Source organism: Anopheles funestus, chromosome X, assembly GCF_943734845.2.
Source record: "Anopheles funestus chromosome X, idAnoFuneDA-416_04, whole genome shotgun sequence".
In the NCBI taxonomy this organism is placed as follows: domain Eukaryota; kingdom Metazoa; phylum Arthropoda; class Insecta; order Diptera; family Culicidae; genus Anopheles; species Anopheles funestus.
This window is the reverse complement of record NC_064597.1, coordinates 7,918,708-8,145,357: the sequence shown is the minus strand read 5'-3', so window position 1 is coordinate 8,145,357 and position 226,650 is coordinate 7,918,708. Positions and strand designations below refer to the sequence as shown.

The following is a 226,650-nucleotide window of genomic DNA, read 5'->3' as shown; positions in this document are numbered from 1 at the left end:
GACTGGAGCTGTTTGCATTATTTCTTTTCTTACTGTGTGATTTTTTTTTCTTTCTATTTTTTGGTTTACATTTTTGCTGTTTTGTTAGGCAGTTAGTAGAATGAGTTAAAGTGCAAACTAAAATAGAAAAAAAAAATACGAAAAAAAAACAGTGCCCAGAACACGGAGAATGAAATATCCGATTTTTCGGCACGAATAGATGGATCTTAGCGAAACAAACAAAACCAACAACAACAGCAACAAAAATTCCTCCCGGACCGGAAACAATGGCGAAACTAAAATGGTTTTGACGATTGCAACGTGTTCATGTCCCGTGGGGAGTATAGCACCGGGATGGTAACTGTCCTGGAGGGTCACGGACCCTGTACGGTAGTGTGGGTTTTGTCCATCCTTTGTAAAAGTTTGAGTCCTTTTGTTTTCGTAAAATAAAATAAAATAAAAAAAAAACTACGTACAAACGATCGTTTGCCTCTCGTCGTGAAGGAAGCAGCTGGGTGGAGGGATAGTGTTTTTTTGTTATAATCGGAGGGGTAGGTGGGGTTATGGCGTACTTTACCAGCAATTGCAAATCCCAGAAACCCCTTTTTTCTTGCTATGTGGACAAGAGGTATATGTACGTCAGGCACCGGTTCATTGGTGTGTCCGTATAGATATAGCTATGTGCTAGAGTCCTATTCCCGCTTCGTTCAACGTTTTTTCCGTTACAAACCCGTTGTAACTCGTTGTCTCTGGGAGGGGGGGAGGGGGGAGTTTAGTAAATCGCACCTGGGTGCAACAGAGAGAAAAAAAGTAGCAGAGAAGTGACATGTACAGAGCGTACCGATTGTACACTTAATCCTTCGTTTATATCATACACTGCAGGGATACAGTCGCATGGTACACGCCCTATCGTGTGCGCGCTCAATTTATTACACAATCTCGAGTTCTTGACTTTAACCACTTCAGCTCTTGGGAGATGGTAAGCTATAAGACATAAACCCCCCTACTTCTTCAAACAAAAAAAAGGAAGTCTTAATCTAGTCTTAATGAAGAATGACTTTGTTACGTCTTTGGCAACTGCACTGAAGCGTTATCTACTCAGAGTTGCTTTCTCCAAGAATTCTCAGCTTACAGGTAACGACACAATCTTTTTTCCACTTCTAACGTCCCACTACTCCCAGTCTTCTCCATTCGGGTAGGCTAGAAAAAAGTGAACAATTATTCTGTCGAGTGTCTTTGCACAACTACGGTAAAACCGTATCCGATGTCCAGCTGTGTGCCACACAATTCACCATGCTAATGGCGACTAATTAGGTGTCTAATTGTACAGTGGCACTAAAACGCCACGGCAGGAAACGCATTTCAGAACATTACCGACATTAATTTGTGGGGTAGTTTTACAACGAAAATGGAAATCATTGAAGACGTGCAAGCTGTGCTTGACCATCACGGACTGGTACAAAAAAGGAAAATAAATCTTCAAACCGTTAGACGTTTGGGAGGAAGCATTCCTTTTTTTCTATTGTAAGTTTAGTGCCATTCATTATAATTTGAAATTTCGCATAAAGATTTTACGCTACCATCTAAATGGACCATCATGGTTAACATTAGTAAAGCTGAATTTCTTTAGTATTCTCTCCTCAGAGGATTACAGAAATCGTAACGCAGTTAGTATATTCATTCGTCTTAATGATCCTTGTAAGATATAAATCGTTGCGTATTAAAATGCATTGTGCTACAATTGTATACCTTTCGGCAACAAACACTAGCTCGTACACAAATGCCGGATTCTGTACGATTACTGCGTGTAACTAAGCTGATTACAGTAGACTTTTCCATTGAATGGTTTACATCTATTTTGAGGAGAAAATAATATTTTGACGCTCTATATATAATACGCTAGACACATATTGCAATAAAAGCCTTTATTGAATTGTCGCACTTAAACACACTAAATATTAACACAATACTAACGCTGTCCACTGCCGTTTCAATATTCTGTTAACAGCGCGTGAGAGTGAGAGAGCGAGAGAGCGAATGTGTATCCAGCATCCCACACAGATGCGTACGTCAAGGGGTCGTAGGGGACCATCTATTGTGATTTGCGAGTGGCCTGTTAAACGTAGTGGACACAGGTGTTCATCAAATCAACACCCAGTGCAATGACATTCGTTAATTATAGAACCAGTAACTGCAATGATGTAAGATTTAAGGTGGGTAACAAGCTTTTAAAACACATTTTTTTGTTATATCTTACCTTACGATTAGTTTCCTCTTAAAACTGTCACCTTCTTTCTGAGAAGCAGACTACTATTCTATTGTTTCTTGTCATCTGACTCATGTGGATTGATTTGCCTAAGTATTCATTAAGCATATTGTTCAACACGGAGAAAATATTCATGTTTTTGGATTTTTTAAAATTGTTTTTATTATTTTTTATTCGTTTCTTATTTAAAGTATTATTTGAGTGAAAAGAAACTTATTTGAACCAATTGGCATTAAAATAAATCAATTTAATTTTTTTGCAAAATTTCCCAAAAAAATCGTAAGGGGTAAGCCTTATGAAATTTTCGAGTGAAAATTTTTTTTGAAATTTTTTTCTGATTTTTTATTCTTTTTTTAATTTAAAGCACTATTTAAGTGAAAAGAAACTTATTGCAACAAATTCCCATCAAAATATATCACATTTTAAATTTTTGCTACATTGCTCAAAAATGAGGAAAATTTGACATTTTCTCAAACAGGGTAAGGAACTTGGTTCCTCGAATAACTTCTGGCACAGACATCTGAGGGCATGGCCGTCCAAGAAGAAAATGTAGCCATTGGTGCCATCTATCGACCACAGGTTAAAGATTGGCGATTCGTTGGATACCGACCGAGTTATAGGAAAAATTTGGAGCAAAAATGAGGAAAATTTTACATTTTCTCAAACAGGGTGAGGAACTTGATTCCTTCAATAACTTCTGACACAGACATCTGAGGACATAGCCGTCCATGAAGAAAATGTAGCCATTAATGCCATCTATCGACCACAGGTTAAAGATTGGCGATCCGTTGGATACCGACCGAGTTATAGGCAAAACTTGGTGAAAAAATGAGCCTAATGAAATTTTCAAATTTTTCGATTTTGTTTAAATTTTGTTATTTTTTTATTTTTTTTATTTAAAGCATTGTTTTAGTGAAAAGAAACTTATTTGAACCAATTGGCATTAAAATTAAACAATTTAATTTTTTTTGCAAAATTTCCCAAAAAAATCGTAAGGGGTAAGCCTTATGAAATTTTCGAGTTGAAAAATTTTTTGAATTTTTTTCAGATTTTTTATTCTTTTTTTAATCTAAAGCATTTTTTGAGTGAAAAGAAACTTATTGCAACAAATTTGCATTAAAAAAAATCAATTTATAAAATTTTTCTAAATTTTTCAAAAATCTTTATGCTGCCCAACGATTTAGAATTCTTTATTTTAACTTAAGTTATAGTTAGTTACTTTTTTATTGGAAAATGGTTTTCTATTAAAATAAATAAATAGTAAAGGAAGTAGTTAATGCGAAACGAAGGTAAATCATAGAGCATAATGTGAATCGAAATACACATTATATTTTATCAGGAAATACTCCAAACTAAAGCAAACGTTTGTGTATATATGTACATGTTTTCCTTTTTATACTGCACCCGTGTGTATGGTCTACAAATCATCTTTACATCCGCGGAAAATGTCAACGGACAACAAAATGCTCGATCGATTCAAATTCAGCAGCAGTTTTTCTTTCCCCCCCCCCCCCCCCCCCCCATTCGATCCACCTTTTAGACCCGTCCTTTAGACACATAACGAAACAAAAGAAATGAAAACGTTGAAAGATAGCATTGATAGTCGTAGATTACTTTTCGCTTCGCCGGCAACGCTCGGCAGCCACCGTTAAATTGAAGGCAGAAACGATTTGTTTTTTTTTTCTCTCCTTTTTGCAGGATCGTTTCGCTGGTTTTGCACACGGTCACTGGTACGGCAGGCATTCAAATTTTGTCAAGCGGCGCAAAAAAAAAATCTGCCATCCCCAACCATCGTACCGATGGTAGGGAGGAGAACAACAGGGAAAAAAAGTCATTCCAAGCGTCACTTAAAACATTTCGATCGTTGACGTTACGGTCTATGTTTAAGGTTACATAGTGTAAAACGAAAAATGTATATTATTTCCATTTTTTCTTCTTCTTTTCGGTCTTTTTCTTTTTACATGTGACATTCCTCTTTAACTTTTTGCGATTTACATGTTTTTGTTAAACATTTTATTTCACCGAGAGCAACAAACCACCGCAACATTGTGTTTCAGAATCGATGTATGAATGTGTATGTGTATGTGTTAGGTTCAAGCTATCCTTACATAGCATCTGCAGCATATCTACCTTATGGGCAGCTGCCCATGCAGCAAGTCCTTTTTCTCGGGCTCGGTAACCAAAGGACACGCCTACGAATCCTGGGTGCGTCAGAAAATGGGTTTATGTTGTTAATTTTTAACTTTCTTGCCGTATCGAAAGTCGACAGTCGTTAATCGAGCTGCCACCGACCGTACATTACGACCATCCCTTTCCCCCTTCCCCTTCCCCCCCCTCCCCTCCCCTCGTTTCGCAAGCGCATTCCTGGTACAGAATTATCCAGTAAATCTACATATCTTCTCGATGTCGTCCGATGCAGATATCGGCACTGTCGTCAGCTTGATTTCACTCTATTTACAGCAGCACGTTACGCACGAGCGCAAGTTTGTGCCTTCACTTTACATCCATCCATCCAATCCATCCACACTGACCAACGGACCATCCAAAAGGGGAACGATAAATGCACCTTCGTATGCATTTCTGCTTTGTTTTATGAAATGATGATGTGAGGTGTGTAGGTAGCATGTTTTTTAAAAATTCATTTAAATGCTGACTTTAAATATAAAGTTCCTAATGGGATTTTGAATCTGTGCAGTTAAGTATAAGAAAATATGCTCCGTTCGATACATCACCAGCGATTTTGGGGACCAAAGTGGGTCTTAAAAATTTAATTAATTTCACTTTTATATTTTTATGTGAATTCTTACAATAGTTCAAATACTCATATTTTTATATAGATATTTAAGAATCCAATTTGACCTTGACCCACGTTATTGCTAATGTAAAACGTAAAATTAAACTTCCCTACAAAACTGGACTGCAAATGCACGAGAATGAGTGGAAAATGCTTTGTGTCTAACAAATTTGTTTTTAAAACGCTCTGCCATGTGTAGAAAAACATTTAAATTTGAAAGCTTCATCCATAAAAAGCACGTTCTCGAAGCTTTCGCCTTTTCTAACGAGCGAAATATTGCGGCGAAATCTTCCAGTTGTCCTTTACAAAGAAGCTCCGGTTTGTGTTCATTTTGGTGTTCATTTTCCTGCGCTATAAGTGTGCTATAAAGAATGGTATTTAAGAAAAAAAAGCATCAATGTTCTTTAACATCTTTATATAACACAAAATGGTATTAAAAATTAACTCATTGTACATAGAAATTACACAACTCAATTCGAGTGTCTTGAAGGTGGAATAAGATTTATGGAAGAATGAAATAACATAATATTATGGAATAAGTATTTTCCCAACAAAAAAAAAACTTTTTGTTCGATTGTGAAGCGTTCATTCTGAGTTACAAACGGAAAACTTTTCACCGGGAAAGACTCTAAACAAACGGGAAGCAAATTTGAATCTCGCACAAAAACCAAAAAAATCGAAATTGAAATATTTCAAAATTTTCTTCTTTTGCGTTTAACTTGAAATCTAGATAGACAAACACAATGTTTGCATGATTTGTGTAGAATTTAGAGCTGCGTTTTTGCCTATGTTTTGACGATATCCTTTTTCCATTGATACTTCACTGATCTTTAAGTGTTGAAAGCAAAAAAAAAAGAAAATTGTCCCGAGACAGACATTGCGGGGTAAATTAAGGAATTCCGTCACTCGGAGGACACACATTTCGAAGCATTGTGTTGCAGGTATGAAGGTTTGTTCCTCGATAATGCGAAGAGGTTATATGGTGGAATTAACTTACGTCTTCTTCTTCGGAAGATCTAAGAAGCGGAACACCTGGTCGTGTAAATAAAAAAGTAATAGAGCCCAACAAACCACTCAGCATTCGACGATTTACGACTTCATAACTCAAAACTTATTAAAAAATCATACAGTTGCTTCTCTCAACGAGCTGGTATTTTGAATTTTGTTTATGGTTTTCATTTTGACAGTTTGATTGATCGAAGAAAAAAAAAAATCGATGAAGCTTTCGTCGACTCTAATAAGTGTGCAGAATGCAAATTTGCTTTCCCGATGGAAAGTTTTCCGTTTGCTATTCAGAATGAGTGCTTAAATCTGCCTGTAGAAAGTAATCTCTTGCTTTACAATATATTGTTAATTTTGACCCACCGTTTTTTAAATGTTTGGACGATAAAATAACTGTGACTTGAAGTAGTATAAGTAGTTCTTTCATTCGGTTGATTTGAAATTCGAAAAAAAAGATAATTAAAAAAGCTTTAACACTATCATTTCAAATTTTAAATCTAGATAGCCTTTTTCAATCGCTTTGCTTTCACGATACCAAATAATTATTATTAGAGTTTAGAGGCTTATTCGATGTATAATTTGTGTGTGTGTGTGCGTGTAACAACCCTTTCATCAATTGCGCTTTACAGTTCACGCTTTGTGTAGATGAGCCTTTATGGGCCTTGAAGTTTCCGACCGAAACTGTCAAGCGATCAAATCGTATATGGCGTTTCAATGATATTACCTTCCCTACCTTGACCATATTGGACAGAATGACATACAAAGCGATCGTGGTACGAAAATAATACACAAAAGGTAAATAAAGTAAAACGACACTTTCAACTTCATACGATAGGCCTTATCGATTAAGTCTTGCCTAGGTCGGTGCGTTCCATGCAGAATTACTCACGGGTAAGCTTCAAATTATGTCACTAAAATCCCACGACTGTTCTTTCAACGGAATCGTATTACATTACAGTGCTTATAAGAACGTCCAGCAACGTCCAGACAACATGCCAATCAATACGCGGGAATTACTGGATGCTGTGGCCATTCTCACCGACAAACAGTCGATGCGTGTTACGCTTAAAAGTAGCGCAAAAGGTGCAACCGTTGCAGGATCGTCCACATTTGTCGGCGGTTTGCTGGCGGGTCCAGTCGGGTTGTTTGTCGGCGGTGCCGTTGGTGGCCTGATCGCTTACGTTATGACGAACAATCAGTTCAAACCGGTAAGCCACATCATTCGACACGATCTCACGGTGCAGGAGCAGGAGCAGCTAAAACAGCGGATAGTCGAAGCGTTATCAGAATTCCATCCGACGGATCTTATGGTTATTTTACCGTTGCTCACCGGCAACCTTTCCGCACAGCAAACGGTCGTTGCGACTGTAGTATCGTTTTTGACTAATGAAATGCGTATGCAAATCATTGACTGACGGTGTAAATTGCGGTAATCACAGGCTCTTAGTTTGGTGCGTATAATGTAAGATAAGTTTGCCACTAATTCACATAGTGCCTTTCGCGTTGTTTAGTCTTACAAGATTAAAGTTATAATATTGTGATGGGATGGTATAAAATACGTAAATAGAACAAAACGCAGTGGGTTTTACATTGAATAAAGGTTTGTTTTTTTTTGAGAATGTAATCGATGTATAATAAATTCACAACTAATTGAACGATAATCACATTGTAATCCTTAAGCTAAGCGCAATTAATATCTCAGAACACCGACAGAAAAGTTAAACTTTGGATAGATGTTTAATCTATTTGCGATAACAATAATGTGTCGCCGATAGCCAGAATCATGCTGCTCAAAGACTGTAACCGTCGCAAGGAGTAAAAGTGATACTCAAACCATTTTTTCTTTCAACGAAAAATTCACATTACTTTATATAATTTATACGGTTAAAGAATTTATGTGTTTTCCTTTTTATTCTTCAAACGCTACAGTGCTTTAGTTTGTTGTATATTTCCCCCGTTTGAAAGTATATATGTTTAAAACGCAAGGAAGGTTTTTTTTTAGTAAGATTATAATAAGTTGCTCGGAATTGTCTAGCTCATCTAGCCGATATGATGATGTTTTAGTATGGCCGAAACGTAACAAATGTATGTTTGGTTTCTAATCGGCATTCGAAAGACAAAACAAAAAAAGCACTCCAGATTTTAATTCAATCTGTACGATTTTATACCGTGCTATTGAAGTAAAGAGCCGAATGATTTCACTGTACATATTGGTTGGTTTCGTAGGAAGAAACGTTTACAGCAACAGAAAATGTTTATTAAAAATTCGTTACTTATTATCTGCCTTGCCTTTTTTGGTTTACTGGTTTGTTTTTGATTTTGTTTTTTGTTTTTTTTTTTACACTAACAATTGTTTAATTGAATTCTATTACATTTTAGCTCATCTAAAACAGATCACCAAGAACATTGTATCTTTTGTTTATTATTCATTTTGTTTTTCGTGTATGAAAAAACTGTATACATTACGGTGTTTTGCCTGCACAAGAGGTGTAACTGCAATTTTTTTGGAGTGCAGAATACGCAATTTGCACTGTTCACATGCCTACCCCGGGGGGACACACTTTTTAGATACGCACATAGCTACACAAATACATACACACAAAATCCCCACACAAAATGTACACAAATAATATCACATGAAAACGTTTTTTTCCCTCTCCGTGTGAGCACCTTGTACCGGTCGTGAAACGCTAAGCTGGTACCAGCCTTTTCCTTTTCCTTTTTTGTTTGTTTGCTTGCGGGGGATAATCGTCTTATCGCCAACCTACCCAACAGTCGGTTACACACGACAGCATAGGACTGTATCGATTTGTATACGAGACAGTTTCTGCCCTAACGTCGATAATGCACAAAACCGCATAAAAGGAGAAAATGTTCGTTTTACCATTTTAAAAAAAAAAAACATACAATTATGTAGCAGAATAAAATGTTTGTTCAAGACTATGCAGTGGTTATCCCTCTCCATCTAGGGAAATAAAAAAGCGTGATAGATAACAATAACAAAAGAAAAAACCTATCTGGAATACAATTTCGTTTGCCAGTGGAGAAATGGAGCCCTATTTGTTGCACGAAAAAATGTAAATCCAGTTTGTTGAAGAAACTTTACTTTACACTACGGCATGCATCAGTATTGTTTTCCCCAGCGTTACCAACCAAAAAAGATGAGGTCCTGCTTTTACTGGCATCACAGGACGAAAAAACGATCCCTCTATGTTTTATCGCTTCCCCGTACGCAGCACATCGCTTGCGTGTATGTATATGGATTGGAAACTTTACCATCGTACGTAAACAAAAAAAATCCTAACAGCAACTACTCCGTGCGGATTCGGCCACCACGAGATTAAAATCAAGATTGTTTGGCCGCATAAAACCCTTCTTAATGCCGTCCCATCCGTCCTCCACCTTATATTCACCGCTCTTAATCCTGTTGTACACTTCCTGCGTAACGAGCTTAAAAGCTTCCCGCACATTCACACCCGACCGGGCGGATGTTTCCACAAATATGAGACCGTGCTGTTCGGCAAAGGTGCGGGCCTCCTCGATGCTAACCTCGCGCTGCTGCGCACCGCTAGTGACCAGGTCCAGCTTGCAGCCGACCAGCGCAAATACGGGCCGGTGCGGTTCGATGTGCCGTTTCGCTTCCATCATCCAGAGCGGGATGTGTTCGAAGCTTGCATGGTTGGTAATGTCGTACACGAGCAGCACACCGACCGAATTTCGGTAGTAGGATTTGGTGATTGAGCGAAAACGTTCCTGCCCGGCCGTGTCCCACAGTTGCAGCTTGATTCGCGTTCCGTCCATTACCTCTATCAGATGGGCAAAGAAATCGACACCTACCGTTGGATCGGAGAGCTACAATGAGGAAATTTTGTTACAAACATTACTAACGAGCAGTTGTAGGCAAAAATTGTAACACATGCAGTAAACACAACAGCCAGTAAAGGTAAACAAAGAAACTGTTTTGAACCATCTGTGAGATAATGAAGCTTTTCTGCAGATAGTTCTGCATATCGATGCTTTTGTCTTGTGTGTGTGTTTTTGTTATGTTTATTTGGCTTTGTGCTGTAGATGAAATCGATTTATTCGATTCACAACCAAAACTACTGCGCAAAAACAAACCTAATTAATGTAAAGCACTGTGTACTTACTTCTGCAAATTTACCATCGGTAAAGTATTTCAACAGTGACGACTTCCCGACCGTGCTGTCTCCTATCAGAATGTGTCGGAATTGATAATCAAACATAGGTTCCACCATGGTGTGGTGTTGTTGTTCGGGCGCTGCAACAGTTGATGAGGGGATGTTTGCTAGATAGAGTACAGCCGAGTCCAGCTGGCCAGTTGATGTTGGTTTCTGGTACCCTCTGCTTGGTCCGGTTGTGGTTTGCTTGAAACGCCCGTGCGCGGTTGATTGTTGTTTGATGGTCACGACCTTAGCATGGGCTCATGTTGATTTCATTGATGTTGCGCGTGAAAGGGATTTTGCGTGAATCAGCTGTTCTGCCAATTGGTCGAGGTGGAGATATTGCTGCCTACCAGGAACGGTTTTACGCACGCAAACGACGCCGAGAGCGATCACAGAAAAAACGTGTTAAACGGGGGACCACTTTTAAGCAGTGGAACTTATATTTGGCTTATCAAATGCACTGTTTGCCCTTCGGCCAACGTTCGCTGGTACGTTTTCTTGTTGTCTATCTCTTGCCTGCGTTCATATTCGCTTCTTCCGTCTCTTTCGTGCCCGTTCTAGCTGCTTGTTGCGTTAAGCGCTAATAGATTCGTTCGCATCCCAACGTTTAGAGCTACCGCAACGTCGAAGGCAGCGGACAAAAGGCAGGGCGTAGAGAATATCTCTGGGTTGGCTTTATCTGAATCCACTGCGTTGTACGTACGGCTGACGGTGGTCAGTGATAGCAACATAAATTACATAAACATTATTATATGCTGTCGCTCCGGTCGCTCATTCCGGCACCGTGAGCTTACTTCATCTATTGCGTATCTTCTTGTACGAAAGAATCCAGACCGCTGGTCCGTTTGTATGCCTTTTTTCTAAAGCGTAAAGGAAATGATCGAAAGCAGATCATGAATAATGATATGTTACTAAACTGCTGCTGTTATGGCTTTTCGTTTTTGTCCACATATGCACTACAAATGTTTATATTGTTTTATGGAATAAAGACGACACACACACACACAACAAACACACCGGAGTGGACACCGTGCAGAGATTTTCTATTTCCCAGCTTAGCAAAGTTTTTCCACAAAAGTTTTCTACAAAGTTGTTTTGATCAGCATATTTTGACAAAAAGCACGATAAGCAGATGTACGCGTTTGACAGCTGCACAAATACAGATGACAATTGTTGACAACCCCCGATGCGAAAATGGATTGCCCTACACCCTGTAAAACCAGTTTTGCAACCCTTTTTGCGCAATTTCGCCCTTCTTTTCGCGACATTAATGCTCGCTTACACGAAGCGCAATTTTAATCCGCGCTCGGAATCGTTAAACCTTCTCTAACCATGTGTTCTCGGTTGAACTAAAATTGAGGCGTAAATAAAATGCTTTGAGCGATGTGGATATTTATGCAAAAGAAGTTATTTTGCAGTGAATTGGGGAAATAAAAATTGCAGCATACACTGTTCTTTGGGCAAGATTGCTCAGAGAGAGAGCAGTGAGATCTGGGAAATTTGAATTCTTATCACTTACACGTATTTTATGCCGTTATTAAACATGGCATTTTTGGCAAAGCGATTTTGTCGTCTATCCGTCAAAAAGAGCTATGGCAGTGCGTTTGGCAGATAGATGCCGTCCGCTCGTGTAATAACTCAAGATTCTGCAAAAATCTTTAAACGGTTTAAATTCACCGTTTCTCTTAAATGGAATCAAGTTAATCCGGCCGAAGAGCAAATAAAACTGCCACCGCCATCAAAACATCTTCTTCTATATCCTTTATGAACTTTTTTCACAAATTTAACAGAAGTTTAAAGCAAGTTCATATGAACGTGAACAACGCAAATAAAAACAAACCGATAGTTTGACAGATAGACGACGGTCCGAAGCAAATCGGAATCGAACATGCTCGATACCGATTTTGAGACCGGCATCTATCTGCCAAACGCGATTTGACAGATAGACGACAAAACCGCTTGGCCAAAAATGCCATGTTTAATAACGGCATTAGAAGCGAGACGCCTCCCTTTTAAAGTAGCATTACCAAGCACCAATCGATCATTTAATTCTGAAAAATGAATGCGAGGACTCGATGTGAGGACTAATATACCGAATATGAGCTGACTGGGCTCACATCACAATTATTGAATTGATAACGCAAAGATTATAATAAAATTTAATTATTCATGTGTTTATTTGCTTTAAGTTTTTGAAAGGATATTTTGATTTCTTCTGGGTGGCAGTATTGTGAGTCTGTTTCACTTTTCACCTATTGCTCTCGTGCGTTTTTTTCTCCCTCTCTCTCTCTCTCGTGTGGAATGATATCCTAAGAAATCTTAGATTATCCTCACCATTTGCCATGGTCAATTTGCTTTTGCTTGTTTTAGGACTCGTCTATGATGGTTTGCTAAACCTGTGTGCGCTTCAAAGGTTGGTTCTTTTCTTAAAGGGATAAGGTTTTTTTTCTTCAATCGCATCTAATAACCGAACTATGGTGAACATAAGCTTTACTTTGGGATGTATAAACCACTGGTAGGAAATAAAAATAATAAATGCATGTATCGCACGAACAATTCTGTGATTCCAATTTGCAAAGGTATGACAAAGAAAAGTGTGTAAGAAATATAATTTGTTCCGTTTTGCTCCGTTTAAGCTCGTGTAATGAAAAATGAAGTAGTGGAAAGTATTTAATATTGTTTGAAAACCGAACTAGTAGAGTGAAACTTTCAAAACATATCGAAGAAAGCGAAGAATTAGAGCGTGTGCCGTTTTTAAACGCCACGATTGCTAAGATCTTTCACCTTGTAAATTCGCACCAGCCAGTGTTCGGTCGTGTACGCCTCCTCAAGCACATCCAGCTCGAAGTCTTTGTTGCCAATCTCGGCACCCCGGACCCGATCGTACCCGGGCGCTTTGCCACCCTCCGTATATACCTGCCCGAAGCGATAGTAGCACATTTTGTACATCAAACAGTTCAGCAACACGGGCGAACCTTCTTTGTCGATTCTAAAGTCTCCGCTCGGGGCGTAATAGTCCATTTCCTTGATGTGGGCGCCACGATCCGTACTTCCACCGATACGAACCATCCAAAGGAATTTATTAATATCTGTAAACAATGGACATTCATTATTGATTAAAAAACTTCATAATTAATTCTTATTAATAATATAAAAATAAAAATATTACCATCAGACGAGTAACCAGTTAATCCACCGAAAATGACTAGAACGTAATCCACGTCCAGCTCTTTCATTATTTCGTATGCCTTTTCCTCGGTCGATGCCATTGCTTGACCGACGCGTGAAATGTGTGTATTGTTCCAGGTATTATTGTCCACCAGTATGGTACGGTTAGCCATTGCTGTTATTTGGTAACCGTAATCCCACCAAGACATAACGCGTGCATCCTACAAATTTGGAGCAAACGAAACGAAATAGCAAACGAATAAATATCATGCATACGGAGGGATGAAAACACTCGCCAGAATTCATTCAACATTCAGCGATCAAAGTGCCAATAATCATCGTTATGTCAATATACGCAAATACAGGAGTTTAGCTCAACTGTCTTCAACGTTACGACACAACTCAAGCTTAAACTGTTTTCATCATGACTTTAGAAGAAACAAAAATCTTCCACACAGTACACTTACCTCCGGTGTATTCATCTTCAGCCAATAGTACGCCTCACGAAAGTCGTCAAAAATGATCCGCCCACCGTCCTGCGAACGTGCACTCAGCACAATGCTGGGCGAGCTGTACGCTTCCGACGTAACCCAGGTGCAGTGGAACGTGTATGTGATGAGCAAAAACGTAACGAGCAGTACAAAGCCAATTGCGACCTCATTCTTCACCGACGATTGCTGCTCGTAACGTGCTTTCGTCTTGCGATTGCTGCTTTCTGCGACAGTAGCGGCACCCGTTCCACTCACGTCCATGTTCCGGATATATTTGGTCAGCAGATGCGAAATGGCAATACCGGACAGGATGCACATAACCGGCGCTAGAACCAGCATTAAACGTACCATAACACCAGCAAAATAGATACTGGTCACACCGTACAGGATGATGAAAATGTTTGCATCCGAGAGCTTGGAAAAGCAAAAGTACAGTCCAGCCGGAAACAGAAAGACCAGAATTTGCAGATCGAAGTAAAACGATGACCAGGACGTTGGCTGATGCTCCGACACGGATGCAATGATGGGGATGTGATTTTTCGCGTACGATGGATCGAGCAGTGAGTAGAATCGTCCGGTCCAGGGGGAAATTTTCCCAGTAACGGTGAGTGCCAACCCGATCAGGGCGGCAACCGATGCTATCGTCACAATCAGCGCTTGGAACAGCGTTTCAAAATGTTCCTTCGGCACGGCCGACCGTACGTAATCGACGAATGCGTGCAGCTGGCAGAGACCGAACACACCGAACGCAAGCATATGCTCCGAGCTTTGTACCGGCTGAAAACCAACGAACGAAATCTGCATCGAAAGTATGGTGCCGATCGTGTACAGCGTACTGTACGCGATGTAAACGCGATGCGTAAAACGACCCGTCGCCATCAGCGCCAGCACGTGCAGCGGGATCAGATTGATGAGAAACACGTAACCACCCCAGGACGATACCATGTAGAAGTAGGCCAACGCAGCGAACGTCGCCCACAGGATGGCACCCGTCTTGACCGCCTTGATCCAGGTGTAGTACGTGAGCAGCATGCAAAATATGGCGATCCCTTCGTTATCGTACGATCCGGCAACCGAGCGCGAAATGTATCCCGGCACAATCGATATCATTGCGCCCGCCACAAGTCCTGCACCGCTGCTGTGTATTTCCTTCGTCAGCAGATACGTCACGATGGTGGTAAGGGAGGAAAAGAATGGTGCGAGAAATACGCACACATTCCGTATATCGACCGTAATATTTACCAGCCACATCAAACGATACAGGACGGCGGATGTAACCATCAAACCGGGATAGATCGTACCACCAATAATACGGCCCAACGGGTACCACGCTCGATCATCGAACCAGTTGTGGAAGTTATAAAACCCTTGCTCTGCAAGATGCTTCGTGGTGCGGTAGTTAAAGTACGGATCGAACTCGTGAATGACACTCTCGAACCGGAGGACGGAGAAAAGACGCGTCGAGAAAGCTAAAGCAAAAGGAAAGCGATTGCAATGCAATTAATTGTGCATGAAGAAGAAAAAAAAAACAAACAACACTTACACAGAATAGCCGCCGTTGTCAGGATGCCCAGCTTTATGAGGCTTTCCTGTTTCTCCAGATTCAAGCGTAGCTTCGTTACTTGATCCATTTTATATTCCAGCAACTATTTATTCGTTTTTTTTTGGGGGACAAATCGTACTGCACACTGTACAGATCAATTAATTGTGATGTTTGGTTTATATTCACAGCGTTCTGTGACCGGTCGCTTTTGCTCGTTTCTTTTCGTCGCTATGATGACTAGAAGACGCACCGTTTTGATGGCGCCGGCTAAATGGAATCCGAATACCGTTTACGATTTGGTGACAGAAAGTTTTATTCATTTGCCCAACCACCAACGTAAAACGCTTCTACTTCTCTTTAATAGAATGCTGATCGTGTACTATCAAAACCCGTATTTTCCGATCTCCCGGTTTTCGTTGTTGTTATTACTGCTTCTCCCGAAATGCATTCTCTAGCGGCACACTAGAACAGCCCCCCCCGTTCAGTTCACCATTGTGGAGCGTGAAGGCACAATGTATACCGCCACAGCATACAGCAGTTACTGCACAAACAGGAACGACGAATGTCCCCACGAAAACGAAACCAGCCAGCAAGTCTAGAGTCGTCGAAAAGGATCCAGAAAGACCGGCGTTTGGGTCTACCACCAAGTCAAATACAATGTAACTTTCTGGCGTGGCACATCAGCGTTATCGGTGCTGTCAGGCAACTGTCATTATGATGCTGTGTATAATGCTGTCACTTTAGTGACAGTTTTGTTACACCGTGGTTACACCGCAGCATTGTTTACACGTATGTATAGGCAGCAGTGAACGAGCCGGAGTTAAATGCGCGTTTAAACGTGCGTTACTCTAGCGAAATGTTTGAAACGTATGTGCCATAACGCTCATTAAATGTATTCTAGGGACGTTTTGTTGCTGTAATTTAATTGTTGTTTTATTCAACAAAGGCACTGAGTACGAAGAAGATAAGAAAGGTTTTCTAATTGCGTTACTATTTGGACGAAAAATTGCTTCTACCGGACGGTTGTCCTTATGCTGTCAAAAAACAACCCATAGTTGGATCTTGCTATTGCGCTTTTTCACCTACACACTCAAACGCAAACTCACCTACACCAGTTAAACTATGAAATATCTGAACAAAAGCGACACAACATCCTGTCAAAACAAGCATCTATACGATTTCTAACAATACCGAGGTAATACGCTTTGTGAGCCCTGTTCCGTACGTGATTTTTAATGTTCCAATCGAATACCCATCGCAGCAATCATTGTTGTGCATGTATTCCGCTAGTGGAAGAAATAAACGGCCTCTAAAGTCGATCTTTGTCACGTATCAGTATAATATCAGCCCTGTTGACAATGCGAAAAATTGTGACGAATGTACGCATCTGAAATATTGTGGAAAGTTTGCCAAAAAGGTTTGTTAATCAACGTTAGATGATACCGACGCATTTAGATAGTAAGACAGTGTAATTGCTTTTGTTGGCAATGTTTACCACGTGTCGTGATAAGTGATTTTGCCTTTTTTGAGTGAAGTAATTTCTAGAAAACGCCGAATGAATAAGATCCTTACATTGTTGCAAACAGCTAACAAGAAAACAACAATATTTCTTACGTTTCAATTTCACATAAAAAGCTAAGGCAACAGCATCACTAGCTGCCGAGTTGTTATCTTTAATCGTCATTGCAATGCTATCACAATAATAGTCCCATATCGAAGGACATGTGCATTAATCTATAAAAGGGCGTAGAATGTAAATATTACTCGCTTCATAGTACTGCGGTTGAAAACATACCGCTTATCTGTACCGTCTGCTTGAATAATCGTTTCTGTTTTTTTGTTGTTTAAGGTGTCATCAATCAAGTATAGCAATTCGCAATACTTGCAACTAACAAGACAATTCCATTCATGGTACGAAATGCAGTTGTTGTCGACGGGTTACTTCTTTTGCTGTCCTCCGAGCTAAACAACAGCATCTTCCGCATCGAAGCGCATTGATTTATCCTCACGAGATCGCACACAGTGAGCAGAACGCAGTCGATACAAGAAGATCCATTTTCAAAACCCAACCTCCCGAACACCGACACATCACCAACGACGGAAAATGTCGAAACAGCAAGGCAAATACGAGTTACTAAAAGAAGATACGAAGCTAAGGTAATTGAATTGATTTGTGATAAAATACTGTTGTATAGAAAAAAACTGAATCAGATAGCGCCATATCAATTGAATTCTTGGATATTTCTCTTCTTAGGATATTTGTATACAAATACCATCTTATTCAACTTACCTAATGCGAATCATTTTAAAAGAAAATGTTTAGAAAATCGAAAAATAGGCTCTTGTCTGTCATTTGCCGCAGGAGCAGGTATTCATAATTTCTTTTCTGGCCGTGTGCCAATCACTCTAAGCGTAAGCTCAGGTTGGTGGTGTTTAAATTTTGGGATGCCTCCAACGGTGCATTACGGTAAATGATTTTGTGGTGAGTTGTTCAGTTGCGTAATTTATGATTAATGGGAAACTATCGATATAGCGTCAACCAAGCGTGCTACGAAACGGTAGTTTAGTTCTTCTCGTAAAACTATTTTTCAATTTGCTAGATACAACATTTTATATCGATTTCCCGTTGTTTTTTTTTTCTTCACAGGAGGCAACATACATATATTCAGAGCTGTTTGCTTATTGCTCTTTGTGGCATGTCTAGCCTTACGGTGTACGCAACATGGACTATGATATTTCGGCAGAATCTAATTATACCACCGGCACTTTTAGGTAATACTGAACAAACTATGTTTTTTTCCTTGATTTTTATTTTATTCGTTAATGTTCGAATTTAAATGTTTTTTTTCAGATGTAACACTTCACTGGCGGAATAGATTAGTGCTGTACGAGGAAGCATTACGCCAAACGCTTAAACAGCAGCAGCAAGACACGTTTTCAACCTATCCGGATAATCCCCCGGTGGAAAACGCTTATAAAGAAACAGTTGTAAAAAGTATTTACGCCAATAATGGATCAACTATTCTGGCGGGTAATGTATTTGGTTTGACGAATGACACACGCAACGTTGATAGAAGCGTGAGCAAATCCTCCGAACCGTTGCGTGTGAAAGAGTTGGATAATGAACGGATATTTCCGTCCCGCTTTGGAAACTACATATACTCGAAGGAAGCGATGAACGGTCAGCCACCGAGTCCGAAAATTGTTTGCTACTATACAACGCCGGCACTGCTCGCCGCACGCCACACGGGAGTGATCGGACGGAGTCCCAACCTTCGGCACATGCTGCTGCCAGAGCATATCGATCCCCACCTTTGCACGCATTTAAACATCGGCATAATCGATATCGTCAACAACACACTGTTCATTGATAACGACGTGCGGGAAGCGCTGGTGCGTACGAAGCAACTCCGGCGAGCTAATCCATCGTTGCGCATACTGCTGTGGATAGGCGGTGGTAGCGTCGGAGGTTTCGCCACCATGGTCGAAAACCATGCCAATCGCAAACAGTTCATACAGTCGATTAAGTCATCATTGGAACTGTACCATCTCGATGGGGTCGATCTCGATTGGGAGTTTCCCGATAATGGTGGCAAACGGCGTATGCATTTTTCCCAGCTGCTGCATGAAATACGGCGTGAGTATCAGCGGGAGCACCGGACGTACATACTGAGTGTGGCCGTTGCACCGCAGGAAACCATCGCCTACATGGCGTACGATGTGACGGAAATCAACAATTACGCCGACTATGTCAACCTGATGACATATGATTATCATTTTTACTCACCGGATTTACCACAAACAGGTAAGTGTTAATCAAAACATAGAATAGAAATACAGTAGAACGTCGATTATCCGGACTGATGCCGGTTAATCGATTTTCACGGATAATAGTCCCTTAAATATCAAGTGCATTTCTATATGTAGATAAAGCGTAAATAGTATCTCTCCTTTTGATGCTAAAATGATTCTGGATCGAGCAAATTATTATCAAATATCAATCAAAATTTAGAACGTAAAATAAAATCATAATAAAAATATATCGTTTGGTGACGATTTTAATAATTTTAACCAACCTGACATCAGAAGAAATGTTCACCACCGTTGAATAGCTGTCAAATTTCATCGCACGTTTAATCCGCCCCCGGATAATCGAGGTTCTACTGTACTACAATTTTTTTTGTTCTAATAAGTTTTGTTCTAAGTGTTTTAGAATATTCTTCTCCTCGTACATTTCTCTCATAACTTTGTGATTTTTCCGCTGTAGGTCTGAACGCACCGCTGTATCGAAGGCCAAATGAATTGGCCCTGCTGGGTACACTAAATATCAACGAATCCGTACACTACTGGCTGTCAGCTGGGTTGGAAAAGAGCAAATTAATACTGGGACTACCGACGTACGGTCATACATTCGCTCTAGTCAATCCATTCAACACGCGCATTGGTGCACCGGCGTCCAACTACGGTCGCGTCGGTTTGTTCGGTTTTGCGTCCTACTCCGAAATATGTTGGTTCCGTCGTTACAACATCTACGTCCATCAGGTATACGATGTGGAGAGCTGCTCGCCGTATATGTACTCCGGCAGTGAGTGGATCTCGTACGAAGACGAGCGTAGTCTTGAGTGTAAAGCCAAATTTATCAAGGATCATGAATTCGGTGGTGCGATGATCTTTTCGCTCAACACCGATGATTTTGGTTCGTATTGTGCGGATAACGCACTGTACGGTGATGGTACAGCCGGACAGCAAGCTACTTTCCCGTTGCTACGCAAGGTACGGTCGGTTTTGGTGGAAACTAATGCCAACAAAACTGTAACGCACCGTCAACCTACCATAGCAAAGCAAAACAAGCGCCTCGATAGAGGTTCTGTTGCGTCTGCTGTCACGGAGGAAAGAATAGAGGAAAACCGGTGAACCACCGTAACGAACTTACGTTCACTACCGAATGTTCAACGATAGACGCATGCTACTGCTAATGCGATAATGTAGAAAAGTGGTGTAAAAATGCAAAGATGGCTGATCGCCACTGGAAAGGAAACGAAAAACTGCAGCTAACGAAGCACCTGAAGTGCCGTCTAGAGTTATGGATACTTGTTGATACGCTATTTGTTTTTTTTACGTTTTTACCTTTCCCTGCAAATTTTGTTTCTTTCCTCCCCCGAACCTGCCACATGAACGTGATCAATTACCATTCGTGCTTCCTCCAGTTCTGCTGAAATTGTGCAACACACGCTTCACCGTAATGATTATAAGTAAATTTCTAGTCAAGATATTGCAAATCGATGGTGCATTTTTCGTTTTGTATTTGCTACACATTTTTATAATGAAAAAAGTGTTTTAATCGAAATCGTTGTTACAAAATCGGCTAGGAAACGTATATGGCGTTTTATTTCCGCAGAGCAATGTAATAGACATTCCTGCAGTAAATGTTATGAAGCTTATTTAATTTTTTTTAAGCCAGTAATGATAGAATCCCATTTGCTAATGTTTCACTTTTTTGCTGCGAATATCATTTCGTTTGTATTTCTCTGTTTTCTTTGCTCTTGTTTTACTTCCCTCTATTTCTCTATCTATCTAAAACAAAACATACCGTTTGTGAAGGTGTCTATACATATATCTTATTCCTATAATCATTCCGGTAAATGTTACGTGAAATATTCAAACTGTACATAGATTTTTTGTTTTTACAGCACAAATACAGCCGAACATGTGCTTATGTAATGAAATTTAAATTAGACAAAGCTAATCGTCTACAAATATGTTAAAAGAGAGAAGAAGAAAACTATTCCAAACTAGATAAAAGGACACCAGATAGATTATCAATGTACCAATTTATTGTCTTCCAGCAAAGTAAAAGAGGCCTGTAGTGTTCTTTGCGCTGTTTTGCAACCTGTTTGTCCAGCCCAGCACCCTTTGTTTTGTTTTTCACCTTTATCGAGGCTATACATTGATCTGATGGTGAAGGTATTACTACTTTTTGAACGCATCGAGAAAGGGTTTGTGCAATGCGCAAACAAAATTCAATGTTCCAGTATGTATAAAGAGACGATGGTCCCCCCCCGCCCACGGGAATGGTAAAAACAATGCAAGGACAGCAGATCGGTCTTCGTCGGATACGAAAACTTTACCTAAAACATGTGCCTCTGATTGAATCCGTTCTCTGTTTTGTTATAAATATATTAATTTATATGTTTAATAGTTTTTTTTTATTTTTTGTTTTTGTTTTTTTTAAGTAATTTATTGTTAACTGGAGAACAACATTTTAGGGCAGAGTTCTGCGGCGGGTAGTGTTACTGTTTACGCAATAATCGCACGACACGCTCTGTTTTTTTTTATACTGAAATATATCTTTAAAAAATCAAAATGTTATCGCAACATGGATGTGCCTCATTAATATCACCAGTAGATTTAAAATGTAGATTTGCGAAATGAACGGCTAAACTGGTAGCATTCAACAAGATATGCAAAATTGGGAACTAGAAACAGAAATAAACTGAATTGTTAAAACATTTTTCGTACTGGACGCTAACATAGTATCTTTTGTGAGTTAGTAAAATCAAGATGTCCGAAATAATGATATATAGATAGAAGCGAATCAGTAATCTGGGCCCGGTGGTCGATATGTCACAGGATAGGCAAGGTATCAAACCCATCTGAACCTGTCCCACGAACGGCAAGGTTGAAGTATCTCTCTAGGTGGTATATGCAGACCATTATCGAGATCTCGGTTGTTCAGATCTCAGCAATAATTAAGCGAGATTCGGCTAAATTTTTTAAGAGTGTATAATTAAGTCTATCCCATCCGGACCGTCCCTCCGTAGCAAGGACTGACTATCCGGCTACGTGGTAAAAATAAGTCCAGTAAGCCAGAAATGACCGGCGTGACCTGTAACGTCTTTAGGCCAAGAAGAGAGAGAATTAAGTCTAGTAAGTCAGGGGGTCTCCAAACCGGAGACCGCTTTGAGTGGAATAGCCACAACTTAGGTCCAATCTCGGGATTTCTTCAGAGGACTTAGAGGCCGTAGTTTGGAGACCCCTGAGCAAGCACAGATTGTTATGCCAAGAAGAAGAATGAATCCTATCTGACCCCACTCTTCAAGATCACCAAGCTCTCCAAAGTACGCGGTTATCATATCTAGAGTAATCTGTTTTATCGCCGACATGGTTTAATACGTCACTATGTCAAGGAGAAGAATAAATATCCGTTAGCTTAACCTTTGGCTGCTAAACAAATATGCGTAATCGCATCGTTTGCAATATCAGAAACACGTTCGTTGACTGCAAAGATTCAAGACTACTGCCCGTACCTGTTTCATTGGAAATTTTAAGCTTATCGATTAATAATGAAGTGTATGCTAATGATGATGTTACAATACCTATACACGCTATATATCTCCATGACCGAAAGCCAGTGGGAAGATACGGTTGACAATAGACGAAAAGAAAAACTTGACCGTGGATCTCTAAATGTTGGCTGCGAACAATACCTGTCAGACCTGTTTCTGAATTGCTATTGCCGTCCGGCAGTCGCATTCTCATAGATCAAGGTCATCCCCAGGAGACGCGTTTATCATGATACACATCGTTTACGGGTGTGCACCTTACGCTGCTTTCAATAGGATCATCCCCATTCCGCCAAGTTTGGCCCCCCATAGATCCGTTCGTGTTCCTATCTACAAAAATATTATGCAATCCATGGGATTTTCTGTTTGCATAATGTGGTGAGATTAAGATACAAGCTCTGAAGATGTAAGGATTTCGCTTTTCGTTTCTTTTCTTTTCGCAATCAATCATAATGCAGGGTGGCTTTAATTGTTGTATACATGTTTTTGTTTTTATTGAGCTTAGTTTTGGAAACAAATATAAACAAGATTAATTGGTAGACGCGGAAGCAAAAGAAAAAGAGTGATAGAGAGAGAGTGAAAGGATAACTATGTAAGAACTTTGCAACGCTGTGAAAGTTTGAATACAGTTCATGCAGCAATGGCGTAGCATCGGTACGCTCAATATCGTTTTTCCTTTCTATACATATGATGGGTGTGAGTGGTTTTCCGCTTCATTTGCAATTAACCTGGTCCGTACGTAATCTCATCGCTTGGCTGCCGGGCATTTTGTGTATCGCTACAGTCTTTATTGTGCACTGTCTCAAGACAAACACAAGCGCTTTGGGTTGAGTTGGAGGTTAGCTCACTTGCTTAGGTTCTTTGACGCCTTAGTAGATAACAGTGTTGACAGCGCCAGCGCTTGCCTCAGCATTGGCAGCGGCTCCACCAAACGACGTGGCACCGGCTCCAGCTTCTGCAGCGCTGAATCCGGCACTTCCAGCAGATGCCCCGGACAGGCCGTCTAAACGCACGTTGAAGTCGTAATCATTAGCACTGGCTCCCGCACTGGCTAAGCTGGATGCACCAGCGAACGATCCTGCAGAACCCAAACCAGCATCGCCCACAGCGGAACCGAAAGCATTTGCACCAGCGTTAGCACCGCTGAATGCATCGGCAGCGGCACCACTATATGCCGAGGCACCGGAGGATGCACTGGCACCAGAGGAAGCAAGGGCTTGAGCATCCTTGCCCTGGTACTTGACAAAGTAGACCTCCGGTTTGCCGGATGAGAACGAGCTAGCATCAGCGGCCGAACCGGCCTTTGCCTTGGCAGGCTTGTTAACGAGCACGTAGACGATCGTCTTCTCCTCTGTTTGGCTGGCAGCCTGTGCCTGAGCAGCGGCATCGGCACTGACAGACGGGGCCTTGATGAAGATGACCTTGTAGTGTTTGCGGGGCGTGATGGTCAGCGTGTTAGCTTCGGCGGCGGCCCTCGGCTCCTCGGGTGCCACGTGGTAGTAGAAGTTCTTGCGAATTACTGGAGCAGCATAGCGGACCTGGGTCTTTGCAAAGGCCGAGCTGGAAGCGCCGGCCGACGAACCGGCGGACGAACCGGCGGATCCCGAGGCGAAACTGTTGCTGCTTGCCGAAGATCCGGAGAATGCACCGGAGGCACCGAACCGTGTGTCGGCAACGCCAACAGATCCAGCGTTAGCATTGGCCGAGGCACCCGCGGAAGCAGCACGAAGTCCTGCCTGGTAGCCAGCATTGTAGTCTGCTGAAGCACCTGCAGAAGCACCGGCGGAAGCACCGGCGGAAGCACCTGCTGAAGCACCTGCCAAAGCACCTGCAGATGCACCTGCAGATCCGAAGGAAGAAGATCGTCCACCCAAATCAGCACCACCAACGACAGAGTCTTCGAATACCGCTGGCGCATAGTCTACGGATACGGACTGTTGTCCAACGTCATAGCTGGTTGCAGCACCAGCAGCTGCTGCCTGACGAAGCTTCAGACCAATATCAGCGGAAGCGACAGCCAAACAGGCAGCAAAAATCTAAATTGTGTTATAAAAAAATATGAAAAAAAATGGAGCAAATTAGTGGATTGCAATAATTGCAACTTTTCTGGTGAAGATATCCACTGAGGTGCTAGATTTTGTGCATCGCGGAAGTACTGGCACTGAATGTTTTAAGGAGTATTAAGGAGTTCCTCCTCGGGGTATTTATGGTCCAGCGGGTTTGATTGTTGTAAATCCAGTGTCCATGTGAAATAGTTGATAGGTGATGATCGGGAACACTCATCTAACTGATGTACTGAGCTAGTATGAACGGTTAACGTCGCTTTCGATACCACCCTGGCTGCTCAAAGACTTAAGATCTACACAATGTACGTTCAATGGAACTCACCACAAAAAAGCGCATTTTTGTGTATGGTAACTATTCACCGACAACTACAACAGTTTGTTGAACTGTTCGATGTAACTCTTTGACCGGTGTGCTCGTTGGAACGTCGAACTTTACTGAACCATCGGTAGGACCTACGCCTTATATATACACCGTATCAATAGCAGATGCTCAATATTCGTTTAGACTTCATTTTTGTCTCATCTAGCATTGTCCACAGCTAGTTTTGGCTGTTGGTTTATTAATTCAGCGAAAATCAAAACGTTTCTTTGCTGCGGTGAGTGAGATCTTCCTTCTCGCCTACTCGCCACTCGTACACCGGGCGTGCTAAGCGATTAACGCGATGGATATACAACATTTTGGATGCCATTTGCTGTCGGTGGAGGAATCGCCTTTCGGTGGGGATGTAAATCTAGTTAGAAATTTCAGAAATCCATACGCAACGGTTTGCACGGTATTAAGCGATACCCGGCAATGTCCGGATGGGTGGTAATTCTCAATGTTTGAATATCTTAGCTCTTTTTTTTTTAATTTTTATTACTCCATTTCAATCACTGATGAACTTCTGATATTAGATCTGACCGAGCTCTTGAATCAGTGAGGCTGTGTGTATTTGTGTTTGACTTCTTTTTTTTTTGCTATTCACTGGGTACATACCCCTTCTTCAGAAATCTTAAGCATCGCTGATTGTATCATCACTAATCGAATAGCAGCAGCATTAGCTGGAAAAGGAGTGCTTCGAATGTTTTGGTGTGATAGGGATGGTTGGATGACGGGAGGGGGGTTTTTATGAAGATCACTTAGCATGACCGATAGATCACAGCGGATGAGAAAACAAGTTCGAAAACAACACCTCTGCTAACGTGCTTAGCTCAGCACATCGCTCGCCTATGTAAATTGGACCTAAAAGCTTATATTGTTTCAGTACAGTAAATATCACCGTGAAAGATACATACATTTTGCCAACTTTGATTTAAACATGTATTTACTTTCAGATACGCTTCTGCTATTTCGCAATGAGCTTTTTTTTAAATGGCACGAAATTACATTTTTGCTCATTTATGTTCCTTTTGTGTTGATTTTTTCGTAGTTTAGGCCAAGTAATATAGATATTTTGTTACATATTTTCGAGCGCTGAACGTTATTAAGTCATATAGAAATACGAATGAAAACAAAATATTAATATGAAAACAATGATCAAAAATAATACAAACAAAGAATTTTTAAATTAATTTTTCGTTTTATTTTTTATTTTACATCGCTGTGCAGGAAATGTCTCTCTCTTCTTGGCTTAACGACCTTTAAGGTTATGCCGGCCATTTATGGCGTACTAGAAGCATTTTTATCACGTAGTCGGATTGTCAGTCTTTGCTACGCGGGGGACGGTCAGGATGAAATTTGATACCCGGTCCTGTCGTGTGGAGACCCAGGAAATATGGAATGAGTATTTTTAAAAGCAAAAGACGCTCGTACACGGAACGAACGAAATCCGGCGTGCTGCGATATATTTAAACACAGACATTTCTTTTCTTTTTGGCCTGTTCAGGGTTGAGCACGTCGCGAAGACATGGCCTGGTCTCCAATCCGTTTCCAGGACACTCGGTCTAGGCCTGCAGTTCTCCATCCATGGGTGCATTCGATCTCCGGCAGGTTCGACTCCACTGGATCCAGCTAACGAGTTCGCTGTGCTCCTCTCCGCCTCGTGTCGAACGGATCGCTGACGAGCCCACCTGGTGGGGAATGAGTCCGGCATCCTATAGGCAAAACTTGGAGCAAAAATGAGGAAAATTTTACATTTTCTCAAACAGGGTAAGGAACTTGGTTCCTCGAATAACTTATGGCAAAGACATCTCAGGGCATGGCCGTCCAAGAAGAAAATGTAGCCATTGTTGCCATCTATCGACCACAAGTTAAAGTTTGGCGATCCGTTGGATACCGACCGAGTTATAGGCAAAATTTGGTGCAAAAATGAGGAAAATTTTCATTATTTTTTTTGAATTTTTTGATTTTTTTATTATTTTTCACTCGTTTTTTTATTTCAAGCATTATTAGAGTGAAAAGAAACTCATTGCAACCCATTGGGATTAAAATAAAACAATTTATTTTTTTTTGCAAAATTTCTCAAAAAAATCGTAAGGGGTACCCCTTATGAAATTTTCGAGTTGAAAATTTTTTAAAATTTTTTTTCTAATTTTTTATTCTTTTTTTACTTTAAAGCACTATTTAAGTGAAAATAAACTTATTGCAACAAATTCCCATCAAAATATATCACATTTCAAATTTTTGCTACATTGCTCAAAAATGAGGAAAATTTTACATTTTCTCAAACAGGGTAAAGAACTTGGTTCCTCGAATAACTTCTGGCACAGACATCTGAGGGCATGGCCGTCCATGAAGAAAATGTAGCCATTGGTGCCATCTATCGACCACAGGTTAAAGATTGGCGATCCGTTGGGTACCGACCGAGTTATAGGCGAAAGTTGGTGCAAAAATGAGGAAAATTTTCCTTTTTTTTTGAATTTTTGGATTTTTTTATTATTTTTCACTCTTTTTTTTATTTCAAGCATTATTTGAGTGAAAAGAAACTCATTACAACCCATTGGCGTTAAAATAAAACAATTTTATTTTTTTTGCAAAATTTCTCAAAAAAATGGCAAGGGGTACCCCTTATGAAATTTTCGAGTTGAAAATTTTTTAAAATTTTTTTTCTGATTTTTTATTCTTTTTTTACTTTAAAGCACTATTTAAGTGAAAAGAAACTTATTGCAACAAATTCCCATTAAAATATATCACATTTCAAATTTTTGCTACATTGCTCAAAAATGAGGAAAATTTTACATTTTCTCAAACAGGGTAAAGAACTTGGTTCCTCGAATAACTTCTGGCACAGACATCTGAGGGCATGGCCGTCCATGAAGAAAATGTAGCCATTGGTGCCATCTATCGACCACAGGTTAAAGATTGGCGATCCGTTGGGTACCGACCGAGTTATAGGCGAAAGTTGGTGCAAAAATGAGGAAAATTTTCCTTTTTTTTTGAATTTTTGGATTTTTTTATTATTTTTCACTCTTTTTTTTATTTCAAGCATTATTTGAGTGAAAAGAAACTCATTACAACCCATTGGCGTTAAAATAAAACAATTTTATTTTTTTTGCAAAATTTCTCAAAAAAATGGCAAGGAGTACCCCTTATGAAATTTTCGAGTTGAAAATTTTTTAAAATTTTTTTTCTGATTTTTTATTCTTTTTTTACTTTAAAGCACTATTTAAGTGAAAAGAAACTTATTGCAACAAATTCCCATCAAAATATATCACATTTCAAATTTTTGCTACATTGCTCAAAAATGAGGAAAATTTTACATTTTCTCAAACAGGGTAAGGAACTTGGTTCCTCGAATAACTTCTAGCACAGACATCTAAGGGCATCGCTGTCCAAAAAGAAAATGTAGCCATTAGTGCCATCTATCGACCACAAGTTAAAGTTTGGCGATCCGTTGGATACCGACCGAGTTATAGGCAAAACTTGGTGCAAAAATGAAGAAATTTTTACATTTTCTCAAACAGGGTAAGGAACTTGGTTCCTCGAATAACTTCTGGCACAGACATCTAAGGACATGGCTGTCCAAGAAGAAAATGTAGCCATTGGTGCCATCTATCGACCACAGGTTAAAGATTGGCGATCCGTTGGATACCTACCGAGTTATAGGCAAAACTTGGTGCAAATATGAGGAAAAATCGTTGTTTAGGTTGTTGCCCATAGCAACAATAGCAAAAACTAGCAGAACTCCTCAACCACCTCGAGATCGTCACCGTCCACTGTTACTCTGCTTCCAAGTCGGGCTCTTTCACGGTCAGTGCCTTCTCCATGAAGATACTTTGTCTTCGTCGTACTGATCCTCAATTTAATCAGTCTCGCGTTTGAATCAGGTGTTCGCCTCGCATAGCGTCGCAGATGTCCGTTCGATAATGTCGATGTTATCCACGAAGAAGAGAAATTGAAGAGAACGGATTAAAATCGTGCTCCGGATGTCGAAGTCCGAGCTTCGCATGACACCTTCCAGAGCGACGTTTAATAGCAAACAGGAGAGTGCCTCAGACCCCGATAAGATTCGAACGATTCCGACAACATGTTCGACAATCTCGCCTTGCACTACACTCCATCCATAGTCTGGGGTCTTCCCTGGGAATCCGTACTACTGCATGGTGTGCCATAGTTCGCTCCGATCAGTAGTGTCGTAGGCCGCCTTGAAGTCAATAAAGAGGCCTTAGAACCTTTCTTTTGCGGTGAGGAATGTCGGAAGATGGTTTGTTCTTGTTCAATGTTACACAGTTTTTATTACAATCCATTATGATACAATATTCAAATCCCGTAACGAATATGTAAGGATGTGTGCCCGGGTTAGTTTTGGGGACATAGTCGTATTAACGCTAAAAGTTGGCTTCTTATTGTACGCACAAACTATAAATTGAGTGAAAACACTCTCCTGCTGGCTGCTCTGTCTCACTGTCTGTCAACAACGTTATGTTGTTGTAGCGTGAGTTTTTTTGTAAACCTTAGCAATACTAGGGAAAATAAATCTATCTTATTTGCTTACATTTTTTAAACTTTTTGTTTTTGAAGAGTTCACCATAAAGAGAAAGAATTTCACCAAAAACAGGAAGGACCAATGGTAAATGTACATAGTACTGAAAGAATATGCTTCGCAACCATGCTGCTGTATAATTAAATTGTCTCACGGAACTCCAAGTACAACTGATGGTGGACGCTTTGGAATAGGTTAATTCTAGTGTAAGACGTATACAGCGTGTCAGACACTTAATAGATGAGGCCACTATTACCGCCAGCGGAAGCACCAGCGTTAGCACCTGCATAGGAAGGTCCGTTTCCAAACCCACCAGCTTGGGCACCCGCGGCTGCACTGGCACCGGCGTTACCAAACGATCCACCTCGACCGGAGTTGTTGTTATATCCTGCTCCTGCAGCAGCGCCAGCATTTGCGAAGCTACCGCCTGCATTGCCACCAAAACCACTGCCTGCACCAGCCTGAGCTTTAGCAGCAGCAGTAGCGCCAGCCTGAGAAGTAGCACCAGCCTGAGAAGTAGCACCAGCCTGAGCAATAGCGGTAGAGGCAGCCCTTGCGTCCTTGCCCTGGTACTTAACAAAGTATACTTCTGGCTTGGCAGATGCGAACGAGCTAGCCTCAGAGGACGAACCGGCCTTTGCCTTGGCAGGCTTGTTAACGAGCACGTAGACGATCGTCTTCTCTTCAGTTTTGCTGGCAGCCTGAGCCTTAGCAGCGGCATCGGCACTGACAGTCGGGGCCTTGATGAAGATGACCTTGTAGTGTTTGCGGGGCGTGATGGTCAGCGTGTTAGCTTCGGCGGCGGCCTTCGGCTCCTCGGGTGCCACATGGTAGTAGAAGTTCTTCTGGACTACTGGAGCAGCAAAGCGGACCTCGGTCTTTGCATCGGCCGAGCTGTAAGCACCGGCGGAACCAGAGGCGAAACTGTTGCTGCTTGCCGAAGCTCCGGAGATTGCACCGGAGCCACCGAACCGTGTGTCGGCAATGCCAACAGATCCAGCCGAGGCACCCGCGGAAGCACCCGCGGAAGCACCCGCACGAAGTCCTGCCTGGTAGCCAGCATTGTAGTCTGCCGCAGCATTAGCACTTGCCTGTGCCTGTGCTCCCGCCTGAGATAGACCTCTGAATCCTTGTTGCTGTCCTGGATATGCACCTGCCCCAGCACCAGCACTTGCCTGTGCGCCTGCCTGAGCTCCAGCGCCTAATGGGGCTGCATTACCGACTTGATCCTGGTAAACGAGCGGTGTAGGCAGAATTCTCACTCCTGATTGTGCGCTTGCTGAAGCTCCAGCCCCAGCATAACCAGACTGCGCCGAAGCAATTCCGATGCAAGCGGCGATAATCTGCGAACAAAGAACACATGTCAAGCGAGTTTAGAAAGGATGGCGCTATTGCGAATGTGCAGCAAATCCTAAGCGGTGTTAATCAAACTTTAGTGGTTTGCCGACAGGTTACTGCTAAAATTGCAGTTTCCATCAGGGTTGATTGGTGTGATCGTGCTTGTGAAAGACTAGTTGATTGTTGAACTTGGACTTATTAGCATGTGAAAACTCACCACAAAAAAGCGCATTTTGAAATTTTGTTGGAACCACCGAAGACTGTAATATCCGATTGAATATTTCTTTCGAGTGTCGTCTTCTTGCCAAAGGTTGAAGTGAACTGAGCGAAAGATAGAATTTTGGTCTTTTATATACCACAGACCAGTTAGAAGATACATAGAGCCAATTTCGAACGATTATTTTTAGCTATTACTAATTCTTCTTGCAATCTCTTTTCGGCATATCCATTAGCAATCAAAGCTCGTTTTCTCATCTGAATTTTTGCAAAATTGACAAAAATGCGTGTGTGTGTGAGTGGTTTATTTTTTTTTGGTTTTTGTTTTGTTGTAGCGTTTATCAGTGCTAGCAAAAGGTCACCAAGTATATGGAAATGAGGTTGAAAATGTTGGCGTGAATCCAATACATTGTTAACCTCTTCGCCAATCAGCAACGAACGTTTTCACGGAAGATGTCTCTGAGGTATTTTGTATGCGTTTGGTTTTATGTTCAGCATGATTTAATTATCTGCCATGATAATGATCATTTTACCGTGTATATGCTGTTGCTGTGTGCTGTTGTCTTCAGGTGGATTCCTAATAAACCTGTTGCCTAATTACAAATGTATCAACCATCGGTGGGACGTTTTAAAACGTTTAAAGCTCTAACGCACCACATGTGTGGGATCGAATTTGAATTTGAACGACATGTAATATAAGCTACCTATCCAGGTAAGCGTACACAATACTCAATTACAAAAAGGATTATAATATTCATAAAATCTTGACAGTAATATGTTTTTTGCACAATATGCAATACGAAATATCTAACAAATACGGACTGTAGTATGAACTGTTCGTAAAGTTGCATGTAATAATTTCGTTAACATAAATTTTTATTTCTAGCTTCACTACTGTAATATCTCCCCTTTGGTTGAGTGGCTCGCTTATCATCATCCTCATCAACACTAGTAGGCGAATTGTAATTCTACAATTGCAAATATGTGTAGCCGTGTGTCGACCGTACACACGGTCAGTGAGTAGTAATCGTTGCACTACACGAGCGGTGACGAATATTCCCTGCTAATCCATATGTGTGCTCAATCGTTTGTCTTCGTGACGAGCCTTGAACTAGTGATGGGTAAACTCGACAAAAAAAAGGGATTGCTTCCGAATGATTCCATAAATTTTGGAAGCGGCTCCGGAAGGTAGGTGCAATACTCCGAATTCGGAACCGTCCGGAGCCGCTAGTCGGCAGCCGGATCCGTCGGAATCGTCGGAGCCGTCCGGAACCTTCCGGAGCCGTCCGGAGCCGTCTGAGCCGCTAGTCGGCAGCCGGAGCCGTCGGAATCGTCGGAGTCGTCCGGAACCGTCCGGAGCCGTCCGAAGCCGCTAGTCGGCTGTCGGAGCCGTCCGGAGCCGTCGGAATCGTCGGAGCCCTCGGAGCCGTTCGGAGCCGTCGGAGACGTCCGGAGCCGTCCGGAGCCGCTAGTCGGCTGTCGGAGCCGTCCGGAGCCGCTAGTCGGCTGTCGGAGCCGTCCGGAGCCGTCCGAGCCGCTAGTCGGCAGCCGGAGCCGTCGGAATCGTCGGAGTCGTCCGGAACCGTCCGGAGCCGTCCGGAGCCGTCCGAAGCCGCTAGTCGGCTGTCGGAGCCGTCCGGAGCCGTCGGAATCGTCGGAGCCCTCGGAGCCGTCCGGAGCCGTCGGAGACGTCCGGAGCCGTCCGGAGCCGCTAGTCAGCTGTCGGAGTCGTCCAGAGCCGCTAGTCGGCTGTCGGAGCCGTCCGGAGCCGTCGGAATCGTCGGAGCCGTCCGGAGCCGTCGGAGACGCCCGAAGCCGTCCGGAGCCGCTAGTCGGCTGTCGGAGCCGTCCGGAGCCGTCCGAGCCGCTAGTCGGCAGCAGGAGCCGTCGGAATCGTCGGAGTCGTCCGGAACCGTCCGGAGCCGTCCGGAGCCGTCCGGAGCCGTCCGAAGCCGTCCGAAGCCGTCCGAAGCCGCTAGTCGGCTGTCGGAGCCATCCGGAGCCGCTAGTCGGCTGTCGGAGCTCTCGGAGCCGTCCGGAGCCGTCGGAGACGTCCGAAGCCGTCGGAGCCGTCGGAGTCGTCCGAGTAGCCGGGAGCCGTCCGGAGCCGTCGGAGCCGCTAGTTGACAATGATATAACCTAGATTATTGCACTATCAGCAAATTTTATATAATCTGGTAAACATAACGAGTTGAAATGAAACATTTGATTATTTCAACTAGACTAGCTCCGACGAGTCCGACGGCTCCGGACGGCTCCGACTGCCGACTAGCGGCTCCGGTGGCTCCGACGACTCCGATGGCTTCGGACGGCTCCAGCAGCCGACTAGCGGCTCCGGACGGTTCCGGACGGCTCCGAACTGTTCCGGACGGTTCCGGACGGTTCCGGACGGCTCCGACGATTCCAACGGCTGCGACGGCTCCGGCTCTAGGCGGAATTGTGATTTTAACCTAGCCGGAGTTGCTATGCTCGGAAGCGGTTCGGAGCCGTGGGTGCGATTACGAGAACCCATCACTACCTTGAACGCGAGTAGACGTGAGCAGGTGTCCGCAGTGTTTGTAATTATAACGCGTATTTATTCGAAGTATAAATCTGGTCTGGTAGTTGGGCATAAAGAAACAGTTACTGGGAAGCGCAGAAACCAGACGGCCATCTTGAGCAACAGGAGTTCAACGGCCAAACGGATCTGTATTCGGAAGGACTCAGACAACAGCAAGCAACGTAAATGCAACGGCAAGAAATGTTTATGACTGTCAAAGGTGAACAGCGGCCAGTGAATTCAGAGCAGCTCATAGTTTTTCTAATGGAAGACATAAAAGAGTTCCACCACGATTCAGCAGCATGTGTCACGTTTTCCGATTGGTATGTGCGATATGAATCACTATTTCACGACGAAGGAAGCAAGCTCGATGATAATGCAAAAGTGCGGTTGCTACTAATAAAACTAGGCATGGCAGAGTACGAGATGTATTGCAGCTACATATTGCCTAAAACAACGAAAGATTTTAATTTCGACAGCACGGTAAAGACCATGAAGCTATTGTTCGACCCGCAGGAGTCAAAGTTCAGTAAACGGGTCAAGTGTTTGAGGTTGGAAAAAATGCCTTACGAGGACTACGTTACGTTTGCGTGCCGGGTGAACAAATCGTTTGTCGAAGCAGAATTTGCTCAAATGTCCGAAGAAGCCTTCAGGTGCTTGATATTCGTGTGTGGATTGAAGGACAATCAGGACGCAGATATTCGTATGCGGTTGATAAGCATGATTGAAGAGCAGACAGATGTCACGCTGGAACAGCTGATGGTCGAGTGCCAAAAACAAATTAACCTACGCCAATATGCAGCACTCTTCAAAGGTGAACAGACTAAAGGACATCTCACCAAAAAAGAATGTAAAGTTCCGTGGCCCAAAATACAGAAACAGCCCCACGTAGCTCGCCAATCTTATGGCCGAAAGTAAGTGCACCGTAGCAACATGTAAATGTAGATTTTCGGAGATTGAGGGATGGACTTTCCTTGAATGTCTTAGCCGATAGTCGAAACACTGCTACAAATGTACGATCTTATACATCGCTCCAGCATAATTTCAAATTTTGCAACACCTGTAGTATAGCGATTATGCTACGTTGGCTTTTCTCCCGGCATCAAATCGTCGATTTCAAAGGTCAGTATATTTCAAGATAAGAAGTTTCATGAGTAAAGCGATTGACACATGTTGAATACACACAGAAGCGCACCAAAAAAAAACCTGTTTCTTCAGAAAACGTCTGCTAAAGTGGTGCTTTGTAGGAAGATACGTACGTAGGAAGATACGTACGTGTTATGGCAATCAGCAACCAAATATAATACGACTAATGAAAACTCTAAATACCTATTTAGAAAACATTTTTACTCATTTTATTATTCTCAGCAGATTGCGGGCAATGATGTAGAAACGCAGGGGATTTAATGAATCGTGTATATCTCTGAAATCATGGACAGGACTGGACTTTTTGTCGCATGCATGTCGGCATTCTTCAAAACCACACGATAATTACTTGATGAAGGACGGCGATAGAAATTGCCAGGATATGGTACCTATGATATCTTCGACGTCACTGTCGTCATCACCATCGTCATCTTCATCGTCTTCATGATTTTGATCGTCTAGGGCAGTTACTAAAATACGACATTCCCAAGGTTAACAGCAGCATCTAGGGAGATCTTCGCCAGCTCGAAGACCTCCACAGTAGGTCGTCGCTTATCAGCAATTTAAAGAAGGGACAATTCATGGTGTTTAGACGTGTTGTAACCGTGATCAGTGAGTTCTAAGCGATACACTATCAACCGATGCCCAGGAATGTCAATTGTTGATATGTGCAAGCGCGGTCGACTCGCTCTCTGTTCGTAATTATTGTACTGCTATTCAGACACATATTGTAATTGTATCATTATCTTTTTTTTAATGTGATTGTCCTTTCACTGCAAGGTTTTTGAAATTTAAATTTAAAGCTTTTTATGCAGTAGTTATCAAAGTGATTCAAGAAAACAATTTCTTTGCAAAATTATGTTCAAGTTTTTCAATCGTTTTTCGAAATATAAACTAAGTAGGAAGAGAAAACGAAGTACATGGATAGAGTTGCTTTTCTATGTATTATTTATTTATTATTTTTATTCATTACTACACCGAAGGACTATTTAACCCACTCGATAGTGCACCTTACACGAACATTTTAATTACAAAGACTTAATCGTTGCCGAATCTTAGCCGAAGGAGATCCTTGGAATCGAGATAGCTAACATTGTACGAGCTCGTGGCGTCCTGACTGGTACATAGAAGGACACCATTCAGGAGGCCAGTGATAAAGCTAAGTCTAGTTCTGTTTCTGCGGTCGTCGAGCTTCGGCAACGTACTCGACGTAGTATTGTACTCCATGCGCTGATCCCAGGAACGGAGCGCGAATCTCATTGCCATACTCCCATCGTTCTCTGGCTTAGGGATTTATTGGAAGATTTTAGCATCATCGGCGTACAGGAGGTGAATAGCTGCAGGAAGCACCGTCGAGAAGTCGTTGATGAACAGGAATGAACAGCAGTAGCCCTAAGCTGCTGCTCCCTGAGGAACGCCTGAGGATGCACGGTAGTGATGGGTAAATCTTCAATTTTCCCGGAGTCGGAGTGTTCCGACTCCGAGACATTCCGGAGTAACTCCGGAGTAATTACTCCGGAATAAACTTCTGAGTTCTGAGTCGGAGTAATTACTCCGGAGTTACTCCGGAGTTAAATCCGGCCTAATTACTTCGGAGTATACCCCGGTTTTTATACGTCGGAGTTGGAGTGGATTCTTGAATCCACTCCGGAGTTCCCCTCACTAATGCACGGAAAGTTCTTGATGCAAGTGGGCCCAGCTTAACAGAGTGTGAAATGATTTAGAGATGATTAAAGAGAAACAAGGTTTACAGCTTTCATTTTAGATAACACATTTTTATTATTATCCTTTTGTTTTATTATGGATATTTGTATGCAAATATCTACGTATATGTGTATGCATATGTGTGTGCGTGTGTGCTTGGATACACTTGTCTTATGATACAATGCTGGCTTCTTAATGTTGTAACGCACAAAGTAAGGATGTATCGAAAGCGTTACTGCTGCACTAAACACTGCACGTTCTCTTCATCGAGCCGTGACACTGTTTCGTATATCATCATGCAGCTTTTTCGTACTTCCAGTTCACAGCTTCATCGTCAGAAAACTGTACGAGGGAAAATAAATTTATCTTACTTGTTTTACATTTCTACAGAAGGAAGAGGGAAATAATCGAGGACGAAGATGCAAAGATAAGGGACACGTGGGGGTTTTCGAAAAAACGACTTAAGGTACTTGTTACATGACGCAGGGTCGACAGTTAAATCATATTTCGTAGAATCATTTTCCAATATACACATTGTTAAAACTCCGTTCGGCGTAATCCATCGTAGAGGGCATCGTAATTTCATTTCCATGAGTATGCTGCTGTGTAATAGAACCGTTCACAGACGCTTTGGGATTGGTTAATTGTTGAGTAAGGCATCCAGGTGTCATCCAGGCAGGTGCCTAGTACGAGTAGCCACTAGCGCCTGCATTAGCGGTGGCGGCAGCACCACCGTATGAAGGCGTTACAGCGAAACCAGCACCGCCGGCATTGTAGCCAGCGGTATAACCAGCGCTGTAACTACTGCTTCCAGCAGAGGCGCCAGACGCACCGGTACGAGCACCGAAATCAACGAAGTCATTGGCCACACCAATAGCAGAAGCAGATGCACCAGCATCAGCATATCCGGCCGCTCCACCGAAACCGGCGTCAAATCCAGCGCCACCAGTAGCGTATGCGTTGGATGAGCTATCAGCGTAAGAGCCGCCGTAAGAACCAGCACCAGCACCAGCAGAAGCACCAGCACCAGACGAAGCACCAGCACCAGCACCGGCGATGGAGATAGCACCAGCCGAAGAGTGAGCCTTAGCATCCTTGCCCTGGTACTTGATGAAGTAAACCTCTGGCTTGGCAGATGCGAACGAGCTAGCATCAGCGACCGAACCGGCCTTTGCCTTGGCAGGCTTGTTAACGAGCACGTAGACGATCGTCTTCTCTTCAGTTTTGCTGGCAGCCTGAGCCTTAGCAGCGGCATCGGCACTGACAGTCGGGGCCTTGATGAAGATGACCTTGTAGTGTTTGCGGGGCGTGATGGTCAGCGTGTTAGCTTCGGCGGCGGCCTTCGGCTCCTCGGGTGCCACATGGTAGTAGAAGTTCTTCTGGATTACTGGAGCAGCATAGCGGACCTGGGTCTTTGCATAGGCTTCGCTGGAAGCGCCGGCAGACGAACCAGCGAACGAACCGGCGGAACCAGAGGCGAAACTGTTGCTGCTTGCCGAAGATCCGGAGAATGCACCGGCACCACCTAGCCGACTTCCGATACCAAATGAACCTCCAGTGGCCGAAGCACCGGCAGACGCGGAAGCACCCGCACGAAGTCCTGCCTGGTAGCCGGCATTGAAATCTGCACCGGAAGCAGCTGCAGAAATCGGACCTCCGAAGTTACCGCCATATCCACCAGCACCAGCACCGGCACTAGCACCAGCACTAGCACCAGCACCGGCTCCACCATAAGATGATCCACCATACGAGCGCGCATCGGCAGACGAGACAGCTCCTCCACCAACCGAATCTTGATAAACCGTGGGTGCGTACTGAAGGGTCACCGACTGTTGACCAACATCGTAGCTGCTGCCACCCTGACGCAGCTTTAGCCCGATGTCAGCCGAGGCAACTGCCAAACAGGCGGTTAAAACCTTTAATTGTGTGCAGATAGAGAAAAAGAAAACGGAGAGATCATGTGTTAGATGTTTACTGATATGGATTCGAAGTGGGCAAAATGTTAGGTTCTATCTCAAGTTGCCTAAAGATCCACATTCGCTAGTGAAGCGGTTTAAAAATGTTCTCTTCAATCGATTGAATAGGGCAATTACGATTGTTCTGCCACAAATGTATCTCCGCTTTCAACCCACAAGCCCGATTGATTGATGATGCGCTGCTTCCAAGCTGAGTTGAATGATGATCAGATACCCAAAAAAAAGGTGACTAGTTGTAATTGCCATCGCATAACAGACAAAACTCGCTAATTGACTACCATTGCGACGCGAACAAACTACCACTCATGGAGATAATGTTATATGCTGGTAACTGGTATAAACTCACCACAAGAAAGCGCATTGTAACTGTTTTTGTTTCTTTCGAAATGAGACGAACTGTAACGCGCACTCACAATAGTACACTTGTAAGAATGTCTTCTGAAGACTTCCTTCCAGTGGCCTGTTTGTAGGAAAGATCGAACTTGACTGATGAAGGAACAGGACTTTGGCCATATATATATATACTGGGCCGGAAAGGCGTTGTCCAGGGATATTTTTACAAATGCAATTTGTTTTTTTGCTTTTCTTTTCATGTGATACACGCTTTGAGAATGGAAGCACATCGAAAGCATGGCAATCTGGTTAGAAATGTTCACCTCTTAGCAATAAATCTGAACGCTATTCGCTCCCCGTTGGCTAAAGCTTTGGTGCGGAAAGTTTACTGCCTTTTTTTGCGTGTGTGTGTGTGTGTGTGTGTGTGTGTGTGTCCAGAGTTGCTGACTTTGTTTCGTTTTTCGTTTTATTTTTACTTCTCGGACGTGTTCTCTCTGTGCGAAACTCTTCTTTTCACAGAAATATTAAGCTTCCAGTCCCGCCCATTTAGATATTTTTGCGATATAATACAGCCCAAAAAAACGTGTCTGAGTGTTTAGTTTTTTGCTACTTATTTCTTATCCCCACTACCGAAAAGGAAGAAAACAACAAACGCACCAGTAGCACCAAGCCGACTTTGCTCACCTGTGGTGTGAAGCGATAACTATTGACAAAATTCGAGCATATGTAAAGAATATTAGAAACAACAACAAAAAAACACCTTTGCTGCGAGCAGTGAAGTGGGAAGCGAAGTATTATGTATTCTGGAGATAGATCTGTTTGCTCAGCTTGGTGAGCACCGGATCGCCCAAATTTGGGAAACGCAAAAGGTGAGTTTTAAAGTAAGATAATGCTAAATATTTGGATGAAGCTGCGCAGAACGTTATGCCAAAGAAAGTTTTCACACATGTGCGCCAGCTAGATAAATATCTTTTTTTTTTATATTAACACATGTCCTTGTTGTTTCGCTCAAATACGTTCCTTTACGTTCTCCTCGTGGCTTAACGACCCTGAGAGGTCACACCGGCCATTGCTGGCTTGGCTAGGCACTTGTTTCACCACGTATAGTCGGCAATTCTGTCCTTGCTACCGGGGAGTCCCGGATGGGATTTGATACCCGGTCCTGTCGCATGGAACCGACGCCCTTTAACACATACACCACCGTGTTACCCACAACTTAACAACGAATAATGTGCAACAGGTACTTAACTCTCTATGTATCTGAGATCTCAAGTCATACATACGATTGCATTACTGGTAGCATTTAGAAAGAACGTAAGATACAAAAAAATCCATAAAAACAAATCTTTATTGCACGTAGAGCCACATATTCCTGTGCCTGACATATAAAGACACCGAATTTCTTTGCCGTGCACAGCGTTTTCTTCGTATCAGGTGCAAAAGATCAAACATAGCAAGGGGTAGATAGGAAAGATGTGACTTTTGCCATTTGATTCACGAATCAGAATATCGTTTTGTTTTTCGTCTAGACTATTTCGAAAAGAAGGAGAACTATTTTTGTGTGTAGATGCTTATTTTTTTGTGCTATCTTTTCACTCTCGCTAGAGCCACTCCTTGCCGAACAACAGTCTTTATTTGATTATTATTTCGCTTTTTTGCAAAAAAAAACAACACAACTCCCCTCTAATGATCATCCAGAGCTCGTACCGCACCGACGATATGCAAATGAATCCCGGCGAACCTGTTTTTATGATTTCCATTTCCAGGAGAATTGTGGTTTATACTTTTGTTTTCGTTTCCATGTCTTATTATCTAACTGATTAAATATTCAAAATATCAAGAACTCAACGCTTACCAAAGGCTTCTGACCATCTGGTGAAATTCTGTGCGTATATCTGTTTGGTAATTAATTTGCTTTTAACAGACACGTCTCACATTTTGTAAGGCACACGATTTAAATACATTATAATATAACATTCTAGCAATACGGCCGGACCGTTCTTTGTGAATAAAAACAAATAATATAACATTCTAAAAACATCCACAAAGTTTGTTTTTTTGAAGGTTAAAATATATAGACACAAGGCGACTAAATTACACGTATACGATACATGTGAGTGAAATAAGCCCAATAACTAATAAGCCACTAACTTCCAAGTGCCTTTTCTGAAGAACCCGCTATGAAACCTTAGAGTATGTCCACGGCAATGTCTTAGGCTATGTCTATGGCTTCAGAATAACTGGATAGGTAGTTCCTCGCACGAAGAGTTACCTTTACAGCTTCAATTCGACGTCCTGCGCTGTACCAATCATAGGAGCAGGAGAATATTGCAATGACAGAACAATTTCAGGCTTACTAGACTAATTGTTATCATTTAGCCGAATAGTCAGTCCTTGCTACGGGTCAAGACGATCGGGATGGGATTCTATACCCGTTCTTGTCGTGTGGAAATAGTGCCACTTATCACATATTCCACCGGGATGCTGTCATGTTGTAGTAATGAATAGACAAGATAAATAAAATTATTTAGTATCTGTGTACTTCAAAATTGTCTACTATTAGCTGATTAATCTTAAAAAAAATATTCTATTTTTATTCTCATTATTAGAAAAGATTATTCTATTTCAAATATTCCTTTTCTTCAAAAGTCATCAGAGTCATCGGTGTTGTGGAATCGAAACAAGTTCTTTTTAATGGGTTCTATAATTCTGCAATAGATTTCCTTGAAACTATCATAAAGACGCTGTGAACACACGAAGGAGCATAAATCGAACCAAGAGCCGGTTTTATTCTGCTTCGTTTCCTTCTGTTTTTTTGGTAAAGAAAAATGGTCATCCACAAAAATTATCTCTGAAAGCGCACCGAAAAAAAAAATAAAATGTTGAAGTTTATGCCAATATTAACGACCGATGCATGTGGGTCGACCCGGTTTATATGGTGTCGATGTCTTACCGATGATCCGCCGGCTTTTCTAACCCTGCTGCCGTGATGAGTAAAGACTGCATTTTTTCAAGGATAACTGCATAGAAGTACAAATTGGTAGAAAAAACAGACAGTAATCAACCAGCGTTCCGCGGTCCGCGATGGTAGCACGCCTATACCGATCGTACCTGTTTCGGTTACCGGTGTTTTAGCGAACATGTGAGATGCGTCCCCCCAAAAAAAAAAACTCGCCGGACGAGATGTATCAACTTTCGGCTTCTATTCCGCGCACGCTAAATAGCGAACGAAATCGAAGATAAAGAGAGTAAAACAGATTCATTCTGGTCAACCCTGAAATTCATCTGCCCGATTGGCTGCGTTGGAAAAATGCTATTTTGAATTGCAAATGGCGCGGATATCTAATGCAGACGAGCGAAACTATTTCCATCGCGTTTTTGTTTTTCGTTTTCTGTACTAAAAACTCAAACTTAAACTACTGTAGACACCAACTGATGGTTGGGTATTTGCTTATTTATAGATTTTTAAGAAAAGTAAATTTTTTTATCATTATATTAGAAAAGAATTTTAAGTGCCAGAAGAGTATACGATTTTTTTGTTTCTTCAAGACTATATTTTCATCAAGGAACTGTACGATCTACATATATATTCTTCGTATATATAGGAATTTGGTTACCAAATACTTTATCAGGTTATATAGCCATGTTTGGTCTTTATCTGCTCTAATGGCCAGTTATCTTTGGTTTAGGCTATCCAGTAGGGAATGTAGAGTCCTTTTTGTGGTATGTATGGAAGGTACGATCCAGTCGAGAATTGGACGGTGATGAATATATCAGTAGGAGATGTCTTTTGGATTTTGTCAACGTTTCAGCTCGTTTTTTGTACATCAAACCAATATTAACGTCTACATTGAAGAAAATAATTGCTTGGCTCAATTTTAAGAGAGAAACATAAATTGGGTCTATATTAGATTAGAAATACTGGAAAGTATTTCTTCATGAAAATTGGTAAAGAAGTTTCTGGGATATGAAAAAAACTGGAGGAGAATTAAGATAACTAATATTACAGTTTTAAAATTTCTTCACATAACTCCCAAAATTACAAGAATTAAGCCTACAACTAGTATCTATCTGCGGATTTACACATACAGACCGTTGCAGGCGTTGCTTTGATCTTTATTAACCAACTCATCGCACGGAATCAGACGCTCCTCGTAGAAAACGCTTGAATTAATTATACAAATTGGGCGACAAATTGGGCGAGTAGCGCAACGAGTTATAAACTACCACTGGAGAGAAAAAAAAGCCTTTTCCTGTAACAAATATAGAGCCAATAATGGAGACGAATGACTTGACATATAACATTTACCCAAGCGCGCTCATTTTCATTAACTGAGCACCATATAAACCATAAAACCTGACGTGAACTTTACAAAAAAACCGCCCGGTTTTTGTGTTATTTCAGGGTCGCTGTGTTACTAAGTTTAGCCGTGGAGAGCAATGCTGTGCCCATCTTCATGTCGTTAAAAGTATTAGATTCTATCTTCTCTGCAGCATTTGCATAATTCGTGCAACATGAAGAAGTGAAAGAATCCAATCGATAACCAGATTTCCAGGCCCCGAAAAAAGCCGACCTACACCTGGGTTGTGATTCCTGTGAAGTCTAATGCCTTTTTAATGCAAGGCACACAAGAGATGTATGTGGCGGAGACATGCCGAGAAAACCGGTCCAGTATCGATGAAACGGATCCGCATCGCCTGAACTTGTTATGTCTGGGGGGTATTGTTCCAACCGCGGCTGCCTCATCTTCATTTCTCTTTCGTTAGCAGCACCTAATCTGGGGATGCTGCTGGGCGTTTTTCACTCAATCACCACAGGTTCTAGCGGCTGCGTACTGCTCTGGCCTCATGCGCTTGCCCGAATGTTCCAAACCAGTTTTAATAAGTAATCTCTCAAACACAAAAAAAAACGAACAAGAAAACAAATATCATCCACATCTCCACTCCTGTTCCGCCTTGGCAACACTTAAACGTGTCTCGAACACCTCGAAAGGCGAAGGACTCGAAATGTGGTAAAACTGTGTTTGCGTTCGTTCTTACGGCACGGGGGGGAACATTTAGTCAAAAAAATAATAGCTTAATTGTGCTCCGGCGGTCAATAAAATGGGACGCAAAAGCACAAATCTTCCAAAAACTCTGGAAGTATCGAGGTGAAATTCTACCTTCTCATCTACTGAATTGCTCGGTATCCGGTGCGTTGAAGACACTTGGGAAGACCGTGGGAAGTACACTTTGTCCGCAGCGCGTACCTGAATCGTACAGAATGAATCAGAGCTTGGGGGCAGTATGCGGTTTTGGTTAAAAGTTCTACGATGCTACTTTTTTCTTATTATCATTTCAATATTTGCACTGTCAACATTAGTGTTTGCATTGTAAATTCAAACATCTGCCGTTTCGTCAAGGTCAGTGCGCGTGTCAGACCCGGGAGCGAATAGTTGAAATGTATATAATTCTGATAAAATGGGCAATGCTCTTTTCCCTCCTCTGCTTTCCGGTATAATCTTCATTCATTCGTATTTCTAACCGGTCACCATTCAGAGCAGTGTATTTGCCCTCTGAAGTATGTAAAAAAGATTACCGATCATCAATCATCACGTCATCGAGTGCCGCCTGTGGTGCTTTTTGAGTTTCTGCCGACGATCGAAGCTTTCGATTTCTTCCAACGGCTACTCAGTTTTTTTTTTTTGCTTCGTTTCCCTATTGATGAAGTAGTACTCTATTCATTACCATTCCAAAGCTTTGGAACGAATGATCTCCGTTTACGGATCTAGACACTAGATGCTTCAATATTACCAACTCTAACGGCTAGCAATAACAACTTCTCGGCGCAACTTCTTCACCGTAATGATGTCGGGCAGAGGCTTGGACCAGTTCAAATGCCACAATCCTTGCAGAACTATCGACGTAACGGTTTTGCGTCAAGGAAGTGAAAACCAACAAATAAATCTAATCTTTTGTTCGGTCAACTTCCGTCTACTTACCTCAAGCTCATCTGCAACCAATCATGCGGACCATAAAAAAGAATACTGAAAATATTTTTTTTTTTTTAAAAAAAAAAGGTCAACCGCTCGTTGGACTGGTTGGTACGATGACGGGAATTGACATACTGTATTATTATTGAGATTTTTTATGAGAAATATTTGCCCGAGCAGGTGCGAGCTTCGCCACCTTTTGTTCAATTTTACCATCAGATGAGATCTTCTTTTGCTATTGAAATAGATATGAATTTTTTTTCCATGCGTTTTTGCTACGAAAGGAGGGAAGATTATGTAAATCTTAAAAATACATTACCTTATTGATGTGTGTGTTTAATACTTTCTTGATTTTAAAATTCTTGGCATTTAAAATGTGATCGTTTAACGTATTATTATAGATCTTCTTCTCTTTTGGCCTGCTCATGGTCGAGCACGTTGCGAAGACATGGCCTGGTCTCCAATCATTTTCTAGGAAACTCGGTCCAGGGCTGCTTTCTGTTGTCGGTGTATGTATCAATACCGCACATGATATCGGTTTCGATCCGAAGCCTCTCGAATATAGGCACTCCGTACTAGAGATGAGAATAACAACTCTTTGAAGTGAGTCAACTCAGAGTAAAAGAGTCGTTATTAGGAGTCTGCTCGTTTAGCGACTCATTTCGGAGTCATGAAAAAACCCGGCATTAACGTATAAGTTAAGGTTCGGTGATTTTACTCACTCATGAGTGTAAGCATGTAGTCGTGGTGAGTCAAAAATTTATAAATTGCAAAAATTTAAAAATTGATTTTTTTTAATACAAATTTGTTGCAATAAGTTTATTTTCACTTAAATAGTGCTTTAAATTAAAAAAAGAATAAAAAATCAGAAAAAAATTTCAAAAAAATTTTCCACTCGAAAATTTCATAAGGCTTACCCCTTACGATTTTTTTGGGAAATTTTGCAAAAAAAATTAAATTGTTTTATTTTAATGCCAATGGGTTGCAATGAGTTTCTTTTCACTCTAATAATGCTTGAAATAAAAAAAAGAGTGAAAAATAATAAAAAAATCAAAAAATCCAAAAAAAAAATGAAAATTTTCCTCATTTTTGCACCAAATTTTGCCTATAACTCGGTCGGTATCCAACAGATCGCCAATCTTTAACTTGTGGTCGATAGATGGCACCAATGGCTACATTTTCTTCCTGGACAGCCATGCCCTCAGATGCCTGTGCCAGAAGTTATTCGAGGAACCAAGTTCCTTACCCTGTTTGAGAAAATGTAAAATTTTCCTCATTTTTGAGCAATGTAGCAAAAATTTTAAATGTGATATATTTTGATGGGAATTTGTTGCAATAAGATTCTTTTCACTTAAATATTGCTTTAAATTAAAAAAAGAATAAAAAATCAGAAAAAAATTTCAAAAAAATTTTCCACTCGAAAATTTCATAAGGCTTACCCCTTACGATTTTTTTGAGAAATTTTGCAAAAAAATTTAAATTGATTTATTTTAATGCCAAATGGTTGAAAAAAGTTTGGTTTAACTCAAATAATGCTTTAAACAGAAACAGAATAAAAAATTATAAAAAAAATTAAAAAAATATAAAAATTTGAAAATTTCATAAGGCCTTACTTGTTTTTTGAATAATTTTGCAAAATGTTATAAGTTGATTTATTTTAATGCCAATTGATTCAAACAAGTTTCTTATCACTCAAATAATGCTTTAAACAAAAATAATTAATTCTGTTGTCAGTGTATGTAGCAATACCGCACTGATATGGGTATGGATCCGGAGCCTCTCGAAGGATAATATAGGCTCCCCATATCCAAGCGTCTGTTCTCCATGTCAGGGGCGGTTGGATGTCCCTTTTGTCCTGGCATCCTACGGGACTTTAAACAGCTGCGTAGGCCCTCTGAAAAGACAGAGGGTTGGAGGAGACGCCTTGCATGCCACTCCCAATACAACCCCAACGAAAGGATACCAAGAAATTATTAAAGATCTCATCCTTTCCTAAGTTATACTTATATTGTATCAAAAAGTTATTTCGTCTTCATATAGAGAAATCTGATGGAAAAAAGCAGGCAAAAACTGCTCGCTGTATAGCAGCTGTAAAGCAGTGGATGTCAGCGATGAAGCAGCCGCTTACCATAAATGGAGCGCCACAGCAGCTCGTCATCCACCTTGCGATGTCAGTTAAGGCAGTCAGGATATTAATAATATTAAATAAGTAATTGCTTAAGTATATTTACTAAAGTTGACATTATACATTTGTACGGTTGAGTTAATTTGAATATATTTTTTTTAATTCGATTCGATTTTAATTCGAACTTCAGTAATACTTCAGAATCCCGCTTACAAAAACAATATTGCATTACAGATGAAGTTTAACATATATGCATAATATTTGGTTAACTTTATGAAAGTACAAAGCTAAGCTAAAAAGAAAATGTATGTATGCAATAATATTAAAAATAAAAAAAAAATCGTTATATTAATCCATACGTGTATACACTGCTTCAGTTTGTTATGACAAAAGGATGTTTGGAAGAATTCGACACGTGTCATCTTCTGTTGTCATCGCATTGAAAACATAACTATTCTTGTGTTCATAACCCGCGGCTGTTCTGTGTTGTGCTTGTACTTTTTCGTCCAATTTATGTACGGTGGAATGAGAAAAAACTTTTGCTGCTAGCAATGGATCGGGAGCAATTGCTGCGGGAGGTAAGAACAGCCGTTTAAAAGTTTGAATTATCGATTGTTGATAGCGTATTTGTTTCAGGGCAAGGGTAAGATAAAGGATGGCCCTATTCGCTGCATACTGCTGAGCGAGTTTCATGTTGTGGCGGGCTCCAAAATCAGCTGTCAAGTACCGGAGAATTTCATAACCAAGGATGTGTTTGACTCCATTCGTACGTACATCATTCCTAAACCGCAGCTACAACGGTGCATTTTAACAATGTAAGGTACAACCCTAGATCTCGACACTATCAGGACTCGATTATTGATTGAACTATTCATGCTAATCTTTGTATATTCATTTTCGGTGTGTCAGCAGCAATACCTTGGGCCATAAAGTTATTGGCTATCCTGTCCGGATCAATCACGTACGCTATCAACGGAACTTTTTTTATTTCAATTTATGTTTTGTGTTTGACTCGTGGTCACGTACCGTTCAGTATGAGGCGGTGGTAAAAAAGCTTTCCGAGTATCTGCTTATGATGGAGGAAGAAGGATCTTTCCTGTCTAATGCGGAGAATAATAGCAACATTAGCAATTTGCTCGCGTGCATATTGCGCGATCTTAACCAGCGGCATGTAGCGACGATCGTAGAGGGCGATACGACGATCTATCTGAAAATAGGACGCCTCAAGTCTGATCCACCGGTGGTGCAGGATCATCAGGTGCCGCTGTTGTGCCGCGGATTCGAGGACACAGACCTAGACTCGTGGGACCTGACGACGCAGCAAGTGTTGCCATTCATCAACGGTATCAATCACGTTGCGCGCATTGCCGCCGAAGCGGACGTCGAGAATCAGCTGGTAAAGTCCTGCATCCAGAATCTGGTGTATTACGGTGTAATGCAGCTGTTACCGTTGCTAAAGTACAGCAACGTGTACATGTGCACACGCGAGCTGCAGAAACTCACACGCGATCGTTCGTTGGCCGACGAATGTCGCAAGTACGTGCAGCTGCAGCATGCCGAAAAGGTAGACACCGTACGGTTGCCGAGCTTGTTCAACATACTGCAGCTGTACTCGCAGATGACACACGGCGTTACGCTTCGTTCGCTCTGCCAGCGGCTTTGCCCGCGTGACAACAACATCGACGAGCGGAAGCTAGTTTCGTTCGGTTTGCAACACAATCTGATCCGCTGCATCAACAAGTATCCGATATACACTGGTTCGATACCGACGCCGAAGCACAAACTGTACACCGGGCTGAACAGTTTGGACGAAATCTGCTGCAAAACGGGAATGTCGCCTAGTCGCATCGAGCAGGAAATCGATATGGATTCCAACGTGACCGTCATTTGGAAGTAACGGCATTGTGTTATATGTGTGTTGCCATTCATCCTGATTGTGTGTTGGGAGCTTGTGTGGCACATTTACGTGTTCTATTTTGTTATTTATCGATTGTGTGTAACGTTTTTAAATGTTTTTGTTCTACCTATTTTCAGACATTTTTAATTTTTTTTTTTGGTTTTGCTGTAATTACTGTTTTTTTGTGCATGTTGTGAATCTTTAGTTCATTGAATCGTTTACATCTTCGAAAAACCCAAAGCAACCACACCAAGGAGATACTCATACATACATACCATTACCATTTATCCGAGATTATGCGATGATAATGATTAGATTCGTTTGTTTTATCGTATATTTATATATTGCAGGCCACTTTTCTCATTTCCCTTTCCACTAGTCTCAAACTGGGAAGTACATATCAAAACAGTCGAAACCTAGTCGTTTCTAGAGTTAATTGGTATAAGTTTTAAATCATCATCAAATAATAGAGATTCACATCATAACATAGATCACATACTCATCTTCAACTAATACGCTCAGGCAAACATGAGATTATTTTCGCAACAAACGTTATAATTGTGTTTGATTATTCAAACGGAATAAAAATCCTTGAGAAAACTCGATTTAAAGAAGATTTCTCTCGAACATGTAGTTTATTAACAAAATTAGTAGTCATGTTGCTATGCGACATCTCATCGCTAAGTAATAATAATGTCCTTTTTTCTGCATGTGCCACAGAGTATGTTGTAATTAGAATTAGAATTGTAGAAAATAGTAGTGTAACTGATTAACATAAGCAAGAAAGTAGTAGTGAAGCAATGAATAATGATGTAGCAGCAATTGTTTTAGAAATTAAATTACATTACTGTGTTAAGTTTTAAGTGCATGTCGAGTTAAATTAAAACTTCCAAAAATATATATATTAAGGCTATTTTACTATGATTTTTATCGAAAATTGACATAAAAACACAATAAATCAAAAATATATATGTATATCAAATGTGAAGCTTATGTAATAAGACGTTCTAGAATATTCATAATTAATTTAAGAGTTTTAGAATACATTAAAGTTAGAATATTTCCCATAGGATGCAGGTTTACAAATATTTTAAGATAATTTAAGATAAAGATTTAATATAATTTCTAAATACTAAAAAAAAATATTCTAAACAAGGAATATTTGTGCAATAGTTTGATGACCTTTATTTTATTTTCTATTCTTTTTATTATTACCTCTTTTGCTATATTATCAGCTTATATTATTGTGCTAATGATTACACGGCATTTCCTCCTTGTTTGATGACCTTTACATTATGTAATAAAATATGTACAAAATTTAATCGATGTATTGCTCAATATTTTGTTATGTACTTTCCACCATTTTGAATTATAAATTAAATTAAATTAGTTGTCAACATTGCATGATATAAATGTTTACTAGAGTATTAATTTAGATGTTTGCACCGAACATTAAATGTTTTAACAATCTAACACGGTAGATGCATTACAACTGCATTTTCAAAAATAGTACGTTCGGTGAGTTTGATTTGTCAGCGACGAACTTGTCAGAAGAAACATGTAAAAAAATGTAATAACAAACTAATCCAGTAGTGTGCTAACATCCAAGTAAATTACCAGAAGAGGAAAATGTTTCCTTGTTTTGCGATTCAGCATGGAGGATTTGTTTTGCGATTGTTCGCAAAAAGATACGCGTTGAGCGAACCGGCTGTTATCGGCAAAACGTTAGATGCTGCAACCGGTGCTGTGATGCTGTCCAGCCATATCAGATACATCTCACGGTATTATGGAGTCAGCTGCTATGGCCACACCAATACCATCAACACAGGCACGGAAGTAGTGGTAAGCGTAACTAGTAACGCCACACGCATTCGCCGTTGTTTATTACCAGCCACCTTCCTTCTCCACCGTAGACGGTCACCGAACCACGGCCAACCGTTCACTTTCTATAGAGCCCATTACTTCGATCTCCATTTTTATTCATCTCGTTACATTCCCGTAGCGCAGTCACTCGTCAGTGCTTCAGAGCAGTCGACAACGGCCGAAAAGCGTACCAAATCGTCTATTTTCCAAAACCTCCGTTATCAGCAGAAAGATGGTAAGTACTTGACCTTTCCATCGCATCGGCGTTTTGCCTCAGCTACAGGTGGTCTGTGGAAAGCCTCGCCTTTTATAACGCAAAATCTTCGTTGCTTCGTTGTTTTTTTTTTCCTCCACACTGGGCTCGACAAGGTGGTTAAGCTAACTGAGGAGCAGCGTACGGAGCAGCTGAAGCCACTGTTTGCTTCCGGCTGGACCATGGTGGAAGGCCGGGACGCCATCTACAAGGAGTTCCTGTTTGGAGACTTTAACGAAGCATTCGGTTTTATGACGAGAGTGGCACTGAAAGCGGATAAGATGGATCACCATCCAGAGTGGTTCAACGTGTACAATAAGGTGCAGGTGACGCTCGCTACCCACGATTGTAGTGGTTTGAGCGAGCGTGATGTTAAGTTGGCCCAGTTCCTCGACAAGGTTGCTACTGTTACTAAGTAAAACTATCACAAGAGGCGGCTAGTTGCTGCTACCCAACACGGGGAGGGTGCTAAAGATTTATGCAAGAAAGCGGACATTGAATTGAAGCAGCAAAACAGAAAACCTTGAAGTGAAAATCCCACACAGCAAAATAAATTCCATGCTATCTCAGTACGTCCCAAGTAGCCAAATTAATAAAAATGCAACCATAACGCTGCTTGCAGGCTGCTTAACGAAAAAACGAACCTTGCCCGAACCTTGGGGTCGTTTAAACTGCACACCGTACTCGATAGAACTATGGCGCTTGTTAGTGGTCGGTTAATGGTTCGTTATGGAACTATAAGGTCCATCAATAAGCACACGGTACTCGATGGAACTATGGGGCTTGTTATTGGTCGGTTAGTGGTTCACAATGGAACTACAAGGTTCAACAAGAAGCACACGGTACTCGATGGCATTTTGTTTACAATCCCATCGCTAATCTGTCAAATGTCGGCATCGCAAAACGACGCCATGTGCTCCGAAAAGTGAATTTTAATAATGCAATGTTTTCCGGTGGAAAAAAAAATCGGTGGAAATTTAACGTAAACGCGATCAAATGAAAGCGCTGTCGTCTTCTGTGCGTTAATGTAAACGTTTCTTGTGTCGTTTATTTTACCTCAAATGATAAGTTTTGCCTTGACTGCTAACTGCTAACAGTTCCTTATGCCCTCAAGCGTCCACAGTTTCAACGATGTTAAACGGCATCTTTCGACATTCAAAGAAAATATTGTGATTGTGACTGATGTCTGGAGGATGTATAAATGCAACTCCAAGCAGAAATGAGTCATTTTTTCACATTTTCTTTGGTTTTTTGTAATATAATGATATAATAACATTAACAATAATAATAATAACATAATCTTGCGTGAAAATAAAACTTGCATAAATACTTTCTTTAACATTTTGACGTTCAGGCTGCTTAAGGGTCGGTTAAAAGTACGGCGAACTTTGAAGCTGTTTATCTACTGCAAAAGTCGTATTAGAGAAGCGATCTTTAGCGGGCTCAAAATAGCTGCTTAAGATAATTTGGCTATTTGGGGTATTTCGCACGCTGCTTTGTCTTATGTTGTACGTTGTTTTCAAACAGCAAGTGATTCTTCCACTGTTATGCGGAACTCAAACTCAACGTCTCAGGTTTGCAAGTTTCTGCGTTATAGATTGTTAAAAATATACACTTTTTGGCACAGCTTTCAAGAAACGGGAAACAAGATATTCTTCTTGAGTTTAATACTTTACTTGTTGCCCAAATTTTGAATAGTTAAAAACCCAATAAAAGTAGTCGCATCTGTACACTGGTTTCGGTTTACCAACGGCAGGGAAACGTTCCTCAACTTTTACCAAAATATGTTTCTGTCTGCTTTTTTAGAGATGAATACTTGATGAAAATGAACGAAATGCTTCACTGAAAGATGCAAATTAAAAACTCCGTTTTATTTTTATGAAACCTCGTTCCACGAAGAATATTTGCAGGTTTCTATTTGTAGATAAAATATGATTCTCAGACTAGATTCATCGAAGTAGTCCAAAAGATAAGAATAACAAATTATGGTACACAAACATAAAATATCGCAATATCGCTGTCCTCATGCTGATCCGATTGGATTTGGATTCTGCCATCCCAACTTGACAGCTGCCAGCGCAAAAGCTGATGTCAAGGTACGTTCATCAGGAGCATAGAAATGAACTCCGAGTGAACATTTGACTCTCGGTCGGTAAATTGGAATCAGACGGGGCAGTGTTTTTTTTTTCTCCGATTCGATTGAACAGTGTCGCGTGGAGAGGTGGCGTGTTATTGTTCCCGTTTTGCTGTCCTCAGTTTGGTGATCAGATTTCAAGCTTCCCCGTAGCTAACCTTTTTACACCGCCTCCCATCGTAGGCCAGCAGGTTCATGCGCATTGTTGACGATAGGTAGCAGCATTGTTGTAGGTAGGTAAAGGGCATTGGCGAACGGGGGGGGAAAAAAAAGATGCCAAAAAGGGTTCTTTACGAAACACGCACAAGTGACAAGCAAACAACATTCGACATAATGCGTGAAAGTGGTTTAGCGAAAATGAAAGAAAACGCTTGAACTGTTTTCCACTATTTCTCACTCGCACCCTGTTTTCTCTGTGTCTATTATAGGTGTTGGTGGGATAGAGCAGTGCCGTGTGTAGTTGTGTGTGTGTGTTTGTGTGTGTATGTGTTTGTGGACAATCTCTCATCGTCAGGGCAGGTAATCGCGGATCATAACAGCGCGTTTGAAGCGGGTTGGTGTTGTTAGACCCTTCACGACCCATTCGCAACTCATCCTTACTGCTGTCGTTGTCGCCGTTGGTCGCCGTCAAGCAAAGAAAGCGCAACGCGCGTGAAGGTGGAAGCGTGTAAAAGGGTGTGACACGATAAGGGGATCAGAGTGGGTAGTGGTGCAAACAGAGCGCACATGTGAAATCAGCAATCAAATCTCATATTTTTGCGTCCAAATCCACACAGTCATCATATCCGGACCTTCGGACCAGACCGATCAACCTGCCCTAGGTGTGTAGTGCCAGTGTTTTAGCTTCGATCAACCGTCTCTGAGTAGCGCTTTGTTTGCGAGTTTGCGAGAACCAGTACCGGACGATGGCACCGAATCTGAGCAAGCTGCTGTCGAACCAGAACGCCGTAGTCGGTGTTGCCGGATGTACTGCGGCAGCCTGCATCATACTGTACGGTAAACAGATCCACAAGAATCGGTAAGTACCGGTACGCGCTCAACAACCGGTTTAGCCGTCCCAAGTTCAAGGTTTCGAGTACACGTACCAAGTGTACGGCAGTAAGGCAGCTGTCACTTGTTCGTTGCGTTCCAAGCCAGTTTCTGCATAGGAATTTTCCTAATGGTTTTCAAGTGAGCCATTACCCACCGCCCTAGATGCGGTGGAATGCAGCAGGTTACGGTTACGTATTAAGACTAGCGACATGGCTACAACTCCTCAATACTCTCAATTCACTCTCACTTCTTCCCGCCGCGGGGTTGCATTTTTTCCATCCACAGCAAGCAGCGACCGGAGGATGAGATACAATATCTAATCAGCGACAAAAAAGAAAAGCGCAGCCCGAAGGCCCATGTCAATGCCGTTTTCTTTAACCAGCTGCGCGCACTATTAGGTAAGTGTGTGAAGCAATCCGTGCACGAACTGTCGTGGACCCAGCCGTTGGACCAGCGTTAAATAATCTCGTTGATAGGACGGTTGCGTCTCGGTAAAACATCACGGTCAAACTACAGACAAAAAAAAAACAATATTGTCCCAACCTGATTAGTATCTTAATCGTTAGCGAAATCATACTCATATTCGTTTCTACTTCAGCCTTGCCCCGTACAGTCACACCCCGTTCATTGCAGAGTTGCGACCAAGATCGTCATATCAGGGTGTGATGGATTTTTTTTCGAGTGTTTTGCTCTATACCTGACCAAATCGTACACTTTCAAGCAAGCAAACTGCCGGAAGCTTACAGAATCGACGAACATTGATTATGGAAGTCATCAGATAAGCTCACTCTAGTGGCGGAGAGGCGTCAGGGGAATCGTACGATTCACGGAGTTCGTTGCGGTGTACGGAGCGATTGCAAAGTCCACCAAAAACCGCTTTCTTGAAGAAAGGTTGCGTGTGCAGACACCGTACGCGTGCTTCCTATGCATGTAGAGGAGAAACATACTTTGAACCCGGTGCGAAACGAAACATTTCACATCATATCGATTGATAGGGTTTTCGGGGGGAGGGTTGAAATCAAACCGGCGAGATAATACAAGCAAACCGTACGAGGAGTATGGGGTTTGCCGCGCACGATAGTGAGCTGTAACGCAATGAATAATGCAGAAGAATTTGCCTTGCAACTTGCGTGTGTGTGTGCGCGTGTATGTACGCCACGCAGTCAGTAAATGTTTCAGGGATTAATTAATGATTCTCGAATAGTGTATCGCAAGTCGTGCGGGGGTCAAACGGGTGTTAATCTGAATCCGCAATTTGAATGAAACCATCAAAGGATGTAGCAAAACAAACGTACGAAAAAAAAAATGCTCCGGGAACTCTTTGGAGTTAAGCAAAAAGACCCACAGTCGCGCAATGTGCAGCTTTGGACACTGTTCGCGCTAATACCTTTACGAGATGTCGTTCCGCAGAGTGTATGAGTTGGGTACTTGTACGCTAAAGCAAAAAAAAACTAGGAGTTAAACCTTTTTTTTTGGTCTTAGCTAATCTTGCGAATCATTGTTTATCTAAGACCATTGAGTTGCGTCCAAACTCTTTGGAGTGCGATTGACGCAAATGCTTCAACACATGAAGGGGTAACTATGGAATGATTGTCAGTTTTTCATTTGTCATTTTTGTTGGATGATACGAGAATTGTTTTTTGTGTTGTTCAATGTACATTATATTTTTACCTTTGGGTCTTTATTAAGGTCAAGAAAACTAGACGTACTTTTATTTGTTGAAAGAATATTAATCAAAAGCTGATGTAGACATCGGTACACAATTTGGTGGCTTACGAATCATAGAAATTCAACTAGATGCAGATGTATTAATGTTTTAAACCGTAATGAAATGCCATAAACATTGACCCAAACTACGCTGATTTCAGTTAGACCTTCCGCAAAACCGATATACAACCACAGTGTGAAGCTTAATTGCAATCAAGTGTATCGTTCTGCTTTCATCAAGCTCTTTATTTCTTTCCTTTTTTTCTCCCCTTTCTTCGATTCAACTCACCACTCCACTTGCTACAAACGACGCGCTCGCGAATCAACCGGATCGGCATAATAGGCATCATCATACCGAAGGCATGGAGCGTCGAGAACGGATTGCTCATCGTGATTGCTTTGTCGCTTATTGCCCGGTCGGTCAGCGATATCTGGATGATACAGAATGCGACGGCGATCGAGAGCACAATCATTACGATGAACAAGAAGCAGTTCCGGACGGCGTTGGTGAAATACCTTTCCGCCTTGCCTGCGGTAAGTGGGACCTGCGCTGTGGGTGTCTGTTTTCGGGCAACGTGGAGACGATGATGATTGTAGCAAAAGTAACAGGGCACATGGATGATAAAGCGTGTTTTGGTTGTGAGCAGTCACTTTAGGTGTGGTGTGCATGTGTTTGTCAAGATCTTGGGGTTTTTTGCTTTACTTGCCATGTTAAGAATCTAATCGTAACTCTAAACCTTCTAACTTAAGTTCATTAAATTATTTAACATAAGTTGTTTAATTTCTTTTACATTTTTAGTTTGTTAAATTGAAGAAATTATTGTCTGTAGAACACTATAAAAAGAAGATTAGAAGAAACCCAAATATAATTACTCTAAGTTAGAGAATTAACATTGCTTTCGTTATATTTGTAGATCGCAGTCGTAAACAATGTTCTAAAATGGAGCATAGGAGAGCTAAAACTACGCTTCCGTACGAACCTGTCGCAATATTTATACAACGAGTACCTGAAGTAAGGCCGTCAACCGTTAACGATTTACCAAACAAACCAATAAACACACTTGCCGTTCCAATTATGTTCCACCTTCCAGAGGATTCACCTACTACAAAATGTCAAACTTGGACAACCGGATAGCGAATGCGGACCAGCTGCTGACGACGGATATTGACAAGTTCTGCGAGAGCGTTACCGATCTGTACTCGAACATTTGCAAACCATTGCTAGATATCGTGATTTACGTGTACCGGCTGACGACTAACCTCGGCGGTACGACGCCAGGTATTCTGCTGCTGTATCTGTTCTTCTCCGGTGTGTTCCTTACCAACCTGCGCAAACCGACCGGCCGGTTGACGGTGATGGAGCAGAAGCTGGAAGGCGAGTTCCGGTATGTGAACAGCCGATTGATTACCAACTCGGAGGAGATTGCCTTCTACAAGGGTAACAACCGGGAGAAGTTAACGATACTGGCGAGCTTTAACAAGCTTGTTGCGCATATGCGCAAGTTCCTAGAATTCCGCGTCGGTATGGGCATTGTGGACAATATGGTGGCGAAATGTAAGTTACGCTCCAAGGAGAAAAGTTGGTGAATGTTTCAAACTTTGTTCACGCTGAATTTGGTGTCTCTCTCACGCTAGATATTGCAACTGTTGTTGGGTTCTACGCTGTTTCGCTTCCGTTCTTTGAGAAGGATCATCCCTTGCTCACTGGAAGTCAACAGAGTGAGCGGTTGAGCGTAAGTATATGTCAACAACTATCACAAGTTACTACTTTTATTGATCATTTCTTTTTTTTTGTCGTCCCGATTGAATCACAGCGTTACTACACATTCGGTCGCATGTTGGTCAAGTTGGCGGAAGCAATTGGGCGTTTGGTGTTGGCTGGCAGGGAAATGTCCCGGCTCGCCGGATTCACTGCACGCATGACCGAACTGACGGTGGTGCTGAAGGATCTCAATTCTGGCCGGTACGAGCGCACGATGGTAAACAATTCGGCCATTGCCGATGCGGGCGATATTGGGCCCGGTCGGGGTATGCTCAAGTTCCAGGACAATTTGATCAAGTTCGAACATGTGCCGCTGGTAACGCCGAACGGGGACGTGCTGGTGAAGGACCTAACGTTCGAGGTAAAGTCCGGCATGAATGTGCTCGTGTGCGGCCCGAACGGATGCGGCAAGAGCAGTCTGTTCCGAATTCTCGGTGAACTATGGCCGACGTGGGGTGGCAAGGTTACTAAACCACCTGCCGGCAAACTGTTCTACATTCCCCAGCGACCGTACATGACGCTTGGTTCGTTGCGCGATCAGGTTAGTGTGTCCTCTGTTTAGCATATTGTGTTGAATGTTTAATTTAAATCGTACTGCAACACCCCAAATCTTCTTTCACACTAGATTATTTATCCACATACGCACCAAGAGATGAAACGCCGCGGCAAAACCGATGCCGACCTGCTGAAGTATCTTGACCTTGTGCAGCTCACCTATCTGCAGGTGCGCGAGAAGGGTCTGGACGCGATCGAGGACTGGATCGATGTGCTGTCCGGTGGTGAGAAGCAGCGTATCGCTATGGCCCGACTGTTTTACCACAATCCACAGTTCGCCATCCTGGACGAATGTACGTCCGCGGTGTCAGTGGACGTCGAGGGCAGTATGTACGAGTACTGCCGCAAAGTCGGTATTACGCTCTTTACCGTATCGCACCGAAAGTCCCTATGGACGCATCACGATTACTACCTCAAGTTCGATGGTCACGGTGCGTACGAGTTTGGTCCCATCGAAGGCACGCAGGATCAGTTTGGGTCTTAAGTTTCATCCCGTGTTTTCTTGTTTCTTGTTTTGGTTTCCAACCGACAACCATTATTACCACCATGCTTAGGATAGCGGGAAACGAAACACAACGTAACACACAGAAAACATGTTTAGACGCACACACACACGCTCGGTTCATTTGCTGTGGCTATGTTTGTTTATTTTTTTCTTTACTAGATTTTGTTTTTTTTTTCGCGTACGTTTTTATTATATCTGTATCTTTTAGTATGAATGCATGCCAAACCAGCACAACATACATGAAATACTTTTGCTAGCGTGTCATCTTTCTATTGCGAACGTAACGCTTACGCATGACAGGCTTAAGTATGCGTATTGTGTGTGTCTGTGTGTTGGTGTAGGCCTTGTGGATTATGCGAATGTGATGTTACGCTACTTGTTTTTTTTCCTTACCACTTCTTAGGATGTTACACGACGCAATACCGCGGGCAAAGTTTGCGCAGTCGTGTTTCATTTGCTAATGTGTTAGTAGATAACCGGTTTTTGTTTTATTACCATAATGCTATATTTTATTCTGCTATATATATTTTTTCCCCTCCCCATTTGCAATAATCATATTAGCCGTTTTTGGTAGGTGTTTGTAAAAAAAATCTAGTACGGGTGCAGGAAACCATTTGTTTTATAAGTGCAAATTCTTTTAATGTATACACATTCTAATGCAGTACGCATGGACAAAGGTATAATAGTTGGACAAGTAGGAGGCAAAAAGGTGTCGATAAATGTGTATTGTTTTTTTTGTTCTTCTTTTTTTGTTTTGTTTTCTTTTTTTTTAACGATTCACTTGTCCTAGTTTAACGATGATCATTCCAGACGGAAGTTATTTTATGCACATTAACACATGTCTAGTACATGTTATACAAATTATACAGCTTTTCGGTTCGTTCATTTCAGTGTTCTTACTAGAGACGAAAAAAGAGTTATGAAATAAACAAAAAAAACAATCAAATTAGCACTAACAATAGTTGTGTTGCGTTATGTTTTCTACAAGAAATTCATTACGTATTGTATTAATATTGAAAACCCTTATTTAAGCTTACTACTTACTACTGGGCGACTCGGTACAAGTGATAAACGGCACCGGTCCACGCCGGCAGGACTGGGGTTCAAATCTCATTCGGACCGTCACCCCGTAGCAAGGACGGGGACTATCCGGCTACACGGTAAGAATAAGTCTAGTAAGCCAGAAATGTTCCGGCATGACCTCACAGAGGTCGTTACGCCAAGAAGAAAAAGAAGACTTGAAGAACAATTGAAGGACATATGTGGAGGACTCCATCTTTCGAATGCGTTTATTAAGCGTTACACAGCTACATATATTTTTGTTATATATTACAAAGTACTTTTTTACAATTATCTATTCCTGCGACGTATCCTTTGGATAGAGAAATCAAGCCAAAATTATGCAAACCTACTCTTTACAATAGTAGCAGTTCATTTTAGAAAGTAAAATCAACCGACCTTAGGCAATATATTTAAAATTTGGGAGATGACATTCTATCGGACATTTCTACTATACAATCTACTCAAGATTGTATCATTCAACACAACGGTCACAGATAAAAAAGTGTTGAAATGTTCAATACCTGTCTGTTTTAATGCTAAAGAAAGGTTACAGCTGTAATGAAGTGCGTCGAAAATAAACAATTTCGAACGAAGAAGGCTTAGAAGTAGAGCAATAATATTAAGGTAAGTTCTTAGCTGAACAAACATAGATAAAATATAACATTTCCTTCCTAACATTACAGCCGTGCAAACCGTCATGCAAATCGGTAAGTACAAATATGCTCTTTTACATTCTAGAAAGTGCTCGGAGTGCAATTCAATTGCAGTAAATTAGATAATCTGTTACAACGTAAAGTTTATTTACATCTTCGGCCTAACATTTACATCTTTTTTCTTACAATCTTTGTTTTTTTTTACATTCAAGTTGCACTAAACTTGTGTTTTTTTGTCTTGTTTGCCAAAGGAAATTAAAACCTTTGGGGCGGCCCTGTGGTGTATGTGATAAATGGCGCTGACCCACACGCAGGACTTGGGTTCAAATCCCATCCGGACCGCGTCTCCCTGTAGCATGGACTGACTATCCTGCTACGTGGTAAAATAAGTCTTGATACGGCCAGAGAGACCGTTCTAACCGAGCAAAACAAACATTAAAACCTTTACAAAAAGATGAGTAAAGGTTGAGCTACGATCGTAGCTCAGTTATTTTGAACACAAGTAACTGATCTTGTACACTGCATACGAAAGCAACGCTTCTTACTGCAACCATATAGATATATTTTCTATTTTCTCTGGTTATCTTTTATCGATTGAATGTATCTAGATAAAGGATTCTTCCCTGCCCTACTATTTCCACATCGAATGCGCATTGATAAGTGTAGAATTTATTTCTTCCATTACACATGCCAAGGTGGTAGTTAAAATTCTTGCTTTAATACGATCTATTTACATTGCTTTGTATGTAAAGAAACCAGCCTGTCACATTGATACAAGTGATACCATCGATCGTTCCAGCATACAGAAACATGCTAGACTGACTGTCCAGCTGCATGGTAGATGAAAACCGAATGGAAAACCAGAAATAGTTGACCAAAAAAAAACCACAAAACCATCACATAAGTTCAGAATATCAAAACATCATGGAACAAAAATGTCACTTTTCACCGTAGAGAATTCATTTTTCTTTTGTAAAGGAATTCATCAGAAGAAACATTTATAAAACTATAGAATAATACATCTTGAAAAAACAAGTTCAAACTAAATTAAATACTACTTTCAAACGTGTACTCCGCTTTTAAATCTTATTACAAATAGTAAAAAAAAATCGATTATATAGTTTTCTATGTCATACGTTTGTCCTATCAACCTTGGCCGGTTTTTAGTGGTTTTGCCGTTTGCGAAAATATATACTTTTTCCAGTCGCGTACGACACATGCTTCAGAGTAGGGATTTGATCCCAAGATGAATGCTCTGCTAAGCACTACATCTATAATCGTAATCTACCAGCGATTTCATAATCATTTTGGTAGCACTTCATCTGATTGTTGTTTTTTGGTCATATACGGCCTTCGCGCAGTCTGCATTTACATGTCCGGTATATACAATGAGCCGACACGAGCTTCAGGATGTACCTATCTGGTGTAGTGCGATCGGTTTTTGCACCATTCCGCAATATCGCTTAATCCCTTTGGTGTTGATGGTTGTTTTGCAGCTGTGATTGATGCTGATGTTGGGTTTGATGATGGTGGTGACTCTGTTGCTGTTGCTGTGCTTGTTGCTGCTGATGCTGCTGCTGCTGTTGCTGCAGTTGTTGAAGTTGATTGGCGCTTAGGAAGACACCAGTTGGGCCGGTGTGTATTATCGTGGGACCGGCCTGCATTGGAGCTGTTTGTATAAAAATCGGTTGACCAGTGTTAGGTGTACCGCCCGATCCGGCCGTCCTTATGAAGTTGAGCTGGTTTTTGGAAAATCAATTTTAGGATTTAACGACCGTACAAAGAAGTAAGAATCAGTGAGGAATGGTAGGCAATTTTAATAGGAGATAACAGCTGGTATACTTACAGGTATCTGCGTTATTTCACCGGTCGGTGTCATTACGTGTTGAAGTAGTTGCAGGGATTGGTTGGCAGATACGAGTTGGTTGGATGAGGTGTTACTACCATTTGGTACACCACCAGCCGTCGCACTACCGTTTGCGAGGATTATACTTTGTCCAGTAGCCGTTTGTATCGTAGTCTAAAAAGAACGAGAACGAAAGTTAATGCAACCACAAGATATTAGGTATTCTATCATAAGATAGCAGTGATCTTCTTGAAGTATATGCGTTACCTGCGAGGATGGTTGCTGTTGCTGGAGGGAAGATACCGAGGTGCTTACACCTGCTTGCGACTCACCGCCGGTAGACAACATTTTCTCCTGCTGTGTGGTTGCCATCGTTGAGGCTGTTGCCGCATGAAGCAGCTGCTGGCTACCGGTCGCACCAATAACCGTGGCAAGATCGAACACCGTACCACCGTTCGTCAGAGCGCCTATGCTCCCTTTAGTCGCATGCTGCAGCGTTACCTTCTGGTGTTGCTGCGATAGCTGAAAGAAGTACTGCATGTCTTCGGAACCGTTTGTACTGCTGCTGTTGCCAGCCCCATTGTCCGCGGTAGTGCCACCGCTCTGTCCCTCCACCTTGCCCTCGAACTCCTTTTTGTACACCTTGATTTCATCGCGCGGCACAATGTCTATGAGAAAATCGAACTGATCGTACTTGGTGATGGCCATCGCGATATCACTCCGCTGCAACGTTCGCCGTTTGTTGTGCTCCGTATGTAGCCAGGCCCGCAGCGTCAGCTCCTGGATGAAGATTTCGATCGCTTTCGCAAACAGTAGCGGTGCGTCGGACGATATCATCTTAACGTCCTCGTCCAGCTTCATGATCTTTTTGATGCGTGCCAGCGGCAGTAGCTGATTGCCCGGCTCAACATTGTCCACCAGCTGTACCTCGCGCAGTACCGCAGGCCAAAACTTTTGAATATTGCGTTGGGAATCGGTCAGCTTTTCCTTGCCGCCGGTGGTAGCCGTTTCGGCTGCGGACGTGATCGTGTTTGTGGTGGAGGTCGTAATCACGGTTAGTGGTGAGGCGATGGTGGAGGACGCTGCAACCACCAGCGGTTTCTTTGGCGTATCCATTGCCTAGGCAAAGGCACACACACACATGCGATAGGCAAGATAGGGTTGGCCTACTTCTACGACAGGACAATGCGCGTCGTAAAGGATGGAGTGGTGTTGTTGTTGTTGTTGTATACGTGCAGCAGTATAGCTGCGGGTGGTAGTTCTCTAGTACGCCAGTCTAGGAATGGTGCTATCATGAACCGAGCATACCGCAGCAGGTCGTACCACACCCCACCCCTTTGGCCGTAACTCACACCCTAGCACCTGACGCAATACGCAAACGTTGCTCGGATTCGCTACTATTATTATCCAATCGCTACACTATGGGGAAAATCGACGAATGGGAAACGTCTACTATCAGTGTGCGCGTGTACCGGCAGGATCTGCGAAACGCTCAGTTCAACAGACTAGTGCAGCTTGCTGAACACAACAAATGCGATTTATGTCCAGGTATTCGTATTTGAGCCTTTTCCCGAAGTATCCTATGTTCATCTTAAAAAGGTTTTCATTTCACCAACGCTATGAAACTCCATAAAACACACATGCACACATACTCACACACACACACCCAATGTACAGTAGCAACGCTGCGAAAATAGCGCGCGAATTTCCTCGCTTTCCAGGGTGGAATTGTTTGTAAATTGTTCGTGTATTTTTAATGCATTCCTGCTCGTTCAGCAAATCATTGTTCTACTGATTGTTGCGCGTCCAAGCTACCGGGTAACAAAACATTACAGGGCACTGGTCCAGCATCCAGCTTCACCGTCCCGAACAACACTTCGCACCTGTGTTTTGGAGGAAGGTTTTGCTTACGTGCTGGCACTATGTAAACAGATAGCACAACGATCGGAAAACCGCATGAATGCACACACACCTGGCCCTTCACCAAACCGCACTACCCGCCCTGCGTCCAATCGAATTGCAGAAGTATTACCAATAGAAACCGTAGCCTGCAATGATTGGCCCACCATTTGCCACCAATTGGTTGTGACGACCAACCAGATACTGGGTTCGCTGTTGTTGGCGTTGGCGTTCGTTACGTTCCGTTTGTAGGGATCGCGTCCAAGTGCTTACGGTGATGTTTCGCTATGAAATTGCACACGCTTCATTAAACAACACATGGCACACTATAGTACTAACATTTTGCCAACATTTTTAAGTCCACAAGCATGGCTACAGACACAAAACGAAACGTTCCTGATAGATAAATAAACAATAAACATTAAACGCAACCCTTGAAGCGTGGGTTATAAATGCGCGATTGCGACGCATGCTGATTTGACAGCTGGGCGCCTAATAACAATTGTGGTGCAGCTAAATAAAAACAATTTCGTTATTTTACAACGGAAAACTTTTAACATATTCGCACGAAAGTAAGATTTTTCGTTTGATTTTTTCTATGCTGTTCCTGAATTTATGTCATCATGTTTAACTACAACAGCGTAATTAAAATCACGCGTTAGCCGTGTATTATTAAGAACGGATTACGTCTGTTTTGCTTGCTTGGTTTTTTTTATAGTTTTATTATCGATAGATTTCTAAGAACATATACATGGTCATTAATTAACAGCTTTAGTTTTTGCTCTTTGTCTGTCGTTTAGGTTCACTGTTTTTTTTTTTTGCTTATTTTTTGCTCTCGTTTTGCCACGAACTTACTTAGAAAAGTGCACATATTGGTAATCTTTAAATAGTAAACAATTAGCCTTAAAGTAATTAGTTTTGCGGTGGAATTGTAATTAGTTTTTCTTCTTAATAACAATTAATGTTTTATTGTTTGTTTTTCTTCTTCTTTTTCTTCCACTGTCGGAAAATACCTTTCCCTTTCTGGCCGTATTGCCGTTCGTATCCTTCTTCCGGTTTACTGCTGTTGTTCGCAGAGTGTTCGTTTCGTCTGCTCATCTGCTGCTTCTCCGCCTACCTCCGCCTTGCTATTATGTTCTATCAATTTCGCGTGTTTTATTTTCTGCTCAAACCCTGCTTAAACCTAGAGTGATTTCCAATTAACCGTTAAAACACCTATACCAGCATTAAGAAATACATTGCTTGTAAAGTAATTTGTAAGTACCGTGGTTTTCGATACTTCCGGCCGACTCCGACGTGTTTAACTATTTAATGTTGCTTTTGGTTTATTGCTATTAGTTTTTTGGAAAATGAACAGTTAGAGATGTTTTACGTGCAAAAATAGTGCTAGCTACGTTTTTTACTCCCTAAATGTGTTTCTTTTTTTCTCTCTCTCTCTCTCTCTCTCTCTCTCTCTCTCTCTCTCTCTCTCTCTCTCTCTCTCTCTCTCTCTCTCTCTCTCTCTTCATCTTCTTCTCCTTCTTCTTCTTCTTTTTTTTCTTTCTCTCTCTCTTTCTCTCTCGATCGATCTTAGTACGATCACGGGAAACACATATCTTAAGTGCCACGTGATGATGCAACTGGAAACGGGCGTTGCATTCGAAATATGGGAGTGTACGATTCGGTGAACAAGATCCTCTTGTTTGAAACGTTTCTCGAACCTAACGTTTTGTGTCGAGGCTCTCGGGCTGGCCAGTGAGGACGTCGCCACAAACCCCAAAAAACGAATGAAATTGAAACACAATTATAGGAAAAACACACGCGGATTTTTTTCTCCCATTTTTTTTTGGTTCTCGTTTAAACACCTCTACCCTTCATTTTTCTCCGTTTTTTTGCCACGGTTCAATTCTTATCACAGAAGGCATCTTTTTTGTTTTTTTTTTCGTTTTCCTTACGTTTGGGCTTTAGGTTATGATTATACATCATTTTTTTGGTCCTAGTTAAATCTCTGTAGACGTAGTGCTGTTAGTTAATTTTCCGTATAGTTTCTAAATTGTAGGCTTACAAAATTCGCTCAAAACAATCAACAATTAACGGAACAATAGTTTTTATGCTACTTATAGTATCGAAAGCTTAGGACGTAGTCGTTAGTTTTTTTTAAAAAACACAAAACGTACACATTTCCGTGTGTAAGAGTACATGTTTTTTTTTTGTGTAAGTAGTGTCTGGTATGCGTATCAATGTATGTGACTAGTTGAATGTGTATGTGGAAGGCAAATCTTGAATTGGGATTTTGTAGATCGCTGAACCCGTATCCTTAATTTTCCCAATAGACTTAAAGCTAATATTGTTTGTATGATTTTGCTGCAATTTTTTTTTTTTGCTTTGTTTTGTTTTGTTCTTTTTTTCTTCTATGTATCGAAAACCACGCACACATTCGCGGCAAAGTGAGTGAAATGTTTTTTTTTTTTTGTTACACTTGCCCGATTTTTTTCCTCCATGAAACTACCGGTTTGAGCAACTTGACTTGCAGTTGCGACGAAAATTAAAATAAAAACCACATTTAAAGAAGTACACACTACCGTCTGTCCCTTTACCACCTGGCACCCACCGATTTGAACTATTATTTCGTACAATATACGTTAAAATAGCATCGTTGCCATCCTTGCGCTAATACCGGTAATATACTTCTTTCCCATCATTCGCGCTGGACATCTAGACTAGAGTTGTTCGAAAAACAACGATGATTGTAACATGAGCATGTGCGTGAATGACTTTAATAAATGGAGGAAAACACATGTTCTCCGTACGCGGCTGTCACGGTTTGACAGCTCAGTAAACGACATAAAACGTGTGTGTGTGTGTGAGTGTGTGCGCGCGTGCGGGTAAATGTGTATTATGATCATCGTCTCTGGTTTAGCTACTATCTCTACTACTACAACTGTCACACCCACCTAATCGAAATAGTCGTGCAGCGTATTGAAGTCACACGTAGGACACATGTAAATGCCGCCATATTTGCGGGTGGGGGGTAAACCTAAGTGCATCGAAGGAAGTTAGGCGAAACAATCACATCTAGCCGTGTTCCGTATATTCGATAATTACAACACTTATATTGAACATGAGAAGAAGAAAAAAAAACTATGAACAATATCGCGTGGGATCCTTCTAATGCTTTCTACTCATTCGTTTACTTTTTTTCTTGGTTTCTCTTATGTTAGAAAATCAGTCTCTGTTCTGGGTGATGTATCAAGTAGTTATGTTTTTTTTGTGTTGTTGTTTTTCTTTTTGACAATTTTTCCAGCTTTACTAATCCGATGTGCTAGTCGTTATGCAAGTGAAAATACATGTGTGACGGTGTTTTTTTTGGGTGTATGTGTAAGTGTGTGTAATGTGTGCGTGAGCGCATTTGGTGTGCGGTGCATGCCTATTAGTGTGCATATTTTCCATCTCCTATCTCGAATGAATGTTGTCTGTAGAAAAAATGTGTATACCCACATGCACCAGCAAATTGGGCAATTTATATATATATATATATTGTTTTGTAACTTTTTTATTTGTTTTGCACGCTACTACTTCGCACGCTGCTTCCGCTTCGTTTTTTTTGTTTTTTTTGTGTGTCTTCATACATTACTATTCCTTTATTTTTTTTGCACGCGCTTTCTAGTACACTTCTCTATATATTGTATGTTACATATTCACAATATATGCGATATATGCAAACATTGCTAAAAACCGTTTAGATCAACTGAACACATATAAATATTAGCAAAATTTTTTTTTTATATAGCAGCGCGGACTATGTTTTTACGGTCAGGTTTTGTAATTTTTTGGGTTTTGTTTTTGTATGTCCGGTTTTGTTTAAGTGTTTATTTTTTAAGTGTTTAATAAAACTCTAGTACTGATCAAAAAACGTCGTAACACGAGTTAGTGTGTTCATATGTAGCTGTAAATTGTATTTTTTTGTTTCTCATGATTTTTTTTGTTTGTTTGTTTGTTGTTGTATATAATTTGTGTGGTTTTCGTAGCTATCCTATATTGCTATGTCAATTTAAATCCACCACAATAAGTGTAATGCTTCGCTCTACGTCATTTCCGCTTCGGTTTGTGTTGATGATGACATCTGCAAGTGTGCAATTTGTCTTTTTTTTTCTTTTTTCCCGGGTTACGGTTTACTGACACGTTTTGGCTGCAGTCAGTCGATGTCGACTCTGGAGATGTCTATCCGGAGCGTTGCGTAGGTAGCTATAGCAGGTTAGTGAATGTGTTGCACACTTCTAGACATTCAAAGCACAACCCAGCAGTGGAGCCGTCGCGGGAAATAGTACACTACCCCGCAGCACTACTGTCCTCAACCGGTTTTCAGTATGTGCTATTTAGTGTTTTTTTCTTTTGCTTTGCAATTTTTGAGTGACTTGCCGGTTGTCGAACTGTACAAAGCCCCTTTCTTACTGTTCGAGATGAGAAATACATATTTTACTTATATTGTGCAAATATAAGGTCGGACACGCGTCTCGGTACGGTTGAATGCTGTCTAACTAATTTCTTCAGTCACTGTTTACTTCACCACCGAGCAGCTTACATTCCGCCTCGGACCATGGTTTTGCTGCGTAGCACTCATGGCTGGGCACACGTCGCTGACGCGATATCTTGCAGTGCTGGCGGGTGTTGGAGTTGACCGCGTTACCCTCCGAGGGTAGCAGAAGCTGCTGCTGCTGCTGGAGTTGCTGCTGTTGCTGTAAGGAAAAAAAAGGGGGAACAAACCGAAATAAGCTGTCGTTCGCCTATCCTAGCCTTAGCTCATGATCGTGGTTCAACCTTTATCGCTTGCACTGTACCGATGTTCCGGCTGTTTTCAATTCAATCCATCAAATCTGTCTTGAAAGTTTAGAATAGAGGTTGTATAGTGTTCTATCCGCAAAATGTTAACACTAAGTACGCTAATTGTTGATACTAGTTGCACATGTGTACTACTATTCTTAGTATAATACATATAGACAGCTGTTGCCCAGTATGTCGCAAAGTATTGACGTTTGTATCATGTCAAAACTACAACTACACATTTGTGTTTATAACCTATTATTGATTTCCCCAATACTCCCACACACGTATTTACAACAAAAAAAAACCACTCACGATCATACTCGTATCTAGTAGACGAACGTCTGGCTTCCTGCATAACGCGTAAGCGTTACGCATCTACCTCAAAAATTTCCCCCAAAAAAATCGAGCGACTTACCTTGTTCAGTGGGTTGGAATAGTATTTGTTCTTACTATCGTCCTCCTCCGATTCATCTTCCTCGTCGATTTGGGACTGTTTGAATCTGATAAGCGGTGACGACATCTTTGGCGAATCCTTCATACCAACACCCTCACTCATGTCCTCGTCCGACGGCTGAGACGGTTGCTCTTTGCGGTGTATGGAACGCTCCAGCCGGCGTAAAAACCTACATGCATCGAAAAGGTACGTATGTTCAGAATTTGTGCAATTTCCACTTTAATGCGAAATGGTTTGAAATAAGTTTCTTTTCACTCAAAAAATGCTTTAAATAAAATAAAGAACAAAAAATTAACAAAAAATAAAAAATAATCTAAAAATTTGAAAATTTCCTAAGGCTATAGCCTTACATTTTTTTTAATAATTTTGCAAAATTTTAAAAGTTGATTTATTTTAATGCCAAATGGTTTAAATAAGTTTCTTTTCACCCAAATAATGCGTTAAATAAAAAAAAGAACAAAAAATTAACAAAAAATAAAAAAAAACTAAAAAAAATTGAAATTTTCCTAAGGCTATATAGCCTTACCTTTTTTTTGAATAATTTTGCAAAACTTTTAAAAGTTGATTTATTTTAATGCCAATTGGTTGAAATATGTTTCTTTTTACCCAAATAATGCTTTCAATAAAATAAAAGAATAAAAAACTAATAAAAAATAAAAAAAAAAAACATAAAAATTTGAAAATTTCATAAGGATATAGTTAGAAAAAGTTAAATAAAAGTATTAAAGTGTACCATACCTTATCTGATTTCCGATCGCCTTCAGCCGTCGTATTTTGTAAGGCGGCTTGCGCATATCCTCCGGCGGTGGTGGTTTAGGTAGCATTTGATTGTTAGATATTTCCTGCACAGGTATATGTGAAAAAAAAACGTGAACGAGAAATAATATAACTTTGAGAAGTGTCTGACAATCGGTGCTGTAAAGAGATTGCACGCTATTGAATGTTGTTTTTTTTTGTTGTTGTGAGTATATCGATGCTGTACTAATTGTATAAAATTTTAACAAGTGGACAAACACTGTAGTAACTAGACGCTACGATTACGCGCAAAACTGAACGCTAATCTCAAGTACGAAAAGTAGTTCTTCATATATAGTATGGAACAAGATGGTTAAATTACGCCACATATGTTTACACACAATAACTTTTTTTAATTAATAAACTATTGTTCGTATGTGCAGATAACGAGTAAAATTATAAGAAAAAATGTTACTGAAAGCACATCACTAACTTTTTTTTTTGCTGCAAAGATTCGCAGGCACGCTTGTTCGCTTGACTATCTAAAAAAACAAAATAAAAAATTCTACCGAAAAATATCGAAAATCAAATGGAAAAAATATATTTCCAAAAAACGAAAAAACAATGCGTTTCTAGATATATACACTAACGTGTCAACGAATGCGAATAATTAACTCAACGGAACAATGTCACAAGATACACGTAGAAAGTATAATCAAAGCGTTAGAGAGTAACGTAACAGAAATATCTTTAATATGGCTATATAGTAACTCGCTAGAGTAAGAGAGCAGCAAATTTGGCAACCAACACATCCACTTAAGAACAAGGTTTGTACAGTAACAGTGTACTAGTGAGCTAGATGAGAATGGCAGCTTGGATGAGAGGCTATATGGATGCATAAAACTCATGAAGGTGTTGACTGTTAACAATAACTACTCAATTATTATTAGTTGGAAATTGGAATTTCGTCTGCAAACTGTATGCCGCGATGTACTGTCGATGTGTTCGATGCTGCTCTGCACGATCAAAGCATTAACTGTAGCACCACCTTGGTTCGTCTCAATAAAAAAAATCTCAACCATTAATACGTTTCGTATGGCACCTATCGACAAGCGGAACAAGCTTCAAACATCTTTCTTCCGCGGATCGTCCACACAGGAGGGAAGACACAGACTTAATGCGGAAGTAGGTAACACCAACCCTGTTTCTGGTATTTATCCAGATCTTCTAAAACCTGAATCAGTCCTAAACACAGGGTTGAAAGATGCATTGATTGGATGCGCAATAACCTGAAGTGTGCTGAAGGGACTACTAGGTAAAAGTCAATTAAAAAAAATATATATAGAGGTCAAAAAGGGTGAGTAAAGTGAACAACTAGCCGGATGAGGGTCGGACGGTCTGTGCTCCAACCGGAGCACACCTTGCAGCACTATGTTCGGGTATTGAGGATATGGCTGGATGGTTTCGACTGCGCTGTACCTACCTCACCTTTGCTATCGCCATTATCGCACATTTCCACCGAATCTTTCATGGTGGAGACATGTGTTGTACCAGCTTGATCTGTTGGCGGCAATGAGAGAACAACGTTTAGGCTATTATTGCACAAATATTTCACCGAGGATTCCGCGGGAGTTTGCCATCGTACCTTTGCATGATCGGATTGCATACTCCCGCATGGACGTCAGCGACTCCGTAGACGAGGAGCTGCTCGCCAACGGCTGACGATGCACGCGTCTCTTCGGACTTTTGCGAGTGGTTGGCGCTGTACCAACGAACTTGCCGCCACTGTTGTGCTGACCGTGCTGGGCAACGTTTTCCTTGCTGCCGGGAATCTCCAACAGCACGGAGGTAGACTTGGAGGGTGACTGTACCGACACCAGACCGGAACGGGCCACGCGCCGATCCTTTCTGCGGCCGACACATTTGCGATGCGCGGTGGTGACCGTACTCCCCGCCCCACCCTTGCCATCGGACGAAGGAAAGTCGTACAGTCCGTCCGAGTCCGTGAACGGGAGATGCTGATCCTTCTTGCCGTAGAACATGGGCGAGAACCGTTCCATGCTGGCATTACGTTCGCTGGAGTGCGGAGGAGAGGAGAGCAAAACGCATCGAGTTGTACATATGGCAAGTGACAGTGAGTTTCGTTTACGCCTCCCGAGTTCTCAGCTCAGTGCATGAACCGTCATACCTCAGGGGACTGTCGGAGCGGGACGAAACGGGGGACGGCTTATCGTACCCGGCGTCCGACTGGATGACGATGACGGGAAGCTGCAGTTGCGACATCGATAGGTTCTCTTGGCTCAAAATGTCCTGCCCTGTTTGGATCAGTTCCTTGCCGAGGTACAGCTCCAGCTCCTTGGCGCTACGTATTTCGCCTTCCTCAATTTTTTCATCCAAATGATCCGTACCGATACCTTCGTCGTTCGACTCGAGCAGTGGCTCGTCGGACAATGTTTCCGAGTCGGAACGGAGCCGAAATGAGGATGGCTGATGCTGTCCAAAGCCGGTGGTTTGACCGGTGTTGGTACTTCCCACACCAGCACCGTTGCCATTATCCGTAGATTTTTTCCTTACATTAGATGATTGTCGTCGATTGTTGATCAGTGAGTGAAATCCCGAATAACCACCTGGACCAGCGGAACCTAGTTCGTGTTGTGAAGGGAGAACATACACTTAAACAGGATCTAAAAGTTCTACGATAAATGGGTTGTAGAAAATGAGTCAGTCTCATCCTTCTTACCTGAGCCAGGCTCGTCTGATTCGTTTGGAAACAGTGGATTGTTGGAACCGCAGCGACTCGGACCTGGACTTGCCATGCTGGAGTAGCCAGACGAGCTAAGATTGCTTTCGGACGGGGCACGATCACCGCGTATGCACATCGAGAACGGGCTCAGGTAGCACATACCACCGGGAGGTCCAAGACCTCCGGCCCCATTTGTCTTGGATGCTTTCGAACCTATCGGATGTGCTGGTGAAGGTACATCCGCATCAGACACCACCTCGCTATTGTTGCAGGTGATCGTTATCATTGGAGGATCGAACGGGAGATCGAGTGAGGTTGGCTTTTCCCACTGCTTTAGAAATCTGGAATCACAAAACATTTAACTGTAACAAAACTAAGGCACACACACACTATAGTGCAGGTTGGTGTGGATGTAACTACGCTATATACGTCAGGTATTGTTAGCTTCAGTAGGGGTTTTTTCCAGTTGAGTTGGACCGTGGATAGTGCGTGGATACACATACGGATGATGATCGTTCTCACCTCTTCTGTTGCTGCTGCTTGCTACCGCTGTTCGACAGTATGCTAGCGTCGAATGTGTGGTTGGCACGCTGCGGCGGTGGAGAACCGGGTATTACCACCACGGTCGTGCGCTCCTTTGTTGGGCTCGGTTGCTGTATCACTAGCTCTGGAATGATCAAATCGCGTGGCCGCTCGGGGCTCTTGTGTTCTGGTGTCGGTGGATGGATGTCGATCGATATCATCGGTACACCGAGACCTGTGGGACCATCGACCGTGGAGTCGCTCTGCGAGGACGAGAGTGTTGTAGAGGAGGAGTACTCGCCACGGTCGGGTTCGTCCGGCGGCCGTATTTCAATTGATAGCTGATGGGGCTTCTGAATACAATGAGGATTAGGATCAATGCTAGTAGATTTGACGTTTGCTTTTTTTTGCGGGATCATGGTACGAGGTTGGATCAGGTGCCGGAAGGTACAAGAGGCAAGTCATATCAAGGTGCAGTACATAGGCAATAGGGCCAGTGTAGAAATAGTGGGGGTAGGTTATTCGATAGACCGTTTAGATAGGTAAAGAAAAACGTGTAAGTGAGTATTTAGAAGAGTTGCATATTAACTGGCTGGTGGTAGAGGATCGGCATAACAATATAGGAATGGAAGGAACGTTTGTCAGTGTGCATGGATACCATATTGTAGACGTGTATGAGTCAATAGAAAGGAATCTATAATTATATAACACAAACAGTTAAGAAAATATTATGTGGAATATGTAAACAATTCGATAAGTATAGCTGATACGTGTTGAGCAGTGAGTTTTCAACTAAATAAATGGAATGTTTGTAAAATGATTTCGAGCATGAGGGCCGAATCTGAGGTATTGAGAGAACTATATCGTGTAGTTTGGAAAAAGGGAAATGTGCTACTATACATATGACAGTATGTGAAACGAGTTATATGGGTATGTGGTCTAGATATGTTACTGCGAATATACTCCGTAGCGGAATTAGTGTTGGGTCAAGAGCGAAAGAGGTACCTCAACCGTTCCGCTCATCTTATTGTGCGCGCTCCCGCACAGCACATGCGAAGAAGAGGTAGCTCCGTACAGAGCGCTACACACAGGAGCGATTGTGCGATGCGCTCCCATTTAAAAATTTCCCAAGAAATTTTGCAGAAAAATTTAATTTGATTTATTTTAATGCAAATTTGTTGCAATAAGTTTCTTTTCACTCAAATAATTCTTTAAATTAAAAAAGAATAAAAAATGAGAAAAAAATTTAAAAAAATTTTTCAACTCGAAAATTTTATAAGGCTTACCCCTTACGATTTTTTTGGGAAATTTTGCAAAAAAAATTAAATTGTTTTATTTTAATGCCAATGGGTTGCAATGAGTTTCTTTTCACTCTAATAATGTTTGAAATAAAAAAAAGAGTGAAAAATAATAAAAAAATTAAAAAATTCACAAAAAAAATGAAAATTTTCCTCATTTTTGCTCCAAATTTTGCCTATAACTCGGTCGGTATCCAACGAATCGCCAAACTTTAACCTGTGGTCGATAGGTGGCACCAATGGCTACATTTTCTTCTTGGACAGCCATGCCCTTAGATGTTTGTGCCAGAAGTTATTCGAGGAACCAAGTTCCATACCCTGTTTGAGAAAATGTAAAAATTTCTTCATTTTTGCACCAAGTTTTGCCTATAACTCGGTCGGTATCCAACGGATCGCCAAACTTTAACTTGTGGTCGATAGATGGCACCAATGGCTACATTTTCTTCTTGGACGGCCATGCCCTCAGATGTCTGTGCCAGAAGTTATTGGAGGAACCAAGTTCCTTACCCTGTTTGAGAAAATGTAAAATTTTCCTCATTTTTGCTGCAACTCAGCAAAATTTAAAAATTGATTTTTTTTAATGCGAATTTGTTGCAATAAGTTGCTTTTCACTTAAATAGTGCTTTAAAATAAAAAAAAAAATAAAAAATCAGAAAAAAATTTCAAAAAAATTTTCAACTCGAAAATTTCATAAGGCTTACCCCTTACGATTTTTTTGAGAAATTTTGCAAAAAAAATTAAATTGATTTTTTTCAATGCCTATTGGTTCAAATAAGTTTCTTTACACTAAAATAATGCTTTAAATTGAAAAAATAATAAAAAATCAGAAAAAAATAATAAAAAAATCAAACAGTTTGAAAATTTCCTAAGCTAGTGGGTCAAGAGCGAAAGAGGTATTTCAATCGCTCCGGTCATCTTATTGTGCGCCCTCCCGCACAGCCCACGGTTAAAAGAGGTAGCTGTATCGCAGGAATCGCTCCTGTGTGCAGTGCTCCGTGTGGAGCTACCTCAAGCGCACCGCACACTTTAGAGAGCGCTGCGCTCCGCTCGTGCAAAAGAGCTCCTTGACCCAACACTAAGCGGAATGACGTAAAACATAAAAGGCAGACTTACGTGGTAATCTTCGTAGCCACTGTTGAACGTTACGGACATCGACTCGTCGTGGATCGACTGTGGAGTACGCATGCGTTGCGGCCGGGGCATGATTGGCGTTAGTGCCGGTGACGGTATCGGTGTGGGCATTTCGCGGATCGGCGACAAACACTTGTTGTTGATACCGTTGCTCGGTATCTCGAGCAGTATCGTGGGCGGATGCATCTGAGCGGTGGTCGCCGACGTGCTGCTGCTTGTCGTCGTGTTTGTCGACGACTTGTGGGCGCTGAGCGCATCCAGTACCGGTACCTCGATCGTGCTCTGGCGGTAGAAGACGGGCGAATCGGATGTGCCGCCGCTCGAGTAGCTAACCGGCGTGTGATTGGACGAGGTGGACGAATCGTCATCACCCGGCACATCATCCTGCGGACTGGAGGCGGTCGGTGTGGACGACGGCGAGATGATGATCGATGAGGGCAGCGTATTGAGCGCGCTGCTGGACGCGGCAAAGTTTTTGAACATCGCCAAGATCGAATCGGCGCTCGATACCTTCGGCCGCGTTCGGCGGTTGCTGCTGCGCAAGCCAAAATCGTGCAGCGCTAGCTCGGAGCTCGAAAGCGAATCGCTGCCCTGGTTCGACGACGTACTGTGGGGCGACCGGATTTCGTTTGTGCACGGCGACGGTGGTACGGAATTTGCGCGTGGCGGTACCTCATTTGGAAGACTTAGGGCACTAGAATGCTTCGTTCCCTTTTTTTTTTTGAAGGGTTGGCAAAGCAAACACGGGAATGCATGGGTATGTGGGGGGTGGGCGGTGAAGAGATAAATAGTTTTCAATGAGCTGAACACCTGAGTCCGCGAACGATTTGCTTTTTGGTTTGTTAATTGTTTTTTTTCTGGTTTGTAAGGATATTGATTTGTTTTTTGGAAGGACCTGAAGAGACCCGGTGAAAGGTTGTGTACACTAAGAACTAGCCAAATTACTTTGTCTCCTCTTAGCTAGCTCTATACCTACGCAAAAAAAGGCTCACGCGCTTGTGTGGCGAAGCCATTTTGGGGGTCAAAACTTCGTGGCAAATGGGGACAAACGCAGTTCGCGCCGAAATTGTGTATACACCTTGAATTTATCAAACGATCAATAATTGGTAGTACATGTTAACGTGTCGATGTGTTTAAACTAATAACCCAAAATCAAAACGAAAACACTAAGTATGGCATAGTAGTCAGCGATGTAGCTCTGTAGAGTTAGTAACAATAGATTACAAAACCAAGCCTAGTTTGGAAAACGTTCAAAAGCCTGACGTTTGAAGCGGGATGATGTATAGAACATGAGGTTTTCAAACGGGGTTTCCAAAAATTCCAACAAAACAAAAGATAAACGGATCAAACGAAAGTCGGTAACGGAAACAGGAATACACGTACTACGGTTCTGTTGGTTTGGTTTGCAAGCGTGCGTGCAACTACTCACATTCGCCAGGTCTTCCGAGCCGGAGCTCATCTCCGCCGACACTTTGCTGAGGAGCCGCGCGAAGGTGACCTTCTTCTCGAGCTTCGGATCCGAGATCTGCCGTACCATCGATGTCACCGAGAGGGAGTTCTCGGAGAAGGTTGTCTCCTTCATGCCGGCATCCGACTCGGCATAGTTTGCCTTCAGCCGGGTCTCCGAAAGCTGGATCAGCTCACCCAAGCTTACTTGCTGTAAAACGTTCGACAGAGCAAAAAGAAACAACCCAACATTAGTACGATCTTAAGGTGCGTGTCTCCACCATATGGTGACCGTGTCATATCTGATACTAAAAAAACTGACTTTAGTAGCCGCATTTTGCGCCGGTGACACTAGCTGCTGCAGAATCTGTTTCTTTTCGTTGACGTTCTTCTTCGTTGGTGTCGAATTGTTTCGCTTTTTCCTCGGTGATGGTGTGCCTGCAAAGGAGGGCGGCGAGGTCGCGAAAAAAAAACAAAACGAAACTGGTGAGATACAACATTGCCGGGAGGTGGGAGGCGTTCAATTTTTGCCGGGAGTGGTGGGATGTGGTGTTTTAAAGGACAAAAAGGAAAACTGTGTGGTGGAAACTCATTTGGACCAAAAAACTACTACTTGGAAGGAAATTGACAAAAAACCATGCGCTAAGGGTATCAGGGTATACTGGTGGTCCGATTCGGAAAGAATGTACACTAGGAAACTAGGTAGAAATCTTCAGGATGACCTTAGGAACACTACCGGTTTTTAGATGCAAACGTGTCCAATTCAATGATCCAATATGTCATTACGCTGTACTATTGGAAAACGATTCAATGTTTCAAAGTTTAAGGTTGGAACTACTTTATATGTAAAGATGAATGTACCAGAACTAACTGCAAGTCACATGAGTCGAGAGCATCGGTAGTCTATTATTAAACCCAAGTGTACATTCGCCTCCATTAACTAGCAACCCAAAATCAAGATTAAGATAGTCACCAATAAGTACATGTGGAGGTGGGTAAAAAAACATTTTAATAATAAAATTCGTGCTTGCTAATGTTTTTGTTTTTGAATTTAATCTAATTTGCTAGTGACGCAACTAGTTCATGTTGGTCATTCAGATTATATCCTGAACTCCTCGATTAGATTGTGCCGCCCCGGTAAGGTGGAAAACAAGAGCAAGCCAAAATACTACGAGCGTAATGGAATATTTTGCATGTCCTACGCTATTCAGTACGGTGCAACAAAAATAGTAACTGTAAGAAATTCTACACCTAGAAAGTGTCTTTACTTCACTAGTAAACTTCTATATTACAATACGGTGCGAGAGACACACAACACACAGTACTAGTTAGAGATTGAGCATATTATATCACTAAATGTAGGATATTGGTAAGGAGAGAACAGAATGACAGGTGTAGTATTGGGAATATTGGAGAATTTGTTAGGTAGTAGCCAGCAATAGATGTTTGTTTTCGGTTTATTGCATGATGTTTAATTCTGGGAATAGCTGGAAGGAAACGAGGATCAACTGTACAATGCGGTTACAATTAAAAGTAAAAAAAAAAACAGACAGACAGACAGAGATTGAGCGAAAGAGAGAAACACAGTGATCAGGAAGTAAGTGGTAGAGCGATGTACGAAGAGAGTTATGAAACAAGAGCGTAAAGCGTAAATGAAAGTCAGCAAGAATTACAGATCGTGAGCAAGGCACTAAACAGACACAGCTTGAGGTTGGATTAACAAGACTGAGTTATTGTTTTTTTTTTTTTGGTTTTGGTTCTGTAAAATTTATCGTTAAAAGGTAGGTTTTTGTTTTGGTGCTATGTTTCGATTATTAATTTATCATATGTTTGTCTGTCTTACGTCGAGGAGGGGGCCGTAAAAGATCATCTAAAGAAAATGTTCTAGCGGTAGCCCCTCCAACTTGCTGTGGGCTGCTGAGACTCAATATGGATGGTTTTCTTATACCCAATCGTCCAAAGATCGTCCGATGCGATGCGGGCGTAGTAGCGTTTGAGGAGGAAACGGTACCGGCAGTAGCCTGCAGCTGCTCGCGCAAGGCAGTGTTCAGATGGTGCGGCGGAAAGGTGCCTATTTGAGAGATAGAGGGAGTAAAAGAAGAAGAAGAAAAAACAACAAAATGCGAAGCGAAGAAACGTAAGAAAATGTAATGCGCATCCAAGAAATAAAAAAACAAAACTTTACTTCGATTTATCTGCGTATCGTCGGCGAGTAGCTTTTCGATCTTTTCCGGAAAATGGCGCTTGGCACACCAGACGAGCCCGATTACGGCAAGCACGACGAATACGGTAATCAGCCCGAGCCAGAATGGTTCCTGCAGCATCCGTTCCGACAGTGGTTTGTACGGTATGTGCATCATGCGCTTTTCACACCGTGGACCTTCCCACCACGCGTGACAGCGGCAAAAAAATCCACCATTTTTTTCAAAACATTCACCACGGCTTTCGCACGGATTTTCTGCACAAGGTTTCTGACGTTGATCACACCTCACACCAACAAACCCGGGCTGACAGTTACACTAATAAGATAGTAAACAAACGCACAAGAATTAGTAACTACTGATGTAGAGTGTTGACTAGAACTTACCTTGAAGCTGGTGGGCGTTAGTTCACATTTGCCAAAGAAGCACGGTTCCAGCTCGCAGATGTTCAAGCCACAGAAACGACCGGTAAAGTGACCGTAACACTGGCAGATGCCACGCTTCTGTCCAGCGGTAATACACTTACCACCGTACTGGCATGGGTTCGGTTTGCAGCTTTCGACCCATTCGTCTGTGTTGGAGATAAGCTTCATTTTGTAGCCAGCGTCCTCCTGCAGCCGTACGGTAGCGTTTAACCGTATGCCTGTACCGTTAGCGTTACGCTGCCGTATGTGGATCGTGTTCAGATACGATGTGATGTAGATCGGAGCAGGCTTCGCAAGATTATGACCGGACACAGCTGGCTGTCGGAGTTTCGCTGCACCGTGTGCCAAATAATGATGCTCCACACCATTCACCTTGGTTGCCTCGGTGTCAACGGGTGTCGGCTTACCTGCTGAGTGGTGTTCGCATAGATGCCACAACGTCCCATTGCTGTCTGTGTAGTTATCGTATATCTGGCAACACATAAGTAAAGATACCAAGATGTACTCAGTGGCGAATAAAGCTTGTTGGAGGCCTTAGACGGAATGGTAATTGGGGCCCTATTACGCCCAATTGACCGAGGATTTAACTGTTTTCAAAAGTGCTGCCCGGGGGGAGGGAGTTATTTTTGGAGGCCCCTACCGCACCTGCTCGAAGCCCCTACAACAACGCAAACTATGACAAAGGGGGGAGGGGAGGGGTTGTGTGCTCAGTGAAATACCGTTAGCCAAAACACACTCGCAAACCTGTGCAAATGGTTTTCAAGGAAGAACAACCCATTGATAGTGCTGGGGCCTCGGCTGTCCAAATAATTCCTTGGAAAACAGTCGTTCATAGTTTTAAAGGGGCCTCTAGTGTACGAGCTTGATCAGGTAGTGGATGAGCGGGGGGGTTGTGCTCGGGCTCCGTTACGTATGAAATGTACTGTCGGGGCCCTAGGCGCCCGCCTACTCCGCCCACCGTTAAATCTACTACTGCGGCTGTCCATGTCATTCCTTGGAAAACGTTCGTTCATGGTTTTAAAGGGGCCTCTAGTGTTCGAGTTCAATCAGGTCATTTATGAGCGGGGAGGAGGGGGTGGAGGGGGTGGAGGTTCTTCTACTCGGACTATGTTGCCTATGAAATGTTCTTTCGTCTTTCGGGGCCCCTCCAAACGACGGGCGGCAGACTACTCCGCCCACCGTTAGATTCGCTACTGGATGTACTTGAAATCTAACCAAACCCCAACTAAGCCTTACCTCTATGAATCCCGTCTGATGGCAACCATGCTGGCTAAAGCCAACACCGTACAGCTCCAGCAGGATCACTTCACCGAGCGGAGCGATTAAGTGCTGCGTGTAGTCAACATCGTACGGCATCGCCTCTGGATAGTTGAGCGAGTACAGCATACCGGTTGTCTTATTGGAGAGCGTAATAAAACGCTGCTCATTGACATGTGCCACTATTACCGGAAAAAAAGACGAAAAAACGCCCGCATCACAACTCCACCCAAGGTTCGTACAAACGCTTGCTACTACTTACATGTTTTGAAGATCGCATGGAACCCATTTCCTTTGGGCGAGGCACCCGTCTTCAATCGCACGACTAACCGTTCACCCTTGCTAACGAACACACCGTCGTTTACGTGCGATTCATCTGCAAACGGTTCGAACGGACCGTCGGCAATGTCTACCAGGAGCGTTGCATCTTGCGTCAGGTCGGTTAGCAGGAACTCCAACCACACGCGCCTTCCGAACGGTGCCTGTATCACGTACGTACAATCGATGTTGTTCAGCAAGAAGTACGGATAGTTTGGGCTCCGGATGGAACCCTCCTTTGAGGTAATGGTCTGCAGCGGACATCCGGTCATATCGACGGTGCTCCACGTTGCCGAAAAGCCCGTCCCACTGATGGAGAAATCCGAATGGAAGCGCACGATTGCCTCGTTGCCCGTCGAGATAAAGTTAAACCGTGCCATATTGCTATCGTGTGTACCGCACCAACGCACGTACGGTAAAAAGGATGGAGTAAGCTCATGGAACTGGAACAGGGGATCGTTCAGTAGCGTTACCGGATGTACATTAACTACCTCCCGTTCTGCTGTATTGTCCTGATCACCAGTACCGTACTCTGCACCCGTACTACTACTAACGTAACGGATTCGGCGCTGGAACCTAGCACCAGATACAGTGTGATTTTCCCTACTGGAATAACTCTCTGGTAATGGGAAATTCTTCTGCCCATCTATCGAAGAACCTCTCAGCTGTGTTAGGCTGTGTTCTTTTACCGCAGCATGATCGACACGCAACTTGCTGGCACTTCCATTACCATTGAAGTACTCCGTCGACGGTTCTCCACCAGGTCCCGAATAGCCTCCCCTAGCGTTCGGCAGTATTGGATAGTTTTGAATACTGATGTAATCGTACAGACACTCGTCCTGATGCTCAAGATCTAGCTTCTGAAACTGTATAATGATGCGTCGGTGTTCCGGTGCAACGATCCTTATCCAGAAGTCGGTTTGAGCAGGATAAGGATTCGGATAGCCGGGTGATAATAGGTGACCCTCCGTACCGGAAAGCGTTTGGTTTTTCACCATCGTTTCATCCAACCGTGGCCGGGGCTTCTTACATACGTATCCACCGATCATCGAACATTTTTGTGCCGTCCAGTGGAGGCCTGACGAAATCATTGGCGTTGGAGATACCTTCCACTGCAGGCCCAGACAGGCAGGTATTTTGGATGTATCTGACTTTTCTGGTCGCTGACCCGGCAACCAGCCCTAAATCGAAGATACAAAGTTGTGTGAGTTAAACAAATTATTGGTAGAATGCATATATGTTGTGACTACCTCAAACAATAGCTTCACTCCATCCACCCACTCGAGGTTACCATTGACGGTTATCTCTCCACCAACCCAGTAAAGCGATCGTGGCGTGTAGTCGATACTGTTCCGAATGTTTGACGTAATAAACCTGGTGGTGAAGAAAATATTTGTTACCACGTAAACACCAACAGATGTGTGAAGATTGCTTCCAACCTCTGCTCATCCGTTGTCGATATGGAGGCAAGTTGCGCACCAATACCGCGGCAGATTTGCTGAGCAGTCGTCCAGTCCACGTCCGGGTAGGAGATGATCAGATAGCACGAGTTGTTGTACGCCTTAAACCGTTCGTCGTGACACTCGGATGTTACTGCCGCGCCCGTTGATGCGTGAAGGTAGAATAGCAACAGACGTTACATCATCCCCAGTATTAAGAAAAGGAGGGCGCGTTATGAGAGACCTCGTGCAACAGGATCATGTGTGTTTCGCTAACGCTATAGATTTCAATGTTTCAACTCTAGTGGTTTCGGCTTTCGAATAAGTAATAGCCCAATGTAGACAATGATCTGTTGTTGATGGTCTGCTGGAATAGCTGGATATTGGAACGTGTACGGCAAACGATACTGCAACTTCGAAGCAATTGATCAAACACTACTCAACAGGTAACGATAACGCGAATGACACAATCAATCTCATAACCCGATTCCGATTTGGTCGAAACAGCGAACTTTAACGAAAGGCGTTTTACGCTCAATGTACATGCAATCTAATTATCGTTCGTATTAGCCATTCCTTGTGCGTTGAACGTAACAAACATAAAAAAAACTGGACAACATTGGCTTCAGATAAGGACAACGTACTACAGGAATAAAAAAAAAACACATAACATCTGCAGCGCTTGCACAATAAAAAAAAACAGAAGTTGGGAATAGATCAAACGGTTCGTACCCTGCCATCTTTGCCATCAAACGCCTAATCCATATTGAGCGGAATGCGACCTACGTCAACTCCAATCACAAAAAAACACAATTAACAAATGCCTTGTGAACACGTGTGCAAATGATTGCAAAACAAAAAAATGTTTGGCCTTTTTAACAACGAAAACAATCCACAACATAACAAAACTTAAACACATAGCGCAAGATCAAGTTCGTTATCCTCTCTCCCGCAAGCGTAACCCAAGTGGACTGCTTTGCGACACCCAGGATATGCCAATGCGCAAATTGGGCAATCGAGTCGGTATACTTGATTTTGGACGAGGCTGAAACAAGAGGCGTCACAGAGCGAAACGTTTTTTTTTTTTGGCGCAAACTAATGAAACGGTAGGCAAGCGGTTTTGTAACTATAGATATGTATATATATAGATTGGCTGATGTAATTAAGTAAAAAAAAATATTTATATCAATTTCAATCCGGGAACTAGAGAGCTTAGGTAGTTTCAGGCAGAAAACCGTTTGAACAGATTGCACTTACCAGGTGCCCTCGGCCTTCCTAAGCGTTTCAGAATATAGGTATTTCAGTTTATGTATCATACTGGTACGTAAATTGTATGCGCGTCTTTGTGACACTAGCTTCTACGTGTAGTATTAGTAATTTTTTTCTCTTTATAAAAAAAACCAAACAAACATTGCACATCACATCTGCTATCAGAAGGAAATGATAATTGACGAAACGACTCAACCTCCCGAAACGACTACTGCGGTTAGTTCCTGCCTATGAATGTAAGCTTCAGTAACAGATTTCATGTGGTTTTCATTTTTGCTACCGTGAACTACCAACCGAAACGCTATGTAAAACCAATTGTGGCTGTGTTCAGTTTCAAATATAAATTCCAAAAAGGTAAAGCATAAAATAAACACTCTCCTAGTGAAAAAGGAAGGCTCACTAAACGAAAGAATATTAGGGGAGCTACTTGCCAGAGTGACGAGTAGAGGACGGAAGGAAGGTACTGCTAGAGGACAACTCACTATCGAAATGAACGGATACACTACAGAAGCTGGACCTAGGCCATCTGGTACCATCTTACCGTTTTCCATCGAGATCCTCGCCTTGTAACCACCGTAGTTGTTCGAGTAGTCCGACACGAAACGTAAGCCAAGCGATGGTCCCGTCGTTACGTAGCGTAGCAGCTTCAGTTTCGAGCTCCAATCGCCACAGATTTTCCTGGGCACACTGCCCAAACTCAGCTCCGGCAGTGGTAAGCTACTCGTGTACCGTGCATCACTCGGTTGCAGCACAATGCTCGGCACGTTGAAGTTGATATCGCTTCTGTTCTCGATGTCACTGACTGCGTCACCACCTCCATCTGTACCGCTGCGACCAATGCCTGCAGAAGTCTGCCCCGCTTTGGTACTTTTCCTCCGATGCTGTACGTTGTAACGGCCGCTATGGCGTGAGTTACGAAAGCGAAACAATACCGTGTTGGAGAAGTCTTTCGCCGACTTTGACGGCACATAGGACCCTGTCACGTCCGGTTCGATCAGTTGCAGATAGTCGTAGGAGCAGCTGTGAAGTGATCAACACCAACCCACAAGTCACTCAGATTTGCTTACAGTTGCCGTAACAGAACGATCGGCTCCTGATGTACTTACATTGGTTCGTTCTCCAATACCATCTCCTCAAAGTCCAGCACTACGCGATAGCCTAACGGTGCCTGTACAAGCGTATAGCAGTCGACACTGTCCGGATACTGTTGGGGAAATCCCGGACTCCAGATTGTTGCCTTCGACCGTTCCACACTGAGCGTGACAGTTACGTTGCATTCGGACTCATTCCAAAGTCGCTCTGGAAGCTCTGAGGGGAAATACATAGTGTCTTAGAATATTAACTTTTGCGATTTGTACGAAAACATCTTTATCTGCAGATCAAAAGCATAGAGTTCTTAGCTGCACACTACTCTGCCTTTGCTTACAGACACTGAAATCCTCAACAAACCAGATCTCCACAATGCACATGAATTACCTTCGTCCATCATTCGCTCGCACAGGAAGTAGTTACGGGCATCACAATTCCGATCGTTCCACATGTATGATAGAGTGAGCGGACTAACAGTAGGAGTGGTTTGCCCACTGCTCGTTGCAATCTGAAAGTGGCGTCGGATTTCTACGCAATCCTGCCCACTCAGCCCATCATCGTTCGGTTGCCGATTGTAGTTTTCCTGGTGCACCCAGCCGGGAAACCAATCTACAGAGAAACGAAACAGATTGGTGAAGGTTAGAAGCTCAATATGTAGTAAACAATGCGTGCTATAGCGTTTTATTGCAACACGTACTCGAGTATGTGAAGGCAAACTTGTCATTCCACCTGAAGTCACTCTCCACGATGAGATCGGACGCACCAATCCAGTACGCATTATCATCTTTGTAAGCCGGGCTAGAAGGGCGAAAGGTAAGGTAGAACGACTTTTTTTTGGAGTAAGCGAAACATTGCCATACCTGTTGAAGAGCAGTTGATCGGTTAGTTGTTGGTCCTCGCTCGAGCGTATTGACATTAGATGGCCACCGAGCCGGTTGCATTCGGCTTCAGCCTCCTGCCACGACAGCCGTCGCTCGATGGACGCAATGCAGAACTGAGTGGTTGCTATCCAACCAAAGGCACAACGTGAAGTAATGGATTCGATCGGGTTCGCCCTGTACTCGAACAGCAGTGTCGCCGTACCGTTTTCACGCATTCCAGACTCTGATGGCGACGATGGTGATGATAACGAAGGTGAGCTTAATGGATCATTAGAATTACGGCTATCGTCGATCCCTGTCTGCTCGAAGATCGGTTGCTGTAGTTTGCTTACTTTCACTACGATGTTGTTACCGCTGGACGTTAGCGTGTAGCGTGTCGTCTCTGAGCTACTGTTGATACAGGACACCCACCGATGTTCGCCGTCTTCATACACCTCCACGAGCATACCATTCACCGACGAACAACGAATCGGTGCGAGAAACTGTGCGTTTCCAGTTTCCGTTTCGTCCACACCTAGCTGAATCGTTTCCTGCCGAACGGGAGCAACATTGCTATCGTTGGCTGCTCCCGTGTGACGACCCTGTTGCCATTCGTTCGTCAGCAGATGTAACGCTATTCGATATCCGTACGGTAGATGTATGCGAAAGTAACAGTCGAGCGATCCGTCACCGGGCCGCAACTGGACCGTACCGTTCTGTTCCCTTAGTGTCATGTTGTAGCAGTAGTCCACTAGTCGGTACTGCAAGCTAAACAGTGGTGAATTGTGCAGCCACAGGGTGGTGTTATGATGTGATTGAAAGTGAAACGCACGCTCCGATGGTGGCAGCTCCTCCAGCTTACCGCACAGTGATATGGTTTGATGATCACCACGAGCACTCGGTTGCTCCTCATCATGATTGGTGAAGTGGTTAGTGTTACCACCAGCTTCACCACCGTTGCTGGTGCCCTGTTGCTGGTTCGGGTCGGGCATGAAGCGAAGATACCCTCCGCCCCGACACGGTGTATTGAGTCGTGTCAGCTGAACTAGTAAACCGGGTAGTTCATCTGGTTGGGCGGTTGGCCGTGATGGGAAAGTTAGACTACAGTCCTGGTAACCATTTGGGAGACTATTCGATGCGATCCTTCCTTGTGATTGCCTGAGATATAAGCTACATTCTACAAAGAGAGAAACGGAGTAGGGGAAGAAGTAGTACGATGCAGACTCTAGTATTTAGAGCAGCGTGACGAATTCTTTGCTTACCTCGTAAAAGCACCATTGTATAGATCAATTCGTAGATCACGTAGCTAGTCATTGTACGATATAATATTCTGAAAAACCCCAAACAACCATATTTCAATTTCCCGTAAAAATATGTCCAATAGCCTGCCACATTCGACCTCCACAACTTACCTAAAGTAAATAGTTTTACTCTGATTTTCAGCAGCTCCACTCGCGCTGGTACTGGAGCTATTGAACGTTGCTCCGTTCGTCTGTGTCCCCGGGACAGACCAGTTGATGGTTACCTGCTCCTCCAGCATGCCGTCATGCTTCCAGACATTGCGCGGACATCCCTTACCGGACCGTCTCGTGTGTAGGGGCCGTTTCGGGCGCATTTCCGACTCCTCGAACTCGAACGAACTCTCATCCAACAGGTTGTCATCATCGTCCTCGTCGTCGGACCGTGTAGAGTCGTGATCGTTCCCTACGTCGAAGTACGCAGGAAACGGTTCGCCGAATATGACGCGCTGCTTGTGATGTTGCTGTTGCTGGGTCGCGTACGCATGATGCAACCAGTCTATCTCCAAGTCATCGATCCAGGTACTCCGAGGAATACTATCCACATCGCCGGGTGACTGCTTGTACCCATTCTCCTGGCGCCCATTATCATTATCTACTCTACGCGAGCTGAACTGACCGATCGGGTGTGCCGTTGATTGCTCGAAACTGTACGGATCACCAATTAAAGATTCGATGTAAAAATCCCGAATTTGTGTGTCCGGCGAGCGTCTTGCTTCCACTGGAAAGAAAAGGGAAAGTACAATGTATAATTATCTTCCAGGACACGGTACATATTTCTCTATTATAATCTATGGACGTCTAACCTATCTTTTCTTTTGAAATACTTCAATAACGGAGACATCTATCAGACTTCAGGTCAGAACTTGCTTACCTCGATATGTAACACGCGGTACAATGCCGGTATGCGTTTCTAACAGATCGTGTGTAACGTCGATGTAAAAGTTTGTGTCCTCCTCCTCTGGGCTTCGCCGCACCGGTACAACGTGCTCCGACGACTTCAAATGTTCGAGGATGCCAGAACCACAAGGATTGGAACGATGGCGCAGATCTTCGCCCGGTACCATTTTCGTACCGGCACTGTGGTTTGGACGTACGTAGAATGTTGGAAAGCGACGGTTCTCCTCACCATCACGCGCTAACCCATCTCGCTCGCGGATCTCGTCCTCCTGCGCTTCCTCCTCGTCCCGATCATCCTCATCCTCCTCCATAGCATCCTCTTCCGCTTCTTCCTCCTCTTCTTCGGCGGTGCTCAGATCACCCTCCCGCTCGGGGTACACCAAGCTGTCCCTTGGCACCAGCAAACTTTCCAGGCTCAGCGGATTCGTATCGGGCATATCATCGTGCAGCGGTGGTGCGTTTCTCGCCAGTCCGCTCTCCTTCGTCAGCACCAGCAACGGGCTGCGGTCATCCACGGCCGGCCGCTCATCGTGTACGGACTCGCTGAGCAGCTGCATGCCAGGATAGGCGCCATTCGGGCTGGCACCGTTGCCAGACAGGGGCCTCACACCGTGAACAGGACCGCGTCCGAACAGCAGCACCACCATCACCAACACTACTCTCGTTACAACTACGCTCTTCATTTTCCTTCACACTATTGGCACTACCAACGATACTGAGCTGCAGCACATACTTCGGCACTGCTGCACTGGCACCACAATCGGAACGGAAGCGGACGAACTAGGCGAACGAAGCACGGAACCTAAATAAGACCTCTAAAAACACAGAATAAAATGAACACACGTCTTACACGTCTAAGTACGCCACGTGGGTTACATGCGTCAGTCGAGGAATTCTGGGGTTTTTTTTCTCTTCTCCACGCTGGGTTCTAAGGTCGTCAAAGCCCTGACACACATACACACACACACACATACACCTTCAGATAGGCTTTTTCCAAGAATTTGTATCTTCCCTTCTTGGAATTGACAATGCACACTGTTATAGCCGTAAGCTCCCCAAAACTAGGAGCGCTGTTTGTGTTTTGCGAGCTCAACAAGAATTAAACCAACATTGAAGAGTGACGTGAAGAGTTTGCAAAAGTTCACAACACCGAACCGACATGTATTCATTATCCACCAAAAAAAACCCCCTGCGATACGAGTAAGATTGCGGACTGCTCTGCGGACTGGAAGCTCCTTTATTTGGAAAGCATTACGCGTTTTTATGATGTTGCTCCACTTGGACGCATTCCGTCGGTTCGCTCGACAACACTTCCGGAAGCACACACGCTTAGATTTGGGCACACAACGGGGTTTTGCATTCTATCGATTTTATGGTTTATGGGCGCACGATTACCAAACGCGTATTGGAACGTATTGTAATGAGGCTAGGTTACATAGCACCAGTGTAGTGTAGGTGAACCGAAAAGCAGTACAATGAATGGGACACCGATGCATTATATCACAAGGGCACGCGGGCAACCTTCGTCTGACAAGCCCTTCTAACCCCTTTCCCCCCCCCCCCCCCCCCCCCCCCGGGTCGAGCTCTATACACCACCAAACCTAACCAAAAAAAAAGTGAGGTTGAAACAAAAACCCAACTTCAAATCGGATGTTCTTGCCATGTAAACAAGTACCTATTCTTCTTGAGGTTTCACACTTCACAGCACCAGCAACAACATTCCAACAGTTAATTTCATCCGGTTCTTTGTCAATCTCGATGTGTGTGTGTGTTTGTGTCTTTGTATATTATGTTACAAGTATCAAGCAGAGTGTGGAGCTCAACAACCTCCAAACGGTGAATGATTAATCAACAGGCAATTACACACATTTTTCCCCGTCACGCACACCTTAGCTTCTGCATTGCTCTACACACATGTCTGTCACACATGGAGACATCCTTGGGCCCGTTCTGTTCGCCTTCTTCTGCTGCACACATCACATGTGGGCCATGTCCTTGATGGTGATGGGTTTTTGCATCCAACAACCACACACTACCCCTTCCCCTCTCCTCCTCCCCACCTCTCCTCTCCACCACGCAACTTCAACAACGACCACAACGACCTGTTTTTAATTTTTTTTCTCCCTCGTCCAGGCGCTAGGCCTCCACAACCAGCTGTAGTGGCATATTCGTGTTAGGCTTCTTGTCACCAAACAGAACCCTCCAACTTCCTTCTTTGTTACATAGACACACTGCATACGCGTCAGTGGTGGTACTGGCAACCAGGCGTCTCCATTGAATTTTCGGATGGCGCAAAATTAGCATATACATATATATTTACATGCATATACACGCACGCACTGACACTGCTTCGATGATGTTATGCTTTTTTTGTGTTGTTTTTCAAACAAAAAAAAATAAATAAAACAAAACAACAACAAAAATCAATAGTCAATTAACGTTGACTCCCCCCCCCCCGCCTTCCCTCTCCTTTCCCCCCACGCCAGCTCCCATTTTGTGTGTTGCTTTCACGGATGGATCACTCTGTGTCACACCGCTTCCCTTTCGAGATGCGTTTTTCTTCAAGTTTGTTTTGTTTGTTTGCTGTGTTTTGTTTGCTTGCAGTACTGCTACTCTTGTTGGGTTGGTTGGTTTCCTGGTTTTGTTATCCGCGTCCATGTTTTTGGTCCGCTCGCACCTACTACTTTCTTACTACCGGATGCTACCGTTTCTACGTTACTTCACAATCGGCATCGTTCTACGCTACCGTTTCACAACGTTATGCTAGGTTGCTTTGTATCATCCCTTTGGAACGTTTCTCCTTCGCCCTTTGTGCGGGGTAGCTAGGCATCGTCACTGCACGGCAGATACTCTCAGACTGAAAAACGGGAGAATTTACTATACCGCTGTGCCGCGAAAAAGGAAAAAACCCCCCTGTTCCGCCTCTCAGGCTCGACACACAGACCCTCTGGGCCGAGTCGCAACCATTCGCTGAGCAGAAACCGACGAGCGGACGTCAAATGTCAAGTGCTTATAATTTACGTAACTTTCACTATACACACACCAAAAAAAAGAAAACCCTCCCCGATCGGCAAACCCAAGTTCGTCGCTGGAAGTTGGGAGTTTTTGGGAGAAATGTGCTCGTGCTCCTAATGCCCTGTGTTGGGCAGGCGTGCGTACAAAGGACCAGCGTCTCGGGGAATGGAAAAACGCGGCTCCAAAAAAATGGGAGAGAGCGCGCACAAATAGGCTAGCGTAAGCGTACGCTAGGAAACAACGGCAAATAGGGAAACTCGACCTGACCTCTGTCTAGCGGTTCGTGGTTGGCAAAGTGCTGCCACGGTTGTTGGGGTTTTTTTTTGGTCTTGTTCGTTCGTATGTGACCTAAGCCTGTCAGCTTAGTTTCATGCTAGCCGGAAAAAGGTGTGTATCGTTCGGCGTAGTTCGTTTACAATTTTTAGCTCCTTTTGAGTGGATATTTAAATCATATTTCGAATAACATTTGTAAAGTCCGAAAGAGCAGATGTTTTGATGAAATAAAAGTTATATTTTGAAAAGTCCGTTTGCTGAACATTAGGAGCTTTCGTTCGAAGCTTATTTGCTTTGGTTTAAATGCAATATAATTTACTTTATGACTAAAATACCTGAAACTAGAGAAAAATGAGTAAGAGTGAAATAGTGAGTTGAAACGTTGTATTGAACGAGTTTCGTTCACTCACCACGAGGAGTTTTAGTGACTCTTTTTTCACTTACTCACTCATGAGTGGTGAGTCGAGTCGCAAAACGAGTAAATACGTGAGTTGAAATTTGGAGTAATTCAGCAAAATTTATAAATGAGATTTATTTTAATGCAAATTTGTTGCAATAAGTTTCTTTTCACTCAAATAATGCTTTAAATTAAAAAAAGGATAAAAAATCAGAAAAAAATTTCAAAAAAATTTTCCACTCGAAAATTTCATAAGGGGTACCCCTTACGATTTTTTTGAGAAATTTTGCAAAAAAAATTAAATTGTTTTATTTTAACGCCAATGGGTTGCAATGAGTTTCTTTTCACTCTAATAATGCTTGAAATAAAAAAAAGAGTGAAAAATAATAAAAAAAAATCAAAAAATAAAAAAAAAAAATGAAAATTTTCCTCATTTTTGCACCAACTTTTCCCTATAACTCGGTCGGTATCCAACGGATCGCCAATCTTTAACCTGTGGTCGATAGATGGCACCAATGGCTACATTTTCTTCTTGGACAGCCATGTCCTCAGATGTCTGTGCCAGAAGTTATTCGAGGAACCAAGTTCCTTACCCTGTTTGAGAAAATGTAAAATTTTCCTCATTTTTGAGCAATGTAGCAAAAATTTTAAATGTGATATATTTTGATGGGAATTTGTTGCAATAAGTTTCTTTTCACTCAAATAGTGCTTTAAATTAAAAAAAGAATAAAAAATCAGAAAAAAAATTCAAAAAAATTTTCCACTCGAAAATTTCATAAGGGGTACCCCTTACGATTTTTTTGAGAAATTTTGCAAAAAAAATTAAATTGTTTTATTTTAACGCCAATGGGTTGCAATGAGTTTCTTTTCACTCTAATAATGCTTGAAATAAAAAAAAGAGTGAAAAATATTAAAAAAATCAAAAAAATCAACAAAAAAATGAAAATTTTCCTCATTTTTGCACCAAATTTTGCCCCTAACTCGGTCGGTATCCAACGAATCGCCAATCTTTAACTTGTGGTCGATAGATGGCATCAATGGCTACATTTTCTTCTTGGACAGCCATGCCCTCAGATGTCTGTGCCAGAAGTTATTCGAGGAACCAAGTTCCTTACCCTGTTTGAGAAAATGTAAAATTTTCCTCATTTTTGAGCAATGTAGCAAAAATTTGAAATGTGATATATTTTGATGGGAATTTGTTGCAATAAGTTTCTTTTCACTTAAATAGTGCTTTAAATTAAAAAAAGAATAAAAAATCAGAAAAAAATTTCAAAAAAATTTTCCACTCGAAAATTTCATAAGGGGTACCCCTTACGATTTTTTTGAGAAATTTTGCAAAAAAAATTAAATTGTTTTATTTTAACGCCAATGGGTTGCAATGAGTTTCTTTTCACTCTAATAATGCTTGCAATAAAAAAAAGAGTGAAAAATATTAAAAAAATCAAAAAATTCAACAAAAAAATGAAAATTTTCCTCATTTTTGCACCAAATTTTGCCTATAACTCGGTCGGTATCCAACGAATCGCCAATCTTTAACTTGTGGTCGATAGATGGCACCAATGGCTACATTTTCTTCTTGGACAGCCATGCCCTTAGATGTCTGTGCCAGAAGTTATTCGAGGAACCAAGTTCCTTACCCTGTTTGAGAAAATGTAAAATTTTCCTCATTTTTGCACCAAGTTTTGCCTATAACTCGGTCGGTATCCAACGAATCGCCAATCTTTAACTTGTGGTCGATAGATGGCACCAATGGCTACATTTTCTTCTTGGACAGCCATGCCCTTAGATGTCTGTGCCAGAAGTTATTCGAGGAACCAAGTTCCTTACCCTGTTTGAGAAAATGTAAAATTTTCCTCATTTTTGCACCATGTTTTGCCTATAACTCGGTCGGTATCCAACGGATCGCCAAACTTTAACCCGTGGTCGATAGATGGCACCAATGGCTACATTTTCTTCTTGGAAGGCCAAGCCCTCAGATGTCTGTGCCAGAAGTTATTCGAGGAACCAAGTTCCTTACCCTGTTTGAGAAAATGTAAAATTTTCCTCATTTTTTCTGCAACTCAGCAAAATTTATAAATGTGACATATTTTAATGCGAATTTGTTGCAATGAGTTTCTTTTCTCTCAAATAATGCTTTAAATTAAAAAAAAGAATAAAAAATCAAAAAAAAAATTATTAGAAACTAGAAACATTTTTATTTCAATATATTATAAACGCTTGAACTTATAAATCCATTATCCATACACTGAACGGGCGAGTTTCGATCACGCCGATCGTCATGCATCGTCACACAGAGCTAGTCCTCGTCCTGAAACTGCCATATCTTTATTTCACCATCGTCGCTCGCCGTCAACAGGACACCCGGTGTGACGGGATGCCAGGCAACTTTGTTCGCATCCTGGCTGTGTGCTTCAATCGTTACCACCAGCTCGAACGTGGGTTCGTTCGGGTCGGAATCGGCTGCCTCCTTAAATATTCTTATCAAATCATCGCCACAAGCAGTCGCTAGCAGGCCCGTCTGTTTACACCAGTCGATATCGTACACGCTGCGCGAATGGAACCCAGCGAGGGTGCACACACACTTCCACACCGAACCCTTCTCCGGGCACGGTATGCCGAGCGTATTGTCCGGCCCATACTGCTGCCAGATCTTGACCGTCTTGTCCTCGCTGCAGGACGCCAAACGTTTGCCGGTCGCATCGAACGATATGCTCCATACGGTTGAGCTGTGCGATTCCATCGGTTCGAGCATTTCCCACTCGTTGTCCACCGTGTCCTGACGGTACATCCGTATCGAGTTGTCGTAACTGGCGGATGCCAGCAAATCTTCCTGCGGATGCCAACATACCTTTTTCACGTCCTGCGTGTGCCCATTCAGCACCGCAACACACTCATACTCGTCCTCCTGGTCCGGCGCATTGTGTATCTCCCAGATCCAGACCGACTTGTCCCGGCTGCAGGTTGCCAGCAAGTTTCCCGACCTGGACCAGGTCACACTTTTAACCTCGTTATCATGACCCTCCAGTGTGGCATTGCATTCAAATTCCCCTGTCGAAGTGGTGTAGAAACATTATCACGCTGTTCGTTCAAGCGTAACAAAAAGAAAAAAAAACATACCTGACTTTTTGTCCCAAACTGCCACCGTTGTGTCGAAACTTGCCGATGCAAGATAGTGTCCACAGTACGACCATGCGACGTCGCGTATGGTACGCGAATGTCCATCCGTGAGTACTGTCTGAGCGATCCACCGGTTCGAGTCCGTCTTCGTCCATACGCGAATTGTTTTATCCTCGCCGCAAGAGGCGAACATGTTGCCACTCGGATGCCAAGACGCACTCCAGACACGGCCAACATGCCCGGTAAGCGTCTGCAAAAGGTTCACCTTCTCCATCGCAGCTGCTAAAAGTCAATCTGTCTGTGGGAATATTGCCAACCCACTAAGGAATGTCTCTATTCAGTGTAGATGATAAAATTCCTCTAGCTTTGTACACTGTATCGCTAAAAATGATAATAAAAGATGCACAAATTGTACCTTCAAAGCAAGCAAAACACAAAACGAACGATTTACTCACGAGTTGGTTCATATCTTGTTGATTATCCGCACGATATGTAAATATGTATTTGCGCCGTTTGACAGCTGTACGTTAGCAAGTGTGAGCATGAATGACGTACAACTGTCAAAGGAAGCGTTATTTTTTTCACACGGCATAATTTCAACATCGAGAAAATACTGGTATAACTGGTATAATTCACTCAGCGTGCACGTGCACGTGTTGCATTGTGCAAATTCAAAATTATAATTCGTTTTCAAAGACACCGTTGGCGTATTAGTGTTGTTTGTTTTGCAGATAAATTGTGTTTATCACATTTTTCTAGGGTCGTAAGCAAAACATGAAAAACCTTAGTTAGCCCAGAAATATGTTTAAAAAAATTTCAAATATGTTTTTTTTTAATAGAATACTAACAATAATACAAATCATTAATCACATGTTATGCACATTTGACTATTTATTTTATCTACCGTTAAACATCTTTTCTAAATACCACAGCAAATGTAAAACGTTTTGTACAAAAGTTCACGGTAAAAATATCTCGACATAAATATTCCACTCCTTTCGCTACCACATCAGCGTTCAGCACATTGAAGGCACAAATGTATTTGTTGATATGTCATCATCATACGTATCTTTTTAATGCAAAATTGCTCTAGCAAACTACTAGTGAACACTCAGAGCTGATTGTCTGCGTTTCAGGCACATTGAATATATAGCGGGCAAGTTTTGTCTGTTTGCCACTACAAGCAACGGTCCTTAATAGTGCGTTACAGTAACATCTATCGTTCTCTGTCTATAAAGTTCTACCTGTCTACCGGGACGTGAACCAGGAATGCGAACATCGGAAGGCACAAGCTTGAGTTTGAGTAAGGATCGTGCGCTACATTTCTGTATACGCTTGCGTTTAACGCTTAAGCTACGTGAAATAGTTGCTGATGTTGCTGTTGTTGCTGCTGGGCTAATGTCGATATGCAATTAACACACTCAGCCTGCTGCGGAACGGTAGGTGTAATACCAAAGATAGACAGGATCAGTTTCTTCAGTGCGGCACGGAAATCTTTCAAATGGTACGCATACAGCAGCGGATTCAGAGCAGAGTTAAGATGGGAAAGCGTTATCACGAACAGCATGACAGGTGCGTGAATATGACACTGAGGGCAGAACGCAACGATGCAGTTGATCGTGTGCAATGGCATCCAGCAAATCATGAAGAACAGCACGATGATGGAGAGGTTCTGTGTGGCTTTTACCTCACGGTTCTGAGCTGCACGCAACACACGCAACATGGTACCATTGTAGTTGTCCTTCTTAGTACGACGTTTACTACACTGCATCGACTGGGTGATATTGTTATCTTCTATGTTAGCCAGATTAGCCGAGAACCGACTGTCGATGGAATTTACCGAAAGGATTTGCTTTCGCTGTGGTGAAGAGAGGGAGAGAGAGAGAGAGAGAGAGAGAGAGAGAATAAGGTTAGAGCGAACGAAGCGAGTAAGCGTTACAGTTCCTTACCTGTTTTACAATGACTCGATAAATATGCATGTAGAACGCTAGCAACAGTACGGCAGGTATGATGATTGTCACAAGGTACAGAAAGACAAGATAGTCGTAGTTCATCACCTTCACAAAAAGGCAAGCATCCTCGGTTGGATCTTCGTGCCACCCAAACAACGGCAGAAACCCGATAATGGAACCAACGAGCCAACACATGCTTATAATATCTGAAACGATGCAAATAGACACTTTTCCATAGATCTTAGAGCACGATGTTGCACGGAAAGCGGAACTTACAGAGTGTCGTTTTAGTGCGCATGTTGCGTGAGTAGGCTAGCGGATGCAAGATCGCCCAGTACCGATCGATCGACACGGCTACCAGACAGAAGATGGAGATCGTACACAACACCACCAGCAGCGAGATGGTGAACAGACACGCATGCAAATTCCTGGGAATGCCTATGGAGGCAAGAATGGCAAACGGAATGCCCAATGTGCCGACCAGCAGATCGGCCGACGCAAGTGATACGATGTAAAAATTGGTTCGCCTTCGCAATCGTCGCTCGGTTTTGAAAGCCAGAATCACCAAGGTATTGCCAAATATTGCCATTAGGGCAACGGATGCCTCCAACAGTGCGTACGGCACATTAAGCCTTACCTCACTGTTGGGTTCTTCGACGGGCAAGAGAGTGGAGTCGTTATTCCAACCGTCACCCAAGTCGGATTGATTCGCCCGTGGGCAAGTTTCATTAGACATCGGGATCATCAAACACATCGGCAATTGCTTGTGAATGGTAGGCAACCCTTCTTGATGAGACCTGATCTACGGCCCAAAACTTTAGCTCCCTTTAGTAATGGATGGATCGTCGTCAGACCTCAAGAAACTGCATACACCACCAGGAAGATTAAACGAAGTTGCGTGCGGATGCACGGTTCGTAAAGTGCGTGTTGAACTCAAGCCGTCTAGAACGGAAGATCAATATAGACAGGATGTCCACAGAGTTCACCATAGTCAATATCTCGTGCTGCTCGTCTGCCCTTATCTCGCACCAGGCTAGCGACCGGAAGTATCGCGTATATACATATGTATTTACGCGCACCGCAATTCATGCACAGAAGCAGTCTGCACAACAGGCACTGTGTGGATCCTTCACAACAAAGGGCACAAGAAAGTGTTCGACCACACAAACACGCGGGCACGCTGGGCACACAGCAGTAGGTATACGGTGTTTCGCTAAAGGAAGTCTCACTAAACAAGGATGGGGGGGAGACACCACACAAAAACTCCAACTTTGCGGCGTACACTGTGCAGAACACACACGCAACCTGTGCGTTGTTTCTCCCGCTCGAGACGGTTCGCAAATGCGCACACTCTCGGAAAAAATGCTCGCTTTTGAGGTACGCAAAGGCAGGCCGCGTATTAGTTACTGCACCCCCGAGGTTGATTAGAAGGTATATTTACCCAATATAACACCGTTTTGTCGTACGGTAGGTCTGTGGGGGGTTGGCATTTTTTGTTGTTGTGTTTGTTGCCATCCTCATTTTTTTATCGGAAAAAAAGGTAATTACTCTCCCGGTTTTCCCAACGCGCGGAAAGTGTCGCACATTATTACCATTTAGCAAATTCACCATAATTCGTGGCTGCCCCCCCCTAATCGCGAAGGGACCAAGATGGCGTCCAGTGGTGCCTTCGGTTTACGCTCGATGTAAGGAAAAGAGTGCGGGGTGGGGAGGGGGGGGCGCGTTTGCTCTAGTGAGCAAGGGTGGAGCAAAGGACGGGGCATCGAGAGATAACTGTCGGTGGAGATGAATTAATTTTTCCTACGGTGTTTATTTCCCACCCCATTAAGTGAAGGAAAATATGGTGTACAGCGCATGCCGCTTCCTCCTCACGTCCATCCTCCTCACGGCATTCCCTATCCCGCATGCAGAAAACCCATCGACGGGAAGAATGGGGTGGGTGGGGAGGAAGGGGAAAGAGGCCTAGGAGGAGGAAGGCGCAGAGTAGGGAAAACCACACACCAAAGGCTCTCCTGCCAGTACGAAGTATCTCACGCCATATCTCTTCGAAATCTATTCTCCAGACTTTGACAATTTTCCCCCAATGATTCCTCTAACAGCGGGAGGGAGTTTGAGGGTTGTTTTTTTGTTCTCTATCTACTCTCATTCGCTTCCTAGCTCTCCCGGTACGTTTCGCGCTCCTGCTCAGCTTATCCAAGTAACATCCTTTAAACTGTTGCCAGTTAGTTGCGAGCAATAGTACTAAAGATACCGTTTTACACGCTGGTCAAACTTCCTGTCTGCCCCGCGCAAACAGCAACATTTGCTGCGACAGAGGCGCTAAACGGTAATACATTCGAGGTGGAAATATCGATGTACCTTTGGTTGCTGTTCTAATTCAGTGTACGGGGAAAACGTTAAGGCTACGTAAAGTTGAACAAATTCGAACCGTTCGTGTCCAAAAATTTGTCGAAGGTACACGGGGAAAGCTCTGAGCAAAATCATTGTTGAGCTGGTAAGCGGTTTACTGGTTTACTACACCATCTCTTGTGTGAGATGTAAAAGACGCTCTCTTCGCGAAAGGTGAAGCCTTTCTTTCGCGCTCCTAGCGTGTTGCGTAGGGTACTACCCGCACGCAAAACCCATCCCCGTATTGTAATCGATCAGTTCGGCCAAATATTCCAGCCAAGCAAATACACCTCGTGAACGTTTTGTCGCGATTCGTTTCACGATAGTAGGTTCGTGCAAGAAGCAACACACAGAAGAAAAAAAACTACTAATTTCACACGAATCAGTGCTTGCATGCAGTACATTTCGTTGCAGTGTTGCGCCTGAAAGGTAGGCATTGCCTCCCTGGTGTGGTCCTATTTAGTGTTACACACATACACGAGAAAAAAAAATCGAACAGAAGAGAGACCCATCTAGGACTGCGCGTATTCAATTCTACATTGTACGTTGTATGTGTGCGTGTGTGTGTGTTGTGTTTTGTGATGTGAGTGTGTCCTGCATACTGCCTGATTACAGCGAGCGAGTGTTCTGCGGTGCAGAAAATGTCTGAGCACAAAGATGGTGGCGAATGTGCTGCCGTTTTGATGGCGCGTTTCATGCTGGTCCCGATGACCCCGTTCCACGACGGCCATCGTACGCCCGTGACGTGGTGAAGACACGGTCCAGTGTAAACGATACCAGCCACTAACAGTGTGTACTGTGCGCTTGACAATTTACGCTAGTGTACGCTGACTTTTGTCAAAACCCAGTGCGTCGGCTGTGCTGTGGTGTGTAGTGACTAGCTACCAGGGGAGCTAAGAATTTCCTACCAAAAAACAAAAAAAAGGCGGTTTTAGTGGACGGATCTCACACACACACAGACACGCGGTACAAAACAATCAAACAGAAGAAAAAATCAGCATCGCATATCATTTTGCATCCCTACGGCACAATCAATAAATAAAACTTTGCCGATCGAAAACGGGCCCAAGCAACCAACCGCTGCTGCTGCTGCAGAAGAAGTTTTTCGCGAAGAAGCAAATCGATGACAGGCGTTCGGAGAGTAATGGATCAAATGGCGTAGGCGAGTGCGCAAAGTATAGGCCTCCCCCCCGTCCGTGGAAATATGCAAACTAACGGCCGATGTAAGGATCAACACACGCGTTCAGCGATAATCGGTAAGTACGCTGCATTTCCCGTGGAAAATGGCCAATCACCAAATCCGTGCCAAGTACGAGCGAAAGAGCGTTCATATTTATTCGAAATTTCACTTCGGAAACTCATCGGCAACAGCTTATATCAATTTAGCGAACACAGTGTAAACCACCCCCCCCCCCCCCCACCCCTCTCTCCACCAACAGGAAACATATTGTTAGCGTGGAAAAGAACGAAAAGAAAAAGTTAGTATTATTACATCCACGGATGGTGCTCTTTTTTGTGTATCTTCTTTCGTTTTTTTGTTGTTGTTGTTGTTCAACTCAACCACTAATGGTTGCCCTTGCTGTGAATGCAAAAAAAAAAAAATTGTGGAGGCCCCTTGCCGCGATGTAATCCGCTTTTCCATATGAAAAATTATTAGCTGCAGGAAAACGCTACTTAGCAAAAGCTCCAACCTTCGCACTACCACAGCCATAACACGCGCGGTGGGGGGAGTAGTTACGCTTCTCGGTTTGTGTTGGTACGTAAAGCAGTAAGTGAGCGGTAACGCGCGTTAGCTTTTTAGTGGTTTGAGTATAACAGCGCGATACAGCGCGAATCAAAAAACAACAACAACATAGATATTTTCCTTTCCGCTGAGATATGAACATTTTCCCAGCGATGCATTTGAACATATTATGCACAACCTATTTACACACACACACACACATACACACCCACATATAAGATGTGGGATATTGAAAAAAAGGAGATACATTATTGTGCGATTTTCGCGATAGAAAGGTTAACGGGTGGATTCAGCATAACGGCATCCAATGTCTAAATCTGCCCAATTTCTCTCGCGAACGTATACCACCTATTGACGTTTGATCCTTATGTACCAAAAAAAAAAGAAAAGTATAGAACGAAGATTGAATTTGGGTTTACTATGCTTATTTGCTTTGCGATGCCTCTGCCGCAAAAAAAAGCCGTTGTTGCACATAGAACACACAATTCAGGTCGGTGCTCTCGTTTACTGTTTGGAACCTCGACAGAATAAATAAATAAACATTGCGCTCCGTACCATCCGTGCGCTATAGATTTCCGGCTTCCGTTTCAGTTTTTGTTCCAGCACTCACCTGTCCCAGTCCCCCAACCCACCCACGTCACCCGTACACTGATATTTGCGAACGAAAAACGGTTAGCCGCAACGAGGTATGGCTGTTGTTATGTTGTTTTTCTTCTCCAATCCTCCAGGATAATTGGTGCTCGACATTTTGCCAAACCAATCCACCAAACGTCGGGAAGATTCTTTACTGGCAGCCTTTGGCAGCGCCACAGCATTGCGATGGGCTATTTATAAATCAGCCCTTACCGAAAGGCCCCCCCGGCTTTACCTATAAATACGCATCAAGAGGGCGAGAGGTGTTGGGAAGCGCGACCGGATCCAGTTGCACAGCGCATCCTGCGCTACAACGGGCAGAGGCAGCTGTAGCGCGAAACAGTAGCGAGAAACGTACTTTTTGGGCGGGGGGAACGCGGGATAACAATTATGCCATGGTATTGGTGCAGCGCGCAAAGCCACTGAAAATGATACAGCTCTACTTCACAGGTAAGTGTTTACTCGTTTCTTTCCTCCATTTTCTTTTTTTCTTCTTTTGGTTGTTGTGTATGCGTGCATTCGATATCGCTTGGTATGACTTGTTTTTTTTTGTTGGGTCCCAGTCGACGGTGACACCGGAGATACTGGAGCCGATATTGGGCATCTGTGCCCGATGTGTGTGTCGGTGCCCATTTCCAATAACGTTCCTCCTCTTCCTTACCTTGGCCTTTTTTGCTATCTGTGTGTTTCGTTTTGCAGTACTGTTTTGTCTGCTGTCATCGGCACTGTGCGCCGACTGGAGTGCCAGCTGCCCGCTCAACTGTAGCTGCAAATGGTCGAACGGCAAGAAGTCAGCCATCTGCAATGGGGCCGACTTTACTGCGGTACCGTCAAACCTCTCGACCGAGATACAGGTGCTGGTGCTGAACGACAACAACATACCGTACCTAAACCGGGAAGAGTTCACCTCGCTCGGGTTGGTAAACCTGCAGAAGATACATCTGAAGCACTCGCACGTTAAATATCTGCATCGGGAGGCGTTCAAGAACTTGAAGATACTGGTCGAGGTCGATCTGAGTGAGAACGAGATTGAAACGCTCGACAAGCAAACGTTCGCTGGGAATAATCGGTTGCGCATCATCAACCTGTACGATAATCCGATCAAGATGCTGGTGGCGGAACAGTTCCCGGTGTTGCCGTACCTGCGCAACATCGATCTGCACAGCTGCCAGCTGCGGTACGTGGCGGAGACAGCATTTTCCAATCTCGATTTGCTCGAGTTTCTTGATCTGTCGAAGAATCGGCTCGAAAGCCTACCGCACCATGTGTTCAATCACATGAAGAATCTGAAAACACTGATACTGGAGGAGAACTGGTGGAACTGTGACTGCCATTTGCGTGACTTTCGCAACTGGTATCTCAACAGCTCGCTGAACCGGCGTAGTCTTATCTGTCAGCGACCGTTCGCGCTCAAGGGCCTGTCCTGGGAGTATCTCGAGACGGAGCAGTTTGGTTGCATGCCGATGGTGGAGATATTTCGCGACGAGTATGAAATTGAGGACCTTGGCACGAACATCACGTACAAGTGTATGGTGTCGGGTGATCCGGAACCGAACGTCCGATGGGACGTGAATGGGAAGGACGTCGATCAGGACAATGCAATCATCGAGACGGAGCGGCACGTTGCGTTCGATGGCAGTGTAACAATCTGGAGCAACCTAACGATCCTGAACGTGACGAACAATGACTCCGGTTTCTACACCTGCACCGCACTGAACCGGATTGGGCTGGCGAGCAAAAACTTTAGCCTGGTACTGCCGGAGGTGGTGGAGCGCGTGATTATCAAAACGCCGGAAACGTTCTGGTACTTTGGGCTAATTCTGGGTATTTTCGGCACAATCTTTGGGCTGCTGTCACTGTCGGTGGTGGTGTGTTTGGTGAAGCGCAAGCTGCGTATGCGCCGCCGACGGAAAACCATCAAGAATAGCGTTAGCTTCAACGATCAGGAGAAGAAGCTGCTAGACCTTAGCATTACCACCAACGAACGGCAGGAGTTTAGTGCGAGCGATGTCGTGACGCCATCGACCAAGACGGATTCGACCATTGCGATGGAGCCGGTGCAGATCACGATCGAGTCGATCGCAACGTCCAAGCGCGAGGAGTACCCGTTGAATGTGGGCGTGTTTCCGCCACCGCCCGAGTTCTGCACGCAGATGATATCGAATCCGACGATCAGCAACATCTACATCTCCGTCTCGGTGACGCAGGATCCGCTCGAAGGGGCGGAGGTTAACATGTATCCAGATCTGCTCAATATACCGAATCGCCACCAGAAGGGACCACCAAAGATTTCGCCCGTAAGCGTTACATCGTATGCGACGCTGCCACGCAAAACGGCTACGGTCGGTGGTGGTCCACGCTGTTCCATCACGTCCGGTCACAGTTCCGGTTCGAGCTCGAGTACCGGCACCGCCCAGGTGATGGCGGTCGGGGGTCCAGGGTTGATGGCGGGCGGTAAGACGACCGTCGGTGCACCGCCGTCTGCTGGATCACCGCTGTCCTGTACGCCGAGCCTGCTGGCAACGGAAATTCCACTCACGGAAGGCATTGTCAATTACGCGACGACCTCACTGCGCGATGACTCCGGGTGCGAGATGTCGGCGTCGCCGGTGCCGTCCATGTGTGCCGAATGCAGCAAGGTGATGAAAGCGACCAGTACGTCCACGTTTGCCGGTCCGGCCACGTCCAAGTATGCCGGTGCGTCACGCACGCTAACCGGTGTCGGCGGTGATCTCGCCACCATGGCGAACAGCATAAAGTGTGAGAAACCATTGGCCTGCCTGAAGTACGACAATATGGGCCGCCGGTACACGGCGAGCGGTAACTCGACGCTGTCGCTGCCGGACGAGCTGAAGTCGACGGCCGGACCGACCGGCGTCGCCGCGTTCGTCATCAAACAGCAGGAAATCGAAACCATCGTCGAGCAGGACGACCATCCAGCAATGGACGATGGGACCCGGCTCGATGAACAGCTGGAATCATCCTCGTCCTCATCAACCGGGGCCGGTGCACCGATGGCCGCGATGGGCGCACTGGCAGGACCACTGACCGATACGCATGACGGTGTGCAGGAGGCGGCATCCCAGCGGGGTCTGTTCGTTGTCGGTAGTAATGATTTTGTTTCACTGTAGTCGTCCAACCCGGCATTGCCACCACGATCAGGTGTCGGTTCGGCCGAGCGCAGGACGCGCACAGAGCAACCAATCCAAACCATCGAACTTAAATTGTACAAACGTATTTATCCATCCTTCTTCCTACCACCTCGCCATCCGAACCCAACTAGCACGTACACAGAATCTCACCTTTATTAGCTGCAAAATAACCAAAATGGTTAGCCATGTAATAATACCTTGTTCCGCTTCCGCGCTAGGCGCAATCCAGAAACGCACTTCGAGGAAAAACAACAAAAAAGCATAATAGTAGGCGCTTACACACCGACAAGCACTTCAAAATTTGTGGTGCCGCTCATTTCTTGCCGATCTGCCGAATTGTAGCAGAATGTCTGTGAACCATTAGCTTAGGGTACCGACTGTCCTGTATAGCCCAATGCCTTTCACCCCACCCTGGTTAACAGAGACGACCAAGCTTTTAAAAAAACACAAGCGCTCGTAATGGTAGTAATGTTGTTCGTTCCATGAACAATTTGTAGCGCCGGTGAGGTATGCAATCCGCTAGACAAAAATGGAAAAACGATGCAACTTTGCTTCGTTGTGAGACTTTTAGTAGCTTGTTTGTCTCGGTTATTAAGGCTGTTTGCATATATCGCTCCTTTCTCCCGCCTACTACCTTCTCCACTCCCTCTTCCCCTCCTCCACCACTCCTTGTGTACCATTACTGCCGATTCTTACTTACAAGTCCGTGTGACCATGTGATAATCATGTGCTTGGTTGTTAGCTATGTTCCGTATCGTGGGTTTTTGCTTCGTAAAAGCACATTCCTCTTTTCAGCACCCACATAATGGCAAGACCACACAGTTACTCAGTAGCACTATATACTCTATATTACTTGGGGGGCCCGTCGCTTTTATTCATATCATAAACACTCCCATGCAGTGTCCCCGCACACATACCACCGTGCAGCCCAATGCAGATGAGTGGGTGTGGCGGACGATGCCGAACGACGTACCGCAGGAGTGCCACAGCAGTGAAGTTCGATTTGGTGCAAAACACTGCTAACCACTCAGTCGGCCCAATTCCAGCCGAAAACAGGGGGAAGAGACCGCCAAGCCAAATGTGGTCTTCCAGAAAAAAAGTAAAAGAAAAACTAAATCAACAATTAAACGAGGCCCCGACCGCAACGAACAGCGTAGTTACAGTCATTTTTGCGCCATAGTGGAGTAGTTTAGTTATCAACGTTTAAGACAATGGTTCCGCTGCAATGGATGTATTGGTATTGCAATGGCACTAGGCACCAGGCATCTTAGTACTTTACTATAAGACAACTTTATTTACGTATCCGTAATGCCTAGTCGTTTCCGTTCTACTACTGCAAAACTATTTAGATGTTTTGTTTTACCATGGTTCCATTTACGATTTTCATCCCATCGTGGGTAATCATAATACGAAAATAGTGAGCAAAACAAACAAAAAAAGAAAAAGAAAAAAAATATGCACCCTAATGCATACCAGGATGTTGAGAAGATTGTAACTTTAATCTAAAAACACAACACAACAACAAAAAAAAACATAACTAGAAGAAATGTTCGACACAAATAATTAACAAAAAAGAGAAGCAAAAAAAAAACAACAAATCGAAGAAAAATGTAATCCGACCTGCAAACACTGAACAAAAACGGAAGCAAAATTGTAATATAAACTTGGTACGGTTCGGTCTGAGATTCCAACCACGTTTTCCATGACCCCCATCCCCCCTCCCCCCCCCAAAAAAGCGTTATTTAGTATCAGTTGTGAATAAACTATGGTACAGTTAAGATGTGTTAAATGTGTAAGATGGAATGTAAAACATGTCCACACAAACAGACTAATAAGAAAGTATATAAACGAAGAAAACAAACACACACACACAAACAAAAAAGTAACAATGGTATATAACGATAAGCTTACAGTGACTTTAAGTTGAAGGCAATTGCGTTAACCTATTACAATTTAGTAGATCAAAATAATTCTAGATCATTAAATGAGGTGAGGAAAAGAAAAAGAGAGAGAGGGGATAAACAGCAACAAGATGATACTTCTGAATAAAATCAATCAAATCTAGTTAGAGAAACAAATGAAACAATTTTAGCGTACAATTAGTAGTATATGCATAATGACGATTAGAGAGAAAACAGAAGAAAAAAAACAAACAAACGCGAAATGAACGCGAAGCAGTAAAAACCGAAAATGAACAAACTAAACAAGAAGGAAAAAAAACATGGTTACTACAGCAAAAAAAAACACAAGAAAAATAACTCATGCATTATTTGAACGATTTCATACAGGAGGGTATAATTTACGCGTGTATAGATTTCGAAGTTTTTAGTGAGATGGATAAGCAAAGCAAATCTACTATACTTAGTTACCCCTTGTTCAACGATGCTCTACACACACGCTACCACACAGACGGTCGCAGGCGATATACGAACAATTTAAATCATTTTGACTGGTTATGCTACGTTTTTTTTTATTCTTTTTGGCAATTTTATTCATGCTTTAACAGCTATATTTGCTATGCTTCTTTTGGAGTGCAGTTAGTAGATTTTTTCGATTGCCTTTTTTGCATTGAGCTGGACTGGATTGCTCATATATTGGTAGCAATACCGTTTTTATTGGTGTAAATTGTTAGCTCTAGCAAACTGCATTAGCATTTTCTTGAATTTTTCGTCATTAGCTCAGCTGTGAGACAACAAACTCATTTTGGTTTTTGTTCGATTAGACATTATTGTAAGGCTGTAAATAAAACGAGTCATACTTCCCAGTTTTGTCTCACTCGTGACGTGCTCAGCGGCATGATTTCGAAAGGCGTTAGTTACATTTTGGTTTGCAGAAATCAAGCAAAACAGCCGAAACGCAGTGGACAATCAGCGATCGCTTTCTGGCGCTGTTGCTGCCCTAATCGCTTGCGTTTGCATGCATATATCGCTCGGAATTTTTGCACCAGTCAACGAGATGTAGTCGCCTCGTGTCATCGCGCCCTGTGTACGTGTACGCTCCTTATACTTGCACTGAATAGGGATAGGCTGCCATGAGCATATGCTAGTGCTGCGGCGTTTTTTTGTTTTTGAGGCAGCCACTAAAGCGGTACGCCGAGACTTAGCCGTCACCTAGTGGCAGTAACAGCAGCAGCACGCTGGCCAACCATGGCGGTGACCATTCTGTAGCATATGCTTGACTCTCATATGTAAACACCTATAACACAGTACTAGCCAATCCATCGTTTCAGAGCAGCATTACACAATGAAAACAAAAAAAAAATGCAAACATTTAATATTCTTTAATGCTCATGCAAAATTAGAGTACTTTCTAAGAAATAAAAACGAGAGAGTAATTGAAAACACAGCTTTATGCGAAGCGTTAATTAAGTTAGTGATTTATCACAATTATTGCTTCTATGCAATCGAAAGAAATCTTTTTTTATTACAGTACGAAATAACTGTTTTTATTACATCATAACAAAACAGTACAATAAAGATATTCATTGCTTCGTGTTAGTAAAACGCACGTGGTCGTAACTAATGGCGTTTGTTTTTAACCGCCAAAATGTAAACGTTCACAGGTGTTCACAAGCAGCATGGTATAAAGCAAGCCACCGTACCATTCTGGTATAATCTGTTTGAAGGTAACTCACCAACTGTCAAACTCATGCTGTCAAACGAAACGTCACTCATGCTGTGCTCATGTTCAAAACAATAACAAATCCTACCCGGCGCTACTGTTCTAATAGCAAATCGTAACCATGTTAAAACCATCGCAATGTCTTTCCACAATATTGCGCCGCACAATCACACAATCTTGCTTTAAACGGGTACATATTACCAGGTACGTCGCAGTAAAGAAGTTTGTTGATTCCGAGAATGATTACGCTAGCGCTGTTTTACTCAAACGAAGCATGGAGGTACCGGTCAAGACGCACCTTATGCCCGTGGATATGGACAATATCTTGCAAACACACGATAGTTGGTGCAATGATGATCCGGAAAAGGTATTACTGCTTCTGAAGCACATCGTTGCTTCGATGGGATCCACTAGCGATGGTGCATCACCGCTGGAAGATGTTCGGTTTACCGAATTTATCAAAACGTTCGTGAAACTCGTACCGACATTTAGCGACACACAGCTATCCCAGGCACTGGAAACGCTTGCCGCACTGGAGGAGATTAAATCCATTTACGAACCCAACTATCTCATACTGTGGACCACACTGGACAGCGAGTGTTTGGAGCGTGTGGCTAGCTGGAACGTGGAACAGCTGCTACATTTTGCGGACCAGTGGTACCCGCTGCGGCTAGTAAAGCAGGGCAAGTTCGTGTACAAAGCAATCTGGAAGATAAGTAATCGTTTGCGCAAACTACCGCCCGAACAGTTGTTGAAAACGGTTTTCTATATTAACTTAACGCGTGTGCCGGTGGAAAATATGATGGATATCGAAACAAATTTTCAACAAAACTTTGACGCTTTCACGATCGACAATATAGCGATATTGTGTATGGGATTTTTTAAGACAGAAACACCGATCCGAAATAGTGAGCTGCTGGAGAAGATTTACGGCAAATTAATCGCCCATCTGCCTACGGTTGAAGACATTGCTTTGACAGCGATACTGAAGCTTTTGCGATATTCGTCTCGAATACCGAACGTCACATCGATGCAGAATCTGCTAGATGCGCTTGTGCCTGAAATATCGAGACTTTCGTTATTAGGCTGTCTTCATGTGGCGTTGCTGGGCAGCGATGTACACATCTGCCATCGGGGCACGCTCGAGCTGATCGTGGATAAGTTTCTCGCCCACATTGACAAACTACGCCTGAAGGATGCGGAACGGATTGCGTTCGTGCTAGCGCACGGTAATATTACATTAAAGGAAGGTCGTGAAATGGTACTGCTGCGAACGATACTGGCGGATATGCCGAACCGTGTGGCGGAAATTGTACAGTACCCGAAATGTTACGTATCGCTGTTGCATTTCCTTTCACTTCGGAACATCTACGACACGACGTTCATTTCGGGTGTGTTCGATCGCCGATTCCTGCAGCTAGCGTACAGTAGAAATATTGGCGGTGCTGGCCGGGAAACTGTTGGACTGGATGCATTTATCGCCATTAATCTAGCGGAAGCAGCGTACGGTGGGAATCGATTTCCGGACCCCGCATTCCGGTTGGTGTGTAAGCTTACGCAAGATTACTTACCGAATCCTAAGTACAAGCTAACCAAATCTGATCGTATGCTGTTGGATATTCAGGCAACCTTTGCCACGTTATCGAAGGTACCGTGTCAAGTAATGCACCTGTTGCCACATTATCAACGGCCTGATATATTGTTCTGCTTCAATGAACGGACACGGCAGGTGGTAGCGCTGGGTGAAAACAGCGAAATTGATGTGCCCAATACGCACATAATAATGCAACGGGAAAATATTTTGGGAGAACGTAGCTGTGATAAAAACCTAAAACTCGTTGCAATCGTTGTTGGCTCGTGGAATTGTTATATACGCAACGATAGACGGCGTACCGGTGGGTACGCGATGAAGCTGGCACAGTTAAGAAAATTAAACTATGACACGATTGAGGTAAGATTTATACCCATCAACTGCATTAGGATGGACACTCCTTCTCACTCACTCACAATGTTATCTTCTCCAAACACTTTCTTTAAACAGATACCGTGGTACGAGTGGCCGGTCTACTCTCGGGACGACATGCGAAAGTATCTCGAGACGAAACTGTCACCGTTCCTGCACAAAGCACGTAAGATAGAGATGATTAAATAAACGTTCATGTTCGTAAAAAAATAAAAACCAAACAAAGCAAAATCTCTTACGTACGATCTATTCTTATTTGAAGGTGTGAAACGTGGTACACAGGCACCCATTAATCCTACTCTAACAGCTTCGTTAACGCTTTCTTTGTATACTCGTACGCTACGAACAGTACGGCCGTGGCAGGAATGGTTCGCACGATCGTGGGCAACAGCCCGTTGTAGAATGCCAGCACACCCTCCTTGCGGAAAATGTCCAACCCGACCTGCGTCATGCTCGCCCGCATACTGTGCACCTGGATGCGGCTCTTGATCACATCCGCCGGAAAGATGACGGTCCACAGGGCGACACCACCGACCGCACCGGCCACCATCGTACGCAGCGGCCCAATATCGTCCTTCGACTGTCCCGGGCGGGTAAAAAACTCGCGCGTATGCTCATACCCGCCAAAGAAAAAGAAGTAACCGGGCATTTCACGCGCAAACGTGGACGTTAGCCCACGGAACATGCCCGCGATCCCTTCCGTGCGTAGTATTTGACTGGCGAGCGCGTATGATGATATGGTCGGCCGGCGCTTACCATCCGTGCCGGCGGTTTCGCGCAACGCCTGCAACTTACACTTAATGAGCTCGGTCGGGCACAGCGTAAAGGAGGAGAAAAATGCGGCCAAAAAACCAGCGGTCGCATTTTCGAGCGTGGACAGCTCCGCTATCGATGGTTTGTGCATGACGGTGCCAACCGCCCGCTGGCATGCACCGTACGCAGCAAATAATACTGAATTTTCTGCCACATTAGCAACGACGGCGGGTAGTGTACCGGCGTACAGGCCGCGCACGATACCGTCCCGCTTGAACGTTAGCACGGTGCAGTTGACTAGACCTTTGTACAGTTCGGGGAAGGTTTGCATCTTCACCTTAACCGTATCCATCGGCTGGCTGACATATACGAGCGCGACACCACCTGCGGGCAGAAGAGCAAAAGAAAGTGATAAAGTGCAAGAACACATCCCCGGTGGAGGGTTTCCCAGGCACACACACACATTACTAACCTACACATCCGGCAGTGAAATCAATTACTCCAGTTTTCAAACTGTTTGTTTCACCTTTGCTGTGCATTGTTACGGGTCCGGCCGGTACGTTTTTGGAAATATATTTTAAAAAACTAATAATAGCAATATAAACAATAAACCACTCGTCTAAAAGGGAATCCAAAACCGACAGGCAGCTACACCTTACGCGGTTTTAGAGACATCAATTAGAGGCAGTTGAACGTGTGTTTTTTGTTTGCGATAGTACGCACTCCTTCACCAATCGGAACACGTTCGATAGCTCTTCACCACTGGAGCACTGTACCGCAACGCCTGGAACCTGTTGCTAACATCGAGATAATTAAACACTAATACCCCGTAATGGCCAAATCTGTTGACCACTAGGTCCCTGGGACAGCCGTTTCGTCGTTGAGCATGAACGCAAACACAATGTGTGATTGATAACGCGGTCAGCCGACGACGACGACGACGAAACGTCAGGCACCGTGCCTTATCGCAGTTCCCGCGATGTTGTCAGGCCTAGCTGATGTGTGTTTGCGAGCTGTTGTTGATCACCGGCACTTGCGACGAAGAGATGCAATCGTCTGTTGGGCGGCGATACGGACAATTTCTATATACTATGCACAATCTTATGGTTTGTTGCGTCATGCCGATGCGTACATATGTACATGATACGGTTTGTGACCACTTTTACCACGTGCGAGTAAGCCGATGACGCCGATCGGAAGGGGATGTATGATGACATTCGGTGTTGCGTTGCGCGTGTGGTCCGGGGGTGTATTACAGTGTGCGTGTGTGTGCGTGAGTGTGTATCTAGAAACAAACAAAACGTGAAGAACGCTTCTTTTGTTATTGCAATTCAACTGACGCCCACGTCCAAAAGTAACATCGTAGAAAGCCGAAACAAACCCTCTATGATCGCAGATATAATTTCCGAATCCTTTGTCACTGCTGCAAAGGTCGTAGGTATATTTTCCCAATCCTCTTTCGCTTCGTGATTTGTGGACGCGTCCAGGGCAGGATCCATTTTTTTTTGAAAATTTGTATGACTTCGACTTTTGTTTACGCCTCATAAGCCTTCATGTGTACGTCCCCTATGACTCATGAACAACGCTTCCACTATTTACTTTCAACTAGTGATGGGCGGGTCGACCCAAACCAGCCGGATCGGTGCCATCCGCTAAGCCAGGGACCTTCAAACTTTTTAGATGGCGATCTGGTTTGAGTGGAATAACCACAGCTGAGGGCCAATCTCGGGAACTCTCGGAAGGGCCGTACTTTGGAGACCCCTTACGCTAAGCGACCCGCACCCGACTCGGATCGAAGTAGGTTCAATAGGTTCAGTAGGTGCAACGATTCCGGCCATAAGCAGTGTGACCAGAACTACCGATTCTCAGACGAGCATCCTGAAACTGTCGATTTTTCATGAGTCCTATCGAAAATAACAGATTTATCTTAATATTGGTCAAGAAGCCATAAATGCATGCCCCAATTCATTTTTCATGGCAATATCAAATGTTGTGCATACCACACGTTCTTGTATGCGGTGTTAAGTATAAGATGGGCGCAAACTAAATACGTTAAAAACCCCGTTTAAAACAAAAATCTAATAATTTGAAAATTTCATAAGGCTCGTTTTTGAACCAAGCTTTGCCTATAACTCGGTCGGTATCCAACGGATCGCCAAACTTTAACCTGTGGTCGATAGATGGCACCAAGGGCTACATTTTCTTCTTGGACGGCCATGCCCTCAGATGTCTGTGCCAGAAGTTATTCGAGGAACCAAGTTCCTTACCCTGTTTGAGAAAATGTAAAATTTTCTTCATTTTTGAGCAATGTAGCAAAAAATTTAAATGTGATATATTTTGATGGGAATTTGTTGCAATAAGTTTCTTTTCACTTAAATAGTGCTTTAAATTAAAAAAAGAATAAAAAATCAGAAAAAAATTTCAAAAAAATTTTTCACTCGAAAATTTCATAAGGCTTACCCCTTACGATTTTTTTGGGAAATTTTGCAAAAAAATTTAAATTGTTTTATTTTAATCCCAATTGGTTGCAATGAGTTTCTTTTCACTCTAATAATGATTGAAATAAAAAAAAGAGTGGAAAATAATGAAAAAATCAAAAAATTCAAAAAAATGAAAATTTACTAAGGGTCATTTTTGCACCAAATTTTGCCTATAACTCGGTCGGTATCCAACGAATCGCCAATCTTTAACCTGTGGTCGATAGATGGCATCAATGGCTACATTTTCTTCTTGGACGGCCATGCCCTCAGATCTCTGTGCCAGAAGTTATTCTAGGAACCAAGTTCCTTACCCTGTTTGGGAAAATGTAAAAATTTTCTCATTTTTGCACCAACTTTTGCCTATAACTCAGTCGGTATCCAACGGATCGCCAATCTTTAACTTGTGGTCGATAGATGGCACCAAGGGCTACATTTTCTTCTTGGATGGCCATACCGTCAGATGTCTGTGCCAGAAGTTATTCAGGGAACCAAGTTCCTTACCCTGTTTCTGAACAATTTAGCAATATTGAAAAATGTGATATATTTTAATGGGAATTTGTTGCAATATGTTTCTTTTCACTCAAATAATGCTTTAAACTAAAAAAAGAATAAAAAATCGAAAAAAAAAATTCAAAAAAATTTCAACTCGAAAATTTCATAAGGCTTACCCCTTACGTTTTTTTTGAGAAATTTTGCAAAAAAAATAAAATTGTTTTATTTTAATCCCAATTGGTTGCAATGAGTTTCTTTTCACTCAAATAATGATTGAAATAAAAAAAAGAGTGAAAAATAATGAAAAAATCAAAAAATTCAAAAAAATGAAAATTTACTAAGGGTCATTTTTGCACCAACTTTTGCCTATAACGCAGTCGGTATCCAACGAATCGCCAATCTTTAACTTGTGGTCGATAGATGGCACCAAGGGCTACATTTTCTTCTTGGATGGCCATACCGTCAGATGTCTGTGCCAGAAGTTATTCGAGGAACCAAGTTCCTTACCCTGTTTGAGAAAATGTAAAATTTTCCTCATTTTTGAGCAATGTAGCAAAAATTTGAAATGTGATATATTTTGATGGGAATTTGTTGCAATAAGTTTCTTTTCACTTAAATAGTGCTTTAAATTAAAAAAAGAATAAAAAATCAGAAAAAAATTTCAAAAAAATTTTCCACTCGAAAATTTCATAAGGCTTACCCCTTACGATTTTTTTGGGAAATTTTGCAAAAAAATTAAATTGTTTTATTTTAATGCCAGTTGGTTCAAATAGTTTTCCTTTCACTCAAACAATGCTTTAAATTAAAAAATGAATAAAAAATCTGACAAAAATTCTAAAAAATTGAAAATTTCATAAGGCTATGCCTTACAAACATGAACAAAAAAAAAGGTAAACAACCTTGAAATCGCGCCAGAATCGCAACATTATTTTGGAAAATTGAGCTACTGCTGTCGCTTTGGCAAATACAACAATTATTAAGCATGTAGTGACGGGAATACGAATGGAATACCCGGGTATGCCGGTTGCCAACTAACGTGTGTAAATTTGGCTGCCAACTCTACGCTTAATCATTTGAAGCGAAATTAAAAGAAAGACGTTAATTAAAAAAAGAAATAAATTTTAATTATGTGTGTTTTAACGTTTATATTCAAATGTTTTGCATATGAAGTTTATCGAAACTTCAGTGAAACAGAAAACGTGGCATTGTACACAACATTGCATTCAATGTACACAACTTTCGATTTTATTTTTTTTTTTTCAAATTAACTAAATGTGATATTTAGTAGTTTTATGATGCACTAAAATTGTTATGACTACACACAGATAATATAAATAGAACAAAATTACGATTTTTTCACATAAAAACTATTTCCTTTCATTTAACCTCTGAAATATATAAATGATGTTATGTTGCTGGAGGCGCCCAGTACTTATCTGAGGCAACCAATACACATCTTAGAATGAGCAATGATATGCAATGAAAACCGCTCATAGATATGAGTTGCAAAACAAAAAACATACAAATAAATAGTTATTTTTTATATATTTATTACGATCTATTTATAATACACTTGGCCTTTTTAAAGGACAGCGCTACTCTGTTCATTACTTGGTTTCCTTTGCACTTTTTATCGTGTTGACAGTGTTCAGCATCTTCATGGCTATCTTTTGTGTTTTTTTCATTGTTTTCGTCCTCGTTCGCTTCTTTCTATAAATTCTGTTTTTTTACGGTTACACCACATCGTGTAGCTTGATGCCCTATTCACATTAAACCAGAATAAGTAATATACTTCTTCAAGATCATTTTCATCGTGTTATGTGATTCTACAATGCTGCTTAGATCCTTAAATCTGTGAAAGGATTACGTGTATTATGTTTTTTTCCTTCTTCTTCTTCTTCTTCTTCTTCTTGTTTCCATTTGATTGTTAACACACAAATTCTATTTGTAATTATTGAATAGACAGGGAACAGGGGTGAACGAAACAATGGATTGCGGGGGGAGAAAAAAAAGGAAAACAATAACTTAACTCAACCTTCCACTGATGTTGCTGATTGGGATGGGATCATCTTTTTCTTTTCGTTTGTTTGACGACACTGAAACACATGAACATTGTTTGACATTAATAAGATCCGTAGGTGTCGGAATGCATGGAAGATATAACACTGAAATGTAAGATATTCTCCTATTAAGACAAATTCAACAAACCGCTATCTGTCCATAGCACTGTACAAATGATATCCCGTAATATGCTTCCCAAAATCGTTACGATTGTGTAAGTGTTGTAACGCAAACCAAGAAAAAAACCGATAATAGAGTGTTTGCAGGGTTTGCTGATGCGCAATACACATTCTGGCAAGTAAACGAAAAACATCAACTGCGGGATGGTGCATTTGGTCCTTCCTGAGATACAGTGAAATTAGCGATGGATGAACTATAATCTAGAGAAAATATATCCTATACAGCTGTAGGAGGGATATTCGAATGAATGATGTTTTCTTTGTTTTGGTTTTCCTTTTTGGGGTTTGGCACATTTATACTCCCGGGACTAAGTACGCGCAGAAGGAGAGCCTTTGAAGCTTACGCAAACGATCTCGAAGCGCATCTAATCCTGTATAGTGACCGAAAGCATACCGTCGCTTCTGCAATTCAATGCGGCTGTCCGCACGAAGGTTCTAGCGACAGCATTCCTGGCTCATTAATTCAACTATAGCAATATGACAGATTCTTGCTTTTTGCCGCCTGTTGTGCTTGTTATAATTCGTAGCGTTATAATCCGTTATCGTTATCGAGGTTTAAACGATGCACTTGCATATTTTGCAACATTTGGTGGGACCGTTAAATTACTATTCGTTTGTTCGGTTTGCATCCCGACCCATCACTTAGAGAGCTTCTGTTTCACGCCGCTGTTTCTCTTCTCTTTTTTGACAGCTTTGACAGCTGTCAACAGCATACACTTAGATGTGTAAGTTTACATCGTCTAGTGCAGGATTCCACACCATCATGGATGGTGATGCTTTTGTTTTGGTAAAAGCCTCACCAGATAAAGCTCTCTTAGTTTTGCTAGTAAAAGTAGATCGCTGTCATGCGGTCACGTTGTCATTCAGCTTAATAACGGCTGCTTAACAATGCAATAAACAGGGTGGAAATGTTACTGCAGCTATTCCACTTCTTTCGGCGTTTTTCTTTTTTTTTTTGGAAGAAAGAGCAGCAAAGTCCAGTGCGCTGACGTGAGTGGAGCAATATACTATAGTTTCACCGTTCTCTACTGACAGCGAGCAGTACTAGTTACTAGCTAGTTGGGCTAGACATTGGTTATCTTTATGGTGGACATCATGACCACAACTCTCAGTTTCTCAGTCAAAATTCGTACCTTTGTTTTTCACACGCTCATCGGCTACTTGGAGACAATTTCGTTCCTGTCCGAACTGTACACTAGGATCGTTGATCATATGAGGGTGTTAGCGAAGCCGCTCCTGTATGCAAGACAACACGCACCTCACCTTAGTAGTAGGTGGGGAATGGATGATAAGCCGCAGCCGTGGAGCTGTGCTGGTTGATGGGTGGTGAGGCAATGTTTTGCTTCATCGAATGGTGGTAGTTGGTCGAGCTGACCTGATGATGATGGTGATGGTGATGATGGTGATGGTACGCACCAAATCCACGCGTCGGCGAAACGACATGGCGTGGTGGTGGCGGTGGAGGCGGTGCAGGCTGTCCGGTCGCATCCGACAGTAGCCTGTTGTTCTGCTCGAAGATCAGATGTGTGGCGGGATCACTCACTAGCAGCCTATGGTTGCTAGCCGAAAGCTGATCGCCCGCGAGCAAACGATGATGTTCGGCGGGCTGTATCTGGGAGGAGATGAAGGATGCGTGACGTACAGCGTGATGCGAACCGTTGTTGACCGAATGGTGTGAGCCCGTGTTGGAGCTGAGATCCAGCGATACCATGCGTATCATATCCGGGTGATGGTGGCTGCTGTACGAGATGGCAGGCGTCGGCGGTGACTGTACCAGGTAGCTGGAGCTTCGGCTTAGATCCACCGTTACCGATTGGTCTGCATCCGAGTCTTGGCTCTGTACGTGCTCCTGCACGAGATGCTGCAGCTGTGTTTGCTCCAGCTGGAACGAGTCTTGCTGTTGCTGTTGTTGCGTGTGTTGTTGTGATTGTTGTTGTTGCTGTTGTTGTTGTTGCTGTTGTTGCTGCTGTGTCTGATGTTGATGGTGATGATGCTGGTGTTGATGTTGATGATGTTGTTGCCCCTGTTGTTGTTGTTGTTGCTGTTGCTGCTGTTGATGATGATGTTGTTGGGATTGTTGCTGCTGCTGTTGTTGCTGCTGCTGCTGCTGCTGCTGTTGTTGCTGTTGTTGGGGTTGCTGCTGTTGCTGCTCACGCTCGCTCAGTATATCATAAATATGATGGTGATAGCGGTTAAAGTGCAGATTACTGCTCGCTTGCGTTGACAGCTGGAAGTTTGAATGATGATATGCGGATACGGAAGAACGCGAGGACATATCCAGTCCCTGGAAGTCGGACGCATCACCGATACTGTTCCGCTGGAAGTCCACCAGCTCGTCATTGCCGTACTTGATGCGCATATCTGCCGTCGCAGGCAGGTTGGAACCACCGATCGTACGTCCCGTTTCACCGTACTTCTGATGCTGTATGAATTCGGTCGCGCTGCTACCCGCACTCGATGCACTGTTCGTTGCAGCCGCAGCCGAAGCATTCGACAGCTTTAGCTTCTCTTCCGTCGATACAGCATTTACCGAGAGATTCTCAGCAATTACAATACTGTTATCCTCGTCACTAGACAGCTGCTGCATGTGGTGCGTATCCTTGAGGTTCGATTCGAAGCTTTCCAGCGTGAGCGAGCTAATCGTTTTAGCATCCTGACGGCGCGCACTGCTGTAATTGTTGTCCGTCGGTCCAAAGTCGTACCGCGGCAACGAAGGTGTCGAAGCGGGCGATATCAGATCATGCTCCGCATAGATCTGCCGCGAGCTGGAACGTACCGGCGAACCACCGACGATATGCTGCCGGCTGGAGGTGCTCGGTGTAGCAGCGTAGCTAAAGTCACCGGTTTGCTCCGGCGACAGGGCACTGCGCACCGAATCCACGCTGGAGGTTAGTTTGTGCGGTGTGCCCTGCAGCTGCTGGCTTAGATGTTGATTCTCGTAGTTGAGCATCTCACTGTCCTCGTAGATGGCGATCTTTTCGCGCGACTTCGGTCGGCTAACGGTCGCACTACCTGCACCCCGGATGGACAGTATGCCCGAATCGTTGGTTGACTGCGCCGAGTACTGCGATATGGAGTTGAGTTGCATCGAGAAGTGGTGTGACTTGAGCAGCTTCATATCGTCCACCGATTCGTCGATGTTGCTCGCGTTAAACGAGTTGGTCGACACATTGTTGCTGGCCGTGTCCGTCCCACTGCCCGGATCGACGTGGTTAATGTTTAGGCCCTGGTTTTGGTTGTTGTTGGTGCTGATCTCCGCCTCCGTGATAATGTTGCTTACCGAGTTGAGGGCCGCTTCGACCAGCATGCTAGCGGACGTCGGTATCGTATTGATCGTGTTCCGCCCCGCACTCGTACCGGTGTTGTTATAGAACGAACCCAACAGGGTTTGATGATTGAAGTGACCCTGGAACGCATGGCTCTGGAACGATGGCAGATCCGGCAAATTAAGCCCGGTAAAGTTCGATGTATACTGTTGGATCTGTGAGTGGGAACTCTGCTGGTTCTGGTTGTTCGAATCCACCACATCCAGTATGGTTGAGTTATCGTCGTCCTCCTCTTCATCGTCGGCCACATTCGGTGGTGGCGTATTCACGTTCCCGTTCATAATAAGCTTCGTGAGAAAATCACGTCCAGTGACGGTGCTCAGCATAACGCCCGACTCACCCTGCTGTCCATCACCGCCCGGCAGCTGGTCCGCATCGCTGATCCACTTCTTGCTGCCCTTGCTTATGACCAGCCCGGCATTACCACCGCCATTGATGTACTCTTTGTACTTCAAGTTGCTCGCCAGCGATGCCATGTCGACGAAGTTGCTGTCCACCTCATTAACGTTCTTCATATCGTCATCGCTGTTGGTCTTGTACTGTAAGGCGGAACCCGAGCCGGTATCGAGCTGATTTGATATGTTGAGACGATGCAGCTGGCTGACGTTCAAGCTGTTTGCCTTCGACTGTTCGTCCGGCAGTGGATGGACGAGATGCTGCATGTCCTCCAGCCGATCGCTACGGCTCTCATCCAAATGTCCCTGGTGATCGATAATGTTCTTTCTGATATCCTCCACGCTGCCGCCATTACTGCCACCCGATGTACCGATCGCAGCCACCTTGGCGATATCTTTCAGGTTGTTGTTCAGTATGGATGTTATTTTCGTGGACAGCAGCGACAGGTTGCTCTCGTTGCGACAGAGATCGTTGAAGGATTCGAGAATGTTTTTCGTTTTCAGCAAATTGTTCGAGAACGGTGATGGCAAACGTGACAGCTGCTGGTGGTGATGGTGATGATGATGATGCATCGTCTGCTCCTCTTGATCGGCCTTGGCCATCACTTGATCGTCCAGCGCTGAGTGCTGCGGATCCGAATGTAGTTCGTGCTGGTGATGCTGCATCTGACTCCCTGTTGCCTGATCAACGGTGTCCTGCTGTTCATCCGCCGTTTGCTGTATGGATAGTTGCTGCTGTTGTTGCTGCTGCTGCTGCTGCTGCTGTTGCTGGCGAAGCATCTTTTGCTGGTGCAGTTCCCCATCTTTCTGAAGCACGTCAGCATTTGGAAGTACCAGCTGGTGCTGTTGTGCGGTTGATGGATGCGTTGATAAGCGTTGCGGCGCGGGTGGTGTATTGGGATAGTCGAGCTGAGGATGTTGGGGTGATTGTTGTTGCAGATGTTGCTGAGACGTTACCTTCGTCGGGTCACTCGATTCCTGCTGAAGACCCTGCGAAAGATCTGTTTGTTGTAGCTGCGTTTGTAGTTGGGACTGGTGCTGCTGCTGCTGTAGGGATGTCTCATCGAAATGGTTAAGATGCCGGGAGCGCTTTTTCCGTTCCACCTTTTCGGTGGGATAACCTCCTTCCTCCGAAGCTGATGACTTATGTCTCTGACGACGCTGAACTTCATCTGCGAATTAATATTCGTAACAATGTTGTTTTATGTTAGAAACAGAATAGAAAAACGATCTTCGTCAATTCATTGGATGAAAGGATCTAGATAAAAACTATCCTAATCGTCTTATTTCGACTATCTAAGCACATTTAGCCGTAATCATACCGATGATTCCATCATTTAAGCCTCCAGAGTAAGCGTCGAACGTGTATGCCACGCTTCGCTCAATCTTTGGCATTTGCTCCTGAGTGTATCCGTGCACCTTCTTGTAGTGGAACTGCAGACACTGTTTGGTAGTAAAGGCAGCCGTACATTCGTTTTCAGCGCATCTGAAATGCAGAGAGAAGGTGCAACCGTTACCCAACATTCGAAACGAATGCTATACAACGTAATGGACGTGTATTTACTTGAAAGGCCGCACACCGGAGTGAGTGAGCATGTGGATCTTCAAATTCGAGCGATTCTGGAACAGCTTCTGGCAGCGTGGACAGCTGACAACGGCCGAATTGCGACTATGCACCTCCTTCGAATGTCGCTGCAAGGCGGCCCGCGAACCAAGCAACTTGGAGCAAAGTTTGCACTGAAAGTCTCGCAACACGTCCGCCATATCGCTGTGCATTCGCTTGATGTGCACTTTCAGCTTCTGCGGCTGACAGAACTTTCGGCCGCAGAAATCACACAGCGGGCGAGTACGCTGCGGATTAGCACTGCAACCGTACGTTCGATGCATTTCTAGGTAGTTAAGCCGCAGGAAGAACTGCAATAGCAAATGCGTCCAGTCAGTGAGATGTCCACCACCAGGAGGCGTTAGCGTGTGGGCTTACCTTTTGACAAAATTGACACTGATATGCTCCCTTGCCATCATGCAACTTTTCGGCATGTTTCATGATATTCTCCTTGCCGAGCACTGCAGCACCGCACACCTTGCAGTGGTATTTACGAATCGTAAGACTAAAGCCTGGATCGTGAAATACTGAGCAATGCGTACGGTAGTAGAACGGATGGTCGAACTTGAGGTTGCAACCTCCACAGTCTGGAAAGAGAAGCGAAGTACAATGTACAGTTACCCAATACAAGAGGTCCTATCGAAACACACGCAAAACTTACTCGTTTTTTCCATCTTCTTCTTGCCCCAGGCCGAGTTACTATCGTTACTCCAGTAGAGTAGCTCCGTGCCCGGTTCCAAGTCCTTGCTCGTAACGAAGTAGATACTACCGTCATGTACCTGCAGTACGCAGTTCTTCTGTTCCCGGTTCCGTGCCGGCCGTATGTAACGCAACCAGTTCGAGAAGTTCTTATTCTCCGTGCTCGTGTACGTCGACTTCACACCATCGAACGTTTCGAATATGTGGCGCATCGTGCAGTCATCCTGGATCTCAGTTTCGCGCACAATCTGCCCTGTCAGGGGTCCAATTTTCGTATACTTCGCAATAAAGGTGATCGTGTAGATGCTTAACCCATGCCCGCTAACGGTACGGCTTTTCGGTGTCGACTCCCGCTCCATCCCTATCGTACCGGCGAAACTTGACGACGACGATGACGATGGTGGTGCCAGTGGTGGTGGAGGAGGTGGTGGTAAAGAATCTTTAGATTCCATCAGAGAATCTTGATCCTGCTGCTCCTGTACTGGTGGCTGTTGTAGTGGTACATCTTGCAGTTGGTTTAGCTTTGCATGCTGCTCCTGCTGTTGCTGTACAGCTTCGTTCTGCGTCGTACTGCTGATAGCGTTATTAGCGCTCGACTGTGGACAAAGGCGCAATTCAAACTCCGGCGGTACAGACACTTCCGAGAACGATGGACTAAGCTCCAGCTTCCCGTTCGCTCGACTACCATCACCACCGTCGTCATCTTCCTCATCCATATCGTCGTCTTCGTCTTCCTCATCGTCATCGTAATGCTCGTCCATATCGTCATCCATATCCTCCCCATTACCGGCCGGTTTCAGGAATAATTTGTGCTTCTTGATCAAATCCTCGTTCTGCTCCAGCCACTGATTAAGCTCGATTTTGTTGCTGATCGCTCGTAGCGGTGCATTGAGCGGGCACAAGTCAGCGCCATGCTTAATGTTGCACCCGGTACACACTTTGTTCTTGGTGGAACCCGCCCCCTTCGTCTTGCGCTGCGTAGCTGGTGCATGCTGTAGCTGTAACTGCTTCGCCTGACTGGTAAAGTTTGACTTCTCGATCGGTCCCCCATCGGTACTCCGCGTTCCTGGCAGTGGCCGATACTCCTGCTCCTCGTACTCGATGTGAAGATCCACATTGCCCGAGTCTGCCGCATGGTTCGCACGTCTGCCCCGCTTCCGAGGTCCTCCACCATATGCCGGCTGGTCGAGAACCGTGCCCGAACGCGAACGCTCCAGAACACTCCCTTTCTTCACGTGAGGCATCGTCGGCTTCTCATCGACCGAGCTCGGATCGAACTCGCATTGTTCGAAAAAGTTCGACGTCGTCGGCAGCTCCTCCGCGTTGTGCGTCTTGCGCTCCAGCTTCTGCTTCTCCTCCAGCTCGGTCTTAATCTTCTCGGCAATGCGATAGTCTAGCACCTCCGTCTCCGTGTTTAGTGAATCCTCTGAAACCGATCCCATCGTGCTGCTGATCGAATCCTGCTGCACCTCGTTACTTTGCTGCGGTTGATTCGTCGATGATGGGTGCGTTTTGCGCATCGTCTTCTTCACGAGATCGTCCAACAGGTACGGGTCGTGATTAACAACGTTGCTGTCCTGTTCTTTACTATCGCTGAGAAATCCGTCCACCTTACGCACCGCATCACTCTCAAGCACCCCGTCGTCCACCTTACCGGCCATCGCCTCTTTATCCTCGCCCTGGTCTTCGTCCTCCTCCTCATCCTCCTCCTCTTCCTCTTCTTCATCCTCCTCATCCTCATCGTCTTCCTCCATATCTTCCTCCTCGTCCTCGTCGTCATCCTCCTCGCCAATAGCACCACCTCCACCACCACCACCCCCACCACCGTCATCCTCCTCAGGTATGGCCGTAGAATCTTCGTCGTGATGCGAAAGATTCGACGGCTCGTCTGCCAATGTTTTTTCACTGAAGGATACCATCTTGCCGCTCCGGCGATTATCAAGCTTATGGATTATATTTACATTCTTATTAAATTGTACTTTCTTGGTTTTCTTTCCCATGCTGCCGGTCGATTTTGAGCTGCCGTAACTGATTGATGATGAATGCAGTTGCTGTTGTTGCGGCTGCTGTTCCAGCTGTTGGTCTTCCTCGTGTTGCGGCTCCTGCAGCTGTTGCTTTCCGCGGGCACCTGTTTTGGTCCGGGTGCCCTTGCTGGTAGCACCCTGCGACTTCGCTGGTAACGTTTCGCTGTGGAACCTGTGCAAAACAAAAAAAGGAGTACAATTAGCAGAGGTATATGAGAGGTGTATCTAGCTGTATTCTGTAAAAACCATAGTATATAATCACGGTGTATGCTTCTACTACGAAAGATTTTCTATTTCTAAAGACTACTTGGGATCTTTAGAAACCTTGAGATATTTAGATTCTTTGGGATCTTTAGAATCCTTGAGATCTTTAGAATCCTTGGATTTTGGAGCCACAATTGAGACTCTTTTCGTAATATCTTTTCCTAAAGTATCACATAGTCTACCACCTGAACCGAAACATTCCTCTTCAACTCGATAAGCAAGTAAACAAACATCTCGTAAACTTTGGGTCCTTCTATAATATGTTCTGAAGACCTGACGTCCTCTACCTACCCATTGAGCAGTGGCGAATCCTTCTTCCAGCAGTTACTCTCAGCGAGCTTCAGAAGGAAGGAAACGAACTCTACATCGTTCTTGAACAGCAGCACGTTCCGCAGTGTGTCCCATTTCTCCGCATTCTTCGTGCCGATGTAGATGTTCTTGCTGAACTGCTGATGGCGATACTTCTTGACTCGTGACTCCGGTGCGTTGGCAGGGGCGTTGCCGGTCCCCTTTCCACTGTCCGCACCGTCCGACCGGTGGCCCCGATGGTGCGGCTGATGATGGTGGCTGACGGTTGATTGAAAGAACGCACTTTGACCCGGCTGCGGTGGGGGCGGTGGTGGTTGCGGTTGCGTCAGTGGTACCGTCGGTCCCACCACCCCCATCCCGCTCGCTACGGCGATTGCCGCCCCACCACTGCCGAAGCTGCTGCCGCCCTCGTTCGAGCCATCCTTCGCGTCGTACGCGGACGAGAAGAAGGACGAGGACGAATTGGAGTTGCCGCCACCGCCGCTTACGATGTGATGCCGCCCAACGAGTGCCTCGAACGGGCCGTCCGACTTTTCGCTGGTGGTATCGTTCGAGTAGTGGGCGCTCTGCTTGCTCGAGCTGCTGCTACTGTTGTTGGTCGTGGTGGTGGCCGTGCCGCTGCGCTTGATCAGATTCGCAATTGGTGAGTCGATATCACTGTCCAGAATTTTGGGCATTTTACACCACGGGTGGTTTCCGAAGGATAGCTAGATGTTGTTGTTGCTGTTGTTGTTGTTGTTGTTTGCTGCTTTTGAGGCGTTTTGCTTAAACGTTCGGTTAAGCTGTTGTCCGCGTTGATGGTGATGTGAGGCTGCCCGTTTTCTTTTTTGGGTAACTCGTCTTTGCAAGTTTTGCTAAATTCCTTATGTAATGTTCACACTTTCACAAGCGTTTTGTAGCAACTTCGTGGCCCCGCATCATCCACACACACACAGCACAAACTAAACACATGAACGACATACAATTAATATCATTTTTCCTAGCTTTAATGAATGTACAGTTGTATTTTTTTTTTTTTGTTTTTGCTTTATAGCAACTCTTGATAACCACTTTCACTGCCAAGGAAAGAAACTTCCTGAGCACACAGACGCACACTTTCACACCCAAAAGCCCCAAACTACTAACACCACCTCAGCACTTTTCCTTGCGTTTTTCCTTCCCCAGACCTTTTCTCCCCTCCCGTTTTGAGCGCCCCACCCCCCACCTGCTACGAGCTTCCGTCGTGCTCTACTGATGCTTCCCTTTCGGGCATTCCGGGTTGGTGGTTGTGGCCATTTTTTGCGACATCTGGGTCCTGTCCGCTGCAGACGAGGACACAACACGGTTCCCGTGAAAAATACTCCACTCTGCTGCCGATTTGCAAAACCTTTCTAAGCCGTAGACTTTCGCACGGGCGGTACCGCAGCAGTAGTAACGAAATACATTCGATAGCTCGATGCCGTGGCGCCTGGCCACCAGTCGACCAGCGAGCTGAGGAAAAACCGGAAACTCACTGCTTCCTCTTCGGCACGTTTATGTCCTTATGGTCGCGTTTTGCGGGAGAGCTGTGTAGTCGCTTTGCTGGACGCAACGTTTTTTCGCGACAAGAGTTTATCCGTTTTTGCTTAAAAACGCAGCACACACAAAAAAACGTTACTGCCACTGCCACTGTCAATCCTTATTGCCTGTGCTTCAAACGAGTACCCCGTTTTTTTTTTGTATTTGCAGCAAGAGGGATCCTTTCCGCTTCCGATACTTAAAGTTTTGCTGGAAAAACGGCGCCTGAGCAAGATGAGGTATCTATGCATTCATCTTTAATTTTTCTCGCACGCTCAGTCGCTCTTTCCCCGTGTGAACGGTTCTCTCACCGTGTTCTGCTCTGTGTGTGCCTGCTTCCTTTTGCCAACCAAGGATGCGCTTGGCTCTCGCAGTTTTTCCTTCCGCCACACACCGATAGAGCTGGTTGTGTTGTACGGGAGGAATTTTCCGAAGTCTGCGCGATGGTTCACGCTCAGGATTTTCCGACATCCGTACGTAGGTGTTCGAACGATAAGGGTTTGGCTCTTTGGCCATCGACACCCATACAGTGACAGTGAGAGAATTTGTTGGAACGAAAGAGCGGTTAAGAGCGAGAGAGAGTGAGAGAAAAATTAGAAAACTGTGTAAGGTAATCAGAGAGCAAAGCCTTCTTTTTCGTCCATCCACACCGTGTGTTTGTTGTCCTTGCAAAGACGTGCGACGATCTAAGATACACATCCATCAAAAACTCACCCTCTTTTGCATCGGGATTTTCTACCCCTCGTGTCCGTGTGTCCTCTGCCTGTACGGTTTTCCAAGCAGCCGAGCACCGCACCCACACAACATCAGTTTTGGGCCGTTCCTTTTTTTTGGCAAGGATATTTTGCAAAAGGTGAAGGAAAAGGGGGGAAGGAGTGAAAAGAATTACCCACACAACTGCACGGGGTCTGTTCGATAATACATTTTAACCCTGTTTTTTTCCCGCAAACGGTATGAAAAGTCTGTTGAGCTATGTATATATCTGTTGCGGCACTGTAATTGTATTTGTCTGTGCGTCTCAACATGTGCGCAAGTAGAAGTTTTTTTTTATATATATAAGAAATGGTAAACGCACTTTCTAAACTGAAGATAACAACAAATAGAAACAAGTAAATGAAAGAAGAAAATAAAGGTAATAATAAAAGTGCATAAAACGTTTCGGTTTGCATGAAAAAAAACAAAACAAAATGAACCATTACACCGGTGGTACTGCGATTTATTTATATATGTATATTTATTCCAGCCCATTGCTAATATACAGTATTTTTATTTAATGATAAATACGCATCGATTTTTAGTAGCTATCAAACGCCGTATTTATACGTTACACAAGATGACAGTTAAGTTATTACATTGTTTAATTGATTTGATTAGCTGTTTACTGGTTTTTGTCTTACGTTTTGCTGCATATTTCTTTCCTGACACTCTTTTTTTTTTTTGTTCTTTTGTTTTGTTTTACTTTTTGCTGGCGAATTTCTTTCTTTTTTGCTTTTCCTCATCTTACTTGTTTTTGCTTCACTTTGCGCGCACATGTGTGTTTTTTTTTGTTGTTGTTTTGTTTTGTTTTGGGTGTGTGTGTGTGTTTTTTTTTCTTCTTTACATTTATCTAATATTTACTCATATTTGTTTTGTTTAGACATCACATTGTCACTGTGTTGTTGTTTAGTTTTTGTTTGTTTGTTGTTTTTTTTTTACAAATTGCAGATGTAAATATCCAAACCTTCAGATAATTATGTTAAACCATTTTGTTCATAAATAGCTGGCCAATGCGCGTTCGTTCGCTTACGTTTCTGTCTCGGGTTTCACATTCCGTTTTCCGTTCCCGAGGTCCCGCTTTCTCGTCTATCTTCCCATCCATTGAAGCAACTTTTTGTTAGGCGACTTCTCTGTACTGATTGCTTCCAGTGAATGAATGATCGCTTGACATCCGCAATAAGTAGCTCTCATTACATACTTTTTCCTCGTTTTTTTCCCCTCAACCTAACAGCATAATGCGTGAATTTGGTTTGTGTGTATAAGACAAAACAAAAACCTAAACCCTTAATACCGTTAAAAGGTCAGTCTAAATCAGAAGCAAATACTGTTCATGGCATACGCAAGCGAGAACGTGTACCGTCCAATACTAATGCTCCCTCGAAAATGGGAATTTACTTGCAGCGGCACGTTTCACGAAAAGCTTCCTCTGTAATACACACTCATGATTTCATGATTGGTTTCCTAGAACCAAACAAAAACGGGAAAGACACACGATTTAAATCAGCGAAACAAACACAATATAATACAGTGCTTGGTGTATAACGTCACTCAGTATAAAACGAACGAATCGGAATTAAAATAGAAGCCGCTAAATTTGCAAATCTGCCCTCAATATTCCTCTACTACCCGAGTTTAGTTTTTTTTTTGGTTTCTTCCTCTTCTGAGCATTTGTAAGTTTTCTTCGCTTTGTTTTGTTTTCTTCTTCCTTAGGACGGTGTTTTGTTTTTCTCCTCCTGCTACTGTCGTACCTTTCTTATACTCAGTGCGGAAATGTTTTGCGCAGCTTATGCGCAAGATGCATGTAGACCGTACGTTTTTTTTTTATATACTTTTTGCAAATCGCAAACATTACATACCTTAGCAGATGGCTGGACAACTAATCTCAATCGAAACACACCTGTTTTCCTGCCTTTACACAATTTATGGACAGCAGATATTTGTTAATAATAGCGCAGCAGCTTTGAATACTTTGCACGCCGTAAGTACCTCTCAAGCGGAGATGAAGCAGCACTGAGCACGGGAAAATGTGTAAGTGATTGATATCTTAAATGTGTATTTCTTTTTTCTTCTCCCTCTCTCTCTCTCTCTCTTGTGTTCGTTTTGTCGAGTGTTTATTATGCTGTGTTTGTGTTTTTTCAAATTATAGCCTTAACTTTTTTTCTGTTAGACTTAGATCGTATTTGCTTCTCCATGTGTTCAACAACTTCACACTTTATTTTTTTGGTGACAAAACAGAACACCATTAATAGAACAAAAAATGGAAACGATAAATGATTACTGTTCGCGATCGATACATTTCAATCGAGATCTAAATTTTTGTTACAATTCTTCCACTCAGCGCAAAGCTTATTTGTTTTTTTTTATCTTATATGTATGTTTATGGCTTGTAGCTTTCATTGCGTTCTTTGCATCTTTCTTTCTCTCTTGCTGTCTTTCTTGTTTTTTTGCTGCCTTTCCCGTGTCACCTCATTTTTTTTTTGGTTTACTTTTGCTGTTTTAGCTTGATTTTGCTTATTAAATGATTTCAAAAAATATATCAGTTTCTGAGATTCTGTTTTTTTTGTTTCACTACTTGTTTTGTTTCTCTTTTTTTCCCTCATTTCCTCTTCCCTTCATTAAGGTAATTACAATAAATGGTATCTTTGGTTGTCGTACCGTCCCATGGTTTGATGTTTCCATTTTTTTTTTGTTGGGGGTTAGTGAAATGCTTTCAAAATGTATTCGTAGATCTCTTGATGTTAAGCTTCATATTGTGCTTCTTCGCTTTTTTCTGACTTCTTATGTCTTTCTCTTTCTCTCTCGCTCGCTCGCTTGCTTTCTTTCTTCTTTACGAAACCACCAAATGCAAAAGCTATATTAATATATCGTTTTCAAATGTTAAACTCAACGATTTACATTTAGTCGTGGATGAGTAGTGTTAATTCTGGCTGCGTTATGTGTATTGAGGCCCTGGCATAACATGTTCTTCCTTCCCAATAGTTTCGTATCGTTTACGTATGCATAGCGTTGGATGAACCCGCGTGTCGAGTTTTATGTGTGTGTTTATGTGTCTCTGTGTGTGTGTGTGTGTGTGTGTATATTATGCTCATATTCGTAACGATAATATATAAGTTTGCAAGGCCAAGGTATGAATCAATTCCAAAAAGATTGCTAGAAATATACACATATAATCGTTTTTTTTATATATGTATACGATACAAAAAATCATAAAGTATATAGAGAGTCGCATGTATGTGAGTGTGTGTGTGTGTGGCTTTTTGTTCTCAGCATAATATCTAGTTATCAACAAGCTTAGGTTCCTGCACGATGGTCCTAACTCGTAAAAAATGACAAATTTATATGTATATAGGATTTTCCTGTCCAGTAAGCAGTCGAAACATTGAAGTGGGCATGGTTTTCATCAGTATCTGCAAAGTAAAAAAAAAAACAAGAACAAAATATTTTCTTCATTATTGCGATTCCAGCTTGTGGAAACACCTGTTACATACCTCGCCAACAGAAGTTGCTAACAGATTTACAATTTTTTCGTGTGGTACTGCAACGACACTTTGGTTATTGATTTCGATGATTCGATGGCCTACACGAACACCGCCCCGTTCTGCAATTCCTCCACGCAGCAGGCTGCAAATCTGTGGAATAAGCATAACCGAGCCCGTTAGAGCCGATAACCTCACAAACTCGCCCCAAATCACGTGCATACGTACCACACCATTCTGTACGCTAAAGCCAAGCTGATACTTCGTGTTTGGTCGCTTGATCTTCACCTCCACAACTGGGGCGCACGGGACGACGGTAAACTTTACCACGGTTTGGTTCTTTGTGTTCTTGATGTAGCCCTGACAGGTGGACAGCGGTAACCCGACCAGGCTCAGTCCGTTAATGGCGATGATCTGATCGCCGATGTTCAGCTGTCCGCAACGGGCGGCCGCACCGGAAGACGCCAGGTTCGCAATTACCACGGTCGGCAGCATCGAACCCCAGCCGGACTCGACGATCACCACGCCGAGAATTTCGCCCTTCGCCTTCGGCACCACCACCTCCTTCTGTAGTTCCTTCTTCGCGAAAATCTCCAACTCGTCGCCGAAGATTTCCTGACTGTTCAGCACTTCTTGGTAGTCCATCTCCTTCATAAAGCTGTGATCTTCAATTCCGTTCGCCTTCAGGAACTCCATGTACGCGACCTGAAATGCTTGACCGATGCTCTGGGCAATGAATTGTGCCTCCTCGCTTTCGAACACGTGGCAGATCATCTTCGGCGTTCGATTGCCTTTAGGTCCGCTGGCAAGCTTTTGGGACGGTGTGCTGCCACTACCGGCCACATCACGGACCGTGTGTGAACCCGACCCATTCCCAGCACCACCGGACGAATCAGTCGAATCCACATCCTGCGGTACGAAGCGCCGCCGAGCCATCAGCACCACCAGATCTCCAATATCGGCTATGTAGGAGATCGTCCTCAGTGCGTGGTCCATCATGATTTCCTTCAAATCCGTGTTTAGTACCATTATCTTTTCGGTGGATATGAAGAGATCAACTTCCGTGCTTGGTTGAACCTCGCCATCGGGAGACTTTAAAAGAAAAGCAGAAATTAAATACTTGCTAGCACTTAGAACAAACTTGCCATGTAACTTACCAAAGCCTACAAAATATTGAACATAAACACCATTAACCATAGGAGGACATAGAAAAGAAAGTAACATCATTATAAGAATTTTTTTTTGGAATAAAATATACTACAAATCGTACCTTTATTCTAGAAACAGCTTCTTCTGCCTGCAGCATACGAGTAGATTTCGTGGGCTGTCCTTCACAGACCAGCTGAGTAGATCCTAAGTAACGTGCTCGAAATAGTACACCTTCAATAAGAACTGCAACGCTGGAATAGAATCGAACCCCAGATTCAGTTAAAATATTAGTTCAAAAAGTAACTTTAAAACATGTATGAAATGTGACAAAAAGCCGATAAATCCGGTAAATAGATTACTTACAGAGAAAACCATCCACAGAAGGGTATGCATAATATCACCAAAAAAAATATCGCATTATAGTTCACTATCTAAATGGTACTCTTGATATGAAAGGGACGGGAATAACTTCTTTACCCTACTTACCTTCCTTATTCTTCGACTTCCTTTTGGTGTCATTATTGTGCAGCGACTTCGATTTTGTCGATCCACTCGGACTGCCCGAATCGTTCGACTTGTCCAGTAAGTTACCCTCGCTCAGTGAGTGCTGCGGGCTGGGATTCGGTGACGTTAGCTGCGTCTGCGGTTCGTTTGGACCGTTAAAGTTAATCAAGTTGCCGCTGGTTTTCGAACTTTTGTGACAATTGGTGGACGTGGAGCCAACAACACCATTCACCGTATTTCCGGCAGCTGACGCTGGCATAGCGGTAGCTGACGTACCTAGATCCGGCAGTGGGAGGGTGGAATTTGTGCCAGCAATACCGGCATTAGTAATACCTGCACCGGCTGGCGGAAGGAAATTGCTGGTACCGTTCGGTTGGTTACCACGTACTCCAACCGATCCACCCAGCCGTTCGCCCAGTTGAACCTGATTGGTCGGTTTACCATTAGCACCCGGACCGGAACCCACAACAGCACCCACCGTTCCCACCGTACTCGTCGGCTGGGATGCGTTTTGTTGCTTGGGCGACACTTTCCCAAGTGTCAGTAACCGCGCTGCGCCCGTTTTACGATCGTTGCTCCAGAGCTTGCTGTTACTCTCGTCGTAAAAACCTTGATCGTCTAACCGTTGATGCCCGAGCAAACGATCGGTTTCGAGATCTGTGTCCGGATCTTCATCCTCGTCGACTAGTGTCATCGCCTTCGACGGTGCACCTTGTGCGATCAGTACATCCGTCTCCTCGGCAAAATCGCCCGATCCTGTACCGGTGCCCGTCTTCGAACATGCTTGCAGTGCGGTGTGCATCGATGATGGTGATGACGAGAGCTTACAGGAAGTACCGGGTACGGACTGTAGTCCATTTGAAAGCACGTTGGGCCCATTATTACCGCCGACGGACGTCTGAAGTGTTGCACCTCCATTTGCAATCGGTTTGCTAGTAAAGTCCTCGTTCGCTCGCGTACGAGGTATCCATATCGGTGATAGGCTGGGGCCAGTACTGACCCCACCGCTGACATTGCTGTTACCACCACCACTGACAGCTCCACTGACGGCAGTGCCAAGCGATTCGGAATACTCGCTAGAACATATGTTGCTTTTGTCAAACGTTTTCCTAGATTGGTTGCCACTAGCTAAATTCAGGTTCTTGGTTTTCTGCAGGCATAGTCTAATGTCCTTCAATGTGGACTGTACGTCGGCGCTGGATGTTTGCGAATGGTTGAACGGTTGTTGTTGTTGTGATTGTTGCGGTTGTTGTTGCGATTGTTGCTGCTGCTGCTGTTGTTGAAGCTGCTGTAGATGCTGAAGCTGGTGTTGCTTTTGCTGTACGGGTTGTTGCTGCTGTTGTTGTTGCTGTTGCTGCTGCTGCAGCATGGATAGGTTATCACAATCAATCGAAGATTTCCTGTGTGGTGCTGGTGCTGGAGGTGGTGGAGTCGATTGTATAGTATCTGGAAGACAAATTAAAGAACAACAATTACAAAAGAAGTACATCTGCTGTATGTATGTTCTATTTAGAGCAACATAACCTCTTTTTGTTTGTCAATGTACATTGAAGATACACGTATATTACAGTTAGAACGATTATGTTGCACTATAAATAGGAATTCCGGAATGTACTTACTTATCGTGTAAAGAGATTCCAGCTCTGGATCGCGGTTTTTGAATATGCTTGCGTTGTGCAGCATACTAGAGTTAAGTTTTAGATTCCCCATGCGGAAGGTGTTGTTGACGAAGTAACCCTCGACATTAGTGCTTTGGTTCTGCTGCTGTTGCTGTGGCTGTTGTACATTCGGGCCTTGTGCGCCTTTCATTTCCTTAGACACGATGGGTGACGACGATATCGATTGCTTTGCCGAAGGCGACTGTGCTCCTAACAGACCGTAGGCATTGCCACCAGCTGATTGCATTAAACCACCGTTACCACCGTTATTACCGTTGCCTGCCAGCTGTTTCACGCTGCCGGTAACCAGATCCGGCGGTAGCAACCCGGTCATAGTGTTCGCATTCAGATTGTTCTCCGAGTCGGACACATGACCACTGGACAGACCATCCTCCAGCACCGGCATGGCTGCGTAGTAACGCGAGTAGTTGTTTGCATTGTTTGCAAACAGACAGTTGAGCGACTCGCCGGTGCCGGTCGGTGGCCCGGATGTAGCACTAATCACGCCATTGTTTAGATCATCGCACATGGTAGCTCCGTTACAAGATATGAGACCAAAGTCACTACCATACTGTGGCGATATTTCGCTGTCGTAATCGCCACAGTTCGAATCGTAGTCAGTCGTATCAGGCGAGTAATTGAAGTTTTTGCTATATTTCCGTGTGAACACCTTTCGCCCATCACCGCTATCACCGTTCAGGGAGTAGTGCAGCGGGTCTTTGTCGCTACCGTTCGAAATAATTGGATGGCCATCGTAGTTCGAGTCATTGATGGCATCATAACTGCTCGTACGACTCTCCCCATTGATATATGTATTGAAACGCAACTCATTGACATTGTTGGAATGCTGGTTTGAGGATTGATTTTGACTACCAGTATGTGAATCGATCTGCTGCTGCTGCTGCTGCTCTGGATAAGCCTTATGCAGGCTGCTCTGAACGTACATCGCGTAGTCGCGTGCATCACTTGCCGACTGTAGCGTGGATTTTAGTGACAATCGCACACCGTCGTCGTCACGTCGATCGAACTCAGAGCTGCAGAATCTGTCCGTTCCTTCGACGACAGCTAAACCCAACCCCGTGTGGCCTTTCAGGTGTGTTTCAGATTTTTTCTTCCTCAGCCCACAGTATTCGTTCATGCGAGATTTGCTCTTCAACTTGTAATTGTACTTCGCCATGCCGTTTTCTTTTTCATCCTCCTCCTCTTCATCCTCCACATCGGCCGTATCGTCATCTTCCTCCTCAAGCGTTGGACCATCACTGAGAATAGGCGACTTGGGCGAGTGCGTAATGGTATCTTGCTTTCCCGCCCCGTTCACATTACCGATGTAGGTCGTTTCAATCGTTTTCGAACGTTCTAAATCAACCGGATAGTCGTAATGCACGTCCAGACTCTCGCCATCGTCGTCCGCGCTGTCATTGTAGTCGCTGAACTTCTCCACATCCTCGGTCGAGGGACACTTGAAGAATTCCTCCAACACTTTGCGCGTTTCGGAAAACTCGTACAAATAGTCGAATGTGGAGGAGTTGGCAATGGGTGGAAAGGTGGATGTACCCATTGTTAAATCATCTTCTGATGTTTGCGCGTTCAGTTGAATTTTTTCCAACGACTTGCCAATGTCGGACGGTGACGGTTTGCCACCTTTCATGTCACACGGCAACAAGTCGTAGACGTGATGGTCCTGCTCTTTTCTACACCCGCCTGCCTTCGTTAGATCGCTGCTACCGTAACTGTTCGACCCTTCCATATCGTTCTGTGATCTGGAATTTTTGGACTCTAGCAGTAGTGTCTTACTCAGCGTAGAGTTCACCTGATCTAGCAATGAAGGAGAACAGCTAGCATTCCCGGTGGAGGTTTGACCTGCAATCATGCTATTATTACTGGTAGCCGCTGTTGTTGTTGATAAAACACGCTGCGGAAATCCAGGCCGAGGTAGCGTTAGCAGTGAGGGTGATGTTAAATTTATTTTCACACTAGACGCTAAGTAGCAGTCGCTCTCATCGCATAAATTCAACCCGAACCGTCTTGGTGAACCGTCGTACTCTGGTACAATAAAGAACACGGTAATGACATAATGAGGTGGAGGGGAGGATATTAAAACGAACCGAACACAATACATTTGAACGTAAAATAGTAATAGTAGATAGTAGTCCATAAAAAAAAATCATAGCGCAAAAAAGCTGATACTCACCAATGATGTTGGATCCCGTGCTAGCCTTATTCTCGACCATCTCCTCACTATCGTCCAGTGCGATCGGTTTGACCGGATAGTGAGTTATCATTTTATCACCAAAATCAACCGAGCTCAATGTTTGCTCAGTCTCGACACTAGGACTTGCGACACTGAGTCCGACGTGCGGCACATGTTCCAATTTCTGACCCATGTGCAGCGCACCTTTCCGCCCCGGTCCCGACTCATCCGACAGACCCGCTTCCTGCTTCGATTGTGTAACCGACAGTGAGTTGCCATGCTCCTTTGTATTGCTGCTCAGGACAACGATTTCTTCACACTCGCCACCGATACTGCCTGCCACGCAGTGCATGTCGACGCCGCTCCCAAACCCAGCTAGTTTGTCCTTGCGCGTACTATTGTACGTCTGCATCTCGTGCTGGTAGTTGAAATACTTCAGCTTGTCCTCCATGTCACTCTCATCCTCTAGCGGTGACTGTAGTACCATATTGTAGCAGTTAACCGGCTTGTAAGCGGAACCAGATACGATGCCCCTCTTCGGTGGCTGCATCACCCCGATGCTACTAACACCGTTGCCACCACTAACACCACCAGTGCCACTTTTCGACTTGGAAACGCTGGGATAGTGCGAGACGGAAAGGTGACAGTAGTTGCGCTCGAGCCATCTGGCTGCACCGGACGAATCTTTCTTGGCGCGTTCGCTTGTGTCGTCGTCATCGGATAGTAGCAAACCGCCCGTAGTGCCGCTACTGCTGTTGCCCAGTGTTGCTACGCTGATAGCAGATTGATTTTCGGTTGGCGAGCAGGTCAGCGAAGGTGGTTGATTGCTGTAGTAAAAGCTGTAACCGTCCGACGAGGAGGTGTTCTTGCTGACGGATTGATTGGACGAATGTTTTATGCTGCTGGTACCGTACATGTCGCTCTTGATGCCCATGGGTACGCCACCTGTACCGCCACCAACAACACCACCACTTCCCGAGCCTCCACCACCACCGGCTCCGGCAGGGTGGTTGTTGCTGTAGTGGTTATTATTACCACCGGTGCCGTTACCACTTCCGCTAATGTTGTTATTCATGCCACATGTATTTATCTGCAATCCCTTTCCAACGACCAATTCCTTTTCTGCATTATACTCAAATTCGCTCGTACCGTGATTGGTGGTGGTGGTGGTAGTAGTACCGCCGCTATTATTATTGCCGAACGTGCTCATATCCATGTAAACCTTCGAGGCCGCCGCATTATTAGCCTGGGCGGCAACGGTCGGCGGGCTCGTTCGCGTCACATACGTCGCCAGCGAATGCGTGGAACCGAGCGACATGCTGCCGACGTCCATCAGGCAATTATTATTGTTTTTGCTAGTGTTACCGTTCGCACAAGCACTGCTGCTACTGCTGCTGCTGTTGTTCATGACATAGTGATACTCACTGCGTGGCTTACATTTGGGGAATAGTAACGAAATTTTCTGTTCACTAAAACTCAACGCTGACGGCACATCGTGCACGGATGCGCTACTACTATCGTGTGTCAGCACACCTGCCGTATCGTTACAGGCGCTGCTGACGCTGCTGCTGAAAGGCATGGAGGAAATAGTACTGCTATCATTTTGGTCGACTGAGGCGTTCTCTACTGGTGTCGTGGATGACTTTTTATCGAAAGCAACGGTCGAACTAACCATAGTTAAAAACCACACAATCGGACGGCGTGTGTATCAGGTTAGGCGCCTGGTGCTTCCGTCACTCGCTCGCTGGCTTTGAACAAAGGGCAAAAGGATAATGGGGGGGCCAGCAGGGGAGTCGCGTATGTAACAGACCAACGGAAAAACGGAAAAAACCCCCGAACTTCACCACACTGGGATAGACTGGCTGGTGGGCTTTTTTTTTTGGTTTTTTTGCGAGACAGCAACCGAAAAGTGGCGCACGATGCGGAGGAAGAGTGTGTGTAAATGTTGGAAGTACTGAAATGTAACAATGTAAAAACGCACTTTAATAACTCGATAACCCGCACGATCGCCCTGACTGGCTGCCAGTTCTTGTGCCTTTCCCGATGAAGGGATTGCCCACTTCTAAGTTTGCTGAACGAATGAGCGCAATGAGTTAGCCGAAACAGTTTGCAATGTAATGTGAGCAGGCGGTGAACGAACGAACCCAAGTTTTTGAGCAGTACTAAAGGGGGATGCCGAGCAGAAAAATCGATAATTGATCCTTGCACACAAGCTTGTGATGATTTGCTGAGGGTATGACTCACAGAAAAATATGAAAGAGGAAAATTGAGCAGACGTCCTGCTGTTTGGTGTACGCTCTCTCGTGCTGTTTTTTTTTTGTATGCTTCTCGTTGACTTTCTCTCTACCTTAGGATATTCGTACAGTAATCATATGTGTGTGCGTTGATATGTCTGTGTGTGTATATGTGACTGCCGTACGTGTGTTTGTGTATTTGGTGTACACAAACGCACGTAGGGGATTGAGGTTATTATTACTCTATTCAATACGTGTCTGCCTACGAAGTTAACACACAAAAAAAAACATTTCAAATGTACATTTTACATTATGCTGTAAGGTTTCCAAGAGAATAATGTATTGCATTCGCACTGTGCGGTGCGTACATACCAAACAAGGACACTTGATTGAATTTTATGAGAATGAATTAACCGTTGAACAGTGTGGACTAAAAACTGAGGAGTTGCCAGAGGCAAAATATAAGCAAACTTGTACAAACTAATAAAAAAAAACCTACAATCCTCAAGAATTCTAGAATCACTCGTCAAACATTCTGAACTTTAGTGCTGACTCTCTCTCCATCGTTTAGGTCTATTGAAGTCGTGGTCGATAGGGCATTACAGACCTACAACTAAACGAAGGGCATTGATGTCCATATTTTTTGTCTCGACGAGAATGTGGGAAAACTTTTTAAACTACACACGCATGTCCACATTCGAATGTAAACTAATCCTGATACACAGACCCACACACACACATGTCAGATTGTATTGCTCATGTAAAACTCGTTTAAGAAAAAAAAAAGAATCAAGTTTATTAATCTACGATAGTACGTAAAATTAACGCACTTGTGCAAACGCACATACACGCACGTACACACAGACACAATCGAGTATACGCACACAGTCGCCAGCACACACGGGGGGATGCACGGACGCACATACGTACACACACACACACAGCTCGCGCAGTATATATATATGTATTTTTGTATATAGATGTATGTATGGACCACTTTTTCGCAGGATCGTACTCAGTTTCGCCCGTATGGAAAAACGAAAACGAAAATGGGATAAAAAATTGCAAAAACAAACCACAGCAAAGTAAAACCGATTTCCCTAAGCATGGATTTTTTAACAGCATCGAACACAAAAGCGAACTACGCGTAAAAAGAGCATGTATTCATATAAATATATTTTGATGAACAGCGTCATGCAGGGTATGTTTTTTTTGTTGTTGCATTGCATAACGAAAATATTTCGCAAAAGCACAGCGTCAAGGCACAACCAGTAACGTGATGGTAAAAATAGGGCAGCTTCAAGCCATTAGCACACTTTAACTGTTCATTTACAAGCAAAAAAAAATTCTTACATTTTAACCGAACATCGAACACACTTCGCTATTAACGACTTCCTTGCGACTGTTGCACTTCCTTTCGTAGCAGTGGAAATTGCGATTTCATTGATCCTGTATGTACGGTTTCCTCTGTTTACCACACACATACACACCAACATTCACCACCTCACGCACACACAGCTCGCAGCATTCGATGCTTTTGCTCACTCTCGCATTTCTCTTCTTGTGCCGGAAAATTGGGGATGATTCAACTACAACGTAACGGAAAAATTGTGACTTTTTGAACCCCTAACCTCTCTATCGTAACAAAACGTAACGCTGGAAGCATCCCTTCTCTATTATTTACGAAATAGTTTTTGCTAAACTCTCTTCTCTCTCTTTATTTATCTTTATCTTTCTTCTCTCATTTATTCGTTTTTATTTCCAATGATGAAACTGGCCGCATTTTAAGATTTTTGCCCCAAAATGATTAATCCTTGCTTCGGGGCGATGGTCTGGATGAGACTTGAACCCAGTCCTGTCATGTGTAACCTGCGACGGTTATCAAATATTCCCCCCCCCCCCTCCACCCCCTTCTTCCCTCCTCCACTTGAAACAAATCTCAACGCTGACAGCAACCCATTGTTCCATTGTTACGTAGGATTTAAATGATCCCTTACCCCTTTTTTATGTTGCTTATGCTAAGGACACCCGGTTTAGATGGTGTCTTATACCGTTTGAAAACGTCACTCTGTTCGTTTCCATCGCGTGATGTGTCCTTGCACATCGAGCATGTTCCGACGTTGCCGCAATGCTGATAACATTCCCGGCGATTCACTATGCGATTTATTTAAGCAATTTAAAAGCTATTTCACAAAAGAAACTTATTATTAAGCTTCTATATACATCCGATACTATTAAACTAATAGTAAAAGGGGGGAAAAATCGATTTTTTTAACACACTAAATTTCTCCATTTCAATTCGCTTTCAAACCCGCCATTTGAAAGACCAATTAGCATTGTTGTATTGAAATAGAAACGCATACATATTATTTTCTTGCTCAAGCAAGAGCCATTTGACAGCTGTTTACGATGTTTATTGTAGAGCGATGCAGGGTGAATACTGCTCGTCCACATTCAACGTGAAAAAAAATCAACTTTCTGATCATTGCAAGCGGAGACGATCGTGTGTCGGGGAAAATATATTAGGATCACTTACAGCAGTGCTCTAACGGGGAAAACCCCATTCCGTGGTATATAGTGGTAAAAGGTAGCATACATTAAGTGCCACAAAACGGGGTGGGAAAAAAATATTCGAATCGATTTTTCTTTGCCCCTGTGTGTAAAGCGTTTACCGCGACCTAATTACTTTCCATTTGCCGACGTTCAGTTGGCTAGTTTTCCACCAACAATTTTCCACCACACTGCTCGTGCATGGTATAGAAGGGACCAACATGTTTTACGTCGTTTGAGTGCTTTTTGGTGGTTGAAATATTATGCAATAATTATATTCGTGTTTGATGAGCTGCAGTAACAATCATTAGATGCGTCCAACAATGCAGCAAACCGTGCAATAAACAACTACTCGCCATCAACATTTCTTCCAAAAAAAAACGCAAAAGATACGCCGTATCCACCACAATGTATTGCACCAACGATGGCAAACAACCGCACACGGGTTCGATTGGCGAGTCGAAAACGCACGCGGTCAACAGTCAACTGCATTCGCACGATCTGTACGGCGACAAGGAAGCGGAGCTACACTTTTGGGAAGGCCAGTCTGGGATGAATCAAAACACAACCCCGGTCAGTACCGTGCTGCATTCACCGGAACCTACGACGGCGGAACATGAACCGAAGATTCGCTTCCAGCAGCGTCACCAGATCCAAGTAGGTCGGAGTCCTGTTGGTAGCGGTGGTCACAATGGGAGTAGCGATTCGACCACCGCGTCTAGCCCGGTACTGTTACCACAATGCCATCATTCATCGACCAATGCAGCAGCCAACATCGTCGTCATGCCGGCTGGATCGCACGTATACTCAACCCAGTCGATTCTTTCCGATGGGGAAATTGTTGTTTTCGACGATATCGAACCGAACTGGCCATCGAGCGGTGTGCACGGTTCGGAAATGTCCATCTTAGTCGGTGGAAGCACACCAAACAAAGAAACGCACACAGAAACATCTACAAAGATGCAGACGATTATAGGTAGGGCTATCGATGCATGCATTTGTTTTCCATGTAACACACTGCAGCTATCTTCATGCAAACCGTAGGCGGGTTAACGATTGCCGAGTACGAGGGTTCACCGCGACGGTTTGGCACAATCTATTCCAACAACTATTCCACACCGGATGGCACGATACGTCCCGGTAGCAACAGTTTCCCACGGCCTGGGTTTCCAAAGCGTGTCGAACCGATCGCACCGGATGAGGGCCGGCCACGACTGAACGAGTTGGGAAAGAACAACGAGGCGAGCTTTTACAATAAGACCAATACGATGGGTGGTAAGCATGGTTTTTTTTTTGGGAGGGGGTTGAATTTTTAGCCGCAAAATGATATATCCTTCTCCCTTTAGGGAACGACATGAATTTTCAAGTAGATACCAAATATTACAACTGCAAACAGCACGTGGCTTTAGACGAGGATATAATGCCAGCAGGTAGTAGCATTTTAAAACCCCACAGTTTTGTTTTATCGCCAGAAACAGACTACCGACCGGGATGCTTTGGTTTGTACAGTTTTGTTTTTGTTTTTGTGTTTATACGTTACAAAAATGTAATTCATTTATATTTTTTTTTGCTTTCCTTTTTGTGCATTTTCTTATAAACAGCAAGAGGCAAAAATGTTGGAGTAAACGTTAAAACGGACACAAAAGAAACCGTTCTCAATGAACCGTGCGTAGAGTATGAGGATATGTGCAATAGTATGCCGATACTGGAGGATGGTCTATCGAGCGGCCATGCATCCGACTCGGAAGGTAACACCGTTACGAACAGCTGCGATGGTGATGCGACCGGCACGCTAGGGATGCATATGATGCGTCACGACCAACACTATCACCAACAGCACGGTAACGATGATGGATCGTACGATGGTGCCGATATGCCGAACGGACGCGATTGTCTAGCGAACGATATACGGGAAGCGCTAAACGATATCAAATCTACGCTGCAAAACACGAAAACGCTACCGGTGGATGAGCGGCGTGATAATGTGGACCAAGTGGGTGAAACTTTCGCCCAGTACGGTGATGATTCGCCTGTCTGGGTGCTCAGGTATGTAAGGGATGGTTGATATTTAATTTTTCCGCTTTAAAAAAAAGGAAGCAACCATTTTATCTTTTATTTTTACCCATTAAGAACGATGGATAGACCTCCGGAACAGGAAACCCCTTCCGGTTCGAATCCATCCGATCGGCACGTAAATGTGACCGAGTTGGAAGAGGAAACGGATACCGATTTGGAGACTGATAGATTGCTTGGTCACCAGCAGAACGTTACGGAGCAGAATTATTACGATCGTAGTGTGAGTATGCGTTCCTTATGGTCAATTATTTTTTTTATCTAAAACTATCATTTTTTTCCTTGCAGAGTTCCACAGAGATTGGTGGGTTTTCGAAACCTATCTCACCAAATTCAGCCTCATTAGCAAAGCTAAAACGCTACCAGACCGCCATCAGGACCGACAGTGAAATTTACGTTCCTAGCGATATTACATTAGAAAATTTTCCGGTGAGAAAATTGAATCGTGTACCTTTGTGTCGATTCTAAGCAAAAATTTCCTTATTTACTTAATTATTTAAATTAATATTTTTTTTTTTTTCAAAAGGAAATTGAAAGCAAAGGAAGGCATAAAACTCGAGAAGGTAAGTACGTCGTTGTTTTTCGTTATTTTTTTTTAAGTCACATACTTTAGGCAAAATTTTTTGTTTATGTAATGTTGTGCTACACAATTCATTAAAATAAATTTCAAACAATTTTTCTCACGCTTTCACAATGCTGAAATTCGTTGCCGTAAGTGTACTTTATTCCATTAATAATGTTAAAAAATGAAACATAAAATAATGTCTCATGAATTCTCTTTGTCTCGGATGGGTTTTCCTGGATTTGCAAGGCACCAAAAAAAAAACAAGGAATATTAATTTTGAATTCCATTTTTCCCCCAATACCGCACAAAGGTCTACTGGATCCGGCAGTGCTGATTGAAGGTGTTTTGTTCCGGGCGAGATATCTAGGCTCAACGCAGCTAGTGTGCGAAGGCCAACCGACCAAATCAACGCGGATGATGCAGGCGGAAGAAGCGGTGTCCCGGATTAAAGTAAGCATCCGTATTTGTTTTGCTTTATCCCGCCTCCATTAATTTCGCCTCCTCTCCCTAATCAGCATGTGCTGCGTGTTGTTGTTTTTTTTTTTTTTTAATATATCTGTGTCGTTGTTATGTGTTATCCCGTTTGTTGCTTTTCGTTCCCAATTCGTTGTGTTCCATTCTGTCCTAACATTTGTACAAATAGCCCATACTAACCGCCAAACGTATGTTATTATCTTTCCACTCCATCTTTCTGGGCTTAATCAAAAATGGCGTGCTAATCCAAAAACCAAAAAAAAACCAAAACAAAACAAAAAAAAACAAAAATCACACACAAATTACCTAAACCCGGCTAGGCTTTGGTAAGATATTGTGCGCTGCAATAAACCATTGAACTGAGATTGTCCATTTGCCCCAGGCACCGGCGGGAGAGTCACAACCAAGCACGGAGGTGGATTTGTTTATTTCGACAGAAAAAATCATGGTGCTGAACACGGATCTGAAGGAGATTATGATGGACCACGCACTGAGGACGATCTCCTACATTGCGGACATTGGCCAGCTGGTGGTGCTGATGGCCCGGAGACGATTCGTTGCCACCGGCAGTACCGTACCGGAAGCGACGGACGATGCAGGGAACGCACCCGTGCCGGATGCCGATGCCGTACCGCCCAATACGGACAGTCCGAAGAAGCGCAGCGGTAACCGGACACCGAAGATGATCTGCCACGTGTTCGAAAGCGAGGAAGCACAATTCATTGCCCAGAGCATCGGTCAAGCATTTCAGGTCGCGTACATGGAGTTCCTGAAGGCGAACGGAATTGAAGATCACAGCTTTATGAAGGAGCTCGACTATCAGGAGGTGCTGAACAGTCAGGAAATCTTCGGCGACGAGTTGGAGATTTTCGCGAAGAAGGAACTACAGAAGGAGGTGGTGGTGCCGAAGGCGAAGGGCGAAATTCTCGGCGTGGTGATCGTCGAGTCCGGCTGGGGTTCGATGCTGCCGACCGTGGTAATTGCGAACCTGGCGTCTTCCGGTGCGGCCGCCCGTTGCGGACAGCTGAACATCGGCGATCAGATCATCGCCATTAACGGACTGAGCCTGGTCGGGTTACCGCTGTCCACCTGTCAGGGCTACATCAAGAACACAAAGAACCAAACCGTGGTAAAGTTTACCGTCGTCCCGTGCGCCCCAGTTGTGGAGGTGAAGATCAAGCGACCAAACACGAAGTATCAGCTTGGCTTTAGCGTACAGAATGGTGTGGTACGTATGCACGTGATTTGGGGCGAGTTTGTGAGGATATTGGCTCTAACGGGCTCGGTTATGGTTATTCCACAGATTTGCAGCCTGCTGCGTGGAGGAATTGCAGAACGGGGCGGTGTTCGTGTAGGCCATCGAATCATCGAAATCAATAACCAAAGTGTCGTTGCAGTACCACACGAAAAGATAGTAAATCTACTCGCCACATCCATCGGGGAGGTAAAAGAAACGAAGATGTTACGCGCCCGTGTTTTGCTCGGATTGCATCAGTTATCACCGTTGTCACCCTTTCTTTCCAGATACTGATGAAAACAATGCCGACGTCTATGTTTCGATTGCTCACTGGACAGGAAAATCCCATCTACATTTAGGAAGAAATTGAAATGTGTACGAATACTGGTTTGTAGGACAATTATCCGCGATTCAAGAAAACAAATTAGGATCAATTTCGCTGTTACCCACTATTGCTGATGGCACCTATTCTTACATAATGGGAGCAACATTGTTAAATCTTCTTGTTCATTAAAATAAAGAAACAAAACCACAAACCCCGTTCCTTCCAATGGTACAATGAAGGATGAGAAATATTCCGGTTCCAGGACACTCGGTCTAGGGCTGCAGTTCTCCATCCATGGGTGCATTCGATCTCCGTCAGGTTCGACTCCACTGGATCCAGGCAACGAGTTCGTTGTGCTCCTCTCCGCCTCGTGTCGAACGGATCGCTGACGAGCCCACCTGGTGGGGAATGAGTCCGGCATCCTATAGACAAAATTTGGTGCAAAAATGAGAAAATTTTTACATTTTCTCAAACAGGGTAAGGAACTTGGTTCCTCGAATAACTTCTGGCATAGACATCTGAGGGCATGGCCGTCCAAGAAGAAAATGTAGCCATTGATGCCATCTATCGACCACAGGTTAAAGATTGGCGATCCGTTGGATACCGACCGAGTTATAGGCAAAATTTGGTGCAAAAATGACCCTTAGTAAATTTTAATTTTTTTGAATTTTTTGATTTTTTTATTATTTTTCACTCTTTTTTTATTTCAATCGTTATTTGAGTGAAAAGAAACTCATTGCAACCAATTGGGATTAAAATAAAACAATTTTATTTTTTTTGCAAAATTTCTCAAAAAAAACGTAAGGGGTAAGCCTTATGAAATTTTCGAGTTGAAATTTTGTTGAAATTTTTTTTTCGATTTTTTATTCTTTTTTTAGTTTAAAGCATTATTTGAGTGAAAAGAAACATATTGCAACAAATTCCCAATAAAATATATCACATTTTTCAATATTGCTAAATTGTTCAGAAACAGGGTAAGGAACTTGGTTCCTCGAATAACTTCTGGCACAGACATCTGACGGTATGGCACTCCAAGAAGAAAATGTAGCCCTTGGTGCCATCTATCGACCACAAGTTAAAGATTGGCGATCCGTTGGATACCGACTGAGTTATAGGCAAAAGTTGGTGCAAAAATGAGAAAATTTTTACATTTTCTCAAACAGGGTAAGGAACTTGGTTCCTCGAATAACTTCTGACACAGACATCTGAGGGCATGGCCGTCCAAGAAGAAAATGTAGCCATTGATGCCATCTATCGACCACAGGTTAAAGATTGGGGATCCGTTGGATACCGACCGAGTTATAGGCAAAATTTGGTGCAAAAATGACCCTTAGTAAATTTTAATTTTTTTGAATTTTTTGATTTTTTCATTATTTTTCACTCTTTTTTTTATTTCAAGCATTATTTGAGTGAAAAGAAACTCATTGCAACCAATTGGGATGAAAATAAAACAATTTTATTTTTTTTGCAAAATTTCTCAAAAAAAACGTAAGGGGTAAGCCTTATGAAATTTTCGAGTTGAAATTTTTTTGAAATTTTTTTTTCGATTTTTTATTCTTTTTTTAGTTTAAAGTTTTATTTGAGTGAAAAGAAACATATTGCAACAAATTCCCATTAAAATATATCACATTTTTCAATATTGCTAAATTGTTCAGAAACAGGGTAAGGAACTTGGTTCCTCGAATAACTTCTGGCACAGACATCTGACGGTATGGCCATCCAAGAAGAAAATGTAGCCCTTGGTGCCATCTATCGACCACAAGTTAAAGATTGGCGATCCGTTGGATACCGACTGAGTTATAGGCAAAAGTTGGTGCAAAAATGACAAAATTTTTACATTTTCTCAAACAGGGTAAGGAACTTGGTTCCTCGAATAACTTCTGACACAGACATCTGAGGGCATGGCCGTCCAAGAAGAAAATGTAGCCATTGATGCCATCTATCGACCACAGGTTAAAGATTGGCGATCCGTTGGATACCGACCGAGTTATAGGCAAAATTTGGTGCAAAAATGACCCTTAGTAAATTTTAATTTTTTTGAATTTTTTGATTTTTTCATTATTTTTCACTCTTTTTTTTATTTCAAGCATTATTTGAGTGAAAAGAAACTCATTGCAACCAATTGGGATTAAAATAAAACAATTTTATTTTTTTTGCAAAATTTCTCAAAAAAAACGTAAGGGGTAAGCCTTATGAAATTTTCGAGTTGAAATTTTTTTGAAATTTTTTTTTCGATTTTTTATTCTTTTTTTAGTTTAAAGCATTATTTGAGTGAAAAGAAACATATTGCAACAAATTCCCATTAAAATATATCACATTTTTCAATATTGCTAAATTGTTCAGAAACAGGGTAAGGAACTTGGTTCCTCGAATAACTTCTGGCACAGACATCTGACGGTATGGCCATCCAAGAAGAAAATGTAGCCCTTGGTGCCATCTATCGACCACAAGTTAAAGATTGGCGATCCGTTGGATACCGACTGAGTTATAGGCAAAAGTTGGTGCAAAAATGAGAAAATTTTTACATTTTCTCAAACAGGGTAAGGAACTTGGTTCCTCGAATAACTTCTGGTACAGACATCTGAGGGCATGGCCGTCCAAGAAGAAAATGTAGCCATTGATGCCATCTATCGACCACAGGTTAAAGATTGGAACTTGGTTCCTCGAATAACTTCTGGCACAGAAATCTGACGGTATGGCCATCCAAGAAGAAAATGTAGCCCTTGGTGCCATCTATCGACCACAGGTTAAAGATTGGCGATCCGTTGGATACCGACTGAGTTATAGGCAAAAGTTGGTGCAAAAATGAGAAAATTTTTACATTTTCTCAAACAGGGTAAGGAACTTGGTTCCTCGAATAACTTCTGGTACAGACATGAGTGAAAAGAAACTCATTGCAACCAATTGGGATTAAAATAAAACAATTTTATTTTTTTTGCAAAATTTCTCAAAAAAAACGTAAGGGGTAAGCCTTATGAAATTTTCGAGTTGAAATTTTTTTGAAATTTTTTTTTCGATTTTTTATTCTTTTTTTAGTTTAAAGCATTATTTGAGTGAAAAGAAACATATTGCAACAAATTCCCATTAAAATATATCACATTTTTCAATATTGCTAAATTGTTCAGAAACAGGGTAAGGAACTTGGTTCCTCGAATAACTTCTGGCACAGACATCTGACGGTATGGCCATCCAAGAAGAAAATGTAGCCCTTGGTGCCATCTATCGACCACAAGTTAAAGATTGGCGATCCGTTGGATACCGACTGAGTTATAGGCAAAAGTTGGTGCAAAAATGAGAAAATTTTTACATTTTCTCAAACAGGGTAAGGAACTTGGTTCCTCGAATAACTTCTGGTACAGACATCTGAGGGCATGGCCGTCCAAGAAGAAAATGTAGCCATTGATGCCATCTATCGACCACAGGTTAAAGATTGGCGATCCGTTGAATACTGACCGAGTTATAGGCAAAATTTGGTGCAAAAATGACCCTTAGTAAATTTTAATTTTTTTGAATTTTTTGATTTTTTCATTATTTTTCACCCCTTTTTTTATTTCAAGCATTATTTGAGTGAAAAGAAACTCATTGCAACCAATTGGGATTAAAATAAAACAATTTTATTTTTTTTGCAAAATTTCTCAAAAAAAACGTAAGGGGTAAGCCTTATGAAATTTTCGAGTTGAAATTTTTTTGAAATTTTTTTTTCGATTTTTTATTCTTTTTTTAGTTTAAAGCATTATTTGAGTGAAAAGAAACATATTGCAACAAATTCCCATTAAAATATATCACATTTTTCAATATTGCTAAATTGTTCAGAAACAGGGTAAGGAACTTGGTTCCTCGAATAACTTCTGGCACAGACATCTGACGGTATGGCCATCCAAGAAGAAAATGTAGCCCTTGGTGCCATCTATCGACCACAAGTTAAAGATTGGCGATCCGTTGGATACCGACTGAGTTATAGGCAAAAGTTGGTGCAAAAATGAGAAATTTTTTACATTTTCTCAAACAGGGTAAGGAACTTGGTTCCTCGAATAACTTCCGGCACAGACATCTGAGGGCATGGCCGTCCTAGAAGAAAATGTAGCCATTGATGCCATCTATCGACCACAGGTTAAAGATTGGCGATCCGTTGGATACCGACCGAGTTATAGGCAAAATTTGGTGCAAAAATGACCCTTAGTAAATTTTAATTTTTTTGAATTTTTTGATTTTTTCATTATTTTTCACTCTTTTTTTTATTTCAATCGTTATTTGAGTGAAAAGAAACTCATTGCAACCAATTGGGATTAAAATAAAACAATTTTATTTTTTTTGCAAAATTTCTCAAAAAAAACGTAAGGGGTAAGCCTTATGAAATTTTCGAGTTGAAATTTTTTTGAAATTTTTTTTTCGATTTTTTATTCTTTTTTTAGTTTAAAGCATTATTTGAGTGAAAAGAAACATATTGCAACAAATTCCCATTAAAATATATCACATTTTTCAATATTGCTAAATTGTTCAGAAACAGGGTAAGGAACTTGGTTCCTCGAATAACTTCTGGCACAGACATCTGACGGTATGGCCATCCAAGAAGAAAATGTAGCCCTTGGTGCCATCTATCGACCACAAGTTAAAGATTGGCGATCCGTTGGATACCGACTGAGTTATAGGCAAAAGTTGGTGCAAAAATGAGAAAATTTTTACATTTTCTCAAACAGGGTAAGGAACTTGGTTCCTCGAATAACTTCTGGTACAGACATCTGAGGGCATGGCCGTCCAAGAAGAAAATGTAGCCATTGATGCCATCTATCGACCACAGGTTAAAGATTGGCGATCCGTTGAATACTGACCGAGTTATAGGCAAAATTTGGTGCAAAAATGACCCTTAGTAAATTTTAATTTTTTTGAATTTTTTGATTTTTTCATTATTTTTCACCCCTTTTTTTATTTCAAGCATTATTTGAGTGAAAAGAAACTCATTGCAACCAATTGGGATTAAAATAAAACAATTTTATTTTTTTTGCAAAATTTCTCAAAAAAAACGTAAGGGGTAAGCCTTATGAAATTTTCGAGTTGAAATTTTTTTGAAATTTTTTTTTCGATTTTTTATTCTTTTTTTAGTTTAAAGCATTATTTGAGTGAAAAGAAACATATTGCAACAAATTCCCATTAAAATATATCACATTTTTCAATATTGCTAAATTGTTCAGAAACAGGGTAAGGAACTTGGTTCCTCGAATAACTTCTGGCACAGACATCTGACGGTATGGCCATCCAAGAAGAAAATGTAGCCCTTGGTGCCATCTATCGACCACAAGTTAAAGATTGGCGATCCGTTGGATACCGACTGAGTTATAGGCAAAAGTTGGTGCAAAAATGAGAAATTTTTTACATTTTCTCAAACAGGGTAAGGAACTTGGTTCCTCGAATAACTTCCGGCACAGACATCTGAGGGCATGGCCGTCCTAGAAGAAAATGTAGCCATTGATGCCATCTATCGACCACAGGTTAAAGATTGGCGATCCGTTGGATACCGACCGAGTTATAGGCAAAATTTGGTGCAAAAATGACCCTTAGTAAATTTTAATTTTTTTGAATTTTTTGATTTTTTCATTATTTTTCACTCTTTTTTTTATTTCAATCGTTATTTGAGTGAAAAGAAACTCATTGCAACCAATTGGGATTAAAATAAAACAATTTTATTTTTTTTGCAAAATTTCTCAAAAAAAACGTAAGGGGTAAGCCTTATGAAATTTTCGAGTTGAAATTTTTTTGAAATTTTTTTTTTCGATTTTTTATTCTTTTTTTAGTTTAAAGCATTATTTGAGTGAAAAGAAACATATTGCAACAAATTCCCATTAAAATATATCACATTTTTCAATATTGCTAAATTGTTCAGAAACAGGGTAAGGAACTTGGTTCCTCGAATAACTTCTGGCACAGACATCTGACGGTATGGCCATCCAAGAAGAAAATGTAGCCCTTGGTGCCATCTATCGACCACAAGTTAAAGATTGGCGATCCGTTGGATACCGACTGAGTTATAGGCAAAAGTTGGTGCAAAAATGAGAAAATTTTTACATTTTCTCAAACAGGGTAAGGAACTTGGTTCCTCGAATAACTTCTGGTACAGACATCTGAGGGCATGGCCGTCCAAGAAGAAAATGTAGCCATTGATGCCATCTATCGACCACAGGTTAAAGATTGGCGATCCGTTGGATACCGACCGAGTTATAGGCAAAACTTGGTGCAAAAATGACCCTTAGTAAATTTTAATTTTTTTGAATTTTTTGATTTTTTCATTATTTTTCACTCTTTTTTTATTTCAAGCATTATTTGAGTGAAAAGAAACTCATTGCAACCAATTGGGATTAAAATAAAACAATTTTATTTTTTTTGCAAAATTTCTCAAAAAAAACGTAAGGGGTAAGCCTTATGAAATTTTCGAGATGAAATTTTTTTGAAATTTTTTTTTCGATTTTTTATTCTTTTTTTAGTTTAAAGCATTATTTGAGTGAAAAGAAACATATTGCAACAAATTCCCATTAAAATATATCACATTTTTCAATATTGCTAAATTGTTCAGAAACAGGGTAAGGAACTTGGTTCCTCGAATAACTTCTGGCACAGACATCTGACGGTATGGCCATCCAAGAAGAAAATGTAGCCCTTGGTGCCATCTATCGACCACAAGTTAAAGATTGGCGATCCGTTGGATACCGACTGAGTTATAGGCAAAAGTTGGTGCAAAAATGAGAAAATTTTTACATTTTCTCAAACAGGGTAAGGAACTTGGTTCCTCGAATAACTTCTGGTACAGACATCTGAGGGCATGGCCGTCCAAGAAGAAAATGTAGCCATTGATGCCATCTATCGACCACAGGTTAAAGATTGGCGATCCGTTGGATACCGACCGAGTTATAGGCAAAACTTGGTGCAAAAATGACCCTTAGTAAATTTTAATTTTTTTGATTTTTTTGATTTTTTCATTATTTTTCACTCTTTTTTTTATTTCAAGCATTATTTGAGTGAAAAGAAACTCATTGCAACCAATTGGGATTAAAATAAAACAATTTTATTTTTTTTGCAAAATTTCTCAAAAAAAACGTAAGGGGTAAGCCTTATGAAATTTTCGAGTTGAAATTTTTTTGAAATTTTTTTTCGATTTTTTATTCTTTTTTTAGTTTAAAGCATTATTTGAGTGAAAAGAAACATATTGCAACAAATTCCCATTAAAATATATCACATTTTTCAATATTGCTAAATTGTTCAGAAACAGGGTAAGGAACTTGGTTCCTCGAATAACTTCTGGCACAGACATCTGACGGTATGGCCATCCAAGAAGAAAATGTAGCCCTTGGTGCCATCTATCGACCACAAGTTAAAGATTGGCGATCCGTTGGATACCGACTGAGTTATAGGCAAAAGTTGGTGCAAAAATGAGAAAATTTTTACATTTTCTCAAACAGGGTAAGGAACTTGGTTCCTCGAATAACTTCTGGTACAGACATCTGAGGGCATGGCCGTCCAAGAAGAAAATGTAGCCATTGATGCCATCTATCGACCACAGGTTAAAGATTGGCGATCCGTTGGATACCGACCGAGTTATAGGCAAAACTTGGTGCAAAAATGACCCTTAGTAAATTTTAATTTTTTTGAATTTTTTGATTTTTTCATTATTTTTCACTCTTTTTTTTATTTCAAGCATTATTTGAGTGAAAAGAAACTCATTGCAACCAATTGGGATTAAAATAAAACAATTTTATTTTTTTTGCAAAATTTCTCAAAAAAAAACGTAAGGGGTAAGCCTTATGAAATTTTCGAGTTGAAATTTTTTTGAAATTTTTTTTTCGATTTTTTATTCTTTTTTTAGTTTAAAGCATTATTTGAGTGAAAAGAAACATATTGCAACAAATTCCCATTAAAATATATCACATTTTTCAATATTGCTAAATTGTTCAGAAACAGGGTAAGGAACTTGGTTCCTCGAATAACTTCTGGCACAGACATCTGACGGTATGGCCATCCAAGAAGAAAATGTAGCCCTTGGTGCCATCTATCGACCACAAGTTAAAGATTGGCGATCCGTTGGATACCGACTGAGTTATAGGCAAAAGTTGGTGCAAAAATGAGAAAATTTTTACATTTTCTCAAACAGGGTAAGGAACTTGGTTCCTCGAATAACTTCTGACACAGACATCTGAGGGCATGGCCGTCCAAGAAGAAAATGTAGCCATTGATGCCATCTATCGACCACAGGTTAAAGATTGGCGATCCGTTGGATACCGACCGAGTTATAGGCAAAACTTGGTGCAAAAATGACCCTTAGTAAATTTTAATTTTTTTGAATTTTTTGATTTTTTCATTATTTTTCACTCTTTTTTTTATTTCAAGCATTATTTGAGTGAAAAGAAACTCATTGCAACCAATTGGGATTAAAATAAAACAATTTTATTTTTTTTGCAAAATTTCTCAAAAAAAACGTAAGGGGTAAGCCTTATGAAATTTTCGAGATGAAATTTTTTTGAAATTTTTTTTTCGATTTTTTATTCTTTTTTTAGTTTAAAGCATTATTTGAGTGAAAAGAAACATATTGCAACAAATTCCCATTAAAATATATCACATTTTTCAATATTGCTAAATTGTTCAGAAACAGGGTAAGGAACTTGGTTCCTCGAATAACTTCTGGCACAGACATCTGACGGTATGGCCATCCAAGAAGAAAATGTAGCCCTTGGTGCCATCTATCGACCACAAGTTAAAGATTGGCGATCCGTTGGATACCGACTGAGTTATAGGCAAAAGTTGGTGCAAAAATGAGAAAATTTTTACATTTTCTCAAACAGGGTAAGGAACTTGGTTCCTCGAATAACTTCTGGTACAGACATCTGAGGGCATGGCCGTCCAAGAAGAAAATGTAGCCATTGATGCCATCTATCGACCACAGGTTAAAGATTGGCGATCCGTTGGATACCGACCGAGTTATAGGCAAAACTTGGTGCAAAAATGACCCTTAGTAAATTTTAATTTTTTTGTATTTTTTGATTTTTTCATTATTTTTCACTCTTTTTTTTATTTCAAGCATTATTTGAGTGAAAAGAAACTCATTGCAACCAATTGGGATTAAAATAAAACAATTTTATTTTTTTTGCAAAATTTCTCAAAAAAAACGTAAGGGGTAAGCCTTATGAAATTTTCGAGTTGAAATTTTTTTGAAAATTTTTTTTCGATTTTTTATTCTTTTTTTAGTTTAAAGCATTATTTGAGTGAAAAGAAACATATTGCAACAAATTCCCATTAAAATATATCACATTTTTCAATATTGCTAAATTGTTCAGAAACAGGGTAAGGAACTTGGTTCCTCGAATAACTTCTGGCACAGACATCTGACGGTATGGCCATCCAAGAAGAAAATGTAGCCCTTGGTGCCATCTATCGACCACAAGTTAAAGATTGGCGATCCGTTGGATACCGACTGAGTTATAGGCAAAAGTTGGTGCAAAAATGAGAAAATTTTTACATTTTCTCAAACAGGGTAAGGAACTTGGTTCCTCGAATAACTTCTGGTACAGACATCTGAGGGCATGGCCGTCCAAGAAGAAAATGTAGCCATTGATGCCATCTATCGACCACAGGTTAAAGATTGGCGATCCGTTGGATACCGACCGAGTTATAGGCAAAACTTGGTGCAAAAATGACCCTTAGTAAATTTTAATTTTTTTGTATTTTTTGATTTTTTCATTATTTTTCACTCTTTTTTTTATTTCAAGCATTATTTGAGTGAAAAGAAACTCATTGCAACCAATTGGGATTAAAATAAAACAATTTTATTTTTTTTGCAAAATTTCTCAAAAAAAACGTAAGGGGTAAGCCTTATGAAATTTTCGAGATGAAATTTTTTTGAAATTTTTTTTTCGATTTTTTATTCTTTTTTTAGTTTAAAGCATTATTTGAGTGAAAAGAAACATATTGCAACAAATTCCCATTAAAATATATCACATTTTTCAATATTGCTAAATTGTTCAGAAACAGGGTAAGGAACTTGGTTCCTCGAATAACTTCTGGCACAGACATCTGACGGTATGGTCATCCAAGAAGAAAATGTAGCCCTTGGTGCCATCTATCGACCACAAGTTAAAGATTGGCGATCCGTTGGATACCGACTGAGTTATAGGCAAAAGTTGGTGCAAAAATGAGAAAATTTTTACATTTTCTCAAACAGGGTAAGGAACTTGGTTCCTCGAATAACTTCTGACACAGACATCTGAGGGCATGGCCGTCCAAGAAGAAAATGTAGCCATTGATGCCATCTATCGACCACAGGTTAAAGATTGGCGATCCGTTGGATACCGACCGAGTTATAGGCAAAACTTGGTGCAAAAATGACCCTTAGTAAATTTTAATTTTTTTGAATTTTTTGATTTTTTCATTATTTTTCACTCTTTTTTTTATTTCAAGCATTATTTGAGTGAAAAGAAACTCATTGCAACCAATTGGGATTAAAATAAAACAATTTTATTTTTTTTGCAAAATTTCTCAAAAAAAACGTAAGGGGTAAGCCTTATGAAATTTTCGAGATGAAATTTTTTTGAAATTTTTTTTTCGATTTTTTATTCTTTTTTTAGTTTAAAGCATTATTTGAGTGAAAAGAAACATATTGCAACAAATTCCCATTAAAATATATCACATTTTTCAATATTGCTAAATTGTTCAGAAACAGGGTAAGGAACTTGGTTCCTCGAATAACTTCTGGCACAGACATCTGACGGTATGGCCATCCAAGAAGAAAATGTAGCCCTTGGTGCCATCTATCGACCACAAGTTAAAGATTGGCGATCCGTTGGATACCGACTGAGTTATAGGCAAAAGTTGGTGCAAAAATGAGAAAATTTTTACATTTTCTCAAACAGGGTAAGGAACTTGGTTCCTCGAATAACTTCTGGTACAGACATCTGAGGGCATGGCCGTCCAAGAAGAAAATGTAGCCATTGATGCCATCTATCGACCACAGGTTAAAGATTGGCGATCCGTTGGATACCGACCGAGTTATAGGCAAAACTTGGTGCAAAAATGACCCTTAGTAAATTTTAATTTTTTTGTATTTTTTGATTTTTTCATTATTTTTCACTCTTTTTTTTATTTCAAGCATTATTTGAGTGAAAAGAAACTCATTGCAACCAATTGGGATTAAAATAAAACAATTTTATTTTTTTTGCAAAATTTCTCAAAAAAAACGTAAGGGGTAAGCCTTATGAAATTTTCGAGTTGAAATTTTTTTGAAAATTTTTTTTCGATTTTTTATTCTTTTTTTAGTTTAAAGCATTATTTGAGTGAAAAGAAACATATTGCAACAAATTCCCATTAAAATATATCACATTTTTCAATATTGCTAAATTGTTCAGAAACAGGGTAAGGAACTTGGTTCCTCGAATAACTTCTGGCACAGACATCTGACGGTATGGCCATCCAAGAAGAAAATGTAGCCCTTGGTGCCATCTATCGACCACAAGTTAAAGATTGGCGATCCGTTGGATACCGACTGAGTTATAGGCAAAAGTTGGTGCAAAAATGAGAAAATTTTTACATTTTCTCAAACAGGGTAAGGAACTTGGTTCCTCGAATAACTTCTGGTACAGACATCTGAGGGCATGGCCGTCCAAGAAGAAAATGTAGCCATTGATGCCATCTATCGACCACAGGTTAAAGATTGGCGATCCGTTGGATACCGACCGAGTTATAGGCAAAACTTGGTGCAAAAATGACCCTTAGTAAATTTTAATTTTTTTGTATTTTTTGATTTTTTCATTATTTTTCACTCTTTTTTTTATTTCAAGCATTATTTGAGTGAAAAGAAACTCATTGCAACCAATTGGGATTAAAATAAAACAATTTTATTTTTTTTGCAAAATTTCTCAAAAAAAACGTAAGGGGTAAGCCTTATGAAATTTTCGAGATGAAATTTTTTTGAAATTTTTTTTTCGATTTTTTATTCTTTTTTTAGTTTAAAGCATTATTTGAGTGAAAAGAAACATATTGCAACAAATTCCCATTAAAATATATCACATTTTTCAATATTGCTAAATTGTTCAGAAACAGGGTAAGGAACTTGGTTCCTCGAATAACTTCTGGCACAGACATCTGACGGTATGGTCATCCAAGAAGAAAATGTAGCCCTTGGTGCCATCTATCGACCACAAGTTAAAGATTGGCGATCCGTTGGATACCGACTGAGTTATAGGCAAAAGTTGGTGCAAAAATGAGAAAATTTTTACATTTTCTCAAACAGGGTAAGGAACTTGGTTCCTCGAATAACTTCTGGTACAGACATCTGAGGGCATGGCCGTCCAAGAAGAAAATGTAGCCATTGATGCCATCTATCGACCACAGGTTAAAGATTGGCGATCCGTTGGATACCGACCGAGTTATAGGCAAAACTTGGTGCAAAAATGACCCTTAGTAAATTTTAATTTTTTTGTATTTTTTGATTTTTTCATTATTTTTCACTCTTTTTTTTATTTCAAGCATTATTTGAGTGAAAAGAAACTCATTGCAACCAATTGGGATTAAAATAAAACAATTTTATTTTTTTTGCAAAATTTCTCAAAAAAAACGTAAGGGGTAAGCCTTATGAAATTTTCGAGATGAAATTTTTTTGAAATTTTTTTTTCGATTTTTTATTCTTTTTTTAGTTTAAAGCATTATTTGAGTGAAAAGAAACATATTGCAACAAATTCCCATTAAAATATATCACATTTTTCAATATTGCTAAATTGTTCAGAAACAGGGTAAGGAACTTGGTTCCTCGAATAACTTCTGGCACAGACATCTGACGGTATGGTCATCCAAGAAGAAAATGTAGCCCTTGGTGCCATCTATCGACCACAACTTAAAGATTGGCGATCCGTTGGATACCGACTGAGTTATAGGCAAAAGTTGGTGCAAAAATGAGAAAATTTTTACATTTTCTCAAACAGGGTAAGGAACTTGGTTCCTCGAATAACTTCTGGTACAGACATCTGAGGGCATGGCCGTCCAAGAAGAAAATGTAGCCATTGATGCCATCTATCGACCACAGGTTAAAGATTGGCGATCCGTTGGATACCGACCGAGTTATAGGCAAAACTTGGTGCAAAAATGACCCTTAGTAAATTTTAATTTTTTTGAATTTTTTGATTTTTTCATTATTTTTCACTCTTTTTTTTATTTCAATCATTATTTGAGTGAAAAGAAACTCATTGCAACCAATTGGGATTAAAATAAAACAATTTTATTTTTTTTGCAAAATTTCTCAAAAAAAACGTAAGGGGTAAGCCTTATGAAATTTTCGAGTTGAAATTTTTTTGAAATTTTTTTTTCGATTTTTTATTCTTTTTTTAGTTTAAAGCATTATTTGAGTGAAAAGAAACATATTGCAACAAATTCCCATTAAAATATATCACATTTTTCAATATTGCTAAATTGTTCAGAAACAGGGTAAGGAACTTGGTTCCTCGAATAACTTCTGGCACAGACATCTGACGGTATGGCCATCCAAGAAGAAAATGTAGCCCTTGGTGCCATCTATCGACCACAAGTTAAAGATTGGCGATCCGTTGGATACCGACTGAGTTATAGGCAAAAGTTGGTGCAAAAATGAGAAAATTTTTACATTTTCTCAAACAGGGTAAGGAACTTGGTTCCTCGAATAACTTCTGGTACAGACATCTGAGGGCATGGCCGTCCAAGAAGAAAATGTAGCCATTGATGCCATCTATCGACCACAGGTTAAAGATTGGCGATCCGTTGGATACCGACCGAGTTATAGGCAAAACTTGGTGCAAAAATGACCCTTAGTAAATTTTAATTTTTTTGAATTTTTTGATTTTTTCATTATTTTTCACTCTTTTTTTTATTTCAAGCATTATTTGAGTGAAAAGAAACTCATTGCAACCAATTGGGATTAAAATAAAACAATTTTATTTTTTTTGCAAAATTTCTCAAAAAAAACGTAAGGGGTAAGCCTTATGAAATTTTCGAGATGAAATTTTTTTGAAATTTTTTTTTCGATTTTTTATTCTTTTTTTAATTTAAAGCATTATTTGAGTGAAAAGAAACATATTGCAACAAATTCCCATTAAAATATATCACATTTTTCAATATTGCTAAATTGTTCAGAAACAGGGTAAGGAACTTGGTTCCTCGAATAACTTCTGGCACAGACATCTGACGGTATGGCCATCCAAGAAGAAAATGTAGCCCTTGGTGCCATCTATCGACCACAAGTTAAAGATTGGCGATCCGTTGGATACCGACTGAGTTATAGGCAAAAGTTGGTGCAAAAATGAGAAAATTTTTACATTTTCTCAAACAGGGTAAGGAACTTGGTTCCTCGAATAACTTCTGGTACAGACATCTGAGGGCATGGCCGTCCAAGAAGAAAATGTAGCCATTGATGCCATCTATCGACCACAGGTTAAAGATTGGCGATCCGTTGGATACCGACCGAGTTATAGGCAAAACTTGGTGCAAAAATGACCCTTAGTAAATTTTAATTTTTTTGAATTTTTTGATTTTTTCATTATTTTTCACTCTTTTTTTTATTTCAAGCATTATTTGAGTGAAAAGAAACTCATTGCAACCAATTGGGATTAAAATAAAATAATTTTATTTTTTTTGCAAAATTTCTCAAAAAAAACGTAAGGGGTAAGCCTTATGAAATTTTCGAGTTGAAATTTTTTTGAAAATTTTTTTTCGATTTTTTATTCTTTTTTTAGTTCAAAGCATTATTTGAGTGAAAAGAAACATATTGCAACAAATTCCCATTAAAATATATCACATTTTTCAATATTGCTAAATTGTTCAGAAACAGGGTAAGGAACTTGGTTCCTCGAATAACTTCTGGCACAGACATCTGACGGTATGGCCATCCAAGAAGAAAATGTAGCCCTTGGTGCCATCTATCGACCACAAGTTAAAGATTGGCGATCCGTTGGATACCGACTGAGTTATAGGCAAAAGTTGGTGCAAAAGTGAGAAAATTTTTACATTTTCTCAAACAGGGTAAGGAACTTGGTTCCTCGAATAACTTCTGGTACAGACATCTGAGGGCATGGCCGTCCAAGAAGAAAATGTAGCCATTGATGCCATCTATCGACCACAGGTTAAAGATTGGCGATCCGTTGGATACCGACCGAGTTATAGGCAAAACTTGGTGCAAAAATGACCCTTAGTAAATTTTAATTTTTTTGAATTTTTTGATTTTTTCATTATTTTTCACTCTTTTTTAATTTCAAGCATTATTTGAGTGAAAAGAAACTCATTGCAACCAATTGGGATTAAAATAAAACAATTTTATTTTTTTTGCAAAATTTCTCAAAAAAAACGTAAGGGGTAAGCCTTATGAAATTTTCGAGTTGAAATTTTTTTGAAATTTTTTTTTCGATTTTTTATTCTTTTTTTAGTTTAAAGCATTATTTGAGTGAAAAGAAACATATTGCAACAAATTCCCATTAAAATATATCACATTTTTCAATATTGCTAAATTGTTCAGAAACAGGGTAAGGAACTTGGTTCCTCGAATAACTTCTGGCACAGACATCTGACGGTATGGCCATCCAAGAAGAAAATGTAGCCCTTGGTGCCATCTATCGACCACAAGTTAAAGATTGGCGATCCGTTGGATACCGACTGAGTTATAGGCAAAAGTTGGTGCAAAAATGAGAAAATTTTTACATTTTCTCAAACAGGGTAAGGAACTTGGTTCCTCGAATAACTTCTGACACAGACATCTGAGGGCATGGCCGTCCAAGAAGAAAATGTAGCCATTGATGCCATCTATCGACCACAGGTTAAAGATTGGCGATCCGTTGGATACCGACCGAGTTATAGGCAAAACTTGGTGCAAAAATGACCCTTAGTAAATTTTAATTTTTTTGAATTTTTTGATTTTTTCATTATTTTTCACTCTTTTTTTTATTTCAAGCATTATTTGAGTGAAAAGAAACTCATTGCAACCAATTGGGATTAAAATAAAACAATTTTATTTTTTTTGCAAAATTTCTCAAAAAAAACGTAAGGGGTAAGCCTTATGAAATTTTCGAGTTGAAATTTTTTTGAAAATTTTTTTTCGATTTTTTATTCTTTTTTTAGTTTAAAGCATTATTTGAGTGAAAAGAAACATATTGCAACAAATTCCCATTAAAATATATCACATTTTTCAATATTGCTAAATTGTTCAGAAACAGGGTAAGGAACTTGGTTCCTCGAATAACTTCTGGCACAGACATCTGACGGTATGGCCATCCAAGAAGAAAATGTAGCCCTTGGTGCCATCTATCGACCACAAGTTAAAGATTGGCGATCCGTTGGATACCGACTGAGTTATAGGCAAAAGTTGGTGCAAAAATGAGAAAATTTTTACATTTTCTCAAACAGGGTAAGGAACTTGGTTCCTCGAATAACTTCTGACACAGACATCTGAGGGCATGGCCGTCCAAGAAGAAAATGTAGCCATTGATGCCATCTATCGACCACAGGTTAAAGATTGGCGATCCGTTGGATACCGACCGAGTTATAGGCAAAACTTGGTGCAAAAATGACCCTTAGTAAATTTTAATTTTTTTGTATTTTTTGATTTTTTCATTATTTTTCACTCTTTTTTTTATTTCAAGCATTATTTGAGTGAAAAGAAACTCATTGCAACCAATTGGGATTAAAATAAAACAATTTTATTTTTTTTGCAAAATTTCTCAAAAAAAACGTAAGGGGTAAGCCTTATGAAATTTTCGAGATGAAATTTTTTTGAAATTTTTTTTTCGATTTTTTATTCTTTTTTTAGTTTAAAGCATTATTTGAGTGAAAAGAAACATATTGCAACAAATTCCCATTAAAATATATCACATTTTTCAATATTGCTAAATTGTTCAGAAACAGGGTAAGGAACTTGGTTCCTCGAATAACTTCTGGCACAGACATCTGACGGTATGGCCATCCAAGAAGAAAATGTAGCCCTTGGTGCCATCTATCGACCACAAGTTAAAGATTGGCGATCCGTTGGATACCGACTGAGTTATAGGCAAAAGTTGGTGCAAAAATGAGAAAATTTTTACATTTTCTCAAACAGGGTAAGGAACTTGGTTCCTCGAATAACTTCTGGTACAGACATCTGAGGGCATGGCCGTCCAAGAAGAAAATGTAGCCATTGATGCCATCTATCGACCACAGGTTAAAGATTGGCGATCCGTTGGATACCGACCGAGTTATAGGCAAAACTTGGTGCAAAAATGACCCTTAGTAAATTTTAATTTTTTTGAATTTTTTGATTTTTTCATTATTTTTCACTCTTTTTTTATTTCAATCATTATTTGAGTGAAAAGAAACTCATTGCAACCAATTGGGATTAAAATAAAACAATTTTATTTTTTTTGCAAAATTTCTCAAAAAAAACGTAAGGGGTAAGCCTTATGAAATTTTCGAGTTGAAATTTTTTTGAAAATTTTTTTTCGATTTTTTATTCTTTTTTTAGTTTAAAGCATTATTTGAGTGAAAAGAAACATATTGCAACAAATTCCCATTAAAATATATCACATTTTTCAATATTGCTAAATTGTTCAGAAACAGGGTAAGGAACTTGGTTCCTCGAATAACTTCTGGCACAGACATCTGACGGTATGGCCATCCAAGAAGAAAATGTAGCCCTTGGTGCCATCTATCGACCACAAGTTAAAGATTGGCGATCCGTTGGATACCGACTGAGTTATAGGCAAAAGTTGGTGCAAAAATGAGAAAATTTTTACATTTTCTCAAACAGGGTAAGGAACTTGGTTCCTCGAATAACTTCTGGTACAGACATCTGAGGGCATGGCCGTCCAAGAAGAAAATGTAGCCATTGATGCCATCTATCGACCACAGGTTAAAGATTGGCGATCCGTTGGATACCGACCGAGTTATAGGCAAAACTTGGTGCAAAAATGACCCTTAGTAAATTTTAATTTTTTTGAATTTTTTGATTTTTTCATTATTTTTCACTCTTTTTTTTATTTCAATCATTATTTGAGTGAAAAGAAACTCATTGCAACCAATTGGGATTAAAATAAAACAATTTTATTTTTTTTGCAAAATTTCTCAAAAAAAACGTAAGGGGTAAGCCTTATGAAATTTTCGAGTTGAAATTTTTTTGAAAATTTTTTTTCGATTTTTTATTCTTTTTTTAGTTTAAAGCATTATTTGAGTGAAAAGAAACATATTGCAACAAATTCCCATTAAAATATATCACATTTTTCAATATTGCTAAATTATTCAGAAACAGGGTAAGGAACTTGGTTCCTCGAATAACTTCTGGCACAGACATCTGACGGTATGGCCATCCAAGAAGAAAATGTAGCCCTTGGTGCCATCTATCGACCACAAGTTAAAGATTGGCGATCCGTTGGATACCGACTGAGTTATAGGCAAAAGTTGGTGCAAAAATGAGAAAATTTTTACATTTTCTCAAACAGGGTAAGGAACTTGGTTCCTCGAATAACTTCTGGTACAGACATCTGAGGGCATGGCCGTCCAAGAAGAAAATGTAGCCATTGATGCCATCTATCGACCACAGGTTAAAGATTGGCGATCCGTTGGATACCGACCGAGTTATAGGCAAAACTTGGTGCAAAAATGACCCTTAGTAAATTTTAATTGTTTTGAATTTTTTGATTTTTTCATTATTTTTCACTCTTTTTTTTATTTCAAGCATTATTTGAGTGAAAAGAAACTCATTGCAACCAATTGGGATTAAAATAAAACAATTTTAATTTTTTTGCAAAATTTCTCAAAAAAAACGTAAGGGGTAAGCCTTATGAAATTTTCGAGTTGAAATTTTTTTGAAAATTTTTTTTCGATTTTTTATTCTTTTTTTAGTTCAAAGCATTATTTGAGTGAAAAGAAACATATTGCAACAAATTCCCATTAAAATATATCACATTTTTCAATATTGCTAAATTGTTCAGAAACAGGGTAAGGAACTTGGTTCCTCGAATAACTTCTGGCACAGACATCTGACGGTATGGCCATCCAAGAAGAAAATGTAGCCCTTGGTGCCATCTATCGCCCACAAGTTAAAGATTGGCGATCCGTTGGATACCGACTGAGTTATAGGCAAAAGTTGGTGCAAAAATGAGAAAATTTTTACATTTTCTCAAACAGGGTAAGGAACTTGGTTCCTCGAATAACTTCTGACACAGACATCTGAGGGCATGGCCGTCCAAGAAGAAAATGTAGCCATTGATGCCATCTATCGACCACAGGTTAAAGATTGGCGATCCGTTGGATACCGACCGAGTTATAGGCAAAATTTGGTGCAAAAATGACCCTTAGTAAATTTTAATTTTTTTGAATTTTTTGATTTTTTCATTATTTTTCACTCTTTTTTTTATTTCAAGCATTATTTGAGTGAAAAGAAACTCATTGCAACCAATTGGGATTAAAATTAAACAATTTTATTTTTTTTGCAAAATTTCTCAAAAAAAACGTAAGGGGTAAGCCTTATGAAATTTTCGAGTTGAAATTTTTTTGAAAATTTTTTTTCGATTTTTTATTCTTTTTTTAGTTTAAAGCATTATTTGAGTGAAAAGAAACATATTGCAACAAATTCCCATTAAAATATATCACATTTTTCAATATTGCTAAATTGTTCAGAAACAGGGTAAGGAACTTGGTTCCTCGAATAACTTCTGGCACAGACATCTGACGGTATGGCCATCCAAGAAGAAAATGTAGCCCTTGGTGCCATCTATCGACCACAAGTTAAAGATTGGCGATCCGTTGGATACCGACTGAGTTATAGGCAAAAGTTGGTGCAAAAATGAGAAAATTTTTACATTTTCTCAAACAGGGTAAGGAACTTGGTTCCTCGAATAACTTCTGGTACAGACATCTGAGGGCATGGCCGTCCAAGAAGAAAATGTAGCCATTGATGCCATCTATCGACCACAGGTTAAAGATTGGCGATCCGTTGGATACCGACCGAGTTATAGGCAAAACTTGGTGCAAAAATGACCCTTAGTAAATTTTAATTTTTTTGAATTTTTTGATTTTTTCATTATTTTTCACTCTTTTTTTTATTTCAAGCATTATTTGAGTGAAAAGAAACTCATTGCAACCAATTTGGATTAAAATAAAACAATTTTATTTTTTTTGCAAAATTTCTCAAAAAAAACGTAAGGGGTAAGCCTTATGAAATTTTCGAGTTGAAATTTTTTTGAAAATTTTTTTTCGATTTTTTATTCTTTTTTTAGTTTAAAGCATTATTTGAGTGAAAAGAAACATATTGCAACAAATTCCCATTAAAATATATCACATTTTTCAATATTGCTAAATTGTTCAGAAACAGGGTAAGGAACTTGGTTCCTCGAATAACTTCTGGCACAGACATCTGACGGTATGGCCATCCAAGAAGAAAATGTAGCCCTTGGTGCCATCTATCGACCACAAGTTAAAGATTGGCGATCCGTTGGATACCGACTGAGTTATAGGCAAAAGTTGGTGCAAAAATGAGAAAATTTTTACATTTTCTCAAACAGGGTAAGGAACTTGGTTCCTCGAATAACTTCTGGTACAGACATCTGAGGGCATGGCCGTCCAAGAAGAAAATGTAGCCATTGATGCCATCTATCGACCACAGGTTAAAGATTGGCGATCCGTTGGATACCGACCGAGTTATAGGCAAAACTTGGTGCAAAAATGACCCTTAGTAAATTTTAATTTTTTTGATTTTTTTGATTTTTTCATTATTTTTCACTCTTTTTTTTATTTCAAGCATTATTTGAGTGAAAAGAAACTCATTGCAACCAATTGGGATTAAAATAAAACAATTTTATTTTTTTTGCAAAATTTCTCAAAAAAAACGTAAGGGGTAAGCCTTATGAAATTTTCGAGTTGAAATTTTTTTGAAAATTTTTTTTCGATTTTTTATTCTTTTTTTAGTTCAAAGCATTATTTGAGTGAAAAGAAACATATTGCAACAAATTCCCATTAAAATATATCACATTTTTCAATATTGCTAAATTGTTCAGAAACAGGGTAAGGAACTTGGTTCCTCGAATAACTTCTGGCACAGACATCTGACGGTATGGCCATCCAAGAAGAAAATGTAGCCCTTGGTGCCATCTATCGACCACAAGTTAAAGATTGGCGATCCGTTGGATACCGACTGAGTTATAGGCAAAAGTTGGTGCAAAAATGAGAAAATTTTTACATTTTCTCAAACAGGGTAAGGAACTTGGTTCCTCGAATAACTTCTGGTACAGACATCTGAGGGCATGGCCGTCCAAGAAGAAAATGTAGCCATTGATGCCATCTATCGACCACAGGTTAAAGATTGGCGATCCGTTGGATACCGACCGAGTTATAGGCAAAACTTGGTGCAAAAATGACCCTTAGTAAATTTTAATTTTTTTGATTTTTTTGATTTTTTCATTATTTTTCACTCTTTTTTTTATTTCAAGCATTATTTGAGTGAAAAGAAACTCATTGCAACCAATTGGGATTAAAATAAAACAATTTTATTTTTTTTGCAAAATTTCTCAAAAAAAACGTAAGGGGTAAGCCTTATGAAATTTTCGAGTTGAAATTTTTTTGAAATTTTTTTTTCGATTTTTTATTCTTTTTTTAGTTTAAAGCATTATTTGAGTGAAAAGAAACATATTGCAACAAATTCCCATTAAAATATATCACATTTTTCAATATTGCTAAATTGTTCAGAAACAGGGTAAGGAACTTGGTTCCTCGAATAACTTCTGGCACAGACATCTGACGGTATGGCCATCCAAGAAGAAAATGTAGCCCTTGGTGCCATCTATCGACCACAAGTTAAAGATTGGCGATCCGTTGGATACCGACTGAGTTATAGGCAAAAGTTGGTGCAAAAATGAGAAAATTTTTACATTTTCTCAAACAGGGTAAGGAACTTGGTTCCTCGAATAACTTCTGGTACAGACATCTGAGGGCATGGCCGTCCAAGAAGAAAATGTAGCCATTGATGCCATCTATCGACCACAGGTTAAAGATTGGCGATCCGTTGGATACCGACCGAGTTATAGGCAAAACTTGGTGCAAAAATGACCCTTAGTAAATTTTAATTTTTTTGAATTTTTTGATTTTTTCATTATTTTTCACTCTTTTTTTTATTTCAAGCATTATTTGAGTGAAAAGAAACTCATTGCAACCAATTGGGATTAAAATAAAACAATTTTATTTTTTTTGCAAAATTTCTCAAAAAAAAACGTAAGGGGTAAGCCTTATGAAATTTTCGAGTTGAAATTTTTTTGAAATTTTTTTTTCGATTTTTTATTCTTTTTTTAGTTTAAAGCATTATTTGAGTGAAAAGAAACATATTGCAACAAATTCCCATTAAAATATATCACATTTTTCAATATTGCTAAATTGTTCAGAAACAGGGTAAGGAACTTGGTTCCTCGAATAACTTCTGGCACAGACATCTGACGGTATGGCCATCCAAGAAGAAAATGTAGCCCTTGGTGCCATCTATCGACCACAAGTTAAAGATTGGCGATCCGTTGGATACCGACTGAGTTATAGGCAAAAGTTGGTGCAAAAATGAGAAAATTTTTACATTTTCTCAAACAGGGTAAGGAACTTGGTTCCTCGAATAACTTCTGACACAGACATCTGAGGGCATGGCCGTCCAAGAAGAAAATGTAGCCTTTGATGCCATCTATCGACCACAGGTTAAAGATTGGCGATCCGTTGGATACCGACCGAGTTATAGGCAAAACTTGGTGCAAAAATGACCCTTAGTAAATTTTAATTTTTTTGAATTTTTTGATTTTTTCATTATTTTTCACTCTTTTTTTTATTTCAAGCATTATTTGAGTGAAAAGAAACTCATTGCAACCAATTGGGATTAAAATAAAACAATTTTATTTTTTTTGCAAAATTTCTCAAAAAAAACGTAAGGGGTAAGCCTTATGAAATTTTCGAGATGAAATTTTTTTGAAATTTTTTTTCGATTTTTTATTCTTTTTTTAGTTTAAAGCATTATTTGAGTGAAAAGAAACATATTGCAACAAATTCCCATCAAAATATATCACATTTTTCAATATTGCTAAATTGTTCAGAAACAGGGTAAGGAACTTGGTTCCTCGAATAACTTCTGGCACAGACATCTGACGGTATGGCCATCCAAGAAGAAAATGTAGCCCTTGGTGCCATCTATCGACCACAAGTTAAAGATTGGCGATCCGTTGGATACCGACTGAGTTATAGGCAAAAGTTGGTGCAAAAATGAGAAAATTTTTACATTTTCTCAAACAGGGTAAGGAACTTGGTTCCTCGAATAACTTCTGGTACAGACATCTGAGGGCATGGCCGTCCAAGAAGAAAATGTAGCCATTGATGCCATCTATCGACCACAGGTTAAAGATTGGCGATCCGTTGGATACCGACCGAGTTATAGGCAAAACTTGGTGCAAAAATGACCCTTAGTAAATTTTAATTTTTTTGAATTTTTTGATTTTTTCATTATTTTTCACTCTTTTTTTTATTTCAAGCATTATTTGAGTGAAAAGAAACTCATTGCAACCAATTGGGATTAAAATAAAACAATTTTATTTTTTTTTGCAAAATTTCTCAAAAAAAACGTAAGGGGTAAGCCTTATGAAATTTTCGAGTTGAAATTTTTTTGAAAATTTTTTTTCGATTTTTTATTCTTTTTTTAGTTTAAAGCATTATTTGAGTGAAAAGAAACATATTGCAACAAATTCCCATTAAAATATATCACATTTTTCAATATTGCTAAATTGTTCAGAAACAGGGTAAGGAACTTGGTTCCTCGAATAACTTCTGGCACAGACATCTGACGGTATGGCCATCCAAGAAGAAAATGTAGCCCTTGGTGCCATCTATCGACCACAAGTTAAAGATTGGCGATCCGTTGGATACCGACTGAGTTATAGGCAAAAGTTGGTGCAAAAATGAGAAAATTTTTACATTTTCTCAAACAGGGTAAGGAACTTGGTTCCTCGAATAACTTCTGGTACAGACATCTGAGGGCATGGCCGTCCAAGAAGAAAATGTAGCCATTGATGCCATCTATCGACCACAGGTTAAAGATTGGCGATCCGTTGGATACCGACCGAGTTATAGGCAAAACTTGGTGCAAAAATGACCCTTAGTAAATTTTAATTTTTTTGTATTTTTTGATTTTTTCATTATTTTTCACTCTTTTTTTTATTTCAAGCATTATTTGAGTGAAAAGAAACTCATTGCAACCAATTGGGATTAAAATAAAACAATTTTATTTTTTTTGCAAAATTTCTCAAAAAAAACGTAAGGGGTAAGCCTTATGAAATTTTCGAGATGAAATTTTTTTGAAATTTTTTTTTCGATTTTTTATTCTTTTTTTAGTTTAAAGCATTATTTGAGTGAAAAGAAACATATTGCAACAAATTCCCATTAAAATATATCACATTTTTCAATATTGCTAAATTGTTCAGAAACAGGGTAAGGAACTTGGTTCCTCGAATAACTTCTGGCACAGACATCTGACGGTATGGTCATCCAAGAAGAAAATGTAGCCCTTGGTGCCATCTATCGACCACAACTTAAAGATTGGCGATCCGTTGGATACCGACTGAGTTATAGGCAAAAGTTGGTGCAAAAATGAGAAAATTTTTACATTTTCTCAAACAGGGTAAGGAACTTGGTTCCTCGAATAACTTCTGGTACAGACATCTGAGGGCATGGCCGTCCAAGAAGAAAATGTAGCCATTGATGCCATCTATCGACCACAGGTTAAAGATTGGCGATCCGTTGGATACCGACCGAGTTATAGGCAAAACTTGGTGCAAAAATGACCCTTAGTAAATTTTAATTTTTTTGAATTTTTTGATTTTTTCATTATTTTTCACTCTTTTTTTTATTTCAATCATTATTTGAGTGAAAAGAAACTCATTGCAACCAATTGGGATTAAAATAAAACAATTTTATTTTTTTTGCAAAATTTCTCAAAAAAAACGTAAGGGGTAAGCCTTATGAAATTTTCGAGTTGAAATTTTTTTGAAATTTTTTTTTCGATTTTTTATTCTTTTTTTAGTTTAAAGCATTATTTGAGTGAAAAGAAACATATTGCAACAAATTCCCATTAAAATATATCACATTTTTCAATATTGCTAAATTGTTCAGAAACAGGGTAAGGAACTTGGTTCCTCGAATAACTTCTGGCACAGACATCTGACGGTATGGCCATCCAAGAAGAAAATGTAGCCCTTGGTGCCATCTATCGACCACAAGTTAAAGATTGGCGATCCGTTGGATACCGACTGAGTTATAGGCAAAAGTTGGTGCAAAAATGAGAAAATTTTTACATTTTCTCAAACAGGGTAAGGAACTTGGTTCCTCGAATAACTTCTGGTACAGACATCTGAGGGCATGGCCGTCCAAGAAGAAAATGTAGCCATTGATGCCATCTATCGACCACAGGTTAAAGATTGGCGATCCGTTGGATACCGACCGAGTTATAGGCAAAACTTGGTGCAAAAATGACCCTTAGTAAATTTTAATTTTTTTGAATTTTTTGATTTTTTCATTATTTTTCACTCTTTTTTTTATTTCAAGCATTATTTGAGTGAAAAGAAACTCATTGCAACCAATTGGGATTAAAATAAAACAATTTTATTTTTTTTGCAAAATTTCTCAAAAAAAACGTAAGGGGTAAGCCTTATGAAATTTTCGAGATGAAATTTTTTTGAAATTTTTTTTTCGATTTTTTATTCTTTTTTTAATTTAAAGCATTATTTGAGTGAAAAGAAACATATTGCAACAAATTCCCATTAAAATATATCACATTTTTCAATATTGCTAAATTGTTCAGAAACAGGGTAAGGAACTTGGTTCCTCGAATAACTTCTGGCACAGACATCTGACGGTATGGCCATCCAAGAAGAAAATGTAGCCCTTGGTGCCATCTATCGACCACAAGTTAAAGATTGGCGATCCGTTGGATACCGACTGAGTTATAGGCAAAAGTTGGTGCAAAAATGAGAAAATTTTTACATTTTCTCAAACAGGGTAAGGAACTTGGTTCCTCGAATAACTTCTGGTACAGACATCTGAGGGCATGGCCGTCCAAGAAGAAAATGTAGCCATTGATGCCATCTATCGACCACAGGTTAAAGATTGGCGATCCGTTGGATACCGACCGAGTTATAGGCAAAACTTGGTGCAAAAATGACCCTTAGTAAATTTTAATTTTTTTGAATTTTTTGATTTTTTCATTATTTTTCACTCTTTTTTTTATTTCAAGCATTATTTGAGTGAAAAGAAACTCATTGCAACCAATTGGGATTAAAATAAAACAATTTTATTTTTTTTGCAAAATTTCTCAAAAAAAACGTAAGGGGTAAGCCTTATGAAATTTTCGAGTTGAAATTTTTTTGAAAATTTTTTTTCGATTTTTTATTCTTTTTTTAGTTCAAAGCATTATTTGAGTGAAAAGAAACATATTGCAACAAATTCCCATTAAAATATATCACATTTTTCAATATTGCTAAATTGTTCAGAAACAGGGTAAGGAACTTGGTTCCTCGAATAACTTCTGGCACAGACATCTGACGGTATGGCCATCCAAGAAGAAAATGTAGTCCTTGGTGCCATCTATCGACCACAAGTTAAAGATTGGCGATCCGTTGGATACCGACTGAGTTATAGGCAAAAGTTGGTGCAAAAATGAGAAAATTTTTACATTTTCTCAAACAGGGTAAGGAACTTGGTTCCTCGAATAACTTCTGGTACAGACATCTGAGGGCATGGCCGTCCAAGAAGAAAATGTAGCCATTGATGCCATCTATCGACCACAGGTTAAAGATTGGCGATCCGTTGGATACCGACCGAGTTATAGGCAAAACTTGGTGCAAAAATGACCCTTAGTAAATTTTAATTTTTTTGAATTTTTTGATTTTTTCATTATTTTTCACTCTTTTTTAATTTCAAGCATTATTTGAGTGAAAAGAAACTCATTGCAACCAATTGGGATTAAAATAAAACAATTTTATTTTTTTTGCAAAATTTCTCAAAAAAAACGTAAGGGGTAAGCCTTATGAAATTTTCGAGTTGAAATTTTTTTGAAATTTTTTTTTCGATTTTTTATTCTTTTTTTAGTTTAAAGCATTATTTGAGTGAAAAGAAACATATTGCAACAAATTCCCATTAAAATATATCACATTTTTCAATATTGCTAAATTGTTCAGAAACAGGGTAAGGAACTTGGTTCCTCGAATAACTTCTGGCACAGACATCTGACGGTATGGCCATCCAAGAAGAAAATGTAGCCCTTGGTGCCATCTATCGACCACAAGTTAAAGATTGGCGATCCGTTGGATACCGACTGAGTTATAGGCAAAAGTTGGTGCAAAAATGAGAAAATTTTTACATTTTCTCAAACAGGGTAAGGAACTTGGTTCCTCGAATAACTTCTGACACAGACATCTGAGGGCATGGCCGTCCAAGAAGAAAATGTAGCCATTGATGCCATCTATCGACCACAGGTTAAAGATTGGCGATCCGTTGGATACCGACCGAGTTATAGGCAAAACTTGGTGCAAAAATGACCCTTAGTAAATTTTAATTTTTTTGAATTTTTTGATTTTTTCATTATTTTTCACTCTTTTTTTTATTTCAAGCATTATTTGAGTGAAAAGAAACTCATTGCAACCAATTGGGATTAAAATAAAACAATTTTATTTTTTTTGCAAAATTTCTCAAAAAAAACGTAAGGGGTAAGCCTTATGAAATTTTCGAGTTGAAATTTTTTTGAAAATTTTTTTTCGATTTTTTATTCTTTTTTTAGTTTAAAGCATTATTTGAGTGAAAAGAAACATATTGCAACAAATTCCCATTAAAATATATCACATTTTTCAATATTGCTAAATTGTTCAGAAACAGGGTAAGGAACTTGGTTCCTCGAATAACTTCTGGCACAGACATCTGACGGTATGGCCATCCAAGAAGAAAATGTAGCCCTTGGTGCCATCTATCGACCACAAGTTAAAGATTGGCGATCCGTTGGATACCGACTGAGTTATAGGCAAAAGTTGGTGCAAAAATGAGAAAATTTTTACATTTTCTCAAACAGGGTAAGGAACTTGGTTCCTCGAATAACTTCTGACACAGACATCTGAGGGCATGGCCGTCCAAGAAGAAAATGTAGCCATTGATGCCATCTATCGACCACAGGTTAAAGATTGGCGATCCGTTGGATACCGACCGAGTTATAGGCAAAACTTGGTGCAAAAATGACCCTTAGTAAATTTTAATTTTTTTGAATTTTTTGATTTTTTCATTATTTTTCACTCTTTTTTTTATTTCAAGCATTATTTGAGTGAAAAGAAACTCATTGCAACCAATTGGGATTAAAATAAAACAATTTTATTTTTTTTGCAAAATTTCTCAAAAAAAACGTAAGGGGTAAGCCTTATGAAATTTTCGAGATGAAATTTTTTTGAAATTTTTTTTTCGATTTTTTATTCTTTTTTTAGTTTAAAGCATTATTTGAGTGAAAAGAAACATATTGCAACAAATTCCCATTAAAATATATCACATTTTTCAATATTGCTAAATTGTTCAGAAACAGGGTAAGGAACTTGGTTCCTCGAATAACTTCTGGCACAGACATCTGACGGTATGGCCATCCAAGAAGAAAATGTAGCCCTTGGTGCCATCTATCGACCACAAGTTAAAGATTGGCGATCCGTTGGATACCGACTGAGTTATAGGCAAAAGTTGGTGCAAAAATGAGAAAATTTTTACATTTTCTCAAACAGGGTAAGGAACTTGGTTCCTCGAATAACTTCTGGTACAGACATCTGAGGGCATGGCCGTCCAAGAAGAAAATGTAGCCATTGATGCCATCTATCGACCACAGGTTAAAGATTGGCGATCCGTTGGATACCGACCGAGTTATAGGCAAAACTTGGTGCAAAAATGACCCTTAGTAAATTTTAATTTTTTTGAATTTTTTGATTTTTTCATTATTTTTCACTCTTTTTTTTATTTCAATCATTATTTGAGTGAAAAGAAACTCATTGCAACCAATTGGGATTAAAATAAAACAATTTTATTTTTTTTGCAAAATTTCTCAAAAAAAACGTAAGGGGTAAGCCTTATGAAATTTTCGAGTTGAAATTTTTTTGAAAATTTTTTTTCGATTTTTTATTCTTTTTTTAGTTTAAAGCATTATTTGAGTGAAAAGAAACATATTGCAACAAATTCCCATTAAAATATATCACATTTTTCAATATTGCTAAATTGTTCAGAAACAGGGTAAGGAACTTGGTTCCTCGAATAACTTCTGGCACAGACATCTGACGGTATGGCCATCCAAGAAGAAAATGTAGCCATTGATGCCATCTATCGACCACAGGTTAAAGATTGGCGATCCGTTGGATACCGACCGAGTTATAGGCAAAACTTGGTGCAAAAATGACCCTTAGTAAATTTTAATTTTTTTGAATTTTTTGATTTTTTCATTATTTTTCACTCTTTTTTTTATTTCAATCATTATTTGAGTGAAAAGAAACTCATTGCAACCAATTGGGATTAAAATAAAACAATTTTATTTTTTTTGCAAAATTTCTCAAAAAAAACGTAAGGGGTAAGCCTTATGAAATTTTCGAGTTGAAATTTTTTTGAAAATTTTTTTTCGATTTTTTATTCTTTTTTTAGTTTAAAGCATTATTTGAGTGAAAAGAAACATATTGCAACAAATTCCCATTAAAATATATCACATTTTTCAATATTGCTAAATTATTCAGAAACAGGGTAAGGAACTTGGTTCCTCGAATAACTTCTGGCACAGACATCTGACGGTATGGCCATCCAAGAAGAAAATGTAGCCCTTGGTGCCATCTATCGACCACAAGTTAAAGATTGGCGATCCGTTGGATACCGACTGAGTTATAGGCAAAAGTTGGTGCAAAAATGAGAAAATTTTTACATTTTCTCAAACAGGGTAAGGAACTTGGTTCCTCGAATAACTTCTGGTACAGACATCTGAGGGCATGGCCGTCCAAGAAGAAAATGTAGCCATTGATGCCATCTATCGACCACAGGTTAAAGATTGGCGATCCGTTGGATACCGACCGAGTTATAGGCAAAACTTGGTGCAAAAATGACCCTTAGTAAATTTTAATTGTTTTGAATTTTTTGATTTTTTCATTATTTTTCACTCTTTTTTTTATTTCAAGCATTATTTGAGTGAAAAGAAACTCATTGCAACCAATTGGGATTAAAATAAAACAATTTTAATTTTTTTGCAAAATTTCTCAAAAAAAACGTAAGGGGTAAGCCTTATGAAATTTTCGAGTTGAAATTTTTTTGAAAATTTTTTTTCGATTTTTTATTCTTTTTTTAGTTCAAAGCATTATTTGAGTGAAAAGAAACATATTGCAACAAATTCCCATTAAAATATATCACATTTTTCAATATTGCTAAATTGTTCAGAAACAGGGTAAGGAACTTGGTTCCTCGAATAACTTCTGGCACAGACATCTGACGGTATGGCCATCCAAGAAGAAAATGTAGCCCTTGGTGCCATCTATCGCCCACAAGTTAAAGATTGGCGATCCGTTGGATACCGACTGAGTTATAGGCAAAAGTTGGTGCAAAAATGAGAAAATTTTTACATTTTCTCAAACAGGGTAAGGAACTTGGTTCCTCGAATAACTTCTGACACAGACATCTGAGGGCATGGCCGTCCAAGAAGAAAATGTAGCCATTGATGCCATCTATCGACCACAGGTTAAAGATTGGCGATCCGTTGGATACCGACCGAGTTATAGGCAAAATTTGGTGCAAAAATGACCCTTAGTAAATTTTAATTTTTTTGAATTTTTTGATTTTTTCATTATTTTTCACTCTTTTTTTTATTTCAAGCATTATTTGAGTGAAAAGAAACTCATTGCAACCAATTGGGATTAAAATAAAACAATTTTATTTTTTTTGCAAAATTTCTCAAAAAAAACGTAAGGGGTAAGCCTTATGAAATTTTCGAGTTGAAATTTTTTTTGAAAATTTTTTTTCGATTTTTTATTCTTTTTTTAGTTTAAAGCATTATTTGAGTGAAAAGAAACATATTGCAACAAATTCCCATTAAAATATATCACATTTTTCAATATTGCTAAATTGTTCAGAAACAGGGTAAGGAACTTGGTTCCTCGAATAACTTCTGGCACAGACATCTGACGGTATGGCCATCCAAGAAGAAAATGTAGCCCTTGGTGCCATCTATCGACCACAAGTTAAAGATTGGCGATCCGTTGGATACCGACTGAGTTATAGGCAAAAGTTGGTGCAAAAATGAGAAAATTTTTACATTTTCTCAAACAGGGTAAGGAACTTGGTTCCTCGAATAACTTCTGGTACAGACATCTGAGGGCATGGCCGTCCAAGAAGAAAATGTAGCCATTGATGCCATCTATCGACCACAGGTTAAAGATTGGCGATCCGTTGGATACCGACCGAGTTATAGGCAAAACTTGGTGCAAAAATGACCCTTAGTAAATTTTAATTTTTTTGAATTTTTTGATTTTTTCATTATTTTTCACTCTTTTTTTTATTTCAAGCATTATTTGAGTGAAAAGAAACTCATTGCAACCAATTTGGATTAAAATAAAACAATTTTATTTTTTTTGCAAAATTTCTCAAAAAAAACGTAAGGGGTAAGCCTTATGAAATTTTCGAGTTGAAATTTTTTTGAAAATTTTTTTTCGATTTTTTATTCTTTTTTTAGTTTAAAGCATTATTTGAGTGAAAAGAAACATATTGCAACAAATTCCCATTAAAATATATCACATTTTTCAATATTGCTAAATTGTTCAGAAACAGGGTAAGGAACTTGGTTCCTCGAATAACTTCTGGCACAGACATCTGACGGTATGGCCATCCAAGAAGAAAATGTAGCCCTTGGTGCCATCTATCGACCACAAGTTAAAGATTGGCGATCCGTTGGATACCGACTGAGTTATAGGCAAAAGTTGGTGCGAAAATGAGAAAATTTTTACATTTTCTCAAACAGGGTAAGGAACTTGGTTCCTCGAATAACTTCTGGTACAGACATCTGAGGGCATGGCCGTCCAAGAAGAAAATGTAGCCATTGATGCCATCTATCGACCACAGGTTAAAGATTGGCGATCCGTTGGATACCGACCGAGTTATAGGCAAAACTTGGTGCAAAAATGACCCTTAGTAAATTTTAATTTTTTTGAATTTTTTGATTTTTTCATTATTTTTCACTCTTTTTTTTATTTCAAGCATTATTTGAGTGAAAAGAAACTCATTGCAACCAATTGGGATTAAAATAAAACAATTTTATTTTTTTTGCAAAATTTCTCAAAAAAAACGTAAGGGGTAAGCCTTATGAAATTTTCGAGTTGAAATTTTTTTGAAAATTTTTTTTCGATTTTTTATTCTTTTTTTAGTTTAAAGCATTATTTGAGTGAAAAGAAACATATTGCAACAAATTCCCATTAAAATATATCACATTTTTCAATATTGCTAAATTGTTCAGATACAGGGTAAGGAACTTGGTTCCTCGAATAACTTCTGGCACAGACATCTGACGGTATGGCCATCCAAGAAGAAAATGTAGCCCTTGGTGCCATCTATCGACCACAAGTTAAAGATTGGCGATCCGTTGGATACCGACTGAGTTATAGGCAAAAGTTGGTGCAAAAATGAGAAAATTTTTACATTTTCTCAAACAGGGTAAGGAACTTGGTTCCTCGAATAACTTCTGGTACAGACATCTGAGGGCATGGCCGTCCAAGAAGAAAATGTAGCCATTGATGCCATCTATCGACCACAGGTTAAAGATTGGCGATCCGTTGAATACTGACCGAGTTATAGGCAAAATTTGGTGCAAAAATGACCCTTAGTAAATTTTAATTTTTTTGAATTTTTTGATTTTTTCATTATTTTTCACTCTTTTTTTTATTTCAAGCATTATTTGAGTGAAAAGAAACTCATTGCAACCAATTGGGATTAAAATAAAACAATTTTATTTTTTTTGCAAAATTTCTCAAAAAAAACGTAAGGGGTAAGCCTTATGAAATTTTCGAGTTGAAATTTTTTTGAAATTTTTTTTTCGATTTTTTATTCTTTTTTTAGTTTAAAGCATTATTTGAGTGAAAAGAAACATATTGCAACAAATTCCCATTAAAATATATCACATTTTTCAATATTGCTAAATTGTTCAGAAACAGGGTAAGGAACTTGGTTCCTCGAATAACTTCTGGCACAGACATCTGACGGTATGGCCATCCAAGAAGAAAATGTAGCCCTTGGTGCCATCTATCGACCACAAGTTAAAGATTGGCGATCCGTTGGATACCGACTGAGTTATAGGCAAAAGTTGGTGCAAAAATGAGAAAATTTTTACATTTTCTCAAACAGGGTAAGGAACTTGGTTCCTCGAATAACTTCTGGTACAGACATCTGAGGGCATGGCCGTCCAAGAAGAAAATGTAGCCATTGATGCCATCTATCGACCACAGGTTATAGATTGGCGATCCGTTGGATACCGACCGAGTTATAGGCAAAACTTGGTGCAAAAATGACCCTTAGTAAATTTTAATTTTTTTGAATTTTTTGATTTTTTCATTATTTTTCACTCTTTTTTTTATTTCAAGCATTATTTGAGTGAAAAGAAACTCATTGCAACCAATTGGGATTAAAATAAAACAATTTTATTTTTTTTGCAAAATTTCTCAAAAAAAACGTAAGGGGTAAGCCTTATGAAATTTTCGAGTTGAAATTTTTTTGAAAATTTTTTTTCGATTTTTTATTCTTTTTTTAGTTTAAAGCATTATTTGAGTGAAAAGAAACATATTGCAACAAATTCCCATTAAAATATATCACATTTTTCAATATTGCTAAATTGTTCAGAAACAGGGTAAGGAACTTGGTTCCTCGAATAACTTCTGGCACAGACATCTGACGGTATGGCCATCCAAGAAGAAAATGTAGCCCTTGGTGCCATCTATCGACCACAAGTTAAAGATTGGCGATCCGTTGGATACCGACTGAGTTATAGGCAAAAGTTGGTGCAAAAATGAGAAAATTTTTACATTTTCTCAAACAGGGTAAGGAACTTGGTTCCTCGAATAACTTCTGGTACAGACATCTGAGGGCATGGCCGTCCAAGAAGAAAATGTAGCCATTGATGCCATCTATCGACCACAGGTTAAAGATTGGCGATCCGTTGAATACTGACCGAGTTATAGGCAAAATTTGGTGCAAAAATGACCCTTAGTAAATTTTAATTTTTTTGAATTTTTTGATTTTTTCATTATTTTTCACTCTTTTTTTTATTTCAAGCATTATTTGAGTGAAAAGAAACTCATTGCAACCAATTGGGATTAAAATAAAACAATTTTATTCTTTTTGCAAAATTTCTCAAAAAAACGTAAGGGGTAAGCCTTATGAAATTTTCGAGTTGAAATTTTTTTGAAATTTTTTTTTCGATTTTTTATTCTTTTTTTAGTTTAAAGCATTATTTGAGTGAAAAGAAACATATTGCAACAAATTCCCATTAAAATATATCACATTTTTCAATATTGCTAAATTGTTCAGAAACAGGGTAAGGAACTTGGTTCCTCGAATAACTTCTGGCACAGACATCTGACGGTATGGCCATCCAAGAAGAAAATGTAGCCCTTGGTGCCATCTATCGACCACAAGTTAAAGATTGGCGATCCGTTGGATACCGACTGAGTTATAGGCAAAAGTTGGTGCAAAAATGAGAAAATTTTTACATTTTCTCAAACAGGGTAAGGAACTTGGTTCCTCGAATAACTTCTGGTACAGACAGCTGAGGGCATGGCCGTCCAAGAAGAAAATGTAGCCATTGATGCCATCTATCGACCACAGGTTAAAGATTGGCGATCCGTTGGATACCGACCGAGTTATAGGCAAAACTTGGTGCAAAAATGACCCTTAGTAAATTTTAATTTTTTTGAATTTTTTGATTTTTTCATTATTTTTCACTCTTTTTTTTATTTCAAGCATTATTTGAGTGAAAAGAAACTCATTGCAACCAATTGGGATTAAAATAAAACAATTTTATTTTTTTTGCAAAATTTCTCAAAAAAAACGTAAGGGGTAAGCCTTATGAAATTTTCGAGTTGAAATTTTTTTGAAATTTTTTTTTCGATTTTTTATTCTTTTTTTAGTTTAAAGCATTATTTGAGTGAAAAGAAACATATTGCAACAAATTCCCATTAAAATATATCACATTTTTCAATATTGCTAAATTGTTCAGAAACAGGGTAAGGAACTTGGTTCCTCGAATAACTTCTGGCACAGACATCTGACGGTATGGCCATCCAAGAAGAAAATGTAGCCCTTGGTGCCATCCATCGACCACAAGTTAAAGATTGGCGATCCGTTGGATACCGACTGAGTTATAGGCAAAAGTTGGTGCAAAAATGAGAAAATTTTTACATTTTCTCAAACAGGGTAAGGAACTTGGTTCCTCGAATAACTTCTGGTACAAACATCTGAGGGCATGGCCGTCCAAGAAGAAAATGTAGCCATTGATGCCATCTATCGACCACAGGTTAAAGATTGGCGATCCGTTGGATACCGACCGAGTTATAGGCAAAACTTGGTGCAAAAATGACCCTTAGTAAATTTTAATTTTTTTGAATTTTTTGATTTTTTCATTATTTTTCACTCTTTTTTTATTTCAAGCATTATTTGAGTGAAAAGAAACTCATTGCAACCAATTGGGATTAAAATTAAACAATTTTATTTTTTTTGCAAAATTTCTCAAAAAAAACGTAAGGGGTAAGCCTTATGAAATTTTCGAGTTGAAATTTTTTTGAAAATTTTTTTTCGATTTTTTATTCTTTTTTTAGTTTAAAGCATTATTTGAGTGAAAAGAAACATATTGCAACAAATTCCCATTAAAATATATCACATTTTTCAATATTGCTAAATTGTTCAGAAACAGGGTAAGGAACTTGGTTCCTCGAATAACTTCTGGCACAGACATCTGACGGTATGGCCATCCAAGAAGAAAATGTAGCCCTTGGTGCCATCTATCGACCACAAGTTAAAGATTGGCGATCCGTTGGATACCGACTGAGTTATAGGCAAAAGTTGGTGCAAAAATGAGAAAATTTTTACATTTTCTCAAACAGGGTAAGGAACTTGGTTCCTCGAATAACTTCTGGTACAGACATCTGAGGGCATGGCCGTCCAAGAAGAAAATGTAGCCATTGATGCCATCTATCGACCACAGGTTAAAGATTGGCGATCCGTTGAATACTGACCGAGTTATAGGCAAAATTTGGTGCAAAAATGACCCTTAGTAAATTTTAATTTTTTTGAATTTTTTGATTTTTTCATTATTTTTCACTCTTTTTTTTATTTCAAGCATTATTTGAGTGAAAAGAAACTCATTGCAACCAATTGGGATTAAAATAAAACAATTTTATTTTTTTTGCAAAATTTCTCAAAAAAAACGTAAGGGGTAAGCCTTATGAAATTTTCGAGTTGAAATTTTTTTGAAAATTTTTTTTCGATTTTTTATTCTTTTTTTAGTTTAAAGCATTATTTGAGTGAAAAGAAACATATTGCAACAAATTCCCATTAAAATATATCACATTTTTCAATATTGCTAAATTGTTCAGAAACAGGGTAAGGAACTTGGTTCCTCGAATAACTTCTGGCACAGACATCTGACGGTATGGCCATCCAAGAAGAAAATGTAGCCCTTGGTGCCATCTATCGACCACAAGTTAAAGATTGGCGATCCGTTGGATACCGACTGAGTTATAGGCAAAAGTTGGTGCAAAAATGAGAAAATTTTTACATTTTCTCAAACAGGGTAAGGAACTTGGTTCCTCGAATAACTTCTGGTACAGACATCTGAGGGCATGGCCGTCCAAGAAGAAAATGTAGCCATTGATGCCATCTATCGACCACAGGTTATAGATTGGCGATCCGTTGGATACCGACCGAGTTATAGGCAAAACTTGGTGCAAAAATGACCCTTAGTAAATTTTAATTTTTTTGAATTTTTTGATTTTTTCATTATTTTTCACTCTTTTTTTTATTTCAAGCATTATTTGAGTGAAAAGAAACTCATTGCAACCAATTGGGATTAAAATAAAACAATTTTATTTTTTTTGCAAAATTTCTCAAAAAAAACGTAAGGGGTAAGCCTTATGAAATTTTCGAGTTGAAATTTTTTTGAAAATTTTTTTTCGATTTTTTATTCTTTTTTTAGTTTAAAGCATTATTTGAGTGAAAAGAAACATATTGCAACAAATTCCCAACAAAATATATCACATTTTTCAATATTGCTAAATTGTTCAGAAACAGGGTAAGGAACTTGGTTCCTCGAATAACTTCTGGCACAGACATCTGACGGTATGGCCATCCAAGAAGAAAATGTAGCCCTTGGTGCCATCTATCGACCACAAGTTAAAGATTGGCGATCCGTTGGATACCGACTGAGTTATAGGCAAAAGTTGGTGCGAAAATGAGAAAATTTTTACATTTTCTCAAACAGGGTAAGGAACTTGGTTCCTCGAATAACTTCTGGTACAGACATCTGAGGGCATGGCCGTCCAAGAAGAAAATGTAGCCATTGATGCCATCTATCGACCACAGGTTAAAGATTGGCGATCCGTTGGATACCGACCGAGTTATAGGCAAAACTTGGTGCAAAAATGACCCTTAGTAAATTTTAATTTTTTTGAATTTTTTGATTTTTTCATTATTTTTCACTCTTTTTTTTATTTCAAGCATTATTTGAGTGAAAAGAAACTCATTGCAACCAATTGGGATTAAAATAAAACAATTTTATTTTTTTTGCAAAATTTCTCAAAAAAAACGTAAGGGGTAAGCCTTATGAAATTTTCGAGTTGAAATTTTTTTGAAAATTTTTTTTCGATTTTTTATTCTTTTTTTAGTTTAAAGCATTATTTGAGTGAAAAGAAACATATTGCAACAAATTCCCATCAAAATATATCACATTTAAAAATCTTTGATTGGCTTCCATGTTTTCCATGAATCGTGCCAAACGGTTACCAAAACTGCAATAAAGTATGTTTCCCCTCACCAACATTTCTCATTTTGCTCTACTTAAATACACCTTTTGTCCTTATAAGTACCGTTTTACAATGATTTATTAATGTGTGTGTGTTTTTTTGTTTGTTTTTTTTTGTGAGTAACAATCATACATTTTAATCAGTTTTTCGGTTTTCGATCTGCGCACCTTAAGCCTAGCGATGTTTCTTCCTTTATAGTAGTCGAGTTGGCGCCACGAGCTTTCATTTAGTTACTATTTCTGCCGTGTCTAATTAACGTGTGGTTTATCTGTATTTGTTTATTCTGTCGCACTCATTTACGCTTGCTTGCTTTTGTTTTGTTTATGCTGAACATAAACATTTATCTTCTTGCTATGTACACGGCGCTCAGCATGCTCGCGCATTTTCCTTGCGAATGCGTTGGGCGTAGCGAGAGAAGGAAGGCTACCGTGCTGCAAACTGCCCTAACCTACATATTGAAACACGTTCAAAGTTCATGCCATGCAAACGGAAGGATTTTCTCGATGGACAAAGGTGTGGTGATGATGTTCAAAATTCATTTAACCATCAATGATAGAGAGACAGAGTTATACAAGATACAACAATCCTGTATGCACATTATCATTATCATTACATTATCTTATAGTAATGCAATTTAATTATAATTTAAACCAAAAAAAATCTCCAAATTAAAGCAACAAAATGTTCAAATAGATGATTTTAAATCATTCAAGAGAGAAATAAATAAAACCAAAATTGCTTCAAAATCAGGATTAAAAAGAGAGCTAAAGAGAAAACCAAAAAAAAAAATGGAACGCGTTTTTAATAAGTATAATTTCAACATGTTTCTCCTATTTACGTTTTTTTTAGTAAGCATACACAAACTGAGTTGAAACTTGCAAACTGGAAGAGTGGCCCAAAACCGCAACCAGTTGAGGCTGGTGGCAGTGCTCAGTCGAAACGATTTTTTTTTTTCAAAATTTTGTATGAGATTTGACAGATAAAATCAGATGCCAAAATACGAATTTATCTGTCAAATCCCATACAAAATTTTGAAAACAAAAATCGTATACAACTGAGCACTGCCACCAGGTTGAGTCCCATCGGTCTGCTAAATCGATAGCCCGGGGGTCCTTCTATTGAACGCATTCAGTTGTGCCATCCTTTTCTGGGTCTACCATGCTTGCTCTGTCTTTCTGGACGGACTGAGAGGACTTTTTCGGACCTTAGATACCTGGTGTATCTAATACGCTGCACCGCAGTGAAGCAAGCAAGTTTTGCAAGATATATTTCATCGTAGTAATGACTCCTCCTCCCTTCATTGCCTCACAACTGTACCAACAAAACCTGTCGCGAGCCTGCTGTTTGGAAAGTAAAAAAAAATCCTGACAATATTGGCATTTACACCCCCGTTGCTAACTCTTTTGTTCCAAGTTCCGTAGGGTACGACGTGTAGGGTAAGGTGAGAAGGTCCCTAATTGGATCCTAACACACCGTACCAACCGAAGCTCGGTGCGAAGGGACACAAACTGTATAAACCGGAACGTGTTATTGAACGTGATCAACATAAATCTAGTCAGTTCTTGCTGCGGATGCGGATCGATCTAAATCAGCATTCGAACACACCACAAGCGTTCTTCGGGATCGCCTAATATTTATCGTTTTTACATCAGTTTTCCTTAGCCTTTCTCGGGGTGGGGGAAGCGTTCTCTGCCTAACCACCAATCTATACAATTTTGCATGACAGATATACACACACACAACACACTGACAGCCAACGGACGACCGCAATTTTGATGGTTTCTAGTAACGATTTAACAAATAGTTCTGTAGATTAAATTCGACAGTTCTGCTTCTTCCTATACTTGGGTAAGGATTGTATCCTTCTAAAAGGTCAGTAAACACACCGTTCGCTCGTCGATATTCAGAGGTTTACCGCACTCCCTGGCAGCCCTTCGACTACTAAGACCCATAAATGGCAAATTTAACAGTTTGGTGACCTTCCAAAAATAACGTAAAAAGTACTCCTATTAAGAGAAGTTTGTGTGTGTTTGCTTTTTTGTTTTATTGATAATATATTTGTAATGGGAAAGTTTTGATTAAATAAAAATCTGTACATTCTAAACACATCCGGTGTTCGATCGATTTAAGCAAAGAAAAATCTAAGCTTGTCTTCTTTTCTTTTAATACCGTTGAATGTAAAATCTTTATTTAGTCTTTTGCAGCCGGAAAATTACATTCTCTGAAGTTGATACATGCAAATATACCCTAGGCTTAGTATCGCTGCATGTGTGTGTGTGTGATTAATTTGAGTAATTTTTATTCTGTTTGCTTGCAATGCATGTTTGCACTACGCTCAAAAGGAAGTCGTATCAATGTCAATCAAATCTGCTCTCAAAACAATATACCAGTGCGAAATGTTTCAGCGCCTTGGTCGTCTTGTTTGATCTCTTCCCTCTTGCTCAAGTTGTAACGAATGCTTTCGATTTGTGTTTTTTTTTTCCTTTTTTGCATATTATCTTTCCACCGCTCTACATCTTCCGACTTCAACGTGAAGTTGTGCTTCAGCCTAGCCACTCACTGTGATGCTGTATCATCACAACAAACCTATCCGGTATAGAAGATGCACAAAGCGAAATTAAAATTACAATAATAATAATAAAAATAATATAAATTAATGTGTTACGGAAGAGAAGAAGAAAAAAAAACGAAAGTTTCGCCTAACTTCCCACATAGCACATACTTCGTACAATAAGTTTCTCTCCTTTGCCTTGGGCGGGTAAATCGCAACCCCCCGCCTTAGTTATGTACAGTGGTCGATGAGTGTTGAATGTTGCGCTCGAACTCCTCCAGGCTCATCGCCTGTCCGATGTTGAGCGACGGAAGCTTACCTGCCGAGGCTTGGGCGAGCAGCTCGGGTGAGAACCAGCGCGCTAGCTGATTGCTGGTCGGCGACAGTCCACCGTCACGGTTGTAGTTAATAACGCCACCGGACGGTGGAGCGTTGACTGATGCGTTTTGTTGCTGCTGCTGCTGCTGCTGTTGTTGCTGCTGCTGCTGACCACCAACGGACATGTTGGGAAGCCGGAACGGTTGCTGCGGTGCCATTGTCATATGCTGCTGGACGTGCTGATTACGGATAGCACGTTGCTGTTGCTGCTGCTGCTGATGGCGTTGCTGGTGCAGCAACTGTTGCATATGCGGACTAATAATGTTCGGTGAGTGTTGTTGCGGTTGCTGCTGTTGCTGTTGCTGCTGCTGCTGCTGTGGTTGCTGTTGCGATTGTTGCTGCTGCTGACCTTGCTGCGATGACAGTGGTGGCTGCGATATTGGGTGATGCGCACCAAGAATCGGATTACCGCTACGATTGTTGTTGAACGGCTGCTGCTGGAAATCCATGTTGCCGGGAAAGTTCATCGCGCCCGCCATTGGTGAAAGGGCATGCTGCGGTAGCGAATGCATCAGCGGCATTTGCTGTTGCTGCTGTTGTTGCTGCAACTGTTGCGGTACCTGTCCACCGTTTCCACTGCCTCCTAAGAAAAAGCCAAACAAGAACAGACGGATTTTTGTGTGAATTAATTAATAATATAAAATTTAACTAAATCCTACCTTTCAATATAGGTCTGCCTTGCGGTTTCGGCATAGCAATGTGCTGTTGTTGCTGTTGCTGCTGCTGCTGTGGTGGTTGTTGGGATTGTTGCTGTTGATTTTGTTGCTGCTGCTGCTGCTGCTGTTGAGCAAGTTGCGGTGGCAAAAGTTGTTGTCCACCACCACCCGGCTGCGATTGTTGCGATTGCGATATATTCGCTTGTGGCTGTTGCTGCTGTTGTTGCTGCTGTTGTTGTTGCTGCTGCAACTGCTTCAAATTCCATGGAATGTTGTTCGCCATCGCAGGCTGCATATTGCGCATCGCACCAACGACTGACGATGGGATCGATGTGATCGAATTCATTGGATTTATTATCGCTGGCACCACCGGCAAATGATTCTGTCCAACGCCCGGTGCATGATGATGCATCATATTCATCGGTGGCGGATGGGGACCACCTTGCGGCCCAAATGGTGACGGTTGTCCAGCCATATTTCGCTGCTGCTGCTGTTGATGTTCCGTTTGCGGTGGTTGAGATTCGGTTGGGAATCCAGGACCAGTTTGCGGCGGCTGTTGCTGCTGCTGCTGCTGTGCACCGGGCTGTGGTGGTTGCATTGGATGCATTACCGGATGCTGACCGGGATGTGGATGCAGCGAGAACGGTGGCTTCTGCTGCTGCATATGCATTTGCTGCTTTAGATATTGATGATGCTGCATTTCAATCAGCGCAGATATGTTAACCCCCATACGACCCGCATCAACGTGTGGCATGTGCTGCTGCTGCTGCTGTTCGTTCAGCATCATCTGCTGATGGGCAGGTAATGGCAGTGGTTGCTGTATCGGTCCTTGCTGTTGTTGCTGCGGTGGCAGCTGCTGCATATGGTGCGGCATCGCATTGTCCGGTTCCTTCTCCTGTGCGGCAGTCATTTTGCGCAGCACCGAGGTGGGCGTGAATGCAAGCGGCGTCGGCGATGAAGCGACCTGTTGCGTCTGCATCACGTTTTGCTTCGATGGTGAAACCGCGTTCGCGGTCGAGCAGCTAATCATACGTCCCGGGCCACCCTTCAGCATAGCGGTGGACGGTGATACCATTGCAACTGTTTCCGCATTAGCGTTTGCTGCACCACCGGCAGATATCGGTTGCCCCTGGGCGGATGGTTGTTGCTGCTGCTGCTGCTCACTAACGTTGGAATGTTGGCGCGGCTCCTGTACCGTTTCCTGGCCCGGCCCTGGAGGATGATGCTGCATCGGCTGCTCCTGTTCCGGCTGTGACTGTGCCAGATGCGGGAAGTTTTGCATCGTTTGCGACGGTGGCGTCTGTTCCTTCATTTTCGCTTGTTCCTGTTCCGCTTGTTGAGATTGTTGCTGCTGCTGCTGCTGCTGCTGTGGTTGCGGTTGAGATGAAGATTGTGGTTGTGTTGGTTGTTGTTGTTGCGATTGGGGCTGCTGCGGCTGTTGCTGCTGTTGCTGTTGCTGCTGCTGCTGCTCTTGCCTTTTGCGATAGTTTTCACGCTGCTCTTCCAGCTTTTTCCTTATGAGCGCATTCTGCAGTATGGACTGCGTATGGTACTGCAGCTCGCGGGGCGACGGTATACGTTGCGGCATCCCATTCGGTAGTGGCGAAAGGCGTACCTGCTGCTTGGGATGAAACAGCAGATTCGCATTGGCACCGGCAGGAGCGGGAGGCGGTGGAATCGGCATTGGCATCGGCGGTTGAATACTGTTCGGATTAAGTAGCAGGCTCGGTGATACTACGCGCGAACCACCGTTACAAGCGCCTAGCACGGCGGATATAATTTCCCGGTGCGATTGCACCGTTGCCGGGTTGGCCAGCTGCTGCCAGAGACTGTGCTGGGACACTTCGCCACGCGCAACCGCCATCATGAGGGTTTGCGTTTCCGGGCGCTTCAGCAACTCGGCATGGCGCTGATCATTTCCTGGTTTGGAAATGCAAAAAGAAAAATAAATAAAAATCAGTGCATCTCATAAAAACGTCATTTACCCTACTGGAGAACCTAATCTTGACAGGGAAAATGTAATGAAACCGTTGCTTTTGGCTTACCTGGATGTGGCATCGGTGCCATATGCATCATCTGTAGCATGGCTGGCAGTGCGGACATTGTCGTGCCCTGGTGCGGACCTTGCCCACCCTGATGCTGCGCTACCGCAGCCATATGTGCAGCGTGCGCCGGATGCGCTGGATGGTTATGGTGCGGAACCGCTGGTGGTGGTGGTGGTGGTACGGCTTGTGGTGGCGCTGCCGGTCCTACACCGTTCATCTGATTTTCACTCATCTGGTTGAGCAGCTTCTTGAACGCGAGCAGCTCCTGTTGCCGTACAGCACCACTGTCCGGTCCCGATGGTGCTGGTGGTGCCTGCGAATGTAGTGCCCCGATCGCCGGATCATTGCCCGGCATTATCAGTCGTGGGATGGAACCGATTACCAACGGTTCCGGGAATGTTTCGTTCGACACGGAAACCCTACCGCTGACTGGTCCGCTAACCATACCGGTGGTACTGCCACCGCTACCAGCCCCAGCACCGGCACCGTCCCCGTTCAGATCGGACAGACGGAAGCGTGCCTCCAGCTCTTCGACACTGTGCACCTGTCCGAGATTGGCCGGGCTCGGCATGGAACCAAGGCTAGACATTAGCGGTACCGGGGCACGCTCACCAACCGGCGGTGTGGCGGATGTGTTACTACCGGTAACGCCCAGCATTTGCTGCAAGTTACGATTCTGCAGCTGCTGCTGATGTTCGTGGTGCAGCTGCTGCTTATGCTGCTGCTCGTCCGCCATCATCGATTTGATGTGCTGCATCGCATGCCTATCGAACGGTTGGTTCGGATCCATCCCTTGCGGATGTTGCTGATGGTGATGTGATGGTGGTGGTGGCGGTGCTTGTTGCTGCTGTCGCTGCTGCTGCTGCTGCTGCTGCTGCTGGGCCATTTGTGGATCCAGCTGGTTCTTCATCGACGCGGAACGGTTAAACAGCTCGAGGAATGATTGCGACGAGTTCGATGTGGCGGCCGGTGAGATCGGTGCGAAATACTTATTACACGAGGCCGCCGTTGCATTCTCCTCGAACGTTGCCATATCCTTCATCATCTTATCGATGTCCTCGTGCAGTGAATTTTGACGGCTGCGCGTATCTTTACCATCGGACGCATTACCCTTATCGTTCTCCTGGCGGAAAAACTGCGAAAAACGACTCCCGCCAACAGGAACATTATTCTGCAACAACAAAAAAAGTAACAAAAAAACGTTACATAGTGTTACTTTAGTTAAAAATTAGAAAAAAAAGGTAAAAAAACTCACCAGCAGGTTGGAGTAAGTGTTCTTTAGCATATCCATAGCGTTATATTCGGTCAGCACCTTGTCGCGGAAGCCGCACAGTTCCTCCATCAAGCGCATATCATCGTTCATCGATTCATCACCAGCCGGTTGATCCCCAGACGATTGATCGCCCCCCTTCTGGATGCCGTTCTCGTTCACCGATCCACCTTTCGACCGTTCGGTGTCCTCCACCCCTTCGATCATCTTCAACAGGTCTTGCTCGCAGGATCGGTTGCCAGGGAGACGAACTTCATCCGACTCCGGGTCGGCCTCCTCATTCGCGGACTGCTGCTGCTGCTGCTCGGTTGACTGCTGTTCCGGTTGATGATCGGACGAACCGGAATCGTTCGTATTGCCGCTGTTCGTTTCGCCCGCTGATTCACTTCCGTGTTCCGATACCGTTTCATCAAAACCGCGCAACTCGATCGTATCGTGCTGGGTTGTCGGTTCGCTGAACCATTCCGGTTCCTCGTTATCGCGCCCATTGTCACTGTTGTAGCGGCGACGATCGCCATACGACATACCACCGCCTCCACCACCACCATGATGGTGATGATGATGATGGTGATGGCTGTTGTTGTTTGAGCCGTAGTTACCCGTACCGTAGTTGTTGTTGTAACCGTAATATGAACCATCACCGCGCCCTTCCCCATAGCCGCCGGAGGAGCCACCTTTGTGAAAACCACGCATCGGGCCACGGCCATTATCATTCTTGTCCCATCGATCACGCCGCTCGCGGGATTCCCGAGGGTCCCGAGCGTCCCGAGCGTCCCGAGTGTCTCGACCGTCCCTCGCATCCCGACCGTCTCGACCATCCCGACCATCCCGACCGTCTCGACCGTCCCCCCGACCGTCCCTCGCGTCCCGATCATATCCACGTCCATCGTCATGGTAATCTTTATCCTGCAGACTGCGTCCATCGTTGTTACGGCCCCGTGGACCTTCCTTCCCTTCCTTGCCGTCGCGCATCGGTTCCCGATCCCGGAAACCACCACCGGCCGATGATGAATTGCCACCGCTTCCGGTGCGATAGTCACCCGACTCCATCCGGTACTCCCACAGGCTGTCACGCGTCATAATCCGTCCGCTTCCGATTCTGCGCTCCCGTGCACCACTTCCGCCACCACCGCCGCCCCCGAGCATGTCACGATCGGAACGCAGCAAGCTGCCGGGCAGACCAAGGTTTCCTCCGCCGGCTGATGACGGTGCGGAAGGCATCTGACATCCCATGTTGAACGAACGACGCTGCGGTGACAGCACGATACCTTCCTCCTTCCGCAGCCTTTCCTTCGGATCGGCCATCCCGCCTGTCCCGCTGCCGCTGCCTCCCACCGAACGACGCATCTCATTACGGCCACCGATGAGACCACCATTGCCACTTCCGGACAATGATCCACCGCTAGCGGTACCGCCGATACCAGCTGATGTGCCGCTTCCACCGTACGACGATCGGATCCGTCCGTATGCTCCTCCGCCACCACCGCCGCCTCCGCCGCCACCTCCACCATTCGGTCCATCATCGTCGTATGGTGTTTCGGAGCGGCGTACCAACAAAGAAATCATCTTCAGGTGCTTTTCCGATTTGGGATCATCCATGCAGGGTGGACGCACCTTTGACAGATTCGAATCGCGTAGTGCCAGCAACTGAGATGCCGTGTAACGGGTGCGTGCCGCGGTTGATACTGGTTCCCGATCATTCCCATCCGTTGTTGATGTTGCCAGCGCGTCCTCCTGTTCATCGCCCGCAGGTAAATCGCCCATCGGTGACATCGCTTCCCGGCGCTGCTGGTACGTGCCGCCAACGGTTTCGTACCCTGCATCTTTCTTACCACCGCCAGCAGCACCACTGCCACCGCCGCCACCTCCGTTGCCAGTGCTCGGTGTGAGGGAACGGTGCCGACTTCCGTACAGCTCGACGTCTTCCATCAGCAAGGGTCCCTTGCCGGAATGAAAGGGACCCTCCAGCGTGTCGGATGCCGAATCGGACATGGTTTCCTCACTTACGGCTCAACACTCCCCCGCTTTTCGCAAAACTCCTCTCTCGGTAATCGATTACGGTTTGCTAATATCAATTCGGTTTCAAAGTCTTTCTCTCGCAAAACTGGAACACAAGCACACAAATGGTGATGATGCACCAAGTCGTCAGGCAGCTTCCAATTTGTCAGCGTTTTTCACTCGCAACTGTCATTCATGGATCATGGAGTGGGGGGGAGCGCGGGGGGCTACTGTCATCACGAACAATAGCAGTTTGTTGCTAGCATAAGCGATTTCACTATATATTTTTACACAACCGAAACTTCGTTTCGAACAAAGTGTCTCTCTAGCCGGGCAATATATTAGCCCCAACAGATGAAATATGCACGCACTGATGCAATAGAGAAAGTAGGATGCATCCTAGATGGTCACACGTACTATGGAATAGCTTTTTCGTCGAGAAATCTCTTTCGCAAAAACGTATTACCAATGTCCAGATACGTTTTCTACTTCGTCGTCCTTTTACCACCCTTCACTTCCCCCTTGCAGGAGGGGAGGTGTGGGAAAGGAAAACGCGTTAAGATTTACTGGATAGTTTTCCCGTCACACATATACACCATTTACATATATATATATACACATACGCACATAAACTTTCACGGAAGCATACACATCACACAACGCTCTAGCGCACGGGTACGAGGTTGAAAGTGAGTTCGTTCTCAAAGCTGCCACCAAATCGCAACGTTTGCATCAGTCTACCTACTGCTTGCTTTATCACAGAATGTCTAATTTTTCTAGCACTCGGTAGCGCTACGACTTTGCGCACCAGGTTCGCTCCCTCTAGTAGGAATTCCTACGCGGTACTGCGTTAAGTCGGCACAAAAAATTCGTACATAAAAATGGCTTCTGCTGCTTGCGTGCACTGTTGCAAACAGGCAGTGCCTCCTACGACCCAAATATGAGAACCGCTTCGACAATCAAATGCAATGCTTCTACTTGACGACGGACACAGCGGGATACACGAGAACCGAATTCTGCACTCATGAAAATCGTTCATAAGTAGGTCCGTTCTAACGAAGGTATTACATAGAAGGAGATGTCGTAAATGACACTTTCGATGCCTTCATATTGGATTTTACTTGAAAGTTACCTGACAGAGGCTGGTTCTTTGCGTGTGTTGGTGAGCTTGCTATATTGAATCGTCAACGAAACCGCTTACACGCACACACACACACCCTTTCAAACCTTGTACGGATATGACCGGGAAGCTGTCATTATTATTTGGTCCTCCATTATCGCAAAAGGCCTTTTTGTCAATATCGGATTTTATATTGACTTTCAGTTGCAGTTGCGTGCACATAGGCCTAGTAAAGTGCCCTTTCCGCTTTGCCATATATATATTTCTAATTATTAGAAACAAAATACTACTGTCAGGCGATGCTTTGCTAAAGCTACATTAAAATTCCGTACGTTTTTTCTATATGTAATAATAACTAGATTTAATTTACATAAAACATATTTGATGTAATTTAAACGGTCTGCATAACAACAGTTTGAACACAATAAGCCCAAAACGTCGCCTTTACGATATTTATAATGACAATGAAACACTAAACGTGAAAGAAATTATATTTTCTAATGATTTTAAGTCAAATTGAATATTTAATCACCGGCTGATGCGTGATGAACAAATGGAAGTAAAAACGTCCGGAACTTGACAATTGAAGTTGAATAAGTTTGTAATAGTATCGTTATGCATAGATCCTGCAAAATTGGTGAAATGGTCTACCTAAAACGTTGTTTAAATTTAAAATTCTCAATTTTTCATAATTAATCGACCGCTGTTCCATTTAATGTGGCAGGGTTGAATTGCAACATAAAAATGGAAAGATTTGTTTGGAAAAAATTGTCTAGTAAAAATTTGCTTGATGTTTACAGAAGCTAATTGAAATGTTTTACAAATGAATCATCGTTATTTAGAAACTTTTATTACAATACGAAGGGCAAAGAATTTTTCAATTCATTTCCACATGTAATTTCATCACAGAATTTCACATTAAACAACGTTTTATAGTCAAATGCTCATGGGGAAGTTTTGAAGTACACCCTCTAAACACATTGACCTGAAGTCTGTTTTGCGATCTGCTTGGTCTTATTTATAAAGTCAAAAATCTCCTAGGCGAGAAGATAGCTCTCAACAAAGGTACCGTGTAGAAAGTGTATTTTACTAATAACCCATCGATAACAATAATAATCCAAATTTAATAACGGCGGCACAACTTTCCTACGAGTCTGAAAAGAAAACTTCTCCCTCTGGTGTATAACGTTTTCCGCAGGAATAGAGTAGTTTTGTTACTTGTTTTTTTTCTACCCTGGCTCTAGCTAAGAGCTGGCATGAAAGAGTTGGAAAGAAGAGTTGTGCAGTTCACTTGGGGGTAGATGGGTATTATTTATAACTAACTTCATAAATGGACAAAATAGAAGCATTTATTTATAGCCTCACTCCACCCGTCCACAAAAGTCGGTGTCAGCGATCGGTGTTGGGACTTGACTTGTGTCAACAATCAAATATTTGTGCAGTGATTTAACCGATAGACCACGGACACCATAGAACACAAGATGTCCAGGAACTATACGAGCAAGAGCGATAATTACTATCAGAAGGAGATCGGTCTGCACAGTGTGCAATCAATCGATGGCGATTCACTGCCAGACTACAGTGAGTTCGATACCGAATCAGTTACTTTGGACTATTTCAAGGAAAGGTAAAAGCGAAGGTTTTAACTTTACGCATGTGTGCTCTCTCTCTCTCTCGCCCTGTATGTGCTTGTGTGTGTGTGTGCTGTGTGTATACCGATATAAAAACAACAATTTCCCCACCCACCCATTGCAAAAGCAAAAAGGACATTTGGGTTGATAAGAAAGGAGTTCGATGGTGTGTTTTTGTGTGATTTACGCAAAAAAAGGAAAGCGCAACTTCCTTGCTAACAAAATTTCTTTCATCCACAGTAATGCACTGCATCCTGGTACGTTTTTTAACCTTGCCCCAAAAGCAAATCATATAAACATACAAATGCTCCGGTTTGCCCGTACGCTTCGCATACGCGAGAATACCCGGATACCGATCGGTCTTAGGAAATGTTAAACGAAAATCGCATCACCATAAAACTTGAGCATCATAAAAGCAACCCAAAAAAAAAACGGTAGAACATCAAATGTTGTGTGAACGCGAGGCCACATAGTTTATGCTTCAGATTGAATCCGACCAAGGCGTAACGCAAGGGCGGACAAATTAACGCCCCAAGATTGATTATAAATAGAATTTAGCTTAGGAGCGTTGTTTGGTGAAAAAGAAAATAGTGCTTTCTTTCTTGCCGGTGTGTCGGAAAGAGAAGCTACAGCTATGTTACACCTAGAAAACCCCCAAAATATGGCACTCTGTGCACGAGGAAGGTTTGTTACGTTATGTTTTTTTTTGTGTTTTTAGGGAATACATTTCTTATTTGACTCGAAAGGAAAACAAAACCGCTCTCACATGCGTTAATTCGCTATGTTCCGGTAGTACATTATGATGCTATCCATTGCTTCAACAACAAAACAATCTAAAAGAAACATATTTTTTTGTGTACTAATTACCGGTTATCTTCACCTAGGTTCGATCGTTTCTTCACTAACGGTGTACGGTGGTTTAAAGTATTGGTTCATATTGCAATCTACTGGTATAACACACACTGTCCAGCGTCCGATGCATCCGCAATTGAGCCGGGAATGAACTAATCAATGTCCAATAATATCATCGCTATCTTCGTACTGACGTACCATCATCGCAATTCATGTATCGGCTGTGAACTTTTGTCGCCATTTAATTTATATGATTGCATATAGCGGCCCCACATAACCCACGAGGCCCCCCGCCAGCAGAACGTCCCCACAGCCTGGTAAACGCAACCAACTTACACAAAGAAAAAAAACACACACACATCAGTCATTCTTTTTTAAATGCACAACAACCGTACTGCACTGTACGACTAGCAGCTACTTGAGGGTGGCCGTATTTCATATTGCTTTTAATGCTTCTCTGACGCTCTTGCTGTAACGCCTGTTGTTTGCCGCTGCTCAATCCTGCCCTGCCACCCCCGCCCGGTTTCTTATTCGCAAACGAAATCCTGCTACGAAATCCGCAACTTTGGTCTGTGCATGTTCCACGGTTGCAGCTGCAACTTCGTTGACAAAGGAAAGCTTCCTAAACCGGCCATACGTAGCCGAAGAGCAAAACCAAAAAAAGGCTTACGGAAACGTAAAATCAAACATAAGAAAAAAACTTGCGACAAACAATTTACGCGTAGTTTAAGGGCTTGAGGTAAGTTGCGTGCAAGGCTTACTTGTTTGCCTACAAAAAAAAACAATCGACAACGAGAGACAATCACCGTTGTATATGCCTTACAAAACCCACTGTTTAATATGCATCTTTCTATTGCTATTTACCAAAAGCACCAAACGTGGACCATCGCCGGACAAAATGGCACCAACCACAACAATTGAAACTGTCACCATTACGCGACCGCTGAAGGTAAAACCCCGTTACGGATGGAATATTTGTAGCACCAAAGAAATACATCTGTTTCTGGTTCGTGTTTTTTGCAGGTTATTGCCTTCATCTGCGGTGTGATCGTTATCATTTTGATGATCCTAGCACTTACATCCACCGACTGGCTAATGGCGGAAAGTTGGCGTCAAGGACTGTTTGTGCACTGTATCGAGGAAGGTTACGAACTGCCATTACCGTTCAACCTGCAGGACCCGGCAGGATGCTACCCAAGCCGCGATGTTGGTACGTCGTAACATATAACGCTTCCCAAGACAAGACAAGACAAAATTAAACATTACTGTTGACGGTTTATTTTCAGCCTACATTAAGGCGACGGCAGCACTTTGCATCATCACGCTTGTAACCGATGCGTTGGCAACCTTTCTGACCGGATTGGGCCTACGTACCCAGGACCATAATTTGAAATACAAGTTCTACCGTGTGGCTGTTCTCATCATGATGGTTGCATGTAAGTGTTTGTTTGGACCGTTAGCATTTTGCATACGGACTACTTCATAACTCTCTGCATTTCTGTTGTTATTTCAGTGATATCGCTTCTTATCGCGGTGATCCTATACCCAATTTGCTTTGCCGCTGAATTGAATATTGGTAGGTGAAAAATTAATATCATATTAGCTTGAATCAAAAGCGTATTTAGAACAAATTTCAAGGTTTAGTGATGGGTAAATTATAAATTTTGCCGGAGTCGGTTCGGTCCCACTCCGCCGCCATCTGGAATCGGAATCGGAGTGACTACTCCAGTAGTAGGGGGGGGAGGGAGGTTTGATCGAGTCCTGCAAAATTTACAATTTACCCATGGTTAGTAAGATTCGATCGGACTCATTCGGACTCATCCGGAATCGATCAGACTCATTCGGGACGGACCGTTCTTGACCGGATTCGACCGGACTCTACCAGACTCGACCGGACTCTACCAGACTCGAACGGACTCTACCGGACTCTACCGGACTCGATCGGACTCGGCCGGACTCATTCGGGACGGACCGTTCTTGACCGGACTCGATCGGATTCGACCGGACTCGACCGGACTCTACCGGACTCGATCGGACTCGATCGGACTCGATCGGACTCGGCCGGACTCGGCCGGACTCGGCCGGACTCGGCCGGACTCGGCCGGACTCATTCGGGACGGACCGTTCTTGACCGGACTCGATCGGATTCGACCGGACTCGACCGGACTCTACCGGACTCTACCGGACTCGATCGGACTCGATCGGACTCGATCGGACTCGATCGGACTCGGCCGGACTCGGCCGGACTCGGCCGGACTCATTCGGATTCATTCGGACTCATCCGGAATCGATCGGACTCATTCGGGACGAACCGTTCTTGACCGGACTCGATCGGATTCGAGCGGACTCTACCAGACTCGACCGGACTCTATCGGACTCGATCGGACTCGGCCGGACCCGGCCGGACTCGACCGGACTCTACCGGAGTCTACCGGACTCTACCGGACTCTACCGGACTCGGCCGGACTCAGCCGGACTAGGCCGGACTCCGCCGGACCCGACCGGACTCGGCCGGACTCTACCGGACTTAGCCGGACTAGGCCGGACTCCGCCGGACCCGACCGGACTCGGCTGGACTCTACCGGACTCGACCGGTTTATAGTCGAAGTCGGAATCAATTTTTCATACGCGGAGTCGGAATGGAATCACGCCGCGCATAGCAACAGGCATAGCAAGTGATGCAGTATCTTCTTTCGTGTACAGACGTGTTTGTATGACGTGGTGTACAGCGAGCAACCGACCGTGCTATCGCTTTCGAGTGTGCTACGCGCTCTCTCGATTGGGTGGGGAGTAGTGATCGCACCCACGGCTCCGAACCGCTTCCGAGTATAGCAAGTCCGGCTCCGATTCCGGCTATGTTAAAACCACGATTCCGCCTGGAGCCGTCCGGAGCCGCCTGGAGCCGCCTGGAGCCGTCCGGAGCCGCCTAGTCGGCAGCCGGAGCCGTTGGAGTCTTTATTTTTTTTATGCTAGATTATGCTGATAGTGCAATAATCTAGGTTATATCATTGCCAACTAGCGGCTCCGACGGCTCCGGACGGCTCCGACGACTCCGGGCGGCTCCGACGGCTCCGGACCTGTGTTCAAAGCCTTCGACGAGACCACACGTTCTTTTGTGCTCCCGTTTTTTTCAAAGTGTTTTTTGCTGTGTTGTTTGCGATGGGTCGTGGTGTGCACGCAACTGAAGAGCAGCGTCAGCTGATCAAGCGTTTGGCGGCTGCTGGTGAGTCGCAGCGCGCCATTGCTGCCAAGCTTGGGCGCTCGAAAATCTTCGTGGTGAATGCTAGTCATAGCACGGGAACAAAGGTATTTACCGGTCGATCGCGCAAAACTACTGCGAGGGACGATGCTAGGATGACGCGGTTGTGTAAGGCCGATCCGTTTAAGTCGGCCAGGGCGATAAGGAACGAGCTGGAGCTATCGGTAAGTGATAGAACGGTCCAACGTCACCTGGTTGAGAACAACCTGATCGGCCGGTGTCCCCGCAAGGTTCCGTTGCTGAAACGGTGCCTCACTTGCAGGCGCGAATCAACTTTGCGCAAAAGCGCGTTGATTGGGCCAGCGACAAGTGGCGGAACCAAGATCAATTTGTTTGGTTCGGACGGCAAACGCTGGGTGCGTCGGCCAGTTAACACTGCATATAAACCGCAGTACACAGTGAAGACCGTTTAGCACGGGGGCAACATCATGGTTTGGGGTTGTTTCTCGTGGCACGGTGTTGGTCATATCTTTTTGATTAAAGGTATTATGGACCAGCAATGCTACGCAGAAATACTGCGAACCGTGATGTTGCCTCATGCCGAGTGGGAGATGCCGCTGAAGTGGCAGTTCCAGCACGACAACGATCCCAAGCATACCGCTAAAATGGTGAAGAAATGGCTTGCGGATCAAAAAGTTGACCAATCCGATAGAGAACCTGTGGGCGATTGTGAAGTCGCAGCTTCCAGCCGCAGGTTCTCGAAGCAAGGAGGAGCTTTGGGAGAATATCCAACGTGCATGGTACGCAATTCCTTCAGCAATGTGCCAAACGTTGGTTGAATCCATGCCCCGAAGAGTTAGAGCTGTTCTTCGGAACGATGGGCATGCTACTAAGTACTAAGACTACCGGGATATGGCTATAGTGTGGGAGGAAATGCCCAAAACGATAGTAAAAAAACATTTTACTACAAAAATTTTAACTGGAATTATTATTATGACGAACAAATTACTGAATTTTTGACTTCTTCTTTTCATAACTTTCTTACTTGACGCTTAAACCAAAAACGGATAAGAGGACATTACAAAGACAAGTTTAAGTTGAACAAGTTTAAGTAACCATTCATGACATTTTAACAATCGAACAACAGGTGGTCTTATTGCTTTGTCGGACACTGTATATTAAAGATACTGATTTTCTCTCTCTCTCTCTCTGTTTCTCTTTGCTAGCTAATCGGTTGGTATGGGAGTTCGGTTGGGCGTATGGTGTCGGTTGGGGTGCGGCTATCTTTCTGTTCGGTGCCGTCGTACTGCTGCTCTGCGACAAAGAGTCGGAGGAGATTTACTACAAGGAAAGGAAAATTGTACACGACGCATCGTTAAGAGACTAGGCCAGGGCACACGCTCTGCCCGACGTTGTGCTTTAGACAATAGGAGAGAACTCAAGAGAAGAACACGCTAAATCACGATCCATCAACGGTCCAGCAGTAATACGCCGTAATCGTAGCCGAATCTCCCGCTCAAAGCGAATGATGCGTCCTGGCTAAAAGCGAACACAGTTTACCCCCCCCTACCCCCCCCTGGTTCATACCGAACATTTGCTTCTTCTACTAATTATTTCTGCAAACCAGCTAATTGCGGTAAAGCGGTGGTGGGAATTTCAAACGAAATTCCGTTTCATTCGTTTACCGTTGATTGGAAATACTCGGTAACGCACGTGCGATAACACGTGCGTGCCCCTATATCAGGACAGCAGCTGAATTGAAAGTGAAACGCGTTTTCTAGTATTTATTGAACCATCTAATTGCCATATATTCTCGCCTACAATGAATCTCTGTTGTATACAGTCACGCTGTTGCTCTAAATCCCAATCTAGCTGTATTAGCTGACGGCACAGCCACAGCCACACGTTGCTGTTGATTGCGCGTGAGACATACGATGAATTGCATGCACTACGTCTAATTGTACATACTAAATCCACCAGCAGTCGAATCGGAGCGGACAAATAATGACAATTTGCGTGGAACTACCTTTAGTAACAAATTTTTGCAAAACAACCAGCACAAGACACTTAGAGGGCACGCGATATCTCTGTTTTCTCTTGAAACGATCGGGCAGCGTTTTATATCTTCTTTGTAGTTGGTTTAGAATAACAAGCAAACTAAAGCTTAACGGTATCATGTAGTGTTGTGCGGAATTTGTAGCATCGGAGAAACAGAAGAAGAAAAGAAAAACAAAACCAACTTGATTAAGCGAATATTCTCTTAGCACAGGCAGACAGGCTGAGCTCCCCTCCTTCCGATTTATCAATCGAAACACACACACACACACACACACAGACAGAAACAGACATATACATATATAAGATAATTAAAATCAAAGCGAATTCTTGTCATGTAAATTAGCATTGAATATTCAAACCGTTTTTAAACGAATATCGAGCTCATGTAATATACATATATATATATATACAACTAATTATTTCCTTCATCCATTTTTCAAACCGATAAAACGATAGGTCTCGTCTCCGGCAAACGTATCTCAAACTTTTTATATGACGCGAGACGAACAAATTGAACGTGGCGCGACACGTGTCCGTGCGTGAACAAAAACATTATCATACATCCAAGAGCCTCTCTCTCTGCTCTTACTGCTTTCAGAGGAGGTTGGCAATTGGTGTCAGCATAATTGATTGTGAATGCTGATTGAAACTAAATGAGCAAGTAGATGGAAAGCATTTTAAATCATTTTCCTCCCCCCCCATTTTGTACACATCCCAACAAAAAAAAACATTGTGTAGAAGAACCATGACAAAGGAAAAGCTGATTTTTTTTTTGCTATGCTTTTCCATTTTCCCAAAAATACACACACACACACGTATACACAGTCAATGCATTAGTACACATTTTGGGACAAGTACAGTTAGTGCAGCGAGTAATTGGTTTGGTAAAGTGTCAATTGTGTATATAGCCGTATAACGAATTCATTCATCATTACACATGTATAACCACACAAAACGTTGTAATAAATAATTTAAACATATCTATTGTACACGAACTGTTTCGTTTATTTATTATTTTGTTATAAATTTTACCATTTAATTATTTATCTGGAGCAAGTGAAACAAAGAACCAAGAAGCCAGATAGACAGAGTGTTGGAATCGGGGCCAAAAGAGTACGAATATTGTTTTGCAAAACATAGTTTTACCATCGAACCATCCCGCGTACTGCTGCTTTTCCGTTTTGAAGCTACACAGGCACTGAACGAGTGAAATATTAGTGCAAGAGGGATACATTTGTTTGACGAAACGAAACCCCAAAAATAGACGATCCAATAAATGCTTGCCATGTATACGTCCGTTAACGATGGCGGGGGAAAAACGAGTGAGGGAAATGAGCGAATATTAATTAAGACACTTAAAATTAGATTGCCCTTAGTAGGTGAGGGGCCATCCAAAAAAAATCACTGCCAATTTGTGTACGGTGAAAGCATAAGGACAAGAGGGAAATTATCTATATCCATATCGTATTTGTTTTTCACAAACCAGACAAAATCAGGTTTAGAGAACGGATGAAGTTACATTTACAAAACATATCGGTAAAATTAAACGAAAAACACGTAGCGAAAGGAAATGTTAAACGTACACTTATCCTTAACCCCGTATTATAGTGAGAGCTTCACAAACAGTTGTGCACAAAGGCATAAAGCGTCGTAAAAAAAACCATTCGAATCTCGTTTCGAATTTCGTGTGCAATCGTGTGCATTAAACATTAATCGTTTTTTGTCAATTTTGGCGCACGATTAGGCAGAAAAACAAAAACAAAACATACTGGGAATGATATTAAAAAGCGATAACCGATAGAAAACAGTGGAAAAAACGGAACGTGTCACCTGTTTGTATGGGTTTAGGTTTCTATCACAGTCCCGACTACTATCTGTATTGCTGTTACTTGGGACTATTAATACTAAACAGTTGATTTAATTATAATAACAAATAAAAGCCGAAAAGTGAAACCACGTTTCAAACTAACACGTAACAAATTTTATTCGATTAAGCTGATTTGAAGCTGTTCATACTATGAAATAGGTCTTTACGATAGTGTAACCGAGAAAAATAATTATAATTATAGCCACCAGTCTTACCGCCAGGTAGTACAGTTGCCGCCCATTGCAGCATCATTTGTGCAGATCCGTTAATGGGACGTACATCACACCCATCAGCTTCGTGTTGGTGATCTGCCCATCCAAAGCTTTGTCGATCTGTTCGAGATACTGTGTGCTGCCTTCTGGACCGACCGGCACAATCAATCGGCCACCCGGTTTTAGCTGGTTGATTAGCTGTAAAAATAAAATAAAATGATTAAAAGCTCTCGCAAAAAAAATGTTCATGGTGCTCTTACCTCTTGAGGTGTTTCAGGTGCAGCTGCTCCCACATGAATGCAATCGTACGGTGCATGTTCCTTCCATCCTTGCCGACCGTCACCCTCTGTAATGGGGGGGGGGAGGACCATTTGTTTTTAAAAAATTATTAGAAAATCTACATTATTTTCGAGTTCGCGATGCTAAACATTACCAACGAGTATAAGCTTCCCAGTATCGATCAGCGATTGATCATCCTGTCCAATGTTTTTGCGGCCCAGCTCGACCAGCCGCGGATGATGCTCGATACCGACAGCGTACCCGGTAGCCGACGGTTCCCGGTGTATGAAGCGGGCAAAGCAAGCGGTTAAATAGCCCGACCCGGAACCAACGTCCAACACCTTGCTGTTGTGTTTCAGGTACGGCTGCAACAGCTCCAGTGCATGAGCGTGCTGTAACGAGACGTGACATTAGACAAAAGAAACATCATACCACCCGCGAACCGACGAATACATTACCATATGCGGCGCACTAATAGTGGCCCCGTGTCCGATCCGTTGCGGTGCATCCGTGTACGGATGCAGGTTTTCCGGTACGTAATGCTTCCGGTCGGTGGCTAGCATTGCCTGCGCGACGGCTTCCGATTTGATGATGTTATACTCTGGCGAAGAGTTTGTACTTTGTGAAAAAGAAATTCTACTAAACACCGAGGTTTACTTACCTTGCAGCTGTCGGATAAGATCCGCATTATTTAATCCCTTGGAACGCCAAGCCATTTTGTTCCGCTCAATCACTCAATGCCGCAGAATTCGCTGGGTGATTTCCGGTCGCAAATAATCTGTATCCCTTCGACTGCACTGAAAGAAGGGGAAATATACTGAATTTTGCTGTAAAACTTTACTTACACCTTACGTGTTGTGTGAAACGATACGATACAAAGTAAATTCTAGAACCAATAGAAAAAAACCCAGCGCTAGTGTACTACGACGATACGAGAAGAGCAGCAACAGTTCCGAGTTCGCAAATAGCTTTCGAAATTCTAGATGGTACTGTCAAAATTTGTGCGAATTTTATCGATTTGCCCGGCCTACTGATGTTTTACGAGCAACTCAGTTTTATTTCCATCCCAATATGTAACTTCACAAGAAGAAGACATTACCAAATAAACTAAAAGACATAAATTGATGGTAGGAAAATTTTATATAAACAATTACTTTGTTTCCAGCCAAAGGACACTCAGCTGTTTCAAAAATCAAAACAAAAAAATGTTGTGTTGATTTTTATGTAGCATTCGTTTACATATCACTAGCTGCACGGTTTATTACAATTACAAATAAGCTGAAATTTGATAAACACTTGAACGCAAAATTTCCATTCCTTTCCTATTACAAAGCATTACATGAAATATAGCGTAATTTGTTTCAAAATTTCTTTGTACACTCGTTACATCCAGGTTCAATTCAGTGGCACAATAATAGCAACATACAATGCTGGACACTTCAGAATGATTTTTCACCCTTGAGGACGATATGCAATGGTTTGATTTTTTAAATTAAATTACATTAATTTACATTAATTAAATTACGTTTGCCTTCAACAAAAAAGCTTGTTGATTACAGAAGATTTTCGTCTTTGGTGCAATTTACCACTTGTTATTTTTATGCTGCACAACTGTCAAATCAATCGGTGAGCTGTCAAAATAGATTGTTTGCATAAACGTCAAATGCGTAACATCACAGTGAGCTCCAGCCCGTGTTGTTACGAAAACGTTGTTGTTTTTTTGCAATTATGCAGCATTGTTAATAAACTGTTTACTGTTGGTTTTACAATCCCTTTGCTAGAACACACACGGCAATGCTGCTGAGAAGAGCGTGCCGTCCATTGGGACGTTCCTTTGCAAGAACTTGCTTCGTACGTCACTCTACGGTTGCTTCGCAGGAACCGGCCGATTCCGACACGGGGTCGAGTGCCATCAATATCAATCTATCGAAGCCGGCACATGTGCGACTGCCAAAGAAAAATCCTTTCATGAAATCCATGTTTGTTGGTACGGTGGATACGGAACTGCTTTCCTTTCCTGAATCACTCAACCGAGAAGAGCAGGCTCGGCTTACGAAGCAAAAGGACGACCTGGAACGGATAATGCAAAGCGGTAACAAACAATCAGGCGCAGCCAGCAATGAGCTTTACGGACTGCAAGGACCGCTGGAATACGGTGGAAATCAATTCATCGAGACGGAGCTAGCATTTGTTAATGAACTTCTTGCGGACAATCGTTCGAAGGCGATGATTACGCTTGAGCATAATGCAATCGTAAAGCTGATTGCACAGTACGGCACCGATGTATCGAAGGACCTTTACCTGTCGAAGCTGTGCAGCGGTGAAATGATTGCGGCTAGCGCACTGTACGAGTTAGACAGCTCCCGGCAAACGATGTTCAGTACGGTCGCATCGTTGGATTTTGCCAGCGGCAACTGGACACTGAGCGGGACCAAGATATTTCTACGGAACGAAGAAACCGTGCCCGGTCTGTTGCTCGTAATCGCATCGACGAAAAGTATGCAAAAGCTTAGCAAAGAGGATGGTACGTTTGCTGCCTTTCTGATTGACACGAATGCACCCGGCGTCCGGATATCACAATCCGACCTTGGCACCGGAGGTTTAGCGCGGGTAACGATCGAGCTCAACCACGTGGAGGTACCCGAGACGCATCTGGTCGGGAGGGAAACCGATGGTGCGACGGTGCTGTCGAAGTTTCTCTCAGCCGTCCGCGTACAGTCGAGCGTCGTGCGGGTGGCACTGCTGAAGAAAGTATTGAATTCGCTAACCGATTTTTGCATCAATTCGAAAACGTCCACCGGTGATATGATGTATGGAAATTTTTTTTAACATTTGATACGTTGTAAAAAGGCACTTTCTAATATTTTATCGTGTTTTTTTTCTGTTCTGCTGCTTTCAGAGATATTGAAATCGTACGGCAGCAGCTGGCTCGCATGGCAAGCATAATTTATGCTTCCGAAAGCTTAATCTACATGACCGCTAGCTTGATGGATGATTTTGAAAATCAGGACGTAGAGATGGAGGCAGCAATAACAAAGGTCTTTACGACGGGCAGTTTGCTTAATCTTTCCATGCTGCCGTTACAGCTCCTAGGTCCGCAGGCATTAAACAAAGAGTGCACGTTTGAGGAACTGTTTAACGATGCGCTGAAGATGTTCGTTGGTGACGAATCGGTCGATTCCGTCAATCTATTCATTGCGCTGACCGGGCTCCAGTACGCTGGTGTAAGAATTTGTTGTATTAATCTGTAAAATTCCCTTTCCTTTACTATCTTCTCTTTGTTTCTCTTCCTTCCTTTCACACACAGATGCACACGTACGAAACGATTAAAAAAGATCGCAATCCGGCAATGAACCCTTCGTACGTGCTGTCGAAGCTGTTCGAAAAAACGTCGATCGAAAACCCGAAAAAGTTTGCCAATCTGCAGCAATACTTTCATCCTTCACTCGAACCGGCCGCACACTGGATCGAGCATTCGATTGTCCGGCTAAAGCTGGCCACCGAGTGCATACTGTCGCGGCACGGTGTGGATGTAATCGAGCGGCACATCGAGCTGGCCCGGTTGGCGAACGTGGCGACGTTAATTTACGCGATGACGGCCAGTGCGTCGCGTGCCTCCCGGTCGTACTGTATCGGGTTGCGGCATGCCGCCCAAGATGTGCATCTGGCGAACATGTTTTGCCGCGAGAACAGTGAAAAGATTCGGCTGCTCGCGCTGGAACTGGAGAAGGGACCGTACATTACGAGTGACGACGATTACAACGTGATAGCGCGTAATTTGTTCCGTGAAAAGCGTTACTATTTCGAGCATCCGATTACTAAGAACTTCTAAGGTGCGGAGGGAATTATAAATTCTAACAACTAGTAAATGGTTTAAAAAAAATTACAATGTTACATACATTGCTTTGCGTTTATTAGAAAAATATCACCTTTTTTCCATATTTAATCTAAATATTTTAAATATTTTCAAAGTTATACTAGAATTTTAAAGCATTAAAACTAACTCAGTAGGCGCTGACCACGTTTCCGGCATGAATCGCTTCCAGGTTCCATTGATGTCCTTCTCTAAACTGCAAGTAATTGTAAGCGGATGCGATTGCACATTGATTCACGCACACAAGCGCACGGAATACAGAGAGAAAGGACACCGCAAAGTACGTAAGCGAATTCGGGTTCCCGTGCTCTACTAGTGGCAAGGATTTAATATCTAATGTCGCGGGGGAACAGCGCAAGCGCAGTTAAAAAAAACAACAAAAAAAAGGACAAAGTGTGTATGTTTTCCTTGCTCTCCTAGTGCAAGTGTTTGTCATGTCATGTATCAGGAACGGGCCTATTCCGCGTTTGCAGTAATAGTGGTTTCTTAAAAATTCGACCATAGTTGTTAGACCGTGGCATCAACCAACCCGTGTGCAAACCTGTTCAGCGATGTGCGATAATTTATTGTCAAGCGTCGATTTAGCGTACGGTCGTTCTTCCTAAGTACGGTTACAGTGCGGAGTTACGGTGATTCAGCCGAGCAGCAGCATTCGTCATCCGGAAAGAGGGACGTGTGCTGTCTGACACGTAGCGGAAAATAGGTGGCAATCCTCGCATCGATGTAGAGCTGGCTTGTGTTCCCATTCCCGGAGGTATACGGACGGCCTGAACCCAGCGTGTAGCCAGTGTACAGGTCGAACCACACGCTGCAACCTTGCAAAAAAAAAAAAAACACTGGCCAGTGGTGCCAGCGCTACCCATATTATGTCAGCGGCCGTACACTTGGTCCACGATGGGATGCTCATCCTGCTGCTTATCTATGGAATCATCGCGCTAGTCAAACCAGTACGATATTGCTATTTGTAGTCTTTCCTCTTTGCTTTCGCTTTTTGTGTTTTTTTTGTTTGGTGTAGTATTTTCGTTTATATTGCTCGCGTTTTGCTTTCGATATTAGTGAGTGTTGTGTTTGGATTAAAATATCACACCGCCAGCAGCGTATTTTCGATCAATAATGGTGTACCAGAGTGTACACGCGCACATCGGTTTGTCAATACGCTCCTTTCTTAATGTGTGAATTACGCGACAAAATAATAGGACCACTTTCGTTCCAACGCATGTTGTGCATGTCCTGTTTGTAAATAAAGCGACACAGGTTGAGATTGATGGTTCCGTTTCCCACTTCCCACTCTTCTTCTGCTCTCTAGGCGGTTGGATCATCATTGGCACTGTGTGAGGGTGGCCAAACATGTCTTCCACCGAAGGAATGTTGCGCCCAGGGTTGCTGCTATCTGTACGCACCGCCTGGTGCACCGCGCGTACCGCTGGCAAACAACGATCACGTGCTGAGCCTGCTGTTTGTGAACCATTGGTACTTCTGGTGCTTCGTGCTGGCCATCGTACTGGCACTGCTCTGTACGTGCTCGCTGTGGAAGAAAAGGCGCCAACTGTGCGGTTGGGATACGTCCGCACGCCACTCACAGTCGGAGGGTGATTCGGCCGGTTCCTGTTACGCTCCACCACAGTACAGCCGGTGCAACTCGTTCCACATACATGCACCACCACCATACACCGAGGTAAAACCACACCGTTCCTTCGTTTCCATTCCACTCAGAAAGAGTTTCTCACTCAACACGCTTGTTTGTGTGCTTTTTGCAGGTTGCATCAAAACCCGACCTTTATCCGTTGGTGTTTAGCTACACCGATCCGGGCAAGGGTAATGGTGCGAACTATCTGATGGTGCAGTACTTCCGGAACTATATCGTACAGCCGGTCGGTTCGATATCCGGCACGAGCACGGTTGATTCACTCAGCTCCAGCTTTATCTGCAATGCCAACGAGGCAAACACTCTAGTACCTCCGCCGTATTCGCGCGCTGCCAGTCCCGATCTGACGATGTCGTTCCGGAACTATCTGATGCCACGGTCCGCATCGCAGCAGGTATGCCTTACCGCGTTCGACCGCACGTCCGGTGGTGTTCAGGCAGGGCAGGTGCCGGGTTCGCGTAGTCAAGCCAGCTACCAGCGGGACGATGATTCGCTACTCGACCATCATCATCTGCATCAGCAGCAGCAGCAACAGCAATGCATACTCTCACGGGAGCAACAGCGTGACGAGACGGGTCCGATCGATGGCACTCTTGTTACCTCTACAATCAATCACACTAGCATAAGCAGTAACAATGTGTCCTTAATGGAGTGTCCCGAGAGTGAACGGGGTGCCGGTAGCTATCATCCGCGCAAGACCAATTACATGGACCACGGACCAAGCCAACAGCCGATGGCAAGCGATAACGGTCACCGCACCGGCAGCGGTAACACCTCAGCACCGAACAACGATACCTCCGGGCTGGTGCACTCTGCTGTGGCTGGTTCGACGGAATCCTTCACCTCACTACCCGGTCCACCGTTCGACGGTAGCCCGCAGGCGCACAATAGCAATAGCATACATCCGGCAAACCGTTACACCGGTCGGCTCGATGGTACCAGCGAAAACTGTGATCTTCACATGCTGCAAGCAAACTTCGACCAGCAGCGAAACACGCCCGTGTGCAAACTCTGCTGCTCGATGGGTGACATCACGGCCGGCACACCGAACGATAGGCGCATCTATCAGGCGAAGAATTTGAGCGGACTGCACAAAAGTTTGGAAACCTGTTGCCACGTGAATCTGCACGGCAATCGTGAGGGGGCGCGTCTATCGACGCTCCCAACAACGGACAGTGATGATTCGATCCTGCACACGGATGTGGTGCGGAAACATGATGCCCGTATGCGCAACTCGTGCGGTGTATCGAGTGTCGGCTCGAACGTCTCCAGTCTGGTGAATCTGGACGCGTCCAGTTCACCGCCGAGAGCGACTAGCCCGACGGCGGAGGTGCGTGAACTGCTGGAGCAGATACGGCTGCTGCATAGCGATGGTACGGACGGGCCGGTTGCCGACCCGACCGGGACGGAACAGAGCGACGGACAGCCGTACGGTGATGATGCAACGACACAACCTCGACCCGGTGGTACCGTGTCAGACCAACGGCTGGCGGGACAATCGAGCTACAGACGACCCTCGTCACTGATCGGGCGCCGTACGAAGCTGTGGTCGAAACCGAACACCCAGCCGGGTGGAAGCAAGGGCATGTACATACCAATCTCCTTCACCCAAAGCTTCATGGGACCGGGTACGACCGGCCGGCATCTGCGCAGCCCAGCCTCGATGTCTAGCGCGGCCAGTAGCTTCCTGAACCGTGGACGCAGCCGCTACTGCTGGATGTCGAAATCGGCCCCAACAACACCGGGTGCGGCACCGGGCAGCTTTGCCGGTGGTACGCTCAGTGATAATCGGCCGCTGCTGCTAACCGAGCAGGAGGAGGACGGCGAACAGAACGTCTAGATTACCGCTGATACCGGCGCCCTAAAAGGATTGATGCATGATTAAGGATAATATTTACATAATACGGTTCAGATTGTGGTTTTTTTTTGGTTTTGTTGGACCGGATGTTCGTCTCATCTGGCGCTCACCTGGAGAAGCTGCTCCGGCACCGGACCGGTATGGGGTACCGCAAATACCTAAACATGATGTTTTTTTATGTACACACGCGAGCAGGAGAGCAGCAGCAGCAGTAGTAAAGTGGGTTTTGCACAAAACTTTTTAAATCTACACGCACCGGCGTACACCGGCTCAGGGTTTAACTGTCCCAGGTGTGCTCGCAGGATGTACAACTCTTTGCTCTCTCTCTCTCTCTCTCCAAACGATACAGCAGACGATAGGCACAGGTTCAGGTACCTTTCACGACCACGAACGTTGGAGCGACTGTATCAACGAATCTTTTTTAGTTTTTATTTCACTACTATTGAAGCAATATTTAGCGAACCAGGATAATAATAGTAGAAGGACGGCTCAACCGAACCTAACCTAGCAAAACACGGTTAAACAACAGTCTTCGATCTATACAGCGAACTGTCCGCGCGTGTGTTTAGACGGACGGGCATTAGAGAGAGAGAGAGGGAGGATGGCCTAGCAAATAGCGCTTTGGAAGAGATGAGGGTTTTTTCGTGGTTTTTTTTTTCTTTAAATTGAAACCCAACTGTACACGTGTGGGGGCCAGTGTTGGTGGGACTTTTCCAAGGACAACTATGTTCTGGACCATAACGTGTTTCGTGTTTGTACCCTTATCCCGTTTCGCTTGCTACGTTTGTATTCTTGTAACTTTGTAAAAAAAAAAAACACACACACACATTGTCCCACATACACACACACACAGAGGCACAAACACAACCAAACATTACTCCCGTTCAGAATATTTGCAGGGAATTTACTTCTACTCTTTATTCTGCTTTCCTGTTTGGAAACTGTACAACAGAACAATAAGAAAAACCAAGATCGGAAGCACCGTTTTCCCGCCCCCTTCTCCCTTGGAAACCCCCTTGCAAGGGGGTTGAACGATAAACAAAGTGCGAACGGCACAACTGGCTAAATGATAATTTTAGAATGGTATAGCGTCTCTTAGTATCAACTTAGTTTTCAAATGCTTTCTTGCAACAACTGCAAACTACAATAACATATAAATCAAATATGTAGAAAATAATAATAATTCAACAAAACAACCAAAAAAAAAACAAAAACCATTTACCCTTTACGGTATAATTATCCTTTTTCGTATGTTGGCGCAACAACGCACAACACGCACTTTGCGGCGGCTGTTTTGATCGTTGTTTGTTGCTTGTTTCTGGTGGAAGAAAAACAAAAATAAATAAACAAGTTAGTGACAAAAAAATAAGACCGGGCCTCTTTCACTTTTGCTTTTAATTTTACTTCTTTATTTAACTTGGGACCCATCAACTCCAATAAATTTGTCTTTTTTCGGCATTATAACCTTACCCGTATAAGGATAATAAAAAAAGAGTTTTATATTTCCATCCTCAACTTCGAGTGATGAAGTTTCTGTAGGATTTGGAATGAAAAAAGATATTCCTCAACAAATCCAAACCCAGAGATTTGAACGGCCTCTTCTAGGGTAAGGTAAGGAAGAGTAGACTACATCCTCCATGGCGCAGACACTTGGCACCACATGGTTGGCTATTCTATCCGACATAACCTTGAAGATATTGGAGAACAAAAACTGCTATAAAAAAGATGCTCCTCAACGAATCCAAAACCCAGAGATTTGAACGGTCTCTTCTAGGGTAAGGTAAGGAAGAGTAGAGTACATCCTCCATGGTGCAGACCCTTGGCACCAGATGGTTGGCTATTCTATCCTACAAAACCTTGAAGATATTGTAGAACAAAAACTGCTATAAAAAAGATGCTCCTCAACGAATCCAAAACCCAGAGATTTGAACGGTCTCTTCTAGGGTAAGGTAAGGAAGAGTAGAGTACATCCTCCATGGTGCAGACCCTTGGCACCAGATGGTTGGCTATTCTATCCTACAAAACCTTGAAGATATTGTAGAACAAAAACTGCTATAAAAAAGATGCTCCTCAACGAATCCAAAACCCAGAGATTTGAACGGTCTCTTCTAGGGTAAGGTAAGGAAGAGTAGAGTATATCCTCCATGGTGCAGACCCTTGGCACCAGATGGTTGGCTATTCTATCCTACAAAACCTTGAAGATATTGTAGAACAAAAACTGCTATAAAAAAGATGCTCCTCAACGAATCCAAAACCCAGAGATTTGAACGGTCTCTTCTAGGGTAAGGTAAGGAAGAGTAGAGTACATCCTCCATGGTGCAGACCCTTGGCACCAGATGGTTGGCTATACTATCCTACAAAACCTTGAAGATATTGTAGAACAAAAACTGCTATAAAAAAGATGCTCCTCAACGAATCCAAAACCCAGAGATTTAAACGGCCTCTTCTAAGGTAAGGCAAGGGAGAGTAGAGTACATTCTCCATGGCGCAGACACTTGGCACCAGATGGTGGGCTATTCTATCCGACATAACCTTGAAGATATTGTAGAACTAAAACTGCTATAATGCCATCTTTGCTATGAAGAGGAGCAACTCTTAATATCTGTAAATATAACAAAGGATATCCCTGAAGTAGTTGCCATTTATCCTTTATCTCGTTTCAAAAAGTCTGATACTACCCTGAATAATGATGAATTACTAATAGTCGTATAGTTTAATTTTGCGTTTCATTATGGTTCGCCATCTTTCTTTAAACGATTGAACTATTCGACAAACTAAGAACGGTTAGAAGTTGCATAAATTTAGAGCTTTATCTATTTTGTACCTTACTTTATTGTTTCTTTTTTTCAGTAAGTAGAGAAATAAAAAATATAATAAATTCAAATAAAAATAACAATATATTTAGTATAATTTTAAAATTACTTAATATAGCAGATAAAATATCATTGTTTTTTTCTTTATTATTTACTTGCAGTAAAATTAAAAATAATATCAAATAATCCTTAAGAACGATTTCATTTCAACATTATTTTCGTACCATTTTTATCCCTGTCACTTTATACTGGTCTACAACTCCTACAAAAAGGGTCCTGCGCAGTGTTTCCCTTAGTTAAAACCATTTCATAACATGTTGATGTACGCGGAACCACACCAAAGCAGTGCTGTCAGGAAAGGCTGTAGTTAACTACTTTTCCACACAAATATGATATGTATTTTATTAAGGTGAAAAAAAAGAAATCAAATTTATATAACATAATAGCAAATGTTCCGTTCATCTATTAGGGAAAGATTGCCAGAATAGAAGATAAATTGTTATGCATTAATTCGTCATCCTTAGACGAATTTTTTTAAAGGCTTTTTTAAAGGGGGGGGGGGAGGGAGGTGAGGGTGGTTGACTTTACATTACATTTAATATTAAGCTTTCAAAGGCACAAAAGACAACATGTCGTTAGTCAATGTTGTAACTTACCCCCTTCCTTATATTACATTTTCCGCTCAAGCTCAAGCACTTCTTCCCCATCACCCATTATATCCTTACTCCGCTATTCCTTCCGTCTTTAACTTCTTCAGAGCAGCGTTCGCCCCCCCCCTCCCCCCGCTTCTCCCCCTCCTAAGATGTTGTGTTAGTTTACACGAGAGCATCTCATCTCACGGAGCGGAGCGAAGCTGTCCGACAAAGCGCAGAAGAGACTGTCTGCCACATATCTTCTCCAAAATCTCGGATACTCTCCCGTGGAACATCTGCTCCCCCAGAAAGGTGTTGCTTCATCGACGCAAACTGAAAATTTGGATGCAGTGTGGCGCTTAGGTTTTCGCGAATAGAGACGCTGGCCGACAGGACGCGTCGCGTCGGGAAAATCAAAGCATTAGGGGTATCGATTGTTCCAGCGTTCCAGCGTGAAAAGTTCAGTCTGTGGTTACCGAAGGGCGGCAGATAATAGGGCCACAAACCGATACCCGGGACACCATGTCGTACGGAGCTGCTGGTCAGTGCTGAAAATGTGACAGACGGTTCCAGTTGGGACACGAAGTTTGTGAAGGCAAATTAAACGCAACACGAGCGAAGAAGAAAGCGAAAACAGTAAGCAGTGTTAAAACAACAATTTTTCACCAAAAAACCCGTTCATACCGTGCATGTGACGAAACAAACAGAGATAAAACAAAAAAAAGGGAACGAAAGTTAGTTCGTGATAAAAAAATCATGTGCTACGTACAAATATGGCCGTATATCTAGTCTCACAAAGTAGAAAGAGCAGAGGGTGGAATTAGAGAAGAAAAAAAAAACATTATAGCACATCTATATGTATACAGGAATATACTTATATGTATACTACTAAATCGTGAATAATTGAAACACTCACAAACGGCACTGCCAACAGATAACGCACCTTTAAAGAAGAGAAGAAGAAGAAGAAGAAGAAGAAAAACATCCTCACGAGGAAGAAGTTTTCAAAAATTACGCACATAGTGAATCGTTTTTAGTACACGCATGCCTGCACAGTTCATTACCATAGTGCCAGTGGCAGAAATACACTCCCACAAAGGGATTGGTGACATAATTAAATCTCGTACAGGGCGAAGCGTAATTGTTCGTGCTTCAGGCTTTTTTTCGTCCAGTTTTTTTTCTTCTCGCTACAAACCCACACATTCACAATGAATAATTGATATTTTGTGACGTTAGTGTGTGATTATTACTCGTGCGTGAAATTAGCCCCTTTTTTAAAAATCAGATACATCCTTCCTGTTCCTTCAAATAGTGTCGTTTTTCAAAAAAAAAAACAACAATGTACTAACTGTTGTACAACCTACCCAAAAAAAGGGTCAATGGACGAGTTATTATAGACGAGAGTGTCAAAAACTCAAAAAGGAAAATGAGTTTTAAATCGAATCCAACACAAAAAAACACACACACCAAGGACACACCTCCCGCTTCAGGGGCAATTGAATTCCACCAGTTGTGGAATGTAAATTTGCTTTATGTTGACAAACTGATTGACAAGTAAACACACCATGGTGCTGGGTTATATAAAATGCTTCCAAGAGTGGCGTAGTTACTATATGGAAGCTCCTCACTTTAACTTAAACGAGCTCTTATCTGCAAAAAAAAACTTATTCGGTTCCCTTTTTCTTCATGCCAGATCTTCCGGATTCACCGATCAATTACGAAACGAATTCGACGTGAGGCACCTTTTTACGTCTAGAACTCGCCAGCAAACAGATTGCTAAGTACCAGTGTTGGGGTGCAAAAAGTATCTCTCTTCCTCGTTGACGACTACTTTTCAGACATTAAACATGGGTAAGTAACACATTTGCTTTAAAAAAAAAAGAAGAAGAAACTCACCCAAAATAGCCGAATAAGTTCCATAAGTATGGATATAAAAGAAACTTCAACGTATGCGGTTATACCATAAACCAATTTGACATCTTGTACAATTTGCTATAAAAAAAAAACCACTCACAAGTCTGCAACTGCCCACAAGGGGTTTTTTTTTGCTAATTAACTAAAGTGGTTATGAATTCTCGTGTGTGTCTATTCTTTTTTCTTCTCCTTTCTTTCTTACTGTTTGTTTGTCCCTCTTCTTACACATCTTATGCCACGGTATACCACGGACACAAACATGAATGTATGACCGTGAACCCAATATTTATCGTCCCCATTTTTATTTCGTCAACAGTCCGTCCCCATCTTCTTACCCGTAACGGTGAATGGAAGGAATCGCTCGTGCCCCGAGAGTGTTCCTTCCCGAAAAGGATGCTCAGGCGAGCAAACACGCAAAAGGAAGTGCGAACCCTTGAGCGAAACCCCCACTGACAGACACACAAACACACACACAAACGCACACACACACACGTAAAGAGGATACAGAGAGACATGTATGTGCGCATATATCTGCCCACAAGTTCACAAGTTCATGTTTGCGTGTGTTGGTAACTTATGGGTGCTAAAGCAGTTTAAACAAAAAAAAGAACGGTAGGAAACTGTAGCTTTCGCTAACACTAAAAGACCGGAAAAGAGAACGCGTCTTAGTGGAATCTCTCGCACCGAATCCTACCTTTTAGGTATCTCACCCACCCACACCCACCCACTGCTCCACCCTTCACTTACTTGCCGCACGCATAGTAACTGCCAGGATCTGGAAGCCGAAATTAAGACACAACCATTTTTGCGTCTCCATTTTGCAAAACCATTTGTTGGCTACTTGTCACCGCCTGTCTTGATACGATAATTAGCTCTAGAACACTACCGTACTGGAGTTTTGTTTTTTTATTTTTATTTTAGAACAAACCATCACAAGCTAGTAGTAGACAAAGTAGTAGCAGTAGTAGTAGTAGTGCGTCACAGCAAACTGCTTTTCAATCACATTTTGCAGGTTTTTTTTGGTTTGTCAGACACCTTCCATAAAAAAAAAACATTTCAATTTCACACGCTTGCCTTACTATACACCGGAAGCATCCCAAATCAGTTTACGCCTCGCTTCGAAATATGTTTTTTAGAGGCACAGCACACATACAAACACGCATTTCGCATCGCTTAAAATGAAAAATAAGCGTAAACAAAACAACAACAAAAACCTTTGTAGGGTTTATGGCTGTACGTGATTTGCTTGAGGGAAGCGAAATAGGCGTAAATGGTGTTTTTGTTTTGTTTTTTTTTTATTCACAATCGTAGCTTTCTTTTTATAGCTATTATAAAGCTAATTTTGCTTGCTCTTCATTACAGTGGTAGTTTTTAGATACTAGAACAACTGAATCAACTATGTAAACAAACCTTAAATGACAGTACAATTGAAGCACTTAGCAGCGGCAATACTAATGTCAAGCAGCTGTCAAAATGTCGAGCTGTCAAACTCGTTTATACGCTCGAGTTTGTACTTCACTGATACAAGCGTATTGGTGCTGTGCTGACAATTGTACTTGCAGTTGTTCTAACATCTAACATCCCTGTATGAGCTTCACATTTTTCCGTTTTAGCTTAGTAATACCGACAGTTCAGAATTGCCGCTGCTATAATGTCTGTCAGCAGCAACGTTCTGTACCGTGCGGTCCATTACTATCCCGTAGCTCACCTTGCATACAGCAAGTGTTTAGCGCACACATGCACGATTTTCTATTGTTTGTTATTCCTTTTCCTCCTGCCCTAGATACGTTCTTCCGGCTGAGAAGGTCGTCCCACACGCCGTCGTACAGCCAGGGCGGTCAGGAACCGCTGATCGTCGTCGAGGAGTCGGAAAACAATGAAAAGGAGGAGGAAACAAGCAATCAATCGTCCCAGCGCCAAAGTCTGGACATCGAATCGCCCGAAAACCCGTACTTGCTGTCCCCATGGCGCGAAACGCGCAAACACTCGCTACCCACACCACCCTGCACCAGCGGCATCACTGCCAGCCAGGTGCGGCGCCTGTCGGAGCGGGGCGGTGAAGGGTCCGGTCCGTCGCCCCGCGAACAGGCCTTCCTGGCCACGCTCTACAGCACACCAGCACCGCAACCGGGTGGCCGACGCCATTCGGTGGTCACGATCAGCCGCGTTCCGCCCACGCTATTCGGCCGGAATCGCAGGGAGTCTATTGCAGCGCTACCTGCTGGCCAGCGGTAAGTGGACGAACTAATCATTCTCCCAACTCTTCTTTTAACCTAAAACATCTCTCTCACAACCATCGATTCGAATATTGCTTGACATTTTTTTTGCTGTTAATTAACAAAGTGAGAATACTCACTCTTTTCAGAGAGTTGAAACAGAGTGAAAGAGTGGTTATAAGGATTTGAATCTTTTACTCACTCTTTTAAGAGTCATAAAAATATTACTCAAAACTAATCCTTTAATTACTCTTCTTTGCGTTTTTACTCACTCACTCTCTCTCTCTCTGTCGACTAATGACTCACTCCTCGAGGTTTTTACTCACTCACTCTCTCTCTCTCTCTGCCGACTAATGACTCACTCCTCGGGGTTTTTACTCACTCACTCTCTGTGTCGACTCACTCTTTTGCGTTTCAACTCACGCAATAAGAGCGAGTAAGTGTTTTGTTACTCTTTTTGGATTTAAATCACACTATGAGATACTGTGAGTGAGTCATTAGTCGGCACATAGAGTGAGTGAGTAAAAATGACAAGGAGTGAGTCATTAATCGGCAGAGAGAGTGAGGGAGTAAAAACGTAATGGAGTAAGTAAAAGAGTCATAAAAACTCTTTATGCTGAGTTGAAACCATTAACCCCTATGCAAGATTAAACTCACTCACTCACTCTTACTCAGTGTGCACATCTCTACTACATACCTCTTGACCAGCCCATTACCAACCACCAGGCGCCTCCATTGGAAGTAAAGAAACAAAGAACTTCAACAAGCAACAAACTTTTTTTTATAGAAATTTTGTGTTTAATTGCCAAAAAAAAAGAAATTTAACAATTAATATTCCACTTGAAGATGTATAAAATCTGGTAACATATAAGTTCTATAAACAGAGGTAAAATGTTCACCTGTTAGTACGAATTTTCTGTTTGAACAGTTCCACTCGTCTCGTGGCGTTTCATGCTCAATTTACACTCAGCTGGTGGCGTTGGTGGTAAAGCATTAATTAAGTTTGCATTGGTTAGTTCTGGACGAGTGGTGCCCATTTGCTAACAAAATTATAGCCAACATTTACCACCCCTTGGTCAGCCAACAGCTTTCGTTCTAGCGGTTGATGTTTGTTTTTAGGTTAGGTAATGTTTTTTTCTTTTTTTTCTTCAATTTATTCACTCACTATCTGCATGTATTCCTTCTTTCTCTTTCTCTCTTTTTTCTTTCAATTTGTTTTTTGCTCTTTCCTCTCATTCGGCGAACAACAGTTCGAACGCAAGCTCCCGACGCGAAAGCAATATTGGACCGCCGCCATCGACGGACCACAGAGGTAGTATACACAATTTACAGTTAGATATTATGGATGATATAGTACAGGCTAGAAAAGCGCGCATGAAGCTGTGGAACACGAGCAACGAGCGTGTGTGCGAAGTGCAAACGCTCGACGAGGCCGGCACCGGTTCCAGCTCGCCGATGCGCTACACCAACCGGCGCTACTCGGACTTCGTCGGTACCGCGTTGCCCCCGATACAGTCGTTCCGGCGCGCCTCGGAGATGCCGATATCGCCGTGCGCCCCGCTAATGCCGGTCAGCACGAGCAGCATCGCAACACCTGCCGCACCGACACCAGGCACCGACGCGTCCTTTAAGCCGAAAACGAAGATGGGTATCGTGTGCACCAACACTGATCTCATATCTCTCTTATCGTCTCTAGCCTCGTCTGCGACAGAGATTAATCGATGTGGCGAGAAAGAGCACCCTAGCCCCCTAGCTTCCCACGCATTTCCGCTTCGATCCGCCGCCAAAAGTCCGACCGCGGGCACCTCGGCTGCCGGTGGTGGTGGCGGCGGCGACCAGCCGAAAAGCAATCTCCAGAAGAATCGCTCGAACAGTTTTGACATTTCGCTCTACCAGAATATCAAGCAGCTCGCCACAGGGGGCGGTACACTCTCTGGCAGTGGTGGTGGTGGTGGTGGTGGTAGTGGTGCAACCGACACCGAAAAATCGTTCGTCGAGTCCGGCTGGTTCATCAAGCGGCACCAGCCGATGGCACGCCGCAAATCATCGGCCAAATCACCGAGCGCCACCGTCACGTTCGCGCGCGAAACGTTCGACAAGCTGCGGGACAAGGAACCGGCCCACAAGGATGAACCGAAGCCGAAACCGAAGGAGTCCCGATCACCGCTGAACAAGCTGAAATGGGACGGCCGAAGTGCGATCGTGGACGCCCGCATGATTGGACACGCGATCGAAAACTTCATCACCGGCTCCTCGTCCTCGTCATCGTCGTCGTCGTCGGGCAAAAAATCGTCCGCCTCCGGCGGCGGTAAGGATGGTGCGGGTGGCCGAACCGGTGGCAAAAAGTCGTCCACCTCCAGCTGGTTCGGTAAGGCGGACGAGGACGAAGATTCGAACGACGCGTGCGATTCCTCGCTCTGCTCGACCCTGAAGGATCTGTTTGTAAAGTAAAGCCGAACAACCCACTGCTCCCAACTTGGCTTGGCTACTACTGGATTTACTTAACAAGATTTATACACTAAGCTACCGTCGCACGCTACTGGACGGAACGGAACCGGGACCGGGCGTTATTTCCTTTTGCACCCGTGGTTCAGTACAGCAGGCGTCGTGTCAATGCCCACCGAAGAAAACAAAAATACAACACACACACACACACACATACTTAAACACACACACACACACACACAATGCAGGAAGATTGAGAGAGTTAGAGTGAATGAGGGAGCGTCTTACAGAAGGACGACGTAACGTAGCGTAACGTTGCACACTGGGTGCGTCAAACGGGTTTTTTGCTGTCAAAACCATGTGCGACCGTGCGACGCAGAACGTCGTTGGGTGCGCCGTGTACGCCGTACAATTAACATTAACCAATCCCACCAATGTTAGTATAGCCTTTTTGACATCTACCGATATCGTGACAAGTTTTACTAGGCTAAACGGAATACTAAACAAACAAACAAACAAAAAAAAACAAAGCATGTTCGTACGTTTGTGTATCTTTAGAGTATTTGCTGTTTTCGTTCACAATTTTTTCTACAAACTCACACACTTATAGCAATACACGCGGTGTCCAACAAGTCAACAGCGTGAACCGTGCCGTTCTAAGTATACTAGCATCGTAATATTGTGCAAAACATCTCTGCCGTAACATTTCCCCCCTCCCCCCCCCCCCCAAAACAAACCAATTTTTTCCCCGTAACATGTTATTGTGTTATTGTGTGACCATTTTTCTAGCTATTTCTAGCCGATCGCCTTCCAGAAATGTCCTGTATGTGTACACACACACACACACAGAAAAAAAAAACTATAATATATTACTAAAATAAGCACCTAAGTAACTCCCATTCCGTACACCGGTTCGGTTTGTTTGCGTTTTTGACCTTTTTTTTTTATTTTGGAAGTAAATTTTTCTTTCCCACTGTGCCAAGGTATATATGCCAAGGTAGTTTTGTAGTGAACCGCGCAATACAGCAGGATTTTTGGTTTTATTAGTACATTCGCCAAAAAAAAACGGGTTACGTGAGACTAAAGCAACAATGAAACTGCGATACTGTAACATTCGATCCACCGGTGTTTAAGAGTACGGATTCCAGAGAGCAATTTTGCCCACCTCATTCCCAGGCACGTGAATCTTAGTGTGCGTCACTAGACGTGAGATGTTTACATCTACAGCGTTTACTTATAGACTAGCGATATACTTGTAAGTGTCTAACAATTGTATGTAATCAAGTGAAAGATATAGTCGTATGGGAGAGCGATACAAGAAAGAGAGAGAGAGAGAGAGAAAGAGAGAGAAGGTTTTGTGTACCTATCTCTACCGTATCCTGCCAGTCGGTTTTGGCGCAGGATGTCATTGCGTTATTCACACTACTACATCGTTCTATCTTTACCTCCGCCATTAGTTTACACCTGCTAGAGTATAGGAAAGCGAACAAATGCAAAGCTCTCACCCACCGTTACTGTACACTGAGATGCGAATGATAGTTAAAAGCTTGCCAAGGTAAAGAAACAAACAGCTAAAACAAATCCTTCTATCTACCTTTCGTTCGTTTTACGTCATCTGACAGCAAGAGTAACGTCACTTCTGGATCGAATAGAGATGAGATGGTAGAGATAGGTAACCAGAACCGTATATACTGTGTAAATCAATACTTAAAGAAAACAGGTTTTTTTCTATGTGTAAAAGAAATTCGATCTTAGATCAGGGCGCAAATGAAGCCTAAAAATGCGTAACGCTCAGAATTGATGCCAATTATGTCGCGACCATTCTATAGCTGTCGTCAGCTGTGGGGCGGTTAAACAAAAAAAACACAAAATGGCGTGTAAAGTTAACGTGCAAAAAAAAGAAAAGGAAAGGTTACATCTAACTAGCATGGCAAATGGCCACCTAACTAACACGCAACAGCAACAACAAAAAAAAGAAAAACGACGACAAAATTTGTTCAAAAACTCATAGCAGCGTTTGCACAGAAAACTAACTTTAATATACCGTTTTACTTCATTCATTGGATGTGATTAAACGTAAGAGTACATCTTATCCGACAATCGTGACATAGTTAGCAGCAAAATCCTCCCACCAAAAAACAAAAAAAAAATACGCGCGTATTACGCGAGCACAAAAACGTTGTGGTTGTTAAACGATAGTGTGTAAAACTGATTTGATATCGCTCTTTGTAAGCTCGTTTTAGGTCGGAGCATATATAACGGGCAAAACGGTGACTGTACGGTACGGTGTAATGCTGCTGCAGCACTAGCAGGATGCAAGCAGGTTTTGCAAACACAATCACACTAGAGCACATTTCATATACGTGTTGATAAAACGGATTTCGATCACTTTGTTCTTACTAGATTTTTACGCAACATATCTCAAAGGTTTATTATAGCTAACATATCGGACATGAAAATATTGCACTGTATGCAAAACCATTCTTCCACCAAATTTTCTAACCTTCCAGAATCTTCCCTTGATCCAGATCCCTGCCTTGATATGACAACAACCAAAAAAAAAGAGCCAGTTACATACAGCAGGCAATCGTTTTTAGTTCGTACGTATCGCACTGGTAGAAAAGCTACAATAGTAACGCTCATTATTTTGACATTTGACACTTAGTTCCAGTTAACATTTCTCGCGTGTTTATACGCGCGAGTTGAACACTTTGTTTGTCATATCATGTGATACTGAAATGATACTGACAATGCCTTTTTGACATTTTACTATTTTTGTTTACTTTTTTCAAATGTCAAAATTATTTTTTCATTTATTTTTTTAATATCAAATTCCATCATTTTAAGATACATTAATTTTAATTTTCGGCAACCTAACTGATAATAAGTAAACTACCAGAATCAAACAGGAGCAAACGTCTACTTAAATTTTGTAGTTTGCGTCCAAAGAAACCACCGACAAAAAAGAACCCTCGCCTACAGTGATGCGTTAGTGAATAGCTGCATGTAACGGGGGGAGGAGGTTAGAATCATTATATCCGCACCGCTATAAGCAGAGCCACACCATACGCAGATAGTAACAATCTGAAACTATTGAGCAAAGTTTCATCAATCGTGACAATATATAAAAGCTGAATGGAAAAGTTATATCAAAACCGTACTGTTCCGAATTTCCGTAACCTAAAACCCAAAATGCGTTCATTTATTCGAACCGCTTAAGAAAAGGTTTTTGTATACTGTTTGCAGTAACGAATATGGAGTCGGGGTGAGAAAACACAAACGTAATAAGAACGCAAAAAAACCGCATGAACAGGAAATAATTAAATGAAAAAGTTGAAGTGCAGCAGAGAGAAAAAAAACACACACACACGCGTGTAACATTTCACTAAATGTTAATAGTATACCTAGTGAAGGAGCAGTGTGCGTAATGGAAAAAAAATCGTATGACATGAGAAAAGGCTAAAAACGACGGAACAGAACAAAATATTTTTAAGAATTTACTGTTAACATCTTAAAAAGGGTATATTTTTTTGATTCAAAGGGTTTTCCTAGTACATTAACCAGCGTTTCCTCTCAACGCGTAAACTGATTGTTGTTACATTTAGCGTTAAGATCTATACAATAAACTAGTTGATGAATGTTTACAAAACTTGAAAAAAATGACACATCATTGTACAACAAAGCATATATATATATACTTATACTAGTGAAACGGAAGAGATAAACGAAACCGAAGCAAAACCTTCAATGAGCAAGTGGTAAAGGCTATATCTACTGATTGTTGATAACCTACATTTGCAAACTCTATGTGATTACGATGTATATCAAAGGTAAAAAGAAAAGAGCAAAAAAAAAACACAAACACACATAACAAAAAGGGACACTCATTTGTAAAAGAAAACCTCCGCGCTGCAAAATCGTAAAAACACATTTTTGAAGCAAATCAAAACTAGTATGAAACTGTCAACAAACAACCGGTCAAACACGTCATATAACATAATGAAAAACACGGTTTTGCAAAACACAGACAGCTATTAACAGAGATGCTAAAAGATATTTTGAATGCAAAGGAAAACCAAGTTATTAAGAAAACTATAACGATAAATAACAAATCAAACAGCAATCAGAAAATAGTTAAACAAAAAAAAACTTTCAGATAAGCATATTAATTAAAAAAACCGACAATTTGGTAACAAGATGGAATCGATTGTGCGTGCAACGGGTTGCGAGAAATGTTTATGCAAAAGCAAATGAAGGAAGATGAACATAAATCACAAAAAATCTGACATCCGACTCTATCCAACAATAATTTGAACATAGGAAAGTGCATAATATTATATATACATAAATGTGTGTATTTTACCACCGATGATTCGTGTTATGGTTGAATAAAACAATATACTTATTTACCATTATCATATGTTAAACACTAGAATAACGAGCAACGTTTTTTTTTTCTTCTCACTTTTGGTAAACGAAAGAACGAACTAAGGTAAGTTCTGGTGATGGAGGCGCCTGGTGGTTGAAGAAACTATATGGAGGCGCCCAGTAGCTGACACTACTGAATGTCGATGCTACGCAAAGAAAATTAGAAACGAATTGAATAAAAATGAAAAGGGGCGGCCCGGTGGTGTGTGTGATAAACAGCGCTGGTCCACATGACTGCGAATTTGTTGCAATAAGTTTCTTTTCACTCAAATAATGCTTTAAATTAAAAAAGGAATAAAAAATCAGAAAAAAATTTCAAAAAAATTTTCCACTCGAAAATTTCATAAGGCTTACCCCTTACGATTTTTTTGAGAAATTTTGCAAAAAAAATAAAATTGTTTTATTTTAATCCCAATTGGTTGCAATGAGTTTCTTTTCACTCTAATAATGCTTGAAATAAAAAAGAGTGAAAAATAATAAAAAAATCAAAAAATTCAAAAAAAAAATGAAAATTTTCCTCATCTTTGCACCAACTTTTGCCTATAACTCGGTCGGTATCCAACGAATCGCCAATCTTTAACCTGTGGTCGGTAGATGGCACCAATGGCTACATTTTCTTCTTGGACAGCC

At 42.0% G+C, this 226,650-nt stretch overlaps 25 protein-coding genes across 49 annotated transcripts; 13 read left to right on the top strand and 12 right to left on the bottom strand.

Moving 5' to 3' along the window:
* The first annotated feature begins 6,732 nt into the window (after nt 1-6,732).
* LOC125764410 (protein C19orf12 homolog) lies at nt 6,733-7,655 on the top strand. The gene is made up of 2 exons (XM_049428634.1): nt 6,733-6,932; nt 7,000-7,655. Exon 2 carries the CDS (start codon nt 7,034-7,036, stop codon nt 7,454-7,456), a length of 423 nt encoding a protein of 140 aa, XP_049284591.1. The 5' UTR covers nt 6,733-6,932; nt 7,000-7,033; the 3' UTR covers nt 7,457-7,655.
* A 252-nt stretch (nt 7,656-7,907) lies between these two features.
* LOC125764390 (ras-related protein Rab-39B) lies at nt 7,908-11,403 on the bottom strand. Of its 5 annotated transcripts, none has more exons than XM_049428605.1 (4): nt 11,230-11,403; nt 11,020-11,085; nt 10,190-10,930; nt 7,908-9,893 (listed from the first exon to the last, which is right to left on the bottom strand). In XM_049428605.1, exons 3-4 carry the CDS (start codon nt 10,295-10,297, stop codon nt 9,342-9,344), a joined length of 660 nt encoding a protein of 219 aa, XP_049284562.1. In that variant the 5' UTR covers nt 10,298-10,930; nt 11,020-11,085; nt 11,230-11,403; the 3' UTR covers nt 7,908-9,341. The 5 variants fall into 5 exon arrangements, with proteins under 5 accessions (XP_049284562.1, XP_049284552.1, XP_049284533.1 ...); XM_049428595.1 differs by having other exon boundaries at nt 11,243-11,403; XM_049428576.1 differs by having other exon boundaries at nt 10,190-11,085.
* Nucleotides 11,404-12,504: 1,101 nt separating this feature from the next.
* Nucleotides 12,505-16,144, bottom strand: LOC125764168 (dolichyl-diphosphooligosaccharide--protein glycosyltransferase subunit STT3A). Its single transcript, XM_049428103.1, has 4 exons — nt 15,428-16,144; nt 13,861-15,353; nt 13,395-13,614; nt 12,505-13,314 (listed from the first exon to the last, which is right to left on the bottom strand). Exons 1-4 carry the CDS (start codon nt 15,513-15,515, stop codon nt 12,980-12,982), a joined length of 2,136 nt encoding a protein of 711 aa, XP_049284060.1. The 5' UTR covers nt 15,516-16,144; the 3' UTR covers nt 12,505-12,979.
* A 234-nt stretch (nt 16,145-16,378) lies between these two features.
* On the top strand, nt 16,379-21,796 carry LOC125764208 (chitinase-like protein 3). 3 transcript variants are annotated; one of them, XM_049428206.1, is made up of 6 exons: nt 16,379-16,844; nt 17,063-17,180; nt 17,277-17,584; nt 18,075-18,199; nt 18,279-19,232; nt 19,695-21,796. In XM_049428206.1, the coding sequence occupies exons 3-6, from the start codon at nt 17,532-17,534 to the stop codon at nt 20,339-20,341; spliced, it is 1,779 nt and encodes a 592-aa protein (XP_049284163.1). In that variant the 5' UTR covers nt 16,379-16,844; nt 17,063-17,180; nt 17,277-17,531; the 3' UTR covers nt 20,342-21,796. The 3 variants fall into 3 exon arrangements, with proteins under 3 accessions (XP_049284163.1, XP_049284146.1, XP_049284154.1); XM_049428189.1 differs by lacking the exon at nt 17,063-17,180 and having other exon boundaries at nt 16,380-16,844; XM_049428197.1 differs by lacking the exon at nt 17,063-17,180 and having other exon boundaries at nt 16,383-16,622.
* Nucleotides 21,797-23,061: 1,265 nt separating this feature from the next.
* Nucleotides 23,062-31,425, bottom strand: LOC125761438 (fibroin heavy chain-like). The gene is made up of 4 exons (XM_049422575.1): nt 31,293-31,425; nt 29,985-31,080; nt 29,892-29,938; nt 23,062-24,806 (listed from the first exon to the last, which is right to left on the bottom strand). The coding sequence occupies exons 1-4, from the start codon at nt 31,305-31,307 to the stop codon at nt 23,640-23,642; spliced, it is 2,325 nt and encodes a 774-aa protein (XP_049278532.1). The 5' UTR covers nt 31,308-31,425; the 3' UTR covers nt 23,062-23,639.
* Nucleotides 31,426-33,818: 2,393 nt separating this feature from the next.
* On the top strand, nt 33,819-35,897 carry LOC125772123 (uncharacterized). 4 transcript variants are annotated; one of them, XM_049443547.1, is made up of 3 exons: nt 33,819-34,744; nt 34,868-34,952; nt 35,199-35,897. In XM_049443547.1, the coding sequence occupies exons 1-2, from the start codon at nt 34,017-34,019 to the stop codon at nt 34,899-34,901; spliced, it is 762 nt and encodes a 253-aa protein (XP_049299504.1). In that variant the 5' UTR covers nt 33,819-34,016; the 3' UTR covers nt 34,902-34,952; nt 35,199-35,897. The 4 variants fall into 4 exon arrangements, with proteins under 4 accessions (XP_049299504.1, XP_049299494.1, XP_049299513.1 ...); XM_049443537.1 differs by having other exon boundaries at nt 33,820-34,744; nt 35,202-35,897; XM_049443556.1 differs by having other exon boundaries at nt 33,820-34,744; nt 34,818-34,952; nt 35,202-35,897.
* Nucleotides 35,898-36,708: 811 nt separating this feature from the next.
* Nucleotides 36,709-39,276, bottom strand: LOC125772118 (fibroin heavy chain-like). Its single transcript, XM_049443523.1, has 2 exons — nt 39,003-39,276; nt 36,709-38,596 (listed from the first exon to the last, which is right to left on the bottom strand). Exons 1-2 carry the CDS (start codon nt 39,015-39,017, stop codon nt 37,364-37,366), a joined length of 1,248 nt encoding a protein of 415 aa, XP_049299480.1. The 5' UTR covers nt 39,018-39,276; the 3' UTR covers nt 36,709-37,363.
* Nucleotides 39,277-47,477: 8,201 nt separating this feature from the next.
* Nucleotides 47,478-49,534, top strand: LOC125771441 (GATOR complex protein NPRL2). The gene is made up of 3 exons (XM_049442079.1): nt 47,478-47,664; nt 47,723-47,901; nt 47,999-49,534. The coding sequence occupies exons 1-3, from the start codon at nt 47,638-47,640 to the stop codon at nt 48,981-48,983; spliced, it is 1,191 nt and encodes a 396-aa protein (XP_049298036.1). The 5' UTR covers nt 47,478-47,637; the 3' UTR covers nt 48,984-49,534.
* A 982-nt stretch (nt 49,535-50,516) lies between these two features.
* LOC125771445 (putative pterin-4-alpha-carbinolamine dehydratase) lies at nt 50,517-51,674 on the top strand. Its single transcript, XM_049442092.1, has 3 exons — nt 50,517-50,825; nt 50,986-51,081; nt 51,216-51,674. Exons 1-3 carry the CDS (start codon nt 50,613-50,615, stop codon nt 51,516-51,518), a joined length of 612 nt encoding a protein of 203 aa, XP_049298049.1. The 5' UTR covers nt 50,517-50,612; the 3' UTR covers nt 51,519-51,674.
* Nucleotides 51,675-53,203: 1,529 nt separating this feature from the next.
* LOC125771430 (ATP-binding cassette sub-family D member 3) lies at nt 53,204-59,753 on the top strand. Of its 2 annotated transcripts, none has more exons than XM_049442052.1 (10): nt 53,204-53,466; nt 53,662-53,752; nt 54,010-54,251; nt 54,551-54,663; nt 56,316-56,506; nt 56,887-56,984; nt 57,064-57,527; nt 57,608-57,705; nt 57,787-58,275; nt 58,360-59,753. In XM_049442052.1, the coding sequence occupies exons 3-10, from the start codon at nt 54,139-54,141 to the stop codon at nt 58,771-58,773; spliced, it is 1,980 nt and encodes a 659-aa protein (XP_049298009.1). In that variant the 5' UTR covers nt 53,204-53,466; nt 53,662-53,752; nt 54,010-54,138; the 3' UTR covers nt 58,774-59,753. The 2 variants fall into 2 exon arrangements, with proteins under 2 accessions (XP_049298009.1, XP_049298000.1); XM_049442043.1 differs by having other exon boundaries at nt 53,662-53,932.
* An 879-nt stretch (nt 59,754-60,632) lies between these two features.
* LOC125771436 (nuclear transcription factor Y subunit gamma) lies at nt 60,633-64,649 on the bottom strand. Its single transcript, XM_049442064.1, has 3 exons — nt 62,623-64,649; nt 62,356-62,529; nt 60,633-62,248 (listed from the first exon to the last, which is right to left on the bottom strand). The coding sequence occupies exons 1-3, from the start codon at nt 63,469-63,471 to the stop codon at nt 61,973-61,975; spliced, it is 1,299 nt and encodes a 432-aa protein (XP_049298021.1). The 5' UTR covers nt 63,472-64,649; the 3' UTR covers nt 60,633-61,972.
* A 293-nt stretch (nt 64,650-64,942) lies between these two features.
* LOC125761433 (uncharacterized) lies at nt 64,943-95,808 on the bottom strand. Its single transcript, XM_049422561.1, has 31 exons — nt 95,700-95,808; nt 95,245-95,625; nt 94,425-95,175; nt 92,066-92,071; nt 88,417-89,129; nt 87,657-88,263; nt 87,507-87,574; nt 86,245-87,421; nt 86,082-86,182; nt 85,772-85,993; nt 85,402-85,603; nt 84,837-85,315; nt 84,284-84,301; nt 83,027-83,180; nt 82,838-82,961; nt 81,532-82,768; nt 81,249-81,451; nt 79,974-80,483; nt 79,572-79,905; nt 79,230-79,457; nt 77,709-77,824; nt 77,370-77,597; nt 75,923-76,651; nt 73,512-73,864; nt 72,987-73,330; nt 72,435-72,888; nt 71,892-72,322; nt 71,730-71,806; nt 70,250-70,353; nt 69,473-69,680; nt 64,943-68,969 (listed from the first exon to the last, which is right to left on the bottom strand). Exons 2-31 carry the CDS (start codon nt 95,516-95,518, stop codon nt 68,781-68,783), a joined length of 10,641 nt encoding a protein of 3,546 aa, XP_049278518.1. The 5' UTR covers nt 95,519-95,625; nt 95,700-95,808; the 3' UTR covers nt 64,943-68,780.
* A 445-nt stretch (nt 95,809-96,253) lies between these two features.
* Nucleotides 96,254-98,611, bottom strand: LOC125767702 (adenosine receptor A2b). Its single transcript, XM_049434535.1, has 3 exons — nt 97,473-98,611; nt 97,194-97,402; nt 96,254-97,102 (listed from the first exon to the last, which is right to left on the bottom strand). Exons 1-3 carry the CDS (start codon nt 97,948-97,950, stop codon nt 96,593-96,595), a joined length of 1,197 nt encoding a protein of 398 aa, XP_049290492.1. The 5' UTR covers nt 97,951-98,611; the 3' UTR covers nt 96,254-96,592.
* On the top strand, nt 98,598-108,458 carry LOC125767645 (uncharacterized). Of its 3 annotated transcripts, none has more exons than XM_049434464.1 (4): nt 98,598-98,663; nt 99,971-100,840; nt 102,057-102,411; nt 102,661-108,458. In XM_049434464.1, exons 3-4 carry the CDS (start codon nt 102,357-102,359, stop codon nt 105,090-105,092), a joined length of 2,487 nt encoding a protein of 828 aa, XP_049290421.1. In that variant the 5' UTR covers nt 98,598-98,663; nt 99,971-100,840; nt 102,057-102,356; the 3' UTR covers nt 105,093-108,458. The 3 variants fall into 3 exon arrangements, with proteins under 3 accessions (XP_049290421.1, XP_049290413.1, XP_049290404.1); XM_049434456.1 differs by having other exon boundaries at nt 98,641-98,736; XM_049434447.1 differs by lacking the exon at nt 98,598-98,663 and having other exon boundaries at nt 99,197-100,840.
* Nucleotides 108,459-108,818: 360 nt separating this feature from the next.
* On the top strand, nt 108,819-110,889 carry LOC125767668 (uncharacterized). Its single transcript, XM_049434491.1, has 2 exons — nt 108,819-110,685; nt 110,776-110,889. The coding sequence occupies exons 1-2, from the start codon at nt 108,856-108,858 to the stop codon at nt 110,884-110,886; spliced, it is 1,941 nt and encodes a 646-aa protein (XP_049290448.1). The 5' UTR covers nt 108,819-108,855; the 3' UTR covers nt 110,887-110,889.
* A 39-nt stretch (nt 110,890-110,928) lies between these two features.
* Nucleotides 110,929-113,074, bottom strand: LOC125767711 (mitochondrial ornithine transporter 1). 2 transcript variants are annotated; one of them, XM_049434552.1, is made up of 3 exons: nt 112,832-113,074; nt 111,923-112,762; nt 110,929-111,834 (listed from the first exon to the last, which is right to left on the bottom strand). In XM_049434552.1, exons 2-3 carry the CDS (start codon nt 111,987-111,989, stop codon nt 110,993-110,995), a joined length of 909 nt encoding a protein of 302 aa, XP_049290509.1. In that variant the 5' UTR covers nt 111,990-112,762; nt 112,832-113,074; the 3' UTR covers nt 110,929-110,992. The 2 variants fall into 2 exon arrangements, with proteins under 2 accessions (XP_049290509.1, XP_049290503.1); XM_049434546.1 differs by having other exon boundaries at nt 111,923-112,735.
* A 2,881-nt stretch (nt 113,075-115,955) lies between these two features.
* On the bottom strand, nt 115,956-126,467 carry LOC125767612 (uncharacterized). The gene is made up of 6 exons (XM_049434391.1): nt 125,265-126,467; nt 122,648-124,881; nt 122,365-122,573; nt 121,948-122,297; nt 121,706-121,869; nt 115,956-121,555 (listed from the first exon to the last, which is right to left on the bottom strand). Exons 1-6 carry the CDS (start codon nt 125,957-125,959, stop codon nt 117,927-117,929), a joined length of 7,281 nt encoding a protein of 2,426 aa, XP_049290348.1. The 5' UTR covers nt 125,960-126,467; the 3' UTR covers nt 115,956-117,926.
* A 1,546-nt stretch (nt 126,468-128,013) lies between these two features.
* Nucleotides 128,014-138,919, bottom strand: LOC125767768 (uncharacterized). The gene is made up of 8 exons (XM_049434658.1): nt 136,553-138,919; nt 134,323-136,404; nt 132,686-134,149; nt 132,321-132,442; nt 132,208-132,213; nt 131,279-132,142; nt 131,063-131,203; nt 128,014-130,981 (listed from the first exon to the last, which is right to left on the bottom strand). The coding sequence occupies exons 1-8, from the start codon at nt 138,225-138,227 to the stop codon at nt 130,910-130,912; spliced, it is 6,426 nt and encodes a 2,141-aa protein (XP_049290615.1). The 5' UTR covers nt 138,228-138,919; the 3' UTR covers nt 128,014-130,909.
* Nucleotides 138,920-141,005: 2,086 nt separating this feature from the next.
* Nucleotides 141,006-146,221, top strand: LOC125767628 (amyloid-beta A4 precursor protein-binding family A member 3). 3 transcript variants are annotated; one of them, XM_049434425.1, is made up of 11 exons: nt 141,006-142,312; nt 142,381-142,611; nt 142,683-142,835; nt 142,938-143,382; nt 143,467-143,632; nt 143,698-143,838; nt 143,936-143,972; nt 144,303-144,424; nt 144,831-145,676; nt 145,752-145,892; nt 145,973-146,221. In XM_049434425.1, exons 1-11 carry the CDS (start codon nt 141,745-141,747, stop codon nt 146,042-146,044), a joined length of 2,922 nt encoding a protein of 973 aa, XP_049290382.1. In that variant the 5' UTR covers nt 141,006-141,744; the 3' UTR covers nt 146,045-146,221. The 3 variants fall into 3 exon arrangements, with proteins under 3 accessions (XP_049290382.1, XP_049290390.1, XP_049290373.1); XM_049434433.1 differs by having other exon boundaries at nt 141,007-142,312; nt 142,683-142,766; nt 144,285-144,424; XM_049434416.1 differs by having other exon boundaries at nt 141,009-142,312; nt 144,285-144,424.
* A 37,903-nt stretch (nt 146,222-184,124) lies between these two features.
* Nucleotides 184,125-194,230, bottom strand: LOC125767623 (alpha-protein kinase 1-like). Its single transcript, XM_049434403.1, has 4 exons — nt 190,965-194,230; nt 189,710-190,880; nt 187,668-189,584; nt 184,125-187,591 (listed from the first exon to the last, which is right to left on the bottom strand). Exons 1-4 carry the CDS (start codon nt 192,969-192,971, stop codon nt 186,858-186,860), a joined length of 5,829 nt encoding a protein of 1,942 aa, XP_049290360.1. The 5' UTR covers nt 192,972-194,230; the 3' UTR covers nt 184,125-186,857.
* An 817-nt stretch (nt 194,231-195,047) lies between these two features.
* Nucleotides 195,048-202,826, top strand: LOC125767725 (transmembrane protein 47). Of its 8 annotated transcripts, XM_049434609.1 has the most exons (8): nt 195,053-195,162; nt 196,613-196,897; nt 197,174-197,319; nt 197,451-197,529; nt 197,604-197,790; nt 197,867-198,016; nt 198,094-198,156; nt 201,006-202,826. In XM_049434609.1, exons 4-8 carry the CDS (start codon nt 197,479-197,481, stop codon nt 201,164-201,166), a joined length of 612 nt encoding a protein of 203 aa, XP_049290566.1. In that variant the 5' UTR covers nt 195,053-195,162; nt 196,613-196,897; nt 197,174-197,319; nt 197,451-197,478; the 3' UTR covers nt 201,167-202,826. The 8 variants fall into 8 exon arrangements, with proteins under 8 accessions (XP_049290575.1, XP_049290566.1, XP_049290551.1 ...); XM_049434618.1 differs by lacking the exon at nt 196,613-196,897 and having other exon boundaries at nt 195,048-195,162; XM_049434594.1 differs by having other exon boundaries at nt 196,613-197,319.
* Nucleotides 202,827-203,795: 969 nt separating this feature from the next.
* On the bottom strand, nt 203,796-205,407 carry LOC125767757 (protein-L-isoaspartate(D-aspartate) O-methyltransferase). Of its 2 annotated transcripts, none has more exons than XM_049434639.1 (6): nt 205,072-205,407; nt 204,857-204,992; nt 204,654-204,796; nt 204,350-204,587; nt 204,177-204,262; nt 203,796-204,114 (listed from the first exon to the last, which is right to left on the bottom strand). In XM_049434639.1, exons 2-6 carry the CDS (start codon nt 204,909-204,911, stop codon nt 203,953-203,955), a joined length of 684 nt encoding a protein of 227 aa, XP_049290596.1. In that variant the 5' UTR covers nt 204,912-204,992; nt 205,072-205,407; the 3' UTR covers nt 203,796-203,952. The 2 variants fall into 2 exon arrangements, with proteins under 2 accessions (XP_049290596.1, XP_049290604.1); XM_049434647.1 differs by having other exon boundaries at nt 204,857-204,987.
* A 433-nt stretch (nt 205,408-205,840) lies between these two features.
* LOC125767675 (complex I assembly factor ACAD9, mitochondrial) lies at nt 205,841-208,920 on the top strand. The gene is made up of 3 exons (XM_049434504.1): nt 205,841-207,005; nt 207,095-207,419; nt 207,503-208,920. Exons 1-3 carry the CDS (start codon nt 205,990-205,992, stop codon nt 208,025-208,027), a joined length of 1,866 nt encoding a protein of 621 aa, XP_049290461.1. The 5' UTR covers nt 205,841-205,989; the 3' UTR covers nt 208,028-208,920.
* Nucleotides 208,921-208,926: 6 nt separating this feature from the next.
* Nucleotides 208,927-212,447, top strand: LOC125767665 (uncharacterized). The gene is made up of 3 exons (XM_049434477.1): nt 208,927-209,016; nt 209,376-209,744; nt 209,827-212,447. Exons 1-3 carry the CDS (start codon nt 208,936-208,938, stop codon nt 211,552-211,554), a joined length of 2,178 nt encoding a protein of 725 aa, XP_049290434.1. The 5' UTR covers nt 208,927-208,935; the 3' UTR covers nt 211,555-212,447.
* Nucleotides 212,448-215,250: 2,803 nt separating this feature from the next.
* Nucleotides 215,251-226,030, top strand: LOC125767686 (uncharacterized). Of its 2 annotated transcripts, XM_049434523.1 has the most exons (5): nt 215,252-215,653; nt 216,711-216,868; nt 218,715-219,162; nt 220,398-220,459; nt 220,844-226,030. In XM_049434523.1, the coding sequence occupies exons 2-5, from the start codon at nt 216,865-216,867 to the stop codon at nt 221,596-221,598; spliced, it is 1,269 nt and encodes a 422-aa protein (XP_049290480.1). In that variant the 5' UTR covers nt 215,252-215,653; nt 216,711-216,864; the 3' UTR covers nt 221,599-226,030. The 2 variants fall into 2 exon arrangements, with proteins under 2 accessions (XP_049290472.1, XP_049290480.1); XM_049434515.1 differs by having other exon boundaries at nt 215,251-215,653; nt 220,398-226,030.
* Nucleotides 226,031-226,650: the final 620 nt, after the last annotated feature.

What these genes read in the sequence shown, in the direction of transcription:
- LOC125764410 (XM_049428634.1), top strand. Translation starts at nt 7,034, where the DNA reads ATGCCAATCAATACGCGGGAATTACTGGATGCTGTGGCCATTCTCACC.
- LOC125764390 (XM_049428576.1), bottom strand. Translation starts at nt 10,297, where the DNA reads ATGGTGGAACCTATGTTTGATTATCAATTCCGACACATTCTGATAGGA. An exon ending in CCGATGGTAAATTTGCAGAA is followed by an intron (nt 9,894 to 10,189) that starts GTAAGTACACAG and finishes TCCTCATTGTAG; the next exon opens with CTCTCCGATCCAACGGTAGG.
- LOC125764168 (XM_049428103.1), bottom strand. Translation starts at nt 15,515, where the DNA reads ATGGATCAAGTAACGAAGCTACGCTTGAATCTGGAGAAACAGGAAAGC. An exon ending in GACAACGGCGGCTATTCTGT is followed by an intron (nt 15,354 to 15,427) that starts GTAAGTGTTGTT and finishes CTTTTGCTTTAG; the next exon opens with CTTTCTCGACGCGTCTTTTC. An exon ending in TGAAGATGAATACACCGGAG is followed by an intron (nt 13,615 to 13,860) that starts GTAAGTGTACTG and finishes CCAAATTTGTAG; the next exon opens with GATGCACGCGTTATGTCTTG.
- LOC125764208 (XM_049428206.1), top strand. Translation starts at nt 17,532, where the DNA reads ATGTCGAAACAGCAAGGCAAATACGAGTTACTAAAAGAAGATACGAAG. An exon ending in AAAGAAGATACGAAGCTAAG is followed by an intron (nt 17,585 to 18,074) that starts GTAATTGAATTG and finishes TTTTCTTCACAG; the next exon opens with GAGGCAACATACATATATTC. An exon ending in TATACCACCGGCACTTTTAG is followed by an intron (nt 18,200 to 18,278) that starts GTAATACTGAAC and finishes GTTTTTTTTCAG; the next exon opens with ATGTAACACTTCACTGGCGG.
- LOC125761438 (XM_049422575.1), bottom strand. An exon ending in TTCCGCTGGCGGTAATAGTG is followed by an intron (nt 29,939 to 29,984) that starts GCCTCATCTATT and finishes GTCTTACACTAG; the next exon opens with AATTAACCTATTCCAAAGCG. An exon ending in TCAGTTGTACTTGGAGTTCC is followed by an intron (nt 24,807 to 29,891) that starts GTGAGACAATTT and finishes AACACAATTTAG; the next exon opens with ATTTTTGCTGCCTGTTTGGC.
- LOC125772123 (XM_049443547.1), top strand. Translation starts at nt 34,017, where the DNA reads ATGCAACGGCAAGAAATGTTTATGACTGTCAAAGGTGAACAGCGGCCA. An exon ending in CGCCAATCTTATGGCCGAAA is followed by an intron (nt 34,745 to 34,867) that starts GTAAGTGCACCG and finishes ACATCGCTCCAG; the next exon opens with CATAATTTCAAATTTTGCAA.
- LOC125771441 (XM_049442079.1), top strand. Translation starts at nt 47,638, where the DNA reads ATGGATCGGGAGCAATTGCTGCGGGAG. An exon ending in GGGAGCAATTGCTGCGGGAG is followed by an intron (nt 47,665 to 47,722) that starts GTAAGAACAGCC and finishes TATTTGTTTCAG; the next exon opens with GGCAAGGGTAAGATAAAGGA. An exon ending in CAACGGTGCATTTTAACAAT is followed by an intron (nt 47,902 to 47,998) that starts GTAAGGTACAAC and finishes GTGTGTCAGCAG; the next exon opens with CAATACCTTGGGCCATAAAG.
- LOC125771445 (XM_049442092.1), top strand. Translation starts at nt 50,613, where the DNA reads ATGTTTCCTTGTTTTGCGATTCAGCATGGAGGATTTGTTTTGCGATTG. An exon ending in ACACAGGCACGGAAGTAGTG is followed by an intron (nt 50,826 to 50,985) that starts GTAAGCGTAACT and finishes ACATTCCCGTAG; the next exon opens with CGCAGTCACTCGTCAGTGCT. An exon ending in CCGTTATCAGCAGAAAGATG is followed by an intron (nt 51,082 to 51,215) that starts GTAAGTACTTGA and finishes GGGCTCGACAAG; the next exon opens with GTGGTTAAGCTAACTGAGGA.
- LOC125771430 (XM_049442052.1), top strand. Translation starts at nt 54,139, where the DNA reads ATGGCACCGAATCTGAGCAAGCTGCTGTCGAACCAGAACGCCGTAGTC. An exon ending in CCAGCTGCGCGCACTATTAG is followed by an intron (nt 54,664 to 56,315) that starts GTAAGTGTGTGA and finishes TCGGCATAATAG; the next exon opens with GCATCATCATACCGAAGGCA. An exon ending in TTGGTTCGTTGCGCGATCAG is followed by an intron (nt 58,276 to 58,359) that starts GTTAGTGTGTCC and finishes CTTTCACACTAG; the next exon opens with ATTATTTATCCACATACGCA.
- LOC125771436 (XM_049442064.1), bottom strand. Translation starts at nt 63,471, where the DNA reads ATGGATACGCCAAAGAAACCGCTGGTGGTTGCAGCGTCCTCCACCATC. An exon ending in AACAGCAACCATCCTCGCAG is followed by an intron (nt 62,530 to 62,622) that starts GTAACGCATATA and finishes CGTTCTTTTTAG; the next exon opens with ACTACGATACAAACGGCTAC. An exon ending in GTGAAATAACGCAGATACCT is followed by an intron (nt 62,249 to 62,355) that starts GTAAGTATACCA and finishes TCCAAAAACCAG; the next exon opens with CTCAACTTCATAAGGACGGC.
- LOC125761433 (XM_049422561.1), bottom strand. Translation starts at nt 95,518, where the DNA reads ATGGAGAAGGTGAACCTTTTGCAGACGCTTACCGGGCATGTTGGCCGT. An exon ending in AGTAAAACTATTTACTTTAG is followed by an intron (nt 87,575 to 87,656) that starts GTAAGTTGTGGA and finishes GGGGTTTTTCAG; the next exon opens with AATATTATATCGTACAATGA. An exon ending in GATCAACTGCTCTTCAACAG is followed by an intron (nt 86,183 to 86,244) that starts GTATGGCAATGT and finishes TCGCCCTTCTAG; the next exon opens with CCCGGCTTACAAAGATGATA.
- LOC125767702 (XM_049434535.1), bottom strand. Translation starts at nt 97,950, where the DNA reads ATGTGTTTGATGATCCCGATGTCTAATGAAACTTGCCCACGGGCGAAT. An exon ending in GCGCACTAAAACGACACTCT is followed by an intron (nt 97,403 to 97,472) that starts GTAAGTTCCGCT and finishes GCATCGTTTCAG; the next exon opens with ATATTATAAGCATGTGTTGG. An exon ending in ATCGAGTCATTGTAAAACAG is followed by an intron (nt 97,103 to 97,193) that starts GTAAGGAACTGT and finishes TCTTCACCACAG; the next exon opens with CGAAAGCAAATCCTTTCGGT.
- LOC125767645 (XM_049434464.1), top strand. Translation starts at nt 102,357, where the DNA reads ATGGTATTGGTGCAGCGCGCAAAGCCACTGAAAATGATACAGCTCTAC. An exon ending in GATACAGCTCTACTTCACAG is followed by an intron (nt 102,412 to 102,660) that starts GTAAGTGTTTAC and finishes TTCGTTTTGCAG; the next exon opens with TACTGTTTTGTCTGCTGTCA.
- LOC125767668 (XM_049434491.1), top strand. Translation starts at nt 108,856, where the DNA reads ATGTTAAAACCATCGCAATGTCTTTCCACAATATTGCGCCGCACAATC. An exon ending in TAAACTATGACACGATTGAG is followed by an intron (nt 110,686 to 110,775) that starts GTAAGATTTATA and finishes TTCTTTAAACAG; the next exon opens with ATACCGTGGTACGAGTGGCC.
- LOC125767711 (XM_049434552.1), bottom strand. Translation starts at nt 111,989, where the DNA reads ATGCACAGCAAAGGTGAAACAAACAGTTTGAAAACTGGAGTAATTGAT. An exon ending in TTTCACTGCCGGATGTGTAG is followed by an intron (nt 111,835 to 111,922) that starts GTTAGTAATGTG and finishes TTCTGCCCGCAG; the next exon opens with GTGGTGTCGCGCTCGTATAT.
- LOC125767612 (XM_049434391.1), bottom strand. Translation starts at nt 125,959, where the DNA reads ATGCCCAAAATTCTGGACAGTGATATCGACTCACCAATTGCGAATCTG. An exon ending in GATTCGCCACTGCTCAATGG is followed by an intron (nt 124,882 to 125,264) that starts GTAGGTAGAGGA and finishes TGTTTTGCACAG; the next exon opens with GTTCCACAGCGAAACGTTAC. An exon ending in GAAGAAGATGGAAAAAACGA is followed by an intron (nt 122,574 to 122,647) that starts GTAAGTTTTGCG and finishes TTCTCTTTCCAG; the next exon opens with ACTGTGGAGGTTGCAACCTC.
- LOC125767768 (XM_049434658.1), bottom strand. Translation starts at nt 138,227, where the DNA reads ATGGTTAGTTCGACCGTTGCTTTCGATAAAAAGTCATCCACGACACCA. An exon ending in GAAGTCGAAGAATAAGGAAG is followed by an intron (nt 132,443 to 132,685) that starts GTAAGTAGGGTA and finishes CCAGCGTTGCAG; the next exon opens with TTCTTATTGAAGGTGTACTA. An exon ending in TAGCAACTTCTGTTGGCGAG is followed by an intron (nt 130,982 to 131,062) that starts GTATGTAACAGG and finishes TTTACTTTGCAG; the next exon opens with ATACTGATGAAAACCATGCC.
- LOC125767628 (XM_049434416.1), top strand. Translation starts at nt 141,745, where the DNA reads ATGTATTGCACCAACGATGGCAAACAACCGCACACGGGTTCGATTGGC. An exon ending in CTACCGACCGGGATGCTTTG is followed by an intron (nt 142,836 to 142,937) that starts GTTTGTACAGTT and finishes TCTTATAAACAG; the next exon opens with CAAGAGGCAAAAATGTTGGA. An exon ending in TTACATTAGAAAATTTTCCG is followed by an intron (nt 143,839 to 143,935) that starts GTGAGAAAATTG and finishes TTTTTTCAAAAG; the next exon opens with GAAATTGAAAGCAAAGGAAG.
- LOC125767623 (XM_049434403.1), bottom strand. Translation starts at nt 192,971, where the DNA reads ATGTCCGATTCGGCATCCGACACGCTGGAGGGTCCCTTTCATTCCGGC. An exon ending in ACACTTACTCCAACCTGCTG is followed by an intron (nt 190,881 to 190,964) that starts GTGAGTTTTTTT and finishes TTGTTGTTGCAG; the next exon opens with AATAATGTTCCTGTTGGCGG. An exon ending in GGCACCGATGCCACATCCAG is followed by an intron (nt 189,585 to 189,709) that starts GTAAGCCAAAAG and finishes TTTCCAAACCAG; the next exon opens with GAAATGATCAGCGCCATGCC.
- LOC125767725 (XM_049434575.1), top strand. Translation starts at nt 195,579, where the DNA reads ATGTCCAGGAACTATACGAGCAAGAGCGATAATTACTATCAGAAGGAG. An exon ending in TCTCATCATGATGGTTGCAT is followed by an intron (nt 198,017 to 198,093) that starts GTAAGTGTTTGT and finishes TTGTTATTTCAG; the next exon opens with TGATATCGCTTCTTATCGCG. An exon ending in TGCCGCTGAATTGAATATTG is followed by an intron (nt 198,157 to 201,005) that starts GTAGGTGAAAAA and finishes TCTCTTTGCTAG; the next exon opens with CTAATCGGTTGGTATGGGAG.
- LOC125767757 (XM_049434639.1), bottom strand. Translation starts at nt 204,911, where the DNA reads ATGGCTTGGCGTTCCAAGGGATTAAATAATGCGGATCTTATCCGACAG. An exon ending in CTATTAGTGCGCCGCATATG is followed by an intron (nt 204,588 to 204,653) that starts GTAATGTATTCG and finishes GTCTCGTTACAG; the next exon opens with CACGCTCATGCACTGGAGCT. An exon ending in CACCTGAAACACCTCAAGAG is followed by an intron (nt 204,115 to 204,176) that starts GTAAGAGCACCA and finishes TTATTTTTACAG; the next exon opens with CTAATCAACCAGCTAAAACC.
- LOC125767675 (XM_049434504.1), top strand. Translation starts at nt 205,990, where the DNA reads ATGCTGCTGAGAAGAGCGTGCCGTCCATTGGGACGTTCCTTTGCAAGA. An exon ending in ACGTCCACCGGTGATATGAT is followed by an intron (nt 207,006 to 207,094) that starts GTATGGAAATTT and finishes TGCTGCTTTCAG; the next exon opens with AGATATTGAAATCGTACGGC. An exon ending in CCGGGCTCCAGTACGCTGGT is followed by an intron (nt 207,420 to 207,502) that starts GTAAGAATTTGT and finishes TTTCACACACAG; the next exon opens with ATGCACACGTACGAAACGAT.
- LOC125767665 (XM_049434477.1), top strand. Translation starts at nt 208,936, where the DNA reads ATGTCAGCGGCCGTACACTTGGTCCACGATGGGATGCTCATCCTGCTG. An exon ending in TCATCGCGCTAGTCAAACCA is followed by an intron (nt 209,017 to 209,375) that starts GTACGATATTGC and finishes TCTGCTCTCTAG; the next exon opens with GCGGTTGGATCATCATTGGC. An exon ending in CACCACCACCATACACCGAG is followed by an intron (nt 209,745 to 209,826) that starts GTAAAACCACAC and finishes TGCTTTTTGCAG; the next exon opens with GTTGCATCAAAACCCGACCT.
- LOC125767686 (XM_049434515.1), top strand. An exon ending in GCGCTACCTGCTGGCCAGCG is followed by an intron (nt 219,163 to 220,397) that starts GTAAGTGGACGA and finishes GGCGAACAACAG; the next exon opens with TTCGAACGCAAGCTCCCGAC.